At 45.8% G+C, this 219,253-nt stretch overlaps 13 protein-coding genes and 1 long non-coding RNA gene across 34 annotated transcripts; 4 read left to right on the forward strand and 10 right to left on the reverse strand.

Moving 5' to 3' along the window:
- Positions 1 to 2,331: 2,331 nt before the first annotated feature.
- LOC121593849 lies at positions 2,332 to 23,253 on the reverse strand. 2 transcript variants are annotated; one of them, XM_041916585.1, is made up of 10 exons: positions 22,196 to 23,253; positions 7,054 to 7,480; positions 6,428 to 6,970; positions 5,607 to 5,849; positions 4,922 to 5,070; positions 4,529 to 4,724; positions 3,575 to 4,444; positions 3,270 to 3,499; positions 3,030 to 3,210; positions 2,332 to 2,951 (listed from the first exon to the last, which is right to left on the reverse strand). In XM_041916585.1, exons 1-10 carry the CDS (start codon positions 22,323 to 22,325, stop codon positions 2,621 to 2,623), a joined length of 3,300 nt encoding a protein of 1,099 aa, XP_041772519.1. In that variant the 5' UTR covers positions 22,326 to 23,253; the 3' UTR covers positions 2,332 to 2,620. The 2 variants fall into 2 exon arrangements, with proteins under 2 accessions (XP_041772519.1, XP_041772520.1); XM_041916586.1 differs by having other exon boundaries at positions 2,795 to 2,951; positions 3,035 to 3,210.
- A 7,120-nt stretch (positions 23,254 to 30,373) lies between these two features.
- Positions 30,374 to 46,840, reverse strand: LOC121593679 (3 beta-hydroxysteroid dehydrogenase/Delta 5-->4-isomerase). Of its 3 annotated transcripts, XR_006004816.1 has the most exons (6): positions 46,735 to 46,840; positions 46,020 to 46,292; positions 33,795 to 33,902; positions 33,282 to 33,695; positions 31,050 to 32,187; positions 30,374 to 30,978 (listed from the first exon to the last, which is right to left on the reverse strand). XR_006004816.1 is itself a non-coding variant. In XM_041916253.1 (5 exons), the coding sequence occupies exons 2-5, from the start codon at positions 46,048 to 46,050 to the stop codon at positions 31,580 to 31,582; spliced, it is 1,161 nt and encodes a 386-aa protein (XP_041772187.1). In that variant the 5' UTR covers positions 46,051 to 46,292; positions 46,735 to 46,840; the 3' UTR covers positions 30,374 to 31,579. The 3 variants fall into 3 exon arrangements, 2 of the variants coding, with proteins under 2 accessions (XP_041772187.1, XP_041772188.1); XM_041916253.1 differs by having other exon boundaries at positions 30,374 to 32,187; XM_041916254.1 differs by having other exon boundaries at positions 30,374 to 32,187; positions 46,020 to 46,257; positions 46,735 to 46,815.
- An 8,572-nt stretch (positions 46,841 to 55,412) lies between these two features.
- Positions 55,413 to 63,046, reverse strand: LOC121592829 (protein rogdi). 2 transcript variants are annotated; one of them, XM_041914652.1, is made up of 5 exons: positions 62,458 to 63,046; positions 58,696 to 59,077; positions 57,792 to 57,995; positions 57,219 to 57,707; positions 55,413 to 56,607 (listed from the first exon to the last, which is right to left on the reverse strand). In XM_041914652.1, the coding sequence occupies exons 1-5, from the start codon at positions 62,466 to 62,468 to the stop codon at positions 56,539 to 56,541; spliced, it is 1,155 nt and encodes a 384-aa protein (XP_041770586.1). In that variant the 5' UTR covers positions 62,469 to 63,046; the 3' UTR covers positions 55,413 to 56,538. The 2 variants fall into 2 exon arrangements, with proteins under 2 accessions (XP_041770586.1, XP_041770587.1); XM_041914653.1 differs by lacking the exon at positions 62,458 to 63,046 and adding an exon at positions 59,297 to 59,441.
- Positions 63,047 to 66,823: 3,777 nt separating this feature from the next.
- On the reverse strand, positions 66,824 to 93,483 carry LOC121594095. Of its 6 annotated transcripts, XM_041917046.1 has the most exons (12): positions 92,964 to 93,483; positions 90,107 to 91,388; positions 82,359 to 83,532; positions 78,740 to 80,986; positions 77,442 to 78,637; positions 76,634 to 77,333; positions 75,897 to 76,098; positions 75,559 to 75,811; positions 75,332 to 75,427; positions 74,706 to 74,870; positions 74,080 to 74,308; positions 66,824 to 74,000 (listed from the first exon to the last, which is right to left on the reverse strand). In XM_041917046.1, the coding sequence occupies exons 3-12, from the start codon at positions 83,155 to 83,157 to the stop codon at positions 73,453 to 73,455; spliced, it is 6,435 nt and encodes a 2,144-aa protein (XP_041772980.1). In that variant the 5' UTR covers positions 83,158 to 83,532; positions 90,107 to 91,388; positions 92,964 to 93,483; the 3' UTR covers positions 66,824 to 73,452. The 6 variants fall into 6 exon arrangements, with proteins under 6 accessions (XP_041772980.1, XP_041772977.1, XP_041772976.1 ...); XM_041917043.1 differs by having other exon boundaries at positions 76,634 to 78,637; positions 93,207 to 93,483; XM_041917042.1 differs by having other exon boundaries at positions 76,634 to 78,637; positions 93,173 to 93,483.
- A 428-nt stretch (positions 93,484 to 93,911) lies between these two features.
- On the forward strand, positions 93,912 to 94,985 carry LOC121593875 (enoyl-CoA delta isomerase 2). The gene has a single exon (XM_041916623.1). It carries the CDS (start codon positions 94,146 to 94,148, stop codon positions 94,932 to 94,934), a length of 789 nt encoding a protein of 262 aa, XP_041772557.1. The 5' UTR covers positions 93,912 to 94,145; the 3' UTR covers positions 94,935 to 94,985.
- A 1-nt stretch (position 94,986) lies between these two features.
- Positions 94,987 to 96,098, reverse strand: LOC121593876 (28S ribosomal protein S28, mitochondrial). The gene is made up of 3 exons (XM_041916624.1): positions 95,515 to 96,098; positions 95,322 to 95,443; positions 94,987 to 95,238 (listed from the first exon to the last, which is right to left on the reverse strand). Exons 1-3 carry the CDS (start codon positions 95,773 to 95,775, stop codon positions 95,061 to 95,063), a joined length of 561 nt encoding a protein of 186 aa, XP_041772558.1. The 5' UTR covers positions 95,776 to 96,098; the 3' UTR covers positions 94,987 to 95,060.
- A 1,843-nt stretch (positions 96,099 to 97,941) lies between these two features.
- Positions 97,942 to 100,392, forward strand: LOC121592908 (regulator of nonsense transcripts 3A). Its single transcript, XM_041914811.1, has 2 exons — positions 97,942 to 98,789; positions 98,870 to 100,392. Exons 1-2 carry the CDS (start codon positions 98,162 to 98,164, stop codon positions 100,228 to 100,230), a joined length of 1,989 nt encoding a protein of 662 aa, XP_041770745.1. The 5' UTR covers positions 97,942 to 98,161; the 3' UTR covers positions 100,231 to 100,392.
- Positions 100,393 to 100,513: 121 nt separating this feature from the next.
- LOC121592907 (exocyst complex component 6) lies at positions 100,514 to 103,043 on the reverse strand. Its single transcript, XM_041914810.1, has one exon. The coding sequence runs from the start codon at positions 102,935 to 102,937 to the stop codon at positions 100,628 to 100,630; it is 2,310 nt and encodes a 769-aa protein (XP_041770744.1). The 5' UTR covers positions 102,938 to 103,043; the 3' UTR covers positions 100,514 to 100,627.
- A 625-nt stretch (positions 103,044 to 103,668) lies between these two features.
- LOC121592074 lies at positions 103,669 to 109,291 on the forward strand. 2 transcript variants are annotated; one of them, XR_006004634.1, is made up of 4 exons: positions 103,669 to 103,761; positions 103,943 to 104,162; positions 107,807 to 107,948; positions 109,147 to 109,291. It is a non-coding gene; the product is annotated as an uncharacterized LOC121592074 (long non-coding RNA). The 2 variants fall into 2 exon arrangements; XR_006004633.1 differs by lacking the exon at positions 107,807 to 107,948.
- On the reverse strand, positions 103,755 to 109,379 carry LOC121592073 (leucine-rich repeat-containing protein 40-like). Of its 3 annotated transcripts, none has more exons than XM_041913342.1 (5): positions 109,289 to 109,379; positions 106,235 to 106,472; positions 104,725 to 104,868; positions 104,226 to 104,640; positions 103,755 to 104,148 (listed from the first exon to the last, which is right to left on the reverse strand). In XM_041913342.1, exons 2-5 carry the CDS (start codon positions 106,454 to 106,456, stop codon positions 103,775 to 103,777), a joined length of 1,155 nt encoding a protein of 384 aa, XP_041769276.1. In that variant the 5' UTR covers positions 106,457 to 106,472; positions 109,289 to 109,379; the 3' UTR covers positions 103,755 to 103,774. The 3 variants fall into 3 exon arrangements, with proteins under 3 accessions (XP_041769276.1, XP_041769278.1, XP_041769277.1); XM_041913344.1 differs by lacking the exon at positions 109,289 to 109,379 and adding an exon at positions 107,497 to 107,813; XM_041913343.1 differs by lacking the exon at positions 109,289 to 109,379 and adding an exon at positions 106,690 to 107,391.
- A 1,248-nt stretch (positions 109,380 to 110,627) lies between these two features.
- LOC121592072 (probable hydroxyacid-oxoacid transhydrogenase, mitochondrial) lies at positions 110,628 to 113,294 on the reverse strand. The gene is made up of 4 exons (XM_041913341.1): positions 113,130 to 113,294; positions 112,988 to 113,069; positions 111,886 to 112,920; positions 110,628 to 111,808 (listed from the first exon to the last, which is right to left on the reverse strand). The coding sequence occupies exons 1-4, from the start codon at positions 113,180 to 113,182 to the stop codon at positions 111,584 to 111,586; spliced, it is 1,395 nt and encodes a 464-aa protein (XP_041769275.1). The 5' UTR covers positions 113,183 to 113,294; the 3' UTR covers positions 110,628 to 111,583.
- Positions 113,295 to 115,808: 2,514 nt separating this feature from the next.
- Positions 115,809 to 142,829, reverse strand: LOC121592069 (protein scribble homolog). 6 transcript variants are annotated; one of them, XM_041913329.1, is made up of 10 exons: positions 142,722 to 142,829; positions 142,006 to 142,320; positions 120,299 to 120,635; positions 120,131 to 120,216; positions 119,962 to 120,024; positions 119,571 to 119,705; positions 119,131 to 119,454; positions 117,769 to 119,067; positions 117,387 to 117,695; positions 115,809 to 117,306 (listed from the first exon to the last, which is right to left on the reverse strand). In XM_041913329.1, exons 3-10 carry the CDS (start codon positions 120,618 to 120,620, stop codon positions 116,509 to 116,511), a joined length of 3,336 nt encoding a protein of 1,111 aa, XP_041769263.1. In that variant the 5' UTR covers positions 120,621 to 120,635; positions 142,006 to 142,320; positions 142,722 to 142,829; the 3' UTR covers positions 115,809 to 116,508. The 6 variants fall into 6 exon arrangements, with proteins under 6 accessions (XP_041769263.1, XP_041769267.1, XP_041769265.1 ...); XM_041913333.1 differs by lacking the exon at positions 119,962 to 120,024; XM_041913331.1 differs by lacking the exon at positions 142,006 to 142,320 and having other exon boundaries at positions 142,722 to 142,806.
- Positions 142,830 to 154,133: 11,304 nt separating this feature from the next.
- LOC121592071 (protein windpipe) lies at positions 154,134 to 200,205 on the forward strand. Of its 4 annotated transcripts, XM_041913339.1 has the most exons (4): positions 178,445 to 178,739; positions 179,475 to 180,115; positions 180,173 to 180,792; positions 196,105 to 200,205. In XM_041913339.1, exon 4 carries the CDS (start codon positions 196,125 to 196,127, stop codon positions 198,234 to 198,236), a length of 2,112 nt encoding a protein of 703 aa, XP_041769273.1. In that variant the 5' UTR covers positions 178,445 to 178,739; positions 179,475 to 180,115; positions 180,173 to 180,792; positions 196,105 to 196,124; the 3' UTR covers positions 198,237 to 200,205. The 4 variants fall into 4 exon arrangements, with proteins under 4 accessions (XP_041769272.1, XP_041769273.1, XP_041769270.1 ...); XM_041913338.1 differs by lacking the exon at positions 178,445 to 178,739 and adding an exon at positions 154,134 to 154,339 and having other exon boundaries at positions 179,475 to 180,792; XM_041913336.1 differs by having other exon boundaries at positions 179,475 to 180,792.
- Positions 200,206 to 200,977: 772 nt separating this feature from the next.
- On the reverse strand, positions 200,978 to 204,983 carry LOC121592070. Its single transcript, XM_041913335.1, has 5 exons — positions 204,712 to 204,983; positions 203,955 to 204,132; positions 202,566 to 203,888; positions 202,239 to 202,498; positions 200,978 to 202,168 (listed from the first exon to the last, which is right to left on the reverse strand). The coding sequence occupies exons 2-5, from the start codon at positions 204,129 to 204,131 to the stop codon at positions 201,073 to 201,075; spliced, it is 2,856 nt and encodes a 951-aa protein (XP_041769269.1). The 5' UTR covers position 204,132; positions 204,712 to 204,983; the 3' UTR covers positions 200,978 to 201,072.
- Between the last annotated feature and the right edge of the window lie 14,270 nt (positions 204,984 to 219,253).

Raw genomic sequence — 219,253 nt, forward strand, 5'->3', positions numbered from 1 at the left:
TGAGCGGTTTCGGACACTCCTGAGGCAGGCCAAGACCGCAAAGCGGTTGTAGCGCCGGATAAGTAAGTAAGTAAGCATTCAGACATCCTTCAAACGAACCTTCATCATCGAATGATGTACTGTATTGTAATACATTTTCTAAATCATTTTTATTCATTAAACGGAACTACTAACTTCAGTCCATCCATGCTCAATAATGCGGACAGTCAGGTGCATTAACAGTTGGATCCCCCTTTTAGCTAGGCACACAAACTCTCCACGATGCACTGCATGCAACCCGGCGAAAAGAACTGCGAAACAAGCATCTCTGCGCTGCTTAACTTGCCACTCACGTTGGCAAAACAACTTCCCTCCCTTAAGCAGGGATTTAAGCGGAGAAAGTTTAAATTCGTTTTGAAGAAAACGTAAGTAACACCGTGCAAACATAGACACACGGCCAAATGTGCACAGCAAAAACTTTTCCAGCCCGTTCGTATGAACAGCTCCGAAATCAAAGTACAAGAAGGCAACATCAACAGGGCGAAGGGACAACAACAACGACAACAGCAAAAAACACAGCACCAACTACTGCAACCATCGGGCAAATCGTGTGTCCGGTTCATCTGTGGTTGGCCGCCGGTCTAGCACTTTGCGAAAGGGATTTTCCTTCCCGCTGAAGGAAAATCCTTAAAAAGCAACGACCGGAGCTGATCAAAGTAAATGCGGCGGAAGCTCAGCCCTTCCATACCGTCTTCCCCGACTTCAACCTGGTCGGTACGTGTGTGTGTGTGTGTGTGTGTGTCCCGTTGGCGAACCGTAGGTCGAAAGCGAGCAATTGTGAACAAATAACCGATTGAGCTGTTTCACATGGCCGATTTAAGCGGCGAGCATAAAACAAGCCCCATATCACACACAGCGAAACAGCACAAATTGTTCGACCAATCGGCCACAGTTTTTTTTTTTTCTTTTTTTCTAAAATCCCAATCCCCTCCGTTACACGCGTTACACACATACACACAGGGGCAGCTTTGTGTCAGCAACGTCCACTGGCAGCATTTATTACTCGGCATGATTTATTGGATTAAAAAGAAATAAATTATAAAATAGAATTCGATTTGATGCTGTCTGCTGTGCACGGCCGTGTGCTGCTCGTGCTCGTGATGCTTACAGTGGTGACCGTTGTAGTGTGTGTGTGGAGAGCTCGATAATCCTTGAGCTTCGCTCGCAACAAACGTGACGCGCTCTATTAAATCCGTATTATTTGGAAATTATCTTCTGCAGGGCGCATAAATTGGAATGAATTGCATTGCAACGCCGCGATCATGATTTATGATACATTAATCGCTCGTAAGGCTATATACGTTTCATTCCTTCGAGTTGATATTTCTATGCAACAAGTGTACTTGTGGAGATGAAACAAAAATGTATTCCTTTTCGTGTAGGTGAATCATACACTATTTTTTTCTAATCTGTTTTTACTTTTTATTCTCTCTTATTGTAACACTCGTTCAAATTCATCTCCTCCTGCAGCCCTAAATGGGTCGTCGCGTGGGGGAGAGGAATGCCTGTACAAAAAGGGATTATTTTTTTCGCACATCCCGGCAACACGGCTACCGAACCGCAACAGGGTCAACAGCAAATCGATACAAAAATCCCACAAAACACCCTGGGCACCGAACTGCACGAAAATCTAACCGAGGATTGTAAAATATTATTATGTGCAATGTGCCCATTGCGCTGCACGATTGCAGACCCGCCCGAAAACATGATTTTTATGAAGCTTTGAAAAATTGGTGAAGCTTTTGTTGGAGGTGAAGAAGAAGGAGAAGGAGTGTGAAGTGAATGCAGCTACCGCTCGGTTGTTTCCGGATTTGATAATAATTCGCGTTTCGCGAATGTTTCTTTTTGTTGGTGCGCAGCTCGCCAGTTTCGCATTTTTTGTGGGACACTCGAGCTAACGAGTTATATTTTTGCTAACATATTTTGAATATTAGAAGCTTTTTTTTCTCAATTCAATTCTGTTTCAGCTGGGCCAAATTTATTTTCTGCTGCAAATCTGTATCCATTTTTTGTTCCAATGTCAATTGCATTTGCTACATCCGTCCTCAAACTGAACACGCTGGAAGAGTTTAAAGTTGGGTAGGTTTTCACGAAAACAAAACAATAAAAAAAAGTTGCTCGATGCGGATTTACGTTTGCTTAAAATTCTACGCATTCATCCGTTTGCCGGGTGGCCGGGCTTCCTTTTATTTGTAATCCGGACTAAAATTACGTGCCATTGCGACACTGACTAATGTCTACCGAAATTGAGGGGGGGGGGGGGGGGGGGGGGGTAGTACGAAATTGGAAATTGGTAGAACGACCCATCTGCTAGAGCCGTATCCCCTAGCGATCGTCGAAATAATCAAAACCTCTCTCTCTCTCTCACACACTAGTCGATCTAACTCGGTGAATCTTTACAGTACGTTGTAGTAATGGTGTAATGTGTAATGTATAGGTACAAATATACGTATATAAAAACTCCCTTCTCCTTTCTCAAGCAAGGATCCCCCCCATAATACACGCTTAAAAAGGCTCTTATGTAAAGGTATTGCTGTTCTGAACATCTTCCGTGGTGCGGCACCCGACCGGCGCCCGTCTATTATTGCTCGTTACGGAAACGCTTCAGCTCCTGCATGATGTTCTGCAGCAGCGGGGCCGTCGACAGCTCCGTCGACTGAAGAACACTTTGCGGTGCGGTAATGCGTGTCACCTCCAGTGCGCCACCGACCGATGGTCCCGATGGGGTGTGAAACGGGCCCGCACTCATCGGCCGTACCAGCGGTGAATGGGTGCCACTGCTCCACGCTCCACCACGGGTAGTGCCCGGCGTGGGCGAAACCGGATGCTCCACCGCCAGTCCCGGCTGGTTCCTACGTGCCGGGGCGGCCGTCACCGGGCGTATGGTGGCCGAAGACGAGCGGGATGTTTCTCTGTGCGGGGCAAAACGATCGAGATGAGAAAGAAGCGTTGAGTGAGAACGTGCGAGCAGTTGCTGCCATCGAATCTACCTTACAACGACAGCTGATTTGCCACGATTTTCCACCGGGCGTATAACGCCCGGCAACGGGATCGAGTTCTTCTGCTCTTCCTCCCGTTCCGGTTCATCGGTGTACAGCTGGATGGCACCCTCCAGGAGGCCCTCGAAGCGATTCCGCGTCACCACTGGGTCGCGCATGGGGCTAGCGATCTCTGAAGAGTATACTTGAGCTTGAAATGTGGATTAAGCGCAAAAGAGAAGCTCTACCCACCGTCCATCTCCTTCTTGTGCATCTGCCATACGATCGGGCCCACCACGCCCGGATCGGCCCCATCACTCTGCGTTCGGGTTAGGTGAACTTCCGTGTCGGTGTTGTACTGACTAGTGGCAGCCGTGTCCGGCCCGGTCGACTTCATACCCTCCGCGTACACGTCCGACTGGTCCAGATGGGTCATGGTAACAGGTTCCAGCACGCGGCTCAGCGGTTCCGGCACAAAGCATCTGCAACAGACAAACGCTCCCAGTTAGCCGATACGACGATATGAATGTTTTCTCCATGAAAGCCCTGGGACAAACCTGGGGAAACTCTTCACCGACGCCATGCTCAGGTACGACCCGATGCTGCCGGAATCGACCGACACGCCACCACCGCCACCGCACTGCTCCAGCACACGGATCTTGTCCCGGTTCAGTGCCTCGACCGGTAGGCCCGGCCCATCGCCACCGTACCCTACCAGCGGTTTGCGCCGCAGGTAGTGCTTCAGTATCACGTCCGTGTTGAACGTTTCGGTGTGACCGTACGGGGGGCCGCCCGGCACCAGCTTCGGTTCGCGATCGTCGTACGCCGACCGATCGCTCGGACTAGCGCTGCTGGCGGTGGTCGTCGTCAGTGGACTGCGTGGCGGCACCGGCACCGTCCCGCCACCCTCGAACGATCCGACCCGATTCTCGCCCAGATACTTCCGGCGCCGCTTGTTCGACTCCTTCTTCGGCTTCTGCACCGAGGCGTACACGTTCTCGGGCCCACCGTGCACGGGCAGCAGCGATTGCAGGTGGAACTGTTTCTGCAGCTTGTTGCTCAGATTGACGGACTTTTCGTCCAGCAGCTCGTGGCGCTGAACTTGCAGCTGCTGGAGCTGCTGCTGCTGCTGCTGCTGTTGATGGTGGTGATGATGGTGGTGATGATGATGGTGCTTCTGCTTGCGCTTCGGATAGTACACGGACGAGTCGGACGAATAGCTCGAGGACGAGGAGGTGGGCCGCGTCATCGGTGGCAGCGGGAAGTGGATCGTTGGCGAAGGTTTCTGCCCGATCAGACTAACGTTGGCGGACGGATCGCGCGTGTACGGTGACGGATGGCGACTGCTGCCACTTTCGCCGGTCTTTAGCGCATTCAGCTCCTCGCTGATCGTGCCCGGCATTACGAGCGCTTGCGTTGACTCCAGCCTAAAAACGTCCAACCATAAAGTAGTCATTAGGTATTACGAGTGGAAATGTACACCGACCAGCAACTAGCAGCCTCGCACTCACTTCTTCAGTTCACCGATGTGCTTCCGTTTGCCGCGCGCCAGCAGAAACAGCCCCACGCACAGCACCAGGAGCAGCAGGGCCGCCACACACGACACCACGACCAGGCTCGGGTTTTGGCCGATCAACGCTATCACGTTACCGCTGCCGTTCTGCGTCGACGGTATCAACGGTGTCGCCTGCGGTTCCTTCAGATACGCTGCAACGGGTGAACGAGTACCAGTGGGGTTAGTTAGCAAGAGTATTTAGAGACACGCGGACACGTTCCGCACACCGCACAAAACCACGACAAACGAGTACTTGCGGTTCCAGGCTTGTGTGCGCTGGCAGCACCCGTACTCGTGCGTGGTTGTGTAGCAGTGCGGGTCAGTTTGTGTCGGGTTGTGCTATACGTACGGTCTGCCTTGAGGTACACCATCGTCTCCAGCACGTGCTCCATTTCGTCCTGCGACATTAGCTTCATGTCTTCGGCGGCCGTCGTCGCGAGTACGGGCAGGCCGCCCACAAACACGGAGTAGATGATTTCCGTTTGGTTCAGTGTGTTACTAGGGAGAGAGTAGTTGGAGCATTAGTACTAAACATCCTCAGAGAACTTTGCAGAACGCTTAAAACCTCATTTTCCCCAGTAGTTTTTTGAGCATTAATTTCAGTGCGTTAAACGTTTGCACTAGACAAATTCTTATCAGAAATTGGTTCAATTGCACGAACAACTTTACAACAACAACAACAAAAATCCCCAACAATTACCCAAATTACCCATAACGAAAACCTACACTCCAATACACACGGTATGTGTAAGTGTACTTAAACATCTCTTCCCAGCCCAGCCGACAATAAATCCCCCGTGATGTCCTCGTGCACTCAAAACGCACCAGCGCAAACACTTCACCAGTGCCCCCGGAACAGGACGACAAAAACAAAGCCCTCCAGAGCGGGATCAAAAGCATATTTTTCGGTTTCACCCGACTCTCCGCCCCGATTCGCAAATAGGTTGGCTCATCCCGTAGCCACTATTAGTGACTGGCCCCACTCACTGCTTCCCGCCCCACCCGACACGGTCACCGCAAGAGTACGCACTTACTTCGTCGTATCCGGTGCGCCCACTACCCGGCGTTGGCTCTTGGAGCGATTGTTGTTTGCCCGTCCGGCGTCATCCATCGACAATCGATCCTCCTCCCGCAAGTGGGTGGTATTGTGTATCAGGATCCGCACCTTGCGTCGGCCCGCCGAGTATGCATCCTTGTCGTGATTGCGCCTAACCATCGTCCGGTCGGGCGGTGGTCCTTCTCCACCACCGTCGGCAGCAGCACCACCGGCCAGCGTACTGGAACGATTACCCAAACATACATACAGACACACAAACACACATACATGTACAGAAACATAATGCTACATGGTACACATGAAAGAACACGGAAGCCATTTGTTCAAATATCGAGCGCAAATCGCTTCGCAGCAGAGGGATGCGCCAACTGCGCGCACGCTCTTCAGCTTTAGGTTAGGTGGTTTCGTTTTTGAAGCTTTGTTTTCTACTCGATTTTCCTCTTTCTCTCTCTCTCTCTCTCTCTCTCTTTCTCTCTCTTTCTCGCTCTTTTTCCGTATTTGTGAACGGACCAGCAGGCTTGTTTTGAATTTTTCGACATCAAGTGTACCCAGCAGCAGCAGGGCCACCATCATACCCACTCGAGGATAAGTGAAGTGCAATTGGAACATGGAACAGCCCGTGCAGCACACGAACACACGCAAAGCAGGGAGAGAGGGTAAGCAAACAAACAAAAAAACCCACCGAACACACAAAAGAAAGCAGGACATATGGCAACAATAGAACCGGGAAACTAGAAACTCGGCAGGACTGGGGACACAGGGATGATTGGACCGCGCGCTCTTAAACCCGTAACATACCGTAACTGTTCTTCGGACTCTTCACCGCCATTGCTGTCACCGGCTGCGCTGCCACTGCCCGGCTCCTTTTCCTCTTGATCCGGCTCGGGCATCGGGCCGGTCGGATCGTTTCCACCGATGATTTCCACTACGGGCGGTACGGGCAGCACCTCGCTCCCACGGGGCTGTTCCTCCAGCCGCACCATCCGGACCGTGTCTCTTTTGTGTACGGTTTTGCGCTGCCGGTTCCGTCGCCTGTGCCGCCCTGCACCACGCTCGTACGCAATGACGTTTCCATTCAGCAGCATCCGCCCGGCGGAAGGTGGCTCCGGTTTTGGCCCCGCAGCAGCAGCAGCCTTTTGTTGTTGCGCTGCTGTTAAGCCGCGGTGGATTCCGTCCCGCTCGGGCGATACTGCACGCTTGGTACGGTGGCCCAGCAGCAGCAGCTCGCCGTCCTCCCCGGCCATCGATTGCTGCTCGAGTGTATTGTTGTTCTGATAATGCCGCTGCTGCTGCTGGTTGTTGTTGGTGCTTGCGTTGATACCGAGATGTAATGCCTGTTGCCTGCTCGAAAGTAAGTAGAAGTAAGGAAAACAGAAGCTACTCAATGCACGAGCGAAGGGGGCAAATCTTCCTGGTCTCCATACCTGGCGAATGCAACCCGATACAGCTTGGCCAGTTTGCTCTCGAGTGCCGGATAGTCGGGCCGACCGTACAGGCCCCCGATGACGGTCATCAGCCAGAAGCGTCGGTCTGTGGGCGTTACGTTGTCGACGGTATGGCCGTAGTCGTCCACCTCGTCCCCGTCGCTCGGCAGGTGGTCAATGCCGTCGCCCCGATCGCCTCCCGGCGGACAGTCAAAGATGCACAGATCGTCGTACCCGCCCTGGCCATCGTTGCGATCGATGTAGACGGTCGCCACAACCGTGGCCGTCTTGATGATTGCGTCCTCACTGATTGGGAACCGCTCGAACGGGCTCAGCACCGAGCTCGGCCCATCACCGGACCCAGTCCAGAAGAAGTCTCGAATGTCCTGGTCGGTGGCCTGCAGATAGTTCCCGATGATGTAGCCATCTGGTGGAGAACGGGGGAAGTATCCGTCAAGCGGCGATTAGTGGTTAAAGTTAAAGCAAATTCACTCCATTGTTGTACAATTGATTCGTCATTCTGGGTTGCAAAACAAACTTTTTTTTTGCTGTTTCTAGGGCCCAGCTACAAACAAAACAAACTCATAAAATACCCATTTACATCCTGTTTACTTGCGATCCATCGTCCCGGGAGAAAACCCCCCAAAAAAGGATATCACGTCAAATCACTCTCGTGAGCATACTTCAATGTGGGCGGTGGGAGGAAAAAAAACACCCTTGCATGATTTATTGCTCCCGAGCAATTGGAAATCGAATCAAAATAATATTAATGCATAAAGACATGAACAACAACCATACACACCGAGGTCTCTGCGTCTCGGGCGAAAAAAACAAGATTTATGCGATTGTGCGTAGCCTTAGACAGTTTGGTGGTTGAAGAGTGTTTTGCCCGAACCCGTCGCTGCTCCGTCCACTGCGTTGAGGCCGCACCAAGCAAACCACCCGCAATCCGATAAACTAGAGCATCTTGTCCTGGGCTAAGCGGGCCGAGGTTCGCGCTAAACATATTGCTTACAACAGCAGCAAATAATACACAAAAAAGAAAACAAAATCCCCCAACCAGCCGTGTGAAGAAGAACCGCAAGTCCTGCTCGCGTACGCACAGCGTGTTGGGGGAGTTAGGAAAGGAAAGTTTTCCGCTTAGTTCGCGCAGTCAAAAATGCCTCCTCTTGCGTGTGCTCCCCACGCGTTTCCTACTTTTTGCTGAAGCAGCGCGAAAAACTCTACCAAAAGGTTCGTGGATTTCTCGCGGTCGTGCAAAGGGGGGGAATGGGAGATTTGCCCTGATCCATATCTGGATGCCAGCTGCTGCTGCTGCTGCCGGTTGGTGCTGCTTCAACCGTCCCGGGGACTTTCACCGGAAATTGAACGCACCCAACCGACGGAGCGGCACCGACCTAAAGTGGGCGTGGAAACCTAAAAGTTTGCCGTACGCGCAAGTTATGAGGAATTGCTTTGGTTTTCGCGGACCGTTTCCTCTCCATCTCCACTCCATTCCTTTCCCATTGCAGGCAACTAACCGTCGTGAAGTCAATGGTAAGTAAGCACGCAGATAGCGCACCAGGTCCACTGTGTATGAGCCTGGTATCAATTTACTTCCGCCTTTACACGGTTATCGATTCAACAAACATAACCTGATTGGAGGCCTGAACTATGGGGCATCCAAGAGGGGAAGGCACCATCGACAGTCGAACGAAACAAACCAGGCTCGGTTACTTCGGTAACATTGACTCATCGCTAGTTCCGTTCTCGGAACAGTTGTTCCTGTGTTGTACCCACTCGTACTAGAAGAGGGGAAGGTAGGGAGGGGGGGGCAGGAGAAGCTTCATAATTTTGCCTCTATCTTGATTAAACGAGTCATAGTAAGGGCTGAATGAGCATCAGCAACAGCATAGATATACACACACACACAATCGATCAACAATTTAGATACAAGCAATCGGTGGTAAGTTATCGAAACTCTTGATCATCTAATACTTGTTTCTCATTACATTCTACAACGCATCGTATTGGTAATTCATATCGTTTGTAGTGCATTATTCCATTAGTGAATTTTAATGGGAAAGCATTAAATGTTTGTTCTTCCAGTCCAATACAACTTATGCATGTAGTTAAACTAAGCATACTATCATGAATTACCGGATGCTTTGATTTTGAGTAGAAAATCTCCATCGCTTGGTAATTTTTTTGCAATGCTTGAAGATAAATTCATTTGTATGATTGTCTTTTGAGAATCAAATGGCCGTACAAACTCATGTAATGGAAAATATCATGGGAAAATGTTAGAGTTTCATTAATCTGTCATGTTCACAAACAACAAACAGTTTTAGCCTGCTAAATCGTACTGAAGACATCATCATTTGGAATTACCGAAGCATGGAGTGTCTAATTACATGCTTAGTAATGAAGTCATGTATGTATACAAATAAAGGCTCAGGCTTTTTCTATACGCCTCAAAAATATTTTGAAACATATTTAAATATGATCTTTATATTTCAGTAGGTATCACAAAACTAAGACCAACGGACCAAGGCTGGCTCCGAAGTTTGGAATGTGCCAATTCTTCCAAAAAATAGCAAGTTAAATAATTTATTTTCACCCATTTTTAATCAACTTTTATGAGTTTACATTGCAAGGCATAAATAAATATTTTTGATAGTTGGACTGCAATGACTGTGTTGACTTGAAGATTTTAAGAAATGAAGGACTTCATTTCCAATGTCTTCGAAATGTCAACGTCTCGTTCAGTAATAGCAGTATTCTTAGAAGATGTACGATCAACTTCGAATGCCACCTAAGGAAAATTCAAATGCTTCCTAATTGTGCAGGAATACCTTTGAGAACATTTTCAAAGAAAATACACCAACATATCGCCCACATGATGGTCACTCTCTCAAAATTTGAATACAATCCTCGATTTAACAGTTGTCTAGAAATTGATTGCTACTTCCCCATGCCAGATTCATGGAAACATAGTTAAACTTTGTTCTACGACCACAATCCCAACAACAATTTGTTATTTTGTTAACGCTACATGGATTCGTGGGTACCGTGCAAGCATCTTCTGTGAAAACACAACCCACAAACCCGAAAGCGATATTTTAGAACCTCCAGAACGCAGAACCAACGACGCACATTAGCAGTCTGGACGGGGAGAGCAGCAACAAACATCTCTGACAGTAACAAGCGTTCGATACAAATCGTAGCCGTGGTGCCGTAAGCATAAATGCGGTCATCCCTTCCGGGGGCAATCAATCATCATGAGCAACGCATTTAGGCACTGGGAAGCGGATCACAAATATCGTACAATCAGGCACGATAGGGCAAGGGGTATATATGTGTGTGTATGTGTGTGTATCCCATCCTGCCATCCCATCGAACACTTTATTCCTACGCAAGCGGAATCCTTATTCCCCACTTCCATTTAGAAGTTCCCCGGGGTTCTCCGGGACTGTTTCCGCTTAATGTCTTCGCCACGGATTCAATATCCGATTATGTTTTATTCTTGCCCCTGCCTGTTCTGTCACTTTATCTCTCTCTTTCTCTCTCTCTCTTCCCCCCCCTCTCTCTCTCACTCTCTTACTCTCTCTCTCTCTTTCTATCTCTCTCTCTCTCTCTTTCTCTCTCTCTCTCTCTCTCTCTCTCTCTCTCTCTTCAGTAATCCTCATCACCAATCGACCGATGAAAATTCTATTGGCATTATATTTATTTTACACACATACTCACACTCACGCATAGACCGTTCCCGCACCCTACTTCGCAATCCCTTTCTACATGATTGCGTCCAATCCGGTGTAGATATTTCACTGGGCCGTAAAACGACGCACCGGATCGACATGGGATGGACAGACCTGCTCAAAGATGGAGCTCCGTTAAATGGCAGCGGCCGGTTATATGGCCCGCAAAACGCTTAGTTTATTTCCGCTAAATTAATAATTCCCTTTTCTGTCGAAATATCAATCTTTACTGGTGCCGCTGCTCCTAACGGAACGGCATTAAACTGTATGCCGAGAAGGCTTACGCGTGGCCCAGAATGAAGGATGGGGGCGAACGAAGCCGGAAAGCGTAGATAAAATACAGCCGATCCCTGACAAAGTACACTTAAAATTTATCATCACCAACCTCCACAGCCGCCACGGACACGAGCAGCGAACGCAGCGGAGTTGATGGATTTTCCGGCCAGCCGACCAGGACACACTCATGCGTAAATGATGATGGACTTTGGAGACACTAGCACTGGTAGGAGAGACACCGGCTTAGGGCGTGAGACAGCAGTAGACGACCGTCACGCAGGACCGACCCCTTCCCCAGTCCGTCAGGCTCAGTAATAAAACACTTATCTTGGATTAAAATCGAACGATCGATTGAATTTGCACTGTGTGTGAGAGTGTTTCGCGCGTATGGCAGCAAAGAACACGGCACAAAAGCTTCCACTTTCAATGACGCATCCACACACGACGCGCCACCAAATTGACTTCCATCACAATTTTCATCAATCGTTCGACAGGCCCGCTCGCGCGCCAGAGCCCTCCGAAGCCGCGGCGGAATGGCCGCGAGAACTTCGTATTGCCTATCCGGTATCTCATAATTCTTCGCCGGGCCGAAAATTCAATCGCTTTTAAATACCCAAACTCTGCTGCGTTCCCAGTGCGTGCCCACTGTCGAATCAGGAACAAAACGGAATCAGCACACCCCGACAAACCCCAACCTCCGGGGGCGGGTGGTGGTGGTGAAGAAAAGCGCTTCCAAACCTTCCCGATCGATTGATCGACGGGACGGATGTGTCGATAAATTTAACGATGATTGTGTGGGAGCGTCCACTGTTTTGCTCGCGCTTTTTATTTGCCGCTTCTGCCACCTTTGCCGGCGATTTGGCGGAGCTTTTTTCGGTCGCAATTTTTTTTCCTTCCACACACACACACACACACGCACACACACACACACACACACACGCACACACACACACACACACACACACACACACACACAAACACACATAGACGGAGGAGGTGAACAGTTGGCACATTGCCCAAAATCAAATCTACCGCTCGAATATTCGCCCCGAAGATCCAGTTCCTTCCCCGCAGGTAAGTGTGATTTAAGTGTTCGCCCAATAAAATCCATCAACCCGGAGCGTCATCATCGTCCTGCTGTCCTGCAGCGTAAAGCATGTGTGTTTGTGTGTGTGTGTGTGCACACGGTGGGAAAGCTTCCTGTTCCTGGCAGTACGCGGAACTGCCACACCGAAAATCGATCACTGGCACGCCAGCGCACCAGTGTATCGCCCGCGTATCGATATCAAATCGGCATCACTCATCACCTGGTGACGGGGTTTTGGTTTCGAGCCTTCGGACCAGTATCGTTGACAATCACCGCCCTGGTACCGCCTGGCATCCACCTGCTACCGAGCCAGCGATCGTCCCGCGGCCAGTTTTGTGATTGTGAAAAGTACACGTTTACAGTGAATCGAAACCTTTCGAAGCCATTCTTCGGTACTGTATCGTGACCCAAATGGTGCCAATGATGTGCTATACCACCCGCGCGGTCAGCGCCAAAAAGGTGTCGTCGCCGGGTGCGCTTGTATCGCGAGCATCAAGCGCGGATTAATATCCGTTGCCGGGGGCCCGCTCATCAAAATTAGATCAACGCTCGTTGAATCGAAATTTGTCAATAGACTCCGGAACGGTCGCGGACCGGCCCTTCACCTCTTCGCCAAAACCGATGCTGTGTGCCGCACCAAACCGCTTCAAACATGCAGTGCCGGGGCAAACACACACACACACACAGGAAGTGACTAAAATGCCACCTTCCCAAAATCCATTCACGTCGTCTGTTGCTCGGGGGGCGGTGACTTTGCAACAGCTGGTCGGACGTTTCCATGACACGCGGCGCGCCAGACTGTGGCGAACACTCGTGGCCGCTCCGTGCCGGGCCACGTGCTACACTACAGGGCAGATCGCTTTATAATGGTTCATAATAATCGCTCAAGTGTATTTTGATCCGTGAGCATGAGTTCTCCGCCACACGGTAGCAGTCTGAAATGACACTCTAAAAGTGGGGATTGCACCGAAAGGGAGGGAGAAGATGGGAATGAACTAAATGTTAGGGCTGACTGGTACAGTTGTGTTTTTGGTCTACCGTGCTACATATTGGTGCAGCGTGACTTCATTAACGTTGGTATAGCGCTCAGAAAAATATGACCTTTTGAACAACCTTAAAGCATCTACCTAAGCAGAAGAGAGCCTTATTTCAGTTGACCAACCTGTTGCTTTATTCCTTCCTTTGTAATCTTATATTTTATCACACATACATGTTAAACTTTGCGCTGAAGGGCTTGACATTAAGACAGTCGTGTAGAAGGCAGCCCGGTTTTTCTTGAAACTATGAACAAGCTCTAAGTGTCAATAAATTTCATTTCCTTTCCTTATTTTTAACTCTTAGCGATTGCATTTAATTATCCATTGAAAAGAAAATTTAGCATGGTAGATGTAGGGTCATTCGCATTTGCTGCACTTACAGTTGCAATCGAAGCATACATCGAAGCAAGAAATTTTTGAAACCTATGCGTAGACGGTATGACCGCATCATCAAAAATAGTATGTAAAATGTGTATGATAAATGTCAAAAATAGTATCAGGAAGAAATGTTCCAACAATTTGAAAGCGATCTTGATCTGTGGCAAATACAGGCTTGTGTACCACAATTTTGACCGATTACAATGGATATAGCGCGCATCCTACCACCAGTCTACTCGACAAAGACGCCATTCTTTTGCCAAACTTGGATTGCCAGTCAGTGGCGGATTAACACGAGTGAAGGCCCTAAGTGGTCACACAAATGCACGCCTTTCAGATGTGTCGAGTGAACAATTGGGTCAGATACTTTATACTAGAGAAGGATTGAGTGGGAAATTTACTGGTGAGCAACGGGTGTGTTCTTCTTCTCGGGAACCCTTGAGACTTTGGGGCACCACGCGGTCGCTTAGTTTGCGTACTGCTTAATCGGGCCCTATTGCCAGTGAAAAAATTAATATTCCTTCCATTCAAAACCCTTTACAAAAAAGTTCACCCACCATTTGCGTGCCAAGCAACAGATACCATTTTATGTAAACAACACAAACAATAAACAATCAACACGTAAATTTTAGATAAGGGTGAGCTAAGACAATCAGTCCTATGTTTATTTTACACTATTCAATTAAGCACATGTCATTTAATCTTACATAACGATTTCTGATGATTTCTTCAACGCATTGAAATTAGAATATGCCTTTGTTAAGCTTCAAAACACACAAAACAAGATTTTTTTTATAATGCTTTGAATCCAGCTTATTTATCGCAATTCATAAAGAAAATGGTGGATGCCGAAAAAAGAAGAATTTAAAATACTAATGTATGGTAGTTTAAACATCTTCTTTTTGGCAGCAAGAGTTGATAAAAATGGCAAAAAGGTGTCAAATATGTGATAAACAAGAGCAGTCTTCATCAAATCATGCAACAAATAAAAAATATGAAATAAAAATAGCCAAACATAATTACCCTCCCACCGCAATACGCCAGTAAACGCGCTAACCGAACGCTCCAAACAGCCATATTTCAGCCCACCTCAAACGACTGCTTACAGTCCATCACATTATTTAGCTTCACCGCATGTTAGCTTGTTAGTTTCAATAAAAGCCCCTGCTATAAAATGCCGAACGAACCATCAAACAGTTGATGTCATTTCTTTGCTGCTGCAGGCATCGCAAAAAAACAAAAAAGCCAGCCATTGGAACCGATGCTAGTGCAAACCACATTCTACCCATCGCACTGGCACGTTAGGTAAGTGATGTCCAAAAATGCAAAACAGACACAAAAACACACCGATATAAAGCTTCGTGCAATCAAAAAACAAAAAACGCTTTTTGCAAATGAAAGCGCATTTCGGTACAGATCTCCCGGTGATGGGACACATTGTTCGATTATTGTTATACATCTCCTCCACTGCTTCAACGTCCCAAACCGCTGGAGAGCTCCACCAGGAACAGTTAGATGGGACGAATGCCGTGCAGAATAGAACAACAGCAAAATCTGCTGCTAAAAATCAGACCACTAAAAAGTCACATGAGCATCATTAGCCGTTAGCAGTAATGGGACCGACAACCATCCATCGGAACGTCACCGACAGGGGAGTCCCGAGCCTCCAGAGAGCGATCATCATCATCATCATCATCATCTGATGCTGCTGCTACTGCTGCTTGTGGCGCAGTCAGCCCACCATCAACAAAACAGCATCAGTGACATCGACGACGAAGCTCCAGCGTCCAAGCCACAATTCAATTCCCGTATCATAATAATGCCACTCGGTCGCCCTCCCACCCGGCATGCCCTCCTTTGCATACAAATGATGCTCCGGGAGAGATCGCACGGGAGAGATACGCACCCTCCATCCTCACAGACACACGCGCGCGTTGGAAAACACTAATGTTAACCCCGGTGCGACATCAATCGTGAACTGCGTCCAGCAGCACCGTACTGCGCTGTGTCCGTTCTCCCTGGTCCACCATTTTTCGGTGGAAAATAGATTTGCTGTTAATTTATTTCTCGTGACTCCACCGTGGCGATGGTAGTTACCCCAAACACATTCCCCCCAAACAGAAACACACACACACGCACAGACACAAACATACTAAATGCGATTTTGTCGGAAGCGATTTTCTCTCCAGATCCGTCCCTCTCCGGATCCGTTGTCGGAACTCCAAGACCGATGGGCTTTTTATGTGCGGAAAATTATTACTTTATTCCCGGCGGTGCTTCACGCTTTCGAGAGGGAAATTTGCCGAATCTGAGTGTGTGTATGTGTGCGTGAGTGTGTATGTCTATGCGTGTATATGCTTTGCTGCACAAAATGATTAGCGTTTTGAAGTGTTCTCGGGGACAACTGTTGAGCCGCTCTGCTGGCTGTGCTGTAGAGTGAAAATTTTGTTTTTAGTTTGATATAGGGACTTTTTTTTGTTGAAATTTATGTCATGCCTTGTCAGTCCTCCCTTTTTTTGCCAATGTCTATTGTTCTTCAAAAATATCTGAAAACTTATCAATCAGCTTTCAATCCTCGAGATATGTTTTTACATCAAATACTTTTGTCTGCTTTCTGCGCTTTATCATACTTTACGCAGAGGATCTTCTGAGCTTATAACCTAAAATGAAATCTAAAAGACATGTTTTCAGCTGGAATGTTACACAGCCAAATAGAACCATATTAAGCTAGATATATATTTTTCATATCAGTACTTTGTATTATAACATCCTACTTTATCATCCAATTAAGTTTAATGTTGTAGTGAATTAACATTCAAAGATTTCAAAACATCGCACAAAGTTCATCATAATGAAAAAGTTTTGTGATGATTTTCTTGAGATATCTATTGAAAACTTCAAAAATAGTTTATTTAAAATAGTAAAAATTAGTTTCAACAACTTACACCAATCTTTAACGAATTCAATGATTTAAATGTTTTTGAAATCTGTTTTTTCAAAGTTATAGAACTAAACAAAAGATTATCAGTAGCGTGATTGTTATAAGGAAACTAATTCGATATCCCAGTAATGAGAGAGCCAAACTTACCTAGTCCCAAACATTTCAATGCTTATTATTCGACCAAACATTTACGAAATCATTAGAAATCAATATCATTAAAATTCAATTCTATAAAACTGGCTATTTCACATAGAATTGAAATGAACCGTTTTTTATTGTTTAATCTGTTTTTTATATGTTCTGTGTATGAAAAAGAGCATTCCAGCAAAGCTATTCAAATAATGTGCAGCAACATAATTGAAATGGCCCAGCTGCTAAATTATGAAAACATTAAATTTAGATGTTTTGCATTCAATAACCCTCTAACAGCCAACCGAGCTGGCAGAGAGGCAGAGGCTTATCTTTCGCAATCACAATTGCGACCTTCAACAACAATGCGCTCACGGCAAAAACGAACCCAATACACCCACTGTGTGTGTGTGTGTTTGTCCTATTCGTGCCCTGCGTTTGGTCAAATAATTGAATTCCACCCAGCAGCAGCAACAGCAGCAGGAGTAGCAAACGGCCAAACCCGGCCGAAACCCCTCCCGCAACAATAATTCTGCTACATCAACGAGGCAAACGATTAATTTCCAATCATTGGCAGTTAAGCATGCCAGCATCTATAACGCTCATTTTCAAACTCCGAACCATCCATTCACGCTCGTCGCACTCGGCAGCAGCACTCGGCATTCGGCGCGTCCGTCGTTCGCATTTGCCACGCGAAATGGTGCAAATAGATCACCGCAAATGTCGCACAGCATCTACACCACCACCAACAGCTACAACCCGTGCCAGTGCTGCTGATGCTGCTGTGGTGACCAAGCGACCAATTTCATTCGTTCCAGTCGGCCGGCCCCGGAAGCACATCACCGAGCCACCGTAAACCCCATGGTCGTGGCCAGTTACGGTTACCAGCCGGGCACCATTTGCACGCGCTCCAAACCGGGTCGGTGGATTAATCGTAACCGTCCGCCGCTCCGGCGCTACGACCGACGCGAGTAATCAAGGCTAGTGAACAGAGCGCTACTGCTCAGCGCGGCTAGGCCACTCATGAGCCGCACTTTGTGCCGGCACGATGGAACCACCGTCGAGCGGGATGCCATATTTGCATATATTCAATATATCACCCGACCTCGACTATGCTGAAATGAAATTAGAGGGATGAGCCCGCCGAGTACGGTAGACGCATTATTTCGGCTTGGGAAAACACGGCCGGTGGGCCACCGTGGGCATCGTACCGGAACCGAAAACCCAACAGCACCGCCGAATTCGATTCCACCAGAAGGAAACTTTTGATTTAAGAAGAGCAATCCCCTAGCAACTCCCCTGGGAGTTCACTCCCTCTCTGTCCGCTCAACTGCTGATTCCGGGCACGGTGGGAAACATTCGCGACCTTTTTCACCTTTTGCAACGTCGATGGGAGGTACAGGCAGGGTTCGGTATCGGTTACCCGTGCCCTGGAAATGTGTCGCCATTTGCGCACGAACGCAATCCATTACCGGCGCGGGTGTGTTTTTTTCCACTCCACCCTGCGTCTCTGTATCCCCTTCGTCGGTCGACCGAAGTTCGTGGGGATAAAATCGGTTCAGCCAGCTCGGCGGAAGACGACGAACGGGTCCTAAAATCTATTTTCCCTACCATTGATTCATTTGCAATCCTGTTGGGTTTTGTTTGTGTCACTGCCTACATTCCAGCCCGTCTCCCTTTCCCGCCAAGCAAGCTGGATCCATGAGCTTGATCTAGCTTCTTGTTTGTTTTATTTTCCATGGGATCGTCGTTGGGATATAGGAAAATTCGGAAAAAAAACATATTTCTTACCCATTCTCTGGAGCTAGGCAAATTTCCGAGCCCCAAACAACCCGATTTTTATTCCCAGCCAGCCCTCCTGGTGCACACGCTTTATGTCGCTTATTTATGGTGCATTGTAACAAAACTCATTTTTATACGGCTTATCCACCTTTACCGGTTTGGCGCTAAGAGCCAGAGAGCAACAACAACAACAAAAAAACAAACCCGGTAGATCTCTAATGGTTCCCGTGGGAGGATACGGAGGGTGGGAAAGGTTCTTCGATTCTTTGATATTTCGATTCGAAGTTTTGCCCATTGATTCCACCTCCACCTCCATCTGTCCCGTGCTGTGTAGGGTAATTTGGTAGCTAGGCAGGGAAAACAAAATAGCCCCCGTCCTACCTGCTCCTTCCACAGTCCACGAGCCAGCCAGCATGTTTTTGTAGCTTCTGTATGTGCCGTGCGTGCTGAGCCGTGTCGCTGTCAGTTTCTGCCCGGTTCTAGATTCATGGAGTAGCTTTTTAACAGCGGCAGAGGGTTGGACCCATCCTGGAAGGGAAGTTTCTTAAGCAACAAACCGAATGACTAATGCTTCTTTTGAGCTGTGGAATGGGCTGTATGAAAAGTTGTGACAATCTGTTACGTCTCGGGAAGGGGTGGAGGTTTGTGAGCTCATTCAGGTAGGTATAACGCAACGGGACTATTATTAAATTCGATGAGTAGTTTCGGGCTGATGAAACTTTAATAGAAATAGACAAATGGTGATCGTTTTTTTTTTGGGTCGAGTTGTAACAAAATAATATTATTATCATCGATCATGGAGGTCTAGTTTCTTTCCGAATCCAGCGTTTTTAAATGTTGCTATCAAAGAATGGGTGAAAATCTAAGACCAACTGGATGACAGAATTTATGCTACTATTAACCGGTCTCATGCTACAGTTGTCAACTCATACGACTTAACAACATGCCCGTCATGGGTTCAAGCCCCAAATTGACCGTGCCGCCATATGTAGGACCGACTATCCTGCTATGGGGGGTAATCCAATAGTCATTGAAAGTCATCCCCACAAGTAGTACAGGAAGGCCTTGACCGACAACGGTTGTTGAGCCAAAAAGAAGAAGGAGAAGATTAGCTTTTATGAGGTTGATGTCTGCATTTCTCAGCAATACTTTTGAAACATTGTCTTTTGAAGAAAATGTGATTGGTACTGTGCAATCGCAGCTTATGTCTATAGCTGGAAAAATGTTTGTATTAAAACATTATCCGCCTCTAGCATCTGGAGAGTCATCAATGGCAACAACATATCAGCTGAGTAGACCATAATAATTAACAGAATTATCAGTTAATTTGTAATTCCCTAAATGTAAACCTAAGATTTGAGATTTGTTTTTGAAACTCTACACAGAAACACAATCAACGCAATAGAAAGGATAAGAAACACATTACAGGGTAATGAGCACTGAGATATTTAACAGACGTGGATTTGATGAAGTCCATCTACCATAAAGCAGTTAATCAGAATATCGAAACATTCTTAGCAGCATGGTCTTAGTATGTCTTGTGATAGTACGAATGACACCAAATCATCGAATGTAACAACACTTTTATAATACTTTTCAAAAGACCAAGTTTTAAATCAATGCGACCTGGCCGTTTCTTATAAATGTTGTAAAAAAGGCCTAATTTAATAAGTGTTTTAATTGAACATCTCCAAACTATGCTGTTTACATACATTAAGAAATCGATATAATAAGGATCTGTTAGACTCAGAACCGTGGTTATATCTTACAAGCTTAACATACCTTATGTACCTTTTGAAGCAATGTCCAAGAAGCTCAACATACCTTATGAAGCTTATGTACCAAGCTATAATAAGACACCAAATTATTGACCTTCTAATTCAATAAATTTTTTTGGGCCGGTCTGGTGGTACAGTCGTCAACTCGTACGACTTAACAACACGCCCGTCATGGGTTCAAGTCCCGAATAGACCGTGCCCCCATACGTAGGACTGACTATCCTGCTATGGTAGCAATAAGTCCACTGAAAGCCAAGCTCACTTCACTAGTGGATACTTGGTAGGCCTTGATCGACAGGCCTTGTTGTGCCAAAGAAGAAGAAGAAGAAGAATTCAATAAATTTATTATACCACGCAGCTTGTTCAGCATACAGACGTTTTGCAATAACAAAAAACTAACATTTGCATTATTTCAAACAATATCAGTCAAACGTGGACATTTGCTATGTTAATAAAGCGCAATCTCCTTGACTTGATTGAAACAAAATATGAATCCTTGGATTTCTAATAATCCAAACGGAAAATATCTAATTCATCAAGATGGATCCAACTGTCGCACAAAACAGCAATCATTCAACGGAAAAGGGCTCTTTCCCATGAACCCCAACTACTAACCATGTACACAATTAGTCCTAAACAGTGCAAGCACATTCCGAAAATATTACGCTCCATTTTCCACTGCCAGCGCTATCATCATGCGCCACCACATCCCCATTGTGCTCCGTTACTTCAGCGAAGGTGTCCGCACGGCACAAAGAACCTTTGTCGCAGATCCATGCCATCTCTGCGTGATCTAGGGACGGCAAACCAAAAAAAGGGCCTGCAAGCGAACAACAGCGTACCTTCAAAAATGCTCTCGCCATTCTTTAATAGAAGAAAACGGAGCGAACTCATTTTTCCCCAAAGCTCTCATGCAACGGTGTCGGTCGCCGGGTGCAGCTGCTGGCGCCCGGTCGTTGCAGCCAGGCAGCGGCAGTCCGATGATTTGCACAAGCTGCAGCGGTGTAGCAGCTGCCACTACACGGGCCACTCCGTGACGGTGCAACTGGGCCTCTGCACCGTCTCGGACAACGCTTAATTCAATTAAGTTGTTGTTTTGCAAGCGCAATTAAGTTGTTTTGCTTTGGCGCAGGGTGGCCCAGTACGAACGCAGCACGAGCGCTAGTTTCTTTCATTCTTACTATAGCATCCGGGTTTTCCCCCGAACAGCACGCCGGACTGCTGCATCCAGTGTCATCCGCACTGTCATCCGTTTATTTGCAAAAAGATGCTACAAGAAATGGCACACCATTTTCCGCGATGCACGCGAGACCAACAGCAGCAAAAACGAAACGGTCCCGCTCGTCCCCCCTTGAGGTCGTTAGTCACGTTGGCGTTTGCTTACGAGGTCCTGGGTTGCTTCCTAAAGCGCCCAGGAGCTCCGGCCCCAATAATGCACCCTGATTTACGGGCGAACGAGTCCGTCCCCGGGTTCGTCCAAGCATTTCAATTATCTTTGTCAATCAATCAGTCGCTCGTGTTGTGGTGTTTTTTTGTTATTTTGTTTTCAGTGTGGGAGATTGAAACCGATGCTGAGAAAAGGAAAAACTAGAACACTTGTCCCGCCTTGAAGCATCTCCCCGATTGTAACCCGGGGGCAGTCCGGGGTTAATGGAACCGAAACCGAGCAGCGGGATGCGCTCCGATCAAGCATCAACAAACGGTCGTGGGTAGGAGAACGCAAAAAAGGGCACACTCCACCACACCGGCAAACATTACCATTTCTCGGAAGGAAGTGACCGTAAAATTGCATTCCCTTTTTCAATCCTTCAACCCGTTGGGCGTAGGATCGGGAGCACTACTTCCCATATCGCGCGGAAGGAACGCGACGCGTCGGCGATAAAACAACAAAAAAGGAGTACAGCACCCCACTTCCGGGGGACTGCTTCTGCCGGAAGCTGTACTTGCAGCCGAATTGCAGCCAAGCAAGAAAGCCAAGCGGAACTGGGAAAAATTACCTCTATTCTCGAACAGATGCGGATCACTGCTATATCCTTGGGCCGGGAGTGCCACCAGACACAGCAGCAGCTGATGCAACCAACCGCCAGCGAGCAGCACCCGCGCCAGGTAACGAAAATTGCACTTCATTATTTCTGTTTGCTTTCCTCATCAATCCGCTGAGCAGCATTCGACGACGGCATGAGCAAAGGCACGGAACGATGCCGCTTTACTGCGCGTTTGATCCGGGCGCGTGGCGTTTTCGCGTATATGCACACCTTCGGACAGCTAATCGCTGCCGTTTTCGCATCGACGACATTGACTAACGCCGAGCGTCATTGGCAATCTTTGCTCTGCTCAATCACCCGCCCGGTGATACACGTTTGCTAATATCAACTGCTCAGACGCTCCTTTTTGCAAACACAACACACTTCTCGGATAAACACACGCGCGTGAAACAAATCAAACGGAGTTGAAGGTTGTTGTTTTTTTTTGTTTTTGCCCAATCTGCTCTTTTCCGTAGCCCAGAATCGAGTTCCGTACACCGACAAGTCTTTGGCGGACTTTTGTTTACACTTGTGTATCCCTTTCCTTGGGCTTACTTCAAAAGATAGAATGCTGTTTGAACGCCACGCACGATCAGCACCACTGGTGTCACTGTACGGAATGGCAAGAATCTAATTAAAAGGTCACCTTTTCGCTCACTTTTATAGCCCTTCAAACCGAACCGAATAGCCACCTTTTTCAGCACAACTACACAAACAAACCATCGCACTATCACTTACGACATGGCACTGTCAACGCGATAGTAATCTTTTATTTTTTCCCCGAAAGCTTTCTAATGAACGTAAACACGGTTTGTGCAATGTTTGAACACGTACAAGTTGAATAATCTTTCGTGATTTGAACGAGAACTACACACAAGTGGTTATTCTTCTGAAATGCATACAAAATTCGTGTATCATTCCATCGTAAACACACTGATCCAACGACACCGTGAAGTTCATGCTTAAGTTCACAGAGGTGTGGAGTCTAGTCGAAGACCCACTGCGCCGCAGTACCGCACCGGGGAGCGCTTCCAAAGTGACTGCGTTTTTGGCCAGTGCCCAATTTCACCTGTTCCCCCTGTTTGGGGGGGGGGGGAGAGTGATTGAAGTTACCCTCCCACACACAAATACACACACACACACACCAACCCACCCAAACGTATCTTGCTAGTTTTTCTTTAGAGTTTCCACTAACTGATACGCCTGTGTGAGTGCCTTCGAATTGTTTGAACGTATGTGTATTTTTTTGTTATTCGTTCTTGTTTAATTCCATTGTTGTCATGGAAACCGCGCCCGCCCTTTTAGAACCTTGCGTCACCTGATGGTGCGGGGAAGCGAGGGACGAATGAAACGGGTGGCTAGGGGGTGTTCTTTGCCCCTGCGTACCAGGGGCAGAGTTTAATGGACCTCACAGCGATGCAAAACACAACACAACTCTTCCCTCCAACATGTTCAATTGACCCCGTCTGTGCTTTGTGGATGAGTGTGCCCGGGTGAGTCCGGGGCGGTCGCCACTATTGTGTTGCGCCGTACGTGTATAGTTGCGCCCCCCGGTAGGTGTTGCCATGTTGTCAAGGGAACAAACAAAGCGCTAGTGTGCGCCTGCAGCACACGGCCCGCAACGACGGATGGACACATGTAAACACATGCCTCCCCGCTCCTCCGTTGCACAAGTCCCGCACGCCGCTAATGCTGACCGATTTCGTTCGTGGGTGGTATATATCGGAATTAAAACGCTGCCCGGCACGGTTGACGCCATGATCGGTATCCCGTGACCGATTTGTGGTTTGGGGGTTACAGGTGAACCGTGCAAAACATCGCGCTGGTGGAATTGTTCGATGTTTTAGTTTTAGTACACCCCAAGAGAGAAAGTTTAGTACACTTTCGGTACGGTATTGTATTTGAAAGCTCTTGTTTTGAAGGCATAAAAATTATAATGAAAAACAAGTATGTTTCCTCCTACTGAATTACCTTCAGTGCAGGGGTTTTTATTTGATTTTGAAACCATTTTGTTTATGTCTCCTTTTTTATACCATCCTTACCAGTAACCTAATTCAAACGGGAGTCTCGTTGAAATCGAGTTTTATTTAAAAAAAATAATAAAGTAAGGTTAAATCTAGTTTTCTTTTTCTAACTATAATTCTTCAAAAATTAATAATAATAAATATCAAATGTACCTTATTTTAACGTAAATAATGACACTCTTTTAGGTCAAACATGTCCAACATCAGATTAAAGGGGTTATACATGGGTAGTATCTTTTCGGTAGCACATGAGACATTGAATTTGATTATAAACAGAGACATTCTGATGCATGGATATCCACAATGATTTGAATATTGTATAATTAAAAGTAAATAAAAAACGTTTATTTACCAAAATTGTTCAATAATTGATCAGAGGAGTCATTATACACGCTAAAATAGTACATCATGACGGCCTGAATTTTATTATCAGCTCACGAGGTTTGTAACAGCTCTAGCCCGCGTACACACGACGCCCACGGGTCTGCCCATGCCCGAATGCAGAGCCGATAGCATACGATTCTATCTTCACCGTTAACGTAAGAGGCTTATACCGCGGCTATACGATAGGCTTATACCACGAACGTATCCGAAAGGTGTGCTTGCTTCACTAATAAGGATCTAAAGGCAATGCAAAAGCAAAAGAGACACAGAAAAGTTTCCTCACGGCTTCACATGTCCTCTTGACGCGTAGTCTAGGCGTCTCGCTCAGTATCACAGCGGCATACGGCAGGTAAGCAGTACAACTGCTGCTACCTTATACGCACACATGTTTAACGAACACAACTATTCGGTTCGGCTCAGTAAACGTCGGATGGACGCCATGATTTTGTATGACTTCGGCTGTTTTGGATCTCACGTGTAGACTAAGTCGCTAAGAGAAATTCACCAAGCTTCGTGTTCGATAACAGTGTTCGACAAACTATGATACACAATAAGTCAACATATATTGAAACAAATACCCATTAGACCAAAAAACCCTGTAATTCCGCTCGCAGCCCTAAACGCACACGCGATGTGTACTTTTTTAAATGCTCAACCGATCAATCTGATTAACTAAGTACACATTTTCCAATTTATTACGTGTGGCAGCGAATTACGTTCACAATATTACACTCGCAGCGAATTAAATCAACGAGATTATGCTCTACCGCGGTTGGGATATGTAAAAATTACACCCCCCCCCCCCCCCCCCCTAACATTTGGAGAGCGCAGAAATAAAAATGCAGTGGAAAACAATTTGCACCGCATTATGCCACAAATTCCACATCGTTCCATATTTCCTCTATTTTCCCCCAGTTGCACCCGGACACTTTCCGCCAAATAGGATCGCACAAATGCAGCAGCAAAAGCAGCTGGACTAATTTCATTTTACTAATTACGTTTCCACCGGTTAAAACCGGACGACCTATTCTAACCTTAGCCCCCCCCCCCCCTCCCCCTTACATTGTCCTCCAACCCTCCCCGTTTTGTCACAAAGATTCGTACCGGTCTAGCTATCACTTCCGCTAACCGATGATTTAATTTAAATGATTGAATTATTATTTATCCAACAGCAACAGCAGCAGCAACAACCGCCACGAGATCATTTTCCGCGCTATTCATCCATCATAATCGGTGTACGACAGGTCAAAAAAAATCTGAACCGAGGCCACGTGTAGGGTCACGCGCACACCTGTAACCTACACAAATGAGTTGATTGGTAATTTAATTTAAATAGGCTCACAAATAAAAAGATAACAAAACATTGCCATTGAATGGAAAAAAGGCATTATCCACATAGATCGATTTCAATTTACATGCTGATAACAGTCACCAAAACTCTCGTGTTGATAGCTTCATATTACAGCACATGAATGAAGCTTCATTTTTGGTTTATCATTAAACGATGGATGGATTGCTCCCTTTGTTTCCAGTACATCAACGATACCATTTCCAAGCTAACCTCAATCTATCGAAAAATTCTTTAAAATAGCTCCAAGCATGCAGGCCATGAAGAACGCGGAGTTGCCTGTTAGTGTTGCTAGCAGGTTGAAAACGGTGTCACCTACATACCACCCAGCTGCAGTTGCAGTTTGCACCCGCATACATACCAGCCCCGTTTTGTGAATCGTGCCCTCGCCGATTGCGATTTGTGAATGAATGGCGCCGGAAAACGTTGAATAGAGCATTGGAATGTGTGTCGATTCCTCTATTTTTTGTGTGAAAATGTACAACTGACTTGCTAACCGCTAACTGTGAATGGAAAAAAATAAAACCTTTTTCCACAAAACGAGCTTGCTTAACGTGGTAAATTCGTTCAGCCGAACACTGCAGCGTACAGGGAGCGATAAAGCTGAGGTACGAGAACATACAGTAATTGTAACTATTTTAGTAGAGGTTCATTCATTGCCCGACCAGTACACATTTTCCTGGAAAACAATATATTTCGATCAAAACCTTTACTTCTTCTTCTTTTGGCTCAACAACCGTTGCCGGTCAAGGCCTGCCTGCCTGCACCACTTGTGGGTTTTGGCTTTCAGTGACTTATTGATCCCCCCATAGTAGGATAGTCAGTCCTACGTATGGCGGCACGGTCCATTTGGGGCTTGAACCCATGACGGGCATGTTGTTAAGTCGTACGAGTTGACGACTGTACTACAAGACCGGCTTAAAAAACCTTTACATTAACCATAAATAAGCGTTTCGGCAACGGATTTGCGCTTATTCATCGCTGCTTAGCAGCTGCCGATGCATCCCGTCAATCGCTCACACCATATTAACCTCTAATTAAAGCGTATAAACGCAGGGCCACATTCACATTCAATCTCGTCATCATTTCTCATCTTCATTACAACTTCATCGATCGCTTTAGCGGTGGTTAAACTTTAAAGTGATTCCAAAAGCGACACTCGCCCCGTCGTTTGCCCCGTTTTGGGAACCATCAATCAGGCCCGGACGGCCCCGTTTTGCTCCGGTGGGCTTTGGGGGCCACCGTAACCGTCCGACCGGTGCAGGGGATGGAATTAGAATGCAAATTAATATTATCAACCGCCGCACAAATGAAGTGACTCAATTATAATGCTCATTTACCGGCGCTGGACTCATAATGGGCCCATTCGCCCGCCGTCCCCAATCGTTCGATGGATAATTATCATCCACATCCACGCACCAGCACCGCACAATTCACAAACTACACACTTTTCCATTAGTTTGCACAAACGGGCAAGCCACAAGATCGACCGAGAGCGGGCGTGCGGGTGTGAAAAGCCAAACACAAATCAACCCCCGGCGTGCGCGGTAGCGGTTGCGGTGCGTGAAATTTTCCCAATATTAAATATTCCACCCTCGGGAAAGGAACTCGGTGGGTGGTGCGCGCAGGCAGGGTACTCGAAAGATGAGATACTAATTCATCTCCCGGACAACTTCGTGACATCATTATCGCTCGGAAGTTGGTGGCAAAGGATCGCTCAAAATCGGAGCGTTATTTGTGCGTGGATCTTCAAACTTCTTCGGCAGACGCTGATCCCAATGCTTTCCACCACTACGGTGCGTGCTGATAATAAATTCAAATCACAAAAACCACGCAACCTCAAACCAGCACACGGCCCAGGAGCGTCGGCACCGCGGGCAGGCGTCACTGGACCCGCTTCGTTGTAGAGGGGCAAGGATTTAGCAAGCCCGGAAGCGAATTTCCTCTCGATCTCGAAAATCCCATTATCATCATCTCACCATCAACCGCTGGGCCATATTTCGAATGCCAAAAAAAAAGACAGCAAAAGACTATTGCTGAGTTTTTCGGTCACCGTTTACCTCCGGCCGGGACAAGCCCCAAAAACCCCACTCCTCGATGGCAGAAGGGGCAAACACGGCACAAGTTTATCATAATCGGGAAACTTAATTCCAAATTAATTTGATAAATTATTTATCAACCGGCTTCATCTTCCTTTCGTTACATCTTAATGCTCCGGCAATTATAGTCAGTCATCCGGCGCGAACGCTCGCTGGTCCAGTGCGAGCCTTTCGTCACCTTCGCGGGGGCCGCGGGCGGGCGTTGCGGCCCATCCCGGGAAGCCAACGCCCTAGGACGGGGTGGGGGGGGGCTTTTCGCACAGGGAAGGGCTGTGTGCGTCTTTCGATTAGACGATTTATTCGTTCGCTGCTCCTCCGCCTGCTTATCTCAGGCTGCCCGGGCTCATTTCGTTTGTTGTGCTCGATTGCGATCCATTTGTGTGTGTGTGTGTGTTTTTTTGTCCTTGTCGGGATGATTCGGAAGCTTGCCTCTAGATTGGTTTCATTTTCATTTCTTTGAGTAAGCACAACACCTTCCATCGCCCCTCGGTTGGAAGGGGAAATGGGAGAGGCAAGAGGCTAATATTAAAGCCAAGCCACCGTGTTTATCATCAAACCATCAACGCACACTCAAACAAACACACCAATCAGTCTCCGGGAATGGGTGTGTGTAGCAGCAGCAGCAACAGCTAAGCGTAGCTACTGTCACCTTGCGCATCAAGCGAACGATACGCAATAGAAGCGGCAGGAGCGGAACGTACGGTGGCTCCATCTAGCTAGCAGCCCGAAGGAACAAACCGAGCAACGGGAGTGAAGTTCGCTTGCTTGGATTGAAAACTTGATCGAAGCACCACACAGCTGTGTGGCAACGGCGGTAACGTTGTTTATTTGTTTTTCCAACACTCAGGGAAACTCCCTGCAGAGATGGAGCGAGACAGAGAGAAAGGGAGCGGGGACCGCAGTCGGTTGGAGCCTCTTGCCCACAGTTTGCCGGTTTCCCCACTCCAGCACATCCCAGGGCCACATTGTTTTCCCATCAACACCAATATACACCCGGTGCCCCGCGTATTGGTAACTCGGTAGCTCGGTCTACAGTATCCACATTCCTCCCCCATTAGCCTGCTCTCCACCGTTGAGCTTTCCAACATTTTACAGCTTTCGTCGAACTGTACCGGCACCAGCAAAGCAAATCGGTGCTTGTTTTTCAAATCCGCAGGCGGTTTTGGTTTTGTCACACTTGCGGTGCAAAAAAGCCAGCGGAACCAAATCCCGGCACCTCTTTCAACATCGCATCCCATCCACCCAAAACGCCCGCTGCAACGGGCAACGATCGCCCGCGGACGTCTGAGAAAATCTTAATTTGTCGATTTCTTGCCAGCTGCAGCCGTGCCTCTGCTCCCTCTGCTATCTTGCGCGCAGCCAATCTTTTCTTAAATATTTACGAGCGTATATTTATTTCCAATCCGGTAAGCGGCGCTAGAAAATCTTCTCCTGCAAGACAGTTTGGCATTTCTTTTTCTTCAGTCCCCCACCCTCCCTTCCCCCACCCCGCATCTCGCTACCACGTTTCTTCCGATTGTTTCGCTTTTTCTCGCTCAACCAGCAGCACCCAGCGACAACACACGTTGCTTTCAGCGTCAACGATCCAGGAGAGCGATAGGATTACTTCGTTCGATTGGCTTCCGAATGGCGCCGTTGCCTCAAGGACTAGGCATCTCCCCCCCCCCTCCCCATCTTTCACCGCTGCTGGTACCGTGGGGAAAGGTGGAAAGATTTATTGCTTTTCAGCTACGTTGATTATTTTCCCTCGCTTCTTCTGTTCCGACCCGTTCTGGCCCGAGAATTTCCTCCACAGGCAGCCGCAGTGCCAGTAGTAAGTCCGTCCTTTCGTTCTCGGCTGTTTGGCGGTGCGGGTGCGGGAGCGCAAATACGCGGCGGAAAACGAAGGGCCGGATCTATTATTGCTTCATCTATTTAGAGCACGATTTGGTGCTGGAAATTTTAATTCCCGCTCGTAATCTTTGCTGTCTCAGCTACTGCTACTGGATGGAAGGGGAACATCCAGCCTCCGGCTTGAGCACGAATGGCAGTTCCATTCCAGGGGAGCGCTGGAGAACGGAACTCATCATCTCACTAAATAAATCGCTGTGCAATAACAAAAACAGCGCCGAACCGTTTCATTTAACTGGAAAGCCTTTTGCAAACCAGCTTCTTGTTATTTCTTGTAATGAATTTTGGGAAATTAAATTTATCATTGATGTAATTATAGGAAAATCAGCTCTTGCGCTGAATGTTGGTGTGCTTTTCAAGTGCTATTTTTCGGTCTTTATTTCAATTAAAACCAACAAACCACAAATACCAGACCAATCTTTATTGTATTGCTTTCATCTTGCGTAATCTTGCTCTTTACACTGAACTGAACCGGACCTTACGGCGTACCGGCCAAGTATCTAGTCATAATTAACATCTAACTAAACCCCTTAACCTACCTACCTAATAGGGTACGGAATGTTACATTTCTGAGGGCTTAAAGGAGCGAAAAAAGGCCTCTAACCCTGTCGAGAGAGGAATTTATGACCAAAGCAGAGGGCGTGCTTTGCAAAGCCGAAAAATTTAACAACAAAAACTGTAATTTTAGCATTCTATCCTTTCTTACAGGCGATCACTCCAGGGAGAAGGAAAGAGAGAGTGAGAGAGAGAGAGAGAGAGAGAGAGAGAGAGAGAGAGAGAGAGAGAGAGAGGGAGAGAGAGAGAGGAGGGTGAAGTGAAAATAAATAAAATGTACATTAGCATAAACAAACTGTGCCGCACGCTGCTGCCGTGCGATTGTCAAAGATTATCGTGATTATTGAAGAAGGTAATTAGATTTTGAACGGTATCGCGTCAGTTTGAAGCAGTCCGATGGCAAGCCAGCCGGATGGATGGGCAGAAAGAGCGCCACGCAATACCCCACGTTCGCTTCTGAAAAACAAGTTTAATTAATTTCTCTACCGATCGATTTCAGCGGTCTGTGCAGTGTGAGGAGTACACACCGTGCAAAAGCCCTGGCTGGATGTCCCGTGCTGTCGGCAATGCCAACAAACAGGAACAACGACGCGGTGCGTATGTGTAAGCTGGGCAGTTCGTCACCCCATCCGTCGCCCTCCACCAGGCGGCCTAATAATCGTGAAGTTAATTTTAATTAAATGGTTTTGCAAAAGACGCCCCTGAAAGCCTTGGCTTCATTAGATAGCTTCCAAGAAGTCGAGTTTTGGGAGCCGGAGGCATCCGAAGATGTGAGATGTGCTGGGGCACAGTGTCCCGTGATTCTTAGCACCGATGGATTTCAGTCCTTAAGCAGTAAAAAAGCATCGCTAACAGTGAGTATAGAAAATAGCTACGAATACTGTATGGGGGATCTATTAACGAGCGATTTGCGTATCGCACTCGTCGGACTCCCGAAATCAAGCTTCGGGGAATACTAGGCAGTGCTATTTTGGATGTAGGGTGTATGCTAAACCACTTGGTTGTTTGTGTTTGTTTTCTCCTCCAACTTTACGTGTTCTTTTTTCCCCTCGGGGTTTCACTTCACCTTCAGCTTCTTCAGCCCTTGGGCTTCACAGTAGTCCTGATACCAGCGCTCATACCACAGCGCACTGTTCGTGACGGCTTTCTCCTCGCTGTAGATGGGCTCGTAGTCCAGGTAGATCGAGGCCCGGATCCGATTGAACAGCATAATCGAGGACATGTAGGAGAGCATACCGCACGGCGAAACGGGCAGCCGGATTTGCGTGAACGGGTGCAGCGCCTTCACGATCAGCTCGAGCAGAAAGGCTAGGAAGTAGGACAGGAACAGCGGTATCTGGTAGCTGGAGGGGCGCAGCTTGAGCGTATCGTTCGCGCGCGAAATGCGCTGGCAGAAGCGGGTCGTATCCTCGATGCCGGACTCGTCCGTCACAAACACCGGATAGCCGGCGATATTTTTCGCGTTCTCGACCAGTGCGTCCTTCGCGCGCACCAGACACCAGGCCGCGTTGCCGGCGTAGATAATCTGCTGCTTGCCGCCGGGGCCGGCCAGCTTTGGGATGCTGCCGCCGAACTTGAGCGCTACCTTGGTGATGGACGGTACGAACCGCTCGTCGCACTCGCCAAACATTACCGGCGGCCGGATGGCGATGGTTTTCAGCTTCTCTACAAGAGGGAAAAGGGGGAGAAAAAACAACAACGCACACACACACATGGTATGGTCATTAGTAAGGTTGCTGTGAGGATTAGGAGATGTTGTTCTTTTTTGCATTGCAGGTACGTTAAACTTCACTAGAAGTCTGGATGTCAGATTGAAGGTTGTGTCTAAATTGTTTGACAGGTTTGTGTAGAGATTTATGAGACAGGAGATATCGACAAGTTTTTTAATACAATTTTTTCAACAATCAGTCTTCAGAAAAGCCCCACCCAATTGAATCTGATTGAATAGTTGGTAGCCTAAGAACTACCTCTGTGGGACTCAATACTCGTTTAAACTAGATCGAATCTTCGTACGCAAGTCCTGCTATAGGTGATACATTAATTCAATGCGCTCCGTTTAAAAGTTCTTCGATGACTATAGAAATAGCTTAATAATACACCATTTTACGAATTCTAAATTTTATAAATAAGGAATAATCAGAATCAGAATCAAAGGCTATGTAATTCCTTCAATCCTACTCTGTATTATAAACTTACACAGAGGCCTCACGCTTTCTGCCCTACCTTAACGTTTGCTCATCCCTGACCTACACCATACACGCCCAACTTGTGAGTGTGAGCATTAAATGTACTAAACCTTACGAATAGTTTGCAATAATCATCGATACATAAATGGTCTTGGATCTGACATTAATTCGAAATGTCCTCATTATCTTTGTTCCTTATGGCTCAGGAAAATAATGTGAAATATTAGTATCTTCTGAACTTATAGTTGAGTCTTTACAATTAAGACTCATTAAATGTTGCTTGTTATGGCCAGTTCTGTTTCTTACTTTGTATCAACTTTTTTTAAGCCTCTAAGAATGCCAAGGCTCATGTACTATTTTGAAGTGTTGTTTTTCTCTTCATAAAGATCGCACCTTATTGCACATAAATTCCAATTCCTACCAGCGCAGGTGCATTGCAAGAAAGAAAGAGTGAAAGGCATCCCAAGCATCTCGTTCAATCGCAAATTAACCTCACATTAACCTTCCCCCCACCCTTTAGGACCACCCTTTTCTCTCTCTGACTCTGCCCCCTTCCCCCGTCCAAACACTTACCACCATTCGCCAGGTCGGTGTCGTTCGCCTCAATTGCAAGACACTCCGCCCGCCACTTGGAGGACGCGTAGCCCGGTATCTGGAAGTCGCTCTCCTTCGCCGGGACCTTCGTCTTCGGTTCCGTCTGGTTGCAGATGATGGTAAAGTTGGCCTTCCCCAGGTACGGTGTCATGTGGATGAGACAGTCGCTAGCAAAGACGAGCCTGGGCACGCTGTACCGGCGGCACAGTTCGATCACCCGCACCGTCCCGTCCACGTTGACGCGCTGCAGCTCGCCATAGTTCGGCGGAAAGTCGAAGTTCATGTACGCGGCCAGATGAAACACGCAGTCGACGCCTTCGAATGCGTGCTCGATCGCTTTCGCGTCGCAGATGTCGCCGACGTACGAGACAACTTTCTTGCTCTCGGTGTGACCTTGCGTTGCAATGGTAAGAAAGAGGTAAACAGATAAGCTTAACGGGGCGAGAGCATAACGCGGCAGATGATAGGGTACAGAGGGCAATCACTACGTACCGAGCCGATTCTCGTAAGGGTTAAGGTCGAGCACTCGTATTTCGCCAACCTTGCTGTCCCGCTCCTGCAGCACCCTGATCAAGTGCTGTCCATAGAATCCGGAACCGCCTGCAAAGGAAACCGTGAGCATGAAATGAGAGAATTAAGACATGCCGCAGCAATGTAAGAGGACGTTAAGTAGTGTGTTTAAGTCATGCGAGAATGTTGTACGATGTCAGCTTTTAATGTCTGTTTTCGCTGTTAACTCGAACGGCCATCGGACCTACACGCGCGCAATTAAAATTGCAATCAAAAGCATTTCCATTGCCATTCCAAGCAATCACGGCGAAGCTACATTGCTTCGCAAGTAATCTTCTGCATCACCTTGTCAAGACCTTCTCATCGCTGATTGGAACAGACCGGCAGCCACGCTTCCAACCCACGCCTCGATGGCCCAAATTTAGGCACCTAAAAATCATTGACCGGCAATCAACTGTCAACGAACGGCTCGTCACCTCCGCAACCCCCTTTTGGCCGGGTACCGTAGTGAAAAATAATCCACTCATCCTCTAAACACGAGCCCATCCCCATCGTCCCAAACAAACAGACAAACAGAACGCAATACGTAACGAAATACGTCCCCAATGGGGTCAGCAAACTCTACTTTATAGTGCGGACTGGGGGGAAGGGAAAGGAATCCATCGAAAGGATGCACCATCTTTCCCCTTTCGCCCTCCCACCCAAAATGGGGTCGAGGAAACGAGAACTCTTCTGCCGCCCGCAATCATAAACCTCCACCCGCACCCGAAAACACGGACAACGATGTTGCGCAGCAGAATGAAACTAAACTGCTGACTGCAGGGAAATGCTTGTCTAGGCAACAAGCGGTGAGAGGCTACGCCGACGCGTGGTACCATGGTGGCTTTGGGAGGTTGTTTGCCGTCGGTAAACAATTTTAACGTAACGCAGTGTGCCGCTTCCGCTTGGCGGCCGATGGCGCTGATGGTGCGGACTTCCTACCCCATCGGGCGGGCATGCCAGCAAATCATGCAATAGCACAACCGAAAACGAAAGCAAAAAATTAACCCCCAACAACAACAACAACAACATGTCCCAAAACTGTTTGTTACTCACACGCAGGAGACGGCCGGTGTGTCGTATAACTTCTCTTTTTTATTTTAGTTTGACAATAAACTTCGCTCGGTGTGTTGGGGATGAGGAAACATCCGATCAGATATGAAGTAACTTATAGGGAAAGCAAAACAACAACAAGAAGCTCAGAGATTGTAGAAGAATTCTCATTTGTTGATTGAAAAAGATTATTTATTTTACCTTTGATTTAAATCTGAAGACATTTTTTGCATTGCGATGACCTCTCTTATCTGTCTAGCACAGGCTGGGGCTGGTTATTTGTAGCTAATTTTTACTTCTAAAATAGCGCAAAACCCTTATTGTTCACGCGGATCGGCCTTCCAGGCAGCAACATTAGCGCTTCTGTTTTTCTAGAAGTGCAATCGTTAAAACATACTCTCCAGGCTTCTTTATCTTCAATTCATCTACATAAGCTTGTTGAATAAACTAGTTATCTTGGAGCATCATCTTCTATTTGGCGTAACGTCCTACGCGGACATGCCTGCCTATACAGGCTTTCAATTTACCTCAATTTACAGGCCTGCTTCGAGCATCAATTACTTGATTTAACAGCGTTTTGTCACTACAACAAGTTCCTTGCCAAAACAGCCTTGTCCAAAACATACCAAAAGCTGACTATCTGCGATTTACACACTTGAACTTTCAAACCTGTACCTTAGTGCAAGAGTCTCTAAACTATGGTCCACGAAAGTCTGTAATACAGCCTGCGATGACTTTGTAAAGGTTAAAATTATTATTGTATTTTATTGACTAATTCAATACAAATTTACACTTCTACATTTCAAAGACGAAAATCGAGCTTCAATAACAGATACCTGACTTCGCTTGCAATTGATTTTACAATATTATTCGTACTGTAATCGTGCAACCATGCATATGTATTCTCTAACACTTCAATTTAATAACGCATCGCCAAAGAAAACCCACAAATAAGGACATTTATCATTTTTCGCAAATGTTGCGATCCCTCGTACGAGAAGATTTTCCCAGAAATCGTACCAATCACACGTATCATTCGCCATCAAACGATCATCGAACCCTTTTACATGGATCATCCACCACGATACACGATTGCTCTACACCGGTACGGTATCCTTACTCTGTCCTGTGCGCATCCGACAGATGTAGCACGGAAGATGTAGAATTTTTTACATCAATCACATCTAACCACAAATTCGCCGGAAAGGAGAAAAAAACACCGACCAAGAATTACCGATCCACCACGCAATCAAATAAATCAAATCCCTAGTTAATGCACCGCCGACCAGCTCTACCAGCATGACGCAAACGAGCCCTCGTTCAATCGTGCAAGGGTGAGATGTGTTTTTTTTTCTCTCTTCCTTTTTCTCGGTTTTATTCCACTCTACCGTGTACAGTTGGATACAGTTGCGCTGAATTTGCGCGAATTAAAATGAAACTCCGGTTTTGCTAGCACGGTGTTGCCACTGGGAAAGGTGGGAAGTAATGTGAGCAATGAAAAATAAAACATCAAAATCGACATAATCCACCACCACGGTTCCATACAGAATTCAATTAGAATTGTGAGGTTTCAGGATGTTGTATTGTGTTCTAAAATATAATGTGCCACACGCGCACAGTTCCGTCCATCAATCCATTGCATCAAACAGTAAACCAATTTGGGACAGTTTCATCAAAATCAAAGGTTCTGTGTTTTTGTGGGTAGCTCTAAACGGAATTACTGTAACTTAAATTAGTGAGTAAGTCGTAATTTTAACAGGTAATTTGCTCTTTTCATGATTTAAACAACGATTGATCACATTCGTTTATTCAAAACTATTTTAGTTAATTCTTTAGAGCCGTATTATGTCAACCTTTATATAAGTAAGCTGGTTGGATACGTAATATCCCTCCATAGTAAAATTGTCAAATAACTATGCTACGAATCCAAAATTTTTATAATGATTCTATAAAAATAAAAATATTAGTCATTGAATAGTTCTATGAAAATAATTTAGCATTCCCATTAGCAGCTCTTGCTGTTTTCTCCTTTACATCCACTTCCATCGAAAGTAGATGCTTTTATTGTCAAATGGAGGATTATATACAGTCGACATGGCGGTGACCAACTCAGTATAGCTTAACACAACAAGCGATATCGTCTGCTGGGTGCTGCAAAATGATGCCAAACATTGTGAAATTAAGGTATTCATTTAAAAAATAAAACAAAATAATGTCATATTATGCACATTTCTATGTCATTACAGCAGCACTCTGTTGGCCATTATAATGGAACGTGCCTTAAGCTCCACGTTCAATTGCAGCAACAATTGGTGTGTACTGACCGACTGGAATCCATCAGAGGAAGGCTTTTCCATGCTGAAGTATAAGCCCACGGATACAAAAATCATTTCCCTAGACAATCTCACCATACCCGAAATGGGTAACCAGATTTGCCAGGAAATGTCAAAGTGGTTTAGTGAAATTACAATCACAGAATCTCACATGCTTAAGTGGATTTCAGTATCAGAAGCATGTCGCATAACCCGTCTCAACGTTCTAAACTCATCCGTCATTTGGTTTTGCTGTGCAACGAATACCTACGTAAAGCAGCTTAAAGTAGAACGCAGTCCACTAAACCTAATTCCGGCGACGCTGCGCCACTTGCCCAGCCTGGAGCGTGTTGAGTTTCTTGCAACGGCTATCGTCAGCATTGATTTCAGCATGTTTTGCACCCTCGAGAAGCTAGTGCGTGTAGATGTGTGTTATGGCATATTGGCTCACCTAGCCGGACCGACCGCTGAAACAGAGTGCAGCAATAGTGGCCTGGAATAGATTTACCTCAATCGAAACCGCCTGAGGCACATAAATTTAGACATATTTTCACCCTTCACAAAGCTGATACTGTTACATTTGAATTCAAACGAAATTGAGAACCTTACCGGTCAACTCACCAACCCGCAAATGCAGAGCCTCCAGCTAGCTCACAACCATTTAAAGGTGGTCGATTTCTGCAGCTGGACGGGCTCCAAGCTTCCAGAGCTGTTTCTGGCGTTCAACAATCTAACCTGAGGACCAGCCTGTTTGTACAACATACTGGCCGGAAACGTATGATGCCAATAAATGGGTAATATTATTCTATCGTTACTTTTGTTCGTATCGTGTTCGTTCGTGTTTTGTTGTAGTAAATACTTGAGTTTACTTGTTCATGGTCCAATTCAGAGTTAGAGCTTTGACCATTTGACTTACGAAAATATGTACATTTTATATCGAAACATGTGTTAGCTACCCATGGAAAATGTATGGTAATGCTAATGACTATTTCTGTCAAATAATTAAACTTCATTTTTTAAAAATAGATCAATCAGAATATACAAATTAAACTACCAACTTCGTGTATACCTGAACTCCGGAAGAGTCCAAATATTACCTATAAAACCTCCAAACCTTCGAACCAAAACCGTCTAAAATTGAAACAGTTACAAAAAGCCGGCTTATTTATCATTCCTTATTATCTTTACAGCCACCCTTTCACGCCCCCTTTTTTTCTTCACACCCTTTCACGTTTCAATTGACCCAGCGCAACAGAAACGCTCCTTAATTGAGCAGTACGTACCGCTTGACGCACTCACCCACCGCAGCACGTAAATACCCTCCAATTGCATATCAATAAATTGACACGACGCTGCTAATAAATGTGTGTATTAAATGTTGGGCAAACAAACTGGCCAAAACCCCGAATTTTCAGTGCAGGCTAAAGTGCATTGGACCAATTCGTGCCCTTCCCAAAACCCGGCACCGATGCGCCGAAGCTTAAACCAATAATGGGCCCGGGCGAAACAGGACAGCCAGACAGCACACGGGTGTGACGAATCCGATTTTATTCCCGCCTAACTTTTCCCGCTCGAAGAGGGAACGTTGCCACACGCTGCTCCCAATGTCCCCACCGGCAAACAGTTTTCCCAACTTCGCCATCGATAGAGTCGCTTCCGACAGCAGCACAACAGCAACAGCATCAGTTTATCTGTGAAAGTAAACACCAGCGCACCAGTTCAGTGGAAGCAGTCTTACCCTTGTACCACCACCACCACGATCACCAGAGGAGCCGGGATAGGGTGGAAAATGTTGGGAGTGCGTTGGTAAACGTGGAGGGGCCAAAGCTCGACTACTTCTGCCAGCGAGCGAGATTTACGGAGGCGCATCAAACCGGCAAAGTACACAAACACAAGCGCTAAAGCGTAGTGAAAATGCGTTCACTTTTCCTCCGAGAAAGGGGAATGTGGAACCGGTTTGGAAATCGGAAGGAAAGAGCCCATCCGTTCCGGCTCGTCCTATCCGTAGTCGTCGTGCCATCGGGCGCGTCGCCAATATTACAGATTCATTATGTTGATAGAATCATCATCATCGTTTTGATTTTGTATTTACACATATTTTGAATTTTAAATAAACCGCTCACCGGTGCTGCCTGGAGTGCGCTTGCGACGGTCCCTGTGCCGGGTCCGATTTCCGAACCGTTTCGTACCGTGTTTCGTTTGCCCGTGCGTGCTACCAAAGCCTACACACTTACTGGCTGGTTCGGCAAACGTTCCCGTTTTGCCTCATGCTGCTCTGCAGATACGCGGTGGAAACCATTTTCGAAACCATTCCTCTTGCGAACGCCGGAAATCTATCAACTCAAATCAACCACCAGCTACGGGCGGGTACAAAGCTACTGTGATTCTACCGCTCCGTGGGGCAGGGAGGTTGAAGTGTTTCTCAAAGCGGACGCTTGGGACGGAGCGCGTAGCGAGTCAATGGGGGAAAGCGTGCACGAGTGTCGATCTTTAATCCTTGACTTGTCCTGCTGTGAAGCGGAGTGCCAGCAGTGACAGTAGAAAATGAGAAACTGTCTGCTGAACTGTACTTGCTGCCAGCAGCACTCGTGGGCACACGGGAATTGATATGCTAATTTCGCTCGTCACACGCACGATAGTGGTGGAATGGGAGTCGGTATTGTTTTTCCGCCCGAGTCGGGTAGATGGCGAGAAACGATGGTGCGATTTATTCCTATGCTAGCCATTGCCACGGGATATGGGAAGGTTGTCAGAAGGTTTATAATATAAATCAAGTTTAAGTAAAGTGCGACAGGATGAAAACTAGCCAAAGAGCTTTGAAGCAGACCGAGCTGAACAGTTGCTGCATGTCGCTTAGGTTTTGAACTGTTTGGTTGAATTGTTCAATTCTTGGTTTTTCTTCTGCGACTAGTTCCTAAGGGTGAATTCTTAACCGCTCTAGATTATAATTCAATAATTCTTAACAGATTGTGTTAACGTAATCAAGTGCACTTTGTCAGGAGGATCGGAAATGACCAGGATCAATGCGCGATGCTATTAGCACATAAAGCTTACATGTATTTATATTAAACAGCCAATGCTTGCTAAAGGTAGGGCCGGTCCGGTGGTACAGTCGTCAACTCGTACGACTTAACGACATGTCCGTCATGGGTTCAACCCCCAAATAGACCGTGCCCCCATACGTAGGATCCTGCTATGGTAACAATAAGTCACTGAAAGCCAAGCTCACTTCACTAGTGGGTACAGGCAGGCCTTGACCGACAACGGTTGTTGTGCCAATTAAGAAGAAGAAGAACCCTGCTAAAGGTCTTGTGACCTGTTTCAGAAATGATTTACCAGAATTAAAGGGATAATCTACCATTCAAAGTTCTTAAAGAGATCCACCCTAAAATAATCTCACGTTGTTGGGCAATCTTTCCAACAACTACTCAAATCCGTAGAATGAATACTACATAATTGTATAATTCCACATTGTAATCGAAGAATGCTCATGTTCAACAAAATAGTTTGAAGTATTGGAAATGCCATTAGACTGTTTTATGTTACAGATTTGACCCGGGACAAGCCATAAACGTGCCACCACCAACAAGGCCAAATGAAGTTGATTCCCATTAAAATTGTCCCTGCTTACCAAGGTTCCTGCTCTCTACTAATAAATCTTTGGAAGCTGGTATGACCGGGTGGAAATCATTCTACGAAATTCATTAAATTAAATTAAATTGAATCAAAGCAAAATTTAACAAAATTTACTAAAAACATCCATTTATTTGTAAGAAAAGAGAGACATTTTTTGTCTAATTTTATACGAACAGTTAAGTTGTATACCATGTATTCTGTTTTATAACATAAATGCCAATTATAGGACTTGTTACGTGCTTGGTGCATGTGTTGTAGAAACTTTATTAAAATAGGAGTACAAATCTAAACCTACAATGCAAATTTGAAGTTTAAAATAACAGTAGTTTATTATAAAGTTACGATAGGCATCTAAAGTAATGTATAAAAAATTCTTCCAATGGTTCGTTCTGCACTATTTTTGTCCAGATAACGAAGCTAAGAACATCATTAGTTATAAAACAAGTCCCTCTGATTTATGTCACATGCTGTTCATTTATCAACTGGAGCTTACCGAGCCAGCAAAATTACGCTCAATGTCAAAGGTTTGAAAAATGGTCGTACCGTGGTACGTCAAATGAAACAATCTATTTAGGATGGACCACTAACGTCGAACGCAACACTGCTCCACAACTGCTCACCATTTCAATCAACTGACTGGCAAAAGACGATTAACAGCGTGATGACAAACGCGCTTAATCCCTGCCCGCTCGAAACTTTATTTTTCTTTCACCGCTCAAAACCAAACTGATCGATATTGGGAGGCGCAAACCAACCTGTACCGGCCTCAACTCAATATCATCGTCTCCAGCCAGCCAAACTAGGAGTGGTAGGAGTGCGAGAAAAATGCAAATTCTATCATCTGCCAGGCCGGTCGATTTTCCACTTTCCCTCGAATCGTTTGCGCGTACATTCGCGCGAAACAACAACAACAACAATGTTCGTTGCACGAAATGAAGCTCCAACCAAAAATGGCAAACGGAAGTCGAAACGGCGGTGGCCACTGTTTATCTTTCCCCGATTCCGGATTTTCACTGGAATATATTGAATTTAAGCAAAACCGGTGTGAGGTTTCGGTGCGACACCGGTTTCCCAACCACACGGTCAGAGTCAATCCATGGCACACTCACACCTAAAAATAGCAGCCCCCGGTACCCGGCCCGGGATGAAAGCAGAAATTAAACAAAATCAGCGACAGTAAGCTTTCGTTTTTCGGTTCATTTTTTGTGTTTTCTCTTGAGAGAAAAGAGAGAGAGAGCGAGTGAGACGAACACGTGCCACGTGTTTGCAGACAAACGGCGTTACTTTACGGCCCGGTGCACAAACCCGTGGCAAAAATGAACAACTTTTCTTACGACCCAGATAGAGCTTTTTCCCCTGAATCTCTCTATTTATCTGTCTCAAACAATCTCCAGCCAGTCACCATACCGCCCGGGATGGTGAAAAACGGATCTGGCTAAAACATATTCTTCACCGCGTGTGCGGCTGCCCGCCCGCCTGTAAGCAAGCGTGAGTAATGAACGTTACCTACTAGAGGCAGCAGCGAGAAAAATCTACACGTGTGCACACGTTCTACGTCACGCACAGCCCGTGCAAAAGTCCCATATACGCATCGGGCCCCAACCGGGAGGTCGGAGTGAAAAATTAGGAATTTCGTTATTAAATTTCCACCCAGTCACGTTTTCGACTTATCAGATTTGTTCGACATCGACGGACTCCCCTTTCTACTACTGTTGCTACGAAAGGTGTTAAATGTTTCATCGTGATGGCATTCTTTACGATGACAACGGCGTAATGTGCGCCCTTGTAACGGGGAAGAAGGCGATATAGGTACACATAAAAACTCACCCACATACACACACATACATGGAAACTGTAGCGGTAAAGATTTATAGATTGTTGAAAATCATACCACAACTCGGCGAATTTTTAGCAATTTAATTCAAACTCTGTCAGCAGTACGCCTTTCTGTCGAAGGTATGGGATAAATTTTTGGGATCATTTTTTTTTTAATTTTTGTTTTTGTTCAACATCTGCCACTTGCTTTTCTACCTTATTCTTTTTCCATCACGCTTCGCATTCATTTCCGGCACCATCCATTCATCAATAACCTGGTGCAGGGTGTGTGCATGAATGGTTTGTCGTGTCACTAACGATGAAAAATGATTAACATTCTTTTACGGTAAAGTGTTGTTGCGCTGGACGGAGCGCAGGGTTTGAGCCGGGTTAAAAGATTACTGTTGCAAAATGGTTTGTAAAAGTTGTAAGTAAAATAACCGTGCTAGAGTAAAGGCACGTGTGTACGTGTTGCTTTATCCAAGAAATTTTGTGTTGCTGCATGAAATTTTGTTTTATTTTATGTTTTCCTTTTTCAGAGCGCTTCAAGAAATATAACTACCGACGAAGTCGATGCGTTAGTATGACATTCGATGCCTATCTGTTTTGATGCTCCAATCCAATCGTCATCTCAGAATCAACGTCGTTTGCGTCGTCACCTTTAATGAACCTTGAGCAGGCAACGCGCATGGGGTTCATCGATAACGATGTGTAAAATTTGTGTAAATCAAAGGTATAACAAAAAGCAACCATGTCGATGTTACTATACAATTAGGGCAAAACTGTACAATACAAAAACATGTCAAAATGATTCACAACTTTACGTGCATTCGTGGAGAGCTTAATGCTACAGATTTCATCATAAAAATGGTTTACCAGGCGCTGAACATTTATGTTTAGAATATGTTTAGATCTTTTATTTTCAAAAGTATTCAATATTATTCATATTTATATTTTAGGTCATAAAAAATATAAGACCGTTTTGTTTTAGCACAATTAGTTTAACCACTCTTTACTCTTTACAAATAATTTGTTCTTTTCAGTACGCTTATGCCGAACGCATTCGCTCAGCAAACAAGTCACTACACATACACAAGTCACTACACCGTTGAACTTAAGAAGAGAACCATCTTAAGGAGGTTGAGATTTCAGATTAACACGATAAGCAACGGTTCACAAAGACACCCAGCTAGCCGTAAATAAAGCAACTTTAAATGCGCGGACTCAGCTGTACCAAAACCTGTTCTGAATCAACCAGCTGGGAAGCGGTATAGGACAGGCCCTCAGTAAACCAGCTTAAAAAATTCCAGAATGGTTTCAGCTACCAAAAAGGGCATTGCTGATCACTGAAGATGTCGCTATGTCTTAGCAGTTAAAGAACACACTAACACTACCACACAATAGAGAGAGTAGTATGAGCGATGTGCATCAAGGATGAACATTATAAGATATATAAAAATATCTATTAATAATACAGATATATACATACATTTCAAAATTGTTTAACAATCAGAATACTCAGGTGACTTAATTTCGTACCAACGCTGTAAGCAATTTAAGACTGTTTTAAAATTTATTTTAAAATGTTATAAAACAGACACCGACGTCAAACTAACGCTCAATTCCAATTCAACTTGATCTCGCTTGTATGCTCAAAACTCCAAACTAAACGATCAACTTTCATCATCAAAACTAGTTCAAATGTCGGAAATTTTATTATGCAACAAAACGCATGGTCCCGAAGAAAAGTGCGAGCTTCATTCTATTTCGTTAGAGATAGTCAATAAAACCTAAACCTAGACTAGTTTGGAAAAGAACTAAATTTAGTAAACCTATTTAGATCTTAAAAACCGTAATTTTGCTGTAGAAATGATGACAAACATATACTGACTTTTTGAGTAGCGTACGATCCTCACTAACACACACACTGCTTATTAATATTCGCTTTTGTGAACAACTCTGTCTGCTAGCTGATGGTGTGCAAATCTTTCCTTCCGCTGACATTCAGCAACCATTCCATCGTGTTGCAAAACACCCCCCATTGCATAGGCAATATCATTTTACGCAACGCAAAAGGTGACTTTTCGTATATGGTCGAATGAACGAACGAAGGCGTTATTGGCGAGCTTAGAGCCGATTCGAGCCCACCAAATGCCAACCAAAATATATGAGATAAAATTAAAATCAACCCGAACACTGCTCAGCGTGTATGTGTGTGTATGTGTGTGCATGTTTCGTAAACGTTCGTCTCGAACGCTTCATCTCGGCTTTGGTGGTGTTGATTTAGTAACAGCGTTTCACCAGCGGAAAGAAACGTAGCGTCCAACAGCTAGCGAGCTGGTCCTAAGGTTGTTTTAGACGGCGAACCTGCTCGAAGCTCGGCACCATCGTCATCAGTTTTTGGGGATAAAATAAGAAGTGAAACGAAGCGCACGATTAAGAAATGTATCCAATACACCATCGACTGACCAGCACGGGGAGAAGAAACCGGCGGTGAGCGAAAGTCAAATTTAAAAAACACAAAACAGACAACGAAAAGCCTAAAACGCGTATCTTGTATGCATTAACCAGCCGCAACGCTAGTTGGGCGGAAGCAGGAATCGACATTCAGAAAAATGCGTTGCGTCTGAGCCACGTGTTTGCCCGAATGGGGTTGATCCAACATGGACTTTTGTTGGCCATTGTACGGTAATGGCAAACATTTTAGGCAAGAAAAAAAGCGAAAGAGCGAATGATGATGGTGAGACTGTTTAGTTGTGAAAATTTGGTCCATATCTCCCACTAACCCGCACCAGCAGGTGATAGTGAACTCTGGACGGATTATGTGAGATGTAACCATTTTTCTACCCGTCCGTAATTTCTTACGCTCCAGCAATCGGTCCAATCTTTCGTCATGCAATATTACACACACGAAAAAAAACCCTTTTCGCCCTTTGTGGACGTCGTGTCGCGCAGACAACAGCAACAAAGCGATCACAATTAATTCGCTTTCTGTTCAGCGTAAAAGCTTCGCAAGGTCAAACTTTTAGGGCGGGCTGCTGATGATGGTGAATTTGTTACGAGAAACGATTGACTGAGGGCTTGTGAATTGATATTGTGACAGGGTCACAAGTGATTTTGGATGTGTTTTCTGCTCATTCCGAGAGGTACGTTGTTTGATCTACGAAAAGAGCATAAGAGGCGAGCAATCGATCGTATCGAGCAGGTCATTAATCATTCGTTTTAAGCAGTCGCTTAAAACGGACAGTTGATTGCATAAGAGTAGAGCTTATTTTAAACCAAACGATCGCTGAGCAGCAGAGATACACAAACAATGCATCAATCGCAAGACACTATCAGGATCACTACATACCTGTAACAAGCACCACTTCCTTCTTATCCATGTTTTCGCGGCAATTGGTTGCTTTCGGATTCACACACAACACTGTCCGGCCTGGTGACGCACAAGAGCACTATCAAAATCTTCAGTCACAAATAAAGGGGAATCAATTTTCACCCGCTGCTGTTTGCGGACGTTATTTGACCGAAAAATAGCTCAACACATACGGTCAGTTCACATAACTCGTTGACACGTCTTCACTCACTGCGGACTGGCTTGGTATAGGGATGGAGGAGAAGCTGGTAGCTGCACACCACAATATTGCACAATCACACCCACCCACCCCAAACAAAGGGTGAGTTGATGGAATGAGAGAAAAGCAGAGAGAGAGAGAGAGGGAAGAGATCAATATTCAACACTATCAACAAGAGCAAAACAACTTCACAAACGGTGGGTGTGTACGATGTAATTTGGTGCCAATTTTCCAAACTTTCCCAAAAAGAAAAACACTCAACGATAACCACAAACACCCATACATAAACACACACACACACACACACACAATTAAATGAGTTAACGATAAAGCACCAAAATCCGACGATGGAATTTCGGCCACCCTCAAATGCTTTAATTTTATGATCCACTTTCAGTACAACTGCCGCTTTATTGCTGACTGTGCCTCGCAGAAAGCAGAAAGGGCCAACCCTGGCATGCAAAGCAAACTATTTGTTGCTGACGGTGTGCTTACACTGCTGCGTCGAAATACGCGTCCAAGTTACGGGCCGTCAACCGGTCAACTGATCCGACCGATGGCGACGAACCCTCGTGATCCGCGATCGCGAAGAAGTTATACATATTATTTCGGCCGTGTCTCCTTTGTCTGGTTCGCTGTCTGGGCGATATCACTCTCGGTGCGAGGATTTTGGGTGGTGGGGGAGTAGCCACCAAGATCGAACAGCCGAACGAAAGGGAACGCACAAAGACACACACACACCCCGAATGTCATACGATCGGTAAGCCGTGCCAAGCGCAAAAGGGGAGAGTTGGAGCTTTTTCCGTTATCATCAGCCTCCCCATTGTCCGCCAGATTCACGCCGTAAGGGTGAAGAAATGTAGGGCCTCAACTCTCAAGGTGGTTGTTTGTTAGCGTTGTTTTGTCTTCTACTCACTCTCCGGCCATGCTGTGAACGTGATCTGCCTCAATTCAGAGGGTCGCCACCACCGCCACCGCGCTATCATTATGCAATGGCGATCGTCGAATTTGCCGCTCCAGCTTAAGAAGCTCGTGTGACCGAGCGGAAGCAGTTGCGATGGTTTCTTTCTTTATTTTGGGTTGCCGAAGGTGTCGGTGGTGAGTGTGACTATGTCGGTTTTGCGCTCTTCTTTCCCGCGCTGTGTTTGCATGATATACTTTCGTTAATGGATTTACCAATTTGCACATTTTTTTACCCTTTGTTTTGCCGATGCTGAGACTCTTTCTTTCGATTGTTTCAAGGTGGATGAGCTGTTGTAATTATTTCTTTTTGGTAAGCTTGATGAGTTTTTTTTCTCTCTCTCTTGTATTATGCTTTCATTGTTTGCTTTTGCTGTGTGAACGCATTGAACAACTATGTTTCTTATTTTCTTTGATTCGCCTTCTCTTTACAATGTTGCGGTTTAATTATGCTAGTATTACTTTATTTAAATAGCTTTACATTGAATTGATAACCAGCAGTATACACACGGTTACACTTACTGTTCAGCTACGCGCTCTTCAATTTAAAAAATGAGTAAACCACTGAAAAGGTCTGTTAAATTACACGATCATTGGGTTGATATAATGTTGTTTTGTCTATTTGTTTTTTTAGTCATTCCGTTTCGTTGACTGTTGACATTTTGCAATATTTTCTTTTTACTATTCCTATAATTCTAAAATTTCAATGATTCTCTTCCCTGTGCTTTATTTATTCTTTTCTAAGCTTATGCAGTATAAAATGCTTGAAATTCTTAAATGAATAAATGAAATTCTTTTATTTTTGAAATGGACTTTACAGTATTCTTGGTTTGTCATTGTTTTTAGTTGTTTCATTCAAGAATATTTGATGTTTTTATTGGAACCACTATATGTGGAAATCCCTGCAAAAAGTTGAATGATAATTTTTTTAAAATATTATAAATATAATACAAGATTTCTTAAAATTTTTAGTTGTTCATTCTCATAGTTTTTTTAGTTCATTCTCTTGGCTTACTGGACGTAAACCTTATTTTTTTGGTTCAATTGTAATGATGTCCAATGGGGCGATACCAATAACACGTGGTAAGGATCCAAAAATATCCGGGAAACGATAAATCAATTGTGAGACGGAAAAAATACGGAATCCATCAATAAATTGTAAGAACCCCTGTAACAAGTCATTCTTTCTAAAATTTCCAAAAAAATAGAAAATAATAGTATAGGATATAATCTCAAGAATCCGCACTGACAAAAGAGTAAGCCGAATTTAACGTAAACACATTTAAAGCATAAAACTTAAAAAAAAAAACAATATAAAAAATAGTTCTAGAAGAAACACTTTTTTCGTCGCGTTGTTATTTTCCAATTCATTCATACATGCAAGTTCATTCATTTAAATTAAAGCAGTTTGAATGACACCGCTAGATCAATATTCAACAATTAAAATTTAAAATATAGTTCCACACTGCACTTCCCGCTGTTTTCTTAATCGAACGAGTATTTCTTACTACGAGCCTCATAGTGGAAATCAATAAATAAGCCTAGATCACTATCGCAAAAACATAACGAAATGCAGGACCTCTCGCACACTGTCCGCACTATAACAACGGATAACACAGCGCATGCAAATTAATGAAACGCATACAAGGTTAACCGGTTTCACAAATTGTAGCAGCGGATGTTAATTGCCAAATACACGAAACGATCAATTCAATACATCACTTCCCACGCCCAAAAGGTTACCCGCTCTTGCCCTTTCACTGCACTATCACACCCATTTAAATTCAAAACACTAACCCACCTACCAGCATGTACCGAGCATGTACCGAGCATAATAATCCCAATAATTTCACACACTAAATGATCAAGTTAATCATGCCAGCGGGCAGGAAATCACCAAATACGTAGTCTCATCCCTTTGCATCCGCACGCGGTATTAGCACCATTTTCCGGTGTACCTTCCCAATCAAGGGTGTGTGTGTTTGTGTGTTTGGTGGGTGATGCTTTAATTTTATTGCGAAATAAATCATCCCCCCTCCAAACGCCACGCTCCCTTTGAATGATTCTTCCCCCAAAAATTCTAATCCGGTTAGCTTCGTTTGGCTAATATTTTTCGGAAATTTGCATTCATCCCGCCAAAAACCGCAGGCGCAACAGCGCAACATCACAACACACCACTCGGTACTTGCGGGGTACGCAGTAAAATTGATTCATTTCCCAACAGTTTGCCAACACACCTCCAATACAATTCGATCCAAACAGGGTAAAAGGTCCCCGAAATGCGGATGCACTTCCGGCGGGGAAAGAAGGGACACAAAATCAATGCGCATCCATCGTGATGAATTGATGAATATTGCGACCGGTTGCTACTATCTTTCGAAAGCTAGACCACCCCAGCCTTTAACCAGCACAAACGGCGCAACAAACTGCCCGGCATAATCGTAGCATCCAAATAAGCGTCGGCCGGGCTCACACTGACCGAAGTTCGCTACCGAACTCAATCAGCGACTCAATCGCACATGTTAATGCTGACAATAATTTTCCAAATGAAATCAATTAACACTAATTTTAATTAATTTTATCATATTTCATCGTAATTATTTATGCTCACGGGGCCTGTGCTCGGTGTGATGTTCTCGTTTCACGGTTCCTTTGGTTCACACTGCAGGTTCACGGGTCCCGGTGGCGCTGGTTGAGAAGGGGTTTGGGTATTAATTTTAGTGTTCCCCGCATTCGTCGGACTGGCCGCGTTCTTCCGCGGACGGGGGAAATTGCTTCCATATGCTTTTGTGCCACATTTTTGTGCCTATGCAATCGGTTATCCGCTCGCCCACACGCTGCCGACGAGCACTGCTTTATTTTTCTGGTTTATTACTATTCCACACATAAAGAACATTAAAAAACTGCACACATACGCACACACAAAGTCAGCCATTGTGCAGGGTCGTTTAAAAAATGCACCACACTGTGTTCTTGTTTTTTCGCTACTGTTCAATCTGCCTTTTGTTTGCTATCTATCAGCATTTTATTCGACTGAACGCATCCTGCCTTTCTGCTGCATCCGGCTACAGCGAAGTGAAGGCTTGTCTGTGGCCACATTTGTGGAAGGGCTGTTTGGGATGTGGAAGGCACGAGCCCAAATGACATTGGATATCGCGGCACTGATTCCCGGGCCAATATTGATAAAGCAATCTGTCAGGTGCAAATAACGCCTAACGCTCATGCTCGATGCGCACGGTCAGCAGTTAAGGTCGGCAGGCCAGCCAGCCAAGCGGGGGTGCTCAATTTTAAGGTTTAATAACTTTATGAACGTAACGCTACAGTTATTTGCTACTTTATCATCGTTTGAAGTGTAGCTTAATGATGGGGAGGTGCTGAAGGTAATTTCATGAGTGCAATAACATAAAATTGACGCTCACTTCACACGGGGAGGCGGTTTCACAAGGTTCAAACAAGCAACAAAGGAAAAAATAGCTTCGCTCGATGGAATGTGTTTTCATTTTTAAACGTGTAATGTACTGGTTAACAATAAATATTTTGAAAAAAAAAATATAATCAAGCACATCAATGAACCATCAAAGCCCAACCAAAGTAAGTGTAATGATAGGACACGTATGATACTAACATACTTTATTATTTGATATTACTGCAATTAAGTCAACCAAATCAAAGCTCCCTCTAAACGAGCCGAAGTTCGAGCTGGGCGTTTGTCACGATTCCGAGCTAAGTTTGCATGCACCAACGGGTCAGACTGTGCTTATGCCTTCTTGTACTTACTGATCTACCGAGTCGATTAGAACTCATCGCACCTATGGTTCGGACTTGATTATATACCGAGTATGTATATAGTCAAGCGTTGCGCAAGGTAAAATTTTAAAGATCGTTATATCGTTAACATAAATTCCGAAAAAGCTTCATGCATCCGAAGAGATACAAATTGGATAAGAGTAAAAGCAATGAGCCATGGGTTTTTTACATTTCAAAACACATCATAAAACCAAAAAAAAATCAGCTCATCTGCTTATCATCACTTCACTGCTTATCCCTCATCCACAGACAATCTGCAGCTACAATCGATTGGAAGCAATCACGGCACTATCCTACCGACAGCTTCCCTTTGGAGGTGAATTAAACGCTCAGCCTTTCCCCTACATTTACACTTATGCTTTAAATTTCATTTTAATTATCACATCGATTAAACCCCGCTAGGCCACACACGGGGTCGTAATGCATTGTGTATATGTTTGCCACCAATTTGGAGCTTACGTTGGACCAATTTTCCAATGTTCTCACCGCGGTACAGCGGCCAGTGCTGCGTACATTTGCATTGGCATTCAACATCACCAAACGGGATTTCCTTTTTGTGATTTTTGTGGTAATGTGACTGTGACCATCCGGGTATTTGGGAATGAAACAAACTCACACACACTCACTCACAAAAATGATGCGTTTTTTACCCTGTACCAATGCTCACCGATGGCTATTAGTTGCCCTTTTTTCGGTTGCTGTTGTTCGCTCCGGTTCCATTTTCCCCAACCTTCACGCATCACTTGGGCAGTGACCGCGCAGACGACGCTGGAACCATGCTGGAATGCGCATCGGCGGCACTGCTTTTCATTAACACCTGTGACGGCACATGCACATGGCACAGTATCAACATCATTATTATTATAATTACACAGTGCGATTTTCGGTGTGTCTTTAAAATCCCATTCAATCGGTGGGGTTGTGTATGTGTGTAAGTAAGTTTGCAGAGTAGAGAGCTTCCCGGTCGGTTGCCATTACACGCCATTATGCTGTGCCGAATTAATACAAAAAGACAAACGAAAAGGAATACACAATATTCTGCCCCGTTGTACAATTGGTGCGATTGGTAAGTGAAAAACAATTTTTGGGTGGCCAGGGAAAATTGGTCGACTTATGGAAAGGGTGAAACGAAACGAAAAGCGGAAGCCGTACGGGGATGGTACGGGTTTTCTTTTCGCATTTGACTGCTTATACCGGGTGGTCGGCTTTCATCATTTTGTTTTGCACTTTGTTTAATAATTGGTGTTGTTCGGTATTAATTGTTTTGTGCCTTTCGCTGACTTTACATGAACATAATGAAAATGGAGTTTTAAAACCCGCCAGCATTGTAAATACAAAGTTTATAGCTTTGTTTTTATTTCAGCCTTTTAACATATTTAGGATACTTTGTCGGGGCTGATCGTGCGCTTTAAATGTATTTTTAACACTCCTCTATCCGGGAAGACTGTTAGTTTAGTGGATAGAGCAGCCGACTGTTACAAGACACACGATGATCATTGTATACTGTATTGTATTTATGATCATATAATATATCCGATTGCGCTGGTATATTTACTTATTTATTTATATATATAATACCTCTTTGCAGGAGATGAAAATGATGGCTGGGGAGTATCTACTTCCTGAAATGATTTGAACGACTACGTCACATTCCGTCTGTGTCGATCTTTTTTACGAATTGTTGGTTACAGCTAAGAGATTCTGTGGGACGGTGCATTTTAATCAAACCAAGAAATGGACAATAAATAGGTAAGTGATGATCGCAACAATGAAATGAAGATTGTGATATAATATACACTAAACAACTCTAAGATTAAAGATTAAATTAAGATTAAGAAAAAATAAAATATGCAATTAACAAAAAAGAAATCGAATTCCAATAGATAAAATTCCAGACTGCTCATAAAGGAATAGAATATGATTTATAATTTACTAACAAATTTAAGCCTTCTATACATGATCTGTTCTGTTTTCGACGGAAATGATATATAATCTCTCACATCTATTGAAGTCACAATCTATATGTCACAACCATTACATATGAAACCACATGGAAAGAAGAAACCAAAATTGACCACCGAAATGTATACTATTTACTTACCGTCCTGCTTACCGACTGCAAACATAGCCAAACTCACCGTAATCCGATTGGTAATGATCTATTGATTATGTTCCGCTCCTCCAACACCACTGGCTGCGTTAAAATCACTTTCTCTCTGAACAAGTACATCAGGTGGCTTTCCCACACAAACTACCACAACAAGGTCTTATCAATCCATTCCATTCCATTCCGAAGACGATGCTGATGATGATGATGATAACCCTGTGACTGCCGGCGTAATAATACGCACCCAAGCCACACGTATCATAATATAATTGCACTTGGCCGGCGGAAAACGATCTTCCAAGACGGTAAACATGGTGTCTTCTTTCAGTTTCGATCGCCACTTCAGCCTTCATTCCAGCGGCTCAATTTCCAGCGGAAAACCGAAACAAAACGCCCTACCCCATCACCCAATCGTGGGTTTGCTCATTGCACGTAAAAGAGGTGTAACGATGTGATACAGTGCGTTCACTTTCGGATATCATTCACTGTGAGCTGCACGTGGTGTGGAGTACAGTTAAAGTTTTTTTTTTTTGGCTCAAACTGCTGGAATGAGGAGGGCAAGCAAACCACACAGAAAAACAAACACACTTCATTATCCGCTTTTTGATGTTTTTTCCCTGTTATTATTTCAATTAAATATTATTGTGGTTGTTATCATGCTCGTTTCTATTGCTATTTGCTGCGTGGATCTACCACTGGCCACCGCAACACTTCCGGCGATTGTAATCAGCTCTTAAGGTTTGATTTGATTGAACGCGTCTCGTGCCAAGTACCGTTTCAAACCAAAGCGAACAATGCCGGACACAACTGCTTTTTTGTTTGTTTTGTTTTGTTAACATTTGAAACGCCTACAGTTATCAGAATGATCGACCGAAAGCGAATTATTCGGCTTCACTTTTCTTAAGCATATAACAGGTTCGTGTTATGTTGTGGAAATACTATTCAACTTTTGTTGTTTTTTTTTTTGTCCTTTTCAGTTTGTTAAGTTCTTCACATTCTACGACAGATTCGTCCAGCAGTTTATGTTATTATTGTCCTTGCTGTTCTGTAACGTTTTTTTCTTCTTTACATTCCTTGCTCTGGTATGCTTTTGTTATCGAACACTATTTGTTAAGCTTTACCGAGTAAACTACATTCGAGCCTTACAGCACTGTATTATTGCTATATGGGGGTGCGGGGAAACCTACGCTTGTCCTAAGGACCGTTTTGCAAACATATTTTACTTTCAGTACTGTTCCATCCAAGTTCGACCGTAATTTACAGATTTCGTACTTGTTTATCAGCATTATTTAATTTCATGTTTAATTTTTCACATTTTACCATTAATTCATGTATTTATTCGCAGTCCAGTTCAATTTCATCATTTCGAGGAAAAATCATTGAAATTTTGTAGTACGAAGTTTTCTTTGGATAAGTGCATTTTGTAATGTTTCGTGAAGGGCACACAATATTTAAGGTATGATTATTTTCTTCTCTTTCTTCAACCGAACAAATGCGAAGCAAATGGGATAGGACTTTAACATTGAAGCACATTAAAATTCACTAACGCAATTGACTTTCTTCAACTATGAACGAACCATTATGCTTAAAAACCATCCCATCATCGTATGTTTTAGTTTGTTCGTTTAATTTGTAATGTTAATGTTTGTGTTTTTGTTTCTTTCCCTTGTTTTATCGTGACTAGAATGTTTCGCTCAATGTATCGGCTCGGAACGGGATATACTAGCAATTTGTTTGTATTGAGATCTTTCTGTTTACTTGCACACACACGCACACAATAGGAGCACAACGTGAAAGTAAAAAAAACATAAACCAATGTGCATTAACAAAGCGTCAATCGTCGATTGATTAAGAGCGATCAACATTTTATTTTAAAATAAAAGTACAACTTAAGTTAAGGCTTTGTTCCTTCCTCTATCTTATTGCGCCTAACTGCATTCTATCTTGTAAATGCTATACAACATGAAAAAACTGTTCAATCGAAATAAAAAAATACTCTAGATAACGAATCGGACGAAACAAGGCACGAAAAACATTGAAGGAAAACAACAAGTCAAAACCGGGAAATAGCTTACACTGCCCATCATTACAGTTACATTAAGGACAGCTAATGACTTATGCAATTCAACTGAAGCATAAAATGTGTCCAATGTTTGTTCTAGCTAGCTAATGTTTTTTTCTCCATATTATTAAACTACATCCCACGCGCAATAGCCAATTGTTTCTTTAATTTCTTTTCCAAAAAAGTCTAACTGCAAGCAATAACTCCGAAATTTCGTAAATTTAATTTCCTTTTTTAGTATTTTAAATATTTTTTTGAGATTCCGCTAATCCAACGACGTTCAGCATCAGTCATATGTATATATATGCACGACGCAGCTAATTCTATATACAGGTGCACCGCGTGGATTTGCTGTTTTCCCTTTGCGTAATTTGATTTTTTTTGTTTTGGGCTGTTTTTGTTTGTTCTTTTTGTATTTTTTAGTTTTTTCTTCTTCTTTTTATTTGGCATTATCACAATGTTTTGTGTTGTAAACGTCGATCTGTTGTGCCTCAGTGGGTTTTTTTTTCTCCAGCCCAGATGTTAGTATAGTTTTCTTTCGGTTTGCGTGTAGATTTATAATTTTGGCAGACTAATTCTACGGTTAGGATTATTGTTGGCTTAAGTTATCGCATTCGCTCAAGTGTGTATTATGTTATCCTTTCTGCCAGTTTATATAAGTACAGATTACACCTTTTTGAAATAGGAAGGAAAAGGAAAGGGTTTTCAGGGACATTTCTACTGACTTTGCTCACAACTAACCGATTGAATGATGATTCGAACACACAAACACGCTGCCAATTAGTTCCTTGTATATCTCGATTTAGTAACGATCAAATGTATTGCTGCATCCCTTAAAATCTCCTTTCCGCAAAATCATGGCACTAAGGAATCGAATTTTGTGAAAGGAGCAAAACCTGATTGGAATACCAGCGCGGTTGTTGATTATACACAACACGAAAACCTCGAATACGATTGATGAAACAGGTTTTTTTTTTAATAGTGCTTACAGGCTAATGCAATAACAACGGGATTAGCGCTTTTCGTGTTGATTGAATAATAACAAACATCAAGTATACACGCATTCCCAACAACACGACTGCAAGAAAATCCGTAGTACGGACCGGGTTGGGAGCCAGAGTATTTCCGCGAGTCTTATACAGCAGTACGGTACGGCGACCGGGTGGTATATTTAACTATCCCTTTTTTTATTTGGTTTTCCTCCTCTTATGCGTTCACCTTATATATCCTGCCGCATAAAGAGAGGTGGCGGTTTGTTCGATCTGGTTGTCTGCATTGAACACGGCTCGACCAAACGATCCGGACGGTTTTGCAATGTCTACGATGGACATGGTACGCAACCGCTGGCTGAGTGGACCCGGCATCAGTAGGACAGTGCTGACGGTGAGCGCGATCCAACGGTAAAGTCCTTATACTGCGAGAATACTGATATCTATAGAACAAGATATAAAACAAAACAACAAACTGATTAACAAGAATGGCACTGCAATTGATAAACATTACGCAAATAAATAAGCAGAAGCCCAGCGTAATCGAATGTCATTGTGGTCGTCAAACACTTATCACAAAGATAGGCAACGATCGAGAGAACCCACTACCCGGCCTCCATCGATGATTCAATCGAAGATAACGAAACCTATTCACAATCGAAAAAAAATCTACCATTCCGTGGCTACGGTAGCTTATCTGGCCTACTTTACGATTTATATCGTGCCTCTCTGACCAAGCTTAGGACACACAAAACCTTGGCAAATGAAATCACAGCTTCGCAGCGTCGTTATCGCACCATGCGAATGATGCCAAACGAATGAAACTATGAAATATGGAAAAGAGAGCCTACCCGCGACTGTCCTCTCAGCTTAGTTTCTTTGCTCTTCGCATGTCATCTCCCCCCACGCCAGTGGCAATAATTTACATCTAGTGTAAATTGGTCTAATTGACGTAACTACGTCATGCTAACGGGGCCACGAGTTTTTGCCCACCGAAGCGTGAAATGAATATAAGTTTTCGCCCCTTTCTCCGCACCGGGGGCTGCCTACCTACCTTATCCTTCAGCTGCTGGCACAGCTGCAGCGCGACGGTAAACAGCACCAGCACCTCGTTCAGCCACGGTACGGAGCACTCCGCCTGGCACGAGTCGAACTTCATCGTGCCCTGGAAGTTGGTCAGCTGGTACGCGACAAAGATCAGCTTGTGGCTCTGGATGTAGAAGCTGATCGCTAAATCTTCTGGCAGGTTCGGCGACAGCGCCTTCATGTTGCGGCTCTTCATCAGCTCGTCGATCGGCTTCTTGCGGGGCACGACGAGCGAGGTGCGGCCGCGCTGCAACGCCCCGAGAATGTTACCCAGTATGTGCAGCACCTCGTCGGACGTTTTGAAATGGTACGCACTGTCCACGTTGTCGATGTGGTTGATCGCCTGCTGCAGATGGTTGGCCGCATCCTGCACTTGCTGTATCTTCCACGGATAATCCTGGGTGATGGAGGTACGCTGAATCTGTTGCTGCTGCCGCTGCACCTTAAAGTTGATGTCCTGGGAGAAGGGGCAACGATACAATAAACATCATAATGTTAACTACACTTTGTGACACAAGGGATGGGGTGTGCTGGTACTTACCGCATGCGTTATGCTGTCCCCGGTAAGCGTGACGATACACTTGAGCTGTTCCGGTGCGGCCGTCAGCACAAACTTGTCCTGCTTCTTGCCCTCGTTACCGTACAGCGGGACCGGAAATCGGTGGGCACACTCCACCAGGATAACGTGCAGCTGTTTCAGCACCGAATGGACCTCCTCGTGTAGCACCCACTCGAATTCCACCTGCTGTGACGATTACGAGATACCGGCAACGAAACGAAACGAAGTTGTTGTTCATTCTTCACATATTACATCGCTTTTCAATTAAACCTAGGCAACACGCGACGTCACCCCGTCGCGTCGATACGGGGTGCCACCGGTTCCGTATCGTGGACACTAACACACTGCTCGCTCTCCAAGTCCAAACCCGTGGCTCCAAACCAACCTTACGAGGGTAGCGACGAACATTTGACGAGTGCCGGGTGAACAACCTTGGACAAATTTAGCAACAACCGGGTCTAGCCAAACGCCCCAGCTACTTGGTTGGAGAGGGGGGGGGAGGGAGGTTTTGCCACTTGGAGATAGTGGTTAGTGTCCGGATCGCGGGTGCTATCATAAATCGATCGTGACGGTGAGCACCGTTTCCTCCCTCCCGTTCCCTATCGTGCTTCAATCGCAGCAATTATGCATAATCACCGGCGCGCGGTAAACGACATGTATTATTGGCATATCATTGACCAACTACAGCCAAGGTGACGCCCCCTTACATCCCAGACTAAGCGTCACACATTCACCCGCATACACACACACATACACACACATGCACATTCACATGGTCGAAATGCAAACAGGGCGACCGCGCTTGTAAGGGCGCTCTTTGCATACTGATAGTGTGAAACGCTGCCCCCCCCCCTCTCCCTCAATCGTTGCTTGTTTACTTGCTTACCAGATTTAGGGCTTCCTCCTTCTCGCAGTCTGCCATCTTCTGGCCTACTTTTCGCTGTGGCGGCGGTCGTCTATTGTACGGGCCACTGCTGGCGCTCCCTACTGACGCGTAGCTGATGCCGCTTTGCCGCAAACTGCTGGTACGGTCGAACGCCGGACCCGAACGGTTCGGTGCCGCTTCCGGACTGGGCGGTACGAAGATCTGCTCCAGATAGCGCCACCGGGCCTGGGCGGAAGTGGAAGGGTTCGGGCTCGTAGACGGCACACTGCCACCACTGCCGTCGTCACTAGCGGTCGCGTCGAGCTGGTCCGAGAAGGTTACCTTCACCTTTTTCCCACTCTTCCGGCGGGAATGTGGCCTGGTGAACCAGTTCGATCCGCTGCTACGCTCGCGTGTTTAGGGTGAGAAAACAAAACAGAACATAAGATACACGGTGGCGGAATCGATATTTAATGCGGCAGAACATCCGCAGCCTTTTTTGTTGCACATTTACTGCTTGACGTAGCAATAAAACTCCTTCATTTATACAGTCCATTCCCGCGTTTGCAGCACAGGATTTGTACATCCTGTCCCCGTTGATAAGCCATACAATTGCACCCACCAGCAGTGCCACAAAAATGCGACCGGAATCCGATAATGAATGCACAGCAACAGCGGGCAGCATCGCACAAGCACTAGCCACGAGCACCAGTCGAAAAGGCCAGAAACTTTAATCGACTCGGAACACGGACTGGCCTTGCCGCGACTCTCCTCTACCGTTTCTTCCCAGAACGAAAGCGTTCAAAATGTATCAAACTGCCCTCGGTGCATTCTACACAGACGATTGCCGCCTTCGCCACAGGTGACCCCACTGCCGGTTGAACCTACCGTTTTCCACACTATCACCTTTACACGTAATGATTTTTCCAGCACTCCGTTTATGGGGGCAAACCTTTGCTCCTCTTGCTGCTGCTGCCCTTTGCGTTGTGCAAGCACTTTTTCGTAAACAACTCTGCTTTTGACAGTGCCGTCGTAAACAGTCATTCTGGACAGTGTGGCCAGATTACTTTGGCAGAATTAAGAAGAAGCACTAACATTTTATCTGTAGTTTTTGGAAGGTTAAAACTCGAATCTCAGTAAAAAAAAGTGTTACGCGGAGGGGGGGGGGGAATGCTAATGCGCAAAACGAAAGTTCTATAAAACGAGAATATGCATCCTTTATCTAAGATATGGATTAGGATGTGGATTATATTTGATTCATAGTGGTCACACGAATGAGGCCTTCCTGAAGTGTCGATCTAAAAATTTTACTATGAATTCTAAGCCAAATAAAAACTAAGATGAACATTTTCTTCTCAGTGGTGGCAAGTTCTTTTTCTCGGGGCTCCACGCGGTCGCCTAGGGACGCTGCAGTGCACAATGTGATACAATTTTATCGCCCGTGCTGTCATTAGATTTTTGCTGGATTATTTGGCTGAGTTTTATAGTTCAATAACTTAAAAAAAATGAGATTTTTCCTCCAAACCCTACACATGTATATCGGTATTTCTGGACACTCTGCCCACAAGGCCAGGCGAGCTCAGTTCCTGCGGGCCAGTGTGGCCAGATTATTTTGGCAGATTTCGGCAGGATCACCAACATTTTATCTGTAGTGTTCGGTGGGAGTTTCAATTTGTACCGGTAGTTTTGGGCAAGGTGGAATTTAGAGGAGATGTCTTGTTAGCGTTTACACACCTCCTCGATATTTATTTACAGGCAGCAGCCGCAAAATCACGTTGAAAATGTCGACGACTCAAGCTCTCTACCTAAACGGAATTAAGAAAGGCTTCGTTGAGAACCCAAGTGCCACAAATCCACTAAACGACCACTAAACGGCTTCTAAACGACTCAAGTTCTCTACCTAAACGGAATATAGAAAGACTTCGTTTAGCAGACGGCAAACGACTCATTCATTCTAAAAATAGCAAAAAAGCTGGTGGCGCTCTCTGTTGGTGGGATACCCCAACCAGTTGAGCTTCATCGCTTGGAGGAGAGCTTTCTCATTTCCTCTGTACTATTGTATGGTTTCGCATTGAAGTTATGCATCGCTAGAACTAGAACGGCGATACAATTGTTTAATTACTAAACTCCAACGGAAACCACCAGTACTGAAGCAAGTGAAAATTGAGTTATGGTCGTTGGTGTTGATACCCACGTATCTGACCACACGACCATTCACATAGATTTTTGCTCAGAAAGTTATAAGGCTATATAGGTCATGATAAGATGAAACTTGTCGAAACACATTGCAAGAACAGGATAGCAATATAATGATGAGTTGTAATACGCCATCTATTGATCAAACCAATGAAGCTGTGGAGCTTTCATTTTTTTATATGGATATTAAATTTTCCAGTCGTTTAAGCTTAATCTGTGGCGCTTGGGTGAGATTTGAGTAATGGTCGTTAGTGTTGATACCCACGTATCTGACCACATGACCATACATATATATTTTTACTTGGAAAGTTAGAAGGCTGTAGGTCATGATTAAATGAATCTTGTCGAAAAACATTGCAAGAAAAGGACAGCAATATAATTATGAGTTGTAATATACCATCTATTGAGCAAACCAATAATGCTATGGTGGAGCTTTCATTTTTTTTCTATGGATATTCGATCTTCCTGTCGTTTAAGCATAATCTGTGGCGCTTGCGTTCATAATGTATTGCATAAAACAATATAAAGAAAATTGTTAGATTTTAAAATAAAAATAGGCAAACTAGCTGAAACATTTATCAAACATTTTTCTTAAAAATTCACAATGCAATGCTTCTGAATCTTTTTGGCCCATACATTTTTAATTCAACTTAACGTCGTACACTAAACTGTTTTACGTACACAAAGGGCAAAAAAAGCAGCCACAACCGTTTAGCAGCCGTGAAGCTGCTCAAGCGCTGCTTAAAAGATCTTCCATGGTTTTCGGTACCGTTTTTCCCACTGCAAATGCCATATTTTAGCAGCAATAATTAGCATAACATAGTTAACTACTGTGAGGTGCGTTGGCTGGATGCATATACAACAATAACGCATCAACTTACATTAACTAGTTTGAAAGCACATTGGAGTACATGCACGTTGAACTGGAAGGCCCTAAACTACACTCACGCTGAAACACCATCAAACATAAACTGAACATGTGATGAGAAAGATTTATTATTGCAGAGGAAATATCATTTTCTTCATATAACAAAACTTCCCCTTGCTCAGCTTCGGCCCTATCGTCCATCGATAGGGCGCTGATGTACGTTATCACTCAGGGTATTAAATTGAAGGGTTGCCATAAACCATTTCCCCACTTCTACCCTTCCTTCCCACTACCCACTAGCACATTTCTGTTTTTCATCTTCAAAGAATGAAGAGAAGCACCTCTTCTTAACTGACACATTCATTACCACATTTGTAACACATTTGATTACCATTCTACGTCTCGTTCGGCATTAGCACTGATGCATAGAGGAAATATGTTGCAACACCTCGAACCCATGGTTTCACGCATGGCACAATAGCACAAAATAGGGAACTCAATATTAGGGAACAATGGCCAACACCACTTGAACGGACAGCGGCACACACTGGGCACTACCACTGCAACTACTTGAGTTCGCGATGAGAGTGAAAGTTACGGGCAGATCCGATGCTGCCCGTTGTCCACCGAGCACTAGCACCACGCTCTAAGTGCAACTGACCAGATGGTGCAGCTCCTCCGTAACCAACACCTCAAGATTCTGATTTAGCAATACTTACAATCGCAACATTTGCGGCCAGCTGAGATGAGTGCCTGGTTGAAGAAGCGTCGTCCAATCAGTCAAGGAATGCTTTCACCTGAATACCGCACACCCGTCCCCTGGTTTAATCTTGTTCAATTTGCAACCTTGTCCTGGTCGTGAAATTCCAATCACCCCAACACGGGAACGCAACACCTCTGGATCGGTCGCGCATTCACACTGCCCGCTGTGGGCCGTTCCGTTTTTGCACCGTTTGGACCGCGTGATCTTGAGCGGCCCGGCTCGTGCGTTTGCTCAAAAATTTGGTTCGATAATTATCAAAATCAACAGCACGATAAACAACGGCACACGGGGAGCAGGGGTGTAGTATGTGTGTCTCCGCCGACCTTCAGTGTTGATAACCGGGGCTGGTTCGATTCTTCGTGTATACAACACACAAGACACTCTTCTATTTGGCCGCAAAAGTACACAATTTCGACCATTCGAATACGACAATTGATTTGAACTACAGTGCCATCGTGGACAGCGCGCACTACTCAGGTCCACAGGGCCCCACCAGAGCGCGTAGTGTATGTACGCGTCTCTCGGACCGGTTCCGCTGATTGACTAGTGTGTGATTTCGTTATTTCCATTCGGCCCACCACCGCCGAATCAGTCCACCCCCCGTAACCCGGCCCCATTATCTTTGATAACAGCTTGTAAGACAGCGCAACACGACCGGGAACGTCTTCCCCCAGTGTTTAGAGCTTACCGGCATCTTTATCATCAGCTGGTTGGGGGCTCAGTCGGGACTATCTTCCCCGTGTGTGTATGTGTGTGTGTTTTTTTTTTTTTCTTTTGTATTTTGTTGATAAGCCACCACATAAACGAACTCTCTATCTCGGCGCCTTCTTACACTGTTTTCTTCTCAACTTTATTGCGCGCGAATGTGTGTGTGTGTTTGTCACGAAAACTCCAACCCGGTAGCCCATGTGATGCAGATTGAACGCCACGCTAATGACCTTCATCGGCGGTGACTCGCGGAAACTGCATCAAAGGGGGCGCCCCCCTTCCGGTGGCAGATTGATGCATGACGAATCCCACAGTTTCGCTACGTTCATCAACGCCAGTTTGATTTAAGGTGATTTTTGTAAGACGTTCGCCGCTGGGCGGGATTTCAAAATTATAGCTTTTGTTGCAAATTCCCACAACATCGGCACTGGGACGAATGAATTGTGTAAGTTGTGATCCACAACACAACATTAACACAACCGATGAAAGTAAGCTATCTGGGGTGGTTTAAAGAAGCCATTTATTCAGATGATACACACCAAAGCAAATCAATTGCCTCAATCAGCAACGGTAACCTTTGTTCGCGGAATCAGCCAAACCTTGACCTGCACCAGATGAACGATGAAATGGAAGACATAGTAAACATCACACGATCACCCCATGCACCATATGTTTACTGTTGTGAGCTACGTTGTCAGTGGTTGTAAGGAGGCGCGTATTTTTATTTAAACTCAAAATTAGAATTCAACTTAGTAACGATTTTGGTACAGCATTAAAGATGAAAAATTTAAAGATTTTGTAAAGAAGAGTTGAAAAAGATGCTGATTTTCTATTGAATCTATAGGATGAGGCTCTATCAAGCTCTCATTTTCACTTTGACGATCTTTCGCTGACACGTGCAGCACAACAAGTACTAGGCGCCTCCAGTGGATTTTTTGTGAGTTCCTTGTGATGATCATGATCAGCTATGCGAATGATGCCAATCGGCTCAAAGTCTCTATAAAACTAAACAAAAAAAAGTTCAACTAGTATGTCTTACTAACCGGGCATCAAGAGTGATGAATGAGTAAAAGGGGAAAATGCTGATAAAGTTTGGGTGTCACGGAGGAGTCCGAGACATTCAGGATAGCTAAGGAGAGACACACCGAGTGATTGATCATTGAATGATGCAATAGTTTAAATATAATAATTACGTGGACAGTTTGTTTCGCATTGACGGTCGTGCGGTTAAGTACGTGGAACTCTGTACTTCGTACCCCGTGTACAGCCTTTGATGTATTCTCATTCCGACCCAGAGAGCAGAGTAGATCTGTCTCTGTCAGATTCTTCTTTTTTTATATGCAAGAAGATTTTTTTCTGCCTTCGGTTTTCGTCATTAGTTTCCGTCTTCCTGCCCTTGATACTCGATAATAACCTATATTTGCGTTGATGCATATTCATGCATTTTAGTGCACTAAATTACACAAAAATACCTACCTAGTGGAGGAGGTGGCATATAATTTCACACAACGTGTTTGCATTAAAAAATGGACTTTTTCGGCTGGTTGTAGAAATAAAAACTGTAAGAGATATTTTCTTTCCATGAACCGGGTTTTTTCGATGCTCTGAGATTGTTGTCTAATAATGCCAAGATGTTGCCGGTGGCGGTACAGGCTCAGACGACGTCTACATACTGCCGCAGAGAGTCCGTGTTAGACGCTACGGGGTGCCGTTCTTTAGCCATCACGGTTTGCGTTCGTCTGATAGAGGTGTCAAATTTTCTCTGCTGACTTTTATATGGGATACTTTTAACGTAAGTGTGATTAACGTTTCGTTAGTGCTGGTCAAGATAATCCGATGCAAAATCGAGCATTTTTGTTCATTTTGTTTTTAATGCAAACGTTAGTACGCATCTCTGTCTCCATAATGAAAGCAGTGGTTTGAACGATAGGTCAAGAATGTGTATTAATACATTTAAAATACCTTTTATATGACTTCTCGCAATTGACACATCCCTCTACTCACCTTTCTCAATGTGGACACAGCACAGCAGCTTCGTTTCGGACCGGTACAACACAACTGAACACCGTTTCTTTTTTATAACATACTATTTTTTTGTATTAATAGTTCTTTTGTCTTCTCTCCATTCTATTTCCTGCGCATGGTGTTGTTGTTCTTCTTTTACTATAGCTTAAACATTTGCTTCTTCCCAGCGTCCTTATTTCACGCGAACCACATACACCCCCAACACACCACAACACCCCAACTCCCCTTTCGTGTATTGATTTTCCCTGGCCACTACTGCCCTTCTGCTTACATTACTACTCTACACACTCACTCACACACACCACATATACTGACTCTGCTGCTTACCTTTCCCATTTTGCTGCTCCCTTGCTTTCGTTTTATCCTACTTTCCTTTTTCCATTTCCATTTTCCTTTTCTGTTTTTTCTTTTCCTTTCTTGGCCTTGTTTTTGTTTTTCTGCGCGCACACACACACACACCACCTATTACAAGATACACACAACTTCCATTTATCATGAACAGAAGAAGGGTTTTTCTTGAACAAACTGCACACGCTCAGAAGGATTTTACCTGACCCTGACCGCCCTTCTTCATCGTGAGTCTATTGTTTCACTGAACCACTGCACCAGAACAGTGTATCTTTCCATTTATTTGCCATGTACCATGAGTTATTTTGCTTTTGCACTGTGTTACACTAGTTAGTTTTGCTATAGTTTTCTGCAGCGTGTGTGTTATTATTATCATAACAGTTTTCTATTGGTTTTCCGTTCGTTTGCTGCTCTCGTGTTACTTACTTTTTTGTTTTAACTTAGCATTTCAGGATGGTCTCTATTAGAGCATACAGCGTTTATGTTCGTTATACCTTCATGGCATTCCTTTTTTTTCTTTGATTTCTCGTTCACTAGTCCTGTGCCTCCAAAAGCCATTAGTTTAGCAGCTTCGGTTCTTTGTTTTTCTTTTCTTCTTATTTTTTCCCCTCCCATCGTGTTGTTGTGTATAATTGTGTATATATATAGAATATACTGCGCTTTTGCTTCTATAACTTCCATTATGGTTTTCGCTCGCTTCTTCTTCATTTCATTTCTAGCACTAATATATTTATATAATAAACTAGACATACCTGCAATTATGTTTTGTTGTTGTTTTTTTGTTGCATTTATGGGTTTTGCTGTTTATGATTTGCCTAGCGCCGGGGATGTTTTTAATTTTAAAGATTTTATTTGTGTTTTATCCGTTTGTTATCGTCTTGCCATTTTTGAATCACTTTGCTACCACACATTTTCCCACTTTTATGTACTCTCTCTTTCTCTTTTTCTCTCTTTCTCTCTCTTTATCTTTTTCTCCCTTTCTTTTTTTCTCTCTTTCTCTCTTTCTCTCTTTCTCTCTTTCTATTTTTCTCTCTTTCTCTCTTTCTCTTTTTCTCTTTTTCTCTTTTTCTCTCACTTTCTTCTTTTATGATAATCCGAATTCGTCTTTTGAATGTGTGTTCCATTTTGTCACGAACTAAGCCTTTTGTGTGTTGTCTTCCCTCTGAATCCCTACATAAAGCTGTTACACTGTGTGTGAGAGATACGGAGATTCTTAGATTTTTTTTGCCATTTTTTTTTTGTTTCCTTTCTTTTGAACTCATACACACTAGTTTCAGTTCTTGCTGGTAGTAAATCGAAAGGAACAGGTTGGCCCAGAGTTGTACGTCACCATCAACTCCAGCAGCGCGCGCGCTTAGCAAAATTCGGCTGGTTGCGAGTTAAATTTTAGCGGGAGTCCCGTCCCCAGTTACACAGAGCACGAAGGATTACACAGTTAATAGATAAACAAACGGGTGTATCGATTGCATCTTTGTTTCCCCAATATTCCCGCCGCTGTTTTCTCGCTGGTTCAAGTGATAGTAGACAACATATACAAGGATTACTGTGATGGAAAAAAAACAAAACACATGTATTTCCCTCCCCATAGATTTGCATCAATTTCCCATCAGCTTACGTCTTCCGGAGTGGCCTACGAGGCCGCGTAGTACGTGTATCAGTTTCTTCTCTTTTTAGCTCTTTATTTTGCTTCTTTTTTTTGTTCATTATCTGCCAATAATAAGGTGTTCCGATAAAAGTATTCGGAGGCAGGAGTTTCACTCTCACTTGTTTTGCTTTTGTGTCTTACAAACTTACACCATCATTTTCTCAGTCACCGGAAAGATTTAAAGCAGTGACACTCTAATTCTCTGCAAATGATGGATGAGCGATAGATTATAGCTTTCCTGCAGGTTGGTGTATGATGGGGTGGGCCAGACTTCTAAAAAAGCAATAGCCGGACTTTCTCACCCCCCGCCCCTCCCCGCTATTTGGCTACATCAACCAACAAAACGTAGCACAAAAAGGCATTAACAAAACGAAGACAATATAAAAAACAAAGCATAAATAATGATTAAAGAATAGAGTGTTAATTATAATAGCAAAACATCGTATCTGCGCTTAGCGAAAACACAAATCAACAAATCTGTATCCACCACCATTTGCATCCAACCAGAACGGAACAGAACAGCGTGGGTAAGTTAAAGTTCGCGCCTGGGGGATGATAATGCTACGCGTGGAGTGTGGCCGGTACGAGACGGTACGATATCTCAGCTAGATCTATCTTGATCATCTACAATCAAGCTTTTCACACCTGTTATGCGACACGGCTGCAGAATTAGAACAATGTTTAAATACTTTTGTAATAAAATAAGCAGCAATCGGGAGGAGTCGCCTTTGCCAACTCTGGCAGACGTCGTTCGTGTATTGAGCAGCTTGAGAGCTTGAGAGAACAACCTTGCCAACGAGTTGTTTTGCCTGAGTTACGGTTGAAAAATAATTTACCCCACCTCTTTCCAAGCGCGTCGCTTTGCCGTTTCACTATTCTAAGTTAATAAACGAACAATCCCCACTAACACACACACACATACACACATAGACACAGGCAGATTAGAGAGTAGAAAAAAGGAACCAAGTATCAACATTACCAGCACGATCGTTTGATTATACAAGGCAAGGCGAATTACACGACGAAAGACAGGTAAATCAAGATTAATGAAAAAGAAAAGTAATAAAAAAAACGAATAAAACAATTAAATAGACTTAGAGGACGATAGTACAAAGTGGCGCGAGTGCGAAGTATGTGAAAAGATGAGCACACCACGTTAAACTGAAACTGATTCTAATTCTAACTAACAAAACAAACCCTAACTCATCCCTAACAACAAAACAACGCACACACACACACACGCGATCGATCACCCATCCCATGCGTGCCGATCCACGATCACACCAACCATACAACATGCCTGTCCAGCACCCCGCCACACAAACCCTTATATTTTTTCTTACAGAATCACACACACGCCGGAAAGCACACCTATTGGTAAGCTATGCTACACAAAAAAAAGGTTCTTGGTTTTGGATATTGCCTATACCACCTAATGATTTCCGCTTTCCCGTTTCGTATGTTTCGTGTATGTTCTCTCCTTTATCTTCTATCGCCACAAACGAAAGAAAAATGAAAAAAACAACTCAGTCCTTTTCACACACGTGGTTCGTAAGGATACAGCGAATTCGGGGCCCGACGGCGGGGAGAAGTGGTAGCGATGGACACCTTTTCTACCACATCTCGCTCTTGTTTTACGATTAATAAGTGCACTTATCTAAAATATATATATATATATTTTTGTTTTACATTTTATCGCGCGCACACACTCATATGCACACACTCACACGTAAACATGCACACCACACGAACCACTCCTCACCTTGTGGCAGGTGGTGTTAGCACTGATCATGTGCCATACTATATTGTTTGGTTCATGTGCTGCCACACCTTCAAACACCTGCTGAATTGCAAGAGATCAGCTCTACACTACACAGTTCTCTCAACACATTGTGTGCACTACTGGTGGGTTAGTGAGTGTTAGAAGAGTCCACGCAGCATCGATATAGCTTATGATCCTCACACAAGGAGGACTCACGGTTCTTTGCTGTAGACGTAGGCGTAGGTTTTAAATGGCGATTCCCTGTTTCTTGCTGGACGACATACTCACGCAACTACATCACACTATTGCCGATCGCTAGTAGTGTGATGTGAAACGTGCTTGAGTTCTACTTTACGCCAAATGCCTACGGAAGCCGAACAGCATTTGCTGATGACTGATGAAGGTTCTCCTATGTTTTTTTTTTCTTTTTTTTTGTGTTAATGTTCTACACCGTGGGAAGGGCGCTTATTAATATCATACTGTGTTGTGTAAGTGTGGTTTTTAAATCGTGTACACTTATACACACACACACACACTGCTTGTTGATCAGTTGATCATCTCAACCGTACGGAAAGAGGTAGCAGCAGCCTGGCACATGTACTACAAGGGTTCTGTCCCGTCTATTTTCCTGATCGTTCCTTTCCTTTCGTATTTGGCTAGTATACTGGATTTATTAAGATTATACCCCTTTTCTCGCTCCATCACATTCATCATTAACGTCATTCCTGCTGATGAACGTGTACTGAACGCATACCTAACCTCGTTTTGCAGAGCATTTCAATGTTATTTAGCGATTTCGATCAGACTCCTATTTCCATCACTGTCTATAGTGATACACGTCAACACAGTTGCATTGGTCTGGGTTTAGTGTATCGTTTTTTTTTTTTTGGAATTTCGATTCTCTTAAAACAGTCATTAACAAATATTTCAAAATCCTAACACACCCACTAGGTCCGAGTGAGTGTTTCATTGTGAGTTCGTCTCTGAATGGGGTGTTGTGTACACATCGAACATACACAGAGTTTATGGTAGGTTCCATCATCCGCACAAACCACCATTTCTTTGGGGGTGGATTTTTTACTAATATAGCGCCGCTCGGTGTTGCTATTGTAACGTGCTAATCTTTAAAAAAAAAAAGTATGTTATTTGCAGGCGCCTTCTTTTAAACTTTGCATCGTGTAAGATGGTTTCGCCAATCGACACATTTTTTCTTCTTCAACGTAGCTGACGTCTATACGATCAAGTCTACATCGATCATGGTTTTACTGTACGGTATGTATATATTCCAGCGTGTCTCGTGTATTCTTTTCGAGGAGTACTCGTTCTCCTTGAAGATTGCATTGGGCGAGAGGCGTTGGAAGCCTAGATATTTTGTTACGCTTCGGAGTAGATAAATATATGTAAAAAAAAACACTTATCTAGACCACTTATGATTGATAACAAAAGCAGCATCTGTGTGCTGAATGCGACTCGTTTTGCAAACCCATGGACAACAACTTAAGAAAAAGAAAAAAACAAACAAGACGTATCGCACACGGGAAACAACTGAAACGGAATCAAAAGCCGAATGAATATGACGATGTGCACAAATCGAGAACCGTGTGACTAGCCTAAGAACATTGGATGGTTAATTGTTAACCAATCAAAGCGTTACCATTATCCCAAGCATCAAACATAATACAATGCGTACACCACACATCATCTAGTAACTCAGATGTTCAAAAGTCGTCTAATCTCCGCCGATTTCACATGCCTGTGCTTTGCAAAATACCTAATATGTTACCGTAATGATTAACTTTATACACAGCCCTCATTCTATAAGCATTCGCTTAAATTCTCTCCCCACCCTACACTTATGGTTTTTTTAATTAGTTTATTGTTTGCATTTGGGTTATGCGATGATGCACGGCGTACAGTAATCGTGTTGCGTTAATGGAGAGTTTATAGTTGTTTCCTGTTGCTTCCTACCGGTGCCGCATTCTATTATAGTAATGATTTTTCCTTCCCACTTTTGCAACATCAACCTTCCGCACACGTGCCGAATGAATTTCATTTCACACCAGATGTGCAGTTTATCCTTTACTACTCAATACTCGTGTTACATTGCGATTGGCACTGTCGCAAACCTCGACGCAAAAAGAAGGTTAAATTAACGCGAAGCGTGCTGGAGTAATGGTAGGTAAATCATTAAACTCAACTTACAAAACCGCGCTACCTTCTGCTTAACCTAAACCGGCAATTAAGCAAATACAAACGATATACACAATGTGCTACCGCTACCCAAATGATTTGAGGACATCGGCATCTAACGCGCACTTTTAAGGGTTAATGTGTAACACACACACACACTCCAAGCGAATTGTCATACAGCTTCTGTTAGGGACTATTTTCCTTCTGACTATCATTGAACGATTGCGTACATATCTACATAGCAGCTAAACATAATACAAGAAAACCGTCCATCAGCGATATAACATTAAAGATTTAATTATTAAATCTCAGCCTAAAGTGTTATTCTTCGCTTTTTACAGTTTCCTGCCAACTAATTCCTCTACACGGCCGGCAATGCATGCCGCCATCATCAAGCTATGCAGTGGATTTGTTTACCTACACTGGGACATGAGAAGATGTAATGGTGAAGAGACATTATGCATCCTTTAATTCCATACACTTTATAGATGTTCTTCCTCGATACTTAAGACTACTGCTCTATATGTCCAAATGACGATAACTTCTGTGAAAAGAAAACTTGCAAAAGTGTATTATTTACAAAAACAAAGTAATGAACGTATAGTCGAAAAGTTTAAACTCTTTCCAAATTGAAACAGCTGATACCATAGTTCTAGGCGTGCTTTTTGTCGTTGCTTCTTTTTTTTTTATTCCTTTACCAGATTTTCAACGAGCTAGCCAATCGGCCCAGCACATAACGCTGCGACGATGTCCAGACGACAGTAGTGACCGCTGTATCTCGTTTGCTCGTAGATACATGTATAGGTTTATTTGTTATGTGTTTTGTTCTTCTTGCTTTCCATTAGTTTGTTTTGTTCGGGAGGAAGTAGCATGGAGATGGGCAGCAACCGCAGCAAAGTAATTGCAAATCAAATGCTACTTCCTCCCGATCGTACAGCTGTTGGTATCGGAACGAATGTCGCTATGATAATGCGGCTTGCAGCAACTATATCTAAAGCTATCTACAGTGTCGGTGACTCGGCACGACTCGTTTGCCTTTTCATTTTCAACTACCGGAACTTTGCTGGTCCCGGCTAGCTTGAAGGAATAGTTCATCGCAATCCTGTGATTTTGCTTTCTCTTCATTAGTGATTCACCTTTTTTTGTTTTCTAGCGTACTAGTGTTTGTCTGCCTATGTGTGAATGTCATTCACTTGTGAAACTAACTATCTCACGTTTAATGGGGTTCTCTGTTAATTCTTTTTTTTTTTCATAATTTCCTCTCAATGATTTCCGTTTCGAACTCTCCATTTCTAAACGAGATTTCATGCAGGGGCACTAATCCATATCTAATGTTCTAAGTTACATTTTACCCTGGGAATATATGCGTAACGATAAACGAAGCTATGCAAGTAAACAAACGTGTGTGGAAACAAAAACAATTCCTAATCATGCTAAAACCCTGGGTTGTTATGTTTATCGCTAGTATTGTTGATGTTTGTTGTTTTATGTTCAGTTTTTATGTCGCGTCTTGGTCGCGGTTGTATTCTAATTTGTACACACCTACAGGAGGTAGGTTGCTTGGACACTCACCCTCACCCTGTACGGGGCAATTCATACTTCGCATCCGTTAGGTAGAGAGCGTGGCAGTCTTATTCGATCGCTCTAACCATCCTGCTCCCTGGCCATGATGGACCGCTTTACTTCCACTGGTGAAACGACGCCATAGCGGGAAGCATCCGAGGGGTGCAGACCAGTGTCTGCAGCTAGCATACAATTGCCCCGTTAATTGTATTTCTACACACCGCTGCTATTCACTGCACTAGACGCACGACAAGCAGCACACACCGTACACAGAACAGCAGCAGATAAGACCTGTGTGCGATAGGCTGCTTGAAGATCGCCGATGTTGTTCAGGTGAAACGTTCTCACGTTTCTACTAACGCACACGCGCGATTCGCCACTAATGTCACTCACAGCAGTCATTCATTTTATCAGTGTTCCCAAGCTCGTTTGAATCAAAACGATTCGATCGTTTGACTGCACTGTATCTCCACCTCCACCTACTGGGGCAGACCGGCCTCTTTCGTTTGGAAGAGTTTTTGATTATTTGTTTTTTACTGTCGTTTTTTTTTCAGCACAGCACAGCTACGAAGAAAATGTGTGTTTTGTTTCTTTTTTACCACTTATTCACTTCGTTACTGTTACCCTTTGGTTCCGGAAGTATTAGTTTTAGCGGTTTCTGTTTTTTTTTCTCTTTCTCTCTCTATTTTGCACGAAACAGTTTATTTTCTTTACTTGGAGTTGCCACCATAATGGCCACTATGGTTACTCTGCCCATGACCTCCACTTCCGTAATGATTGCCGCCACTGTTGCCGTGCGTATTTCCGTAGCCACTGCTACCACCGTATCCGCCACCACTCGATCCACGACCATGATGATCGTTACTGTGATGATGCGCACTGTGCCGATCATTTCCACCGCCACCGGTGGAGTGAGATGAACCTCCACGACCACTGCCGCCACCACCACCACTACCAGCACCGCCTCCGGTACTACCATCACCACCACGGTCACTGTTCGGACCATGACTCTGCGTGTCCATTCGACGGTAGTACAGCAGATAGGGTACGCGCGGTGCGCGCGGACGCAACACATTGTACTCCGGTACCGGTTTAACGATACTGTCGTCATACCGAATCCAGCTGGCATAGCCGGTATGGTACACATCGGTAATGTAGTGTCCTTTCGACGCTTCCTTACCATCGTGGTACACCACGGCAAACAGCTTGTACTGCTTCTGCTTGGCTGAGTAGCTCTTACCCTTCGAGGACATCAATTCTGCAAAGAGGAAAGTGATTGCGTTAGTTAAGCTAGGTGCGGCTGATATCATTGCAGCGCTTGCAACAGGTTCACTCACTCGAATCGATTTTCAATTCAATCGGGAAGTCCAAGGTTTTCAGTATCTTAGTACAGCCATCCATTTTATAGTCGAAGCACTTCAGATGCAGTATAAGTACGACAGGCAGTTCCTCCAGTGTTACTTGCTGCCAGGCCGCTACCTCCTGCTTCGTTTTCGAACAGGTAACACCCTCCAGTTCGTCCCGACCAACCAACTGTTCCAGTGCCTCTTTCACAGAAGCAGCTTTCTGAAATGCGCATTATGATCGTAAAAAAATAATGAATTACTCAACGACGCATTAAAATGTTAAAATTTATAAGATTGAAGATGATCGTAAACATTTTAATAATCATTCAATTTGAAAGATAATTAGATTGAAAAAGTGATTGCTAATTAGGTATTTAAAAAAAAATCTTTACTTAACTTTTTTCGTTTCGTTTAAGTCGTTTAAATTGAATATAATCTAAATTTAAAATAAGAGATGTAATGCTAATTATGGAGAGCAATTTGAAATATGTGTTCTACAATAAAACAAATGAACTCTATACTGCTTCATGGCTATCTATTTTTAAATTCTATTTATAGAATGAACACGCATGAACTCTGATGAACTTTTGTCACAGGGTGTTCCTGCCAATACATACCTCTATATCAAGGGGAAGCGTGAAGAACGGCTGTATGTTGTAGGTCGGAGGAACACCGTCACGTTGCACACGAGATCGTAGTTTGCCTCGGAAGATATCGCTGATCGGTGATCGTCCAAAATCGGTCGTACGCGTTACCGTGCCCTTGTTGCCCTTGCAGATAACCTGTGAAAAATTAATTATAGGAAAAAATATTAGATTAAAACATACATTGAAAAACTACTATACATTTTGTACAAGGTTCAGAAACATTTATAGATGCATAAAATTGAATAAATAAAAACATAAATTTTTGTCCAAACTATTCTTGAAATGAACCTATTTTTAAAGTTCATTTCTACACAATAAGCGTTGGTGAACATTTTTATCTCCCCACCATTTTCAACAGATGCAGAAATGTACACACACTGCCTCTGTCCATGCTCGTGGTATGGTGGGGTGAAAGAATTGTATAAAAACTTTTTTCATAAATTAGAAAGAGAGCGCGCGCATCACATCGCGGGCTCGGATTGAGAATACATCTAAGGCCGTACGGGGTAACGAAGAACAGAGTTCCACGCACTTAACCGCACGACCGTCAATGTGTACCCTCTGCTCACGCTACAACGCAACTTAAACCAACTTACCATCCAATCGTCCGCGTCCTCCTCACCATGGACTTCACCGTTGGTAGGTTCCTCGCCATTCAAGTTGCCTTGATCAGTTTTGTTGAATTTTATGAACTGTCAAAGTACAATAATAGTATAATTTAAATGTTAGAGTTTCTAGATTACTTTGTTGCAACTAAATATACTCAATATAACTTAAATACATCATAGAAAATAACAAAATTATCTGTTTGTCGTTCACATACCTCAATCATCTCATCGTTTAGACGATTCAACACGCATCCAAGAAACTCTTCGGCGTCTTCCTGCCGTCCCTCGATCTGGAATATGTCCGACCGGATGCCATTCAGCATCTTGTAGATGACGGTCGGTTCGAACGGCGTGTCGACCTGTATTTCCGGTATGTCGTCCTTCTTACCCTTATCGCCACCACCGCGCTGCTGCTGCTGCGGTTTGGACCGTATCGGAAGCTGCGAGAACTCGTTCGCCAGTGCGCACCTGTATTCGTTGGAGGAAAAATTAATCCGCGGTTCCAACCAACCGTTCGGCAAATGTGCTCAGACAAGCACAGACGTATGCTTACATGGCATCGATGAACGGTTTCGGATGTTTAGAATTTTTCGCCGCCGGAAGGGTGCGAATTGTGCGCATCAGATGGTAAAACGGTGGGCATGCTATCAGCGCCTGCAGTATGGTATTGATGTAACAATAGTTAGACCGATTGATCAGACCGCGTGGCATCATGCTGATGTTGGTGTTATCAATGCTATATCCGCTAAGAAAATCTGGAAAAGCGCGACATGATTTGAATTTAAAAAATCAAGAGTTAATTAATTTGAAAAACAGCCATTCCCTTAGACAAGTATTTCTTAACCGAAGAGCCAAATTTAAACTTAAAAAATATGTTTGTTTCAACACTAATGCCACATTTCATCAGTATGGGGGAAAAGGGCAAACTCTCTGAGAAACGGGGTAGATGACGTTAGCAAGTGAACCACAAACTAATCAGAACGATCAGTCGGCGCAGCTACTCAGAAAACGTATCCATATTATTCTCTCCCATTTGTGTAACGCGTATATTACTCCACGGTATGACAGAGTAGTTCGCTGACTTCCAAATGGAATCTGTGTTTTTAAATTGAAAAGTTCTCTAACAATAATTCTATCAGCCCGAAAAAAACCCACATTATATTTATTTGCTTCTGCTTAGCAGCAGCAGCGGTGCTCCGAAAGAGATTCGAACTCATGCCGGCAAACAGCCCACCACATTAGAACACACGCATTAGAACTAACGGCTATCGAGTAGACCACTCTGCTTACCTCCGAATTTCAATGAAAATTCATCCTTCTGGTCGCCGGCGGTCGAAGCGGATGCAGCTGTTGCGTTCGCTGCCCCCTTCGAGGCAGCAGTCTGCTGTGCTCCCTTACCTCTGGCAGCGTTTGCCGACGTTGGTGTGGAGCCGCCCGTAGTGCCGCTGGCAGGAGTGGATGCCGCAGCAGATGAATATGACATGGGCACAGCTGGCGTCGCGGGCGTCTGATGGTTTCTATCGTACGGCTGCACCTTTGCGACCGGTTTTTTTGCACCGGTGGACGATGAGGAGGAGTCGATGCTGGACGGAGTGTTTCCTACAGCGGCAGTCGGTGGAGCAGTAGTAGCAGCCATTGCCGGTCCGCGGTTAGCAGTGGGTGGCGCAAAATTTATACCCGTCGACGTTACTGGTGCAGTAGCATGATGGTGCTGTGCAGTAGCGACGGTAGTACCGATCGATGCAACACCACTTTGGCCAGCTGCCGGTCCGCTGGCGCTAGCCGTGGAGAGTGCGGCGGAAGGTGGTATAGAGCTGACCGTTGCGGACGTCGCTGTGACTGCTGACGCTGAAACCGATAATGCGGCGGACGAAGACGCGGACGACGCCACCGCAGCAGACGACGACGACGACGATGACGAGGAGGAGGACGTTTGGAACAGGCTCGCCCAGGTTTTGTTGGGTTGCGGTGGCGCTCCACCAGGTGGTATCTGTGGCGGGGGCACAATGATGGGTGGTGGAATGTTTAATGGATGATCGGGTGGCGGTATGTTAAGTGGGTGGTTAATGATAACCGGCGCTTTGGTCGCGGACTTTACCGTATTAATGTTAGTAGAGGAGGAGATGGAGGAAGCGGCGGGCCTGGGTACATTTACCACATCTTGGTGGTGTTGCTTCGGCGTGTCCACCACCGCTGCTCCGACCGGCGCCGTCGGTGCTGGACCGGTCACTGCTGGTGCTGCTGCAGTCGTGGCAACTGTCCGCTGGGGAATTGCTTCCACCTTCTTCGATTCCATCTGGGGCGTCACGACTGCAGTCGATCCGCCACTCATGCTGCTGTTTCCTCCGCTAGCGTACGTGGACTGGCCACTGTTAGCCGCGCCCGATGAGCGCTGGCCATGATCAGGGAACGATTTCGGGCCTGCTGCTACTGCATGCGGCTGCTTTCCGGAAGCCGAACCCATCACCGTTGATGGCGGTGCCGTCGCCGTAGTTCCAACTAGCGTGCTGAACGGCACCGGAGAGGTGTTCTTGTGCTGGTGACCACCACCGATCACCGATCCGGGAAACTCCTTGTTCGGTATAGCCGATACAGAAACGGAAGCGGTACCTTTCTTCGGTCCAGCCCCGCCACTATTGTTCACCCAACCGCTTCCCGCATTCGATTGTCCTGCCACCGGTTGAGCGCCACTCGTGCGCTGAGAGGCTCCACCACCAACCACCGTGCCCGCCGCCGCTGCTGCAGTCGTCGTTGTGCGCCTGTGCTCCTGTTCCTTCAGCGTCAGCTTCTCCATCCGGTCCTGGGTGGCCTTCACCGAGTCGGGCTGCTGCTGTTCCGCACGACCTCTGGGCGGTGGTGCCTGCGATGCAACGGCTGCAGCGTATCCTAGCATTGGTGGCTGTTGCTGATGCTGTTGCTGTTGCGGCGGTAGGAATCCTTGATTTGGCACATCGGATGAGTTCGATTGTTTTCTGCCAGCGTTGCCATCCATCATCCCGCCCTGCACCACCCCCGCTGCCACCGCCGCCGTCTGCTCATTCTGCTGGTGATGGGAAGGTGTTGCGGTAGCAACATTTACAGTGGACGGCAGTGGCGATGGATGCGTCATGACGACGGCATCGACCAGCTTCGGTGAGGTAATGATGTCGGACTTGCGATTAGCGCTGTTGTTGTTGTTCGTGTCGTTGCCGTTGGCGTCGAGCAGATTGCTTGCAACTACACCAGCTGCTGCTACCGGTGTTTGTTGGGCCATTTGGAAAGGTTGATTGTTGGTTGATGGTGGAGGCTCTGTCACTGCAAAATTAAGCAAAAATCGTTTGGTGAATTGGTTGTGGACACTCCTCCCACCGGCCCTTCCCTCTAGCAGAAAAAAAACTCCCCCTCCAATATTCTTACCATTCACAGCGGCCCTTTGAGGGGGCGGTATATGCTGATAGTGCTGTTCCGGTGGCACCTGCTGCTGCTGCTGCTGCTGCTGCTGCTGCTGCTGCTGCTGCACTGGCATGTGATGCGGCGGCAGAGGATGGGCTTGAATGTACTGTGGCTCGACGATGAAATTGTTGTTCATGGGCGGCTGTGCTCCAGCACCGTCCATCGTCTGTCCGTGCTGTTGCTGCGATTCAGCCGGTGCTGGTACCATCGGCTGTTGCGGGGCAGCGCCGCCATGCACGTAACCGCCCGCGCCCATCATGTCCTCCGGCGGTGGAACACCCGGCACGACAACATTGTGCTGCCCGGTGGCCACGACCGGCGAGTGCATCGTTGTGTTTGAGTTGGAGCTCACCGGAATGCCACCGTTGCCGTTGTAATCCTCGCCCTGGGTATGCGAACCAGCCGGCCCAGCATGTGGCTGCTGCTGCTGCTGTTGTTGCGGCGCCGGTGGCGGTTGCTGCTGCATGATGTACTCCTCCGGCGGCGGTTGCATCGTAGCGATCGGGGCCGCTGCCATCTGCATCGTAAAGCCGGGCACATTGGGATCGAGCACGTGGTGACCCATCGCGGGCGGCGGAATCGCTTGCGGTGGCGGCCCCGGCGGCAACATGCCGCCCGCCGCACCGTCGTCCTCGTGCACGGGCAGATACTCGACCGTCTCGGGATGGTAGTCGAGCGCGATCGGTGGCGGCTGGGGCCACATGGCGGCCCCGGGATGCACACCCGGATCGTCATGGCCCCCGCCCTGGCCTCCGTGCGGTCCGCCACCGTCGTCGCCCTTGCCGTCGTCGTACATCTGATACTCGGACGGGATGTACGGCGGGAATATCAGGTTCGGGTAGGCGTGGATCGCCGGATTGTAGTACATCTGCATGTGCGGGGCGGGCATGAATAGCGGCGCACCGGAGGCGTGCTGTGCCATCGATGGAATCACGTAGAACCCACCGTGCAGGTTGCCGTACTGTGCGCCAGCGCCACCCATCATGGGCGGCCCCTCAATGTGCATCAGCTCGGGCGTATGCTGCGGTGGTGGATGTTGCTGCTGCTGCTGCTGCCCTTGCTGTCCTCCGCCACTGCCCGCGGTGGGAGGAGTTTGTTGCTGACCGGCCCCACCACCTCCCTGACCCTGTTGGGCTTGTTGTTGCTGCTGTTGCTGCTGCTGCTGCTGCTGCTGAACCTGATGCTGCAGTGCCGCCTGTTGCCCTGCTTGATGGTGCGACAGCGGCTGCATCACACCCTGCTGCTGCTGCTGCTGCTGCTGCTGCTGCTGATGCTGTAGCGCTTGGTGATAGTTTTGCTGATGCTGCTGCTGCTGCTGATGGTGGTACGACTGTTGCTGATGCTGCTGCACGTAATGCGGCACGTAGCCTCCCCGTGAGCGGGAATTGTTGCCGCCGCGATTGTTCCGTCCGCCCCGGCGCATCGTTCCGCGCCCCGACATCGTTACCGGTGCCGGCGGCATCAGCTGCATCTCCGGCCCGGCCCCAACGTCCGCCGGCATGTACGCACCGGGCGGCGTAGCCGTCGCGAGGTACGGCGAGATCGCCGGGTACCCGTGCACGCTCACGTTCGCGGTCAGGTTGCTGACGAACACGTTGTTCGGGACGGGTCCGGCCGTCGGTGGCAGCACCTGCACCGGGTACATGCCGTGCGGGGTCGGCTGCATGTAGGCCGAGGCCGGAATTTGTGCGTAGACCTGCTGCATCATCTGCTGCTGGTGCTGGTTCGCCACGGACACGGCCTGCTGCTGCATCTGCTGATTGCCGTTGTCCCGGTCGCTGTTGCGCCCCACGCCGTCCGCGCCGGCAGTGACACTGCCCGCACTACCGCCACCTCCTGCTCCGCCTCCACCTCTGCCACCAACATTGTGTGGCTGGGACTGGGGCGGGCCGGGCTGCTGGTGCTGCTGCCCTCCTGTCTGCTGCTGCTGCTGTTGATTGTTGTTAGCTGCCGAACCTAGCTGCTGCTGCTGTTGCTGCTGCTGCTGCTGCTGCTGAAGGTGATGCGGGTTGTTGGTGTGCGGAGGCATAGTCACTGCAGTTGCTACGGCAGTCCGTGCGATGACTTCTCCACCACCAACTTCTCCTCCGGCACCACCGGCTGCGGCGACGCTCGTGGCCGTCGGCTGGATCGCAAAACCGATCCACTGTTCTCCACTGGTTTGCGCCTGCTCCGTGTCGACGACGACCGCGCTACTGTTGCCTTCGTTCACTGCAAACGAGAGAAGAGGAGAAAGATCCAGTTTAGACGCAAAATTGCCAGTGGAGTGGGTTAGCAACAAAGCAACAAGTGGAAGGAAGGAACACACCGAATAGAAAACGGGGCAAAATGTAATGAGTGGCACGCGCTAGGTAAAGTATGAAACGAAACATAAATGTCGCGTACAAAGCGAATCGAGATAGTTACGGAAAGGGAGAAACACAAGAGCCTACAGACAGGCCCCCCGCGAGCCGCTCCGAGAGCGGCGCCCATCCAGGTGCACGTGGAATATGATTCGGTGCACCATGAACATCAACGATAGAGAGAAGTTTGTGTGTGTGTGTGTGTGTGTGTGTGTGTGTGTGTGTGAGAGAGAGAGAGAGAGAGAGAGAGAAAGAGAGAAAGAGAGAAAAGAAATTAACTAAAAACATAACAAACACATAAAATAAATTCGTTAGAAAATGAGTCAAACTTTTCGAACTGGTGGTAGTATAATGTGGTTTATTCCGAATTTGTTTTTTTACAATATTTTTTTTATATCTTTCTTATTCATCACGACCCAGGCATGGGGGTTTTGTGCATCTTCACGTAGTTTTAATCCCTTCTTTTTTTCTCATCTTGAACCATATGAGTGTGTAGATACAAAAATTATCTACACTTCAACTGTGCTACAGTTGCCATTTGTTTGTCTCTACAGTTTGTTCTGTTTTGCTTTCTTTTTTATTTTCCATCTTTTTTTTTCTTTTGTTTCAAATACCAGAAAGAAATGTTTTGTGCCAAATTATATAACTTTCAACCCATCAAAAATGAGAAGAAAAAACCGAAGAAGAATTCGAGTATAAAGGTTCGTATAAGGGTTCGTTAGTTTTGCTAAACAGACGAAAGTGTAAGCACTTTAAACTAATGATATAAACGTGCAAGTAAATGCTAAGAAACCCTTGAAACAGGTAAAGATACGCAATAGAAAGCTAGTGAAGAGCGAACAAGAGAGCGATAGTGAAACTACGTAATACTAAAGCAGGTGCTACAAATACCCAACATTGAGTGCATATTTCATGCCTGTCAGTAATCAAATCATTCAGCAAATCAGGGTGTAGTGAACTCAGCAATGAACTAACAATCCGGTAATACATTTCATAATTAAGTTGATATTCAAATACACAATGATTTTTTAAGTTACATTTAAAAAGCGAATTTTCAAAAGGCAGAACAAATGACGAAAAAAGAGAAAAATAAGATCTGCAATAAATGCAAACAATAGTAAATAAAAATGAGCAAAAACAAATAAAAAAAGAGCCAACATCAACACAAACGGGAAATGGTTAAAAGTGTGATTTCGTTTGGACAAAATGTCGGTTTGGCTTTTTGAAGCAACAACGCTTACCGAAAGTCGGCAGCGGTGGTGCTGATGATGTTGCTGTGGCCGAGACGATCGGTGGCGGCACAGGGCGAAGCGGCGGACCTCCTCCTCCTCCTCCTCCTCCCCCCGGCAACAGCGAAGGTCGGGCCATAAACCCAACATTACCGGCGGTGGGCAACAATACCGAAGACGGCACCGGCTGCTGCTGCTGCTGCTGCGGATGTTGCGGATGCTGGGGTTGATCCAGCAGCGCAAGCGAACGACTCGCAATAGGAACTAGGGAGTGTTTCCGGACCGGTACGAGCACCATTCCACCACCGTGCGGCGGTACCACTACAGCTCCTCCTCCCGCCGAGTCGCTTGCAATGACGAGGGGCGATGCTGCTGCCTCCAGCTGTTCGGCAAACTCTTTCCCAGGTGAGCGTGACTTTGAAGAACAGCCAACACCTCCGCCACCAATACCCATCATTGCCGTCGGTCTGGGCAAAATAACGACCGGCACTGGATCGAACGCACGTGCGTTCGGATTCAACCCGTTCTGATGTGGCAGCGGCGTCGTCAATCTCGGAGCAAACATCCGGACAGAGAACGAGTCTTTTCGAGGTGGCGACTGATGGTCCAACTCCTCCTTCCTTGAGGACCTCATCGCACCAGGCGGTGGGTGTTGGGGTGGTGGTGGTGGTGCGGTATTGGCCGGTCCGGAAGATGGAGGATACAGTATGCCCATCAGTGCGGCAGCATCAGTCTGGCCGGCATCGGTGAGATCTAGAAACTGGTAGGTGCTACCGGGGCCGCGCGTCTCGTCCTCGGTACGCTTCATCATCCGTCCCGGGGGTGGTGGGGCGGCGACGGCGGCTGCTGCTGTGAGGTGGCGGCGGCGGACTGCCCGCACCCGGCTTCCCGGCACCTGGGGCAGCAATCAGCACGACGTTCTCGGCGTTGCTCGTCGGTGGCAGCGGCGGCGATGGAGGTATGGAGGCGGTAGCTCATTTTCCCAGTCCTCCTTGTACCTCCTTCACCCGTCCGCAGATGTCACCGCGGTTGTCCGTGGAGCCGCGGACCAAACTAGCGGTGCCTCCTCGAAACCCACCCTCTAATACCCTTCCTTGCAACGCAACGTAGCACACAACGCACACGCAACACACACACACACACACTAGTAGCGCGTCGTTTCCGCTTCCGGTGTAGAAGAAGGTTCCTTTTTAATTTACGGATACTTTAAAAATATATATTCGATAAACAGATAAGGACACACACACACACGTACACAATCACTTTCTAGCAAGACACAGCAATCTACACGATTTGACCGTCGTAGTAGTTCTGCTACAAGAGAAACCTCCCAAATGTTCCATCATCTCTTCGTTACTAAATTCGCGTGTGGTATCGCACAGATACAAAATTTACACATGCAGAGTGAGATAGATAAAGAAGGAGGAAGAGAGGGAGAGAGGGAGCGGGATATTCTTCTCTCACACTATTATCAAACGAGAGAATAATCACTATTATCACTAGAGGAAGAAAAACGGGACGGAAGCTAGTGCTCTAATTTGCTTACAACAACTACTTTTTCGTTTTACTGATTGATCACATCACACAATCCGAAGATGGTAGCGAGAAATAGAGAGAAAGAGAGAGAAAGAGAGAAAGAGAGAGAAAGCAGTAGGAAGGGAAGAAAAGAAAAGAATACAAAATTACATTACACACACACAGATTTACATGAAGAAAATAAAGAAGAAAAAATACAACCGTTTAAAGCATCTACTACGGGATGACACAATAACAGCAGCACCAGCTCGGGGTGGTGATGAATATCATCAAATGTGATCTTGTTCCCTTCGTACCTAGGACGTATCTTATCATGCTGCAACACTTTGTTCTACGTTTATTACGATTTGATCGACACAATACCAAAAACAACACTATTCCGACTGCAACAAGATGGATTGGAAATGCTGATAACGTTAAATTGGTACATTATGACAGAGATGTGTATAATCACCAAAAACGTATGTTTTTGACGTTTTTGAAAATGTCTTAAAACCAAAAATATGAAACCTACAAGATTCTTCAACAACATTAGATCAACTGATAAAATAAATATACAAAAACATTTTATAAATTAATTTCAGACGTTCTTTTCCCTTTCTCGTAATAATAAATCAAAGCATTAGAAACATTATAGGAGCGTAACGTTATTCATGGATGTACCCCTATTCATTTTCATTGCAACAGGTGGTTGCTCCACGTGCTGATGTTTCAATTAACATTCTTCATAATGAAGGGAGCCTCCCTTTTCCGATTTTACCGTTCTGGTTATTTGGAATTTTACATTTGAAATTATATCAACATTCAATTTAAAGTCATTTTAGAGAATATTTTTTAAAAAAGTACTTTAACACGCTAACCAATACACATTCGGCCCATCCCTCCGCATATTAAAAACATGTTTAATATAGAAACAAAATTAAGACAGTAAACTACGAGTCTCGACGTATTATCTAAGTATGGTGAAAATATAAAATGATTAATAGTTGATTTCTGTGGGACATTTTTTTAATAAGCTGCTAAAATCCAAAAACAGCTTCTTTCTTTGGCACAACACAACCGTTGTCGGTCACGGCCTGTCTGTACCACACACTACTGGGGCTTGATTTTCAATGACTTACTTGGTTTTACACACAGCAGAAGAGTCAGTTCTGCGTATGGGGGCACGGCAGTCCATTTGGGGCTTGAACCCATGACTGGCATATTATTATGTCGTTCGAATTGACGACTGTACCATCAGACCGACCCAACAACAGCATAGTACATAGCTAAACAATTTCTAGCAAAATTCCTACGCTATTTCCTAAGCTAATTCCTAAGCTATATGCACATGTACTGTCGGATATGGTTTGTCGACAAGCAAATCAGTTTCTCAATCAAAACTGGAATGTATCGGTTCCAGACTCGGACCAAAATTCAAGAAATTCCAGAATTTAATGTATTGGGAATTACTATAGGATTACTATATGTATTAAACTCTATAGCATCCTTGTTGAACAAATCCAATAGGTGTTTCTAAGGAGCCTGTCCAGAAAGGATGCCATACAGTCCAATTTCCCACATGTAAAATTTACTTCCCATAAGAAAGAGTCAAGGAATAGTCCCAAAACTATGAGAACCTCTGGAAAACCCTGTAAGCATCATTTCCAGGAGCAGTTTAAGTTTATAATCGTCTTTAGGACCGGTATGAGTAGGACCGGCATGATCAGTTCCAGAGTTCAATCAGTTTCAGGCTGGAAATAGACGATCCGAGATCGTTGCGGTACCGCGAAAATCGCGTATGAGCTGTCAATTCTGTTATAAAATCTGACAGATAGGCGAGATAATCGCGGTCCGTGTATGGAACCTTCCGAGGTCTGGTGACGATTGAATGCGCCAAGAAGGAATAAATTTTTATAAATTTGCGAATCAAATTATTTATTTCACATAGTTTTTGCAAAATAAATAACTAAACTCGTTTTTATACACGTTTTTTTTTTTCAAACAAAACTTACCAGAAAAAGTAAAAAGAATCGGTTCGCGCTACCGCGATAATCTCAGGAATACCGAAGTTGGATATCTCTGCGAAACATTTCTACAACTGTTATAAACAAGGCGCGAAATTCGCGGTACCGCGACGATCTCGGTTCGTCTATTTACAGCCTCACAAACCTTATGGGTGTAATATCAACTCTTCAATTGGCATAGGTTCATGATCGGTGCCAGGACCCGGCTTCATTGTCGATTCCAGTACCGGTATGGGTTCATGAGCAGTTCCAGGACCGATTTGGGTTCGTGGACGGGTCCTGGAATGATATGGGTCGAGTTCTGGTTCCAGGACCGGTATAGGTTCAGGATCAGATCCAGTGTCGAAATGAGCCATGGTGAGTTTTTGAACTAATATGGGTACTTTATCTGTCTCAGGACAGGTCTGTTTTTTGGTCTCTTAAACGTATGGTCTGATCTCTTGGTCTCATTGAAACGATAAAACTGCCCAGTATTGTACCTTAATCCACGTTATAGATTTATTATGTATGAATTATTTATAGAATAGAATAGAATTATTTATTTATAGTTTTAATAAACTACAAAGCTCTGTCATACGACGATGTTTGTATTATTCTGAACAACGAATTCAAAAAACAAACATTAAATTTACAAACACAAAATACGACTTCTGATGATGAGATAACAAAAATCACTCCCCCCGCTAGTGTTTAAATTTACAAACACAAAATACGGCTTCTGAGGATGAGATAACAAAAATCACTCCCCCCGCTAGTGTTTATCAACGTAAAAGTGCTAAAGGAAGGGCAAAAAACCGTTTCCAATTGCACACACGCGACCCAACGCGGCCCAAAGGATTTGCAATTTTTACATCGAACGGGCGCAACCCAACCAACCCAAAAGCAGGAAATGGGATGCTATTGCAAGGAAATCGTCATCCGTCGCGTCTTCCGCCCCGGGAAGTTGGTGATGATTTCGTCGCTACCCCGTACCTCAAACAATGCAGTTTCTTTTTTTTTTCTTTTTCTCGCCCTCTCCTTCACTCTCCCATTCTTCCTCATGCTGCAACTTCGGCAGCATCTGCAACCCTATAAGGAAGCCCCTCCCGTGCCGCAGTTGAAAGGTAAGCGATATAATCATTAAGCTTCACACTTCACACATCGACGAGGAGGTGTGTGCGCGAAGAGAATTCAAAAGGAAAGAAATTCCACCAGCCGCACTTAGGCTATATTTGGCGTACGGGTGGTGATGTGCATCTTCTTGTGGGGTGGTATTGAGGTCATCGCATCATCATCGTGCAGCGCATGCCAATAAAAGAGAGAAGGTGGTAGTTACCCGTTGCTGCAATCGCGAATTGAGTTGCCGATGTTGGCGATTTTCTGTTCCTGATCTTGATTAGCTTTTTTTTATGTGCATATTATATTTGCAAAGTACCAAAAGCATATTTCCGAACCGATCAAGTATTGGTGGGTTGTAGAACTGTTTATGTTGAATTACTTCTAACTGAATAATTGCTTCGAACAAAACATCTTAACAAATCATTTGGATTCGAACTCACCTCTGATTCAGATGTATTTTGTTATTTTTCGTCTCAAATACTGGGAAAGACTAATTCGTTGTTGTTTATTGATTGCAGCATCAGAGACACATCAATTAGCTTTCCAATCTTCTACTAAATATCGTGAAATGCAAAATACTTTCTTTGAATCCAATTAATGTAATTGCTTCGCGTTGGCACATCATTAAACGATTTGCTAAATATTCGACAACATTGGCGATGCTTTCCTCGAACATAACAGGAACATTAGAATTCTATCTCAAAACAACTATATTAGAGGAAATTGGATATCTGGGGAGGAACATTATTTGAACTGGTGAAGAATTGCCTGTACATGACCGTATTGCAGTAAGTTCCGATAAATACATGGCTAGACATTTGCTAGACATCAATAGTCTTGTCTGTCTCGAATCGAATTCTTCTTAATCGAGTTTAAAAATATTTTCCAATGAATACGAAAAAACGGCGCGACATTCTTCGGTTTCAACATTTACTCAAAAAGATCGCAATCAATGTATGTTAGCAAACTGTTGCAGTGCTTCAGTAGGTTCAGAAGTACAAATTATTCACAAAACATTGAAGTCAAACTTGCAAAGTGTTCTTGGACATTTTGTTCTTGTCCACAACGACTGTCCTGCCCTGTGTCCGTTTTCCGATCTTGAACTGTTCGCCGGCATGACCTTTCCCTGTTCGCCCTCTAATTTCCTGTACGATAATGAGGGGTCAGCCCAATAGCTTGAAGAATTTACAGCCACGGCTGTGGTTTTGCAAATTTTCCATTTGTGTTTTTTAGATTCAAATACTTCGTGAGGAGTTAAAACTTTCAAGTATGAAACATTCAAAAACTTTCATCTGATTTGGCATACAGATTTGATTGGAAAGCAGATTCGATTTGCCCTGTAATTTTCTCGCTCGTTTTGAAGTTTTGCAAAGATTTTAAATCAATTTACGACCTAACGGCACTACTTCTGGCAAACTATGGCTGGGGTGTAACCAGACGTCATAAAACCTTTTGGTTCCTTCGTCCGACCAGAGAGCGCGCTTAGACACACAGCAAATGTTCGTTTTATCTATTTTGCTCTTCTTCCCTCTGCCTTCGGCTAGTCGGCATTAAATTCCCATTCAAACAAACCAGTGTGACACATCCGTCATCGCGAAACGCATTGAGCAATATACGCCACAGACGGGAGGGGGGGCACACACAATCACAGGCGCTGGCAATAGCCACAGCCGGAAAATTTGAGCCACACACACACACACACACGCAAACCGCGCCGAACCGGGCCAGGCAAAGGGACGGTGTTGACGTCGAATGCTGCGGTTTTCATGCTGCGGCATCTGTTTTCGCCATCGAGCGCGACACAGCGATGAAAAAAATAAGGTAAGAAAACGACCATTGGCATGCAGGCGGCAGAGCGGCGAAGCTTTTAGTGAGTGTGTTTCTTCACCGAGATCCACACAAACACACACGCACGCACACACACATACTGTATCTGTCCGTCTTTTCCTATGCCTACTTGTCTTGGTTGCATGGGTTTGCCGAAAATGGAAGGCATGGCTCCCAAACAAGGGAAACACATCCCCACCGACCCCCTTGGCCCGGAGAAGGCCTTCTAGTATGTGTCTAGTGGGTACGTGTGCGCGTCTATGGGCCCGCTTCTAAAAAGAGTATTTCTACGGGCAACACTGCTGCTGTGTATGTATAGGTATCTGTCCCCTCATGGATCTGTCATTTTTGCCTTCGCGGTCTTGCTGTAGAGTGTCAACCAGGCCTCGCCGCTGTCGCCGCGATGACGTTCGAGATTCCATTGACAAAGGTGATTTCATTTTCTTTTCGCTTCCTTTTCCCAAACACCATCGACTGCCTGATTTCCGGATCCCAACTCCGGACTCCGGGGCGTGAGGAGCAGGATGGCAAGGGTACCCACCCTTGCTGGATTACATAAAAAAATATGTCCAAAAAACACCAGCTTCCAGGGCGTGTGGGTGTGGAGGGAGAAGAAAACACCCAGCAGGCATGGTTTCTCCTCCCGACCCCAGCCGGCACAAAACGATACAGTGACACACACTGTCCCTCTCTCTTTCTGTAGCGTGGTACACTCGGTAAGCCGGTTTTAGTACCCCATTCCGCTCACGCACACACCACAAGCATGCTTCAAGGGGGAGTTTTGTTTCGCTTTGTCCCACACAAGGTAAAACAAAAAGGAAGTTTTTTTAAATAGTGAAACGGTGGCGGAGAGAATGGTGGTGGTTTGCACCGGAATGCAATCTGCTAGGCCAAACTTCTGGCTGCACTTCTATTTTTGGAGTCTGTCGAGCGATACCACCGAACATCTGTCATAGACGCATGAAGTACTGTCGTGAAACACCATCATCTTCCGCCAGCTCTAACGCGATGCGGGGAATTAAATACACAGTTTGCGCACACTATACAGAAAATAAGATACAATGCAATGAAGGGAAAACGTCAACAAGTTCCAACCAACTATCGTCGACCTCTTTGGCACATGATCCTAGAGGAGCGTTAACACCCCCAATCACAAAACAATTTGTTCTTCGAAATCGAACACAAATTAGTTTAGATTCATCTACAACAAAAAAATAACATAACCTCACAACAGAAAACTACACACCGAAACACACACATACAGACACTGACACATCGCAGTAAAAATCTTACCGTCTTAAGCAACTGCTGCTGCTGCTGCTCCATCGCATGGAGACGAAGGAAACAGTACATCCGCCGTCCGCACGACGTTCGTGGCGGATTGTCTGCTGCTGCTGCTGCTGCTGACGGTGTTCCGGGATACTACTGACGACTGCTGCAGTACGTAGTGGCTGGAAACGATGACGAAGACATTCGTCACTGGACGAAGCATCCACAAACACAGCAACGGCTCGCCAAGAGAGTATGCGTGCGTTTCTTTTTCTTCCTGCCTTATTGGAGCGCGCGCGCGAGCTGTCACTCCGACGTTGACGTCTTTTGACGTTTCGACGGCAAGAGTCCGAGTCCTGCCAACAACTACTGAAGCGATAAAACAAAGTGTGCGTACACACACACACACACAAGCAGTACACAGCAGTAACACGCACAGACTCCGCCGTGTTTTCTTGCACGGATCGTTCGAGGCTTCTGATTACTTTTGTTTTCGCTATTGACGTCGTCGCTGTCTAGCACACTCTATCACCACGGCGGCCCTTCTTGACACCAGCCCCGCGAATGTGATAGTGACGGGGTCGGAACTGTATCTAGACGGTGACTCGTCCCGCCATTCGACTCAGACGATGATTCCGCGAGTGTTTCGAAATTGGAGCTTTTCCTGCACGTTTCCACTTCCTTGTGACACACGCACGCAAATACACACACACACACTCTCTCTCTCTCTCTCTCTCAGACGGCACACATACACACCAATCACATTGGACTGCTCCTGAATGCCCAATTGCGGCGGCGGTGAAGAATTTTTGGGACGTGCTAATACACGCACGCACACACTATTTCACACACACACACAACCCCTTCACCAACTCACGACACACCACCACTTTTTCCCTTTTTTCTTGTAGCAATTTTACCCGAAAAAAAAACAACACAACAAACAATATGCACCAACAATAACAGAAATGTGTAACGATGTAAGGCTGAACTGTTCCGTCCTGGACCTCTCTCGGATTGGGGCCCTTTGTCGAGCTTCTTAGGGTGTTGTGGTGTGGTGGGGTGGATAAATTAGCACCGCATACCTCGTGTCTGGCTGCACAGGGCGAGAGAGATGCTGCTGCTACGCCTGCTACGATTTTAGTTTCGGGCTGGGCTTTGGAAAAATCTCGACCATATGTACGAGGAAACGAGGGGGCTTGATCTGCTCACCACAATGGGGCGTTTTTTTTTTTTTCGTCTGCACACAGATTTACTGCGGTTGGGAAATATCACACCCTAGAAGGAGGTTTGACACACGAGAAACCTATGGAGAGAGGAAGAAAGAGAGAGAGAAAGAGAGAGAGAAAAGGAAAAATTAATATTTCGATCAAAAATTGGTAGATTTTTTCGCGAAATTTGCACTTTGCAGCATGCAATCTTGCAGCCGGCGTGAAGGAACACAGCCCCGAAATTCGTGCTGTTTGCGTGTGTCTGTGTGTGGTAGTTTCACATCGCTATGCCTTCCCGTGTCTATTAGAGAAATGCACACAGGTTACAGAGTTCATCCGCCATTTCCCGAAAGTGCCGAAAATGTTGCACAAATAGCAAAAGAGCTAGCATCATCACCCGCACCGTTGTGCAAAAAGGCAGAGCTTGCAGCAGCACACAATTTTTGCACATATTATACACATCACACCCACACCCACACACAGACACACAAGCAGCAGTCATTGTGACAGCAGGGCGCCTTGCACGAAAATTCGCCCCCCACCACCACCAAACGGGCATGGACGAAAACGCATTTGCTGCACCTTTCCCAACACAGAATGAACACAATTTTCCACCAACTTTTCTCCCCCGCTTGGTGCCGGAAAAGGGTTGCTTGGCCGAATATCTCGATCTTTTTCGCAACCAAAGCCCACTCGGCTCCACTCCACTATCGCTATTTGACAGCTGTCTTGGCATGGGGGGGAGCTATCTAATTAGAAGCAAATAAATGTTCCCGTTTCATATCTCTTTATCTCTCTCTCTCTTTCTCCCTCTCGATCTTTTTAGCACTGTGCGACCGTGGTGTGCGTGCCGTGCATGCGTAAGTATGTGTGTGTGTGTGGGTATTACTGCGAGATTCACTATTCTGCGCTCTAGCCGTGGGGTCCCTCCAACTGCAGCCGAAATATGAAACCACAGCGACAACGGGTGTAATTGTACTCTTGGGAGAGGGTGGAGGGCGGGGAGTATACCTCTACCACCTCCGTCACCGCTTGCTACGACTTTAGTACAGCAGTTGTTCGACAGCGGATTTTGACACACAACCATCAGCACAGCAGCACACCGGAAGAACCTCGCACGCAGCGCACTTGCTGGCCAAAAAAAGAAGAAAGAAATAGAAGAAAACTGAAGTTTAACTCGTTTCCCACTTCTAGCCCATCCCTTGCTCAAGACCCACTCAAAAACTATCGCTCGTGATAGTCACCACCACCCTTGTCCTCTCTGTTCTGTCCCAAAGAATGATCTTTTTTCCGATTAGGCAACGTCGTTGGCGGCGGCGTAAAGGTCGAGTGCAGAGAGAAAAGTAGGCTCCCCTCCCCCCAGCGCGCGCCGTGTGTGTGTGTGTGTGTGTGTGTGTGTTTCCTAATTTGCTCACATACCGTTTTCTTTTCACACACACACTCACGCGAGCGCACGTAGTGACACACTCACATTTTCACACGCACGTACAGGCACGCACACCGGTACCTGGGCTGCACGGAAGGGTACGTCGCCGCTTTGAAGTAGAAAGGAACCGTGCAAAAGGGCCGCTGCAAAACGAGGTGGCTCTTCTTTCTCTCTTTACCCTCAACTCCAACCCAAGGGAACACAGACATACGCACACACACTCACACGCGCATTCACTACTCACACTCGGTGTCGTTCCCCGGTTGCTGCTCCGTTTGCAGGAAAAATGTTGAAGTCGGCTTCCCTTTTTCCGTTTTTTTCCTTCCTACATGCGCCCCTCTCCACCACTGACACACACACACACACACACGCGCAGAGGGCACCCGAAATGAAACTACGCACACTACGCCTTTAGCGCGAACCCCACGGTGGGGGGGACACACCGGACCGTACCGTACGACACGGGGCGGAGACGACACACACACACCGGTTTTGGGGCGGGGGGCACCCTCCTTCTGTTCTCTTTTCAAGGAAGCGCGCGCTGTGAGGTGCTCGAAACAACGCGTCGGAAAACCCCGGCAGGGCCGTCACGCGCGGGGATGCTTTTCACGCGGCTGCTTCGCACGGGGAAGAAAAGCGGCTCGCTCGAGTGGCTGGAACTTCTTCACGGGGTAAGCGGAAAAAATCTTCTGCCTTTCCTCGCACTCTGCGACGAGCGCCGACGTCGTACCGGATGTGAAAGAGCTTGCAAAATCGATGAACCCGCCCGCTGACAGCTGTCAGGCGCGGGATTCGTGTATAGTCGATTTCGCTCGCCCGTTCGTCGAGAGCGCGCCGAGCGCTTTCGTCGATTTCGATCAAGTGGCAATGACACAGTGGTCGCCGTGTTTACGAACAGAACAAAAAATTAAATTTGATTTTGTTTACACTTTCTATTCCATTTTTAGCAGATCTAATAATTTAAATAAATCATAAAAATACAATTTTTTATGTTTTAGCTATTTATTGATCTAAATATATATAATTTTATTGAAACGGCTCAACTTTGATTGTGTTCAATTTCCATGAAAGCTCGAGCAAAATATTTTACAAAATTTTCGCAAATTTTTATTCCATTTTGTTTGTACAACATTCGAATATATTCGCATAACTTTTCATTTTTTTACAATACCTGACCCTACACACCCGCTTGCAAAATAAACACTTTTGACCCTTGCCCTACCTCCAGTACGCTTCTATTGACCGACTGCAGCTCAATCCCCCCAAGTCAACAGGTCGTTATCGTTCACCCCACCGGCGTTCATGTTATCAGGGTGAATTGCCGTTTTATTCTCCACTGCCTCAGTGCGCCAACAAAACAGCTCGTGAGCACTTTTCGCCCTCCAAAAAAGCCTTCCCCCAGCAAAGCAACAAAGCGCAAGTGACGATGGCAGGCGCCAAAGAGCCGGTCCACCTAAAGCTGGAACGCTTCGGAACGGTGCTGCGGGTGACGATCAACAATCCGCGCAAAAAGAACGCCCTCAACCGACAGGCGTACCAGGAGCTGGGAGATACGCTGGTGGCCGCCAACAAGGACGACAGTGTGCATGTGGTCGTGCTGACCGGGACGGGCGATTTCTACTCCTCCGGCAACGATATGGTGTCGGCCGTGGCCGAAGAAGGCTCGGTCGAGGAGAAGCTCGCCCGCGGCAACGCGATCCTGCGCGAAATGGTGCGTGCCTTTATCCAGTTCGACAAGCTGCTGATTGCGTTGATCAACGGGCCGGCGATAGGCATTGCGGCCACCACGGCCCTGCTGTGCGACGTCGTGTACATGGTCGATACGGCTTACTTCTACACGCCCTTCACCAGGCTGGGGCTGTGTGCGGAGGGCTGCTCCTCATACACGTTCCCGCTGCTGATGGGCCGCAGCAAAGCGTCCGAGATGCTGCTGCTAAACCATCGCCTGTCGGCCCAAGAAGCGCTACAGTTTAACGTGGTGGCGGCGGTGGTTAAGAAGGACGAACTGGAGACGAAACTGTGGCCTCAGATACTGGAGTACGGCAAGCTGCCGATCGGTTCGATCAAGGCGACCAAACGGCTGACCAACCGGTTCCAGCGCGACCAGCTGCACGAAGCGAACGATCGCGAAACGGAGGCGCTGATGGGCCGCTACCAGACGGAGGAGTCCATGAACGCGGTCATGGAGTTTATGATGCGAAAAAGCAAAATGTAGAGCGAGGGTGTCATCTTGTGTTACACAAATACAAATGTAGCGGACCGGTGACTTTGGTTATGGTGTGATAATTCGTATTTTCTACAACTTATGTACGTTCTACGGCGAATGCGAGGGGAGGTTGGATTATTTGGGCAACTCGGAGCTGCGTGCTTGCTGCGAGCGGGTTGCAGGGGATGAAATCAGGCCCAGCAGCTGGCAGTCCGCTTCCAGCAGGGTAAGATCCTTGTTCGAACCCAAAAACCGTGTCGACAGTTCGAGATCTTTGACGCGTAGCCGCACCCGGGCACCTCTCACGTAATCTCTGTAACGAAAAAACCCCGGTAAGTCCAAAAGTGAGGCAATGGAAGGACAAATTACGTAAAATGGGGGTGGGTGTTTGCTTACTCGCCATTCTTCGCGGGTCGCGTACAAACGCAGTGAAACTTCCAGCCAAAATCGATGTACAGGTCGTTCTCGACGATGTGGAATATTTTCCCCGTCACAATCTTTCCCTCCGGATCGCCCAGCTGGAACGTGATGAAGAGAGTTGGGTGAATGTTTAGCAAGCGCTTGTGGAAAATCCAAATCCCTTACTTACATCGACAAGCTTTGAATTTCGCAGCAGGGAAGCAAACGTCTTTGGAGGTTCATTGGGCTGTTCCGGGTTGAGCGAGTCGCTGTGCTTTTGGTAGGCTTTCGCAAATCCACCAACCTTTTTGTTCGCTTCCGCAGACGATTCCTGTCCGTCGGTGGACACCACTCCTTCCGTGCTGAACTTCACGTACGGACCGACACGTGTCGGCTGACTAAGCGCTGCACACAACGTCCTTTGGCGTGCTAACCGTAGCAAAAGAGCCATACTGTGTGCGTTTGATTTTAATCTCGTTTTACCGTAAATTACCGGCTTTTCCCTTTTTTCTGAATAAATATCCCGGGGAACCAGTGAGAAAATGTGAATTGTTTTGATCGCAAACGCGCTGCCAATTTGACGGTTGCTGTGACAGGCGCACGGTGTAAGAGTGACCAGAAATACCGATTTATCTGTGTTCCTACCGATTTTAAAAACTCCTACTGATTCACAGATGAGCACACTAAAACTAACTTTTTGTTTATTTTTCCTACAGAAATTCACAGATTTTTTTTCATTATTATTGAAATTAAAAGAGAGACACGTCTGTTCCTTTCGGAGTTCAGATCAAGACTGACTTAATTAAATTTGAGTTCTATTTATATATACAGTGAACCCTCTCTTATTTGACACCTCTCCAATTTGAAAAACCTCTCTTATTTGAACATTTTGCACAGTCCCTTGATTTCCAGTACATTTTTGTTTCTCTAATTTGGAAAACCTCTGAAATCTGTGTCCCTCTTATTTGACTATGGTGTTGCCATGGTTATTGAAAGATGTATGCTCAAATTAGCGATTCTGTTCGCAGTTTCCTATAGCAACAGCTAAGGCTACATACTAAATGTTCTGTCTCTTTCTTGTTTGTATGGACCTTTCATTCACTTTCAACCTCTGTAATTTGAAAACCCCTCTTATTCGACAGTCCCATCGCCTCTCAAATAAGAGAGGGTTCACTGTATATACAGGAAATTGATAATTCCAACAATAATACTTGCCAGGAAATCATAAAACCTTTTCCCTAAACATTTTATGGACTAAATTCCTTATAAGTGGTATATTTCACGACCCAACACGGAGTCGGGTGTAAACCAGTCTTTGACCAGCGGGTGCGAAAACTACAGGCGGTCCCCGAGATACACCCCAAGTGCCACAAATCCACTAAACGACCACTAAACGGCTTCTAAACGACTCAAGTTCTCTACCTAAACGGAATATAGAAAGACTTCGTTTAGCAGACGGCAAACGACTCATTCATTCTAAAAATAGCGAAAAAGCTGGTGGCGCTCTCTGTTGGTGGGATACCCCAACCAGTTGAGCTTCATCGCTTGGAGGAGAGCTTTCTCATTTCCTTTGTACTGTTGTATGGTTTCGCATTGAAGTTATGCATCGCTAGAACTAGAATGGCGATACGATTGTTTAAATACTAAACTCCAACGGAAACCACCAGCACTGAAGCTTGTGAGATTTGAGTAATGGTCGTTGGTGTCGATACCCACGTATCTGACCACTCGACCATTCATATAGATTTTTGCTCAGAAAGTTAGAAGGCTATATAGGTCATGATAAGATGAAACTTGTCGAAACACATTGCAAGAAAAGGATAGCAATATAATGATGAGTTGTAATACGCCATCTATTGATCAAACCAATGAAGCTGTGGAGCTTTCATTTTTTTTCTATGGATATTCAATTTTCCAGTCGTTTAAGCTTAATCTGTGGCGCTTGGGACGTTACCTCTTATACGCGAATTCGAAGATACGCGGTTTTCTAAATATGACAGTTCTTTGAGAAAATTATACTGATTTGACACATCAATTGTCAAATACAGAATAATTTCCCTTTTGATCGAATGTTTAAAACTAATTCAAAAGGTTTAAAACTGTAAAATTCATTCAGAATCATATCAAATAACTAATTGAGTGGCTAAAACCATTCCATGTTTGCAAAAAATACCATGTTAGCTATATTTCGCCTGGAAATCACGAGATTCGACTTATACGGAAATTCGAGATACGCGGTATTTTGCGGCCGTTTTCAGTCCCCATTAACCGTGTATCTCGTATCTACCGAAATCGTTGTACCTACTGAACATCTAAATAGCTAAATAGCGCAATTTCAATCGAAATAGTTAATCGAAAATCAATTTTCCGCACTATATAATCGCATCGCAGAATCCGTAGTACAATTTTCAGTGTGACACTTCAGAAAGGCCTATATTCGTTTGACCGCTATGATTAGGTTGCAGATTACCACTCTCCCCCCCCCCCTCACTCAACACTTCACCGCTTCATTTTACCTGAGATTCAAATTTAACAACCTACCGAAAACCGCCACTATAATCTGGCCACACTGGGCGCGTGTGACGTTGACCACCGTGGGGCGCCGTTGACAGTTGAGCGCGCTGTCACAGCAGCACACCAAAACAAAAGCAAATGCCTACCAGCCCGTACTGATCGCCCCATTTTCACGCGCAGCCCCCACAGAACGCCTCGATGCGAGTACGTAGTGTGCGGGCAAACCGGAAAGCAACGAACGGATTTATCGGCTGGTACGGCTCGCGGATATCGTAACAGCCCTGGCGGTCATCGACCGTGAGTGTACTGGTGCGGCCGGACCGATGGATCAACCCAAGTCCACCGGAACACGCGCCACCGGTGGCGGCGGCGGCAGCGGTGGCGGTGGTCGCGACAAACCCGACAAACAACGGCAACAACAGCAGCAGCAGCAGCAATCCCGCAAGGACAAGAAGGATAAGGGCGGCAAATCGGGCGGCTCGAAGCGCAACAAAAAGAACAAGAAGGATGCGCCGGCGCCCATGACCCGGGTGGTGATACGCCGCCTACCGCCCACCATGACGGAGGCACTGTTCTGCGAGCAGATCGCGGTCGATGGGAAGCTGCCGGCGAACGATGAGTTTTACTTCGTCGGGCCGGACTGGACGCTCGGGCAGAATGCGTCGTGCCGGGCGTACATCAACTTCACCAACCCGGCGGACATCTTCCGGTTCACGGACAGCTACGACGGGTACACGTTCGTGGATAGCAAGGGCATGGAGTACCAGGCGGTGGTGGAGTACGCACCGTTCCAGGGGCCGCTGAAGGCGCGCGCCCGCAAGAAGGACCCCAAGTGTGGCACGATCGAGAGCGACACGCACTTTATCGCGTTCAAGGAAGCGCTCGAGAAGGAGCAGGAGGAAGCGCTGCACGGGCGGGGCACGCAGGAGTTCAGCTTTAAGATAGAGCAAGGTAAGGCACACGCTGTCCGATTGTTACGGGGTTATAAAACTTTCCAATTTACTTTCCACACACCGCACACACACACACAGAGGAGAAAACCACGACAACACCTTTGCTGGAGTACATCGCACAACGGAAGCAGGAGAAGCGTGACGAGCGGCGGCGCAAGCAGGAGGAGAAACGGCGAATGCGCGACGAGGAGCGGCACATGCGGAAGACGCAGATTGCCCGTGCCATCCCGGACGCGATACAGGAGGAGGTGTTCCAGGAGTTTATGGAGCGGACCGCACTGCCCCGGCTGCAAGGCGCGGGAGCGAAAGCGGGTGCTGCTGGCAAGGGCGGTGGCGATGGACGGTTTAAGGATGAGAAGGATAAAAAGTCGAAGAATAAGAAGGAGCGCAATCGGGAAAAGAAGGGCGAGGGATCGCTGGAAGGGGAGAAGGTAGTGATCATGAAGAAGCAGGATCGCGATAAACAGCAGGAGCAGCGTGGCGGTAAGAAGGAGAAGCAAAAGCAGGGCAAGGAAGAGAACCGCTTCCGGGAGCAGAATCAGCAGCAGAAAGGAGGAGGTGGAGGGGGAGGAGGAGAGAGAAATGAAAAGTCAAAAAAGGATAAAGCAGCTTCCGGTGGTGTCAGTGAGCAACCGACCACGTCCAAAGCCGCCAGCAGCACCACCAACGCCGCGGGAACGATTCTCGCCAGTGGCACCACTACCACCACTACCACCGCCAATAACAACAGCAAAAAGGAGGTAAAGAAGTACAGCGAACGGCGCAAGGAAACGCGTGCCCGTGCCGAGACGCGGTTCGCCGAGCAGGACAGCGGTAAGAGCGAGCCGGCACCACCCTCCAAAGAGGCAGCGGCCACCGACCAGAAAGCGGGAGGGGAGGTGAAGAAAACCATACTCACCGCCAACGTACCACCGTTCGTACCGAAGGAGAAGAAACCCACCGGCGGGCAGGGATCGCCCCTCGCCGATCGTAGTGCCGACCTGCCGGACAAGATGGCCAAACTGTCGATCGAAAAGCAACGGGCGGCCGACAGTGGGAAAAACTCCCCGGACGCTGGTCGGTCGAACTCGGCCGGAAAGCTGTCGGAAAAGCAGCGGGAAGCCAGAGAGGCACGCAAAATCCGCAACAAGGATCGACCGTCGATCGAAATCTATCAACCGCGCAAGCGGATAGTGTCCGGTGGGGCCGGTGGCGGCAAGAGCGAGGACGATCGGGGCCGAAGCGATTCGGACCGACCGTCGGACAATGTGTCCGCTTCGGCATCGGCCGGAGGAGCGGCCGCTGAGTCGGGTGACGGGGCGGTCAAGGATCGGCGCCATAAGCTCACGAAGAAAGCTTCCGATCGGCCGCAGCGGGAGAGGAAAAATGGACGCAAAAACTCGATCGATGCGGATGGTGCGAAGGAACAGGTGGTGGCCGGCAGCAGTGCAGTGCCGTAGTGTCGCCCACTTTCCTTACAACCTAAGCGGTTGAAGAGAGGAAAACAGCTTGAAAAGGCTAATAGTAATCCTTTCCGTTTTGCGTGTTGCTGATTCTGTTTGTTTGCTGGACGCAATAAAAAAACACATGGAACGCGAAACACACGTGTTCCGAAAATTGTCTCATTAATTAATGGCGAATGTCTGTTGGCTTTTTTCCTGCAAACAAAAAACAAAATTGTAAAATTGCTTCTTTGGATCGTAGAATTCCTTCCACAAATACAAAACGTAAAACCACCATTTTTACTGTGGATTAAATAACTTAACGCTTTATTAATTAGAACATATCAGTATTTCAGTACAATTTAGCAAATATTTGTTCGTTCGAGCATCGAATGCGTTTACTCGCTCCACAATCTTAGCTCTGCCGTTCCGCCAACTGCTTCAGCTGCCGCAGCACCGTCTCCAGCAGCTTCTTCTTGTCCCGCTCCGATTTAGACTTCATCAGCGACAGCATCGACTTCTTGTCCGCCTCGCGCAGCTTCTCCAGCACCACAATGATCGTGGACGGATGCACCAGCGAGTACCGGTTCTCATCCTTCCCAAAATCGTGCAAATACGCACTCCAATCCTCCGAGATGAGCAGATCGAGCAGCTGCCTGATTTCCGCAAAGTACTTGGACAGATCGCCCTCGCGCAACCCCGGCACCGGATCGGACGACGCAAACAGCTCGAACTGCATCAGATCGAGATTGATCTGGTCGAGCGCACCGCCCGAAATTTGCCGTATATCCTCGGACAGGATCAGCTTCGAGATGGTGGTGGCAATGTGCTCGCACGCCTTCTTGCACGCGGCCTGCGCCACCCCGGGCAGGATGTACGAGAAGCTTTGGAAGGTGCTCTGCAGGAACGCCACCATATCCGTCACGAACGGTGACGCGTGGCCGTACGATTCCGGCAGCACCCAGTCATAGTTTTCCAGCTCCTCGAAGAACTCGTCCAGCTTGCAGCACAGCTTGGTCGATACCTGCTGCTCCGCCTCCGACCGGGCCACGTGGAACATGGCCGACGGCGTCTGCGTAACGCTCTGCACCGTGCCCGTCATTTTGCACACGAACGAATCCAGGAACGGACCCGCCTTCTCCAGATACTGCGTGTCAATGATGATCTGAATGACCTGCATCAACGCCAGACTGGGACTGCGGAAAACCGCCGACAGACACCCACTAAAGCTGCGCGTCAGCAGCAAATTGGCCGCCTTCCGCACCATCGCCGCGATTTCGTTCGGCGACAGCGTCAGCTCCTCGGAGAACTTCATGCACGCGTACATAAACTCCATCGCCTGATGGTACACCTCCGGGACCATGCGCGAGAAGGGGAACTTTTTCGGGAACGGTTGCGCTTCCAGCTGCTCCGAGTGGAACGGGAACCGCTCCAGCACCGCATCGTACTCCTCCTGGCTGTGCGCCTCCAGCGGCAGGAAGTCGCTCCGGTCCAGAATGTCGCGGAACTCGTTCACCCAGCGCTGCAGCAACACCTCGTTGTAGTGGTCGCGCATCTCGAGCAGCAGATCCCACAGCTGCGTCACCGTGTAGCCGTAGTTCTTGAGCGTCGTAATGCTCAGCATAATCAGGTTTTTGATGCGCAGCAGCACGTTCGGATCGGTGCAGGACGACGACGACATGCTCAGCACGTTCACCGCACGCGACAACGACGACGACCACAGATCGTCCAGGTACGTTTGCGTCACAATATCGCCGCCCGTATTCATCACGTGATCCTCCACCACAAAGAAGCCCACGATCGAGTAGATGTACGTTTTGTACGCCTCCAGATTGTCGTGCATGGTTTGGGGCGCCTGCAGCACCAGCTTCGCCTGATCCCGCCGCTGCTGCCGGTAGTCCTTCTCGAAGTACTCCTTATCGTTCAGCACCGTGTAGATGTGCAGACAGCGATAGATGGGCGAAAAGTCGATCAAATCCTGCGCGCTCACGTCCTCATCGTCGTCCCCAAAGTCCCCCGACCCGGCCGAGAATCCACCCTGCTCCGCCTGCAGCGCCTTGTACTCCGCGATGATCGTTTCCAGATCGCGCTTCTGCAGCTCCTTCGTGTGTTTCATCGCAATCTCGCCGATTTTGGGCGAAAATTTGCGTATATTCTCCAGAAACTCGCGGAAATCCTCCTCCGACGATTTTTTAATGTTTTCCTTCAGCTTCGGTATGGTGTCGCGCATCTGCTGCGAAAAGCGGTACCCCGCCACCTTCGGCAGATACTCGCTCTCGAGCACCTCGAGCGTTTTCAGCGCCGGATAGTAGCGCTTCTCGCGCACCTGCTTCAGCAGCTTGCTGTAACACTCCAGCACCGGCAGACAGCTCGACAGGCCCTCGATCGCACCCGCTATGTTGCCCTCGACCTTGCGTGCCTTCACCAGCTCGTTACCCTTCGCAATCACACCGGCGGACGCTTTGCCAAGGCCATCGTTCAGCCCGAGCACCTCCTGGTTTAGGCCCTGGGCTTGCGATTTCACCAGCAGCAGCTCACGGATCGAATCGATAAAGCCCTGATAGTACAGGTTGCAGATACGCTCGATGTCTTTGTCGTGGGAGCGGATGCGCGACTCCAGCTGCTCGGAGATTTGGTCCTGCGAGTTGCCCTCGAGGATGGTGCGAAACGTTGGCCCCCAGTAGTCGTCGACCGCCTCGATGTCCTGCATGGAAATGTTGGCCATTTTCACTGGCCCGTTGTTTTGTGTGGGCGTTTTTCCGCACCCCGCACCAATGAATTGCTGTGGTTGGCTGTGTTTGCCAGCGATGTGTTGTTTGTTGACAATATGAGTAATGCACACAGGGACGCCTCGTGATCATCGAGGGTGAAGTATGAAATAAAATATAAAATATTATTTAACATGTTTTTTTTATTTTTGTACTACTTACATGTTTTAATTTTAGGTTATTAAAATTTACATTCCGTTAATTAATGCTTGTTTAAAAAATACACCGCTTTTCCGTTCGAATTTACATTCCGTGGCGTTGATCGACGATCGATGAACGTTGGGTGCACAGTGCGAATACATACAGCAGAAAATCGGTCAAAATTTGAATAAAAAATGGCGGTTGGATTGGCCGTTTTCTTCAAATTTGTGTTTTCGATTGTAGAACGATGAATAAAACACGTCTTTTCTTGAAATTGTATCGTTATTATATGTTTGGCACGCATGTATTTGATCATCGTTACAAATAGACAGGTTCGTTCGTAAGCTAGTAGCAGTAATTTACTGTTCTTTGGGCACTACTTCCCATCATACCATCATCATTAACATCTTAACACGTATTCTATCAACAATTGCTAATATGCTCTAGGAAGTTCTTAAGTTATTACATGGCAACGCGCGCGTATCTTAAAATCTGTCTGTATGTGTGTTATAATTTGGTATGCTGCTAAAACAATGGCCTATGTACAGGAGGACGAACGCTTCGCTTATAAAAAAACCCCTAAATTCCTATCGTTAGTCTTATGAAGCTGCTCTAAACAAAACAACAAGCAAACAACTCGGTGCGTACCTTCACTAATCACAATCGCTCAACAGTTTATCACACTTGGCAGTGATGGTCGGCCCTGTCGTCGTCGCGGGTGGCACCTCCGACTCAGGCCCCTCACCGGCCGGTCCCGGTACCAGGATGACGCGGTTAATGTTTTTCAACGGCACCTTCTTTGGCTTTCGCTTCGCTTTCAGCCGGCGCGCGTTCCGCCGATGCAGACAGAAGAGGATGGTCGCGAACAGGACGATGCAGCCGGCCACCGCGGCCGAGATCTTCATCCAGGCCGATTTGGCTTCCGTGTCGAGCTGGCGGGAGTTGCGTATCTCCATGCACTGGTGGTAGTCGGCCACCTGGTCCGGCTCGATGTCGCGTTTCGCTTCGGCATTGCACAGGTTTTGCTCTGCTTTTTGGAAGGTAAGTAAGTAAGTAAATGAGGGGCCTTTTTTCCTCTCCATTTTAACCTCCCAAATGACTCACCTGACGATGTTAGCGGGATGCAGTACAAGGGAGGAAACATAATTTTAGTTCGCCGAAGGACCAACTCGGCCGTCAGCACCTGGCAGGGACAGATCGGGATCTGGGTGTTGTTCAGCTCGACCGTTTTTAGGTTGCACATTGGCGAGAACTGCCCGAGGGTGAGCTCTTTCATCGGATTGGACGAGATGTTGAGCTGCCAGAGGTCGGGCAGGACGCCAAGGTCGGGCAAGCGCTGTAACCGACAGTCGGCCAGCCCGAGCACTTGCAGTGGGGCTTTGATTGGCTTCTCTAGGGCAGGAAGATCTTCGTCCAGCCTGCTGAGTGTATTGTGGCTGACGTAAAGGTTGCGCAGGGAGGGTAGCCGGAACAGCTCTAGCGGTATGCTGATCAGTGCGTTATTCGAAAGATCGATCGCCTGGGATAGGGGGGTGAGATGGAAAGAGGTACGTTTTAGCGCAGCATAAAATAAACAACCCGCCGCGGGTGTGCTTCACCCTACCTCCAGGTTCGTGAGCGAGCTGAACGTTTCCGGCTCCACGTTGTGGATCATGTTCTCGAACAGATACAGATACTTGACCGAACCGTACCGGGCGAAGGATTGCGGATTTAAATCTCGGATACGATTGAAGCTGAGATCGAATATCTGAAAAGGGGAGAGAGAAGGAGCTTGAAACATTAGTAAAATCGTGAAACACATGATACAAGGCATGCTATTACAGCCCCGGCATCGTCGATTCGAGCACACTAACAAACCATACATCAAGTGGGGCTACTGTGGGGGCAACCGGAGAAACCGGAGATCTTCTCCCTCGCCCGACTGACCATTTGGGTTAATTGATTTAAATTGGTTTGTAGTCTGCCGTAGTGTGTTCCTTACGCTGCTGTGCTCGGATGAGGATAGATTGAGAAAAAGGAACGGCTTCCCGGACTAGCGTCGTCACACACTTTCAACACACGTTGTGAGCGAGACTTGCAAGAGGAAACGTATATTGGGGCGGATTTTCAAAGCTTTAGTAGTAAGCAAGGGAAAAAGGGAATTCGATTTAACAACTTGATGATGATGATGCCTGACGTGTCGATCGCGATCGCAAAGGTTAGACTGTTTACGATGATCTTGAAGCAAAAACAACTAATCCACTCATCTTGTGGCCTTGAATTGGAAAAAACGCCCGGTATGTCGATGGTGTTAAGCGTCGGTTGTTTAATTTTATACTTTGACTTTCCTCAATTCTTTAGATCTGTTTCTCGGCTCATGATTGTACCGTTTCAGGCGCGTTGGCTAACATGATCATGAGGTGCATCAATTGACCCCGGCTGCCCGTCCCACTCGGAGGATCAACAAATTTATCGGAATTAGAGCAGCAGCGGCACATCGCTTTAGTGATGGGAAAAATGAAGTTTTTGTCGGAATCGATTCCGGTTAGCTCCGAAGTTTTCTGGAATCGATTTTGGATAGTAGCTCCAGACAGTTTCCGGAATCAGCTCCGGAATTGGTTCCGGAATTGGCTTCGTAATTGGTCCCTAAATTGGAATTGGCTCCGGAATCGGAATCGGCTCTGGAATCTGAATCGGCTCTGGAATCGGAATTGGCTTCTAAATTAGAATCGACTTCCAAACGGAGTCAGTTCCGACATCTCCAAAAGAATAGGCGTTTGGGTCCAATGATGCTATGTATTGATAGCCGCAAAGAATCAAAATTTACGATCCATTCTCATAGAAATTCCCGGACCGAATTCGCTTCTGAAATTTCTTATGTTAATTCAAGAACTGATTCTCACTCTGGAGCTAATTCCATTTCTGGAGTCAATCGTGATGCCGTTACCGGGGAACATTGCGATTCCCAGGTCAATTCCGATTCTGGAGCCGATTCTGATCGCGCAATCGATTGGTTCCTTTGGCTACAGCTACGGAATCAATTCTAGCATCGGAATCGGCTCCGGAATTGATTCCGAACACGGAATCGGCAACGGGTAGGTCCGATACCGAGCTCCCACCACTACACCGCTTACCTCGAGACTAGACTTGAGCGTCTGGGGAATTTCCTTCAGGTTTAGGTTGGCACAGTTGTAGCCGACCATTTTGTAGGTGCGCTCGAGCTGGCACCGTTGCTGCGTCCGATCCAACTCTGTCGGCAGCGTTGCGAACCCGTTTGCATAGCTAAGCGTTAGCATAAAGATGGCGGCCGTCGTCAGGGTCAGGGTGGCGGATGATGTGCTTATCATTGGATGCATTCTGGCTGGATATTACCTACGGGTAAGGGGGGGGGGGGGGTAGGGAAAACAAAGACCTTTTTAATTGAGGGTTACACATTTACCGGGGCACAATCATTGTGTGCGATGAGTCGTCAAATCTGGCGAGGGGTCTTTTTCGAATAGAATCATGCTGTTATGCCATAGTTAGGCTGACGAGCAGCAACAACGATCGATTACGCCACAGAGCTATGCTGTATACTGCTGCAACTCACGTTTTAACGATCTATCTTTGTACGCTCTATCGGTCGAGTTATCAAGACCGATCAAGTGCATTACTTATGACTTATGGCCTGATAGTGTGGACAGCGGGTGTTTCTTGGAGTGTTGTTGGTGGAGTGCGACCCGTAAAAACAACCTCTTATCAGCTTACACCAACGTCGCAGTCGCACAGTCACAGTAATCTAAGACTACTTGGAAGTAATCCGTTTCCTCCAATCTTTCGAACGAAACTAGTCCGTTCTCCAAAACCCTTACAATGCAACAATATATTTCCCCCGCGTTTCTCCCTGGAGCTCTTCTAGTTCTAGCAGGCACCGTTGTCGACATGTTGTTGGGGCGTGGCGGCCCATCACCCTCCACCCAACGTTCTGGATTGTTGATTTCTAATGTCGGATTGTACCGTCAATCAACGTGCAACAATTGGCCGGTTCGATCGAGCGAAGCGCTCGCGCACCAACATCCACTGGGACGCAGACGAGAGCTTCTTCCCTTAAAAGGTGAAACGAATTCGCTTTTAATTTAATTTATGAGGTCACATACACATAACGCACAGCACACACAATTAGGTGACACACACCGGTTGCGGTACAAAGCACTATTTTCCATTAGCAAAACGGTTGTGACCCGACACACCTGATTTTATTGCGTGTTTATGGGCTGCTGATCGTTGTGGCGGGTTTGCACCAGGCGTGCGCCACCAGGGGACTCCATTGCGCGGTTTTTTCAATAGCACGTGGTTGACGTTTTCTCAACAAAATGCGTTTTAAAATGAGGAAAAAATCACAAATATTTCACTTTACCTTTAAACCTGTTTCACTCTACTCCGTTGATAAGCACAAACTTTTCCTTCAAAAGGGAGCATTTCTGCTGAAACTATCGCACCTCTCAAACCATGTGCGTTGGTATCGTTTGTTTGTTTTATTTTCTTGGTTTGATTCAGACTCACGAGCCCTCCTATCGGACAAATTACCCCGTGGTTCGCGAAATTCAAGTACCGAAGGGGGTGGCCGGACGTACAATATTTTCCTCTCCGGTTACACATGGCACTAATTAGGTCACTTCAAAACGGCTGCACTAATCTACACTGATGATGATGGTTTTCATTTACAGGTTTTAGCGGAGTGGATAAGAGGCTCTCTCTCTCTCTCTCCCGTGTTGTCCCTCTCAACACGTGCAATCACATCAGCTGATGAAATTTCACACCTGCCAACCGTGCGCGCGTGCGTTTTGTGCAATGAAGCATACAATAACGGTAATAATGCTGAGGGGTATAGAACACGATCACCTACCACCCGTACGTATGACAGTACGATCGGGTCGGGAATTGTTGACGTTGCTAAATGCACCGGAAATGCCAATTGGCCAGTCTGTCCAGTGTGCCGCACACACAGTGAGACAATCCGTTCGCTCGACAGTTTCCACCCGAATGTCCAAATTATACTAAACGCGCCGGAGAACACGTCCGGCTGTCAATTAGCAGTGGTGGCCAGTCGATCGACTGTTGCGTTGCAACAGTTCGAAGGTCGAGAAAACTCGGGAGCATCTTACGCACGCAGGCACGCCCGCACACAAATACTCGCACCAGACGTCAAAAGATCAATATTTGCTTCTCACAACTTAACAATTTTCCCCACCCGATGATACGATGGGTGCAGTCCCCAGTGGAAAAGAGGAAAGGGGTTTGTTTGATGAGACCCTTTGGGGGGATCTGCCTGTTCCACCATAGGCGAACGTTGAACAAAACAAAAAAAAAACGCCCCAGTTAATTGATTTAATTTCGTTTAATTGAGTCAAACACGATTGTGTGTGCGTGCGTTGTTCATTTTTGCGTTGAAGATCTTGCAACGATCGCGGCTTTCCGCGATCACGATGAAACGATGTCTGACTACTGCACTACACACAGATCTACAGCCTGGTATGCTATTGTTTCGTTTTTCGCGATGAGCACGTCTGCCCTTCCCTGCACCTCCCCGCCCATACGCTGCTTAACCTTGTGGGTCGTGCAAAAGGTAGCGAAAATTATGATCGACAGTTGGCCATTCATCCATCCATTCGAGCGTACGGTGATGCTTTAGCACGGCTAACTATTCACAGATTGCACTGCAAACGCTGACAGCGGTGGGGGGTTGGAAGTTGGTGACAACGCTTTCCGACAGACAGATGAATAATCGTTAATGCAAGATCTTTATGATCGTTTCATGAGCGTAGAACAGCAAACGCCGGAAAAAACGGATGGTGAACAAACGCATCCAAATCGCACCACTGTGGCCCGTTATCAGGAGCAGCAGTAGGAGGAACATTGCGACGTAGATCGATTCATCGTGCGACCTTTTGAGATAAGGAAGCTTTTTTTGTTTCTCAGCTTAAGGACGCAAACTGTCTCAAATCGGGCGCCTGTAAAAAGTTTGAATAATTCCATTCCGTTTTCTGTTTTACGTTCTTTCTTTTAGTCACTGTAAGGAGCGGAACAATAACGTTTGGAAGACGGTACGGGGTTTTTTTTCTACCTAAGATCACAAGATCCCCGCGCGTTAGAATGACTCTTCAACGGGGCTTCTCTTATCACTGCACAAACACACTATCATCCCTTACCTCTTGAGATGTGAATGACGCACACGGAAACACTCGAAACAAAAGTCTGCCAGTCTGGAACGGTTGTCAAACGCCCTGGCCCAGCCTAAAGAACCATCTTCACTGGACATTTGCCGTAAACGATCCAAACTAAAGGCGCACGTGTTGCGCAATTCGCACTACGATGGAAACTTGTTCCTTGTTTGGCACAGTTCGACACGAGCAGAGATCCCAGTGCCATTAAACATTAAAACGGTATCCTTCTGGAACGGTCTGGACACGCAGTAACACCCCGCGGAATACAGCCCGGACTGGGAATGCATCACCTGTTACACGCCTCGAAAACCGCCAAACTTGTGCTTCATCTTATCGTCACAATTCCACGCGCCTAGTGTGATTGTGTGCAGGGGTTTGGTATCTATCATTTGTCACTTGTAATTACTCACAGCACGGGTTACCACCGTTGATGTTTGAGCACTTTCGGGCCACGGTCTTTACTAGGAAGTCACGATAAAGGCGAACCACCCGATGGGTGCTGTAGCATATCTTTAACACACATACACACACACTCACTCACGTCCGATAGTGTATCATTTCGTTATCATGCCGGGCATTTTAGGAACCAAAATGTCTTCTAAAATCCCCATCCCAAACGAACGGCTTTAGATACAGACACAGGTACCCTCGCTCGGTGGGCTCACAACTTGTCACGATTGTCTGCTCCACTTTACACACACTGCACGGGTGTCAAGTGTGGTCCTCCCAACCACGGTCCTTCACTTCGTTCACGAATTGATGTTAATTAAACATCCATTTAGCGCGCGCACTTCTGGTGGCGGACGTTGCTGGTGGCATCGCTCTCGGCCTTTCTCGACTCGATATGTACGAACTGATTCAGCAGCACGGCGCGTTGAGATGCGCTTTGTGACCGTCCCGGACGCTCTGGCAATTGGTACTAAATCAGACAGAATTCTGAAACCCCAGTGTGTTCGGCGCTCGGCCGTTCGGTCGGTTGGAAGCTGGCGTTGAGCTCTTTCAGGGGTGTTTCTCTCTCTCGGGGGCGCGCGCGTGTAATTTAAAAAAGTCTCGCCCGACGGTTTGGCTTATCACTTGCGCTGAAGGATCGCATTATCTCTGTACCGTGCTGAGAAGGATGACTCCGAAGTGCGCACGATAAGATTCGTTTCACGACTGAATGGAAGTGAGTGTAGTTGGTGTTGTCTGTTGTCCCGGGTGCAATCCATGGAAAGAGGCAGGCTGACAGAAGGGCACTGGGTACCTATTCCGTACCATGTGCAGGTAGTTGAAAACAGCAACGTTTAAGAACACGTCAAGACAAAATTCGGAACTTTATAGACAATTCCTTTCAAAAGTTTGGTGTTTATTAAACAAAATATGTCCTAATGGTGTCACACAGCTGTGCTTTGTTGAGCAAAGTATTTTGTTGATGGGAACAGCGCCAATTAGTCCAATACAGATTCGTTCTTCCTAGCATTGCTACACGACCGAAGAAGCACGTTCCACGTTGGAAAGGAAACAAAATTGTAAAAATGTTGCCTTTAGACATTCTAAGATATTGCGCGATCGCCTGAAAAATGGACGCCCTTACATTGTCTTGCCCATAAAATCCAATACGCTTGTAAGTAGGTTCTGTTCTGCTGCTTATGTGTACCCCGTACCGATAACCTACCACCCTGCTGTACCCGTTTGGCATGCAATCGATGTTTAGACCGTTCTTCGGCCTGTCCTAATGTAACCTTTTCCGTGCCTGTGTCTCAAAACGGGTTCAGTAATGCTGAAACTTGTCGATGCCACGGACGGACGACGGCGGTACCTGCGTGCCTAACCTGGCCCGAGAGTGAAATACATATGGTGATGTTGTGCGATCACCATACTGCGTGGGGAGGGTAAAATTCGGACCAGCGTGCGTGTAAATCTTCTCCACCTCAGGTCCGATCGTTCGGCCGCATCCTTAAGTAAACAAAACACACTGCCGCCCGCAGGCAATGAAAAACGGGATGATGAGCGATCATTAGCTGTGTGTGAGTGCGCGCTCGTACGTATCATCATTACCCGCGAAGTGAATGCTGAGCCAAGAAGTATGACGCGTGAGTACTTTTTCACGTAAACATTTTGCCACCTCCCGTGCGCCGCACGCTAGCAAACGTGTGCCGCAAAAATCATTTATGAAACGGGTCTTGAAACGAGGTGAAACGGTACCCAGCATCAAACGGCTGCACGCATGTGAATCATGTAGGGAGGGGGAGCAAGGAAATATGAACTCGTGACACCCGGCGCGAAGGTTCCCGACTTCTCCTAGTACACGGTGAGCGACTGTTCGAACAGACCGGCCAGATCTTCCTCCGACTGGGCGCGCGGTGCTAGCTTTGTGATGCGTTCCTGCGGCAGCGTTCCTTTGACCAGTGCCGGTATGTTGGAGTAATTGAAGCCGAGCGCCGATAGTCCATTTTCAATCTTTAGGTCGTGCATGTATCGTCGCACGGTGTCTGCCAGAATGGCTCCGGCATCCTTTCTGTGGCTCTGTAGCAGTAACGGCAAAGAAAAAAGGGAAATTATTATATTAAACTCTTTTCATTTGTTCCGCAGTTCCGATTTACCTTCGCTATATCCGCTCCCAAGATGCCGGCCGCCTCTAGATGCCTTTCGGGGCAACAAGCCCCCGTAAAGCGAAACACTGCCGGTGCCGTCATCACAACCGACAGCCCGTGCGGAATGATCGGGTGACCCCCGGTGTACCCGTCCGGGATGAACTGCTTCACCAGACCCGCGATCGGGTAGGATAGCCCATGGCACAGATGCACCCCCGCATTGCCAAACCCGACGCCCGCCATCGTCGACGCGAGATGCATCTGCGACCGTGCCTCAAGATCGTCCGGCGCGTACACCGCCCGCCGAAAGTGCCGGCTAATAGTCTGCAACGCGAACCGTGCCCAAACGTCCGAAATCGGATTGCTGCCCTGGTACGGAGGCCTTAGCTTTGGGTTGGCCGGTGCCGGACCCCGCTCCGTGTACGGTATGGCGGTGAAACTTTCCAGCGCGTGACAGAACACGTCGAACCCACAGTAGGCGGCCACCTTTTCCGGCTGGGACAGAGTGTGGAGCGGATCGACCAGCCCGAGGATGGGCCGCAATGTTTTGCTGGAAATACCCGTCTTGGCGTGCAGCGGTTTGTGGTCGAAGATCGCTACACCGGTCGTTTCCGAACCGGTTCCGGCCGTCGTTGGAACGGCAATCACCGGCTTCAGCGGGACCGTTACCTCCTTCGCCCGTCCGATCGGGGCGTTTACGTAGTCGAGGAATTCCGCCTCCCGATCGGCACTGTACAGGTTCGCTACCTTGCAGGTATCGATCGCGGAACCGCCACCGATCGCTACGAACGCATCGAACCGGTGTGACCGGGCAAAGTCGATCGCCGTCTGCAGGCTTTCATTCGTCGGCTCGACCCGCACCGCGTCGAACAGTACCGGCTCGATGCCGGCACGGACGATCGCATCGAGTCCCACCTTTACCGAGGGCAGCCGTAGCACATTCCGGTCGCTCACCACACAGACGCGCTTTGCGCCCAGGTTTTGCAAATCATGGCCCAGCTCGCGGGTCACTCCCGGCCCGTACCGTATCGTTGAAGATGACATCTGTAGGACAAAGATCGCATGGTGTTATCAGAACGGCAGTAAACATGGCACACACATGCACACTCACCTCGAACGCGGTATCTTTTTCCGCGGAACATGAGGTCTGCTGACTGATTGCGACCGGTCGCGAATGTGCTGGGCAGCTGCAGCTAAAGAAAAAGGAATAGCCATTTAGTATTACTTAAAAAAATCGCTACTTTTCTACTTACCTGCCACTGGACACGGTTCGCATTAGGCTCACAATTCGACCACGGTTCCACATACTACTTGTTGCGCTATCAAATCAAGATTAAAATGGGTCCGCGCTTCGCAAGCCTCTCGCGAGCAATAACAACATAACACAGCTGTGCTGTTTGGGGAAGAGAACGGAGCGTTTGCTTGTAGGTGTGAGATCGTTCAACGTGGTCTATCGAACGAAATGCCGAACGAGCTTAGGCGGTGGTCTCTATTTATGCTGCATGCGCTTAGTTCAAATTGAACAGAACAAAAGTTTAATAGTTTAGTGTTTGTCATCATGTTGCATTTTTTCCGCTAAATTCCATTTTTTTATATATTCAGCATGAGCAACATACATTGACATATGTGAAACAATGTTCTCGCAGCAAACGATCACATGGATTTTAACTTATGCAAGCACATCGGGCTGGTTCGTCGTTGAATGTATACAAGTGAGCGAACGTACAAACAATACATACTGGGCAATGCAGCAACGGCAAAAAAAAATGCCGGCATGGACATTGCTCTGTCATTAGCGCTTCTCGAGCGAAAAAAATCGAGTCTCTCGCACAACAATAACAACAAAACGCATATCTGAAGAGCTATATGCTATATGCAACATTTCAGCAAATATGAGATTCGTTTTACAGCCACAGGTCAACGTTTCATTGTGAAAAGTTTTCGAAAAGTTGTCAAAATAGAATCTCGGAAAGTACACACCATAACCTGAAATACAAGAAGATATCCAGAACTGAAGGAATTGCAACGTAAGCTGGTTAAAAATGGAGTTGCAACACTCGAAAATGAAATTCCTCAAATTATTATTATGGTAGGTGATAGCGAATCGATGCTTTGTGATTATAATTTCGGCATCATCCATTCCACTTATGAAGAGGAAGATGAACTGCACTGTAAAAAGTGGTATCCGTAACTCAAATAACCCCTTGATCAGATCTTCACCATGGGTTAGATTTTGGCGAAGTTCTCAAAATGTAAAGCACACCCATAATTCTGATTCAAAGATCTCAACACTGGAAATGGTAGCATACATATGGTAGAAATATATAATGTAATGGGTTGCTTTGGACGACCAATCAAAGCTAGAAGTTAATTTGATAATAGTTAGAATGATACTACCTACCGCCAGATGTCTGTTGAAGGAGAATGGAAAACTCAAAGCCTTTTGTTCAACTTGACGCAAGCTAACTCATAAAAGTAATCAAATATTAGCATACACTGTTGATCTGGTCCTCATCATACAATTTGCTTAGCTAACTGAAGTAAACTACTGGACAAAGCAGGTGGTAGATATCTTAGAATTATAGTGTAATTTAATGTTTGAAGACGATCAACACTTCAAATATATTGGATAAATATTCAGCACCTGAGATGCTCATACACATTTCTGGGTCGTCGATTGGCATTAGCTTCCTTAACTTAAATAGAGACACCAAATAACAGAACAATACTCCAGACTGCATAGCAAATAAACGAAAAGTAGAGTGACTTGAGTAATAAGGTAGATAATAGTATCTGAATGGCGGGTTACGAAACTTTCAAATGGCTTGGCTAATAATTGTCTCGTAATGAAAACGAAAATCTAAATTGCTGTCTAACATGACTCATTAATTGCGATATACATAACTCACAGGGGCGATCACGTGGTACAGCCGTCAACTCGAACAACTCAATAACATGCCCGTCATGGATTCAAACCTAAAATGGACCCCCCCCCCCGCAGCAAAACTATCCGACTGCGTGGTACTGCATAAATCTCGAAAGCCTGTACAGGCCGGCGTGTCTGCTTAGGACGTAGAGTAGAAGTAGACGTAGTAGAAGAAGAAAAAGAAGAAGACAATTCACTATAATTCACAATGTAATCTGTTTCTTAGATAACTATTGCGTGTCATGATCGAGTCAGTTTCATAGTTTAAATGATGCTAAAAAAACTATATTCAAAATAAATATAAACGCGTAATAAGCATTCCAAATCTGCATTGAACTTTACCTGTATACAATACAAAGTCCTAGAAGAGTTGCTTAACATGGCACATGCATAACACCACATATTTTCGGACCAAGAATGAAAGCAATGCATACGATTGTTCCGGGTTTGGTAAAACGTTTATTCTATCAAATCCTTTTGTTGATTTATTTTGGTAGACACCTTAATAATTTAAAAAAGTGGGGCAAAATAAAAAAAGGCTCTAAACTGCAGACGGAGTTAACACTGTGATACTGATATTTTGCATTGTAGTTTTGTTGTGTATTTGTGAATGATTGATCCGTATGTATTTTCCCGAAATCCTTGGATCTGCCTCGAAACGGGGAGTTTTGGACAATTAAAAAGAACAAGGGGGCTTTGAAGTGTTGCACCGGCATGCTAAGTAGAATACTTCCGGCGATCGTCAGCGGATGCGAGCATGATCCTCTCGACGATCGGTGAGTTTTCTTCCCGATTTGTTTCGAAAAAAAATGGCACTAAAACGAAGCCTATACTGGTTGTGTGGTGCACGTTCACATATCTTACCGGTTCATGTTGGGGGAGTGTGTGTATTTGTATATTTTTACCATTTAACACTGCTTATGATGCGGCTGTACGAATCGACGGTACCCAGGAATGTGTGTCGTTTTGAATGGTGAGAACCCAAAACACTGTTTTTTTTTTTTTATAAAGTACGAATAGTAGCACTAAAACAAAACTAAGCTAACTGCTAAAACGTTTACGATGCCAGAGACGCAGAAAGGTGGTTTCCTTTACCCGGCAGAAAAACCGAAGGGCGCATCTGTCCACTGACGACGCGTACAACACCGGACTGCGGTAAAAAGCTGGACGTTCGAACGATTTGTTACATCGATAGGTGTGTACAATTTGTGTGGCGCGCATCGTAATGCGACCGGATGGGCGACTCGACTAAACAAGATGGATGGTTCATCTTGAGGATCACCACTAACCACAAGGGGGGGAAGGAAAAGGTTTTTGTTGAAATCAATGCTGCTGTTGGTTCGATGTTAAAGGAAAAGGGTACAAGTACTTAATAAATAGAGAAAGAAATAGCTGCTTGTTATTGCCCGATCTATGTAGCTGTTATTTTACTGTGTATCAATAAGTACATCTCATTTGCCACTAGCTTGCTGCCTCGCTAGGGTTGAGGTTTGACACCGACCGGGAAGCGCTGACGTGATCTTGCGTATTCTGTTTAAGTATTTCTGTGCGAATAATTCTTGCTTTTTTCTTCTATTGCGCCTCGCAATCGACTTTGAATGTTACTGCTGCGCGTGCACGAAATCTAATAACCCACGTGTTTTCCATTTGACTTTGTCTCAGGGCGTGCGCCTGGTTTGTTGGTGTTGCATGTACTTCCTCCGTCTTTACACCTGATTGATCGGTTCGTACCGATGGATCTTCGGCAGCTTCGACGGGACAATGTCCTCCGTCAGCTTCTGGTACACGAACGAGTTCTTTGAGGCAAGCAGCGCCTGGCGGTAGCGTTCGCCGCGTCGCTTCATCACCTCCGTCAGCACCTTCACCACGACCAGCAGCAGCATCGAGATGCCGAACAGGATGCAGGCAACCACGATCCAAACCGACGACACGGCAAACATGGACCCATTCTCCAGTATGACCACATCGTCCACGCTGGCACCGTCATCCTCGTACTCGCCATCATCATCCTCGTCCGCCTGCTTGCCGGTCAGGATGCCCTGCTCAATCTTCTGGATACCGTTGGCCGCGTCGAGAATGTTTTCGCGCTCCTGTTCCTCCTCGTCGTCATCATCATCATCATCCTCGTCCTCCTCATCGTCCTCCTCGTCGTCCTCGTCGGCGCTATCCTCATCCTCGCTGTCGTCGCTATCGACCGAATCGTCCGAGTACTCGTCCAGCTCGTTCTTGCTGTCCACGATCTTGTTCGACTTGGCGTTCTTCGCTTCCGCCATCACGTCCGCATCTGCAACTTCGGACACATCGTCCTCATCCTCTATGTTGTATTCTTCGTCAGATTCGGAGTACGTTAGGCGCTGGTTCGGTCTGTCGCTACCACCGCCCTGGCAAATTTCCCAAGCGAACTGGCCCCATTGCTTCAGCGTTGCCGAGTTGTCCGTGCGCAGCTCCGTGGTCATCTCAGCGTGCGTCACGTGATCGTGCGTGTCGCCAAGGCCCATCGAGATCTGAAAACGTAGACCCCCGAAGCATGCAATTAGATACGAATAAGGCATTTCGGAAGGTAAGGATCTGCACACAATCTTACCTGTTTCTTTTGCAGCCAATCGATCAGCGTTGGCAAACGTTCGTTGCAGGTCAGCGTGTTGTTGCGGATGTCCAGTACGCGCAGCTTGCCCATCGACTCCAGATCGGAGACAAACACCTCCATGATCTCGTTGTACGACACGTTCAGGCGCTTCAGGTTCGGCAGGACCTCTTCGCGCTTCGTACCAGCCGCCGAATCATCCCAGATGGTGCGCAGATCGCAGTCGCTAACGTCCAGCTCGCTCAGGTACTGCAGCGGGTGGAAGAGCTTGCTTGTCAGGGTTGCGATTTGATTGCCGGCCAGGTTCAGCTACAAAATTAGAGCAAGTTTCATTGTTAGCTTCAAATCCGATCACATCACAACCGAAGCGAAAGTGGCTTACCGTGTTCAAGTTGCGATTGTTCTGGAACGTCTTCTCGTCCATATTTATAATCATGTTGTTGCTCAGGTCCAGGTCCATCAGCTTGTTCAGGTGGGCAAAATAGGACGACCGAATCGTCTGCAGGTTGTTCCATGCCAGGTTCAGCCGCGTCAGCTGCGGCATCGTCTTGAACGTGTTGTCTGCCAGCTCGGAAATGTCACAGTTCGACACGTCCATGAAGTAAACGGTGAACGTACCGTTGAACGAGATTTCGAAGCCTTCGTTTGGCAGGCGCTTCAGCCGCGGGTTGTTGTTGAGGCGGATAATGTCCAGCATCTTGTTGCCGATGAAGGTTTGCGCGGAAATCTGCTCCAGATTGTTGTACGACAGATCGATTTGCCGCAAGTTCTTCAGCGAGATGAACGCCATAGGCTTGATCTTCTCGATGTGATTACCCTTCAGGATCAGGTTGGTCAACCCATCCATGCCCTTGAACATCGTGTTGTGGACCGTGCGAATCTGGCAGAAGCTCAGGTCAAGCTTCTGCAGATCGGCCGTCACAAAGTCGACATTGTTGGTGATCTTGTTGTGCTTCAGGTGCAGGATCGCCAGCGACGTCTTGGCGAAGATGTTCTTCGGCAGCTCCACGATGTTGTTCATCGACAGGTCCAGCTCTTCGATCGTTTCCACGTTATCAAAAATGCCCTCCGGCAAGTTGCTCAGATTGTTCTCGGACAGGTTGATGTAGATGATGTTCTTCAGCTCGTTGAACGCGTTCGGCTGCAGCTCCTGCAGCTTGCAGCGCGAAATGTCCAGCTCCTCGACCGTCGGCGCCTTCAGCATGTAGTCCATGTACGGCGTGTTGTGGTTGACGCTCTGCATCGCGCTCAAATCGTTGCCCGAAAGCGTCAGCAGCCGCAGCTTCGTGTTGTTCGCGAAAGTGTCCGGATGGATGATGTCGATGCCCGAGTTGGTCAGATTGACCGAGTACAGCTCGTCCAGCCCGGCGAACGCCTGCGGGCTAATGTACACGATCGTACAGTTGGTGATCTTGATCGAGACGACGTGGCTGAGGCCAATCTTTTTGAAGAACTCCGGACCGAGTTCGATCGGGTACTTCGGTCCAACGTCCAGCACCTGCAGGTCGGTGATGTGGGAGGTGAACTTTTGAGTCTCCAGATCGAGCCGACTGCACGTGGCAACCATGTACGCGTGCATGTTACGCTCGCAGATGCATCCCCGCGGGCAGTAGGAACTGTTGGACGGCTCCGCATTATCGTCATCATCGTACTCATCGTCGTCATAGTAGTCTTCAGCGTTCTGTAAGTGATAACGTAGTATTAAACACAATGGTGGTGGAATTAAACCCGATCGTATACTAACATCCTTGCCAGCTGGTTTGTTCTGATCCTTCGTTTCCTTTACCGGATTGGTTTGCTTCTTGCCCACTTCCTTGTTGACCTTATTGGTGATCTTCTGTGCTGGCAACGTCTCCGCATCCTCCTCCTCATCGTCATCGTCGTCCTCATCGTCATCATCATCGTTGTCCTCATCATCGTCGTAGTTGTACTGGTAGTCCATATCCGCATCATCGTCGTACTGATCCAGAATTTCTACATTCTGCTTGCCGGTGGTGACCGCCTTCGGCTTCGCAGTCGTACTAGGAACCACCGGTTTGGCAGACTTCTCAGCCGGGACCTGTGGTTTCTGGAAGGTAGAGATAAACCCAGAAAAGTTTGTTATTCGTTAGTGTGATCTGCGGCAGCAAGTATCACTCCGAAATATAGTGCTGACGGGGTTAGTTCGCTCTCTCGATCACTTACAAGTGGTTGAGCCAGAACTTTGTCTACACCGGAGAAGTCGATCTGTTCGTCCGACTCATCATCATCGTACTCATCGTAATTGTCTTCGGTTGCCGGTATAGCGACGGGCTTTGCGGTGGTAGATTTGGAAGGTTTCTACAGGGAGCCAACGGGACAGTGAGCAATAGAAGAAAGCGGTAGAAGAGAAAGGCATAGCGGGATATTAGAGAACGCAACTAGACGTGCCGCCTGTCGGGGGGCACCTGATCATGAGCCATGCAGGGGAAAGAATAGGATGTAACGATGAAGATGGGAGAACGATCAGAACGGAAAGACATTGATGTGGCATGCGTGAAACGTCACAATATGAACACAGAAAGAGCGACATAAAATGACTGGAGTGGTCACTTACTTCCTCCTCGATTGTAAGTACCTCACCGCTTAGATCCTCCACTTGATACGAATCATCAATGTCCTTCGTTAATTGTGAAAGAGTTTACACGTTTTCCATTAGCTTCCCTTCTGTGGTACAAGCTACTACTACTACTACTACCAAACCCGTAGCAAGGCTATGTACTTACCACACTCTTGCCGTTACCCTTCAGCAGTACCTCCTCGTAGCTGTCGATATCTTCGTTGATCTTTACCTTGTTGATAGCAACCGAACCTAGGGGCGGAATAAAGAGAAATCATACCGATAAGCAGCTAATCACTCGCTGCGCATTGTTTTTCGTTTCGTTCGCACTTACCAACGGTGGACACTTCCGGCTTCACCTGCTTGCCGCGCAGCGCATACATCGGGTTCAGGTCGGCGGCCTTCTTCGTCGGTGGAGCGACATCGTCCTCCTCCTCATCATCATCGTCCTCATCGTCATCGTCGATGAGATTTTCCTCCAGGTCGGGCAGCATTTTGTTGTACCGAGGATCTTGCGCATCCACACCTTTGGTGCTGCTTTCAGCAAGCATTTTGTTAAACAGTGGATCCTTCGCCTTGGGCAGGTCCGGCTTTAGAGAGTTCACGGTAAGCGCACATAGCACTACCGTGAGCACCAGTAGGTACTGGCACCTCATGGTGTGAACTTAGACCTGAAACGGGGAAGCGAAGCAGTAGTTGGAGATTAGCGTATTGTTGACTGTGATGCGGTTGTGTGGTCGCGAAATGGAACTGTCAGAATAAATATTGTACTAGCGGTCGTTTACATTCGGGAAGCGGATAGCCAAGGTATACTACAGCACTTGACATTCCTAGCCACTGCCGTAAGCTCGGTCTCGTGGTAGTGGAGAGATAGTGATTCTTCGTACACACAGCTAGAAGTCATGGAATATAGCTCGTTCAAACATCGGCAAACACGGATATAATAAGCGAATAGGTGGCTGCATTGTCGGGAAGCTCATTTACGTCAAACCACTAATTCGTTTGCTAAACCATAGTTTAGTTATTATTCCCGAAACGTAATTTGTCTGTATAAAGGCGGCAAGGCGTAAGTAGCACGCTATAAAAATGAGTAGTTTAAAGACATAATAAATCTCTAGAACGCTCAGAGTTCATAACGCCACGCACGAAGGGCACCACATTAACTGCAATTTATGTTTCACCAGTTACCAAATCGAGCTAGTGCCGTCGGTTGATTACACTTTACCCATACTTGAAAACACCGTACAGAGACGATGGAGAGGCGATCATGATGTTGGATTGTTTTTCACACATCAAAAACTGTATACGCACTGCCCGCGGTACTGCCCGCCCGGAGCACGGTGCGCGCAAGTGTTTACATGATTCGGGTGGGAACAACCCTGGCTGGGACCTGGTGTGTGTATGTGTGCTGTGTTGTTTCAGCTTTAATTCACACACAAAAAACACCCAAACCATCCGACAAAAAACCGATTCGTTTATTTAGGCACTTAATTTCTTTGGCGCCTTTGGGCACTACCAAACGCCGCACTTGATGGCGAAGACGCGCCATATCCGTAGTTCTTGGAGGAGGGAATGTTTAATTATTGCACGCACAATCACGCTTATTGCTATTCTCTACACTTCATGGTGCAATCCAAGTTAGACTATTTTAATGTTGTTTTACCATCTAAAAGGTACACCTTCCAATTCTCGTTACAGTCTGGCTTGTCTCGTTCCGAACGTCTTTTCTGATACGTACGCTCCTCCAGGTGTCACGCATCGCTGTTGCCGTGTATATATGGTCAAGCCAGCTCTTAAGCAAGCAATGGGTATGACGACGATAACGACCACGACGATGACGACGAGATAGATAAGAGCTTCCGAGCTCTTTATGTAGTGTGGTGACGATGATAACAACACAGACCACAGGCCAAACAACTGCGATGCGCGATAGCGAAGGGGCCGCTATCTCATCCAGGCAACTCGACAGTTGGAATGCAACAGCAGAACACGACTCATCGTCAACGCGAACGCGAACCTTCTGTTCTGGTGAATGGTTTAGAATTACGCCACCGACTGAAAATGACCGGAGCGGTTATTTTGCAAACCGTTCCGTCCAACAAAGGGCGCTGCAATGATTCTGTGATAAAAAAAAAAACTGAGGGGCGTTATAGTGTACATTTCTTGCACTGGGTCGTGTGCGCTGTGGCGCTGTCTTGGAATTCCATTTTGCATTACGTTTTGATCCGGAGGCGTGTAAAATGCTTTCACATGCGTCCATTGGTAGGTTTTGGTATTGAGCTGCAAATGACATGCAAACAATCGCCCATATCAAAAGAGGTACCAATTTCATATTGTGTTTAACTATTCATCAGAGTCTATGACGCACTGATGACGAACCTGCGCCACACTAGCAATTTTTGGAGTTCCTGTGAATCAAGTACACCTTCGCTAATTTGCACTCAATGTGTGGAGAGCGATTTTGCCACATTGAAATTTGCTTTGTCTGCTGCTCATGAAGGAATAGGAAGGATTTTCAATGGGCGCTTATGATCGTAGCTTATTAAAGCTTTGTAGAGGTATCTTGAATAAAAAAATATGCCAGCAACACTACATAACCGAGGGTCCTCTGTTCATTGTTTCGGATGCCGTCTTTTGAACAAGTTTCTACAAATGTTCATCGCGGCAGTTGCAGCAGCAGCAGCAGCAGCAGCAGTGATGCTTGTCGTTATGCAATCGACACTGACAGGGTGATAAACCAGGAAAAAAAGGCCGCGAAGATCGTATCGGGTTCGCGTGCTGTGTCACACTGCTTCACACATAATGGCCGACAAACAGACGACAGACCAAATTAACATAACACATCTAAACGCGCGCGCGCCGTTAATGGGCCACAATTCATCCTACCTCATGGGGTGGAAAAGGGACTGTACATGTGGACCCATTTTATGGTGCACTGTATGATGTTTGTGCCGAGTGGTGGAAACTATCCCCCTCTTATTGTTGGTTGCAGAGGGTGCATGAAAAATCGATTTCCGACATCTTCCTCGAAGATGTCATTGGTGGATGGATGGACTAATTTCGAGTGAACCTTTCCGGCACACGATCGCAGTCTGTATAGCAGCGTGATCTGTATACTAAATCGGTTCCAAACTATCCGTCGATCTATTTCCTGTAGGTCTGGTCTTTGATCTGTCGGCTTGGATCAGATTGGCAGGGGGAGAGAAAAGATGAGAGGAAAAACAATTTCACTTTAGTCCGCCCAATTCCCGACGTCTTTCCTTTTCGGTTGCTGTACTGCCCCCTCTGAAGAGAGTGGATATCGTCGTTTGGTTTGGTTTGTGCCGGATAGGGATGCCGGTACGGTAAGTCGTCTAAGCGAAAATTGCTAAACGCTGTGCTCTTGCATGACACGACCCAATGTAGGCATCGTCAAATAATTTCTACTTTCGTTTGAAGAGTACTTCATGGAAAAAAGGTGTGACCTGCACAGCATGCTCTTGCTGCAGTGTGACTTCATAAGAGTGTTGAAGGTTATTACTGAAGAGTAAGGAAGACTAAGGCTAGTGCATATAAGGCAGCTCTCCATCAAAAACCGTTATTGGGCACAGAATGAATCATTAAACTGATACACTAATTGATCAATCCGCACGGTTACAGTGCACATTTGCATAAAAGTCTAACTCCACTTTGGTACAAACTGTACCGTAAAATGCATCTCCCAAACACGGATGGAGTGGGGACTTTAACTTCCTTCTTTGCCCTTGTGTTTGTTTGTTTGTCTGTGTGAGATGGTTCGAGTTTCCTAATATGGGCGCTTACACGGCTGACAGAGGGGTTCTAAGGTGGCGTCGTCGTCGATCGCCGACGCTGTGTAGCGGCAATGTAGTCACAGACACCGAAGGAGCGGTTTCTTTTTCTGAATATTAAATTACCCCCCAGCCTACTATCTACTCTACTATCGCCACCCTGCCTCACCACCAATCAAACCATTTAAACGCATTTGAAGAAGGCCGGTGGGCATTGCGTGTACTAGTAGTGGCGGCGATCTACAGCACACTCGCGCGTTTATAACTTCAAAGACAACATCCGAGAGCGAGGTAGCAGCAACGCAGCAGTTAATCGACCGAGCTTCTGACTTCAAACTTCCCCCTCCCTAGAGCGCATTGCAAACAGGCGGCCCGGTTCATTGCATTCGAAGGGAAGCTAATTGAGCTGAGTAATTGCATTTTAATATTCTCGTCTGCCCAAAGGGTAAGTGGATGCTGTGAGATTGGAAATGAGGAGGATGAGAGGAACGCAAATACGCAAAATCAATTACGGTCAAACGCGTAAGCCCTCAGCGTTGCGTACTGCTTGGGATAAAGACTGGAAATATTAAACCTTTAAAGGTGTTTTAATCCGGAGGCGTATGTCTATTACGCTGACAGTTGGGGTTGATCATTTATTTATAATTTATCTGTGAATGTTTTACAATAAACCAATAATTCCAATTTGATCTTAATTAATGTCTATGTGAGAGTTCAGAACTTGTGGCCTGCTCTCAATCGGTCAATCACAGTATTAAGCAGCAGCCTTTTAACTCACAAAGTAAACAGTTTGGGTAGGATTTGAACCTATGGCATTTCTTGTGGTGCTGCTCTACCTTTACACACGACTATTTAAATGACGAGTGAATCTTCGGGTTAAAAGGAGCCATATTCAAAACACCAACTTGAAGCCACTGGCAAAACAAAGATAGCTGTACCCCTCGCTGCGCTCTGTTAAATAACGCTTTCTGCACAACGACCCGATTTGATCATATCCCCCGTACAGTGGCGACAATCGACAGCCACGAGCTGAAATGTAATTAATAATTCGTTATGTCTTTTTAATATCCCATCAACGCTTTCGCTGTACTTCCGTTCTAGGGGGAAACCCACCATCGCCAACCGCACCCTCCGGCTCCGGCTTTAATAAACGTTCGATAATGATCAGCAGTTGTGGGCGCTTGGAAATGCGCTTGATCTGTGCGTATGTTTCGAAGTGTTAGACCCATTAATTGATGCTGTCGCAGATGGGGCGTGACGGTACAGTTGCGATACTGTTGTGAATCGCAGGGTTTGAAATCGTCATTCATGATCGTGACACTAGATGGCGCGTGTCTCGGTTAGTCTCGTGTGCTTTTTTCTCCGCTATTCATCTTTGTAAGATGAGCCTTTGGAACGATTATGACACATTAGAGTTCAAACTACGAGCTATTAAATCCGATCGGATTTGATCCGATGGTTTCTCATTATGTGTAAGAGTGTGTGGAAGGCTCCCAAACCCTCCTTTCCTTACTAAAAGGGGGCTAGAATGTCTATTTCGCTTAATAGTTTACAACTCCCAAGTCCTGGTTTCAGCTCCCGTTCACTGTTAGTTTAACCTGCGTGGAGGGAAAACGCTTCTAATGAAAGCATAGTTTATGTCGATTTATGAGTAAGCATATCTTCTTTTCCCCTCGCCAATGAGCGGCCCCTGTGCATATCGTAGCCGCTCTTGGAATAAATAAAACGATCCGACGAAAGATACTGATACGCGATCGCCGCACTTAATGGAAAAGTCCCGTCAGCACCTGTGTATGTGTTTATGTGTGTGTTCTTATCTCGCACGATGGTGGTAGCTTTGGTTTATGCTGCGGCACACACCCCGTACGCAGATGGGTTATGAAAAGGGGAATTGGGGAAAATGAAACAAAAAAAAAAGCGCACACACAGTGGAGAAGAGCAAACTTAAGACACGGTACAGGCATGAATAATTACTTCTACCCCACCCAGGGCCTTAAATGATTTTCTCTCTCCTTCAGTTATCATATCTCTTTCTCTCTCCCTATTCATCTTTCTCTCTCTCTCCTCTTGTCTTTCTCGCTATCTTACTTTTATACGATCGCGAAGAAGCGGTTGGTTAACCTCTACGCGTGTTGCGCTATCCGTGGCGTTGCGCGAAGTTCTGTTCCGAGGCCATTTCCGACTCTCGCACACACTATCCCAGCACAGAGCGTGTGTACAGAGTGTTCTGGAAGTAGAAAATTGCCTTCGAACCATGTGCCTGCGTGTGTCTGTGTAGTTGTTCCCCGGTAACGTTGGCCAAGGGAATTGCGCGTACAGATACTGATGCACTTTTGTGTCCGTTTGTGAGCATGCACACTCATACACTCTCGTACATACAAAACGAACGCACCTTTCCACCCCCTCCCTCCTATCTCGACATGGGGTGAATGGGGTGGGGGTTGAAGTAGTTCTGCTCGCTCTCCCACAGCCCACAGCTCCTGCTGCTTAATTGCAGTGACGTGTTTTCCGTTGACCGCGAAACCTTTCTTTCGACGCTTCTTTTCACCGTGCGGGATCGATCTCCACACCCCGTTACATGACTTCATTCACCACCAACTTCATATTCAACCCGGGGATGCCAGGGGGATACACGATTAAAAGGTTACCGGGAAACCGGTGCGTATTCATGCTGGATCTTTTGCTACCAGATTTTTCTGGCTTGTGTAAACATACCGGCTTTTCGGGACTTCCGTTCATAAATTAATCGATTCCGATTGGGACAAGAGTACAAGAATGCTGTCGCAGTGAGCTAAGCCGTACGAAAAACGCCAAGCTCTTGCTGAAGAGAACCGGAAATGGGACGACGTTAAGAATTCTTGGAGCTCGGAGGTACAGAATTGGTCAAAACCACAAACCTCCTGAATGTCTGCTGGAGGGTGTACGTCAGTTGGAAACTGTTGTCGAAGATGCGGATGATGATGATGATGGAAAGCTGGCATTGCAATGAGGTTAGTGACCTCAGTATGGACACCGGGAGCAGTTGCAACTTGCCAAACAGGCTGCCGCAGCTGCTGCTCTGGCTCAGTTTGGCGATGTGGTTTTGGACCATCAGTTTTGTAGTGAATCAATTCACAGTATACATTCGACTAGTTTCGTCGAAAAATTGCATGAAGAAAATTATTATAATACTCAAGGCTTTACGTGTCCCGTGGTTGCTGTTGATCAATTGAATTCTTAGCATAGTTGTAATTGTAGTTGTAATTGGAATTCTTCGTTTATGGTAGAAACAAAAACCAAATCAAGTTTGTTTTCAAAATGACGACATCTTTAGAACAAAAAAACGACGGCGTAATATCTCTAACAGGTACTTTGACCGGTACTTTACATTCATCAAACCGTCTCTCGCTAATGGCCTCTAAATTATCAGTCTATGGTTAAACCCCAAAAAGTTATGATCATTCGTACGCGAAAGAAATCTGGAAATAAGTCCTACACCTTGTACGGAACAGCAGCAGCAACAGCGGCATCCGTAAATTCTACCATTCCCATCCGTCATGCGCTCATCAGCCATCGATCAATCCTCGCCTCGCCTAAAGGAACGGTCAGTTTCTACCAGCTAGCACCGCGTACATTCGGTACGTGATTCTTCCTTCGCTAGCACCACAGCAATAAATTCCCAGCCCCCGTGTGTAAACAACATTCGTACATAGTTGTAACGGTTTGGAGGGCAAACGCCTGTATTTGCTAGCTACAACGATTCTCTTCTTTTGCCGATGGGTGGTGGGATGGGGGTTTTGGAATGCATCCAAAAACCTAAACATCGTATTTAATTTCTGTAATGGATGTTCTAGGTCTATAGTTCAGCGGTTCAAGCACGATCGGTTTGCGTGTTATGGCCAATGGCTTTGCTAAATGTCTCAAACGGTTTCGAACGGTTTATCTGCGATGCAATACTCTCTTGGGGCATGGAAAGGGGAAAATAAATGACGTCTCAGCTCGCTACCGATAAGACAACGGTTCAATCCCAACCTCGAAAGGGTTAACGCTGCAGACTAAACTGAAAGCTTCTTGCAAACTAATGAGCGGTGCCTGTAAGCTTTCAACTCGTATAGCGTCGCTCGGACCAGCCTGGAAAGGGTAGAGAATGATATTTGATTGGAGGAATCCAACACGACACCGCTGCCTCAAGCAAGACGACACCATCGAACAAAACGGTGGTTGACAGCTACGATCGAGAGGTAGAATATATCAATCACACGATCCGTACGTCTGTCCTACTGCAACCGAACGGAATGAAGCGTACGTACCGATGACAGAATTCCGGCTTCCATCAGGCAACCGCCAATGCCATTACGCACTACAACAGCCTGATTAGAGCGAGCCGATGTGACGCGACACTGCGATGAAGTGCCTCTGTGCATATCTAGCTGTGCACAGATGAAATGTGGAGCCCAATTTGTGAAGCCTTTGCAACTGTATAAAACACGCTGTGCCGTGTCGTGTGTACGATACAACACGGCAGAAACGGTGAGATTGTGTCTATGTGTCGGTCTGTGTATAACTATGCATTATCTAGGTACTACCCAGGCTGTACGTGGATAATGCTAGTTAGCGGCTAGCTACAACAAGCAAGCTTTGGCCGCTGCGTGGCTGGTGTCTGTGCGCCGCAGCACTGACGGTTTAATTAGAATGCGATGCATGCGGGCACGATGACGCAGAGATTTGCTTCGAAAGCCACCACGGGCGACACCGGTGGCAATAAATTGTACCCTCGTTGCTTCGATACTATTGCGGCTCCAAAGTCAACGCCGCTTCGTGCCGCGACGTGCCGAATGGTAGGAATCGGTGTTGTTGATCGACGGCCGTCTAATCGATCGCCGTCGCCATTCGGAGACGTCCAATACTCCCCCTGGCCCCTCCAAGAGTGCCTGTGTCTGAACGTGTGAGTGTTAGGGGACAATAGTTTACGATCATAAATTAGTTCGTGAAACTATTTCCAAACACTGTATTCCTTTCGGAAAGCTCCACTGGAAGGAGTTTTAGGTTTGAAACAAGACAAAACAAAAAAAAATCTCCATAGAAAACGATGATTTACCGTTTATCTCCTTTGCGGAATTGATGATCGAGCCGTACCGAAATTGGAGATCGAGACGGTTGTTCCACGAGGCGACTGCCTTCTTTCCACACGATCAAGCTGTGGTTCGATTGATTTTATTTCACACACAGAAAACCACCGCGATCCACCAAAAAAAAAAAAAAAAAATACACCAAAGACAGAGGGTGATCGGGAATCCATAATTTATGAGCGCGAAGTAGGGAATAAATTTTATTGTCGAGTTTTTCATTCTTGGGATCTGTCTGGGAGTCCACCGAGAGCATGTCCGTCTCTGCATGGTCACGATCGGGCGTTGTTAAAAGAAACCCATTAAATGATAGTACGATAGCACACATAAAGCGGAGCAGTTCATTCAAACATACAGTCTCGGGGCAGGAGTGAGTTCCTCGCGCCATTGTTCTGGCTTAAATCCTCTGCCATAAAATTAGACCTCAGTCTTTGCCCTTTTGTTTATGACTGCCGCTGGCATGTGCGTGCAGCGATTTGTTAGGGGGTGAATGTTACACAAATCGATTGGTGCATGTTTAACAGCGGTGAAAATCGGTTTCTTCCCGTTTTAAAGGAAGCTGTTAGTAAAAGCGTGCTAAACAAGCTGGGAAATAGTGGCTGGCTGGTGTCTTTTGTAGGGGTAGGCATGGTGAAACTGATATTCGCGTGCTGTACATTAATCAACCCAAGCTGCCTCATCCGTGCAAAGTGCTCTGTTGTTGCTGGAAAGTCCTCATCTCGTCCGGAATGCGTGTGTATCAACGTCTAGCTGCCCCCAAATTCCCAACAAAGTTCACACTTTGCGAGAACTAAACCACCAGTAGTGCACGTGTGCGTGTGAGACGTTTCTTGTTGGCAAATGAGCGGCAATTAGCTGACATTCAATATTGCGGGATAGTACGCGTCTTTGCACCCGTTCAAAATTGCAAATGCTCCCTTCTCGCTCGTCCTCATCAAGTTTTTTCGTGAGAAAATAGCGCAAACAATTTGGTGTTGTTGGAAAATCCACCCCGCTCTCGGTGCTGCTAGTCGCCAGCTTCACGCGTGTACAAGTGTACAACAAGTAATTAACACTGACAGCTTTACAACATGGATTCAAGATTCCATTTTTGCTGCGGGATGCAATAGATCTTCAATAATTTCAAGCAGGCGTTGTGAAGATGCGCACTGTTTGGAAATGCATTTTCTGTGGCATCCGATGCGGCAGCTGCTGTCGTTGTGCGGTACACCCATCGGATTACTGCGGAAAAACGGGCGATCACACTTTCTGTATCTTTGCGGGCTGTGAGTATGTATTTGTGGTATAACATATACGTTCCAAACGCGGCAGGAAGTACAAGGCCACACGGATTAGAATTCCGTCGCGAGCTAACATCTTTTAAGTCCTACGCATACAGCAAATGTCGAAAACTTAATCTCAAGTGGGTTATGGCGTTCGGTGGAGGGAGAGGCCTTTATAATAGCGCTTGCTAAAGTGATGTCTGAAAAGCAGCTGAGAGCGAGGATTGTTTGCAGTGCAGAGGACACGGACACAAGACCTTACATACCATCATCTTGGGGATCTCACCTCACCTCAGCTGCGATCGTGACGGGGGCGCAATCAAGTGTCGCATTTTTATGTAAATTCAATTTACCCGTACCGGCACTGTTGTTGGAATTGTGCGCTTATTTGCATCATCAACAATAAGCATTACCGTTTCACCAGACGGGGGAGGGGAGTTTTTCGTGCTCTTAAGAAAAGCATTTAATTGTCTTTTAGAAAACACGTTCAAAACGTAAGATTAAGAGAGAGAGAAAGAGATTACACATGATTTTGAGGAAGATTATGGTTAAATGAGTGTATAAGACCATTTTACAAGTGTCTTGATGACTTTGTTAAATGTAAAAAAGGTGTAATTTCAAGCGCTGTTCGAAGCTATCTCGTTCTAAGTCGCAATGTTCTTGCTCATTGTTTAGCAAATCTGGAAAACGGTTGCTCCTACTCTGCTACACAGCTCCTGAATGTCTACCGATATTCTTAGAACACACCGCCGCTCTGAAAATCCCAGTTTCCATACCAGCTGTGCATCCAAACACGATTGCGTCTTAGAACGCGATAGTATGCGAGTGACCTAGAGATGCTGTCTAACGCTGCGGTGCGTCAATTTCAGCTACACGCTAATACCTTCCACAAATAATTGCTTCTTAATATTTGCAAAGGGCGGTAACTAAGGGGGGAAAATTCCGAGAAGAGATCACCTTCAACAATACCCTACGCGCGTTGAACTTGCCAGGAAGGGGAAGGCTTGGCTTTAGATGTTCGCTTTCATAACTCATCTCTCTCTCTCTCTTTGCAATGAGCACACTTAAAACGTCATTTAAGGCTGTCACATTTGTTTAACGAGCTAGATTTATTAACCGTCAAACTGGTCGCTCAGCTTCGTTTACTGTTACGTGACAGTGATGAACCTAAACTATCGATCTTTTCCAAACGAACGATCGAACGCGCGACTTCAATAAAGTGAACGTTTTACCGTTTTTAACTGCCGGAAACCATGAGTGAAACCATAAACCTTGGTAGGCGACGGTGCATGGGGATTGCTCGTAAACTCGTATGGTGATCTATATACCACTAATACACCTTTACCTTAGTAGACAGCCTGTGATCGAACTGCACTTCCGGTGACGGCGAACAATAAGGAGTTGACACTGGAGTCAAAAGTAAGGATGTAGGTTCCACCCTGACCACAGTCAGAATGAATGATGCATTACCATTTCACAACTGGACACCACCGCAGGGCATTAGCCATGCAAAGGAGCGGAAGGAAAATGGACCACAAATAATTCATTGCATCTCCAAGGGTGGTGGCTGCGATCCTGTACTCTACATCACACGTGTGGTCTCTCGATCACTGTCTCGATCTACCCGGCTGTGTTGCGCCTCCGTGCCTATCTCCTGCGCGCCGATAGGTATTTTCAAATTCATTTGTTAATGCAAGCACTCCACCGTAGAGCCAAACGTGTACCGTAAGTACTGACGTAGTCGACGTCTCTTCTACCGGCTGTTCGGCATTCCGACTCTGGCTTGGTAAAGGTGTGAGCTGGCGTGATGCAGTTTCACCTTTACGAAAAGCCGCCCCGTACTGTGTGTGTGTGTGTGGTTTTGGTTTCCTCCTAACCTCTCCTCTCTAGTTTGGAAGCCACATTTCATCGTTTGCAGCGTTGGTTTGATTATTTGCATTTTTATTTACCTCATCGCGTTCCACGTGCCAGCTCGCTTCCAGAGGGAACTCTGCTGCTCTGGACAAATTAAGGCGCGGGCCAGTATTAAACGAATAGAAAGTAGAGGGGAGAGGTGGGGACGGTGTAAGCGAACGGTGTTACGGTGTTGGAGTTTATGTGATCTTTGACATATTTATACGGTGCAAGCTATTTTACGAGGCAATGCGCCGCTGCATCGCGCGGCGAAAGCGGACCCGTTCCCCGAGGACCGGAGCAGATGGAAATTTGAGATGATGTATTGTTTTTCCCTTGCCTATGGTTCTCTTCCTGGCGTTCGGCTATGCCCACCCCACCATCACATGCCAGAGATCATTTGCGTGAGATGCATTTTGGTTGCATTCTGAAACCATCGTAGCAGGAAGAGAAGGGCGAAGGGTGAAAATGTGATGTTTTCCGGGCGCACAAAACTCAAAAAGGGAGGGTTTGTGCGGCTTGCAAATGGCGACGATTTATGACTTTGGTGGATATAAATTAATTCTTCGTTGCCTCACGTGCCTTAAGGGGGCCGCCGGCATTTGTTGGTGTATTTTGACAGCTCGGCAATAGCAGTCTACCACGGGAACAACAAGGAAATGGTGAATCAGTTTTCCTCAGTTTTCTAATACCGCAGCTCCTTTTACCCATGCACCGAATAGGGCTTTATATATATATATATATATATATATATATATATATATATATATATATATATATATATATATATATATATATATATATATCGCTCTTGTAATCTTGAAGATCTTTCCACTTCCTGCCACGATTCCAAAACAAGAAGCGCTATGTCGTCGTCGTCTTGCCCGGGGATGGGGGGTTTGGGCGTGGAAGGTTTGCCTTCATGATTGGAATTTCATTAGCGGAGCTTAGAAGCAAAGATTTTGAAAAGATGAGCAATGCATATCAAACTAAATTCAAATATTCCCTTTTACGAAAGCCTCTCCCCGCCCCGTACGAACATTATGCATTATGGAACGAAGTGACTGCACCGTCACACTCTTGCCAAGTAAGTGTGATTCCAAAATTGATCGTGTACAGAGAACGTACCAGAGGGGGAAAAAACCAAAAACTCTACTGAAACAAAGAACCAAACTAAAACCGTCATGAATATTGATGAGACTGTTGAAATGAATCTCGTACAAGCTGGCGTCGAGGAGTTGTTTGTGAAGCAAAAGGCGCGAAGGCCTTTAAGGTGTGCTTCGCTCCGTAGCGGTATAGGAAGTGTGGTGGGCTGTGTGGTTGTAAGATCATTTTATTTGCAATCCTAGATGGTTCTAGTGAAGGTTTCGATCGGGGCCCTAACATGATCCAAAATGATCCAACGTGAGCAGAACATGATTCAACAGCCATCGTGTCAGAGTTGGACGTGATTGGAGAACGATTTTGATGAAGCCGTTAGTGCTTTCTTAGTGCAAGCGGAACCCAAACAAACAAAGGCGTCCACCATTGCAGGGACGTGTGCTAGCCTCTGGTCGGGGAAATCAGGTCAGCCCTCGGCAGCCCTTTGTCTGAATCTTCTTTCTCCAGTGCGATTTTTTTATTCTCTGTACAGGCTTGTGTTGCCTGCAAGCATTGGGAGTGCATGTATCTTTCAACGCGTCCGCGTTGCGGCAACTGCAAAGAACGCATCCAACAAACCATTTGCAAAACTGCATCGATGAAACGGAAATGAATGAAACGAAGAAGTGATATTACCCTTGCTGTCACCTTTGGCTTCGGCCCCAGCACAGGGTCTTGCGAGCGAAAAACTTCATTAGCTATCTTCCAACTTCAAGAAGGAAGTGTCTGGAATACCAATATGCATACGCTCTACCCCAAAAACCTTCGTGATCATCTTGTCCCTGCTCCACCGCCAGCGTTACTACAGCCTCTACACTGCGAGTGATCTTTGCGAGTTTGTACGAGAGCTTTACCTACCACACCACCACCACCACCACCACCACCACCACCACCACCACCACCACCACCACCACCACCAACCGATGATGTGTGATGATTTCCAGTCCGTAGAGTGGAGGTCAACCCACGCATCCCGAAACCGAGGCTGCCACTCTCTCTACCGCGTGCTGTTGTGTGTATAGGTACCGGGGTTCGCTCTTGTCTATCGCTTTGTGTCATTTCTTGCTGCCATAGCTGTACCGGCACAGGCACAGATGATTCGCGCCGCCAGCTTTAGCCTATCACACCCCCCACCAATATATCTCATGTGGTGTGAAGTTCGTTCCTCCAACATTAAAGTCCCAACGCCAAAGGAAGAAACGGGAGCACAGCAAGCAGCCAAGCTGTTGGAGCAGTGACTTCCATTCCCCACGTTGAAAGCACGTAAAAAGCAGCATGACCTAAGCCCTTTCCAGCGTTTGCGGAGAAACCGCCGGTGTGCCATGGGGACGTTGTGCGCGTTGCAGAAAACCGGTTTGGTCGGAGAGTGCTCCCACATTGTCGTGGCGGTGCGTCAGAGCCGTTTGGTCGTTTGGAGGTTAGAAATTGAAGCGAAACGGGAGTGAGATTGATCCGAATCGATTGTAGCGTGTTTCGAGATCACATTGTTGTCTGGGTGCCATATGTCAATTGAGTGAGGGTGTTTGGGGATTTTAAGCTGTTGCTGGAAGAAGATGATCTTACATTTTTCAGTAGAAAATGAACACTGTATAGGAGACCATCTGAAGTGATGGCTAGTAAGATCACCTGTTGCTTTAATTTATTCCAAAACAAGAAACACTTCCCCCAATAGCCTTCACATGAACTTACAACTTGATTAGTTTACCGTTTCCAACAAACGCTAATCGTCAGCCAGACCATTGTGAAGGGTAGACATAACATGGTACAGTACAACCATGCTTATAAAGATACGAAAAGTTGGCACATGTTAAATGTGAAGTTTCATTCCTCGTATCACACAAACGTTTCCCTTCAGAGACGGTGGCGCCATCGAGTGCACTTCTGACAAGCAAGGCAAGCACCTAGAATCCCACTCACCCGGAAGGTACATAACTTATCTAGCTTGGACTTGTTGTCCGCTTTCTAAACCAACAAGCACGCGCACTGCGGGCTCTATTTTGCTCTATTCTCGCACAAGTAGACTGTTTACAATTGGTTTACCATCGTTTACAAATTCAATCATGCACACCGGAGAACGAGGTTCTCCGGGTTCTGTTGCCTGGTGGTTGCTATTAGCGCGTGGACAAGTGCACTAATTAACACAGTTCGTTGCCTTCCCGGACAGGGCGGACGGGTAGGAGGTGTTTTTATCAGTACCAGGCTGCACCGCACTGCTGCTGATGCACCCATTCTTTGCATTAGTTAGATAATGTTAATTGTAATGGATTTAATCAACTCTCCAGCGCTAGCATTGAGTTAATAGTAGTGCAATGATGGATCATTACTGTAGCCCTTCACCCTGTTTGGCTTCGGATCCTTAGCAGGCTATCAATAATAGACAGCGGAAGGTGGCGATTCAGTTATGATCCGCACGAACATTACGACTTGTCGTTCCGAATTTCTTGATCACGCTGATAGAAGTTAATTAAACTGTGCAAACAATATCACCTACGTCAGCACATTTCGGGTGGCTCGGAAGGCGATGCATCTGACACGATGCACGTTCTCTGATAAATGACACTCAAAATGTGACCATCAGTATTTCCCCAGCAAAGGGGTTAGGGGAATGTGGTAGTGCTGTTGACTTTTATCAACCAATACGAATGCTTCTCACGTCTTCAAGCACCCACCCCATTGGAACACGATAGGACAAGGCAGGTGTGGAAGAAGTGTCCCAATAAGCGCCCCCAGCGTTGTACTCGATGCACCTCTCGCACGGCGAATGTTCTTTGTTCCGTCAGACAACGGGCAGAAAGGTGAGATCTGTAGCGATCTCTTTATCAAGTTACGTGAGATTAAGTTGCAGTTTTTTTACTGTGGTAGTGTTCCATTTTACCCTTATCATTCCATTACCCTGTAAGACGAGCCTGAGTGTTTTGGTTGTATAGTATTCCTTCCTTAAAAAAGGGGTTGAAAAAAAAAAACCTTTCCAGCGATATTGTTCGAAAGGTTTCTAAAGAGGTCTATACTGATGAATTTTTCCAAAAAAAAAAAAAATATGGTTCATCTTCCCCATATCGTCTGTGGTGGTTTATGGTTTAAAAGATATCTCAGATCATCGGGACAGTTCCCCCCTCTAAAGGTCGAAAACCTTTTGACAACAAAACCACCAAGACAGCAAAGCTGGTACACTCGCTAATGATGCCACAAGTGCGATAAGTACGTGGTTGAGTGATAACCAACTTTATTTTAATGCCATTAAATCTTCTGGAGAAGTAGCACCAGTATCGTTTCAAGATCATCTGTCTAGATCGGTCTGCTTAGCTGTGACGAATTGCTGATGGAAAAATTACAGCACACAACTGTAAGTTGTGAGTGCAGAGCCTGAGTAAGGCGCTATCTTCAAACTCTGCCCGGGACATTTTGGATCAAACGAAAAAGAGTTGAAGTATGGAAACCGCCCGGATCCTGCGATCGCTATGGACTGATGACAATCGGTACCATTAAGCTAGTATGCGCCAGCTGTTTTGGGCCAGCGTGTTCCAAACGGCCCATGGATCGCGAGTATGTTGTGAAACAAAACACAAAACTTGCAGTCGTTGCGAAATTGTCTGTTCCCGGTTGGCAGCCGGCAGTCGGTTGGTTCTGTGCTCTGCCTTACGAATAGGTAACTGTGTCTGCTTCCTTGCTGCTGCTTTCAGGGTAGTATGATTCAGAGATGCCGCCAATGGATTTAGTCGTTCTGTTGCACACGGTTGGGGTAGATGAACGAAAAAAAAAAACCGTTTCATTTGTGGCGAGCACACAGGATGCCGGATGATACGCAATCTCCATCAAATGACGGCTTCGGCGGGTTCAGTGTCTGTCTAGAGTGAATCATCTAGATTGAAGACCGCTTAGCGACAGAGAAAGTTTGATTATAAATCAAACAGTGCTTCCAGTAGTCGGCTAGGTTGATGGTTTTCGGCTCTCCCATTTCTTATTTCTTCGCTCGGTTTTTTGCAACACAGCGGACGAAAGATCCCGATACACAGTGTGTATGTGTCTGAAAAGCGCACGCGACTGTCGCTGGAAACGATCTCCGGCGGCGCCATTTTTTTGTATTCCTACATGTCCCGCAACGAGCTTCCACCTTTATTTTCTACCCCCTTTTTCATACGCGAGTAAGTCCACAAATGGCGCACGGTGATGTCGGTCGGCGATAATACCTGGTTCACCTTGAATCATCATCAACACCATCGGTCGGTCCGCGGGGTGAAGTCACCGTGCCGAACTGAACATCGCTGCCGCCGCGCACGAATCGTCGGCAGGTGACAAATATTGGTTCTTCGCTCGGAATGCTGAGGGTGGAAGGCCATCATCGTACTTCTGCGCGGATCGAATTTCTAGCCAGCTGTCCCGTTTCGGTGCCTGCATTGAATGAGAGTCGAGTAGAGTCGCGCTCAAATGAGTCGAAAGCACCTTGAAGAGGAAGGTGCTTCACTGTCCATCTCAGACAAGGAGCTTTGCGGACGGACGATCGTCAAAGACATCTTCTTAGCTCGTGCACGCTAACGACTGATCTTCAGCCAATGTCATCTCTGCGAGCACACACACACACATAGCCAAACACTTTAGGTTGACAGTTGATAAACTTCTTTGCTTCTTTTTTTTCGCGTGTCAACCATGAACTACCGGGTACCGTTATCAGTTGATGGGGCAGTTTAATGGTACAGGCACAGGAATCTAGTGAAATAGCTGAGAACACACGCACAGAATTTCGCTTGCTTCCGTGTGCAAAGACGTTCCCTCGGACGGGTTCACACGATTCCGGGCGCCCTTGGCCATCATGATCTCGAGTACTTTCCAATTGAAAAATGCATTACCCACATGATGCGTCCGGACGACCTCCCGCAGACGTCGAGCGGGTGGAAGAGTTACAGATCGAAACAATTAGAGGGGGAAAGCAATAACGACAATCACCCGTCACAATCACGATCGGCTATGATGATGCGTTCCCATTGATCGGGATATATTAATGCTTCAAGTGTGTGCAGCACAGACTTTTGTGTGCAATTAGTGAGCGTAAAAGTAACGTGCTGGATGTGAATCGCGTGATTGTGCGCTCGCAATTGCTGTAGCTCGGGCGAGGGAGAGTATATGCCAGACGATTTTAATGGTCCAACACTTGAGTGGAGAATTTATGTAACTTTTGAACCGAATGGATCCTCGAGAACCACACGGAATCTGTGAGAACGTTGATCTGTCTTGGAACTGCATGATGAGGTATTCTTTGTATTGATTTTCTTGTTTAGGACCTTGCTGCCCATGGGAAGTGAAAATGCTCACAAATAAAGGATCTTCTGATATCCTGGTGTTAATGAAGGCCTACAAATGAAGCTGGACGTTCATTCAAACTGGGCTGGGATTGTAGTCTTTGTCCCAGCAATGTTTCCAGCATGCCCAGCAGGTAAAAAGCACATTCAACAAGGATACAATCAATAAAACAATAAAGAAACACACATATCCCGATCCTTTCCCAAACATTTTCTTCCCTGAGGTGTCGTGCTAAGTGAGGCTGCAAAATTGGCAGTTTCAGAGCAGAAGGATAGGATAAAACTCCCGAAAGGGAAGATTCGTTTTTATGGAGCACTGAGAAAATCGATCATTCATCCCTGGTGTCTTTGTTTGTGCAGACGCAATGTGTCTCCGGTGCAAAGACACACAAAAGAGTGTCAGAAGGGATCCTGCCGTATATCTCTGTATGTGTTTGTATGTGTGCCACATAAAATGAGGTCAGCGTCCGAGCATCGGTTGCCAAATAGTGATTCCCTTTTTACGGTTTCCACACTGCTGCTGCACTATAATGTCACCCTGATGGTCACTAAAGATGCAGGTTGTCTCCAGACACTTGAATACGGAGCGAGAGAGAGAAAGGTTTCATCCATCTACCTGTTCTGTTTTTGGGGTTGACACAAAGGAAGAAGCACCCAAACATAAGCATAAGTCGCTGTGTTGAAGCGAAACCAAACCGAATCGTCTTAAGGTTCTGGCAGCGTATGAAGCGCGCATAAAATTGGCTACCTAGAACCCATTCTTCGCTCGGTACTTTTCCATCACCGTGTACTTCTCTCCCAGTCCGTTTCGGTCAACAACATCGCTCAACCTTTCCGAAAACAGCCGCACACACAAACGAGTGAATGCGCTCAAAGCAGAAATAAAAACCAATCCCTTTTTGTTTTCGGGCCCTTCTTGAAGAGCAACGGGATAATGGCTGCGAAGACGTCGGTGAAGAAGTCGAAGCAGCGACAGCCTGCACCGGGAGGACCGATGCGCAAAGCGGAAAGAAAACTATGCTCCGTTTATGCTTATGCTTCTGGTGGCTTTGCACCACTACAGATACTCTCACACACACACACAAACACCGCTATAAAGGGAGGAGGGCATGCGAGTTATTTCCCACAACGAACCACGATCTTGGCCCAACCTTACTGTGGTGTTGGTGTTACTGTGGGCCTCCCTGCTGCACAGCAGATCACTGCTCTCTCTCTCTCTCTCTTTCTCTCTCTGCCTCCTTCATCTGCTTCATCATGCGGCGGGGTTTTGTCGGCCTACACCTTTTCCGTTTCCCTTGTTGCGGCTTGAAGAAAACACACAGAAAACAGCCAGAGGGCCGCCTTTGGCGAAAACGGAAACCTTTTGTGTGTGTGTGTGGTAGGCAAGCAGTCAGACGCGGGTAATTGGTGGAGTTGAGGGAAGCAAATGGGCTTCTTCTGGTGGCGGCAAGCGAACAGCCACCACAAAACAACACGCAACATGGCGGCGACAACCGCGCTGCGGCACCAGAGCGCTGGCATGTGTGGATGCACCACCGGCGGCAGATGCACCAGTTGCTTGAAGGAGAGGGGTGGCCACAGTGCAACAGTTCGCCGATGGGTGTCAGGCTAGTAGAAATACGTTTTTCGTTTCTTATTGTGTTTGCGTTTTTGTTTGTTTGTTTGGTTCATTTCGCGGAAGTTGTCATCGAAGAAATAATGATTTTTTGTTTAAATAAAAACGCATCTGTAAGCAGAATCAAACAGGTCGTATGTCAGGGCACTGTGGCAAGAAGATGGGATCGAAATTCAATTATTTGTATGTAACCAACACACATAAACGGCGGTACCATACGTTCGTTCGTGTGCGGCATAAGTCTGTTTGCTTCATCAAACTTTGACTCGTTTAGCGATGACTTTCGAATAATTGATTAATTCAATTTTCAATTAAACCATATTGAATCGTGAAGGAAAAATGGAAACAATAAATAACCCATCAAACATGCAAGCTTTTGAGCAGTACAGTAATTGGAAGTGATGATGAGAATACTGATAAAATAACGATGAACCAAAGTAAAAGTACTATGAATGAAATATAAGGTACAAGGGGCAAAAGAAAGAAGAATGAAAACATGCTTAATAGAAAAATAACTAGAATAGTAAAGTAGAATAATAGAAGAAGAATTTAAGAAATAAAAAACCTAAAAATAACACAACATAGAAGACAACCAAAACAGAGTTTAACGATTATAACTTGACATGAACGAACCATTTTTAAACGAAAAATTCCAACAAATGCGAAATATTTTACAAAATTGAAGCATAAATGCCATTTTAAGCTTTACTTAGTTCATCTTTCAAAATTGTATAAATATTTAAACGTATATACTCTTCTGGGTGATGTAAATCTGCCAATCTGAGTGTTGCAGAATTCCTACCAGTTGTTAAAACACTCCACTCAGAATATTAGAATTCAACAACAAACATGGCCTTTTTTGTTACAAAAAAAAAAGTGTCAAAACGTGGGTATGTTGCAATGGAATTTTAATCCATTTCCCGCTACAATGTGTTTACACAGCAGCATTGGTCACGCCGTCCATCGGCCGGTTCGCGGGCCGATAAGCGATTTACCATGTTTGCTGGCAGACATTTACGGCCTCCCTCCGGGGGAGGTGGGAGGGGGGTTGGATCGTCGTAGGATTGATTACGAGCGTCTTCTATGGAACGCGTTCATTTCACGCCGTGGGCACCTAGATCCACTATATCGGCCAAAAGGCTTAAAGGTCTTTCGTGTGACAACTTTTACGACATCAGCACGGTAACACGCTAAGTACTGGCTACCCAGTTTTTGAAGTTTTTCTCGCTCTTCAATAACACGAGTAGTACGTCTTTTGCTGCTCTTAAAGCAGCAGCACCCTCATAAAATTCAACCCATGCGTTCCGCGACTGACCGCAAGGAACCGTAGAAAGTCCGACGTCTCTTACCAACTTATCTTCGCCCAGTAAAGGTGAACAAAGAAGATTAAGATTTCGAGGTGGGTGACGGTGTGCGCGTGTTGTGTGTGTATGTGTGGTATGAAAATCTCCAGCGCGACTTTTGTTTTCATATTTGACAAATTCAAACATCTCATCAACTCGCCCATCACCGTTTGAGTCCGCCGTTGTTGAGTCATGATGGAGAATTGAACTGTGTTCGATCGATTGAACAGCTTCTCAAAGGGAACGCGTGGCGCTGGTGGGGTTGGGGAGCGCACTCGCGATCATTAGCGACCGCGAATGGTTGGTGTGCGTACCGGAGAAGGCTCCGGCGCAAAAAGCACCACCACCAACAACGCATACGTGCACACGCACACGCCTTCACCTGGCCTGCCGTACCTGGCCAAATAAGTTGCTTGCGCAGCGCAATCATGAACGGCCCGTGCGGCGGCGACGACGACGACTTTTGTTTGAATGCGTGCCATGATGGTGGTGGTCGTGGGGTGTTTTTTTTTTGTCACCGCCCCGTACGCATGTCTCTCTGTGTTGTGTTGTGTGCTGTGATACGCGAGCGTGATGACATACTGGGTCACTGTTTACTCACCTTTCTGGGGAGCTCTCGACTTCTCCCTGCTTTCGATAGGGGATGTTTCCGCGGGGCGAGGGTGGATTTTACGAACGGGCGCAACTTTCCACACCAATGTGCACACACACACACGTGTGCTGTTTTGTCACACTAACTACCTGCACAAACACTCAAGCACTTGCGGGCACACACACAGTCACGCTGTGATTAAAGGTGTTACTCCGGAAATTGCCAAGTCGTCGATCACACTCGTTGCTTATCTTTATCGATGGATTTTTGTTTCGCCTCTATTCGACACTTTTGTACGCTTTAAACTCGAACCGAATCGGAATGCTAAACAGCGAAAGAATGGGGTAGGTTTGGTGGTTAAAACATATGCATTAAGGGTAGATTAAATTTGAAGGTGATTGAGATGCCAGAGGGAGATGGTTGAAGGAGGAGAGAGACATACGAAAACGTTATGAATGAACATTGAAAATCAAACAATCGGAAACAGTTCCACACACACACACACACATACACATATAGTCGCGCGCACACTCGCACACGTTCCAATGCACACAGGCGCACGCACACAAGCACAGCGAGCACACACACGAAAACACTTTCCAGATAAATCTTGCACATGAAAATTTACGATCCACAAAAAAAAACCGTATCGAGATGGTCTTCTCCTCTTCCCCAACTGAGTTTGGAGAAGAAGTAGAAGAATAAGAATAGGAAACGCTACTAACTTTTCCAATCGGTGCGAAGAACTTGTTGAGTTCGGAACGGGCGCACGCTAATCACGTGCGTGCAGTCACTTGGAAAGCTGTGAAAGAACTGTGTGTGTGTCTCTTCGCCCATCCAGGTTGAGCGATGCGCGGTCGGTTTGGGGTGTTTTTCCACGAGATTTTATGGCCGTTTGTTCGAGCCCGCTGTGCGAGTGAGCGAGAGAGACTGAAACGTGTCAAAAGTAAGGAGTACAGTGCGTAGCGAACTTAACGGAAGGGTGGCGCTGGCATACAGATTTAAATGCGCAATATACGATTTTATGCTTGTGTTGTAAAATTTGTTGAAATCCGGAAAGGCGAATTCTGAAAATCCTAATAACTGCTACTTTTGGTTTATATCTAATAGTATTTAAATAATTTATTTTAATTAAATGTAGGGCATAGCTCTAGGTTTGTTTATGATATTTTTGTAGTAGACATTCTTCGAAGTTATTTGATCAAAGAAATCAACAGGATATCTTTTGAAACGGGTTTTGCATGAATTAATATTATCATAAAAATACAAACGGAGAACTTAATTTTTTTACATAACTACATCATATTTATTTATTTATTATTAATCATATCATTTATTAACAACAAACACACATGGTTATTCGTATTTATTGTTTTGTGCTATTCTTAAACTAAGTAACGCTACTAAATAAAGTATAGAGGATAACGCTACTAAATAAAGTATATCCGGTTAAAGGATGTGGACCGGTTACGTAACATTATTCCCAGTTTATCCAATATTCATGGAACATATCAAGACAAACTAATTCTGACATATTCAGGTTCACTTAACTGTTTCCTAACCTATACCGGTGCTGGGATTTATACTGAACCTATACAGGTATTCAAACTGATTGTAACTGACTGTCTAAACTCATTCAGATTCTGAAACATATTCCTACCATATGGCGATCTCAAATGATCCCCGACCTATACCACTCCTGAAACTGATCTTGAATTCATGCCAATTCTGCAACTTATCAGATACCTTGACCGAACCTGAATCTGATCCGGGATCGGTCATCGAACTATTACAAACCTGAAACAGATCAACAACTCATGCCAGTTCTGACTGATCTACAACCAATTTCGGTCTAGGAACAAATTCCGATCATAAACCGATATACCATCCGATCCTGCAATTGATCCTTAACCCGCACTAACGCTGGAATTAACCCTTTACTCAATTCTGTTCCTGAATTAGCGTAGCCACAAACTATATACAATTTCAGTTTGATATTTAATTGTAAATTTACACTCCTTTTTTTAAATTATTTTATGCTTTACAGCTCCACCACCGCCGGTAAGGGTGAAACGCTTAAATTCAAACGAAAAGCTCGCTTTTATGCTGCGCCACGAAGCTTTGTGAAATATTTCATGCATTCGAAATATTTCAAAACCGGTTCACAACCAGTGAGACGTTCTTTGGCGAGAAATATGGTCCGTTTCTCACTGATATTTTTTGAATCCTCAATCAATGCAAAAGAAAAAGCAAAGAAACACAATTAATTTATTTCAATTCCCTCACATGATTGCTTGTGTCTTCTTTTGTTTTTATTTTTCCTTCCCTTCCATTTCCACGCGAAGTGTCAAAAACGTATAAAAAGAATCCTGGCAAGAACCTTTATGGAAACAACTTGTCATCATTATGCAGTTCGAGAAAAAAAAAACAACACTCACACACACTCGCTATTCTAGATTCTGACCAGCAAGACCAACAAGAACTTCTTTCTTTTCGATTCGTTGTGTCGCAAAAGCCGCTGCTGAAGGTATTTCCATTTCTGGATCGCAGCAGCACACCTTCGACAGTTCCCTTGATCGTTCCGAATGCACTGGTAGCATCACGCGAATGCATCAGACGTAAGGAGTGGACCAGTGCTGGGACAGCTGCACAGTGTTGCAGCACCGAGGTGGTCACAACGATGCGACAAGTCGGCAATGTCCATTTATGGTAGAACAATGTGCAACCAGAATATGCGTTGGTTAGATCGTTTCTTTTTGGGGCGTGTGTGTGTGTGTGTGTGATCTGATCGACAAAATCGAAAGTTCTGCGCTTGTGATTTGCCGAAAATCGAGATTCAAATGGTGAAGGTAGCAAAGGAAAATCCTGCTAATGGTACAGTGTATGCACAACAATGCACTTATGCACAATGCACGTTGCACGTACATTTACATCTTTACCTGAATTGAAGCTGAAAAAAAAAACAAAAGTTGAACGGTCCAACCAAATGAGCGATTCTGCAGTCGATCCGTTTGAGCCTTGCCAGAGACTGACAGTATGCAAATCGGATTTGATTTGCTGATGATTCCCGGGGCGCATTCGTTGGCGCTTCACGTGGATTTGTGGGGAACCTCCCGTGCTGGGGCAGCGTTTGCATGTGTCGGGATGGGATTTTCACCGGCCTACCTACTCTAGGCTGATTAGTTGGCAGAATTATACAATCAGTCACTGGTTGAGGGGGGAAGAAAAATCGTTACTATTGTAAAACAAAGCGAGGAAGCGAGTTGGTATTTCATTACAATAATTTATAGGGAATGGGTTAGTAGCAGATGGTATGAAAAATGTTGACTTAACATTAATTCTGGTCTATTTCAATCATTAATTATGCTCAAAATGTGTTGAAATGATTTACAGCGCTCCCCGCCTTTTTATGTTGGAGTTGTAGGCTGATTAGTTTACAGCAAATATCCTTCAAATGCAACTACTATTTTGCAGCATTTCACGCTTTGTGTTTGCATTGTTTTTCACTAGAATTAATTTCAAATCATTGATGTTGAAATTCATTTGAAATGGTCCATATATCATGCTATCGAACTAATGCTTCAAAGAAGTGAACACATGCGGGTTGAATTATGTATTAAATTCAATTGATCGTCTTGTAGAATCCTCTCTACAAAGCATTCCACTCTAATATTGTATCGTCTTTCAAGTCATTCCAGCACGATGTACTGTAAATTCCATCGAAACTTAATAACGCCCCAAGCAAGGTATACCCAGAACCGGTCGAAGGCTTTAGATGTCATTGTTCAAATTAATTTGATTACAAAATAATTCCTATTACACCACACACACACGACAACCGTCTCGCAAACTAACGACGACCACGGCCACATACATCATGGCGGTGCAGGTCGGATTACGCATCGATATCTCACTTTGCACCGTGCTAAAAGCGAAACAGAATACAACGCAGAATGCATTTTATGACGCTTTCCATTTGTGTGTTGATCTTTTGTTTGCCGCTTCGTTTTTGTTACTGGAAAACTGTATATCACTACTCAATTTTCCAATTTTCTCCCTACCCGTAGCAGGTGGAATGATGAAAAAAACAGTCACAGAACAACCACTGTGCAAAATCAATAAAACTATTTCCCATGTGTCCGGATGGGTTTTTTTTGGTGTGCTGTGTCTCTCTTCATTCGCTCTACTATTTCTCCACCTACACGATCCGATGCAATTTTGTACAACACGGGCACCCGGCTTATGCAATTGGACTGCGCCAGTGCTTTGGTGTACTTTGTTGTTGAAGTGTGACGGTTGCCTACAGGTAGAACGTTAGGTAGAGTTTTCCCCCGTACACTGGGCCCTGGCCAGTTCGCATGTTGTGTTTTGTTGTTTCCTTTTTTTGTATTATTTACACACCCGTTTTCCAGCTCGGAAATCCGATACGCAGAATTCGATTATGAAAGTTCGACTTCCTCCACCTTATCTCGCTTACCGCATCGTCTTTCCGGTCTAGATTTTGGCCAAAACGGAAAAAGGAAGGACACACAACAAACGATTCCGCGCACAGGTTTGGCTGGAGGGAAAATGGCCATGTGGAGTTTTCCCCGTCGAAACAAATCGTTCAAGGTTTCTGCACTAACCCACACAAACACACATACATGCACACATTCCTAACGCCAAATCAGTGTGTGGAGCAGGGCGCTCGGGCTGGGGTGAATGTTCATGCGCTAATTGCATTTAAGAATCCTGCACTGCACCACCACTCCCCCAGTTTACACATGCCCGGACGGTACGGTCTCAAGGTCTTACGGCATTGTTTGGGTGTGTGTGTGTGTGAGCGGGGTGGTTTTGGTGCATTACAGCGCCACGTCTGATAGTGGCCAAAACCGTGCCCCTCCAGTCTGGTCCCAGGTGGATTATTGACCGTTATCGCGCGGTGCTCAGAGAGGATTATGGTGGTTGTGATTAAAAATAAAATCAAACACTGCATTGCATTATTTGCTAGCGACCGTTGGTGGTCTCCCCAACACTAAAAAGCATACAAAAAGTAGGCACGAAATTACTAACCTACACAACGAATTGGAAACAGGCGCTTGATTCAGTGGATGGAGCCGAAAATAAATTGTGCAACACTGGCACGTTTTTCGTTTCGGCCGGCGTTCATTTAGTTCTTCTACTTTGGCTAGTAAGCGTTTGGTGTTTGTGTGTGTTTTTTTTGTTGTGCTTCCATTTTAGGACAACGATGTGCCATGATTTTTAGTGTTCTGTTGTTGCAAAAAGATGGGTTGACGGGTGCTTCCTTTCTTTTTGTTATTTTTCCCCCCTCGCACTTCCGAAGCGTAGTTAAGAACGATTATTATTCACGCGTACGTTCTCCTTACGTCACCTGCTTAAGTTTCGGCGCGGGGACAAGGCATGGGGTATCCGCGTGAAACGTTTCGTTGGCGTAGACAACGCTACCAGTACCTCCCAAAAAAGTGGGCTGACTGGCGTTTGAATTTCCGTCCCTCTTTTTGCTTGCCCAATTCCGTTTTCGAACTGATCGTGTGGGGCTCCCGGGGAGGCACGGAACAGCTCAGTCGATATTAATATTTCAACACCCGAATGCACTCACCGTCCGGCGGCCGGAAGGGAATACGAAATGAAGAAAACAGTGCTCTGCTGCACTGGTTTTGTTTTCGAGGCGAAGAGGACATGCGTCGAACGATTCAAATGCGTCGGTTTGGTTGGAGCGAACTGGAAATATTGGATCTCTTTTTTCTTCTTTCGGTTAGAATTTAAATTGCATCAAAGCAAATGGAGAAACAAATGAAATGAGAAGGAGAAGCATGCAATCGAATGGGGGTTGGCATAATCGATGAAAATGATCGTAAAAATTATAACCACACAATCGTGTGCTTTCCTTAGTTGGGGGAGCGTCTAATTGCCGAATGGTAAGGAACAAAGCTTGCCTTCGGTACGGTGGTCTATTCTGGAACGGGGTTTTGAACCATTAGAACTGTGAAAGCTTTTGCTTCACTATTCTTCCAATGTCTGGTAGCACGTGCTGTCGTTTCCATTCCACTCCGTCACGGCAGGCATTGGGATCGCTTTCAAAGCACACCCTCTACGTTGGTAGGTTTCGGCATGATCCTAGCTTCAGATCGAAGCATCGGGGGAGCGAAAACAACAAAAAACGAAATCGAAATGGAATGGTAATTACAAATGATGCGTGCTAAAGTGATCTATTTCTGTTGGGGTTTTTCATATTTCTCGTTTTGGTGCGTCCCGCCCGAGCTTTGGGACCTACCGCATTCCATTGTGGTTGAGTGTGGTTTGGAGGAAATTGTAGTCGAAAGAGAGCGTTCGGTATGTGGAGCATAAAGGTGAATAATTAAGTACACGTGTTGCGGGAAGCGAGCAGCAAAGAGAATGAATAATGTCAGAAGTAGATTGAGCAAAAATTACAGGCAATATACTGTCGCTTTTTTTATTGGTACAGATGCATATAAATAATGTATATTGGCAAAGAATGCCTTAAAGACTAGCTCATTTCAGCATATTTTTAAAAAGGGATACATTTACTGATCATTAAGAAAGATTTGTTGTGCAAATTGCATACATTTTTGCCATTTAAACGCAACCTTCGCATAAAATAAATCGTTTTGCTTAAAGTAAATCTAATTCATGGAGCAAAATAATCTCTCCTTGTTATTGTGGAATTGTAACAAAAATTGCATACTTTAAGGCTGTTATAGCAACGATTTTCGAGTACAGGTGTCCCCCGAGATACGACTGTATTTGGGACCGAAAAAATGTCCCAAAGCAAGGCGTAAGTCGAAAAAGACGTATGTTGAATATTTATGAATATAAAGTTTATAACCGAAGTTGAAGAGTTGGACTCTATGATATCGTGTATTTTATTCAAAATAATGTTCGATAATGTAATAATTATATTTTAGAAGCCGTACAGTATACATATATTCAAGATCGGGTAGTTGTGGAATCTTTGGAAATGTGTGTATAACGGTTATCAGCCCAGAAATTCAAAAAATACATCAATTTCTTGTCAATGACAACTTTTAACTGTCAAAATCAAAATCGTCGTATCTGCGAATCGTCGTAACTCGAGGGGGTCGTAACTCGGGGGACGCCTGTAGTTTGTACTTTTAGAATTTTTTAGTACATTCTTATATTGAACACTCATTGTTACTAAAAAAACTTATTTCCTATTACTCATACTTACTTACTTGTAGTAATTATATTATTTTATTGACTTTATCTTAAATTAATCAAACAATGTAGTTTGTCAATAATTAAAAACAAAACATCTAACACTCACTAGACGGTCAGTTTAGCAGCACACAGAACAAACAGAATATGTTGACAGTTTCTTGTGAACCTCGCGATGCAAATTACCGGGAAAAGCTTTCCAGTAAATCACGAGTTCGTTCAACCCCGTACAAACTTCAAACACCTTCTGCTTCATTGAAATCCCCGTCAGCAAACGGCCCTCCCGTCACTATCTGTTTAGTCATTCTGGTAGCGTCGAAAAGTTTGCCCAAGAGCAGCACCAGCAGCCCAGCAGTTCGACTGGTCGCCGCGGAAATGATGTGTTCCTGTGTACTCGAGAGCGGCGGGGTGGACGCTTTCCCGACCATAGATTTATGGCGTCTGATAAATGGGCGGACGGGATACGGTGGCCCATGGGGGATGCCCTATCAGCTGATTCTTTCTGTTTTTTTTCGCTTCTATTTAACTTTCAAGACTGACGGAGTAGAAGCTACAAAAGAAGAGGAAAAAGAATAAAACATTTACACGGAAAAGGAGTTCCGATGCTACACATCCCAAGATGCGTTATCGTGCACCGTGTGCATTACCAAGGTTTTTATCGTTGTTCCGTTTAGCATAAGAATGCGAAGCATAATATTTTTCTTAAATTTTCTTTAACAGTCAGTTATGCCGCGTTCCCAGAATGAAAAGCATTTGTGAGGCGCTTATTTGTTTGCCCTGCCCTATCTAAAACGAAACATTTCTCATCGAGATTGTCACGTGCACGTGGCTCCGAAGCGAACCATTTAACAAATATTCATATCTGAACCCTTTTCTGGTGGAAAGAACATCATTGCTATATTCTGAGCGTCTTTTCCTTTTGGCATTGTACGGTGCACGGAACATCGCCTGCTCCAAACGATGACGTGTGAAAATACGGTAAACGGGTGGACAAAAAAAACAACCGTGTTACTTCATTTTCATACGCTCACTTTGGAAAAACAATCAATCAAATGGTTCGTTAAATTGTTCGTTGCCTTTAGGGGAAGGTTTCGACAGTTTGACAAAACAGCAAGACATAGACACCGTACGAAAGCGACCATTGACAACAGCGAAAGACCAAAACGGGCACTTCAGGACACATTTAAAGCACCTGTCTGCGTGCATACAGGTTCCTGCCTTGGCCCTTTTACTGAAAACTTACCACATGCCACCCGGACGAACTCCTGCGCCGCCCGTAAAACTCGCCCCAACCAACAAATGAAATCGGAATGACACTTGTGACACGGCAGCACTGAGGAACCAGGCAGAAAGTGCTCCCTAACCCTGCAACCTGCAAACAATAGTTATTCCCGCTCTTTTTCGGTTCGCAAAAATCCCTACGCAATGGAAAGAACGCACAAAACAGGTTGATCTGGAGTTGTCGCTGTTGTTGGTCCAGTTGCGTCTTGCGCCACGCCTTTTACACGTGCTCCATCTTCTGCGGGCACTTATTGTTGTTGCTATGGAGTGTTTTTTTTATTTATTCAATTCAAACGCTTACACAGAACCTCTTGTAATACACGCGCAGCAAACAAAATAAAGCAATAAAGCTGCTCGGGCCAAAGGATGCAGCATTCAAAGAGGAAGATGCACCGACGATGCGAACTATTTTAATGATAGCTCGTGTTGCGCTGTACCGCCGTTCTTAGGTGTGCTGGCAGCTGTTTAGACCTGGACGGCACAACGCACAGGAGAGTGCATTTTTCCGTGGAAAAGCGCTTAAAGTAAGAAGCCGGCCGGTTAAAGACGCGCGCGTGTGTGTGTGCTATCCCATGCCGTGTGTCGCCAGCACTTGGTAATGAGTTTGTGGATGGCCTTAAACATGCACGACCGTTCGCTTGTTTGGAAATGACAAATGAATGTTTTATTAGACGCTTGCCGGGGAAGTAGAAAGGGGGGTTGGGTGGATTTTTTTTAAATTTAATTTTTATTGCTTGTAGCCTCTACACGGCAAAGGGCCAGCAAGGTTATTTGGAAATGGGGTTTTCGAGTATTTTGTTGCTACCCTACATGGGGTTATTTGCCTTGGCTGTGATAATTTAAATTCAGTTACAAAAGGGAGTGTATTTGAAGCCAATAAAAAAAAGGATTCTTATTTGGCAAAAGCTCAAACATTAAAATGAAATAATTAATTTAAATCGCCCTAACTTATACAAACGCACAACGAGGCAAGCAAGAAGCTGGCACCATATTTTCTTTAAAATTGTTAAAGTTCTAATGTTCCCGTACGAGCATAAACTTGTAGGGTTAAGTGAAGCTGTGGTTAAAAGTCATTCTGCTAACTCCCAAAACTATTAACTGCAGCGAACCTCGTCCACCGTGCCAGTAAGAACCGGTGGAAAAGAAAACTGGGTCGGAAAAGTTCACCCGAGCCCAATGGCACTGCAGGTGTGTTCGTGGAAAACGAGTTTGTTGTTTCGGAAAAGCGTATGATAGACCCGTGAGGCGGTAAGTGAGGAACCCTTTTTGGGGTAGGACCCGACGAGTTGTGTATCCTTTGTTTTCTCTCTCTCTCTTCTTACGCCCTACTAAATATTTTGTGTGTTCACCCTCTTCGTCAGTGTGTGTGTTGTCTGCTTCGCTGCACACTGTGAAGGCAGTTGTTTTATTCTTTTTTATTGTTAGCTGATGGCACTACTCTTGTTATGCTGTTTTCATTTATCTACTGACATCCTGTGACCCACTAATGTACAAATTCGTGGATTACTTTTTGTTTCTGCCGTGCAAAACATCGCTGCCTCGCTGTTGTTGATTTTTATTTCCACCTGTGCCAATGAACCTTCCTCCTTCGCCACGGCCCTTTTGTGCCATCCCATTGCAGCCTATTGCGGCAAACGGCAACGGTGGGCGGTAGGCGTTGCAAATGTATGTTTGCTCTGGGTGTTTGTGGGAGGAAGGGCGGCTTGCTACAGTACAGTACACCATCAGCGCAGGTGGGTTTGCACGGGCGAAAGGGCTAAGGGCTTGAGGGCGCCAATCAAATAGACGCCCGCGGTGCAGACTGCAGTGGAGGCGGCCTACGTACACGCGAAGGCCTCCCGAAAGATAGCGTGATGATCATGACGACGATGATGATGATGATGATGTGAGAAGCCACAAGGTTTCCCCTTTTTCCATCGCAGTGAGCTCTTTATAGCCTGCAGCCTTCACCCGTCTGGTGTGAGGAAATTGGATCGCAAAATAAAAAAGAACCCTAACACACACACAAAACGAATGTTCATAAAAAATTGCCTCCCCTCGCGGTACGTGTGAGTCAATCGAGATTTCCTCCCAAGGGTGGGCAATGAGCTCATACCGTCGGACGATCGCATGAAGACACAAACCAAAAACAAAAAAAAAAAAACAACCGCGAAACCTGCTCTGTCTGGTGGGTTTGCTGACCACTTGTTTCTCCCCTCCCCTTACGAATTTCTCCCACTCCACAAGACCGGTCAAGGGGCTAACTGAAAAAAGGGTCGTAAAGAGAGAAATTAAACCAAAAAAAAAAAGGTAAACCAGAGCAAAAAGTGAGCCCAGCGGGAGGGAGTATGTAAAGGAAAACGAAAGCTACCTGTCTGCAAGAGGTGAATAGACGTGAAAGAGAACATAAGCCCCGAGATGAAGAACGCTGAACACACCTGAACGCTGAACTGCTAGGAAGGGAAAGAAAGCGGCTACCACGGTCGAAACATAACTATCTCCAATTGGGCTAGAATGACAGCGACGATGCCCTTACAAACAGGGGATGGAATTTCCCCCCCTCCACCACCACATTACCTTCGCCACGCCGTCACTCTTTTTCCGGGGGCATATCCTTCCAGTCTGGCTGTCTGGCAGGCTGGTCTGGTTGCATCGGCGGCATCGGGAGACGTTCGCAGTCAGCCGATCACGAGTCGAAATTCGAAGTGCAACTGCTCCCACACACTCGCTCTCATACACTGTCGCTCTTTCTCTCTCGTAAGTTCATTCATTAAAGAGAGGAAAACAAAAGAGAGGGTGTATAGGGTGAATCATTAAGTTGGGAGGCATTTTTTGTCCATCCTTTAATTGATGCTTTTGTTTTTAAAGGGTTGGCAATTGATTGACAGGATTAAATTATTTATTATCTTATTTTTAGTGATCTATACTGTAGATGGCTGAAGAAAATTTAGATGCTTTGTTTAGTTCTGAGACATGTTTTAATAAAACGTATCATTTCGGTCTTTTGTTAAAAAAAGAGCTGAAAATAAATCTGTTGCATTAAGATTATTTAACCATAGCAAACGTGTACTGAATGTAGACAGATGTCATTTTAGTATGTCACCGCTGAGAAAGGTCACAGTATATACCATGCTGTTAGACGATACTTCAGCATCTACCGTTGTCTCGTTCTATTGTGTCATTTATAGATCATACAGAGATCAACTTATTTTGTTGAACATATAGGTGCACAAATGTTGATGTCTTGAGTCTAGATGACTGAATAGATTGAAACGAAGGTGAAAATGTTTTCAGCAGCAAGAGGCATAAAGCACTAAAAATACTGTATAGTAAAGTCATGTTTTAAGAATGAGAGTTTAATATAAGAGCTGGAATAGTGAATTTTAGAACAAAAAAGGTTACTGTTAAACCCATTCCAGTATATATTTATATTAGCAAATGAATTAAAGTAACTTGGAGAAAATAAAATCCTAGTTGATAGTTCATCAATAACAAGTTCACATCAAATACTATTTTAAAATACCTTCCACATACTTTCGCCAAAAGCCAAAAGCCAACAGCCAACCGCGTTTAAGCAACCGCTTGCGCGCTGCGCCAAACTTTCGGTCGCACCCAATCCGTCACACGTTTCGGGTTGGTTCTCGAAAGCTTCCCGCGTGGAAACACAGTCAGCAGAAAAACTAGTGTGCATACGGACGGCGAACGGAGCGGTTGTTTGTCTGGTGACGCTTGGCGGCTACGTTCGGTGCTGGTCGAGAGCAACAACTTGTTGTTGGTGTCGAGAGTTTCGTACCCGTGCTCGGGAAGGAAACCACCCAAGAAAGCATAGTCGTGCAAAGCAATTACCAATTACACGTACACGCACGGCGCGGGATGGTTTCGTAGGGTAATACCGTGGTGCCTTCATGGTGTTTTTTTTGCGTAAATAATTTACACAGTGTTTCCGTTGGTCGAATTCGGTCGATGCGTGTTTGTTTTATTCATAGTTTTCGGGTGTTTTTGTAGCGAAAAAAGCCCTCAAGCATAAGGGATGTTGTGCGGGACAAGTGGACGGAAGCGAACTGAACAAAAACAAATATATTAACCTCGTGGCGTGTCTATATCCGTACGTGTGCTGCTAACCGCTCTATTGTCTCAATGTTTGTGGCCGTGTCTGTATTTTTGTGTTATAAATTTTATTTCCCACCCTTTAAGGTACAGTGCGGGTCTACGTGGCGTGACCCATACCCATGCGTGTGAATAAAGGGCCAGCCGGAAGACGAAACCTTCCAAAATAAGACAAAACTTAACTACCATCGTGAGCTTTTTGTATAATTTTGGAAAGACACAAAACTAAAGATCATCTACGATCGTCGGTCCGCAGACGGCTAATTTTGCCGTACACGTGGGACAGAATAAATGAATAAATCTTGTTTTTCGCATCCACCGTGATCGTCGTCGAGCGCGGATTGTTTTGTGCTGCTCTTCTATTTCGTTAATGATCGTGACCTTCACAGTGAGGATCGTTGCCTCACAAGCACATTGGCCCATGGTTGCGGTGACATTTTTTTACCCAACCCAAACCATTTAGGAGCAGGATTTGAGGGGAGTGTAAATATCACTTTTCTTTTCATCTAGCGCTGCCAACAACGCAACAGCTCGTGTGGTTGTTGTGATCAGTTGTGGTCATAACTGTGCGCAATAGAATGGATTCGAGTGTATTTGGCAGCGTGCAGCTGTTGTTGTTTTTTAAAATTCATCCATCAATAAAATTTGATTGGATTCTTAATTTGGAAAATATTTAATAAAATTTAAAAAAAATGAAAGAATAATGTTAGTAGAAAAATCACTCTAAAAATTATTTACAAAAAACGACACGACAGCCAAATTAAAGCCAAAATTTAACCTCGTAATCGAGCATACAGAAAAAAACGAAAAACATGTAAATTCCATGTAGCGTGCAAATTGAATGCGCGCCGAATTTCATCACTTTATCCCAACGGTTTCCACGAATTTCTCGCTTTGGTCGGTTCGGGTTGGAAAATGAATTTTCCCAGCATCCGATTGGGCCGGACCGATTCGGGGCACGGTTGTGGATTAATATGATAAACAAAAGAGCGAAGTGTTGCGGTTTTTTTGTGTTGCTGTTGTAGGCTATTCGAATGTGCTGTTGGTGGTGGTGCTGCTGCTGTTTTTCTTTTGGTGCAGTATCTGCGAATCTTCTCTTGTGGCACGGTTTCCACCAGGCATTCCGGGGAGCAGCACCGTGGTCTCGCAAACCGCAAATAGTGAGTGTGTCTTCATGTGTCTGTGGCCAGGCGGCGGTGGTGTGTTTATTCTAGTTCTGCAATGAGTGGGTGGATTGTGTGTGTGTGCATTTTTTTTGCTCCTTGTGTGTTTTGTGTGTCCGTCTGGGTGTCTGATGTCCTCGAAAAAACTAACAGATGGTGATGAGAAAATTCAGGTGAAAAAACGCATACACACGTTGCGCTTGTGCAAAATGCTTCCCCAGAGATAGAATCGGGGCTTTGGGGTGGAACGGGGTTTGCCAAACAAACATTTTCGGGAAGTTGGCGAATGAGTTTCTCAAATCTCGTTGCAATTTTTTGCGGGGCACAGAAGTGGAAAATGATCAAATACAACAACAAAAAAAAAAACGCTCACATTTCCCCCAGCAACACGCGCTCGTGTACTGCCCAAACCAAGGGGGTAGCCGAAACGGCGGACATCAAGGAATGTGTGAGATTCGCGAAAATTGGGTAGTAGAAGAAAAAAAACATCAACCCATGCCCACAAACCGGTGGCGGTAAAAATAGTGGCCAACACAGAGAGTGAATTATGGTGAGGTGAATTTTTCAATCTGTTTTTGTTGCTGTGGTTTTGTTGGTTTTGTTTGTTTATTTGTGCTGTTTGACTCGATACGTGGGATGCGTGGGAAGAGAGGGCCAGCAAAAAGAAGGCAGCATCGAGCGAAAAAGGGTAACGAGCGTGTGAAAAATTGACCGGAGAAATTGGGAAAACATAAATTGGCTCCTGATACAGCCACGGAAGGACAGCAAACAGAGCAACGCAACCTGAGGCAAACACGAACTTCAGCGCCAGCAGCGAAGGGTACACTGGTACTGATACAACAGAGTTCTAGTACAAGTCACACCCAAACACACATACGTAGACATCTCGTTGACAAATTGAAGGTGAGAGATGAAAATGTAGCTGCTGCGTGTTATGCTGCGTTCTACGGCCAACGGTGACCGACGACCGAACGGAAGCGGCATGTTTGTGTCTTCTGTTCGACCCCGTTTTTTGCCCATAACGGAAGCAAGTAACCGTGCAACGGATGGACGGATAAGCACCACTGATGCCAGTACCCTCCATCGGTACCGGTAACAACCAGACGGATCTGTGTGTATGTGTGTGTATGAGCGCCAGCAGGAACGCAGGAACGGTACCGATCGGCCACCAAAGGCATAGGTGAATATTTAATTATAGTTGTTTATTTTTACTCACTTCGCGTTTTACGTCCACCCAAGCGTTAAGGAGGGGAGGGAGGGGATGGAATTTGTACAGCGGGGTAAGCGGGTGAGTGGTGACACGCACGCATTACTTCGCGGAGCTAGACGGGGTGGATGCTACGCACTCTCGCTCACATGTTTCGGCTTGTATGGGCTGGTCTTCCCAGCCGAGACCTAGACGACTGGCAGTAATGTCCGAATGTTGCAAACAGAGGGAAACTCCCTCTTTTGAAGGCCGACATTGATACAGGGCGGGAGGGGTGGTGAGAAAAATGGAAGAAGGGCTTTTTATGTAGTGAACCTCGCGTCGATACTGAAAACTCGATACAAGGAATTTTAAATTAGTCTAACATTGTTACTTCATTATTTGTTAGAAGTGGAGTTAGATAGTCATAGTGTACATTGAGATGTGTTCCGCTTGAAACGGCAATATTACATCATACGTAGGCTGACAACTGCATTAACCTAAATCTTATAGTTCTTATGTTGAAACCACTTTTAGTTGATTTGACCTGCCTGCTCTGTGAGATTCTGGGATTACTTTAAAGGTTTGCATTGTTTCATATGCATTAACTCGTGAAATCGATTCAAAACTATTTAGCTAACAGTAACAAAATCTCGGGCCGGTCTGGTGGTACAGTCGTCAACTCGTAATACGTAACAACACGCCCGTCATGACTTCAAGCCCCGAATAGACCGTGCCCCCATACGTAGGACTGACTATCCTGCTATGGTAACAATAAGTCACTGAAAGCCAAGCTCACTTCACTAGTGGATACTTGGTAGGCCTTGATCGACAGCGGTTGTTGTGCCAAAAGAAGAAGAAGAAGAAGAACAAAATCTAGAACGAAAGTCTAAAAATCTTGCAAAACGCTGTGAAATAACTGAAACTTTAACTTTAACTGATTTGGGCTTTAAGATTGACGTTAAAAAGTTTGGAAATTGCAACATTATCTAGCTACTCCTACAAACATAAGTTGCATTTTTATCTCTACATGGAGAATCTTAGCAGTCTTCATTTTACTATACATTGTTTGATCTGATCTTATCACTGATTGATACTCCCATATTAGTCTTACATTACTCTGATGTATTAAAAATACACAATTGTATATACTGGTCAATATAGTTTTGTATCAAGGTGTATTTTATCACTGATTAATACTCCCATATTAGTCTTACATTACTCTGATGTATTAAAAATACACAATTGTATATACTGGTCAATATAGTTTTGTATCAAGGTGTATTTATCGAGGGTACAGTGTTTTAGAATTTTGTGTTTTTGACAGATGTAGGTCATTCAATGCTAGGGAAATATGAGAATGATATTAGTATCAATCAACAAACATCCTATTGAAAAGCAGATTCAACATCAGATGATTTAAGAATGAGTTTTTTCTATCACCAGCAATTGTTGCTCTTTTTGTGCTTTTTTACGATCATAGGCTTTACATAAGTCAACATAAAACGTACGTGAGCGATGTACACGACGTCAGAAGAGTCCATGTACAACTCCTGCTACATTAAACCATCACTAAGTACGTCATTGTTGAAGGTAAATACACCATTCTCTCATACGCGTCTGTGCGAACTTCAATATCTGAATATCCGTACAGCTCGTCTGTGCATTATTTGGGTAGCGTTAATACATAAAAAATACTGCCCGCTGTTGCGTTGTTTGCGTCATCCTTTGCTTCATAACATTTAACATCCGTACCGCATTTACCTTGACCGTAAATCTTGTGGAAACAATACAGTTGGTTTGCAATTTTATTAAAACACTGTAAACATTTATTCAATTTACAGATAAAGTAAGCAAACATTACCCCTTAATTTCGGTGCAAATACTTGTACCGTAAACCTAAAAGCGCCTCCAACCAAGAAAGATACAACCTGTTCATCTCCATGCTCTTCCACATCCGGGTAAAGGTTTTCCGGGAAGGTACACAAGGGGGTTTGTTTCCGTGTCGAGATTTTGCGAAACGGCACAACCAACCAATGGCACCGGGGCGGCAAAAGTGATCAAAATTAGAGGATCGTTCGAGCCGGCCGGCTCGCGCTCAAATCGCTGCAGAGCGCGACATGGCGTGGCTTCAATTCACGTTTGACCCAGGCTACGCGCGGTCAGTGTTCGACAGCGAAGGCCACGCCACCGGAGTTTGAAATGCGTGATAGTTTGTCTGGTTGTGTGTATTTGTGTTTGTATGTGTGTGTGTGTCGGATGTTTTGGGTGTTCTTTCATCGCTACGTGCCCTTCCTTTTGTCGTACCCTCGTGGACGTTCTTCTTCGGACTTCGGATCGCACTAGAAACGCCGTTCCAATTATAGCGTGTCTATCGAACAGCGTGCGACTTGCCAAAAACGAACCGAACCCTGCGACGGCGTTTTTTTTGTTGGTTTCTGTTTCACGGTGGCTCTGGTGGCGTCGATCAAAGAGCGAAACCAATCTATATCGCGATCAGGTCACGAAGGCTGAAGATTAAGCGTCTGGATGACAGTAGCAAGGAGAGGAGAGGGTGTTCCCCTGCTGATGGTATCAGAGATTTGTGGTTGTGTAATTAGCAAACGCCAGCAGGCGCCTAGTTTGCCGCCATACTTGCTGCACACCTGGTGGTCCTGTTTGGTCGGGACTTGGAGCCCCCCGGGAAGGAGGGATGTATCTGCAAAATGCTCTTTATTGGGAAGTTTGTTCAGACAATTTGTAGGGATGATCGCGTGACAGTAAGAAAAAAGCGTTCGTGATGAAGTAAATAGTATAATAAGACCTTTTTTTCTATTAAGGTGCATTGATTGATGACACATACACAAGGAGAGTAAGCGTTTGAGAAGTAGTTTGGTAGTGGTTTAGATTTTAGAGGATGAAAATTGATTTCTTGCCCCAAGCATCCTCAATTTTAGAAAGGCATATAAGGGTTACACTAGAAAAAAAATGTATTTACAAAAGACAGCTTTAATAGTGATTGAAATATTTTTTCCCTAAAACAATCATCAGATTGTAAATATGTAACAAAATTTATTTTATCGTTTTGTGTAAACAAGTGCTTATTTTAGCAAAAATATATGTGCATGCATAACGTAAACAAGATAATTTGTTATTTTTTCACGTATGATACTTCTCGCAAACAACCATTAATAAATGTTGCGATATCATATTTTTAAACCCATATCGAAGCCCTACCCTGTTGATAAGTAAATGGAAGCCATAAATTGAACATTTTGCACCGCCACCGTTCACAGGGGTAAAAGCATCCCGCACAGCGAGCGACACCATGAAGTGGCCACACTTCCCGTAGGTTGTTTATGGCAAATTGTTTGTGTCGCCCAAGCCCGGGCCGTGAAACTTCAACCAGGGGAAAAGTGCATCAATGCAACCGATTGATGATAACGCCCTCGGGTCTGCTTACTAACATTGCATCATCTCACAAACATCGACGATAACCGCTGATGGACTTTTTGTCCAAACGGTTGATAATTTCCAGAATGATGGGAATTGCTGATTGGACTACATTGGTGCCGCCATTGCGGCGAATATTTTTCCAATGAACCGGTGTTGTTTTGTAGATGCCACTGGATTGATTGCGCACCCTACCAACCGGCGTCAGTCCGTCGTCACAGTCACCTTTAACTTGTTCCAGTGCACTTAATTACTGACCGCCCTGTGCTAATCCGTACCTTGGTGATGAGCAAAGTGTGGTAGTAGGGCGCCGCTTCAAGATTTCCATTACACAACCCATAACCCTTTGAGGAATAGTCAAGGGAAGTCTACGAGATGAACTGGTAGAATTTCGTTCCCCCGTTCGTAAAATGACTCCAAAAGTCCACCCGAAGCGCTGCCCCATCAACTTGCTGCGTCATTGTGCGTCACCGTCCATTTCCGCAGTCGTCAGTCCACTCATGGAAGGTAATGTTTCAAAGCAACACCAACGAACACCTGTGTGACCGTAGTAGTGGTGGGAGTTTACGTCACCGAAGCATCAGTGGACGGTTGCACGGTAGAGCCTGACATTTGGCCTCGGGATTTAAGAGTTGCAGGAATGGAAAAAAAATATGCAAAACGGGGAATTTTACGTCCATTTTACCGGACCAACGTCTGATTGTGGACCATTACCCTGACCACCGTCAATTAGTTTCGAAGGTATGCAATTTGAATTTTCTCGGAGATTCCCTCTTGAATGAATCTTCATAGAAGCAGCCGGGGATTCACGTCAGCTCCATTTGTAAACCTTTCCGCGCCCCTGGTGAGTTCGGAAAGGTTGCTAATTTTTTGCAGATTTATCTTCTACCCTCAGGGCCGGTAGAATAAAGGTTGCATCGACCAGCACGATACCTGAGCGATTCAGTAAAGAATAACGCTTTCTTGAAGTCTAAGACGGCGATGATGGAGGTTCACCATTTGGTAGAAAGCGTATCTTTTAGGCACTGGAGTTAGTCTTGGTGCGAGTGTGAACGATCGCTGGCAGGACTACTAACACTGCTACCTTAAACCGAGAAGCAGTCTACCGTACTTCTAAGTACATGGTGGCCATACGCGAATTGGACAAACAGAAAAGTGCGAAACAAATAAAAATAAATCAGCAATTTGGTGCTCCGCTTACCAGAATCTTACCGTCCCCTGGTGTGTTCCGAGATCTCCCGGATCTATTTTCAGATCTGCTGCTGAATTGAAAGACCGTAGAATGTAGAAGGCGGAACAAAGTATATTTTACTCTTGTGTCTTGCTGGAACGATCGCAAGTATGCCCGCAAGAATTCGATCTAAACTGGGTGATCTTTTCAATCAAGACGGGCGAAGCGGTAATTCAAGGTAAGAACACCTTCTGCCTCATTTATCACCACCGTCACACTGGGTAATGTGAACTGATTAGCGTGAACAGTTCGCGCGATCATTTGCGGTACGGGTTTAAAAAAATCCAAGGTTTTGCTAGCAGACCCGATGTGGCGTGGTCGGTACCACCACCGTCCAACTATGCCTTGTTTAGACTGTGAATCGTACGATCGGTCGGTTTGCCGTAGGCCTTCGTCAAGTTTCGTCATAGTGTTACCCCTTACGCAGCGCATTTTGTAGGGCCGGGGTGAGTTGCTCGAGGCGAAGGGTTACGGGCGAGCAGAACGCTTAGGTTAGAGCCAGTTGGCGGAAATCGACAATTAATTTGTTGCACAGGTTTGCGCAAATCCCTGTACACTCTACCGCTCGCGGAGGACTTCTGCGATCTTCCTTGAGGATTAAGTAAAGAGTATTACAGTTAAAATATATTGAGTTGTGCAGAGTGGAATTATGAGATCTCCTCTTACGATAGTTAGGCAGTGAACTCCGTAATTTTTCAACTTAAAACACATTCTTTCAGTGTTATTCAAGCATTGTGAAGCCTCCCGGCATTGATCATACGCAGCTCCAGTACGTTCATTTTGAGTGTCAAAAGATAATATCACATTGAAACAGGGAAATTGAGGATCATGTGAGCTACGCGTCAGTCCCTCCCGCACTGCAAGATGCGGTGTCTGATTTCGGCTAGTCTTTGTATAGACTCCTGGACCGATAGCGTCCAACCCTTACTGCTGTACAATTAAAAACCCGACCACGATGGTAGCAAGATGAATGAATCTTACATGCAAGGCTGTACGCACGTGTTGTTTGGTGATTCAGGGTCCGGAGTTTAGATCGTTAACTTTATGGCGATGACATAAAAATCTATTTTCTCCCTGTATACTGCGGGACTAGGTTTTCGGTCGGTTCTTGAAGGGTTGCCCTGTTTGGAACAACCTGATGCCGCCGACGCTCTACTACTACTACCAGGTCAATCCCAGCTTCTCAGCATGCGTTTATCTCTTCTGCCACCCAGCCGGTTTTCATAGAAGCCTTCCGTTCGGCGTGTTAATTTATGACCGGTTTCAAACAAATCAGATCGAGCGGCATTGCTTACGAGCGGTCCCCCCCCGCCCCGCACAGAACAGCAACAGAAAAGCTTAGCGGCAGGGATTATGTTTTTGTGTCGCCAAACGATGAGGGGAGCCATCAGCCCTTTTGTCCTCAGTTGCAGCGTCCGATCAATTTACTCCGCCTCGATGCACCGAAGCATGGATTATTGTGTCGGAAATATTTCAATTTCGGTTCAAAAGAAAGTCAGAAATTGGATGACTCCTCTTGATGTTTTGCTTGGGTGCGGGGAAGTCTGCGACTACTACTACTGTTTTGGTTCCCTTTCGGGGCGGTACTTATTGTGGTGGAAACATAATACGCGGTGCCAATGAATGCGTCAGCCCATGCAGAGGGTGAGTTTCCCTGGATCCAAATTTAGGGCGAAAATAGAGAGAAATGAACGCAATGTATTCAAATGAGATGTGTGAGAACTTTAAATCAAATAGTGTCAGAACAGAGAAGCGAGTAGACAAAAGTGGTGCGATGTTGTTCAGATGGATATGATTAATGTTATCGGAGAAACTCTTGATTTGGTCCCAAAATACCTTCAGGAAGATTCGGTACCATGAAAGAGCATGTAAAAAAAAGCCCCTTAACCTAAGGCAAAGAGCTGCAATAATGTGATTGTGTTTTAAATGTCCAAAAATGTTGCACTTTCTTGCTGATTTTAGTGCTGATAGTCTAATGCGGAAAGTGTGTTTGGGTTTGGGAAATTGGATTGTGTCAAACGAAAGGTGGATTTGGTACAATCTCAGAGTTTCAGGATCGCCAAGCTGGAATGATTGATTGGAGGTGTAGCAAAGTTAGTTTATGAGCACAGAGTAAGATAATCATTTCAGTAACAGTTGTTCGAAAAATCCAACAAACCTTTAACATTGAGTGCATACGGTCTGTGATTTAAAGTCTCACTCGTTTACAACCCAAGCGAGTGCATGATTATAACCATAACGAGCTGCAATAGGTAAATCTATCACCTCGTTTGTTCCGCAACGCCACGTACCTGTTGCTTGGCCTACAAACCTCCGTTGATTGTCTCCTATTAAAACCACCCGTGTCTGGCAGCCGTTCGAATGGAAGAGACAAAACAAGGCAATGAAATTGTTTTATTATCACCGAACACATGTTCCCCGTTCCATAGCCGGCACGGCGCGAGCGCGGAACGGGACATCAAGCGGGTATGGGACAAAAAAACGGTAAGGTTCTCCAACCGGGGGGCTGCTACCGGTTGAAAACGGTTTGTCCCGTCGTCTCGTGTCATTTTCGTCGCCCGTGTATTTGTGTTTTGGCTCCGTACACCCGTAGATAGACAATTTCAAATCGACTTCCAACAATGGAGTGTTGTTGTCTTCGCGTGTTTAGTGTTTTTTTCCTCCTTCAAGATGCTTCCGAGGGCGCCCCTTCCGAATCGTTTTCGTCGCTTTGGGTAGTTTTTATGCACAAAGTGTAGCTTGTAATAAAAAAAACGCCATCGGAAAGTAAAGAAAGGTAAATCTTCTGCATCGCTCACAGGAACCACACCTTTCCCGGTGGCTATAAACGAAAGACATCCATTACTCTATCAGCACTCAGCGGAAAAAGGGGATGTCTCCGGAGTTGGAGCGGGGCATTGATCCGACAAGGAAAGGGAGAACCTACATCAGCGTCATTGATGAGGAAAGTGGCAGTAAAAAAACCTTACTTTGAGAAGCGGAAATGGAGCATAAAGTTATCCAAGATAGGGAAAGACTCCAGAAAGTTGCTCCCAGAGTCGGCGTCGATAGTGCGCATGGAAGGGACGGTAACGATCGAACCATTTTTCAACTCAATTCCACGCTTAAAATTATATGTTTGTGGGTTTAAAGATGTACATTTTCCATTATCTTTTATACCTTTGGAGCATTCAATCGGTAGGGAAGGGTAAAAATAAATACTAGAGGCGATAATCTGTTTTTGGGGGGCTGTCGTTTCTTCGTCTCTCGTCACTAGTATTATCGAACGTGCATCGGCTTAAGAAGCTCAGTGTCTACGTTCAACGAAAGACGTGAAACTGGACCGCCAACGCGGTGCAAACGATCACCTATCTGGACGAAAGGGGGGTTTTAGGTCTTTTAAGCCGGTTGCCCATCAGCATCTTCATCATCATCACGAACAACCGTCAAGCCCAGGGGTCGCTGATACTGTCCGGTAGGTCTTAGGACGTCTCAATTAAGTCCACTGTTCGGTCCACTGTTCTGTTCACCTTCCGGACAAATGAGGGGCGTCCCTTGGGACTGTGAATCGTAGATCACCTGTCTTGAGGGATGTTGAAGTTGCGTTCCCTTCGTTTCTCTGTGTGGAGTAATGGAAAGATCTACAGGTTAGACTCCCAGGAGATCGGCGAGACATATTTCTTTGCACAGACGACACAATGTACAACACTTCAAACATCAAAACACAAGATCCCGTAATGTCCCGAACCAGTGCTGTCGCATGTGTTGTACCATTTACCTTTTAAAACTATTTCGGGCCTGGGGAAAAAAGGGTTTTGTGATCACGATGATCTGTTGACAGCGTTTATGTTTGCGGTTCTTCGGCAATGGTGTAGGTTTTGGTGATGTACTGCCTCTCCCATGTTTGGAGTAGTTGGAGAAGGACAAGGAAAGGGCAAAACCTACAATTGTTTGTCTTGTCCACCTCAGTCAAGACATACTGGGAAAGTGGAGTTCTTTATCTTTGTCTGGCTGTCTGGATTCCCCTCGGTTCAAGCAAAAAGCTATGGAAGTACTATGATCGATTGAGAATGGTGTGAAGTGAGTGAAAAAGATTAGATAAATTACCAAAAAAAGGCGAGAAAAGAAAGACTTTGTTCGATGTTTTACTCATTGCACTGAAAGTGTGGGAAATGTAATGTATGTTTTCTTATCCATTGGTTAAGTGCTACAAGGTGTAACAAGTTTGACAGTTTTACCTTCTCTTGCAGCACCACAATAAACCATGATGCGTTTTGGAGAGAAAATGCTTTTGCGACCTTTTCCCACTTTGCGTTAGCCGTTCGGGTGGGATGTCGAAGATAAATTCGAACGAGCGTGGTTCGAGCACATGGTACGCACCTTGACATTTGCAAAACTCTGCGCCCACCATAGCGCCGTGTTGAGTTCACCTCGAAACGGGCCATAACTCTCCCATGTGAGTTATCATCCCGCGGTGCTAATGATGCAGCAGCATAAAACATAGACAAGAATTTTGAAGTCAAAATATGTAAATGAATGCGCAGCGAACAATGCAGCATCGGTGGCAGTAACCATGCAATGTGCTGCTGAGATGTGCACGATGCAATGTGTATGTGGCGTTAACGTTGGAGCTGCTGCGGGTAAACTTTGTTCTGCGAAATGACAGGGGTTAGCAAACGCGATTGAACTATGAGTAGTAAATAGGAATATATTTTGATTGTTCAAATAGAGAGAATTTTACTACATTTTCGGAACATTGAAGCATCAAGTAAGACTTCTCATCCAGCAATAGTTACATAATTCACGCTACACAATAAACAAACACAATACACTTAACCTGATGATGGTGATGAAGTATCGTTATTCATTCGAAAGTAAATTCCAACAGTAAACGCATCCCCAGCCGCTTGTTGTGCTTTAACGCCTTCTATTATTTCGCACAGCAAACACCGCGAAACACCGCGGTTTGGAATTGGTATTTTGCACCGTTTCTCCGTTGACAAGTACTACAAGTGCTGAACAATTTTAAGTGCACCTCGAAATGTACTGCGACGCGTGACAGACAGCTCAATGTGGCACGGTTTGGTGCATCCGGAAAACAACGGTGGACAAAATTAGCGTCGGTGGTTAAAAGACATCGACTGTGACGGACGGTATATCCCGTACTCACCTCTCTACAAATAGATCATTCCAACAGACACACACAGACACAATTTTCAAACACTTTAATTAAATCTCTCTTGTTGCACGCTCGAGTGGTCAATATTGCAACAGCGGGAGCCCCTTTTTGGAGTGGACGCGTGCGTGTACTTAAAGTGGAGGTGCCCAGAAGCGCCCGTCGGAGGCTGGCTGACGTGCCGCGCCGTGTGCGGATTATCTGTACTCCGGCGCCTTGAGATGTAGCAAATCGCTAGTGGCAGGCACGTTTGCACACTAACTCACACACAAACACACACACAAACACACACACACATAGACACCTGATTAGGTTATGCAATGGTTGGCTTAGCGCAGGGAAACTGCAGTTACTACAATCGTCGGTGCATGGCTTTGTAGCATGGTAATGAGTGAAGGTAATCGGTGACCTCGAGAGCATCGAGTGCTAAAGTAACACTCACTTACACGCAACCCTTATGCATTGGTTAGCTTAGCCAGTGTCGAAGATCAGTGTCGAACGATGCGGGGAAGTGTGTTAAGGAAATATATCAGAACTTCTGCATCAGCAAACAAAACTCTTGGAATAAATTGTGTGGGAGTTTCGTTGTTCACATTCGGGACCATGGTCAAGGTCAGACAGAAGGAACTAACGATGTTCTCGGATTCACTGTGAAGCAATACTTTTGATATTTCCTCCTATTTTTGACCTTCACGATTAGCTCGCTGTGTTGTTGATGTGTTGGTACAAATCTTTCTACGGCAATTTGGAATTTTTAGGTCCCCGAGAAAAAAACCCAAACCAGGTGCGCTTTACAAACATCGGCATCGATGTTTCTTGTAAGCGAACAAAACTGATGAATCACTGGATGGTCGAAGTTTTGGCATAACCGGTTGATGACCAATTCGGGGCTGGATTCGGTCCCTGTGGTCTACAACCACGTAACGATCATGCCTGAAGATCGTGCCACGATGCCGATGGTTGCGCGAGATGCTCAGCCATATAAGATTGTCCATCCTATTCAGACTATCCAGTTGATGAAAAACCTGTATTTATCAGCGGTAGGGAGTGAAACTTCTGGAGTTCTTGGGTTTGAAGTCTGATTTAGATCAATGTTCCTCAACAACGGCATTAAAGACACCTTTTTAGCCATGTACCTATAAGTTATGGGAATAATAGCTACGTTTATTCCACAAACTTTTCATCCTACCCTGCTACTGTAGATAGTCAACTGACTGGTTTAACCCAACGCAATGCGTACCTTGGCAGTGGAACGCGAACGCACCATTCATGATTACGTCCGCCACTGAACCAAACGGAAAGATCGTACGATCGCTCACCTGATGTCATTCAGTGGTCGGGCAGGCTCCCACTCCCATCTCTTTTATTGCACCCGGGCGGCTCTGCATCACCATGGAAAGCCCCAACAGACGGTGTGTCGACGACGGTGCCAGCAAGCAACAGAAAGCTCACTGCCGGCATTCGACAAAGGCAGTGGCCGACTACTACTACTACCACCAAAGCCAGTTCAGTCAGCTAAGACTTGCATCGAGCGTAATGAGTGGCCTGCAACGGTTGCATAAAAAGAGGTGCCGCAACAATGTTCAAGGTAATGCGTTTTTTTTTTCTTCTGAAGTGCTTTGAAGCACCAAAGATTTAACGTACTTTCCCTCCTTCGATCGAGGAGTGACAGAGAGGGAGAAAAACCGGAGCAAATTAAAAAATTAAACTAAAATGTACGCCGGCTATCCATTTAATGTTCAGGGTTTAATGTGCAGTTGCCGAGTTGTCATTTTACTAAAGGCGTTTGCTGAGTTTCAGAGTCATTTCGGAGTAACCCTTTCGCGTTTCGTGCACGGGGTGTGTCTTAAGGTCAGCGTTGGTTGCGTTTTCGATTGGAGCGGGCAGCATTATGGTTGGATTAGTGTCCTGTGTGCTTAATTTATGGTCCCCGGCAAAAGGTCGCGGTAAGAAGGAGTTTTTTTCGTGAGCTATTTTAAAGTAGGCTTTAGAAGGACGGCATATGATTAGTCAATGTTTGGCTATAAATAGAGGATTTTTTTCTCGTTTCGATCGGAAGTAAAGATTATTCCCTAACCTAGTTCGTACCGCTCGGGAGCGGATCAAGACATCATCCTCCCTATGGTGTGATCGCTGGAAACAGAGATCAGTGATGGTGCCATCCCGGTGACAGCTTGAAACATCATTGACAGACGAAGAAGTACCGTACCGATCCCAAGCGCTAAGCCGGAAGATGCAAATTTGACGAGTCGGTTCGGTTCTCATGTCTAATTTATGGCCAGCAGATTTTCCAATCGTCCCACAATCGCCACACGCATCATCCCAGTTTTGCTCCCTGAGAAGGGATCGTTGGTGTGGTGAATTTTTAAGGTTAGCGCTTATTTGCTTTCCCACTCCCGTTCCGTTGCTTCCGTTGCTCCGAATTAATTTGTGTTTGCGGGTTTGCCTTGTCCCCGTTGGTTGTGGAGCGGTTCCGGCTGGCTCTGCATGCTCGAGCGACCGTGACCGGCAATCTGTCGCAGAACTACCGACCGACCTATTTGTGCGGCGATGAGAAGTGATTGCGTGGTGCCTGTTGGCGTTGGTGTTGCGTTCAGAAAATCCCGTAGGTTCTGCCAGACGATGTAGGAAAGCAAAAAAATAAAAAAAGGGAAAAATGCAATCTGTGCGGTGCAGCGTTTGTTCCGGAAGACCGGTTGTTGGTCGATGGATGCGATATCGGCCGGGGTGTATGGTAATGGTGATGATAAGTTTATGCTAACACAGGCAGAGGATCGTCGTCGTAGTCGTCATGCTGCCTGCGCTACACCGAGAAGCGAACGACTGTGCAACATGTGGTCATTAATGGCTTGGAGTTGCAGTAAAAGATGCTGTCCGGGGTAGCGGTCGGTCGGGGCTTCCAGCTTTAGTTCTCACTTGGCCCGAACTCGATACGTAAAATCCGGGTCTGTTTTACAAGAGAGCATAGGAAACGAAGCCGTGAAAGGATAAGGGGCCCCTTAAGGACCCGGACTGTGTTTTTTTATCGGCCCCTTGTTGGGCGGGTTATTCCTCCCTTGCTTCTGTGAAACAGACGTTCGGAGACGGACTTGTTGACGTTGCCTGGCCTGTCCGGGTGGTTTCCCGGATGGTATAGTGCCACCGGGAGTACGGGTTATTTGTTTTACCCGAGAGCGCAACATGAGATGCGGACATCCCTCGGGAGAATTGGAATCTTGGAATGTTTTTCGGCCGTGCCGACACAAACCCGTTTGAATGCATATACATTGTACAGTTGCGCGTCACTCGAAACCTATCGTCTCTCCGATAGGTTGGTGAGGCGATTAAACGATTCCTAGAAGTGAGCCCCTGTCTCCCTAAAGGTTGGACAAAAATCACGTGCACCGCACCCGCACTTCTCACAGCTCCGCACAGGGTCAAATGATTGAATTAATTATCGGACGGATTAAAACATGAAACAGAGCGAACCGACGCGATAACCGTTAGGATCGGATTCGTTCAAAGTTACCGAGGTTGCGCTTTCGACGTCATCAGCGGGAGTTGCTCCCCCGATGGTCCGTAAAATTGGGCGTCACTTCTACCAGTTGTCTGGCGAAGAAGAGCTCGCTGCTTAGAAGCTGCTTCGATGGCTATGGCTGCCGACAAGGGGTTAGTGTGATTTAGGGCGATTAAAATTAGTCACCCGATTGGATTGGATTATAACTTTTGAATGCCTTTTCGACACTCGCACGCCGCTCTTGGACAGACTGCCGCAGACTGCAACGCTGGAATCATGGTCATGCCATTCAAACAGCTCGAAACATGCAATCGTTATCGTTATGTGGCTCCCGAGGGTAGATCCATTTGATTCGTATGCTATTTTGTTCTCGGGGACATTGCTCTCCCCTCCCGGAGGGATTTTAATGAGCCGAGTGTGGAAAGCGGCTATCAAAACAAATCATTCTCATACGTTAGCAGGCCAAGCGGTATGAGAAAATTATGCAGAACACTTGGTGAAGGCGAGAATGCGTTTTGTCGCGCTCGTTCACTGGAATGTTGAGAATTGGACAGAATTGTTGACATTCTTTAGTGGGCAGGTTAAGCCGAGTGCGTGTCTGTGAATGAGGCACATGCTCGAAGAAGTTGATGAAGAAAATTAATTAACTAATAGATGCATTTACAATGAAAGTTTTAATTAATTTAGGTCACAACAATGCAATGGAACCGCTCAACTTGTCTATTGAATGCAAACAAAGGCGGCATCCCAACCGCCAAGGGTGTGATGTAATTTCACATCCAAAATGTCTCAAGTACACTCACTTACTTTACATTTCTCGCGTTTTGGTGTCCTCTCAACCCGTAAAACAGAAGCAACTAGTCACTCTGTGTGACTGTGTGAAAGTGACCCATGCTTTGGTCGTCGTGATGCATCTGCGAGACAGCGGACATGGAATCCCCATTTGGATCAAAACCCAAATGCCGGCAGTAATGGTGGGAAAGCAGCTGACCAGATTCCATTACCAGCTAGAAGTGTCTGCGGTTTGGGGCGCAAACGAAATGGAACGAATCTTGCCCCGTAAAAGACGGAGTGCAATTTGAGTGTTTTCGCTGGGATCGTGTACAGCAGTGCAGATTCGAAGATCTTGCCGCAAGAACCTCTCCTAAGTCGGTTTGGGTGATTGGGGGGGACTTGTGGGCAGTACCGTGACGCGTAGATGTCCACCCCTGAAATGGAGTAAGATCGATGGGGCGGAAAATCATCTCCAAGCGACCGACTCGGGCCAATCGCCGCTGTCGAGGGGTGAGAGCACGCTTGCTTTTAGTGCGGTAAGTGTGTTCTAATTGTGTACCCCGCATGGGGTGGGTATTAAGTTGATTGTGTTTCGCTAATTGGACAACAATGCCTAGAGCCAACACGTGCGAAGTTGTCATTGACATGAGGAGATGAGAGACTGTGATTCACACTGTTGGATCGCTTAATCGCGGTGGTTTCGTGTCGCAATGGGTGAGTGGCTTTAGGCGGATGTTGAGAAGTGTGCTTGTTTCGATTACAACCGAATGTCAATTTCGGGCAAGGGTCAATGGGTTGTCAAATGTTCTCTAGAGTGCGGAACAAAGAACACCGTGTTGAGATTTATTACAGCCTACCAATAGAAATCGGTTACAGTCCCCAAATCCATCAACACGTTTTGCAATCGAATAAAATTTAAAACACCCCTTGAAAGTGTGTTGGTCATCAAAAGAAGGGTTTCAAGTGTAAAAGTGCATCTTCAAAGTGAATGTGTACCATTAGTACAGTGACGAAAAATAAACTCAAAAGTTGGGAAAATGGAACAAGAAAAAATAACCGCCTGTAAAGGGACAATCTTTTTTTTTTAGTTCCAAAACATTGCCGGCTCATAAAACAGAACCGGAATGTACGGCGGCCGCGCTTCCGAGTCGTACCATTTTTGGCCTCAATCGTTACGATTTCCATCCCCTTATGATTGCCGCCCTCCTTTCTGCCACCGGTCCTTCGGTCAAAGCCCTGGACGGGTGTTGGTTTTACTTTATACTGCTCTTTGTTTGCTTGAGTACCTTTTTACTCTCTTTAGTTGAAAATCGAAAAAAGTTATCGGCACATTTGCCGATTGCTTGGAAAGTGATGACATTACGAAAAAGGGGGCCGAAACGGGGGAGCTCTGAACGTATGTCAAACGCAGCCAGTGAGGCACCGGGGCAATTTTTTTCGTCGTGTTGGGAGGAGTGCAATCGCGATCACGCGATCCCAGTAGTGCGGAACTGGGTGCTGATTATTTAATAAGGAACGGTTACTGACGGGTCGCAATTTTTTTGTGAATGTAAATGTAACGATTGGTCATCGGTTTGGTTTGGCTGGTCTGAGCATATTGGGAATTGGTTTGTTATTATTTGGTTTTGTGCAAAAGCTTGATTTCGATCCGATGGCGTGTATTTTTAGTAACAGCTTGTGTACATAAAGCGTCCAGCGCATGTCATCACCTTCGATGTGCATTCCACGCCATTATCACTGTTACACTAGCGTGTCCTACAATTTCGCTGCTGCCTCGTACCGACAATAGGTCGCTGGGCCGATTGCAACATAAATTTGCCATTGCACTATCGCTTTGACATGGTGATCGTTTGTTTGCTGCGCTGGCCTCCCTAGCTGTTGAACGCATCATAATGATGCGTGTCCGATCGGCACGCAACCAAATCAGAACACTGCCACAGCCCATTGGAATGGGATCGAATGCGCATCGGCGGTGGTGACGATCGCAAGCCAAACCCGGTCAGACCCTTTTGTAGAATTGTGCCGTAAATAATTGCTCCAATTACGCGTTGACTGCACCGATGGCTCTATCTACTGGTTGTAGGATAGACACACAAACCCACGCATGGACTGGCTTTGGAGTGCTGTTTCCGGACGTCCGGACATCGATCACGCATGATCGACTGTCAATGTGACGCTATGGGATCTTAATCAAATGGTCACGAATTCTTCTGGAAAACCCCCGCTATACCTTGACCACGTTCTATCAAAGGCTCCGACAGCGCATTACTTTTGCTACACGCTAGCGTTGTCCGTTTTCGGAAGTGATTATCATGTTTCGTGCCGGTGGGGATCGGCACAGTGAACAATCAACAGCGAATTGTGCTTTTTTGGTCATTCGGTATGGGGTACTGGTTTGTTTTCAGTGGTTTCGCGTCATGTTTACTTCAGAAAAAATATTAATGAAGAAAAATACTCAATTTTTATGATATCTACAAGAATAATGCAAACAAAAGAAGACCATGAATACTTTGTAGCAAAGCTTGTATGCGACCTTTTGCATGTTACTTAAGCTTTGTTCGGGGTAGGTTCTTTAATCTAGTTCATGTTTGCCTTTAGAAGGTGATAAAATTGGCTAGAGCAAACTAATTAATTTTGCCACGAGTGTTTGCCAACGTAAGCTGCGGTTAGCTTTGGAGGGGAATAACTTCAATTTGTATGGTGTGTTGTCTCAATGGTGGTAGCAATTAGCACGATGAATCGAGCACCGATCGCTGATTCGAAAATAGCAACAATGCTATATTTATTGCTTGAAAATAGGCACCGCCATCAAGCAACAAGCACATCCCAAATAGCCAGCTCGTACTTTATAGCTGATTTAGGGCTGTTTAACGAAAAATCGTTCCGATGTCGTACTTTGTGGCTGATTAAGAGATAGACGGTACTTTGCGGAACTAAGGAGGTTTTTAACAGGCACATGGTACTTTTTGGAACTTTGCGGCTGATTAGCACTATGTGTAGGGTTCATGATGGAACTTGAAGGCTTGTTAAGAAAGCGTACCGAACTTGGTGGAACTTTATAGCTTTTTAATGCATGACATCGGTACGAGATGGCTCTTGTCAAAGTGTCAAAGACGGACGCCGGCAATAATCTCATTGCTGCTGCACAAGTTAGATTCGTTAATTGAAGAATGAAATTTGAGTGAAGTGATTGTGAATTATCAGTAAATTGTGTGAAATTTTATGTAATTCATCAATACAAAAGATTTAAAAATATACACATGTGTTTAAACGAAACAAATCTTGTTGTTTATTTCATCGATGACGCTTGCTTGAAAATAAAACACAAAGAAAAATAATCCCTGGCATCGTGGCATAAGGAAGCTGCTTAGGCGCTGTTTGAAAGACCCACATAGAACTTTGATGCTGTTTATCTACTGCAAAAGGCGAATTAGAGCAGCGATCTTTAGCGTGCCAAAATGAGCTGCTTAAGCAATTCTGGCTATTTGGGATACTTCGATGTTACCATCACAATGACCCGATTGACAGGGCTCGAATAACCTAAACTCCTTCCACCTATCAACTTCCGTTCGATCGGACGACATTTGCACAGCAACCACCCAGCAGCGATCTGTAAATCAAATTTGCGACGGTCAATAATCGAACCGTTTGTAAATGTCAGCTACGTAGCAGCAAATGGAGCTTGAAGATCACACCGCACTATAGTGCGGTAGGAGCAAAGCGGATCATCTCGCTCTACTGTTCCAACGCATCGCAAGTGAATTTATTTAGCTCTTGAGCCGAGAGCACCCGTTTGGCAAATTGTCCGTCACGGCGTTCCGTATTGACTGTCAATTGGTGAATTGAACTGTCTGTCCTCGCAGTATCGCAGTGTACTTCCTTTCGTATTCGCTTATTTACCATACGTGTGCGTATGTGTGTGTATGTGTGTGAGAAAAAGAGAGAGAGAGAGAGAAAGAGAGAAAGAGAAAGCGAGCTTGAATTGAATCGGAACCTTCTTGTTTGTCCTGATCTTCACCATGAGTGTGTAGTGCAATCGCGGTGAAGTCAAGAATGTTCCTCCCGTAGGCGCGTTGTAGTTCAAGGGTAGCTTCGGCACATGAACTCACCCCGCCGGACGACGTCGGTTTTTCAGTTTTGGGACACACAGAGCAAGGATAACGCCCCGTCGTAAACCGACCAATGTGTCTAGCTCCGTCTCCTTGAGTCACCAACACCGAACGCCTTCAACCGGCTCGTGGCCTCCAGAGGATCTGTGTTTTTTATTTTGTCGGGTATTGTGTCTAGCGCTTTCTAGATGCGAAGGCGTTCCAGAATTGTACTTGGTTTGGGCTTTTGCGATGACGCACGTTCGGGAGGAGTGCGCTGGCAAGTCAATTTATTTGTCTCGCACCAGCGGACCCGGTGGACCTGAGATTGGACAAGTATTATTAAACAATTTAGCTGTCAGCGCAGGAAGGCAATCGTCGGGTACGGGCCTACCGGCGACAGTGACACCATCGAGCGCACTGAGTGCATACTGTCGTTTCGGGTATGGGCTGTCGTTTTGCATATTTATGGGACGTGCGTTCACCAGCTCGACCGTGAGGAGGAGCTCTTCATTGTCACTTTTTTGTTTTGTCTTTATCATCGTGACATATTGGCAATGGAATTAATTATAAAAAAAATTATAATAAATAAAAAAATAATAATTATGAATTATACAATCAAATTTTTGCAGAGTAGCAACAAATGAGAAGTTACGATTTTTCTCATTAACTGGATGCATCACAGCAATGAGTCAGAAGTATGTTAACTACATTCTATGAAATTGTTTTCTCTACATCATGTCCGGTATCGATTATTTCCTTCAATTTTGTTTACTGCAGTGCAGCTAAAATCATTATCAGTTTTGCTGTGGCGTATGTACATTCACGCGCTTTCACGCACCCGGCACCCGTCGACAGTATCAGTGATAGTGTACTATGTAATGCAAACATTGGCGTGTTTATTCTTTGCCCAACAGGGTGAACTCATTGGAAATACGAAACAGAGGAACTCTGTACACAGTGTGTAGTTTGCACTGACACACGTTGGTACGAGATAGAATTTTGGGGGTACGCAAAGCGGGGAGCGGACGTGCTTCAAAGTTTGCCTTTCGGTATCTTGATAACAGATCCCAATGCTTACGAGGTGGAATGAACTAAGTTAGGTTCAGTTTTCCGAGAAATGCGATGTCCCTGCTGACTGTGACGGTTCAGTTGGTAAACTTCCGGACCAGCAGAATGACAGTTAGTTGACATTTGGGCCCAATGACCACACCCTGGAGATTAGGAGCTGTGTGCAGAAATTTGGCGAATGATTCAATCAAAACAATCAGTACACATCTAAGACGACGGTTCGCTGTAATCTGAACGACGGACAGACGATAGTTGATGAATGTTAACCGGGCAGTTGCATGGAGATCTCAAGCATGAGAATATCTAGGCGGCTAGATTGGCATCTTTTTCCCAAGTGCCTGGAGATCAGTTGCATATTAGGAATGACAGCATGGGGTAGCTCTAGACTGTAGATATATCCAATTAGAGGGTTTCTATCGGGCGTCTGCATAGCATACATCGTTGATTAGATAGCCCTCATGCTGTACTACTAATCGTTTGAACATTCAGAAGCAATTTACTAATTGAATTCCCTTTCCTGCTCTTCTTTCTCTTTCTCCCTCTCTTTCCCAGATCATCAGCTGCAGTTCGGCTCTCTGATCGGACGTTGGCGTTGGCACGATAATCGTCTGATCGTATCTCGTTGTGCGATCTACAGACGGCTCAAAACGTGCCACGCGCACTCTCATTCCTGCTTTCACGCTAATACTCTGTAAGCGTCTTGTATGTGAAGCTGTACGGACGAAATCCGCAAACGAGGAACGATCGTAATTAGAAGGTTACCACCAGAATGGATGAAGGCAGCTTCTCTCTACCGACGATCTGGCTGTCTGTCCGTCTCAGGCACGGAGCGTGTTGGAAGAGCACGCGGGGCGCAGCTTGTGAAAATTGACACACTCACACTCGATGTCACACTAGCGTTTACGGGCATATCTTATCGCGCTATCGCATACAGGTTCTGTTTTAGTGAGTTCAGATTTCCAACGACACCCCCCCCCCCCTTCCCTGAGTGGCTGGGATTGGGTTGTGTCTGTGTGATAGTAGTACCGAGGGCTCGCTATCGCAAATGTAGCGTCGTGGTGATAACGAGAACCCTCGCCGAAAAACACATGCCGTACTGTCGTGCATCGTGCCAGTTCCTCTCTAGCAGATAGGGCGACTCGGTTTTTCGGACGACGGGCGCGATTATAGTTTGGAACTAAAAATGGTATGTTCCTGCTCGGTAGCATTCTTTTAGCCCCTTCTCGAGCGGGGCGATATCTGTCAACCCGGAAGTGTAACTAGTCGTTATCAGGGCTGAAATTCCACCAATTTCTTGCCAGTGAGCACATTTCCGACACACATTTGCTTATCTCACTAGCACTGCTGTACTTCGGGGAGATATGGTTTTAATGGCGTCCGAAACCCTCAACCTCCAGCTAGCTCTATTTTAATGGTTCCTCCAATTCAATAAACCTCACCTCAGTCGGCACATAAATTAGCGGTGTATTAGGCAAGCGGGAGAAACAATTAAAACTTAATTTTACCATCTCTTCCTCGGCGGCAGCACGGTGCGGCGCAGGGCTTAAAGGTTACCCATTATCAGTGCGCACACGGTAGCTCAGTTGATAGCGGCGGGAGCGTTTGTCTGTGGCGCTTGCGGGTTGTGGCCTTGATGATGAAGATGATGATCATCTCACGAAAGCTCGAGAATACGCAGTAGGGATTTCGATGGAGGGGCGCACTAGGGCGTACTGCAAACTTTCGGCATGAATGAATTGGAAGAAGCCGGCTTGAAGAAGGATCGGTTCGACGTTACGTACGTCGGCGTTGTCGCGCGCGCGGTCGCCGCGGTTCCGTAATGAGTCCGGCCGGGGGTTGGACAGGGGTAATACCGTGTAATCAACCACAGAGATTCACATACTTGCATACCTGTGTGAGTGTAAAATGGGCTACAAAAAATAAAAGAAACAATCGACGAGGCCCCCACTTAACGCCTCGCGCAAAACGGTGTTCGTTTCGGTGTGCGCACAAGATGCGCACGAAACAAAAAAAAAACACACACACACACACTCAGGGGAACACACATATCAGCAGGTCTATGAGCCGGCATACCGGGCGGGTGGCAGGGTTTGTGGTTCAAGGGGTGCGATAGATGTGCGTGTGGTTGTGCACGAGGGTTGGGTATATTTAATCACACCGTATCATCAGTACTGTCGCGGCCGCGTAGATGCGCAAGGGAAGGGAGTGGGGAGGGACCTGTGGTGAGGGTAGATTGGATGAATCGCGAGGGTTGGGGTGAATCGCGTTTACTTCGCGAACGAATGCGCCAGGGTTAAACGCCATGCCGGTACGCTCGGGCACGCTAGTGTAGTTCCGACGATTGGCGCAACGCGACGCGCGTGTAACGTAACCCGCGGTTTTTGGCTGGGTTTTCCATTTATCGCTACGCATTGCGCTTTTCGAATCGATCGAAATTTAATCCAAAAAACGAAACCATTTTTTTTCGTTTTTCATTTCTCGATTTTCCTCCCATTTGTTGGGGGAAAATATTCTTCCGGGACGGGGCGTGGTGCGTGGACATATTCATTCCGGTTCAAGACAGGCGCTCAGCAGTGAAATCATGTAAGATTTTTTGCCGATTGTGTGTGTATGTGTACATGGCGATCGTTAGTGTTCGGCACGTGGAGGCAAACTTTATGACAGCTGTCAGATAGTAGTAGTTTAGTCGCGTGGCTACGTGTGGGTGTACATGCTTTGTGTTTGTGAAGTGTATCCAAACCCTTTCGTCTACCGTTCTGCTGCAATCCGTTGAGTTCTGGAACTCTGTTATCATCCTCGCCCAGTGGATACGTAACTCCAAACACGGCGGGGCACACCTTTCACAACTCTTCGCCATTACGGCACCATTTTAGCCTACTTTTTTGATAAATGTGGCTCATCTCGTTGATGGATATACGGTCTGCTTCTCCACCCTTCCGCCGGTTGTGTTTGCTATGATAATAAAAAGTAAAAAAAAGCACTTGCGCGCACTGTACAGGGCAATTTGTATCATCCAATTAACTGTAGTTTTCTTTTGTTTATGTGTCTCTCTTTTTGGCGAGCGAACCAACATTCGGTGCAAACATGAAAAAAAAAATTTTTTTTAGCGTTCTTCTTTAGAGTAAGCCTCGTGCAATTCGAATAAAGCTCTCCGTTTACCGCTTTTTTGCGTCCATTTCACTTCTTCTCTAAATTTTTGCCAACGAGATTCTGGTTGTACTGTGCTTTTGAAGTGCACGTTTTACATTTTTTCTTTCCAATGTTTTGTTTTTCTCATCCCTCAAACCCCCTTTTCGGGGATTATTTTTATATCCACAGAGTTATTGCAGTGCTAGATGAGTTTTTCTTTCGCTTCCCCGGTGTCCGCTAAGAAGACGTAAACGCACACTTGCAACACGTCACGCGTATACATCAACATCAGAAGGTATACGGAAAGAAGAGAAGAAACCAAACACGCCTCGTGGAAGGAAAAACTCAACGAATATAGCGAAAGAAGGGAAAACCACATCCCATAACACAAAAAAAGTGCACGAAACAAGAGTGAAACAGCAAAAAAAACGAGAGAAGAAAACTGAAGAAAAAAAGTGTATAAAATCGTAACGAAAAGTGTGTGTGTTTGTGCGGGGTGCTGTGGAAAGTGAACGAAAACAACGGAGCAAAACAGAGGGAAGAAAAATCACTGCACAGAAGAAGTAGGCCAAGCGCGTGTGTGGTGGAAGTAACGTACCCCATCGCTGCAGTCCGTTGAAAACTTCAACGCCCATTCGTTCGCGGTGCAAGCAGGCTGTGGACGGAAAGAAAGTGATCAAGAAATCAATCTTGCCCGATTGCACAATCGCTCCAACACGTCGCATACAGAGGAATCGTTGGCGCTTTCCCCGTGTCGTGTCGTCAGTTTCAGAACGAACGAGTAGAATTCCGTGATTTTTCTTGCATCCTAGAGGGGTAGTTCCTGCGGGGTAAGTTCGTGTATCGATTATCCCAGTGCGTGTGTGTTGATTAAGTGCATCTTTAAGTGTGTCGTAAGCGCCTCGAAGGAAAGTGAAAATTTGTTTGCCCTCCCAAGAGCAGTGAAAAGGTGCAATCGTCCACGTGTCATCCTCACTCCAGCTTCAAGATGCACTACGGCCGGATCGTTTACAGCTGGAACGGGATGTCCCTGTGCTGACGATGAGTCATTCGTGAGTAGCGAGACACTCCGAACAGCCCCTCCGAAAAAGTAGTGTTCTCGTTCGCATCGATCACAAATCGGTGTGTGTGTGCCTAGTGCCGCGTGTGTGATTTTAGGGTTTCCCACCCATCTTTAAGCTGTGTTTTCCGCAGAGTGTTTCCTTGTAAAAAAACACCCATCAGTGGCCTTCATAGATTGAAGGGTGTTCAACTTACTCGTGGCCAAAGAAGACATTTCGACATTTCTCTTTTGCGTTCGGAGATCGGAGCATCAAACGGACGAGGACGGAGTGAAGAACCGTTCGGCGGTGACACGCGACTGCAGTAGTTTGCCTTTTTTGAACCTCGAGGAATTTAAAGATCATCAATCGTTGGACGCGGTAGGAAGCTGTAGCCCATCAAGACATCGAGACTGTACGCGTTGCTGCTAGGTGAAGATCATTTAGGAGCGGCTTTTTTTTTGTAGGTAAGTCAACAGGGAGCAGGAATGGTTGAAAATCGGTTACATGTTTGAAATTAGTAGCGGAAATGCATTACTTCTAATTTATGATGTGTTATAAATCGTTCGATCGCCATTAGGGCGTACCTTGTGTTAGTAAAATAAGACAAATAATGGTTGCAGCAAGTGCTGTTGTTATTGATGCATTTGTGGCTGATCTATTTCTGAAGCACATTACTTGTTCCTTTCCTTTGCGCCTCGCATAAAAGAACTGTGCTGATGCGAATGTCCACAGTATTCCTGGATCATTCACTGGACCGTAACTGCGATCGCTTGTGCATGGCAACAGTTCACCCCGAGCGCATCCTTCTTCCAGTGTTAGCGGTTTTGGTTGGTTGCAAATGTTAATGCTCTCCCGACCGAAAAACTCTGAACCGAACCGCGGGACTTACCTCACCGCACTGAACCGATAACGGCAACCTTATCAGCAATCAATTAGGAACGTACGGTGCGGACCCGTGCATGTTTTTCAATTTCAAAAATGGACCTTTCGGTGTGTTTGCCGTATCTCTTGCTAGGACGGTAAGTTGGATGCGCACTGTCGATGATTGTCTCTGACCCACCGGCGACCGATTCCATTACATGGCGGTTGATTGGGCTGGGGCATCGGCACCGCGCGGTGAAGGTAGTAGCATCAAAAGCGGGAGCGGCATGTGCGGTGTTTGGCCGCATCTTCCAATAAAACCATCCATCAATCCGCAATCAATCCATCAGGACGGCGTGACTCGGGGCGGTCTCGTATGCCGCACATTGCAAACGGCGGGCTTGTCGTTTGCTTACCCCATTAGCACGCGGTGCTAAGTGTCGGATGACACTGGGTGCGAAGATCGGTGCCAACGCCCAACAGTTTGGCTCGGTGAAGAAGAGTGCACTTGTGTGTAATCGTTTGATCGGTGCTGCTTTGTCTAGGCTCAAAGCAAAGATCGGCTGGAGTTGGAGTTCAAATCGGCAAGGAGGACCGTAGCTACGTTAGCGTCAGCATGTGGTTAGGAAAGCCCTCTGTTCAGGGTGACGAGTCCCAAGAATCGATGACTTCACTAATCGATTTCCATTACGTCTGTTCGAATGACACAATAACACAGCGATGACGTTGCCAGTTTCCCGTGAGTCATCCCGTGGGGCAAAAGGGGTCCAACTTGTTGCTGTCAACCGACAAAAGGGGACTTTTAGCTTTTATCAGATTACCTAGAATACATTGGAAGCTGGGTGCAGGAAATTGGCACATAGCGCGTTGTAAAAGGGCTTGATAACAGCTTCATAATAAGGTTGGTCTGTCATGAAAAAGGCTAGACAAAAACCTTTCAGCGCCATATTAATTTCTTTGTTAGTGCTTCTTTGTGAAGAGCACATGTCAAAGACATGATGGCGATTAATGGATTTGACATGTACAACAAAGTTACGCAGGTGAAGGGCTTTCAAGTAGTGATTTGAAGTACTACGGGCAAGTTGTTTAACTACTCAACGACTTATCTTAAGCTACTCAATGAGTTCCTCGCAACTAAACATACTGGAACTGGAAGTGTGATTGTAGAATTACCTAGAAAAAAAATCTAAAATGGCAAAACATAAGCCTGAGTTAATAGTAAACAATAACAAAGAAGATGCTTGGACTTCCCCGAAACTATTACCAAGGTCATCAGGTTGGTTTCTGTTGTCAGCTATCATTTCAAACCCATTCACTGGCCACCGTGAATTCACCACCACAATGCCTCATGCCTTTCTCAAAACGTCCGTTGGTTTTTATGAAGAGGTTTTCCCCCGTCAGGTTTTGATCGATCAGGCGTTTGTGTTGGTGTTCGAAAGTCCACTCATTTACATAGTGAACAGTACCTGATTCATCGGCATCCCTTTCAGAACGGTTACATTGAATCGGGCGGGTCTATAAACATTCGCAGGTTATGACCTTTTTACCATGGATGTTATGGAAATTAGTGATAACCTTGCGATGAGGGTCTGATCAGACTATGGACAACGTACTAGGGGACGGAAAAAAGCGCCCATAATTTCACACCGACGTGGTGAGTCGGGGTTGAACACCTGGCATTGCTAGTCAACTTGACCATGACACACGGGGAAGTTAGTTACTGCACAGTGGCGTAACAAGGTTGATCTTCAAGATGATTGACGATCCTGGAATGCATCCGTTCTGAGGTAAACCAGTACAGTAAAGTAGTAACGGGTTTTGTACTCATGTTTGAGAATTCAATCACAAAACATCAATATACCACACGGACTTTACACGTGTATTATTTCGTTGATTTCGCACGAGTTGATATCAGCTGACAAGACTTTTTTTGTCGTTGAACTAACAAAAAACTCGATCAAATGGGAAAGCTCTTCACTCCGAGACAGTAACGAGCTATCGGAGATGTTGTTAACGTGTCATCTTGGAGGTAATGAAAAAAAACGCCTTCGTTTAGCAAAAAAAAGCGCAGCAAACGCTGATCCGATGCAGGAAGAGGGCCCTGTATAGAGTCGAACGAGTAATTAGCAATGTGTTATGGCAATGGTGAGTTTTCTCATCGCACATGTAACACACGAAGAGACGAGCTGTTCCACCGAATGGAAGAGAAGGAGGAAAAAAAAGCTCATGGGAAATGATGCTGGGCCGCCCCGGCGAACTTGAGTGATGATGGATGGACAAAACGTTCGCAGTCCATATTGGTGAGCCTGCGGTTCGACCTACGGCGACGATCAACGACCTTGATAAGATATGCGTTACCAGCGTAGAGTAACGCTAGCTAGGTTTGTGGTTGTTTCATTTTTGGTCATTGCATTGAAGCTTATCGGCCCTGTGTTGTGGTCGTTGTTGGTCAATGGCACCAGCTGAATGGATGCTGCGATGAGATGGAAACTGACAAAGGAAAGCGGCGTCGGCGGTGGCACAAAGTTGTCATTCGCATTTCCTGGGAAAGCGTGCCTTGGCCCGAGCGCTGATGAAAGTTGTCGATTAATCAGCAAAGAGGAATGCCCCGATCGGACAGATGAATTGTGTTGTAGAGATTGGTAGAAAGTGTCCGGTATAGAAAAGTGTATGTTGACTATTTCCTGTAGATTGGAAAGAAAAATTGTCCTAGGGAATAGTGTGACGTACCGGCTGTGGTGGGAAAACCCGTTGCGGTGACCTAAAACAGTGGTTGAATTGCTTCACGCGAGCTAGCGATTCGCACTCGCGAACAAAGTTTGTGCGAATAATGATGCAAACATTAGAACTCTTTATCCTTCTCCTCCAGCAGACCTTTGAGCTATCGTTTGCGTTTGTTCAACTCGACCTCTTATCAAGCATGACAATGATGCAAGTACAGAAAAGAAAGCAAAAAACCACGAAAGACATTCTCATTCTCTTTCCTTCCTTCACCGCGTATGTTCGGTGTGGTTCTTGATTGGTTTCTTCGCTATTCAAGCGCGCCATCAAGCCGACACTTTGACATGTAAATTATCAGACACATACTTAGCATACTCATGAGGAACTTCCGCTGCCATTCGCCATTGAACCACAAACCACACCGGCCCACATTAACCGCAAGTGTGCTGGTCGGGTCGCATGATTTGGTAGGTTGTTTTATGAATGTTCAGCGGTAGTATAGGTGATGGTGTAACTTGATATACGGCTCCAATATTGCATTAAAAAAAGACATATCAAAGGTTGTACTTTGTGTGAGAGACTGCGCTGAGGAACGTGAATTCTATTCTGAGATCGAGATCTTGATTGAGGCAATTATATTGTCAGCGGATTACATTACATGGAAGAGCATCAGTAACGCTTCAGTAACAGTATCAGTAACGAGACAGTGATTGTGACACACTTTGGTAATTTTAAGAATAGAAGATAGTATGATTTAGATTTAACAGTGAACATTAGACATGAAATATATTTGATCAAAAAGCCGCTCGAAGCTAGGGTTTTAGTTCGCTTCGACCCTTCTATATATCACCTGAGCCTAAAAGGTGTACTAAGAAACATATTATTGCAGCTGCATGAATGCTCACTGGAGGCAATCAGCTTTCAACAATGTCTGTGATTAAAGGAGATTAACTCAAACGCTGAAAAAAGTTTCTCGTTTGTCGTCGCTTTTTTTTGCTTTCAACGCGATCATTACCAACGTGCCGGACACGGTAAACGTGAGTAACTGGATTGGGTAATTTCAACTACCAGGAATTCCTTATCCACCTGAAACGGGCAGTTCAAACGGCCCAAAGGTTTGCAAAAAAGAAAAAGAAAGGGCTACTACCCATGTCCGGCCGAGCGGGAGATCGATTCTGACTGATTAAAGTTGTGAGAACCACGTGCCAAAAAGCTTTCGACAAGCGGCTGCGGGAGGGCACGTTCTGGTCCGTGCCTCCGTCCAACAGAGCCTCGAGCGGGAGGTTTGCACTCAGGTGGTGCAATCATAATTTGTAATGCAACTGGTGATTATTATTATGCATCCCAGCGTGTGTCGGTTCGTGCAGCCGATCAGTATCGGCCTGTCGGTGGCAGGCATGAATGAAAACGAAATCGCAACAAGAACGTTCGCCTGTACTGCGGGGGGCACTGCGAAACGGTGCCCGGTGAGGCAAGTTTAGCGGCAGCATAATCATTCCATTATGCTTTGTTTTCGTTCGTGTTGCGCATTATGTGGTCCTGGGCTGCCGCTGTACAATTTGCTCCCGGGTGCATTTGAGTGGAACACTAGTTGGTATGGGGTTTGCCGGCGTGTTTGTTTGTTTTAGATGCTTTGAAGGCCAACACAGTTAGTGTGTTGTTTGCTAGTAGGAGAGCAATGATTACTAACTGATTTATTTCTGGTCTTTGGTGCTGTACCATCAAGCAAAACGCTTCAACGCGGAAGGTGTGACGTATGATTGAATGGTAAAAGAAAGGGTGCAATTTGTTTGTGGTTGTGGTTTTTTCATGAGCTGTGGTAGTACTAGCATAGGAAGCCAGTTAGTGTGCCAATGCGTCGTTCCTGAATAATGAATGTAATTTGTGCGGCTAAGGTAATCGAATTCCAACATAGGAATTCCAAGTTCAATGTCGATAAAGCGAGCGTTTGTAGTAATTTAGAAACAGGACGTGTGGTATGTTTGGTTTTAGGTTCCTATCTCGAATAACTGGTTCTGTTGCTCAACATACAACCGGAATTTGTCGGTCGAGTAAAACAGGAAAAAAAAACCAACCGCATCGCAATGATATCATTTCACTGGATCCCAGTGTAAAGGCGATAAGATAAGAGGGTTGATTTGGTTTGTGGTTTTCTGCTGCAAGCCAAATCCAAATGAGTAAAGTTTCCAAAACTTGAAATGAGCGTAACGTTTGTCCTCTGGTACGGGTTTTGTGGGTTTTCATTCTGCCATTGAAATTTGAACTGCTAAAACCCGCTAGTCCGGGCCTAGCGACCGATGACAAACCTGTTGACGGGAGTTGTCGCAAACGGTTAGTCTGTCATCGCGTGGTCATCGCGAAACTGAAGCACACGCCTTCGATATGTAACACCTTTCACCTGCCTTGCGCTGGTGGCAACTGTGCTGCTAAGTGATCTATGCTAACTTGTACGTTTTGTTTCCAACTGCCAGACGTTTGTTCGCCGTCTACTGGAGATCCATCCTCACGCCATTCCTCGGTCGAAATTGGAGAACTCGGCGAGCGATCGGCAGGCACACTGTTGATCGGTGTTGAGGGTCCCGTCAACCCAGGCAAAGGTACGCGCTTCTTTTAACTTTGCAAAACGTTCGGAATTGTGCTCCGCGAACAGTTAATTAGAGTCATTAGCTATTCCTCCTCGGGTGAGGTCGGTGGTGCCGGAAATTGAATGCTCGGGCTCAGGTTCCAGCTCAAGTGAAGTGAGGCTGAAGCGAACGGCAAAAAATAGGGTAACCGAGTGCTAAGATACGCCCGGACTATGGGTGGAGTAGTCAGTGGCGTCGGCAGAAGGGAGTCGAGTTTTCGGGTGTACCTGCGCCAGAGATCACACGCGTTCCGAACGAGTTGGCAGAGGGGGCACGTGGTAAGTAGATGGATCACGCCAGTGTGTGAGATGTTTTGACGGGGTTCTAATTACTGACCGAGGCGGATCTGTTTCACGGTACTACCGGCCACACGGGTGTTGGGATTAATGCTACCAAAGCTTTCTGATATGACCGTGACAGTTCGTGTAATTTCAAATAATCGGTACAAGATAATAATAACACGGTACATTCAAACAATGATAGCGAAGGAGGAGTAGCAGAAGCAGGTTGGAACATCTTTTGCTTTATGTCTGGTGGTGTGGTACATAAATCCTGTTGGATTTAAGGAGTACGCACGACTTAACGAAATGCTCGCTGGGAAGGATTATGTTTTGATCAGATAATTAAAAGCACCGGCTTTGATTTGACACTGAAGCATGTAAACTTTTCCTGCTTTATCAACGGTTTTGGGGTTAGGGATCTAAATTTGGTGCTTTGTATTGTGATGCTGTCTTTGTTGACTATGTGATTTTAGTTTGTTGTACCTCGGTGTTTTAGCACAAATTCTTGAAAATATCAAAATTTCAAAATACTGATGAAAAATTGTGCTTGTCTCTGTATGAAAACGTTGTGAGGTAGATTTAAAATACCTTCACTGTGACCAGCTGTTGCTCCATAGCTTCAAGAGCATGGCGAATGAAAATAAAAACACGTCTTACGCCACTATCGGTCAGCCTAATCTGACCTTGCGATAGTGGTGTTGTTGGGTGGCGTTGCCTAAGTACGCCTTGTACTCCATCGTCCCCAAAGTAACACACACATATACACACATGCGGTAGTTTAGAGACTCATGTTTTCGGTTTGTTTGTTAAAGGTTGGCATAAAAATTACGCTTAACAAGATTGCCTATTAAACTGTATGACCACTTTCCGTCACGATCTGCCGTGCTCGTGAGGGTTGAAGCTAGTGCGCTTAACAATCTTGTGAACAGCGCAGTGTGTATGCCCTGTCTTTTGGGTGCTTGCGGAATGACGAATTGCTCATTACCGGGCGGTGACATTAAGACCTCCCGCGAGACCGTCGATTAAACATGATCGAGAAACATCACTGTCACCGATCGGGGGAACGTACCGAACTGCTGCGTAAAGTATTACAATTATAACAAAAAACTCAGCCTGATGAAGTGTGGCGGGCCTCGAACACGAGTGAGCGACTGCCAGCGTATGGTGTAAGCAGTTAATTATGCAAATTGTTTAATTATAATCGGCCCGGGCGTTGAAGATTGGTAGGATGGGTGGTTCGACACCGAAGGTGTGTTTCGTGTCTCAGCTCGATCAAGCCGTTTTGTTTGCGCGTTGTTGGTTTATTGGGAAAGATTTTGATCGGAAAAGAATCATGCTGGGGTGGTCGCACTTGAACCAATGGAATCGCCCCAGACAGGTGAAAATAATTATAGACTAGGTCCGGTGAGTGTAAGAAATTTATTGCGCTCCATCGAAGCTCGAAGTACCGTTGGAGGGCATGTGCATGGCAAACAGGCTCCGAGTAAATCTTTCCCGAAGCTTAAACTCCGGATTTCGGATGAAAAGGAAATGAGCTCGAAAGCGGGTGCGTGCGAGGGATTGTTAGTGTGTGTTTGCTTAAATTGGTACAACTTGATATGAGTTAGGAATGGAGGGGGATGAAAACACCACTGCAGAAAGAGAGAAAGTGAATGTTTGTGGAAGGAAAATGAAATTGTTTACAAGTAAATCTCACTCAGACCACAGTGATTGAGACGAATCGTTATTTGGGGCCTAAAAGTCAATCACGAGAGTCCAACCTATCAGATATCGAGGAAACGCACACACACACACACAAACACACACAAGCACAACTAAGTGGGGAAGCACATAAAAGCCCACTTCATGATTGAAATCCCGCTAGGGTCCAAATCGATCGAATGCGGACCACATTTCTCATCAATACAGTGCAGCGTAGGTGCATAAAATAATGGACCCATTTGAAGCTGACCGTGTATGAAGTATGTTGCTGTGTGCCGCTACAGTGAAAGTGCACAGCAACGTGTCTTGCCTGCCCATTCTCATGGCGGTCCATAACGTGTCCAAACCGTGTGCGGCGAAAGGCGAAATTAATCTCGCGAAAATGTACCACCGGTACGGGTTTAAAATAGAGGCGGCCTACTAGGCAGGGAAGAAAAGGATTGCCGAAGGAAGAAGCTCGTAAAATAGTCGCCCAACACGGAACATCGGTTTATGGGACTTGTGGAGGGTCGCAATACCTTGCCGACCATCGTTGCGTGATTATTTGTGTGTTGCAGAAAATCCGGTCGTAAAGTATGTTTCTCGTACGCCCGGAGGGCTGGCCCGGTGCCTAGGTTGTGCCGGTCAGCGTCTTGATGGAGAACGTATGCAGAGACACACGTTGAGGCAAATCGCACTTTTTGGGGGGCGAATACGAACTGGCTACGTTTTAATTACACCCGTTTCCGTGCGGATTCAGGTGGCGCTACTGAGTGACGAATCTCTCTCCCCGTGACGACTTCAGGTTCTTTCGCATTTCGCGACGACTTCAGGTTGCGTGTGCTTCCGGATCGTCCTCATCCGGGTGGAATGGAATGAACTATTACATGCCTTCAAGCTCATTTTAAGGGCTAGTTGCTTTATCACCTCCACGTGCAAAACGGTACACACTTTCTAAAGCGATAAATTTCTAAAAACTTGCTCACTTGAACCACACACCGGTCGATGCGGCTACGGAACTCTCTGGCAATTTCAGTTGAGATTTCTCGCTGGGTTTCTTCCTACGGGAATAGTCCCCAGTAAAAGAGAGAAGATTGGTCGTCTATGCTTTGGTAATTCGCCCGTTCATTGGCCAAAGTCACTAATGCCACGGAATATGTAGCATTTGCACACTCGCTTTTGCAAGCCGGAAATCGGTTTCACACAATCTATTGTGTCCTGTTGGTGGTGTTTTATGAGAGGCAGATTAGTGCAGTAAAGCTACCGCAAATTGCACCGCTTCGTAGAAGGCAACATGGAAACATGTGTAGGGAACTGGCTGCCTGCCAGATGGGACTCCGTGCGTGCTCTCCCATGGCAATCGTGGCGTCTCAATCGGAGCCGCAATGGGCTTCGTTAATTATTAGCAAATGGCCAGATTCCGTGGTCACGGGAATGCAATAAGCATACTAACCAGAAGTGAGCACAGTTAGAAATGAGCAAAATAAATCAAACTGCTGTTGTGCAGCAGCAAGTAACACAAGAGTTTTGTACCACGCACGCCACCGTTTTGCCAACGGAAAGCTATCCGCGCACACCGCGATGACTTCATCTATTGCTCGAGACAATATCTTCGCTCATCTTTTGTGCAGGTAAAAATAGCCGCTTTTGATAAGAAGAGGTTCAAATTGACAACAACTACAACGGAGAAAAAAAAAAACGCATCCCTTAATTGTGGCTATATCGCTGACTCACGACGGACGTCGCTATTCTTGTTTGCAGAATGATTGTAGGCGGCTATTTTGCGCGCACGATGTTTGCGTACACTTGACGACGCGTGAAGTGGTCAGGATCACGTTTGGGTGGCTGTTTGTTTTTGCACTGCGTCACGTGCAGTGTTCCGGCGCTGAGGTGTAAATTGGTAGGAGACGACCCGCTCAAACTGATTGGCTAAAGCTTTTCTCTCGCTTTTGGATGTTTTGAAGAATTCCTATTTGTGTTGTTTTCGACTTCCAAAATCAAGAACCTTCTCGGTGAACGATAGTGTTACAGCGTGCGTACAATTCCGAAGAAAAGAATAATTATAACATCACACTGAACAATTTCCTGCCATTTACTCGACGGCACGTGTGGAATGGTCGACCCCGCGGGGACTTTAAGGTACAGTACAGCCCGCAGCTAGTAATTAGTCAGGCGATTCCATAACAGAACTTGATCTGGGGACGGTCACGATCCCGCCGCGGAAGGTATTCGTAGGCATCTCGGAAGTTAATCAGTTGCCCGATTCTGTCACCTCAGCCGTATCGGGTGGCCTCCTCACGCACGCTTCGAGCATGTTGGAGGCTGACCCGATCTCACACGTTCTCATCTACTCACCGTGACGTTCGCATGACCGCTGGTGTAGCAGGCGGGAAAAACGGACAGAGCACGTGGCCTACAGATCAGACGTGTGTTTGCGTGCTTATGTTGATTAATGGACCTTGGCGGTGTTGAAGGTGCTTCTGAACGAGTCTAATTACACCTGATGAGAAGATCGCACGGCACACGGTAAGCAAGGGGTTTGAATTTCGTTTTCGTTTGAAATTTTTTCGTTCGACAATAAATCAAAATCTGTCCCCGTGAGCGGGGATGATCCAGAGATATGATCTTAGCGGTGGTCTTCACGATTGTTACTTCAATCAAGGGATTTGCATGAGACCATACGATGGGCTCGGATCGTAAACCATGCATGGCAATACGGAGACTTAACACACACGCACACACCCTGTTATGGACAATATGCCCAAAGTTGGGAACGATTCCGCGGCTCTCCCCGTTGTGCATACGACCGATTAATGCCATACCATATCGGACAGCATCAAGAAGCGGGTCGTCGCGGGGTCATGCGGTTAAAATGTCACACTGTACACAATGTCACACGATGTCAACACTGGGTGCTGGGTGTGTATGTCTATCTGTTTTGTAAGGTTCGGTGTCTTCTGAAGCGATCCTTCATCGCTTCCTACACTTATTGCGTAGGGAAGCGGCTTAAGGTCGCGCTGTGGGGAATGCATTTTCGAGCCGATTACGGGACAAGCTGAAGGTTTATTCCGTTTTTGACGGTCGTAATGTCACGGAAGAGCTGCTTCTCTCGTCCCTTTTTTTCAACGCTGATCTTGGATGGGCTTTAGATGGTTAGCATGCTTATGTGACGTTTATTGCTCAGTTGCTGATGAGCGCGGTAATGAGCGTGATAATTAAAGTTTTTCTGTTTAATTGCTGTTCGATTGCAAATGGGAAAATGAGCTACCTGCTTCCTGATGATTTTCTCTGTTTATGGTTGACAATTGGCTTAAAAGCATTAAAAGCAATTGTTTTAGTAATATTTATCTAGAATGGCTTAGAATTGTGTAGTATCAAAATAATCATAATCAGACTGCTAGCTAATGGAGTCTTTCAAGTAACTCAGTTTAGAGACCTCGAAATGTTTTTATCGAAATCTCCTATCTCCAGACTCACTTGAATCAATTCGAGTGATACGCTTAAAGTGCACTCCATTAAAAACCATTTATCATCATCATCATCATTATCAACCAGCCCTGCGAGCGAAGCATTATCATTCGAATGCGTGTGCAGTTCATTACGTCCAGTTATGGTAGGAATGGTAGTATACCTCCCGTTCCCGGAGTCGGGCAAACGGCAACCGGATTCCTGCAATTATTATGTTTTCACGAGCATCTGCGACAGCATGTATGCGCTAGTAGTTGGATAGACAGTTCAACGACGGATGGCAATGCAAGTCCACTTTTGATTTACCAAGTGACGCGAAGATCATCGCACACACATGTCTTTGCCAGTGCCACCACGACAAGGTGACATGAAAGATGAGAAATAACGTCCCTTCCTAAGTGATTCCGGCAATTCAGAAGGTACAAAATAAAACGTCGTTTTGCTTTCGAATTCGATCGTTTCAACCGAACGCACCGAACCCCGGCGCTCGTCCAATAAATGCAACCAGTTCCCCAGTTTTTTGCGCTCCAAACGTGCCAATGTCACGGTCATGGTCGGGCGGTGATAATATTTACTTCTTCAAGCATCCCCACCCTTTAATAGCCTCGCCTCGGACCCAACTGGTCCACGCAGCGGCCTGGACGTGGTTGGACGGCACCACGCGTGCTAAAAATTGTGTCCCATTTATTTTGTGAACCTTTCGCTTTGCTCTCCGACTCCGAACCGTACTGGCATCCCGAACACTCTCGATGCGTCGAGCGACTCTTGTCCCCACGGTGTCCCCAAGTGTATGCCCCTTTAGCACGTTTTCAACAACTCCAACTCGTGTGCTGTCTCCCCTTGGTGGATGTTTCGCCGCCCCCTGTTCGGGTCACTGGTGCATTGACGCTCGTGCCTTGCACATCGTCTGGTTGTGTAGTAGACTGGGTGTGTGTGTGTTAGCCCCGAGCTCCAATGGTCAATGGTTGGTTGAACGTTGATTGTTGTTTTGATTAGGGCAAATAGTAGATGATCGTTATGTATGGTAATAATCGGTAATGCTTACGGTCAGTGGAGAATACGGGGCGAATGCGGCATGGACACCGAGACGCAGGACTCGGTTGCCGCTTCTTTACAAGTAGCGCGTGACGGCTGGTGGGTCCATTCGATTCATCGCCGTTCGTCGTAGGAGTCGCCACTTGTACGAGTGGGACTATCGGGGGGGTGGGGGGGGGGGGGGGGGGAGTGGGTCGGTGTTCTTGATTTGTCGCAAACGGCATGAAGTCGAGGACAATCAAAGCATTCGCATTAGAGTAAATGAAGAGAGTCCGGTACGGATCTGCAGCGAAGGATCGAAGCAGGTTCGGAATGGTTTTAATGACACTTTATGCGCCACTAATCATGGTGATGATGATGGTTGCAGACTCGCAAGGGTTGAAGTTGGTTGTAGAAATAGTTACGAGAATCAAGTGGATTGTTTGGTTGGACAAATAGCTGATGAAATTTTAAAAATGTCTTTTGTACATGAAAGAAGTTTGTTGGACGTTCTTGAGTCATTTTATGCTATTGACTAAGAGAGTTGATTTGTTAACATGAATGATTCAGAATGTCCAGAAGGAAGACCAAAGCAATAAGTAATCTGGTACTGGTGATATGATGGTAGCAAGTCTTCAAGGTTAAAGGCTGAAATTGACTTGAAAATCTCAAAATATCTCGTTACAGTCATGCACATTAACAGTTTTACCCGCGTTTCGACATGACTCACGCTGCTGATGGGATGTTTTCCCTCCTTCCACTGCTGACTTCATTCATTTCTATCCCACAGCAACCCCCACAGTGGCTGGCTTCTCGGCACTGCAGTTGAGGCATTTTCCAATCCTGTCAATCCTACCAATTGTCCGTCATTACAAACCGCCTGTCATGTGATGTCCGACCTTGAATTACACGATTCCTTCACGACTGGTGGAAGTGGTGGTGGTTCTGTGTCACGTTTGCGTTTGTTGGCGCCCACTAACCCACCCACCGACATAACACTACACCAAAGTTGCATTACGCTTTCTCTCCCTCTCTGCCTTATCTCTCTCTCTTTTTCTCTATATTTTCTCGCCACATTTCCCCGCCGTCCAAAAGGGTGTCAAATAATGGTGTCCACCATAGCACACAACCACACACATACGTGTTGCGCCGCCTTCTCGAGGCGAAGAAGCGCGCACGCGAGAGAAATTTTCCTTTCGATGGGGTCGTTTTTCTTTCACTTTTGTGTCCCCAAAACTGGCGACGGGAAAGGTGGAAAGTCCCGACATACCACTGCCACCACTGCGCTACCCCGTTCCGCTCTGTTCTACTGCCAAATGCCATGCGACAGTGACCTTTACTTTTTTTCGCGCTGTGATTTTACTTTTCTTTCCTTTCGGGTTCGAAAAAAGTCCACTCCTCGTCTACAGCTATTCTTAGTTGCGAGGAATCCGTACCGATGTCCGAGAATGTGGCATGATGGGGGTGGGAATGAGACTGGTTGATGTGCCGGTACCGGGTGGAGGTGCATTTGTGTTTGCGACTGTACAAATTGCATCGCGCATGGTGGCGGGCCGGTTGGCCTGGCCTCGTTGTTGTTTTTTTGTGACAATTGAAACAGTTTAGTTTGTTGAGTATATTGTGTGGGTGGGGAGCAGCGAGAAAGAATCACTTTTCCCTTATCTAACTTGCCGTGTGGCGCCGGCCGACACCCAAACGACCATCGGAGGTTGCGGCAAAATGGACCTCGGCCGGCGGGACAACGTTCGCTCACAACGGCATGTGGCATTGGCAAATACATGTTTCGTGTACATTGTGGGGCAAATACAACACACGGGTGTAGAGGGGATTGAGCGGGGAAAGGGGGACGAGATAGAAGAGAAACTGAGCTATCTCTCACTGCCGGTTGTCAGTTCGATGGTGGATAGCGTAGCGATAAAAATACATTACCGTTCAATGAATTGCGCAAAACCGCTGCGGAAATGTATGTGTATGTGTGGGGCCGTTTTTTTTAAGGACAAGGGGGAAAGAATGGAGGGAAATTTTTGATGAAGCTTGACGTCCATATGGATGTCGCAACGCGGACACGGACCGCAAGTGTGCATTTTTGCAATAAGTTTAGCGAACCCCCGTGTGACGATATTACCAAAAGAGCTCCAAAAAGGTTGTCCACGTGTCGACCGTGTCCAACCTGTACCGATCAAAAACCTTGGAATCGGAGGTAATCTTCTTGATAGACATCAAGTACATCCCTATTTTACAAGCGAATGTTTACATTAACCGCCCCAACTCGAAATGTACGATCGCAGATGAATTACGATTCGGTGTAAATATTCTTTTTTTTCCTACTCCCCCGTTACAAAGTTAACCTGTCATCGATACAGAGAGGAGGGATGTGGATATTCTCTAATTATAAGAGCTTGTGTTACACTCTAGGTTTCACGGTAGCCGCCCCAAGGTCGAACACGATTACAAATGTAGCGGCCAGGTCGAGATGGGATGCTGCGAAAGTGTGGCCTAAGAGTTTCATTTCTCAGACTTTCTTCGCTGTCCTTGAGGAGTTGTTGGGAGGATCGAAGCGAAACATTATTTATTCTTCCGTTTTCGGTTGTGATTTATTGGATCTTTGAGAAAGAACACTCTTGGCAGTCTTTCGGATACGATCGCGGTTGCACTTACGCCGATGGAAGTTATGCAATGGCGGAATCGTCTAGAATCAGGAAACCCTAGTACTACGAATATCAAACACATTTGTGGTAACACGCTCAAGCTACAACGTTTAGTCGTAGCGTTAGGTCTTTCAAGAGCACTTTCGAGTGCTCGCTCTCTCTCTCTCTCTCTCTCTCTCTCTCTCTCTCTCTCTATCTCTCTCTGTTTCACTGCTGACCCTGAGCATACAACTGTGTATCAATGTGTTTGTGGTAGCGATAAGGGTCTTATCAACCTTCTTCGCCGAATAATCGATAACAATCCTTCTGCTTTTTTGCCTGGGCACTGAATGGGCGAGGCTTTCGAGCAATTATGGTGCGCTGTCGATTGTGTCACCCATCCGTCCAGAGGGAACGACGTGTAAGCGTTTGATCCGCAGTTCGACGACATAAATGCACAATTATTTTATATTATCTCTTTTTACTCTTCCATTTTCCAGGTCTTTCCGGAGTGATAAACATGACGACTGGCGGCACCCCAACCTGCTTACTGCTACTGGCCCTGCTCTGCAGCGTGGGCTGGTGTGCAACGGGTGCTGATCCGACGGCAAACAAATGTCCCCAGGAGTGCCGCTGTGAGGCGAACTCTACGATCCGCTGTACCAGTGTGGCCGGACTGAGAAGTCTCGACAAGACGCAACCGATCGCCCGGCTGGATCTGTCCGGGCTGGAGCTGACCAAGGTACCGGGCCCGCTGGAGAACGTCCGGAACATCACCGAGCTGGACCTATCGCGCAACCGGCTGGCGGAGGTGAGCCACCTCGGCAAGCGCATCCGCAAGCTCGACCTCAGCCACAACCGCATCACGTCGGGCAAGCTGGCCCGCATCCCACCGTTCGTGGAGTCGCTCAACCTGACGTACAACGACATCACCTACCTGCCGCTGCACCTGATGAAGCTGAAGCGGCTGCGCTACATCGAGCTGGCGAACAATCCGATCAACTGCACGTGCGAGACGCTCCACATCCGCAACTGGCTGACGTCGCGCCACGTGTGGTCGGACGAGCACATCAAGTGTATGGCGCCGGCCGAGTTTAAGGGCCAGCCGTGGCTGCAGGTCCGCCAGCTGGACGTCTGTGCGCCGACGGTGGTGGCGGAGCGCAAGGGCGGCTACCAGTGGGACGACTACGAGGACGAGAACGAGCTGATGCTGGGCGATGCGCCGCACCACGAGGCAAAGGAGGAGGACGAGGATGACTTCAAGCGGGAGTACCTGCCGGTCGGCGAGAAGGTGAAGCGGCACGAGCCACCGATCGTGGTGGATAACAGTGAAGCAGAGGACGCATCGGGCGATGGTGGAGTGGCGATCGGGGAGGAATCCACCATTGGCGAGGAGGCACGGCGAAAGGTGTTTGATGGGCCGGCGGTAGAGGGCAGTGGCGACGAGACGGACCACAGTGCTCGTGTGATGGCTGCGGAGGAAGATGGCGAAGGTGATGAGGACGTCACGGACGATGGCAGTGGCAGTGGGGGCGGTTTTATGATTGACGTCGCACGGGTCCATGATCTCGAGCAGACCACGAGCAGCTCGACAGAGGCGCCGCTCGACGAGGAGGAACCGGAGGAGGCACCGATGGGCATGCCCAACCTGCACGACGGGCTCGGCATCTTCCGGGACGACAAGGAGGACGACGACCTCGAACCGACCTCGGAAGAGACCACCTCGGAGGGCACGAACGCACGCGTCATGATCGGCGCGGCCGGCATTATGAAGACGGCCAGCGATGGAACGGCGGCCGGTGATGGATCATCAGAAACTCCGCTCGTCGCTGGCGAGGCGCCCGTACCGCCACCATCGGAGGAAGACAACCAGAAGACCTACCTGCTGCTCGCCGTCCTGGGCATCATCGTCGTGTCGCTCATCGTGATGGTTGTGTGCAAGCGCAAGCCGGACTCGCGCAACCGCCGCGGCAAGTACGACGTGGAGACGGCAAACGGTACCGGCCGCGAGATGAAGGAGATGAACAAGAACCTGCTGGGCGAGAAGGGCCCTGCCGACCGGAACGGGCGCGGTGTACCCGAGCAGACGCCGCTCATGTCGCCGGACAAAACCGACTACGAGCGGGTGTTTGGGGACCCGCAGAAGACCGCCTTCAGCCCGGTGAAGCCCGTGCGCACCTCGCTCGAGAAGCCGATGGAATCGTTCAAACCGATCGCAGCCGAACGGCGCACGAACGATGCGGCCGGTGCCCCCGCGGACAACAACAACACGGCCACGCTGCCGAACGGCAACGGTGCGCTGCAGAACGGTGACGGCCCGGCCGGTGTGCACCGACAGCCCGACCACCCGAACCACCACCAACAACAAGTGCCATCAGCGAACGGGGACGTGACCGATCCGGACGGCCACCTGGCGGTGCCGCTCGAGTCGCCCCGCTCGAAACGCTACAGCCCCATCTACGTGCCTACCTCGCCGAAATCGGACCGGTACAGCCCGGTGTACTCGCCGGAGACGGGCCGCGTGAAGATCAAGATGACCGAGACGCCCAAACCGAAGACGCCGATCCTGGTGACGCGAAGCCGGTCGCGGGCCGGCGACATCATCACCACGATGGACGACCAGAAGTTCTAGGGCACGCTAGGGACGGGGGCGACCGGCGGGCGGTACCGCTGGACACCTCGTGACATGCTGCCCGGGAGCCGTCGGGTCGTCGTGACTCGTGACCATGTGTGACGTACGCCGGCGTTATCTTGCGCGGACGGGGGTTGTGTGCCTTGATTGTAAGCGTTGCTGCTGCTGCTGCTGCTGCTGCTGCTGCTGCTGCTGCTGCTGCTGATAATCTACTAATCCTGCCTCGACCGGATCCTGCGAACCTTCTCCGCCCGATGGAATGAGAGTGGGTGGTTTTGGGTGGAACGGGACATCTTTCGTTGCTTCTATCTGCCGACCTGGGCGGCGTCATCTTCATCGGTGTTTCCTGTGCGGGCTATGGCTAATGCACAAAAAACAAAACAAAAGAAAACACATATTCATTGCCTCGGTGTGCCTACTGCGTTCCCATTTGTTTCCCTTTGCCTAGTCCATCTTTGGAGTCAAAAGCTCCAGAGTTCAGGAAAAAAAAACCGTCTTCCTGTGTAAAATGAAGTGTTAACACCCCGTGTACCGTCTTGAGCAGTTCTTCGTTTTGTTTTTGGTCGCTAGCCAATATGATCTACGCTTGCTTCTTAATGTGACAGTGGCGCTGTTTGCGAATCCATTGAGTGGAACTGTTTCTAGTAATGTTTTTTTTTTGCCGGTTACGCCGCAATATGTGAACCAATGAACGTTGTACATAGTGTTAAGGAGATGTAGAAGGGAAAAAATGGGAATGCGAAAGAGATACAGTGAGATCCTCTACAGTAGGTTGTAGTTGTTAGTCAGCAACCCACATACACACGCGCAACTCGCACATCCACACGTGTAGTCTAATTCTGCCAAAATGGAAACAATTGCTGTCCGAGGAGCTAGCTAGGCGCCACAAAAATTTAATCTAAAATTGTAACAAGAAAAAAAGTGAACTTTTAGAAGAAGAAAAGATACGAAACACAACACACAAAAACCAACCAACGAAGCAAGCAGAAGCAAACCATTAGTGTGTAAAAGAGGAAAAAGAAGAAAACGCAAACTGTAACGTAAATCGCGTAATCGTATTCGGTAAGGTATCAGCTCGTTTTAGGATAGCAAACTCTACCCCAAGCCGGAAGATATCCCCTGAAAAGAACCGATGGATTAGTGCTTTCGGGAGGGAAATAAGTTTACGAAGGCAGATAAACTACGGTCAGGAAGGTTACTAGTTCATGTTTCGTCAGTCGTTCAGCGTAGAGATAGTGTAATTTCATTCTAGTGGCGTGCGGGAAAGTCCTAGAAGCGTGCGCGGGAAAGTTGTACATTAAGTGTGTCGGGATCATAAGCAACACAGGACAGCCAAACAGACAAGCAGAAAACCATTTACAGAAACAAACGGCGGTTGCGAATAGTTAGAATAATTACGCGTACGTTAGTTGGGAAATCGGGATGATGGCGAACGCGAGACGTTCTGTTTTTAATCGAGTCTTATAGGTTGTTGATGTTACTTGTTGTAATGTTGCTGCGGTACAGTAAGGTGTGCGTGTGTTTGTGTATTTTAAAGCTGGAGTGGTTTCCTTGCTGCTGCAAATTCAAGCAAACGCAGTGGAACGTAATGGTCGGGAAGGAAGCGTATACCTTTACACATATCACCTTTGCTCCCGCCATTGACAATTCAGCCTGCTTCGGAGCGACAACCGCCGTTAGAAAAGCTGCACTGGGAGGAAAAGCGGAAACAACCATAAACAGCGCGCGGGTGCAGTTGTTGCTCGTTTTATTTCGATGGTCTGATAAGTTGTAGGCAAGGAAACGAGTCAACCGAGAATGTTTTTCTTCTTGCTTCGTGCGATTTGCGAAATGTATTTAAATTTTATAAATAATTTATACTTCCCATAAAGAAGCTAGGGAGAGAGAAAGCGAGAGCGAACGAGAGTTTTGGGATGAGAAACCGATTGTGAAAAATAAAACGTGCGAAAATGTTGTAGAGTAAAATCAATATTGGTGTGTTTTTGAGGGTTTTCATTCAATTAATGCTTTTTGAAAGAAATAGATGACAAAAAAATTAAAGGAACAGTTTCTGTTAATAACCTGCTTTATGATGATTTAATTAGCAATAATTAAGCTGCAAAATAAGTTAAACATACAATTGAAAGTCACAGATGGATATTCAAACTCTAGAAGAGCTGCAATCAACACTCTATTTAAGCAATATTAAAAGTATATTTGTTTTGTTTCATATAATACATGATCAAATTGTAGCAGATATACGTTTTTATTCATATAACACAATTTAATATATACTAAACTATTGTTAATGAGGGAATTTTCAAAAATATTCCAAATTAACCGTTAGCGTTGGTATTTTGCATTTTCGGCATTGCGTAGCGCCATCTATTAGTGTAGCAATAAAGCACAACGACACCTAGCGGCATCTTGCGTCAATTAAGTGCTAGTGAAGCTTTCATTTCGCATACGCTTTCTCGCTCTTACGCAAAAGCATTAGAAAGCTGCGGACGTATCTTTCCGCATGGTGGTGAAGATAAATTCAAAAATTCGACAATTTTGAAGTGTTGTGCTTTACATAAGAATTTTTATTTTATGCTGGGAATGAAAAGTCAAAGTGTTCATTATTTGTTTTTCTGAATTTTCAAATATGAAAGCAAATTATAATAAATTCTTACTGCCTCTTTGTTAAACTGTTTTTTGTTGAACAAAAAAAATCTTGTGAGGCATAATGTTTGATAATGAAATAAGTTTTAACTGCGCAATGAAGATAGAAAAAAACTTTATTCAACATTCACTTAAATACTGTTCCAATCAGTAACAACAACTGATCTGATTTGATTTCATTCCACTACACTGTCTACTTCTTTAGCTCTAATGGTGCAATAATTTCTATACTAACGCTGCTGCTTTCACTAGAATCACTCGCATTCATCGGTGCGTCATCGTCTACTGGAACCGAGCGGGGCATCATCCTTCCCGACGTTGACGGTTGTGGCTCGCTGTCAGCCCACTCTGCCTTTGGCATCGCGCTCTGCATCGGAATTACCGCATAATCGTCCAGCTCGTCGATGATGCGCTGCTGATCCGTCGGCTGGAAGTAGTTCTCGACTAGATTGATCTCGGACGGGCGTGCCGGTCCGGCCGTTGGCACTGGTGGTGGTGGTCTGTCCGGTAGGGGCGGGAGCTTTCGTCCTCCCGGATCCCGAAAGCTGGACATTAGTGGACCGCGCCTCTTCGCGTACGGGCTTGACAGGCGGTCGGCAAAGTCGGTAATCTCCTCGATGCTGCCGTTCGGGTTCAGGTGCTGTAGGGGTTTTACCTTGCGCTTAGCGTACGGGCTGTGGCTGATGCCGGTGAACTGTTCGATTTGGTCGCTGGGAAGTGCCACCGTCGAGCTGAGCCGTGGTGGCGGTGGCGGCGCTGCTCTGGTTCGCGATCGATCACTAGCGATGGAGGGTTGATGGTTCAGGCTTAGGATGTCGATCGAATGGTAGTGTAGCTCTTCGTCCTCTTCGCGATCGCGCTGCTCCGGTGAGGTGGTTGTAGCGGGCGATGTCGTGTGTATCTGTGCTTCCGTTAGGGAGACAACACGGTTCGAAGTGGGCCGCTCGTAGATCGATCGAACCGGTGGGCGCTCGTTGCTTGGTTCCGGAGAGTCGTCGAACCGTCGCGATAGGACATCCTCGCTGCGCGTTCTCGTTCGCTGGCGTGACTGGATGCGCTCCTCCTCATCGATGTCATCGTCATCTTTTGCCTCCGTGCCCGAGGCACGACGGTTGCGCCTGCGTTTGCGACGTTTGCCACGCAGCATCAGCTCGTCCAGCGAGGCGAACGAAGCTGCATCGAGCTTCGGAAGCAGTAGCGCATCCTCGTAGCACGGCGGTCTTGATTCACGAGCATCGGGAGCATTCTGTGGTGCGTCCTGCTGCAGTCGGACACGATTATCACGAGCTCTGGGGAATGGTTAAGCAAATATTTCAATAAGAGAATGTTTGAATCAAATTCTAGATGAAGAAAACTCACATTTCTCTTAATTCCTGTAGGTTCTGTTCACGTTCCCGTTCGGCGGCGAGTTTCTTCCGCGACGAGATGAACTTCTTGATGGACGAAATGAGACAGAAGAAACCGAAGAATGCCAACACACCCACCATTAGCCAGGTCCAGATACGCTCCGCATTACCGATCGTCTCGTACGGATACCACACCGACCGGCAGGCACCTTCCCACGACGCTCCGAAGAAGTCTTCCGGCGTGTTGCACTGCAGGTTCTTACGATCACCAATCTAAAAATGGAAAAAGCAGAATTAGTTTTAGAATTTTAGAAGACATTCGGCAGCATGCGTTACGCACCCTCCCGGGTGGATCGGTGAGAAACTGGAAAAACTGAAAGAACTCATCGCTCCGACAGTCGCACCGCCACGGATTGTCACCGAGCCAGATCTCGCTCAGGAATGGATTTTTGTCGAAAAACTCCACCCGAAACGGGGTCGTGAACCGATTCCCAGACAGATTGATGCGCACCAGCTCCGGCAGCCCGGCGAGCGTCGTATTGCGCATCGTCGACAGCCGGCACATGCTAAGATCGAGCGTCTGCAACGTACCGGACGACAGCGTGTCCGGTATGTCGGACAGCAGATTGTTCGACAGATCCAGCTCGATCAGCTCGCCCATCGAGGCGAGCGCATCCCAATCGAGGGTGAGTATTTCGCACCAGCTCATATTCAGATAGACGAGCGCGTCGGCCGAGATGCGGCTGAAGCGGCTGATGTAGTTCCGGCTCAGGTTGATGTGCGTCAGCAGATCGTTCGCCTTGAACAGCTTGCCGTCGATGCGCGATATCATGTTAAAGGAAAGGTCGAGCGTTTTCAGGTGCTTGAGCGTGCGGAACGCTTCCGGGTGGATGCTCGAGATGGAGTTGAAGGACAGGTCGAGATGTTCGAGCAGCAACGTGCCGGAAAAGGAGTCCCGATTTAGCTGCCGCACCATGTTGCCGCGCACGATCGCCGTCATGAGGTTCGGGAAGCCGTGCAGGTCCAGTGTGTCCATGTTGCAGTGGGAGAGGTTAATTTTGCGCAAGGATGCGGACTGGACGGGTGTGTCCTCGTGGGGCAGCACGAGAGAAAGCCGATGATTGCGGGCCAGGTTGACTTCTTTTAGTGCCGTCAGGCCGGTGAAAATGGTTGGCTGTAGGGCGGACAGCTTGCAGCTGTTTAGCTCGAGCCGCTTCAGGGTCGTCGATTGCATGTCGGACATCGAGATGATTGGATTGCCGGACAGCTTCAGATGCTCCAGGCTGCGCAAGCCTTGTATGACCTCGCTGCCGGACACTTTGGAAATTTTGCACTCACTCAAATCCAGATAGCGCAGCGAGAGGCTCGTCAGTACCAGGCTTTCGTCGTTGCTGGAGAAACTGGTGAAGTGGTTCTTGGCGAGGCGCAACTCTTTCAGATTCCCGGCCGGCAGCAGCAACTGATTCGGATGTATGTCCGCCCAGTTGGAGATGTTATTCTCCGACAGGATCAGTATGGAGAGGGAAGACATGCCCGAGAGTGCATCTTCGCGTAGTTGTGTGATAGCATTCGCGGAAAGGTCCAGATAGTGCAGCCGCGGGAACTGGGCCAGCTCGGGCGGTATCGTCGTGAACAGGTTGTCGGATAGGTCAAGAATTTCGATCTGAAAGATTGGAAATTGTTTGTATGCCATTAGTAGCAGCCATCGGCAGGAATTGAGTCCACTTACATTAAAGTCCGCAAAAACGGGCAGCTCCGTTAGGCCACGCCCGGAACAGTCGACGCACGCCATACTTTCCTCGCAGTCGCAACTGCACGGCTCGGGGCATACTTCCTGTCCCGTTGCTAGCAGTGCGAGCGACCCCAGCAGCACCACAGCTATCACAGGAACTAGCTGCCGCTTCATGCTGTTGAAGAAAAGACGGAAGAACGGAAGAGAAAGGTACACTTTCACGTGCGCGAAAAGATTTGCCATTTTGTAATCACACACACGCAATGCTTAAATTCACCCCGAATGATTCATACAGGTAGCACCACGTTTGGACGATTATAACCGACACAGACAAACGAGGATTGCCCAAACCTATTGGCTCTACTAGTGGCACTCTGTGTGTAAGTGCTGTTCGTTCGCTTTCTCGATACATGGGTCGCTTGCCAAACACGGTTAGCGTTCATACCCGTTCGCTGCCCTGTATCACACTACTCCTAGATAAGATAGCGATTATCTGTTGCATAGGTACGCACACTGGTTGAGCGTTTCGAAGCAGGCTGCTCGTATGAATTTCCACTGTTCGATCGGAATTTTAAACGGATGGCCGTTTTTATCCACAACCAACCCCTTTTCGGGTAAGGGATTTATCGATTACCCCCGGCCAGAGCAGCTATTGTATAACCACACAGGGTGTGTGGTGGGTTACTGATCGAGATGCGCAATACACCCCTCTTTGTCGGGAGCTGTGTGACGAAAACACCATCGGGACACTTACGTTTGCTCATGATAATCACTAATCGCTTGCGGCTACACTTGACCGTCACTGTGCGTCTTTGTTTGAGGGAGAATGTTCTAGGTTTTTTGTCACTTACAATCACTGTACAGCACTGCAATCTATAAAACACACTACGTAGCAATAATCGTTTACTTAGGACGTGTAATAATTGGGTGTGAAATAAATAGTTCTAGTCGCATCACGGCGCATCACCCATGGCCAGAAAGCGACCGGACTAGTGACATGGTCGAACCGTGCGCTCGGAATGGGTGCTGGCGAATAGTGAAGAGACCCTGCGGGTACGGCAACACCTTTAGGGTACGATAGTGATAAGATAAGACGCACTCCAGTTTGGTTTTGGTAGGGCGGAAAAAGCTCCCCATTAACAAACCCTTTCGTTTCTGCCATGGTGATTAAGCTTGCGGTGGTGAGTTTGATTTGCCGTAAAACAGTTTCACACACTCCCATACTCACTTTTTGAAATGGCTCATTAGGATGTTTTCTTGGATTGTTCTTCTTCAGTAATAACGGGCTTACAGCACGTGGGATACAAGATGCCATCAAATCGGGAGCCCATAAATTGCACAAAATCTGACAAATTCCACTCATAAATTTATTAATCAGACAAGCCAAAGCTGGAACAGGAGGAGGGAACGGCAATCCACCACGGTATTGTGATAGTTTGCCCGTTGCGAACGTGACTTCATTTGCTATTGCTTAAGAGCAGCACAAGGAGGAGCAGCAACAGCAGTAGTTGTAGTAGTAGTAGTAGCGGTAGTGCGGCAGCAGCAATAGAGCGGGATGATAATTAAGTGGGCTTATGATTTGCTCATTGATTTTAATGAGCAGAAAATCGGCCCCATTTTTGTGACTAATCGGAAAATCGGAGCCAACCAAACTGGTGCTTGTGGTTTTTGCTGATGCTGGAGGATGATACGCGGTGGTGCGGTGCGATTTTTACGACCGTCACACGCTTAGTGTTTTTCGGGGAGCAAAAGTTTCCTTACGAAGTACGCCTTCTTAGCAGCAGTGTTATCGCCCTCTCCGAGCTGGCAACGAATGAACGAACGGGAGCGTAATTGTATTGCCTCCCTTGATTCGTTAATATTGCCCACTCTGGTAGGGGAAGGTAGAAAAGACGGTATGGTGCAACGGAATGGTAAGTAATGACCACGAAGGATAAAGTTGTTCGAAGGTTCGATGGGAAAGGGTGAGCTCGAATGGTGTTCGCGCTTCGGTACCGGTTGGTCGGCTCGGCTCGTGCCGAGCACCAGCATACCAGGTGTAGAGTCCGAGGGGGTAAAGTGAGATAAATATAATCCTTCGTACGACGTGCGCCTTAAGATGACGATAGGGTGGCAGAAAAATAGGGAATCCGGTGCAATTGTCCCGCTCGCAAATGGGAAAAGAGCGATGAAGTGATTTCAGCGGGATGAATGAACGGAACCCTTCGTTGGGTTAAGGATTTGGGATTCAACAGGATTAGCGTTGTAGGGAATGATGTTCTGAGTGCGTGATGCATTTAAGTGAGATTATTTTTATAATTTGTGATGATTTGATATGTTCATTAATGGGCGTTGTGATGAATTTGATTTGCATTTCCTCGTTTTGGGTGTTTTTTACCTTTGATCACAAGTTTATTTGATTAGAATTTGATTTTTATAAATATAAAAGACAATAACATAGTTTTTGGCATATTAAGGAAACATGCTTGATAATCATGATCAAGTTTACAGTAATATTTAATTTAAAATCGTTTGCTTTGCACAGACTTTGCTCAATATTTAAAGCGCCTAAATGTATGCAACTTGGTTGCGTTAGAATATAATAATCATTATATATTTTTCATCGCCTACAAATTGGACCACAGCATCGACACCATCCTCTCACCAGACAGTTATTGCCAGCGTAAACTTTTAAAAATCCTTCGTATTGCTAACCTTTATAAAAAAAAATCTCACAAAAACTACATTTGTAACAGAAACTTTTTTAAAAATAAAATTAATAGATAATAGCTTTAAGTAAACCGAGACTACCCGGTATAAGGTAATTTGCATTCCACAAATGGCTTGTAAAGAAGAATGTTAGATTAAGGAATGTTAGATAAGGAAAAAATTACAGTGGAGCGCCATTTATCCGGGTACCTTTTATCCGGCTTTCCGTTAATCCGTGCTGTTGAGAAATGACAGTTCAATACAAAGGTGACATTGCGTTATGAGGAGGATATTTGAAAAAGCGGTTACAAGAGCACATTGTCGTAACAAACAACACTATAATGCATGGCCAATTTCAAATATTCTCATTGGAAAAACATGAAGTCAATGAAAACTGGGTAAGATTAATCAAAAAATAAAAAAAAATCTAAAACTTAATCAGAAATTGGTGATAAAATATATCATTTAACTCATTATCCGTGTTATTCCCATATCCGGGCGAGGTCAAGTCCCGAGAAACCCCGATAAACGGCGCTCCACTGTAATTAAATTATTAAAAGTGGCGAATGATGCTAATCGGCTCAAAGTCTTTATAAAAAAATTGAATGCTTTTGTTGTTTGATTGTAGCAGTTGATATTTTATACTAGCTTTTGTTAACAAAAGACTTTTTTTTGTTATTTTTAATATTTTGCTGTTTTTATGACTTTTTGAGTTATTTTGCTGGTTTTTATTTGTTTTATTACATTTTATTTTATACTATTCTATTCTATTGCTTTTGCGATGAACGAATAAAACGTTAAAGCAAATATAAAATAGAATATTTTTGAGAATGAATTCAATAAAAAAAACTAGTTTCATAATATTGCGCCAGTTTCCTTCCATAAATACGATGTTGATAAGGTTTTTAGAGCATATTTTCGATGGAGATATTGGTACAGTCAGCTTCCTTTAACGATATGCATTGCCTTCTAAAGCCATGCATGATGAACTGCCTATCATATTCACCATGTTCCGCGCCTGGTCATTGAGAACAAGAAATGCCATATCCGGAGCCTTGCAGCAAGCAAAAAAAAACATTTAGATTTTATTTATCGTGATTTTAGAGCACGCCCTAGTAATGTGTACCCCAAATCCTGCAACGCACACTGATTGAACAATATCAATTTTATGGCTGCGCGCGAAGAAACGGCAAAAATATGCAAATTAGAAATCATTTGCGGTGTAGCTACAACGCACATGATTACCGGCGGGTGCCACCAGTCCAAGTCCGTTGATTATATCGGGTGTCATTCTTTTCTTTCTATTCGGGCGGCAATAAAACGACGGTACGGTTTCGTTTGCGTTGGCCGCGTCTGCAATCTCTGCATATGTCTTCCGGTTGTGAATGGTCGCATTTGAATGTGAACTAACCGTACCGCCGTGGGGGTGGGAAAGGTTTTCTCCGAAGTGTGTTCCATCTAAATCAAGCACCAGAGTCGATTTGAAATAATCACAATCAATGAACAGACAGAACAACGCAAGTAAAATACACACACTTGGAGAGTGTGTACATCAACCCAAGGGGACTGTTTTATTTTTAGGTGGGGGAAGTAAGCATTTCGCTTCGACGGAAGAGATTGTGGTTAAATGACAAACATAAAAAAGTGAATTCAAAAAAAGATTCTATGCAGGAAGCTGCGCTCGATTGGGAAGTTGGTACATTCGGAATGTCTTGGGTAGTTTTTTACACACCGCGTTCGTGGTTTGGTGGTCGAAATGGAATAGAACAGCCGGAAAACTTGCGATTGATAAGCTAGCCAGATGATAGAAAGGCAATGAGGTAGGCGAGTCGTTAAGAGAGGCATTCGAGTGTGTCTGATTTGAATAAACATAATATAAGTCATTGCTATTAATGTTATGTTATGTGCTTTCCAAGCGTTGCGGTTTTATCTCCGATTATTTGAATGTTTGTGTGTTTTTTGTTCTGCTTCTGCTTTGCGCCATTTCAACATCTATCACCATTTAGTTTCTTTTTTTGTATTTCATTTACTTCAATTTAAAACTATTTTGTTCTTTCTTCTTATACAGTTTTAGTTGTGTGTACTTTTGTTGTCAAATAAACTTTCCTCTATTAATTATTTCTTTTGAAACTCTAAAACCATTTTAAGATTTTAGTGAATGTTTTTTGAAAAAAGTTGCATGTTTGATGTATTTTAGAAGCTCTTCCGTTTGAATTATAAGAATGGCACAAAGCCTTAATTGAATTCTTTCCAATGACTTCTATTAACGACAAATAGAGTGCATCAATTTGAGACTAGGCACAGCAACGTCTCTACAAGCCTAAACGTAAAGTAATTCTGCATTAATGAAATCACTGATAGCGACTGAGAAGTAAAAAACTTCATTCAATTCTGCATAAGAAACCCATTAATAGTGGTCCAGTACAGATTTTTTGTGCCTTCGCCGAAGAAAGCACTTGCATTCCGGAAGGAAAGTTCACCAACGTTCTCATAAATAAGCAAACTGCAGCTGAAATAAACGTCAGACAAAAGTCTGATAAAATGTCTCACTGTAGCAGAAGCAGAATGGAGTTCGCGTTGCGTTGGGCTGGGAGAGCAAAGTTGCAAGAGGAATGCATTTTCATTAGTGGAAATTTCAGTGCAGTTGCAAGCAAGGGGGGGGGGGCCGTGTCAGTAGGAGGGAATCATACGATAGTGCACAGATGGACCTCGGCACTAAAGAATGTACCGGTACGGAGAAGAATCATTTCATTTGCCATATTTTTTACGTTTTGTTCTTGGGTAGAGACCGATAAGATGTAGCTGCTGTCTTTTTTTTCATTCACTGCAGTGCATGTTTTACGTTTTTTGTTCATTTCTTTCGCCAGCCAATTTTGTATCGTTTCTTTGGCAGAGTGCAGCACAGGTTAATTAATTAGAAAAAGTTTCCACCGAAGCGGAAGGCATTACGAGATGATTTATGTGCGGGAAAATGTTCCAGGCCGGGCGGTAGGGGGGGGGGGGGGGAGGGCGTTTTTATTAAAGGCAATTCTTGCAGTGCAACTTTCGAAACAATCAAAGCGTTTTAGTAAATGAAGATGCATCTTTGGTGAATAGTAAATGAAGGATTTTTATGTGTTTTGTTGCGTTGCGGTAATTTTTAAATATCACAACAGTTTGTGCAAGGAGACGGGTAAATGTGTGTAGATTTCATTAAATCACATAAAAGGCAAACGACTTAGGTTCAATTTCTTACTGCCATCTTACACAACAATTTCCCCCATCCATGACATGTAAAGCTCCTACGGAAAACAAACGATTCCTAATCAAACACAACCACCAGTTTTGGGCAAACATTCCCTGCGTTGCCCACTGGACGATAAGAAAATATTATTTACGCCTTCTGCTTCCTTGCGCTCATCAGCAAACGATCAGAGTGTCTAAGAATGTCCAACCGTGTCACTGGTGTGGCTAATGGAATCAGTTTTGCTAGAAGAACGGTCTTGAGACTTTGATCATCGTAATTAATCGGTCATCTAGGTTTGGGCACGTGGACAGTGCTATTTGTAGTAATAGACCGTCTTTGGATATATGATTTCACTTAATTTTCTTTCTTTTCCCTCATCCTCAAGCGAGGGCGCGTATGCGGGAAAAGATGTCCTACATTCTTTGACTATACGGTTGGTGCATTTGTTTAATTGAAACGTGTATCGTGGCCGAGAATGGATGATAATGATAAAGGTGGTTATGAAGATGAAGTTATTGCGATGGAATGGAAAGAACATCTTTAAGATGTGAGTTGTGTAGCTTTGAGAAGGTTATTCCTTTGCGCGTGCAGAATATTTGGTCAGTTACCCGAAGGATGACTGCCAAAAGGCTTATTTGTTTAGGATAGTTGGCAAGGGCATGTCGATTGAGTATTGGGTAGAGAAAAATGGACTAGCAATAGGGAGCAACTGGATTATTGTCCAGATTCCTTCGGCAAATCGAATCAAACGCCAATGGTGGTTCGTTCGCTGCCAGAGTCAGGTTATTTGACATTTGTCCACACGGTGAATGGTGCTGTTCTGCTCGAGATCTTTTGCAGCCAATAGCATTATTAGCATGTAAAGCAAAGCAATGCTAAAGTCATGTCCTTTTGTGATGGGCCTTTAGCTAGGCCTTGGTGCTCCGCTTTTGCTCCTCTCCGCTGCTAACAAGATAAGCACGAGGCTTACAACATTTTGCTAGCCTTTCCAAAAAGCGTTGCCCTAGCCGAAAGCATTTCTACCGAAGAAGAGCAAATCGCATAACGAGTGTAAAACGGGTGTACCAAACAGAAAGTAAATCTTACCCGCGGAAAGCAGGCTTTGCTTTTGGGCAAATCGGATTTTCCATTCGACAGACTTTCCGGGGGAGGGAGGCATGCCTTTTTCTGTGGAATGCGACGTTAAGGACCCTTTGAGTTGCATCGCGGAAAGGGGTCGAGAACGCGCCTACCCAGTATCGAGATGTATCGGGCAAACACGAGTAAACACGCACGCACGGCGGGATGTAAAAAAGGGGTAATAATATCATCCAATAAAAAGTTCGAAACATGATTCGATTGGTTCGATACCGAGGAAATCTTAGTTGAGTTGTTTTTTTTTTGGCTTTGTTTTTACGCAGAACTGTCTCTGATGGACAGATGTGCGATATAATCCGGCGAAAGTGGAAAGGTTTTTTTTCTGTTGTAGTCGAAGGCTTTCACTTTCCATTTTTTCGTGTTGGTCATAGTTAGTGGTCGGAGGGCAACATAAAAAAAACCAAAATGGAAAGAAATTGCTATGACTAATCTGGTATAGGTAATCGATTAGGTCACCCAATCGCTAATGCATGCAAATGTTGGTGAGGTATGAGATTCGAATCGGAGGTGAAGCTGATTTGCGATTAGTTTGAATTGTTTATAAGCTTTGTAGACGGAAATATCATAGTAAGCACATCCTGAGTGCTTTATTTCGAGCTAATGGAGAGAGCAGATTATGTTGAATATGGTATTTGATATGTTATGATTTATTAGATTGTTCTTGAATAGTTGGAATGATATGAAATAACTATAATTGAGTTTCTAACAAGTTTAAATCTTCCTCAAAAGCTGTTAGGGTTGTTGATGATATGATGTAATATGATTATTTTTATTTAAACTTGGACTCGTTTGATCTTATTCTCCTTTAAAGATATGATCTTTCGATAAGACATGATATGCCTGATTTAGGCTTTAATTACTTTTATTCACAAAAAGGAATCTTGTACATGGGTTTAAAAATCTAAGACAATGTATAAAGTCCTGCACATTTGTTGTAGAATTATAAATGCTCTAAATATATCACAGCGATTGTATTTAACATGTTGTTGTTGTATCGATACACGGCAATATATATAAACAAAGAAAAGAATAAATTTCTACAGAGTTTTCCTTCTTCTTGTATTTTTAGAATTATTTACAATATATCTTGTGAGCGTGTGGACATATTAAACGCCCAAATGTATGCAATGTTCCATCAGTACAGAACTATTCTCAACAACCTATTTGAATCTCAAGGCATAAAAGATGATTTTATCATTTCTCTGCTCCTAAGAATGATTTTCCGCTTATCTTAATGCAATAAAAAAGGACACATTAAAATACCCTGGAACACCCGGACATACCATCCGACAATACCGGCAAACGTTTAAATCCAACCGCGGTGGAATTTATTAGGCGTTCAATAAATCAGTTTACATCACGTGGTGGACCATAATTACGGTGGCGGAGCGTGGGTTTGGCGAAAATAAAGAATCTATTTTTCACCCCTCCTGAACGATCAAGCAGAGCACGACACGTTAACGCCACTAAACTACGTGTCGGTATGCATGAATGCTGGGGCTCATGCGAGGTTGGCGAGCTGCGCCGGCCGTCAAATAAATCGCTACAGTCGAGTTCGTGCGGGAGGACGGCGCTCGCTGCTGTTGGCTCTGCCAGGCATAAATAAGACAATAAATAGATAAATACTTATCTAAACTTTTACATCATGAATGATTCGCGCATCCCTCATAACGTCGGCAAGAAGCTGTGCGTTTAGTTGGAGTTTTTTTTTGTATCTACATTTGTGTATGCGTATGAGACGCATAGGTGTGAGAGGAAGAGATGTGTTGTTTTGGCGGAATGTTATAAGAGAAGATTTGATTTAAGATTTCGCTTCGTACATCACAGCGCAGCAAGGAGCCACGGGGATATAATTTGAATACCACGTACCACTGTTAGGGCACCGGGCGGAACCGCTGGTGAGGCGATGAGAAACCAGGGATGTCATGGCTTTTCAACGGTCGACTAGTCTTCGCGAAAGGTTCCTCTGACGGGGCTTCCAGTAACTGTAAGGCTTACATTCGCGTACACGCAAGCATATCCCTTTGCTTCATGGGCCCGGTGGGACCAATGCTGGTCGAGCAAATCGGAACAATATTTCACATTAAACTAAATGAACAGGGCAAAAAAGACACTCACACACACACGGGCTGGAAGACTCAGAACAACCACAACTCCGCAGTGAATTATACGTCCCTGTGTGAATTATTAGGAACCGTGCCAGTAGCACCATGACTGGGTGTGTTTTTCCATGGGAAAAGGTAACGATAGCAGCGTGCAGCAGCATACATGTGTGGGAAATGTAATAAAAATCTGATTTAGAAAAATTATGTAGGGCATATATTTCTATTTTATTCAAATTTCCACCTTCTTGTCTTGGCTGCTGTACTGTACCGTGTGCGGCAACTGGGAACTCTTTTCCCCTGTCTCAGGGGAGTACTTACGCTGCGGTAAGGAAATTTGGGTGTTTGGGAAAAAGCCCTCACTACGCAGTGAAATAAAGACTAGTGGCTTCACTTTATGGGAACAATTTCTCATGAGCTATTACTATCGTAATGAACTCGCATGCCAACACGCTGGCGGATTTATTTGCAAAACCATGCCACAAACTAGCGCAGCGTAGCGAGTGACTTACCGACACCGTGAAATGAAATCACTATTTCACAATTTAATTTCTCTCTCCAATGCCACGTCGCATTTGCAACGATAAAGATTTATTAAATTCCACTGAAAAGGTGCTGTGACTGTGGAGGCCTTCATCTAGTAGAAGGTAAGTGCGGACAAGATTACATTTCCGCTTGCCGTCACCAAAACATCGGAAACCGAATCTCAGCCGGGTGGCCGTCACTGAAACTTCAAACCAGCTTGGGAGGATGTGGTTGCTTGCAAGGGCGACGATGTACGATGAGGATCTAACTATCATACCGCTGGCAAACAATAATTTTCCTTCCAAGACAGTTAGCTGCTCCAAATCCAAAGGCAACAAGGAAACGGAAGGTGTCATCACCGGGTGCCGGAGGTTTTGTCTGACAGGTTGAACGACGCTATCTCTTTTCGAGGGGGGTTCGTGTTTGGGACGGTTAGTTTTTGTGGATAGTTTTACTAGCTGGGTGGATTCGTGTATGAGCTTAAGTTGATGATTACTGTTAGGCAGACTGTGCGAAGGCTGTCAAACATCTAGCAAGACTAAGGAAAATCATATTTTCAAATTTCCGCACTGCTTTGGGAGAGAAGTGAGGTTCATGGAGTGATGTTGTTTACAATTAGATTGTTTTTAAGGTAATAGAAATAAGAGTGAAAGCAAATACAATATTCTTTCATAGTTTGGTTCAGGCGCAATTTTTATGCTCTGTGTAAGTGTATATTCCACGCTTTAAAACAGTTCAGAGTAATGCCATACGGGTTTGACACAACCAATAATATGAAATAACTTTATTTGTTTAATAAAAATTTTATGTTTTCAAATCATTCAATATTATCGATAAATACGATAAATAAAAAAGAGAAATAGTTAATTTCTAATACACAATACATCATAAATCCATAAACATATGTTTACTGTTACAAATAATTAAATGAGAATATTCTTAAAGGGAAATATTTTCAATTAATGACAAATGTATCGGATTGTCGCGTTTAATTGAATTGTTGATTTGTTTGATTTGGTTTGGCCAAGAATGGGCGGAATAATTGAAAAACAAACCAGAGATTTTTAAAATATTAAGATGGAACAGGCAACCTACGTAAAGTGCTGTCACAAAATTTTATTAAAATTCAAAGACAAAAAATAAATATTAGTTTTATCGTATTCGTACCTCGTACGACTTAACCCCGTCATGGGTTCAAGCCCCAAATGGAACGTGCCTCTGTACGTAGGACTGACTATCCTGTTATAAATAAGTCACAATCAAAGCCGAGCCCACTAGTGGTACAGGCAGGCCTTGACAGCGGTTGTTGTGACAAAGAAGAAGAAGAAGAAGTGTTCTTACTAAGTAAATAAATAATAACGTTTTTATATGAAATATTTCTATCTGTTATACGTATGTTACATAAATTTAAAAAAAAATGATTCGTGAAAATATTGACCTGTGATTATATCACAGATAGTGATAGATCAATATTCCTTCATTTGAAGTCGTATTCCAGTTTTCATAAGGAACGAATGTCCCTAGTCTTCTCAGGATACTATTAAATAATGAAAGAGTCTGTTTTGCCCATTACAAGTTCCATTAAACAAGTACCGAATGAGTAACACCCGACTTCAAATGATTGGATTACTACTTAACATTGCTTAACAACGCCTAAAGTTATACAAACTGGCAAACAAACTGAGTTTAAAATAGATACAATAGCACTAATAAAATAAATCTTTTCACATCACACCTAAAGTTATGCAATCATATTCACTAAGCTACACCAAAGCAATTTAAATAGAACTTAAAATTGTGTCTACCATGTTTCATGTAGGAACAACCATTATCTCATTTTCTTCTTAAAAGAAAAAGTTTCCCACTGTTCCCGACGCAATAAAGCATGTGCAGGCAGACGAAGCAGCCAGCGAAATATTTCTTAATAACCGCTAAAAACAGTTGGAGTGCCCTGTCAACACCTTCCGCCTTAATGACGGACACATTAATAAGCACCCTCAGCGTGACCACCATACCGAAGCACGTTGCAGAGCGCAAAGCCTCCCAGCTAGGGGTTCGTGTGGTGTAGTAGTGTGTAGTGTGGCACAGGTGAAACTTCTTGAAATTGGCATCCTTCCCAGCTGCCCCTTCCATTTCACGTTCATTGCGCGAGTGCCTCGAACTAAAACATTAGCCATAAGCACACGGACCCATTCATAATCACGTGAAGCTTCCGGCAGAGCTGGGTGGCGCGAGGATTTACTGCCCTTCTCCGTCCCGGTCGCTGTAGTACGTTCTCGCTGGAAAACGATCAATGTGGCAGCGTTAGCGGTTAAATGGGCGTATGCCTTCCGGATGTACTTCCGCGCCGTGGGATCGTGGTGAGTGAAAAGAAATGGTTAAGAAACTACTGTCTCTAGCGGTGTGAAAGAATCTGCGTCTGACCGTAAACCTGACGAAGAAGGTGGAGCCAACATTGCGCCCTAGGATGAGGTAGTAGTGTTGCGCTTCTGCTTTGCCCTTTTTGCACATCCTCATCCTCATACCGAAGGGAGTAACATACACGCGTGGTTCGCGAGGGTGGGGCTGGAAGATAATAAATAAATTATCTTTTATGCCCGCATGCAATAAATTAATAAATATTAAACCTTCATTAAATTTGGCTTGCGCTGGTGTTTTTCTTTGCTGCCGTTTCGGGAGGCTGTACATATAGATGCGGCCCCCTACATTCCGGGACAGGCAGGAGGATGTTTGGTAATTAGTGGAGAGGGTAGGGAGGACGCTAGAGGTGGCAGCTACAGGCACATGGTGTGCACATGAGAAAATAATCTTTTCTTAACATTAATATGCGAAGATGTAGCCAACGGAAGCGTTAGCCTCGGGTTGTGCACTGAGGCGGATCTTTCGCCGGTATGTGTGCTATCATACCGATGGCTCGGACCAGTAAGGCTTTACAATATCAAACACTGCCATCCTTACGATTGGGCAACGAAGGGAAGGCATGGCAGCAGTCATAAATAGTTTGTTTGTTGGAGTGGCAAGTAAAATGCGGCGTAAGTGAGCGGGATTGTATGATTTGCAGCCTCTGTTTGGCGAGAAGTATCGTTAAGACATGCGGTGGAACGGGGGTAGGCTTGGTATTTATGTAGGGCGCATCATGCCGTTGGTTTGCTAAACGGGAGCACCGGTCATAGGCAACGGAACGGCACTAACTTTCGACAGCGAAAAGGATCGTTCACTTGATGGCTTGATTAGTTACACTTGATAGGGTTCGGGGGTTGGTTGCGTGAAGATGGGTCTGTACTTGTACGTGTTTGGGTTTTGGTTTGGGCTTTGCTGTTTATATGAGCCTGAAAACAGTGCGATATTGCTCATTTACGCATACGCACCGGAAGCACTAAGGGATTGTCATGAAGTATATATGCTGATTAAAACCATACTTTTGATGCAAAGTACAATGATTTTAAAACGCTGTAAAAGTAGTGTGTAAAAAAATATTATTGTTTTTAACATCTGAAATCATTCTATGAGGAGCAATTCACACGTCCATCAAAGGAAACTCTGAATGAATAATTAATAAAAACTACTCGTAAAGATCCATACATCAAATATTAGACTACGATGAATTTCAAAATTGGGATTGAAGATGAATGATATTTAGCGGTAGATAAAAAGGACAATAGAAAATATTACACAATTAGTTTTTCTGCTGACGTTTTCGTAGTTTGGTTTGGCGTTTGAGCACTTTTGATTGGATTGGTTACATACATTCAGGCGCTTTCTTTACATCTTTTGGTAGTATATAACAAGACTTGGTTCGTAATACCACTGACGCCGTTCCTTTTGAAGTAAAGAGACGAATGTCAGCCAAAAGGCTCAAAGTCTTTATAAAACTAATAATGGTCCTGCTGAATAAATAACATTTAAAAAGGCTTAGCTATAGTTCGTTATTATTACTTAGAACAGCTAAGATATTTTTGTAAAACCATTAAGGGTTTCAAGTTTGAAATGAAAATTATGCTCTGGCTCTTAGTCCACAGTTAGTAAATTTAAATTGAGGTAATTTAAATCACAAGATTTTTAATGCTTTGATAATTAATGTGTATCAAAGATGCACAATTTAAAATTGATCTTTTTAGCTCAAAAATCGGAATATTTCAAGTGCTTACTCTTTGCAAACCATGAGCACATTCTGGATGCATTTGTCAAGTTCCGTTGCGACCGCTCGTTTAGATGAAGCAGATTAATCATCTGTAAATCGGGCGAGATTGCCTAATGGGACGCAGGACTGAGTTTTCTCTCTCGACAGCATTTCAGCGCATTAGAATATCAAACAGAAGTGAGTGGAGCGAGCAAAAAAACCCGTTGCACCAACCACTTTTACTCAGTTCCGCTGCGCCTCCGTCGGCAAGCCTCCCTTCCCTCCCCAAACGAGTGTGCAAACCGAGACTCCATAAGACTCATAAATTACTCCGCAAAAGCTACCGGTGAGATTAAACGACTTGCAAACGAGACGAGCAGCAGTGGCAGCCGCGATGCCGAGAGTGAAGCTTGCAGAAGTACGCCATCCATTTTTCCTAGCTAGCGGTGCCTGCTCGCCTTCCGCGTACCGCCTCCACGGTAAGATAAGCTTGGGGAAAGTTGGGGAAAACTCATCCTGCAACTGGCATGTGGCTCGATGTGCTGCCCCATGCCCGTATCAATCTGCACCCGTAGGACCCGCATGGGCCCGAGGGTCCCGTTTTAGTGAGGCGCGTACCCGGTGAGTGAAGCGACAAATTCTTCCTGAAAGCCCAGGCCCAGGTAACGATGGAGGTGAATTTTTCTTTTCACTTCCACTTCACCCTCCCTTGAAACGGTGAAATGAGAATCGTTTTCTCTTATCCTTCGGCCTGCTACACACCGACGGTGTTTGGTGTTCCCTCTCCCCGTTAAGACGCCGGCGACGAGATCTTATGAGAACAATAAATCATGCACATAATCGTTTGGAGATAATAATAATTTAATTCTATTTTCTTTCACACTTTCAGCGTGCGGCAAAAATCCTGCTTTCTCCACCCGCCGACCGCCGATTACCGAAATGAAAGCGCCTGACAGCGGGGGGAAGGAGGCCGAGGAAGAAATTTCCCTCCGCTCGGAGGATGTATGGAAAGTTTTAAGATTTATTGTTCCGTTATTTTTACACCTACCCTTCGGTGGACGGAGCTGGTGGTGGAAAATCGGTAAGATTTTCTAGAGACGCTCCCCGGTATACACATACAAGATGAATCCTTTTTATACACACACATACATACACATACATACTAAGAATACAATCTTATATCTTCTTTCCCTGGGCTTATGGTTGAACCACGTCCGAAGGAAGAATTACGTGTAATTGTAATTAACTGCGGTGTGAATGTTTTTATTATCATTGTTCAAAACTCCCTTCCATGGGGCGCAATTGAACGTGTGCTAGAAAGCCGTGTTTACCTTAAGGAGTGGGGGGGGGGGGGGGGGGGGAGGAGAGATGCTTTATTTTTTCCTACATCTTTTACCACACTTACAAAACAAGTCAATCCAATTTCTGTACTCGGTGGAATGTTAAACCGGCCTTAAACTGTTTTGTTGCATACTTTCCCTCGTTTTCTCTGCGGGTC

The sequence above is a fragment of the Anopheles merus genome, chromosome 2L (genome assembly GCF_017562075.2).
Source record: "Anopheles merus strain MAF chromosome 2L, AmerM5.1, whole genome shotgun sequence".
Classification (NCBI taxonomy): Eukaryota; Metazoa; Arthropoda; class Insecta; order Diptera; family Culicidae; genus Anopheles; species Anopheles merus.

Excerpts from the sequence above, each read along its gene's own strand:
- LOC121592073 (XM_041913342.1), bottom strand. The coding sequence starts at position 106,456 with ATGCATCCAATGATAAGCACATCATCCGCCACCCTGACCCTGACGACG. Across the intron at positions 104,641-104,724 it reads GCTCGCTCACGAACCTGGAG|GCGATCGATCTTTCGAATAA; the intron begins GTAGGGTGAAGC and ends CCCCTATCCCAG. Across the intron at positions 104,149-104,225 it reads CATCCCGCTAACATCGTCAG|AGCAAAACCTGTGCAATGCC; the intron begins GTGAGTCATTTG and ends TCCAAAAAGCAG.
- LOC121593679 (XM_041916253.1), bottom strand. The coding sequence starts at position 46,050 with ATGGATAAGAAGGAAGTGGTGCTTGTTACAG. Across the intron at positions 33,696-33,794 it reads CCCTTACGAGAATCGGCTCG|GTCACACCGAGAGCAAGAAA; the intron begins GTACGTAGTGAT and ends TTGCAACGCAAG. Across the intron at positions 32,188-33,281 it reads CACCGACCTGGCGAATGGTG|AGAAGCTGAAAACCATCGCC; the intron begins GTAAGTGTTTGG and ends TCCCTCTTGTAG.
- LOC121593876 (XM_041916624.1), bottom strand. The coding sequence starts at position 95,775 with ATGGCTCTTTTGCTACGGTTAGCACGCCAAAGGACGTTGTGTGCAGCG. Across the intron at positions 95,444-95,514 it reads GAAATTCAAAGCTTGTCGAT|CTGGGCGATCCGGAGGGAAA; the intron begins GTAAGTAAGGGA and ends ATCACGTTCCAG. Across the intron at positions 95,239-95,321 it reads CGACCCGCGAAGAATGGCGA|AGATTACGTGAGAGGTGCCC; the intron begins GTAAGCAAACAC and ends TTTTCGTTACAG.
- LOC121593875 (XM_041916623.1), top strand. The coding sequence starts at position 94,146 with ATGGCAGGCGCCAAAGAGCCGGTCCACCTAAAGCTGGAACGCTTCGGA.
- LOC121592908 (XM_041914811.1), top strand. The coding sequence starts at position 98,162 with ATGGATCAACCCAAGTCCACCGGAACACGCGCCACCGGTGGCGGCGGC. Across the intron at positions 98,790-98,869 it reads CAGCTTTAAGATAGAGCAAG|AGGAGAAAACCACGACAACA; the intron begins GTAAGGCACACG and ends ACACACACACAG.
- LOC121592829 (XM_041914652.1), bottom strand. Across the intron at positions 57,996-58,695 it reads AGGAGGAAGCCCTAAATCTG|CAGGTGGAATTCGAGTGGGT; the intron begins GTAAGCAAGTAA and ends TAATCGTCACAG. Across the intron at positions 56,608-57,218 it reads GCCAGCAGCTGAAGGATAAG|ATATCAGTATTCTCGCAGTA; the intron begins GTAGGTAGGCAG and ends CTTGTTCTATAG.
- LOC121592072 (XM_041913341.1), bottom strand. The coding sequence starts at position 113,182 with ATGTGGAACCGTGGTCGAATTGTGAGCCTAATGCGAACCGTGTCCAGT. Across the intron at positions 112,921-112,987 it reads AAAAAGATACCGCGTTCGAG|ATGTCATCTTCAACGATACG; the intron begins GTGAGTGTGCAT and ends TTTGTCCTACAG. Across the intron at positions 111,809-111,885 it reads TGGGAGCGGATATAGCGAAG|AGCCACAGAAAGGATGCCGG; the intron begins GTAAATCGGAAC and ends TTACTGCTACAG.
- LOC121592071 (XM_041913338.1), top strand. The coding sequence starts at position 196,125 with ATGACGACTGGCGGCACCCCAACCTGCTTACTGCTACTGGCCCTGCTC.
- LOC121594095 (XM_041917043.1), bottom strand. The coding sequence starts at position 83,157 with ATGATGAAGCGTACCGAGGACGAGACGCGCGGCCCCGGTAGCACCTAC. Across the intron at positions 78,638-78,739 it reads TCAAAGGGCCGCTGTGAATG|TGACAGAGCCTCCACCATCA; the intron begins GTAAGAATATTG and ends TTAATTTTGCAG. Across the intron at positions 76,099-76,633 it reads ATTTTCATTGAAATTCGGAG|ATTTTCTTAGCGGATATAGC; the intron begins GTAAGCAGAGTG and ends GCGCTTTTCCAG.
- LOC121593849 (XM_041916585.1), bottom strand. The coding sequence starts at position 22,325 with ATGAAGTGCAATTTTCGTTACCTGGCGCGGGTGCTGCTCGCTGGCGGT. Across the intron at positions 7,481-22,195 it reads GCATCTGTTCGAGAATAGAG|ATGGCTACATCATCGGGAAC; the intron begins GTAATTTTTCCC and ends GTTCTCCACCAG. Across the intron at positions 4,725-4,921 it reads GGTGTACCTCAAGGCAGACC|CGTATCTGAAGGAACCGCAG; the intron begins GTACGTATAGCA and ends CACCCGTTGCAG.
- LOC121592069 (XM_041913329.1), bottom strand. The coding sequence starts at position 120,620 with ATGAGGTGCCAGTACCTACTGGTGCTCACGGTAGTGCTATGTGCGCTT. Across the intron at positions 119,068-119,130 it reads ACAAACCAGCTGGCAAGGAT|AACGCTGAAGACTACTATGA; the intron begins GTTAGTATACGA and ends TATCACTTACAG. Across the intron at positions 117,307-117,386 it reads ATTGGCTGCAAAAGAAACAG|ATCTCGATGGGCCTTGGCGA; the intron begins GTAAGATTGTGT and ends CTACGTTTTCAG.
- LOC121592070 (XM_041913335.1), bottom strand. The coding sequence starts at position 204,131 with ATGAAGCGGCAGCTAGTTCCTGTGATAGCTGTGGTGCTGCTGGGGTCG. Across the intron at positions 202,499-202,565 it reads TCACCGATCCACCCGGGAGG|ATTGGTGATCGTAAGAACCT; the intron begins GTGCGTAACGCA and ends TTCCATTTTTAG. Across the intron at positions 202,169-202,238 it reads CTACAGGAATTAAGAGAAAT|AGCTCGTGATAATCGTGTCC; the intron begins GTGAGTTTTCTT and ends ACCATTCCCCAG.
- LOC121592907 (XM_041914810.1), bottom strand. The coding sequence starts at position 102,937 with ATGGCCAACATTTCCATGCAGGACATCGAGGCGGTCGACGACTACTGG.